General features: G+C 49.8%; 18 protein-coding genes and 2 long non-coding RNA genes across 56 annotated transcripts in view; 5 read left to right on the forward strand and 15 right to left on the reverse strand.

Moving 5' to 3' along the window:
• Positions 1 to 1,297: 1,297 nt before the first annotated feature.
• On the forward strand, positions 1,298 to 8,036 carry FUNDC2 (FUN14 domain containing 2). The gene is made up of 5 exons (XM_051783338.1): positions 1,298 to 1,374; positions 1,776 to 1,926; positions 3,256 to 3,331; positions 4,454 to 4,588; positions 5,282 to 8,036. The coding sequence occupies exons 1-5, from the start codon at positions 1,356 to 1,358 to the stop codon at positions 5,357 to 5,359; spliced, it is 459 nt and encodes a 152-aa protein (XP_051639298.1). The 5' UTR covers positions 1,298 to 1,355; the 3' UTR covers positions 5,360 to 8,036.
• Positions 8,037 to 9,094: 1,058 nt separating this feature from the next.
• Positions 9,095 to 16,949, reverse strand: CMC4 (C-X9-C motif containing 4). 5 transcript variants are annotated; one of them, XM_051783290.1, is made up of 3 exons: positions 16,629 to 16,949; positions 11,665 to 11,732; positions 9,095 to 10,538 (listed from the first exon to the last, which is right to left on the reverse strand). In XM_051783290.1, the coding sequence occupies exons 1-3, from the start codon at positions 16,946 to 16,948 to the stop codon at positions 10,369 to 10,371; spliced, it is 558 nt and encodes a 185-aa protein (XP_051639250.1). In that variant the 5' UTR covers position 16,949; the 3' UTR covers positions 9,095 to 10,368. The 5 variants fall into 5 exon arrangements, with proteins under 5 accessions (XP_051639250.1, XP_051639257.1, XP_051639265.1 ...); XM_051783297.1 differs by having other exon boundaries at positions 16,610 to 16,949; XM_051783305.1 differs by lacking the exon at positions 16,629 to 16,949 and adding an exon at positions 13,405 to 13,470.
• MTCP1 (mature T cell proliferation 1) lies at positions 11,665 to 13,540 on the reverse strand. Its single transcript, XM_051783351.1, has 4 exons — positions 13,405 to 13,540; positions 13,128 to 13,298; positions 12,923 to 12,974; positions 11,665 to 11,732 (listed from the first exon to the last, which is right to left on the reverse strand). The coding sequence occupies exons 1-3, from the start codon at positions 13,510 to 13,512 to the stop codon at positions 12,927 to 12,929; spliced, it is 327 nt and encodes a 108-aa protein (XP_051639311.1). The 5' UTR covers positions 13,513 to 13,540; the 3' UTR covers positions 11,665 to 11,732; positions 12,923 to 12,926.
• A 357-nt stretch (positions 16,950 to 17,306) lies between the features above and the next one.
• Positions 17,307 to 23,025, forward strand: BRCC3 (BRCA1/BRCA2-containing complex subunit 3). The gene is made up of 8 exons (XM_051792909.1): positions 17,307 to 17,458; positions 18,193 to 18,312; positions 18,903 to 18,990; positions 19,665 to 19,753; positions 20,212 to 20,267; positions 20,851 to 20,982; positions 21,317 to 21,360; positions 22,313 to 23,025. The coding sequence occupies exons 1-8, from the start codon at positions 17,354 to 17,356 to the stop codon at positions 22,462 to 22,464; spliced, it is 786 nt and encodes a 261-aa protein (XP_051648869.1). The 5' UTR covers positions 17,307 to 17,353; the 3' UTR covers positions 22,465 to 23,025.
• Positions 22,755 to 23,096, reverse strand: LOC127473386 (uncharacterized). Its single transcript, XR_007905436.1, has 2 exons — positions 22,977 to 23,096; positions 22,755 to 22,944 (listed from the first exon to the last, which is right to left on the reverse strand). It is a non-coding gene; the product is annotated as an uncharacterized LOC127473386 (long non-coding RNA).
• A 1,038-nt stretch (positions 23,097 to 24,134) lies between these two features.
• GCNA (germ cell nuclear acidic peptidase) lies at positions 24,135 to 35,704 on the reverse strand. The gene is made up of 10 exons (XM_051792908.1): positions 35,443 to 35,704; positions 33,638 to 33,684; positions 32,299 to 32,350; positions 31,844 to 31,917; positions 30,899 to 31,324; positions 29,704 to 29,875; positions 28,985 to 29,129; positions 27,437 to 27,572; positions 26,305 to 26,509; positions 24,135 to 25,373 (listed from the first exon to the last, which is right to left on the reverse strand). The coding sequence occupies exons 1-10, from the start codon at positions 35,682 to 35,684 to the stop codon at positions 25,121 to 25,123; spliced, it is 1,752 nt and encodes a 583-aa protein (XP_051648868.1). The 5' UTR covers positions 35,685 to 35,704; the 3' UTR covers positions 24,135 to 25,120.
• Positions 35,705 to 36,528: 824 nt separating this feature from the next.
• OGT (O-linked N-acetylglucosamine (GlcNAc) transferase) lies at positions 36,529 to 59,620 on the reverse strand. 5 transcript variants are annotated; one of them, XM_051792880.1, is made up of 22 exons: positions 59,437 to 59,620; positions 55,829 to 55,979; positions 54,667 to 54,910; positions 53,090 to 53,158; positions 49,944 to 50,060; positions 48,528 to 48,607; positions 46,917 to 47,112; positions 46,557 to 46,697; positions 46,214 to 46,314; positions 45,871 to 46,024; positions 45,665 to 45,766; positions 45,215 to 45,394; positions 44,504 to 44,662; positions 42,835 to 42,924; positions 42,132 to 42,257; positions 41,239 to 41,409; positions 41,011 to 41,127; positions 40,741 to 40,908; positions 38,646 to 38,798; positions 37,710 to 37,962; positions 37,375 to 37,498; positions 36,529 to 36,852 (listed from the first exon to the last, which is right to left on the reverse strand). In XM_051792880.1, the coding sequence occupies exons 1-22, from the start codon at positions 59,471 to 59,473 to the stop codon at positions 36,678 to 36,680; spliced, it is 3,108 nt and encodes a 1,035-aa protein (XP_051648840.1). In that variant the 5' UTR covers positions 59,474 to 59,620; the 3' UTR covers positions 36,529 to 36,677. The 5 variants fall into 5 exon arrangements, with proteins under 5 accessions (XP_051648840.1, XP_051648830.1, XP_051648859.1 ...); XM_051792870.1 differs by having other exon boundaries at positions 55,829 to 56,009; positions 59,437 to 59,596; XM_051792899.1 differs by lacking the exon at positions 59,437 to 59,620 and having other exon boundaries at positions 55,829 to 55,845; positions 55,959 to 55,973.
• Positions 59,621 to 60,205: 585 nt separating this feature from the next.
• Positions 60,206 to 88,568, reverse strand: TAF1 (TATA-box binding protein associated factor 1). 4 transcript variants are annotated; one of them, XM_051793077.1, is made up of 40 exons: positions 88,400 to 88,568; positions 87,463 to 87,580; positions 86,762 to 86,878; positions 85,888 to 86,007; positions 85,211 to 85,284; positions 83,046 to 83,264; positions 82,390 to 82,608; positions 82,019 to 82,220; positions 81,625 to 81,738; positions 81,131 to 81,298; positions 80,143 to 80,270; positions 79,929 to 80,036; positions 78,936 to 79,109; positions 78,661 to 78,834; positions 78,461 to 78,565; positions 77,295 to 77,495; positions 76,289 to 76,430; positions 75,396 to 75,526; positions 74,795 to 74,875; positions 74,235 to 74,384; positions 73,988 to 74,107; positions 73,659 to 73,834; positions 72,655 to 72,896; positions 71,234 to 71,441; positions 70,783 to 70,948; positions 70,403 to 70,614; positions 70,051 to 70,159; positions 69,748 to 69,846; positions 68,844 to 69,021; positions 67,503 to 67,570; positions 66,990 to 67,112; positions 65,867 to 65,959; positions 65,707 to 65,791; positions 65,117 to 65,184; positions 64,919 to 65,035; positions 64,558 to 64,683; positions 63,222 to 63,320; positions 62,832 to 62,982; positions 61,805 to 61,982; positions 60,206 to 60,795 (listed from the first exon to the last, which is right to left on the reverse strand). In XM_051793077.1, the coding sequence occupies exons 1-40, from the start codon at positions 88,523 to 88,525 to the stop codon at positions 60,579 to 60,581; spliced, it is 5,706 nt and encodes a 1,901-aa protein (XP_051649037.1). In that variant the 5' UTR covers positions 88,526 to 88,568; the 3' UTR covers positions 60,206 to 60,578. The 4 variants fall into 4 exon arrangements, with proteins under 4 accessions (XP_051649037.1, XP_051649035.1, XP_051649025.1 ...); XM_051793075.1 differs by having other exon boundaries at positions 85,211 to 85,452; XM_051793065.1 differs by lacking the exon at positions 64,558 to 64,683 and having other exon boundaries at positions 88,400 to 88,567.
• Positions 88,569 to 88,795: 227 nt separating this feature from the next.
• Positions 88,796 to 102,449, reverse strand: LOC127473461 (rho-related GTP-binding protein RhoG-like). Of its 5 annotated transcripts, none has more exons than XM_051793101.1 (4): positions 102,374 to 102,449; positions 100,096 to 100,190; positions 98,913 to 98,968; positions 88,796 to 93,109 (listed from the first exon to the last, which is right to left on the reverse strand). In XM_051793101.1, exon 4 carries the CDS (start codon positions 93,086 to 93,088, stop codon positions 92,513 to 92,515), a length of 576 nt encoding a protein of 191 aa, XP_051649061.1. In that variant the 5' UTR covers positions 93,089 to 93,109; positions 98,913 to 98,968; positions 100,096 to 100,190; positions 102,374 to 102,449; the 3' UTR covers positions 88,796 to 92,512. The 5 variants fall into 5 exon arrangements, with proteins under 5 accessions (XP_051649061.1, XP_051649077.1, XP_051649069.1 ...); XM_051793117.1 differs by lacking the exon at positions 102,374 to 102,449 and adding an exon at positions 101,808 to 102,294; XM_051793109.1 differs by lacking the exon at positions 102,374 to 102,449 and adding an exon at positions 101,627 to 102,294.
• Positions 102,450 to 102,523: 74 nt separating this feature from the next.
• LOC127473486 (uncharacterized) lies at positions 102,524 to 102,940 on the reverse strand. Of its 2 annotated transcripts, none has more exons than XR_007905473.1 (3): positions 102,785 to 102,940; positions 102,695 to 102,752; positions 102,524 to 102,621 (listed from the first exon to the last, which is right to left on the reverse strand). It is a non-coding gene; the product is annotated as an uncharacterized LOC127473486 (long non-coding RNA). The 2 variants fall into 2 exon arrangements; XR_007905476.1 differs by lacking the exon at positions 102,695 to 102,752 and adding an exon at positions 102,666 to 102,694 and having other exon boundaries at positions 102,753 to 102,940.
• A 1,057-nt stretch (positions 102,941 to 103,997) lies between these two features.
• On the reverse strand, positions 103,998 to 109,344 carry ITGB1BP2 (integrin subunit beta 1 binding protein 2). The gene is made up of 11 exons (XM_051793088.1): positions 109,149 to 109,344; positions 108,885 to 108,934; positions 108,730 to 108,786; positions 107,992 to 108,140; positions 107,745 to 107,857; positions 107,448 to 107,506; positions 106,523 to 106,593; positions 106,196 to 106,298; positions 105,668 to 105,787; positions 105,156 to 105,218; positions 103,998 to 104,410 (listed from the first exon to the last, which is right to left on the reverse strand). Exons 1-11 carry the CDS (start codon positions 109,210 to 109,212, stop codon positions 104,159 to 104,161), a joined length of 1,101 nt encoding a protein of 366 aa, XP_051649048.1. The 5' UTR covers positions 109,213 to 109,344; the 3' UTR covers positions 103,998 to 104,158.
• A 6,346-nt stretch (positions 109,345 to 115,690) lies between these two features.
• NONO (non-POU domain containing octamer binding) lies at positions 115,691 to 130,634 on the reverse strand. Of its 5 annotated transcripts, none has more exons than XM_051789390.1 (11): positions 130,506 to 130,634; positions 129,084 to 129,207; positions 126,275 to 126,495; positions 124,978 to 125,279; positions 122,799 to 122,894; positions 121,675 to 121,871; positions 120,838 to 120,922; positions 119,577 to 119,679; positions 118,209 to 118,251; positions 117,770 to 117,879; positions 115,691 to 116,729 (listed from the first exon to the last, which is right to left on the reverse strand). In XM_051789390.1, exons 2-11 carry the CDS (start codon positions 129,196 to 129,198, stop codon positions 116,592 to 116,594), a joined length of 1,410 nt encoding a protein of 469 aa, XP_051645350.1. In that variant the 5' UTR covers positions 129,199 to 129,207; positions 130,506 to 130,634; the 3' UTR covers positions 115,691 to 116,591. The 5 variants fall into 5 exon arrangements, with proteins under 5 accessions (XP_051645350.1, XP_051645335.1, XP_051645325.1 ...); XM_051789375.1 differs by having other exon boundaries at positions 129,039 to 129,207; XM_051789365.1 differs by lacking the exon at positions 130,506 to 130,634 and adding an exon at positions 129,374 to 129,546 and having other exon boundaries at positions 129,039 to 129,207.
• On the forward strand, positions 130,481 to 163,204 carry ZMYM3 (zinc finger MYM-type containing 3). Of its 5 annotated transcripts, XM_051789286.1 has the most exons (26): positions 131,162 to 131,187; positions 139,368 to 139,466; positions 140,423 to 141,319; positions 141,993 to 142,036; positions 142,445 to 142,517; positions 143,307 to 143,598; positions 144,029 to 144,206; positions 144,629 to 144,841; positions 145,412 to 145,562; positions 146,127 to 146,242; positions 149,764 to 149,850; positions 150,179 to 150,329; positions 150,911 to 151,083; positions 151,511 to 151,676; positions 155,400 to 155,458; positions 155,998 to 156,166; positions 156,736 to 156,851; positions 157,007 to 157,181; positions 157,651 to 157,797; positions 158,574 to 158,677; positions 159,067 to 159,235; positions 159,360 to 159,511; positions 159,963 to 160,077; positions 160,973 to 161,227; positions 161,314 to 161,431; positions 161,847 to 163,204. In XM_051789286.1, the coding sequence occupies exons 3-26, from the start codon at positions 140,437 to 140,439 to the stop codon at positions 162,043 to 162,045; spliced, it is 4,305 nt and encodes a 1,434-aa protein (XP_051645246.1). In that variant the 5' UTR covers positions 131,162 to 131,187; positions 139,368 to 139,466; positions 140,423 to 140,436; the 3' UTR covers positions 162,046 to 163,204. The 5 variants fall into 5 exon arrangements, with proteins under 5 accessions (XP_051645256.1, XP_051645236.1, XP_051645246.1 ...); XM_051789296.1 differs by lacking the exons at positions 131,162 to 131,187; positions 139,368 to 139,466 and adding an exon at positions 130,481 to 130,582; XM_051789276.1 differs by lacking the exon at positions 139,368 to 139,466 and having other exon boundaries at positions 131,087 to 131,187.
• A 123-nt stretch (positions 163,205 to 163,327) lies between these two features.
• LOC127471921 (gap junction alpha-3 protein-like) lies at positions 163,328 to 165,293 on the reverse strand. Its single transcript, XM_051789444.1, has one exon. The coding sequence runs from the start codon at positions 164,739 to 164,741 to the stop codon at positions 163,773 to 163,775; it is 969 nt and encodes a 322-aa protein (XP_051645404.1). The 5' UTR covers positions 164,742 to 165,293; the 3' UTR covers positions 163,328 to 163,772.
• Positions 165,294 to 165,421: 128 nt separating this feature from the next.
• GJB1 (gap junction protein beta 1) lies at positions 165,422 to 168,424 on the reverse strand. 2 transcript variants are annotated; one of them, XM_051789465.1, is made up of 3 exons: positions 168,299 to 168,333; positions 167,062 to 167,173; positions 165,422 to 166,417 (listed from the first exon to the last, which is right to left on the reverse strand). In XM_051789465.1, exon 3 carries the CDS (start codon positions 166,403 to 166,405, stop codon positions 165,566 to 165,568), a length of 840 nt encoding a protein of 279 aa, XP_051645425.1. In that variant the 5' UTR covers positions 166,406 to 166,417; positions 167,062 to 167,173; positions 168,299 to 168,333; the 3' UTR covers positions 165,422 to 165,565. The 2 variants fall into 2 exon arrangements, with proteins under 2 accessions (XP_051645425.1, XP_051645417.1); XM_051789457.1 differs by lacking the exon at positions 167,062 to 167,173 and having other exon boundaries at positions 168,299 to 168,424.
• Positions 168,425 to 173,662: 5,238 nt separating this feature from the next.
• On the reverse strand, positions 173,663 to 211,857 carry NLGN3 (neuroligin 3). 4 transcript variants are annotated; one of them, XM_051789332.1, is made up of 8 exons: positions 211,780 to 211,857; positions 192,856 to 193,593; positions 191,698 to 191,757; positions 184,756 to 184,815; positions 181,910 to 182,059; positions 180,013 to 180,198; positions 175,730 to 176,519; positions 173,663 to 175,300 (listed from the first exon to the last, which is right to left on the reverse strand). In XM_051789332.1, exons 2-8 carry the CDS (start codon positions 193,331 to 193,333, stop codon positions 174,463 to 174,465), a joined length of 2,562 nt encoding a protein of 853 aa, XP_051645292.1. In that variant the 5' UTR covers positions 193,334 to 193,593; positions 211,780 to 211,857; the 3' UTR covers positions 173,663 to 174,462. The 4 variants fall into 4 exon arrangements, with proteins under 4 accessions (XP_051645292.1, XP_051645281.1, XP_051645301.1 ...); XM_051789321.1 differs by lacking the exon at positions 211,780 to 211,857 and having other exon boundaries at positions 192,856 to 194,179; XM_051789341.1 differs by lacking the exons at positions 191,698 to 191,757; positions 211,780 to 211,857 and having other exon boundaries at positions 192,856 to 194,179.
• A 4,121-nt stretch (positions 211,858 to 215,978) lies between these two features.
• MED12 (mediator complex subunit 12) lies at positions 215,979 to 250,422 on the reverse strand. Of its 6 annotated transcripts, none has more exons than XM_051789226.1 (44): positions 250,227 to 250,422; positions 249,831 to 249,935; positions 248,850 to 249,041; positions 246,946 to 247,105; positions 245,467 to 245,642; positions 245,079 to 245,189; positions 244,294 to 244,548; positions 241,973 to 242,119; positions 241,582 to 241,681; positions 240,750 to 240,886; positions 239,829 to 239,960; positions 239,316 to 239,442; positions 238,452 to 238,681; positions 237,959 to 238,039; positions 237,429 to 237,602; positions 237,058 to 237,202; positions 236,039 to 236,157; positions 235,755 to 235,898; positions 234,823 to 234,986; positions 234,542 to 234,673; positions 233,428 to 233,655; positions 233,087 to 233,231; positions 232,676 to 232,796; positions 231,889 to 231,990; positions 231,059 to 231,172; positions 230,611 to 230,774; positions 228,101 to 228,280; positions 227,844 to 227,915; positions 227,395 to 227,555; positions 227,142 to 227,303; positions 226,945 to 227,056; positions 226,649 to 226,738; positions 226,092 to 226,201; positions 225,476 to 225,611; positions 225,053 to 225,214; positions 224,148 to 224,525; positions 223,666 to 223,816; positions 223,265 to 223,470; positions 222,735 to 222,812; positions 222,307 to 222,524; positions 221,541 to 221,697; positions 218,661 to 218,837; positions 218,425 to 218,506; positions 215,979 to 216,419 (listed from the first exon to the last, which is right to left on the reverse strand). In XM_051789226.1, exons 1-44 carry the CDS (start codon positions 250,323 to 250,325, stop codon positions 216,376 to 216,378), a joined length of 6,480 nt encoding a protein of 2,159 aa, XP_051645186.1. In that variant the 5' UTR covers positions 250,326 to 250,422; the 3' UTR covers positions 215,979 to 216,375. The 6 variants fall into 6 exon arrangements, with proteins under 6 accessions (XP_051645186.1, XP_051645196.1, XP_051645177.1 ...); XM_051789236.1 differs by having other exon boundaries at positions 218,661 to 218,834; positions 222,735 to 222,815; XM_051789217.1 differs by having other exon boundaries at positions 222,735 to 222,815.
• Positions 250,423 to 250,747: 325 nt separating this feature from the next.
• Positions 250,748 to 255,866, forward strand: IL2RG (interleukin 2 receptor subunit gamma). 3 transcript variants are annotated; one of them, XM_051789412.1, is made up of 9 exons: positions 250,748 to 251,536; positions 252,439 to 252,519; positions 253,154 to 253,244; positions 253,470 to 253,651; positions 253,748 to 253,890; positions 253,996 to 254,158; positions 254,576 to 254,672; positions 254,745 to 254,829; positions 254,931 to 255,866. In XM_051789412.1, exons 1-9 carry the CDS (start codon positions 251,446 to 251,448, stop codon positions 255,132 to 255,134), a joined length of 1,137 nt encoding a protein of 378 aa, XP_051645372.1. In that variant the 5' UTR covers positions 250,748 to 251,445; the 3' UTR covers positions 255,135 to 255,866. The 3 variants fall into 3 exon arrangements, with proteins under 3 accessions (XP_051645372.1, XP_051645381.1, XP_051645391.1); XM_051789421.1 differs by lacking the exon at positions 252,439 to 252,519; XM_051789431.1 differs by lacking the exons at positions 250,748 to 251,536; positions 252,439 to 252,519 and adding an exon at positions 252,526 to 252,702.
• Positions 255,867 to 256,867: 1,001 nt separating this feature from the next.
• LOC127471948 (sestrin-3-like) lies at positions 256,868 to 264,344 on the forward strand. 2 transcript variants are annotated; one of them, XM_051789499.1, is made up of 9 exons: positions 256,868 to 257,123; positions 259,792 to 259,995; positions 260,198 to 260,380; positions 260,500 to 260,736; positions 260,820 to 260,931; positions 261,138 to 261,274; positions 261,695 to 261,885; positions 262,185 to 262,329; positions 262,898 to 264,344. In XM_051789499.1, exons 1-9 carry the CDS (start codon positions 257,058 to 257,060, stop codon positions 262,985 to 262,987), a joined length of 1,365 nt encoding a protein of 454 aa, XP_051645459.1. In that variant the 5' UTR covers positions 256,868 to 257,057; the 3' UTR covers positions 262,988 to 264,344. The 2 variants fall into 2 exon arrangements, with proteins under 2 accessions (XP_051645459.1, XP_051645450.1); XM_051789490.1 differs by having other exon boundaries at positions 256,870 to 257,123; positions 261,156 to 261,274.
• Positions 264,345 to 267,869: 3,525 nt separating this feature from the next.
• FOXO4 (forkhead box O4) overlaps positions 267,870 to 274,681 on the reverse strand; it is a 21,442-nt gene continuing 14,630 nt past the window's right edge. The window contains exon 3 of the mRNA XM_051789478.1: positions 267,870 to 273,155. The gene's annotated coding sequence lies outside the window, so the exon portion shown is untranslated. The remainder of the gene's footprint in view (positions 273,156 to 274,681) is intronic.

Raw genomic sequence — 274,681 nt, forward strand, 5'->3', positions numbered from 1 at the left:
GTAGTCAGTACTGGAGGTAAGAGGGTTGTGTGGAAAAGTGTCCCTTGGAGGCTGCAGTGGCAGGGGCCTGGACACAGTCAGGAATTAATGGTTGTGACACTGGCAAGTGCTGACTTGCTGAGTTTAACCATTTTCAGCTACAGAGAGGCAGGTCCATGTTCCTGACCCAGAGACATTTGAGTAAACTGGAGAGATGAGGTCTACCCCAGGGGACCAGAAAGAAAATAATATTATTGAGATACTCAAGGCTGTGGAAAGGGAATCCAGGTGTGAAACTGGACACTTGGAAGAAACCTGTGGAGGGGGCCCAGATCCTGGCCTTAGCTGCAGACAGAGTAGCTTTGTGCAGGCACATGAGAGCCAGTGTGCAGCAGAGCATGCCAAGGACACCTGGACATTCAAAGGGAGCTTGGCTCCCCCTCAGCAGAGCATGCCAAGCTGGAGCCCACACGATCCAGAAAGAGCCTGTCACTGGGGCAAAGCCTTGAGTCTGAGGATGCTGCCCCAGGGAGTGACCAAAGGTGTCCTGCACTACGGGCTGTGTGTGTGCAGGACATCACGCCTGTGTGTCCGGGGACGTGCTGCCCCACCACTCGGGTCCGAGTGTGCACACACTGCTCCAGCCTAATCAGGACAGCGCAGGAAATACGTGCAATATTGCCGCAATTCTCGACACGTCCCCACCTGCCTGTCAGTGGGATGTTTGCTAGTGGAACGTCAGTGCAGTTGAGTGATGCTGTTAGTTCCTAGAACAGTGTTGTTGGTTCCTAGAACAGTATCTGCTCCCCCACCAGTCCCACGCTGCCTGCACTCCTGCTCCCACTCACGCTCTGGTTTCCGTTAACCTCACAGGAGTGGGGTTACGCTCCCTCCACGAAGATCTTTTTTTTATTTTTTTTTCCCGTCGTGTTTCAGGCTTTCTGTCTCTTCTACTCCCTGGGCAGCTGCCTCCTAGCTGGGAAGTGGGTGGCTTTTGTTCCAAGAAAGCTTAAGTGAGGTAATGGCTCAGAAATCGGTGTTAGATCAAGGGTTGGACGGGATGACCTCGGGGGTCTTTTCCAACCCAGTTGATTCTATGATCCTATGATTTCACCGACTAGAAACAATTTATTTTTTTTCCCACTTTCCAGGGGGCCGAGGGGCCCCTCGGAGCCGCTCCGGGGCAGGCGATGCTGCTGCGGCGGCAGAGGAGACACCCTTTGGGGGGAACACCCCGGGGCCCCGGCGGGGGCACAGCCGAGGCCAGGGCGCGCTCCCGCGCACGGCCACGGCCGGGCTGCCCCCGCGCGCGCTCCCGGTGCCGCGCGCTCCCTGCCCGTGCCCGGGCCCGCGCCTGCGCGGAGCGCGGCGGTGTCATGGCGGTGCCGGGCGGAGGTGGGACGGGCCGGGATGGCCGGGAGTGGAATAGCCGGGGATGGCGCGGGGCGGCGGGTCTCTCCATCCCCTCTCCCCCGGCAGCGGGTCCCCGGGCTCCCCCAGCGCGGGGGCACGGGCCGTCCCCGGTGGCACCGCGCGGCGGTGCCGGTGCCGGGCCTGGCCCCGCCTGAGGGCCCGGGGGGGCTCCCGGCACGGCGCCCCCAGCACCGGCCGTGTCCTTAGGGCGTGAGGGATCCCGGGGACGGGGGCGGGGGGGGGCTGAGGGACCCGGGAGTCCCCAGAGCCCGGGGCAGTGCCAGGCCCCGTGAGCTGTGGCTGGACGCGGGTCCCGTGCCCGGGGCGGCTGCAGGGGCTGCGGCACGGTGGTCCCGGCACTGAGCCTCTCCAGCTGCCCGCAGGTGCGAAGGACGACTCGTTCAGCGTGCTGGACCTGGCAGAGTACACCAAGAACCGGCCCTGGTGGCGCAAGATCTTCGGCCCCAGCTCGGGGTCGAGCGCTGAGAAATACAATGTGGCCACGCAGCTGGTGATCGGAGGGGTCACGGGATGGTAAGATGTGCTGGGGTTGCCCTTGCTGCTCCAGGCAGGCACTGGCTGGGCTCTTGGGAACACGCTGACAGGTGCAAGGGGGCCATCTGGCAGTCATTCAGAGGAGGCAGGTGTCCAACTTGCTCAGCCTGCTGTCCCCTGGCATGGTCTGCTGAGCTGAGGGACGTCTTAAAAGCTATCTCTAACTTGGAGCTGAAGAACTGAGACTGTCTCCTAAGGAGGGAAATGGCACCAGTCTTTAATTTTTTTCTAACTTCTAGCATAAGGTGGTGGTGTTGAATTTAGGACAAGCAGATATGAACCTCTTGGAACAAGGATGCCTTCTTATCTGGACGTGCTTCAGGCATCTGCACTAAAACCTCCCTGAGGTCATGATTCCCAGGGTTTCATATCACTTGTAGCAAGTTCTGGGGCTGATGGAGTGTGGCTCTATTTGCAACTTCACTCCCACACCATTGTTTGAGTTGAAAACTTTGTATACTCACACTGCTTTGCTTGTTGCCATGCCCGTTGTCTTCACCTGACACCAGGGTGACTGTTTAACTTCATTTTCTGATGGAAGTGAGAGCTGGCCACCTTTCCCTTGTACCTTCCCTAAGTGTATTCCAAAATGGGTAAAGGCAGGTGCCTGTGGTGTTTGCAGTGTTGATAAGGGAACTGTGTTCCAAGCAAAGTCTGGTTTGGGTGATACAACACCCCAGCCCTTTGCTGCATGGCTGAGCAATGGGGTGGTGCTGGCTTGAGTTCTGGTGGCTGCAGTAATGCCTTTCATGTTGGGAGCATGTAACCCATTTTGGAGACTAGTATGGCTCTAGACCACTGCTGTCTGCTTGTTCCAGCATTCTCCTCTTCTGAGAAATGAAAAGGAAAAGCAAGCAGTTGTTTGGGCAACAGAGAAGCTTTTCTAGTGATCTGCTCCCCGTGCTCTGTCATGGAGCAGCACGTGTGCTGCCTAATTTCCCTTCAGAGATGATACCGGTTAAAAAAAAAAAGCCCAAAACAAAACCAGAAATCACTTGCTGATTTTGGTGAAATCAAACATTTCTGATTAGAAACATGTCTCTCTTCCAGGAGAAGGGTGGTGTTGAGGAGATAAAAATCAAACTGCAAAAGGCTGAATTGTGACAGCAGGAAGTGAAAAGCTATAAAGCATCAATTTTTGGCTGGGTGCAAATCCTTCTCTCTGATTGCACATGGGGTTCTTCTGCTGTTCATCTGTCTCCAAGTCTTGGGTAACTCCTGCCAAAGGCAGTCTTGCCTGTGGGAAGCATGATAAGGAGTGTGTGTTTGGTGTCTCATTCTCCTGACTGGATCCTGGTTGATTTGCAGGTGTACTGGATTCGTCTTCCAGAAAGTCGGAAAGCTGGCAGCGACAGCAGTGGGAGGTGGTTTTTTCCTACTTCAGGTGTGTATGAACAGCAGTCCAGGCTTTCCAGGAACTGTGCTGGTGGGGATGAAGGGCTGTCTAGGCCTGTTGGGACATGTGGGGCCACTCTGCCAGGAGTTTTGTGTGGCTGTGGATGTCAAAGGAGTGTTCCCCAGACCACATGGATACAGCAGCAAAGCAGGATCAATGTGCATAAACTTCAGGATTGCTAAAAGGTGCAGATCCACGGAGGATCTGCTACCAAAGGCCAGGCCAAGGGCACAAGGGGCTGTTAGTGCAGGGGCACCTGAGTGGAGCATGAGACAGCCCTCAGCTGCAGTGAACCATGGTGCTGCTGCAGGACTGTCTGCTCAGAACTGGCTAATGTACTGAGCCCTGTGCCTGTGGACATGGTGTCCCTGCAGGAACAGCCCTGGATGTCAAGGATTTATCCGTTTCTGTGACATGCTTCCTTCAACCTGGCTACTTCAGGAGTCTGGCCAGCACAGATGGGGCTCTCTGTAAAGCACTGGGGAAGAGGAGAGAAAACAGAGGTCTCTCTCTGTCCTCAGCCACTTCTCCTGATTTCTAATAACCCTGGCACTGAGGGAATCTGCTTGGATGTGGGCATCTGGCTCGTACATCTTGCAGCAGGCAGAGCAGCTCTTAGGCCCTGTTCAGCACTTACCTGTTTGCTCCTCAGGCAAACAGGTAAGTTTTGTGTGTGGCTCTGCTTGATCTGCTGAAAGGGAAAAGCTTGCTCTGAGCAGGGGGACTTCCAGTGCTGAATCACCCTGAGCAGATAAAATAGTTTGAGAGGAACAGGCTATTAATAGCTGTGTCCACCCACAGCAGCAGGAGAACTGCAGAGTCCCACCGATATCCATGGCAGTTGTGAGGGGGAGGTGATGCCAGCTTTGTGTTAGAGAAGAGAGGCTGAAGCAGGCTAAGCTGCAGGGTGTACCCTGCTGTTTGGGGACTACTGTGGGAGACAGATGTTGCAGGGGAGTTTATACAGCTCCAGGGGTGGCCATCTGTCCAGTTTTTAAGCTGATGTGCCCACCGGACTAGTGTGTGGGAGGTCAGGGAACGTGAGTGGGTGAGGAGGTCTTTTTAGCAATGGTCGTGCAGGAACTTTCTTTCCAATCCTCAAAATTCTAGATTGCAAACCACACGGGATACATCAAAGTGGACTGGAATCTGGTACAACGGGACATGAACAAAGCCAAGGAGCAGCTGAAATTTCACAGCAGTGGTAATAGAATGCCTCCAGAAGTGAAAAGCAGAGTGGATGAGGTGAGACAACTCTCCCAAGGCTTGTGCTGGAAAACAGGATTGACTCCTGAGCTGTTACGGATCTTTCATTACGCAAATATGAGGATGCTGCATGGCAGCAAAACTGGAGAGATGGCAAAGGCTGTGGGTGTTGTGTACCTAGACTTTAGTAAAGCCTTTGACACTGTGTCCCACAGGATTCTCCTGGAGAAACTGGCTGGATTGCCGGGCCCAGGGGGTGGTGGGAAATGGAGTTAAATTCTGGCTGAGGCCAGCTGTATGAGGTTCAACCAGGCCAAGAGTCAGGTCCTGCCCTTGGGTCACAACAACCCCCTGCAGCTCCAGGCTGGGGCAGAGTGGCTGGAAAGTACCCGTGGGGAAAGGAGCTGGGGGAGCTGGTCCACAGCACCTGAACATGAGCCAGTGTGTGCCCAGGGGGGCAAGGAGGCCAAGGGCACCTGGCCTGTGCCAGCAACAGTGTGGCAGCAGGACCAGGGCAGTGACTGTCCCTTGTGCTTGGCACTGGGGAGGCTGCTGGTGAGAGGGAAGGGGAGGTCATTAGGTTGGATACTTCCCCAAACCTGAGCAGTGGCATCTCTCTGAGCATCACTTGCCTTGAAGAACAGAAAGAGCCTGAGGGATTTCTTCTTGTGGGGAGGGTAGGTGGGTGACCTGTGTTGCTGAACACTGTTGCCTATTCTCTGCCCTGCTTAGGTGATCATATTTCTAAAGAAGAATGTTATCCTGACTGGAGGGTTTGCTGGAGGATTCTTGATCGGAATGGCATCCTAGAAGCTGCACTCGACTCTCCTTTTGTGCCCAACCTCCCCTCCCCTCCTGTACTGCTGTTATCTCTCACTTAGAAGTCAAAGGATGTTGCCAACAGACTCAGTCCCTTCTGCTCACAGGTTCCAGCCCTTATTTCTTACAACACTGCTTCTGATTTCCACATTTTTCATCAGTCTGGGCTGTCAGTGTGCTGGGATCAGTCTGAAAGCTTATGACTCCCAGTGTATCATTATGATTCCTTTCCCCACCGAATATGCCCAGTCCCAAATTTTCTGATGAGTTGCAATCTCATAAACATGTAGTGGCAGAGAAATCTTTTAAATGTGCTTTCCACAGGCGCTCAGGACTCTCACATGCACACTTGTCTGCCAGTATATGTGTACAACAGCTGTCAGCTGTTCACCGTTTAGCTTCCAGTATTCCTGCCCTGGTACCTGGGAAACCTGTGCTTCCCTCTGCACACAGGTGGTCTGTGCAATCCAAAATGTGGTTGGCTGTCCTGGGGCGAATGCAGAAGTGTCAGGGCACAGCCTGAGCTGTGTCCAAGGCAGGTGAATAAGGATTCTCCTGCCCTCCCCCTGCCATTGCACTGCACAGATGGCTGTTCTGCTTCCTCTCTGCTGTTAAATTTCCCCGTAGTGGAATTGCAGCACTGCACTGCTGATGGAAACTGAGTCTCCAGGCCCTTTCCTCATCATGCATTCTGAAAGCCACCAAGCTCCCTGTGCTGTAGAGCACCTTCTCATTTGCCACTTGACTGCTCAGCCTTTGAGAGTCTCTCCTTCCAGCAGGCCCGACCTGTCTGGCCCTCTGACTGGTGTTTCTGTTTCTACCATGACCTTCTCTGGTCACTTTGGCATTGAAGAGCAATGGTGTAACCATGTGAGGCAGGGTGGTAGACAGGAAATGTATCCCTGCTTGGGGTATGTTGTACTGGGCTAGGGTTGCCAGCTCTACTGGAGCAGGGGGATGATGTGAAATCTGGAGCTGAGTCCTTTACCTGTCTCTGCAGAGCACACACTGCATCTCCCTGGCCTCTGCAAGCAACTGAAATGACAAAACTATTGGGAAAACCAGGTTGTAGTCTTGTGGGAGTGGCTCATTTGCATACTTTCTGCCTTGGTTATGTTCCTTTCTTCTTTGTGTTTGCCATTTCCACAAGAAAGGCTGCTTGCTTAATTCCATCAGCTGCAGCCCTTCTCCTGCAGGTGATGAGGCAGCCAGGTGCAGAGCTCAGCTGTTTTTGGACAGCCTGGCCCAGTGCAGCTGTGTGCAGAGCAGAACTCTACTAGAATTTCCACAAGAGAAAATTACAAACAGAAATCCCTCCGAGGTATTCTGCAAGCATGGAGATTTGCAGGCCAGCACGGTGATGTCCTCCAGCAGGTATATGTGGGAGTTCTGGCCCAGAACGTGGGGTTTTATGGGAAAGTCAGCCCATCCTTCAATGGGAAACGCTGGGAACAGTGACACTCAGGGGTGATTGGTTTGCAGCACCTGGATCAGCAGCTGCACCCCATTTCCAGTGCTGTGTGAGGCATTTGTGATCTGCTGCTGGTGCCCTCAGTATGGCTGGAAATGGGATCTTCCCCTGAGAGCTGCTGGAAGAGCTGAAACAATGGGTTCTTCCACCAGAGGTTTTGGAATGAGCACTTGCAATTGTTAATTTTGTTTCAGCTCTGTTGATTGAAGTGTCAGGGTAGCAACACAGTGATTAAACTGAGGTTTTCTCTCATTCAGAATCTGAAAAGAGGCTGCAGATAACCAAGAGACACAGGTTGTGTCTTTGCTCCTGTCCTGCCACACGTGGCCAAGGAGAATGAGGGAGTATCTGGGCTCACATCCTTTTAACCATGGCCTTCCTAAAAGCCATCCAGGACTGCAGGGATGATGTGATGCAGCCAGTAGGTCTCCAGTAAATTGGTGTTTGGCAGTGGAGTGACAGATGGTGGTGGTCGTTTTGGGGGTTTGGTTTGGTTTTTTTTTCTGTAGTACCTGCGGAAATGGATGTTCATGAATGGATACATTTGTCCTGCAGGGTATCCCTTGTTCCTGTAGGGAAACAGCATTGCTGCCCTTTAGCTGGGTGGGCTGCATAGCACAGCTTCTTCTGAGATGCACTGATGTCCACAAAGCTCAAAGCAAATCACTAACAGACCTTAGGAATGTTTTCCAGGCTCAAATAAGTCACTATTTCTGCCCAGCCCTAGGGAAGAGTGTACTGGGGTTCTGGAGTCCCAGTTTGCTGCTACGGAGAGAAATGGCCCAGAGGGGGAGCTAAAACGCCTCAATTGCTGCTGGAAGGAGAAACAAGTAGCAAGTTCTCGTTGAGTTTGCTGTGAATGTAGGCAGGGAGTGGACAAGGACATCGGGATGTGGCAAATCTTTCTGCTGTGCCAGTGTTGGGCTCGTAGCTGGCACCGTTTGATGCTGTGGGCTCCCACTCAAAAGCTTTGATGCTGAATCAGCCTCTGTGGGGGTGCATTTTCATTGTTGCAGGTGCCAAGATGAGGTGTCCCTCCCCTCCCCACTCCTGCTCCTTCTAGTCTTGTTTAAACAACTTCTGACATCTGTTACAGTGCGAGAAGATTTCAAACACATTAAGCTTTTAAAGTGGTTTTATATATTGTATGTAAATGCTTGTTGAAGTGATATTTTATTAAACAGTTTTGCTCTAATAGCTTCTGTGTGCGAGGTCTGTTGGATTATTGGGAGCCAGCATGTTTTTGTCTCACTCTGTGTGTTGTGCTTGACTCAGGGCAGCAGCTACAGCCAGTCCAGTAGCAGGAGTCTGGGATGTGCCCAGGTGGCCAAGGTGGCCAACAGCATCCTGGCTTGTGCCAGAAATATTGTGGCCTCCAGGACCCCCTGACAGGACAGTGGAGCCAGGTGGGGGTCAGTCTCCCAGGTAACAAGTGACAGGACAAGAGGGAATGGCCTCAAGTTGTGCCAGGAGAGGTTTAGATTGGATATTATGGAAAATTTCTTCACTGGAAGGGTTGTCCAGCCCTGGCACAGGCTGCACAACAGAGCAGGGTGGAGTCACTATCTCTGGAGGGATTTAAGAGGTGTGCACATGTGGTGCTCAGGGACATGGTTTAGTGATGGGCTTGGCAGTGCTGGGGGAAGGGTTGGACTCGATCTTAAAGGTCTTTTCCAACATAAACGAGGCCACCAGCCTTCCTTCTTCTATGTGGGTAACCATGGGCTGCCTTAATAAATTCCTCTCCTTGATCATCCTTGCACCAATCACCTATATTCCCAAGAAGTGGGATGCTTCTAGGGCAGGAGGTGATTCTGTTGCCAGCCTGGGTTCAGCGCCTCTGCTGAGCAAGTTTATTCCACCCAACTAGAAATGGGCATGGAGGCAAGGCTTTTTCTTCTTCATGGGTGCAACAGAAGCCTAAATATATATTTCTATTAGTGACTTTCTTTTCACTGTTCCTGCTCAAGTAGGGCAAAATGAAAAAAATTAGCTACTTGTTAGCATTTGAGCTGCTTCACAACATTGTCATAATTTTCCCCTACTTTTCAAGGGTACTAAACCCCCCTGTTTGGTCTCAAGGGATTATTTTGGTGGGGGGGGGAGGGCAGTGGGAAGGGAAGACTAACCCTATATTATTCTGATCTTAAGCCCCAGTTATAAAAACATCACGCAGCTTCTATTTAAACATGATGATATCACATGTGGCTCTGGCAGCCACACTGCCCAACAAACCAACCAAGCCGAGACCACAATTTGTTCCAGTCGTTTTATTTTGTATCATGGTATTTCAGAGTCAGTGAATACAGATGGTTTGCTCTTCTAGGCTTCAATACACACAACTATTGTGCCTAGACCTCAGTGGTCTGTTTATAGAAGCTGTATTTCATAAGTAAGTTGTACTTGCTCACAGCACAAAGTCCTTGACGGCTAGATCTAATGACAGAGTTAGGGCCTAGTGGGTGTGGAGCCTGATATTGAGGTGCCTGGACTCCTGCTACAGGGGACAGCGAGACAGCTCTGAAGGGCGGTGCAGGAACCTGTCTACTGAGCTCTTCCTACAGGTCACAGGAAATTCTGCTGCATGGGTGAGAGCTTCTGGAAAAGCCATCTCTCCTGGGGTCCAGACACAGCCGGATTGTGGGTGAGTCTGGAATGCTGTGTGGAAAACCAGTGCCTACAACTGCTTGTTCAGTAAGCAGCGCCTAAGTCAGTTCTTGGATCTAGCCCAGGGCTCTGTGACAGGCCTTTGGGTTTCAGCAGGTTGAACTAGACTGGGTTCATAACATATTGCTTAAAAGGTGTTCAATTAGACATAATTTATAAATTTTGTATCAACAGTCAGATCTTTCAAATGAATATTGCTTTTTTAAAAAAATATCCTATCCCTGTAGCAATCCCTGAAATAATGTTCCTGTAACATCTTTGTCATGCAAATAGCAGCGTGTAGGCAATTCAAATATAAAATAAACAGGTCTGCCCAGTGGCAAAGGGAGGCACTTAGGCAAAGTGACTTGTAGTCACTCATGATCTATGCAAGACTTAGGAACAATCATCAGACCTGATTCCCACTCTTGAGCTTAAACCACTGGACAGGCAAACGTTGTCTGGAACTACTGCGTGATGGCAGCAATACCTTTGTTGTGTGAAGATGGGCTTGTTTCATGTGTCACATTTAAACTCACTCTTCTGAGCTCATTTCCTGTACCTCTCGCTCCAGGAGCCAGAATAACTTGGTTCCAATTCTCCATTTTAAGAGCAAGGATGGATCAGAGTAAGGTAAGCATTCTAAAAACACTGAGTTGACTTATCACAGGTGTGATGCAGAGGCAACATAGATGATGTTTTCGTATAGAAGGTACAGTTTGTTAACCAGGCCATCTGTTGGTACTGTTATACTTTTTGGTGTGCCGAACGGTGTGTTCTAGGAGCAGTCTGGCTCTCCTGAAAGTCTAAAGAAGGCTTGAAAAAACACAGACGAGCTCTGCAGGTGAGTCCATGCTCCAGCACCCGCTGGAGCTGCATTGTGTTACTGAGGTGGTGGGGGAATTCCTTCTGAAGTCACCTTAAACTTCTGTCTCTCCCTTTCTTCTCTCTCAAACCCTGAACAACAGACGGATCTGCCCTGGCTGTACCGGGCGCAGCACTTCCGCATTTCCTGAAGCACAGTTTCACACTTGGACTCCAGGTAGTTGTTCGCTGGAAGAGATGAAGGAGACACTGAGTCTGCAGAGAGGAACAGGCTTTGTTCCCAGAGGGCACACACCCAGCCCAGCTCCTCAGCTGCTGGGCAGCAGGTTTCTCTGACAAGCAAGAGCTGCTTACAGGCGTTTCATCGTTTTCTCTGCTCTACAAAAATCTCTCTTTAGGTTGAGCTCTCTAAAGCTCTGGCCAAAGGCTCTTGGAGAGAAGCCCTGCAGGGATGTGAGCAGGCTGAGTCTGGCTTGAGTTAATAACCACCTGCCTGTCTGCCTGGGAACACAGGGCGTGTAGAGCCACCCACGCTGCCCTGGATGAGCTCCACAACCGCTACATAGCTGCCTCGCCCCCCACCCCCACCACTGACTTTTAAAAGACTAAAAGAAGCAACAGCAGCATAATGTGCTGAGAGCTCCACCAGGTGAGTTAGGAAGAACTCTTTCCCATATGGCTCAGCTGCCTTGGCACAGAGGAATGTTTTCTCTTATTCATTCTCTTATTCATTCCAAAAGGCAAACCCTTTTCCAAGAAGCAACCAACATTTTATTAAAATATTGTCCTCCGCAAGTAAAACCTGTTCTCCCCAACTCCAGGTCCCCAAAAAGATTGTCACAGAACATCCCTCACCCCTGCAAACATTCAGCTAATAAAAAACCAGCTGTTAAGGGTCTCCAGAGGGAGACCATCTCATCCCTTGAGGACAGATCACATACACCCAACCCATTCCTGACAGGTATCTGTCTGACCTGCTCTTAAAATGCCCCCTGGAGCAGCTCTGCAGTCTTCTCACACAATCCAACTGCTACCTCACTAACCACTCTTACAAGAGCTTTATTATAACTCCCCCTGCCCAGAGCTGAGTCCCAGGACTACACCTGGGATCTCACCACCAGCATGGAAAACACTCTGAGCACATTATTACTAACTATCTATTTTGTACTAATTGGGTCTCATTAGTTACAATTAAGGCAATTCTGTTAAAATCAGACATTATAATTTTGTTTGCTTTGCAATCGGGTGATCCTAATGTGCTTCCTTTCTTCTCAGGGTGAAAGGACAAGGTTAAGTTAAAAGAATTAAGTTCCACCAAAAATCAGGACACCAAAGATAAAAAGACACTTGGTACCTTGCAAGCATTTCTGTATTTCACAGGCTTGTTTCTGGCACGGATCCTTCTTGGACATGTTCAGAGAACTAAAATGATAGGAAAATGTTACTGTAGAAACAAGGTGCTTTTCAGGGAGTGGGGGGAAGACAGTGTCTTAAAGCCAAAGCTTTCAAGAGGTCCCAATTTCCCCCACGGTCACCATTCAGAAAACATCTATTGCTGCTTGCAGATGACAGCCAACATACACAAGAACTCTCTGTGTCAGGCTAAAGGATGATAATGTGGACAATGAATATGGGAAGGTTTATGTTGCTACATTTAAAGGCCTTTTTCTTTTCTCTGGTCACAATGTGTCTTTTTCCACTTGGATGCACCAAGATTCCAGCAAAGATTCAAATTAACATGTCTGACTGGTTTTTAACAGTTCTGTGTCTCTAGACCTTATACTAAACCACATACTTAAGGGAAGGCCTTCTCTGTGAGCTCTACACAACCAAGGATTCAGTGTTAGTCATGGAACAACAGCTGGAGAAGGCATTTAAAAAAACAACCAACAAAGCTTAGATGTATATGCCCCATAAAGCCAACAAGGAGGGCTTTTTTTGGTTTGTTCCAGGAAATTCCCTCCTTCTGTCCAAAAAATCCCACCACCAGATTGGAGGGCAGCTCCACCTTGTTCAACTCCCTAGAAAGCAGGATTACACTCAATTTGACTTTCTGTGGCTGTGACACCTGTAACTGTGATCCTCTGTGACAGATACAAAGCCAAGCAAAAGCTGGTGGTACGAGCAGTTGAATGGGAGACCTCAACAGGAAAGCACCACTCTCACTGGAAGTGGTGGTAGGAGTTCAGCTCCCTCTGAGCCACAGTTCAGCCTCTGCTCAGAGCCAGGGAGCTGCTGCCTTTCCAATTTCTGACAGATCACCAGCTCACAGCACTTTTCAGTATCACTGGGGCATTATTTCCAGCATCCTGGCCAAACTCCACTTGGGGCAATTACATTCTGCCTACCTAGAACTCCCCCTGACGTTTCACTTGGTCACAATACTCCTCTTCACTGCCTGTCCTAAACTCTTGTGTGATGTTGCTGTGTGTTGTTTAACTGCTTCCACCTCAGAGGTGGCTGCATTTCAGTGGAGAGAGAATCTTTTATTGTACAAAACAGACAATGGCATCTTCCTAGAGCCACTGCTCCTGAAAGACAAAAATTCATATTAAAGAAAGACCGGGAGTAAACAGTGCACAGTACAAAGCAGGGGTAATGTCTGCACATACCAGATTAATCCCCAGGCACGAGTTTAAGCAGCAGTTCTTCAACACCACCAAGCTGTAAGTGACAAGGAAAAGTTCAATACGTCTACAGTAACTGTGCTTGAGCTAATGGACTTCAACAAAACAACAGTCCTTTGCCGTCCCTCAGGGATCTCAAACGACTTCACAAACAGGCATGACTATGGTCTATTGTTGCCACCATCCTTACCATGAGATGGTGCTCTATCTCCCAAACGCGAGAGTTACTATCCCTGTACTGCTCACCCTGGGACAGCTGCCACATGTGAGGCAGCCGGGATGGGGGGAGCTGGCTGGGTCGCAGCGCCTCACCCAGGGGAACCTGAACTCTTTGGATCCGAGCCCTCAGCATACCTTCCTCCTGGGGGAAAGCAACAAACAGAGCAACAATCAGTTACCGGCAGCGCAGCAGGGGCACCTGAGACAGCAATGCCACAACCACCGGGAAGCTCAAAGCACACACTTGCCTCTTCCGCAGCCACGAGCCAGGTTTTGCGGTGCTCATCGCAGTAAACCCCCACGCGCCGCACCCAGAGCCGGACGGGAGGAGCGCCGGCCTCCCCCCCTTCTGCCATCCCTCGGGCACTGCAGGAGCTCAGCGGGACGGCCTCAGCCCGCGGGATGCGCGCATGGCCTCGTCAGCTCCGAGCACATCCACGGGGAGAGCTCCCGGACCTGACAGGCAGCTGGTGCCTGGCTCGCTGGAGGAGATGCTACGGCCTGAAACGTCCCTAAAAGTCAGCTGGGGAGGCTGAGGTGGTGCCTAAGCCAAGAGAAATGTCAGGCCAAGTTGTACACCAGGGCACGGGTGCTGTGTGGCATTTGTAAGGCATTCTGGGGCAAAAAGGTGCTATTGGTACGGAGTTAGACCCTGTGAATACTGGCTTTGCTCATTCCACTAACAGTCCTATTAACAGTCTTTGTGCAAAACGGGGGGGTGGGGGGGGCGAAATAGTGGTGGTCTAAATTCCAAAAGCAAATCTTGTGACAAGAAGTGGGATGAGCTTAAGGATGAAGATCACTCTGGAGACAAAGCATGGAGCTCGGTGTGCACGACCCTCGCAGCTGGAGCTCGCAGAGCCATCACCGTGCAGGGTCTTGGTCTCATCTCTCACAGGGGTGGCAGCACTGTCCAGTCACACACAAACTTCACAGGAGCAGCTCTGGAGACTCTTGTCATTCGGTTTTTAGCTGGTCACAGAGAGCCTCCAACACCAGCAGGGGCAGAGGAGCTTTGGGCATTGAGGTGGTTCCTGCTACTGGATTTTTTGTTTAGCAGCACGTTTATCTGTGTGCCAGTGAGGTCAAGCTGAGCCATTAGCAAATGGAGGGCAGGGGAAATGGTTCTCTTTGAGCCCTAGAGGAGGTAATCAAAATGGTACAGTCTTCATCCTTTATCTAGGTTTAAAGTAGAACAAAGTTAAGCTGTAACACATACAACATCCTCCTGCTATGAAGCAGATGCAATATTCTTTATCCCCGTGAAACACAGTGGTCTTCTGAAAACTTGTAAGGTTATAAGGCATATTTCAGACAGGAGCAAGAAAATCTGGGTACAAAATAAAGGAGGGAAAGTCAGGGAGAGAAAAAAAAAATTGTTATACATTGGGTTACATATATAACAGGAAATACAAGTCCATGTTGCTTTCCATATCTCACATCAGTGTTTCTCTACTTTTTGGAATCAAAGGAGCACTCAGCTTTCTTGAGAACAAAACACCAACCACGGATCAGCCTGAACAGCACTGTCACAGTATTTTCATTCCTAACAAAGAAAACTTTGAATGTTCTTTTATGGTTTCTTTTTTCTCCCATTCTGTTTTGTTTCCTTGCTTGATGTGTGGGGATGTGAATGTGCACTCTACAGAGCACCACTGTTCTGAAGACCATCCTGTGACGTGGGGCAGCCATTCCAAGCAGTGCCCCAGCAGCTGGACCACTGGCATTTAAAGAAATGTGACAGCAGGATGAGAAGCCTCACAAGGCCTTCAGGAATCAGCTCTGAGGGTTAAAGGGACACTTCTTTAAGTCTTTTCCTTTCTGCTTTACCTGAAGTCACTTTACAAATTTAAACCCCTGTGTGGAAATCACTCTGCCCAACAGTGAAACACAGCAACTGCCACTGCTCATTTTCAGTCAGCTGAATGTAATCACCCCGGGTGGAATTTGGCCAGGATACTCTCCTACTCTGCAGCAAGCTGCCAAAAGTTCCATCATGACCAAAAATGCTCAAGAACTTGCTTTATTGCTGGAATTTCGACAGCTCATCATCCCCAGGACCAGAAGGCTCAAGACTCCGGTAATAGAAAAACATGACTCAGTAAGTGAACTGTGCTTCCTACTGCAAGTAAACTCTCCTGGAAGGTCTCCTATCCAAATACTGACCTGGTTCAGCCTGGCTGAACTACAGGCAGGGGGGCTAAAGCACAACATGCATGTTTGTGTTCACTGTGTATGAGGATGGCAGCGGTGACAGACCCAGGACGGACAGAACGAGCTCTCGTGCAGAGGACACTGTGCAGAATGGGCAGAGGTCAATTTGTGGTTCGCCCTTTGCCCCACCTGATTTGTCCCAGTTTTCCCCAGAACTCCACAGCTCTGAGTTCAAAGTTCAAAGGCCCAGTCTGGCCCACTTAGTGCCACAGAGAAAATCTTGGGGTCAGGCAGAACCGTCAGTTGGGGTTTGAGGTGGGACAGGCCTGTCTGCAGCACCCAAACGCACCACAGAAACAGGAGATGCCACGAGCACACACTTAGACACTGCACCTGGACACACACACAACTCCTCTTTCTGCAGCTTTTATCAGAAAGCAGCAACAAAGCCTGAAGGAAGACATGGGTGGAAGGAGAAGTGAGCTTACTTATCTTTTAAACAAGTTTTAAACTCGGGTTTCTTGCTTCATAATCTGTTAAAAACCCAACACAACACAAACCCAATCAGCTGAAAGCTGCAGGACTGCAGCATCATCCTTTGACAGAGATTTTAATGTTCCCATCAACATAACTGCAGAAGGCTGAGCTGTCTAAAGGGTTGTTTTGAGCAGGTTCAAAGCCTGATCCCTGCAGAGAGGAATAATGCTGGCAGGTATTCTGTCCATCTTAGCATCAGTCTTAGAAGATTAATGCTGTTCTAGGATCTGGGTGGATTTCTGAGCCACACAATATATGGATAAATGTGAAAATGGCCAGAAGGAGGACTGCAGCTTGTGGTGAAGACAATTTATTTGCTTTTAAATCGGGTACATTAAAATAATTTTAGGAAAACAGTGAAAGAAATTGCTCCAGACGCTGCTTGGGCCACCCTAGAGCTGGAGCTCAGTGTGCTGAACAAACTGCACCCTTTATCACCTTCTGTTTCAAAAGGTAACTGGGTCAGACTGTTAGAAGGGTTCAGCTGCCATTTGGGCAGCAAGGAGAGGTGCTGCTGACACAGTTACAGCTCTCAGAGCAAAGCTGCCCAGCCCGGCCTTCTGGTGGGGTGTGACAGCTCCCCCGGGGAGCTCCAAGGGTGCTGGGCTCTCCCGAAACACCAAGCCCGGCTCTGGCAACAAGTCAGGCATCTGGTGAGCTGTTTGCTTATGTGGGCACTCTCTAAAGCTTCTTGCTGGGGGTCTGCACTCTACTCTGCCCGGGGCGAGCCCCTCTGCCCCCACTGCGCTCCACCCGACCTACTGAGGGTACGGATGCTCACCGACCAGCCGGGCTGTCCAGCCGCGCGGCGAGGGCAGGTCGAGCTTTGGTGGGATCTGAAGAGACAGGGAAACAAAAAGAGGATGACATAATGCGGGGGGAGCCAGGGAGAGGCACGGGGAGGGCGAGAGGCGCAGGGGCTGGGCCGGGCCGGGGAGCGGGCGAGGGGGGCGGTGCGGACAAGGAGGGCCGGAGGGGCGTGGGGTGGTGGCGCAACACATCGGCAGAGCCCTCGCGCCCCTGCCCGCGCCGGGCCGTGCCGGCGGGGCTGTGCGGCGGCCCCGGGTGGGTGTGCGGCGGGCGCCGGGCCGGGCCCGCCATGACCTACCTGCACCCGCGCCGTGACCGCCGCCGCCGCGTGCGCCGCGCTAAGCCTTCCCCCGCCCCGGCACCCCGCCGCCTCCCCGCACGCCCCCGGGGGGGCGGACCCCGCGCCGAGCCCAGCCGCGTTGAGCCGGGACGGGTCGGGCCAGGCCCCGCCCCGGTCTGGCCTCGCCGCCCGCCCCCGGGCCCCGCCCGCCCCCGGGGCCCGCCGCGGGCACTGGGAGCAGCGCGGGGCGGCGGCGGAACCCCGGCGGCGCCGCTCCCGTGGGCGGCACGGCCCTTCCGCCGCGCCGCACCGCCTCAGCGGGGGCCGCGCCGATTGGCCGAGCGGGCCCGCCGGCGGCGCTGCGATTGGCCCGGCCGCGCGGGGGGCGGGGCCGGGGGCGGTGAGGGGAAGGCAAGATGGCGGTGCAGGCCGTGCACCTGGAGGCGGACGCGTTCCTGGTGTGCCTGAACCACGCGCTCAGCACCGAGAAGGAGGAGGTCATGGGGCTCTGCATCGGAGAGGTACCGCCCCGGGGGAAGGGCGCGGCGGGAGGAGGCGCTGCCCGGCGGGTTTGGGGCTCTTTAGCACCGTAGTGTTTGCCGTGGTTACTGTGTAGTGCTTAGGACAAATACCAGGGATTAACGCACCTTTGCGTTAACCCCCTACATCTGTTACTGTTGCCTTATTTACCTGTATCAGTAATTAATAGCTGCTAGCAGATGTCTTAGTTTTGAGAACAAAGAACGGTAAAAGAAGTTCATCGTGACCTGACCGCATGTGTGAGATACTCTCAAGGGGAGAAGATTCGTTAGAAGATCCAGAACCATAAAAGGGAAATTTGGGGAACGGGATGTTCCCGTATGACCTCAAAAGACCCCAAGTCATATTCAAATTACTCCAGTGAAATAGTCGGCACGTATGCATGTATTCGGGAGGCGTGATGAATATGCATCAGAAATGTGATGAATATGTATTAGCGTGATGAAAATGCATTAGTTTCGTGGCTATACCCTGCTCTGTTTAGTTGCTGGGTGTGCATTTCCGTGGAGTTATCCCCGCGCTCCCAGAGCGCTGAGTAAAGGAATGTCGGCTTTCTAACCCAACGAACTGGTTGGAGAGTTTATTTCTCGGCTCTCAGTGTGACAGTCAGAGCCAGGAGAGCTTCCCCTCTCCGTGTGCCCCTGTAAGAACCGGCCCTGCCCCGCGGGTGGGTGTCTCCCTGCCAGGGCAGTGACTGCTCTCCCTCTGTGGGCAGGTGGACACCAGCAGGATCGTCCACATCCACTCCGTGATCATCCTGCGCCGCTCCGACAAGAGGAAGGACCGCGTGGAGATCTCCCCGGAGCAGCTCTCAGCTGCCTCCACCGAAGCAGAGATATCCTTTAGTGCTTCCCCTCACACCTCTGCTGATGGGCTGCGGTTCACACTTGCTCTGCTTGGCTTGAAGCTCTCAGCTGCTCCTCCTGCAGCTGCTGGGCTGGGAGGGCTGTGCTGGCACTTGCCTTTCCCTGGAGTTGGTTCCAGCACGTGCAGTGGAGCTGTGTTATGAAATTTTTGTCGGTTTTGTGTGTTTGGTGACAAGTAACTCTGCAGTGTGTTTGTTGGGGAGGGTGGCACTCCAGCAGGGAGGCATAGTGGGAGATGAAAGGTCAGCAGGTCTCCAGGTGGGGCACTGGGGAGCCTCTTCTCTGCACACACTTGGGAATTCTGGCTTGCTCAGCTGCTGAAATATTCTTTACTGCCACGTGCAAGCAAAATCCAATTTGCTTCTTCAGCAGTGACTCCTGAGGGTGCTGGGGAAGAGGCTCCATCAGCTCCCTGCCACGTGTCTTGTCACCCCTCCAAAGGGACCTGTAATTCTGTTGGCTGATGAGAAGCTATTTTAAAAAACTCTGCTGTTTTTCCTGGTACAAAAAACTCCTTCCCTTTGCTCTGCTGGTTCCAAAAGCTCCTTGACTCCCACACAGGTTGGCTGAGATGACAGGACGTCCCATGAGGGTGGTGGGCTGGTACCACTCCCACCCCCACATCACTGTCTGGCCCTCACACGTGGGTAAGAGGAGCCCTGAGCCTGGGTCTGGGTGAGCCCTGAGCTGGGGTCTGGGTGGAACTCCCAGCTGGTTGATTGTGGGATTCACAAGTTCCAGAGCTGCACATTCCAGCAGTTCAGGACTCTGTGTCTCAGACATCCCCTGGTAGGACCAGACTGTCTGGGTGGGCTCCAGGGGCCTCTGTCAGTGCAGCCCCATAACTGTGTGTGCCCCAGGGACTCAAACATGACTCAGAGCAGCTACTGCTGGTGCTACTGTTCTTCCAGATAGAAAAAACAGACCCAGGGTGTGGGGAACAGCAAAAAAAACTGTGGGAATTCTGGGCCTCCTGTGGTGATTTTTGACGTCTGGGCGTGTTAATGCAACACTGAAAAGTTCTATGAAGGAAGTGCACGACTATGTTGTATGTGCTGGACTTTATGGAGACCTGTGGCACCAGGCTGATCCTGAGATCATTTCTGGTTTTGTGAACTCACCTGGTGTATTTAAGATTTGCTACTTAATTACATTTTAAATTGGATCATTTTTTTTTTTTAATTTAGTCACTCAGAATAAGGACTTAAAGCTTGTGACACTTGTTACCAAATTCCAGATCACCCTTCAAAAGTTGGCAAACCTTTTCCCACTGCTCCAGGTGACCAGTGCAGTTCTCATTCTCTCATTCCTGTGCCTGCAGATGTCCGTACACAGGCCATGTATCAGATGATGGACCAAGGCTTTGTAGGGCTGATCTTCTCCTGCTTCATCGAGGACAAGAACACCAAGGTAGGAAACTTAAAAATGGCATCAAACCCTCCAAGTGCTCGTGAGGAGCATCAGGGCAAAGCTGAAGTCCCTGAGTGCACCTGCAAGAAGGAAAGAGCTCTACTGGGGGCACGTGAAAAGCCCAGCTGGAATGGTGGTGTTTGGATTGTGACAGTGACAAATGAACAAGTGTTTAATCCTCTGTGCTGCCCCCAGCCTGCCCAGGGGGGCTGCAGCAGCTGCTGCACTGTGTGTACACTGAGATGGACCAGTGGGCAGCTGTTACTTCAGATTTTTTTATCATTAGAGGGTTTGTCAGTGTCTGCTTTAAGCAGCTCCAGCAGTCCAGTCACAGCAAAAGGTCTGTGCCTTTTCAACCTGTTGGAATTCTGTTTGAAAGCATATTCTGCTTCCTAAAGGAATGTGTGGTTTAGATGGGTTTTTGCACTTGAAATCTGACTTTCTGCTGTCTCTCTCAGACAGGCAGGATTCTCTATACCTGTTTCCAGTCTATTCAGGCCCAGAAGAGCTCAGAGTGAGTACAGCAGAAGAATTTTCTGTCCAGTGTCTGGTTGTATTTCATTTTGGCTCTCAGTATCAGGTTGTATTTCACCTTGTCCCTCCTTTCTGGGTTGTCTCAAATAAGTGGCTTCAGGGCCTGTCATGAGAAGCAAATACTGTTCAGAGATGCCTGCATGAGGTCTCCTGACTTCTTGTGCAGGCTGATGGAAGAGAATGTAAAGTTTAACTTACCCTAGATAATTTATTATCTCAGGATTTGGGGTAGGTTGCTGTAGGCAGGGTGGGGTTTGTGCTGTAACCTGTTGTGTAGAAGCCCCACTTTTTTACTTCCAGCTCTAGAGGCTGAGCCTTCAGGCTCCTCACTGACCACACACACTGTGCAACATGTTGTCAGTACTGGCCACCCAGTTGCTTTAGCATCTTATAATTAAAATAAAACAAGTGTATAAAATGCTTCCCTTTGGCTGCCAACTTAGGCATGTGTTCCCAAAAGTGGACGTGCAGCTCTGCCATGTGTTGGACAGACTGTGGTAGGTTGTAAAAGTTGTGTTTTTTCTCTGCTGCTTTGAAGTTAATTTTATCTGAATCTCTTTCAGGTACGAAAGGATTGAAATTCCTATTCATGTTGTCCCCCATGAAACCATTGGGAAAGTGTGTCTGGAATCGGCTGTGGAGCTGCCCAAGATCCTTTGCCAAGAAGAGCAAGATGCCTACAGGAGAATTCACAGGTAACAGCAGTGGGGCTCTGCACCTCTCCAGGACTGTCTTTGCTGACGTGTTCTACTGTTGCTGCACCATAACCTTTGCAAAGCTGTAGAAGATGAGAAGGATTAGCAGCTCATGTGCCTCTGTAGAACTGGTTGAATAACTGAGGCTGAGGTTACCAGCAGAATGTGGGATTTTGTGATCACGGGTCAGTTGTCCTTGTGAATGTGCAGCAGGTGAGGAGACTTGGAGGCACCTGTGGTGTGGGCAGTGACTGGCAGGCAGTGGTTCTGCAGCCTGGATTTAATGTGCAGTTCCCTGGCTTGTCCCTGACCTGCTTTCTGTTCCTTGTCGTAGCCTCACCCATCTGGACTCTGTAACCAAGATCCATAATGGCTCAGGTAAGGATTCCCTTTTTGCATGTGACAATCCAGGGTGCTGCTCCCAGAGTCAAAACAGTGAAGTCTTGAGCAGGGCTTGGTTTGGCTCTAAATTTGGGGGGCCTTAGACTACACATGTATAACACTTCTCCCTTTGCCATAAAAGGCCACTGTAAATAGCTAGAAAAGTACAAATAATAGCTTTTTTTCCCCTTGCCACACTCTGAATCACAAAGGCTGTATAACCCAGAGAATTCCCCGAGATAGTTATCTTGTTATGTAAAATCTAGTTAAGGAACATAACTGAAAGTAAATACTTTATAGGAAAACATCAAAGGCTGTAAAATAACCTAATCCTGCGGTCCATGAATGCTGTTGTGTCCTTCAGCCTTTGTAGAATTGGTTAAAATTACAACAGACTTCAGGATTGTTCGGGTTTTCTGAGTTTGGTTTCTTTAGGTTATTTTTTCTGTTGGAACAGCAAGGGGGATTTGGGATTTGTTGAGAGTTACAGTGTTGTGTGGCTGAGCTGTACACACGCCTGCATCTCCTGGCACTTCATATGAGCTGTGTGGATGTGACACCTTTGCTTTTGCCAGTGTCACAGGGTGCATCTCAATCCCACTTCTGTTGCAAGATAATTATCCCATTATCCATTCTCACGCGTTTAAGAGATGAGGCATTCTTTGATTCCTCTAAATTTAGAGATTAATTAGCAGCAGTGACGACTTGTGTGCAGGTTTCCAGATTTCTGCTGCAGGTCTGTCATCCCTCCCCCGGGTCAGACTGAAATAGCATTTCCCTGTTTATCAAGCTGCTGGTTCTGACATTCCTGAGGGGATGTGTGGTTGGCAGGGCCAGCGTGGTGGAAGGTTTCCTTGGCTGTCTGTGACACTGTTGGCTTTGGGGTGGTTTGTAGCACACTGAGTGTGTTGTGTGCTGCCCTGGCATGACGTGTGGTTGCTCTTTGCAGTGTTCACAAAGAACCTCTGCAGCCAGATGTCTGCCATCAGTGGGCCCCTCCTGCAGTGGCTGGAGGACAGACTGGAGCAGAACAAACAGCGGGTGCAGGAGCTGCAGCAGGAGAAAGAGCAGCTCCTGGAGGAACTCGCTGCTTTAGAGTGAGGAGGAAATGCAGACCCTTCAGAAAAGAGACATGTAAAAAAATCTACACCACCTCCTCCAGGCTGAAGGGTGGCCCTGCATTGCCTTACAGTGAAGGCTGTGCCTCTTCTCCTGCAGCACAGAGCACGTCTCCAGGATAAGGACTTTGTCTGCCCCAGCTTGGAGCAAAGCAGGGCTGTCTGCAGGTGCTGCAGTGGTGGGGCTGGGCAGCACCTGAAGAGACTCCTGTTCTGGAGGGCACACAGTAGGGAACATGTTGTTTCTCCCTTCTCTATATTTTGATAGAAGTCTTACTGCTTTACATGTATTCCAGGACCCTGGAACAGGAGGGTTAGAGGGGAAAAGTGTGTCTCTGCAGTCATATCTGATGCTGCCAACTTCTGCCTTCTTTTAGTAGCTTCAGTTGACCATGATCTTATATCTAGTAATGTTCTGGACTGCTGGCCATCCACCCAGGCAGGTAAGAGGTGGGAGGGAAGCCTGGGAAGAAAGAGACCTGGAAGAACTTTGACACAGGATCTGTTCAGCATATGTCAAACCAAATAAAGAATTCCAAAGCTAGAGCTGTTTGGAGTAGAAATGAAATGAATGCTACGAAGTGCCAGTGCCTGCAGTTTTTGGTCCATCTCTGCTCTCTTCATGTGATGCTGTTGTGAGCCCAGCACTGAGGTTCTCTGTGAAATCAGCTGTTTCTGCTGCTTCAGTGACAGGACTGTGGTTCCTCCCCAGAGGGAAGAAGTTTAAGATGCTGGGAAGAGAACTGGTAGATATACAAGCCTGTTGTTCTTAGATGCTGAACTTAATTGTTAAAAATCTCTTAAGACTGGAACAAAATAGCTGTTGTTGAACTAATCCTTTAAATGTTCTTGCTGTTGCATTTCAGAGTATCCCCCAGAGTATCATGTACATCCTTCTGTGTTCTGTTTTGTGAAGTTTGTCTCATGTGAGCAAACGGGCAAAGTACAGTTAAAATTCCTGTTTCAGCTCCTTGGTTCTAACCTAAATTCTTACACACTCAGACAGATGAAAATGAGCTGCCTGCATTACTGCAGGGAACATTGTTCAATTCCTGACAGCTCATTGTCTGGACTGTTGCTGTGGGAGAATGAAAGTAAGAGCTGGGAGAGAGGCACTCCCTGTCAGAGAGGGCCAGCATTGATGAGCAGTGTAAAGGGTATCAGATCTGGAAGCCCTGTAACCCCATTGCTTTTGTCAGACTTGACTTTTCAAGCTTTCTGCATTTCTGTTGGCAATCCCCAAAGAGTAGAACTTTTAAGTATAACACTCACTACTGTTTTTTTCCTTAAAAGTGCAGTGAATAGTTATTTTCCTTAGTTTTTGAACAGTCAGTGGGTTTGTGCAGTTGTTTTGGTTACTGGTTTCTAGTTCAAGTGCTCCTTACCCTTATCTTTGCTGGGGAGAGAGGGTGGTGCCTCAGTGTCCCTAGGCTTGATAAGAGCTCCTGAGAGCAGCCCAGGGCCTCCAGTGCAATCTCCCAAAGCACAGCTGGAATGGGGATGGTTGGAATCATAATCCCAATGACAAAAGGAAGTGAAGGGCTGTGCTGATCCACAGCCTGGCTCTCCAGCCAGTAAAGCTGGGCTGGCACCAGGGTTCTGTATAACTGTACAGCCATGATTAATTTGAAATGAAGCCTGGAGTTCATTGTCACAGTTGGTACAACATTAGCATTTATTGATTATTCAATATTATTACATTCCCTGAGCAATTTGCATACAGAAGACACACATTCAGTCATATTTTATGTGAAAGACTTAAATCATCTGACTAGACCTCCCCCTTCTGTGGTGGAAAGTGTTTGAATTTGCCTTCCCTACCCTGACCTCTTGCATCTATTTTAGTTTCTATGAAATCTCAATGACTGAGGTACATTGCATTCACATTTTCAATCAAAGAGCTTCAGTCTCACTCAGGGCCAGAAGGCCTTGTAAAAACTCACTTCTTCTAACAGATTTAAGCCACCATTAATTTTAACATTATTTTAACCACTAATTTCAATGAATTTAACAAAACCCACTTAATTTTAACAAAACCAGCCAAGGGTCACTCACTCGAGATATTCTCCCACATGGGAGAATATCTGAACCCATGTTGAAGCCCAACTCTGGTCTGCCCCTTTTCCTGCCTGGAAGTCATTCAGATAGAATCAGAGGGCTGGTGGGCCTGGACTTTCTTTCACCTGGCAATCCCAGACAGATGCACACCCAGCAGTTTCTCAGCATATACACAGAGCCTACAGCATATCAGGTACCCAGATGGAAGAGTAAATCCATTGCTCACTGGAGTCACTGAAGACATGCTGTGGAGCACTATGGGTAAGTGCTGCTCAGAAAATTCCAGCCAAACATCCAGTCCCAAAGGGGGAAACTGGAACTGCATCTTCCCAGGCACAGGTGGTGTTCCTCTGAAGTCTAAGGATGCCTGACTTGTGCATCACCCTGGACTAGCTGTCATCATTTTTGCTCGCTCTTGCCCATTTTAGAAAAGGCCTTAAGGTCTTTATTAGAAGTACTTAGCACTAAAGTATTACAATTATCTGGAATCCTCTGAAACAATTCTTAGACTCACGTTAGACTCATCTACTACTCTATATACAAAATTTAAGTGGCATCAAGTAAGGAAATCTACTGAGATATTAAAAGGAATCATCAAGCCTGGTTTTCAAAGCGAAATCAGCACCGAGTTTCCTCATGACCTCTGCATGGCTCAGCCCCTGCTGCTCTCTCTTGGCCAGTCCGTAGTTTTCCTTCACATACTTGGCAAAGGGTGTGAGCTGTGTCCTGGCAGGAGTGCCCCCCTTGCCCGGGGGCTGGCTGAGGGCCAGCTGCCCCCCGCAGAACGCGCACACGAACCGCTCCGTGTCCAGGGACTTGGAGTGCCGGCCGATCCTGGAAGGGAAGAGTCAGGACTTGTGGGAAAGGGCTCCTTTCCCTTCTGCCTGGATACTCAGGTCAGGTTTCTAAGCCAATATTTGAGAAGAGCAAACAGTACCCCCTTCACACAGCAGAACAATCAAATCTGTATTGCACATCTCTATCCTAGAACTTACTCCACTGCCTTTTGAGCTTGGTCCCTCCCTCTGTCTCTTTTACTCTCAGCCCAGGAGTATGAAGTGCTACAACATCTGCAAACACCTCCACAACCCACATATCAACTGTCCCTTGGAGTTTCTCCTCAGAGCCATCACCAAAAATCCTTCTCCATGCTCTGTTGCATCTAAGCAACTTATGCATTGTACAGTCCTAACAAACACCTCAAGAAAATTCCATATGTGAAATGTTGTTTCCTTCTGGGAGTCACATGATCCTGAGAGGTAAAAAAAAATGCCACATATGCTTTTTAAGCATGCATTTAGCCCCTAAATTTTGGGGAATGGAGTGGTACGATAATAATAATAATAATAACACTCTTGTCAGCTGCTTTTTTTTAGTCTTAATTCAAAATCATTAAGATACAAACCCTAGAAAGCTTCCTCTGATACTTTGTTGTAGGATCTAATTGTTGTCACACATTCTGTGCCCAGTTTTTATGGGGACTTGTTCCTTCAAAGCTGAGGGGCATACATCCCAAAGACCCTCCATCATCACCAGTGGTACTCACAAGACACTTCTGCCTGTCCTGACCTCTGAACTAGAACTGAAACTACCTGGAAACAAACATGTGGGAATCACACAGTGAGGTTCTGTGGGCTCTGGAAACATGAAGTAACTCAGAGTATCCCAACTGCTTCACAGTTTAAGAGAGCCATGATTTCTAGACCCAGGAGACTGGCAAGTTAAAGTGAATACACGGTCACATGCACATCAAAACGTTACTCACTTCGCTTTGCACTGAGCACACTCGTAGGTGAATTTGTAGTTGATCTCGTAGCTGTGGCACCGTGTTACTACTGGCAGCTCTGGATGAATTACAGCTGATTTGTTGGCATAGAACCTCCAGAACCGCCCGTGTCCGTCACGAACACCGTTGATGAGCCAGGTGGCCGCGTGGCAAACCTCGTGGATCAGCGTGTCCCGAAGGCGATCTGCAGGGAGAGCAAACACAAGATTAAGGTCAGTCAGGTGTGGGCAAGTACAGACTTACTAAGATGCAAGGGTTATCTTGGAGGTTAGAGCTACCACCGTCTTGGTAAAATGCTCCAAAGCAAGGTTTCCCTTAGTGCACTTCCAGTTTTGTGATTAGCTCCAATTCAGCACCCTGCACTTCCCTGCACACCTGATGTGTTTCAGGGTTTTTTTCATTGGTTGGTTAAGCCTTTGTCACTGCTTCCTACAGCATTTTCCTGGAGAAAATGGCAGCCCATGGCTTGGACAGGTGTATTCCTTCTTCACTGGGTAAAAAACAGGCTGGAAGGCCAGGCCCAGAGAGTGGTGGAGAATGGAGTTACATCCCCCTGGGGCAGGTCACCAGTGGTGTTCCCCAGGGCTCAGTGCTGGGGCCAGTCCTGTTTAACACCTTAATCGATCCCTTTCAATTAAAACCATTTTATGATTCATTTCCCCAAACTAGGAAGGGATGAGGGAGAAAAAACAGTTACAGTACCACTTAGTAAAAGTTAATTTGGCCCTGACCTGTCTTTACTCCAGCTTTAAGTACTACCAACAAGGTGGCTGGCTGTGATGGAAGAAGTCTGATTTTAGACTGCCATTACAGCACATACAGAATTAGAGTAACATGATGCCTATGGGTCTTCAAATCAATAAGAAATATAAACAAAATACTGCAGTTAGTGTGAATACATCTCTGTTCTCACGTTTTGTACGTTTGCCCAGCCTCTTAGAAGGGCTGTGGAATGTGGATAAATCCATCAATTAATGGATTTATTTATTCAAGGTAATATGAAATTTCAAAGTAGGGTCCAGTTCCAGGTCTCTTAGGCCTCAGGTTAGTGTTTTTATCTCTAGAACTTGCTTTCTTAAAGGAGAATCAACATAATTGTTCTTTTACCCACCTGCAGAGTCACAGACTTTCTCAGAAAGTTCTATGCGAGCGTAACGCTTTTGCTGAGGACCTGTCTGCCCTGTCACACAATATCCTGCTGTTTTTCTCATCTTCTTATTCCAGATTATCTCCATTGTCTCTGGTAACTGAAAAACAAAACAGGACATGTAATCTGCCCTCTCTACCTCTCTTATCTTCTGGCCCTCTGGCTTCCCCTTGTATTTGCTGCAAAGCTGGCACAGGATGTCTCAGTGCTCCTAACACTGTTGTCACTTAACATGCAAACTCACCCCCCATGGCTGCTTATTCTCACAATTAGTGTCTCTGTAACCAACACTGGGAGTTCCACAATGCAGGATGAGACCAGAAGTCCCTTAGTTCCTCTGTTCTACCTACAACAGTGGCTAAAACAAGCTGCTTAAGAAGAAATACAAGGACAGGACAGGCATAAACCACAATTTCCTCTTCAAAAAAAAGTACCTCTTTCCAATTGCTAACCACTAAGCCACAGGTGGTTCTTTTCTATTAAATATCCATTAGAGTGGTTTTCTGGTGTTTTGGGGAGAAAGAGTCTGTATGTTTAAGAATACATAAGTATTTTTAGCATCTACAGTAGTCTATGATCAGAAGTTCTACAACTTAATAATTTACAGGTTAAGTACCCTCTGCTTTGGTTGTGCTGAACCTGCAACTTGCAATTAATTTGATGCACCTTAACACCATGAGAGGGTGAATAATCCCCCCTTGTTTATCTTCTGTGCTGCCCCTGATTTTGCAAGCCCTCATCATATCTATCTTAGTTCAGTTCTTTTACTAACAGTTTTCTGTCATCTAAATTAATGAGCTTAAGTAAAGGCTTCAACAGCACAGGCACAGGCACAGGGCTGTCAGATATTTTGCTTTCAGCAATAATAAGCCTGTTCAGCTCAGCTTTATGTGAAATCATGACCTCAGCCTGCCCTTGGTCAGCTCAACAGTATCTTCTCATCTGCAGGGAAACGTTTTCCTTCCTGAAGGAAATTCTATTGGAATTACTGAGGACAGCATCCTTCCTTTCAAGGGTATTTTTCACCAGCAGAGGATCCCCAATATCCCAACAGACGTGAAGGCCAAGACAGCAGTTCTCTGAAATTTAACCTTAAATTTGAAACACAACTTGAAGCTTTATGCTCATGCAAAACTGTTATTCAAAGGACAAGCACCTTTTTAATCTGTTCCAGAAAGGCAGACATGGCCATGGAAACAGAAGGATCTGATGGAACTGATCCAAGGGCCCTCATACAGCAGCTTCTCCCATCAGAGACTCTTGGATACCACCCAGACTGCTGACTCAAGGATGGTGCTCCATCCACTACAGCTGGGAAAGCAAAGCCACGCTGAAAACTGCTGCATCACTGTGGTGGCAAACCCCTTCCAGAGAAATGGCCTGAGCTAAATCAGACATAAGACATTACTATAATGTTTGGCACTGAAGAGGATAAAGAGCAATCACATCAAGAAGTGAGGAGCAACATATTAACCAGCATTTTAGAATAGTAATTCTCGTTTTTAAACCAACCTTCTGATCAAAGATGGTGCTGTTAAACAGCCTGTAGAGCTTCTGTGCCAGCTCCTCTTTATTCTTCTTGAAATACTTCACGTAGTGGGAAGTGGGATTTGAAAGATCTTGCAAGAAACAATCAGGCACTGAGCATACCCTGAGCCTGCAAGAAAAGTCATAAAGCTTTTGTAAAGAAGGTTTTGTGTTGGTAAACACAGTTATAAAATGACCAAAGGAAACAGCACATGGCTAGAAGGCAGACTAAAGGCAGCTGTTAGAAATGAGAAATGCATTCTTCTGAAAAGCTTAAGCTGCATCCACATACAGAAAAAGAAACATGAATTCTGCAAGTTAGAGAGGTTAAAAAAAAAAATCAAGACAATCTTGTTAATAGAATCAGTTTGGATATATTTTCAGAGGCAAGCAGCTGGATATATACAATCTGTGGGGCCAACACATTAGAGGTGTGCTGTACCAAGACAAGGAATAGCAAGAAAACATTTACAAAGAAGATTTGACATTTGTCAGATATATTTGCCATCAATTCCTCTAGGCAGAGATCAGTCTCCCTGTCATACTGGAGACTGAAAACTTTGATTTCCAGCTACTTAATCATTCATAATTGCTGGATTAGTAGCAGAAGTTTCTATATACCAGAGGAGTCACTACATCATCCTAGGCAAAGGATGTCCATCTATAAATGCCCTAGAACACAGTAAAAATGGAGAAACACTCACCTTCTATCTGTCTTTGCTGATTGTGAGCAACTGACCAATTCATTCCCAGGAATTCTTGCAGGAGTCCTTGTCTTGGAAGATATTTCTGCAACTGAAGTGGAGTTTGGCCTTGGTATCTTGACTCCCTCCCCTTTCAAAGGCTGTGCATCTTTACAGGGTGGCTTGATGTTTTCTAGTTCAACAGGAAGAGTCACAGGATTACACATTGTCCAAGAGTCAGGAGCACAGACACCAGCAACCCACTGACAACACTGAAAAAGCCAAATATTCCACCTCAGAATAAACTCCTGCTGTGCACACTTGAAGGCAAAGGCTTTTACAACTGATGGAAAGGTAATTTGCTGTTACATACTACAAATATTACCATTCAGTGAAGGAGTGGTAGGCTCCAAACTTTCAAACATTCAGCAAGGACGAAGTGGAAGGAAAAGTATTTGTGACCTCACTCAGGCATCCCTAAGTTATGTGTTATAGAGCATAATTCCTGAGTTATAATGTTATAGAACATAATTGATATATTCCAATTAAAAAAAATTTGCTCTTTCCCAGGGCATATTTCTGTGCTGTACATGATCCTCTTCCAGAGGTCTCCTTGCTCTGGCCAAGCATTGTTAGAAAGAAAGGCACCCTGTGTTTACTTCTCTAGAAAAACATTTGTTTTCATCTGCTCTCATCTCAGCAACAGTCCTTTTCCCCCTTTTCAGTCTTTCAGTTGAGGCTCATTTCAGCTTGTCAAAGGAGAGGAGGAGGTACTGATTTAGGAAATTCTCATTATAAACAGTATTTTTAAAAAAAAAGATGAGTCAAGTATAAATCCAAATACTAAACGAACAGCATTCTGAACTGCTGAAAATTTCAGTCCTAAAGCTGAAATGACAGCTTCACATTAAGTATCATACATTTAAAAAATCAGAATAATTCAATACCACCAGTTAGATAATAATTTTGTTAAATTAATTATAATTTTTAAAAATAATATTTAAAACTAAAAATGCCTACAAGAACAAACAATAGTGAAAACCTTAAACCTTGACACCACAGGGTGACTTTTCAGAACACTCAGAGGAGTAATTTCTGATTGCACCAAATCCAGCTGCAAGGTGCTGGGCTGCCTCCCAGAAGTCTGTGCCACACAAATGGGAAGAGTCAGGCAATCAGCACTGCCACTGCAAGTTAGCCCTGAACAACTGCTTACCTGCTGAACTGGGCTGATAGATGGTTTTATTTGTGCCTAAGACTGGTTTTTGGGGCAGACTTCGCTTCTTTATCCGTTCCATTAACGATTCAAAGCTGTCATCTGAGCTGTCATCTGACTCTACTGCCACAGTGGGCAATTTATTTTCTGTGCTCTTCTCACAGCTTCTTTCTTTCCTTCTAACAGGCAAATCTGGACTGCCTTTGGAAACTGACTCTTTCAGATTTTGTGGAGGTGAAAGTTTTGTGCACCTCTGACTCTCTTTCCAGTCTTTTACTCCCCCTTTTTGGTGGTCAAGCCAAGGACTTTCTACAAAGACAGAATCCTCAGTGTCACTTGAACTCTCTCCATAATGCAATTCTTGGCAGCAAGTGCTTTTCTTTCCAGAACTCATCAACTTCCTGGGGGTCTGAAGATCCTTTGGTGCTGCAATCCAAAAGAAAGAGCTTAAGGTTTTGGCAGTTGCATTTAGGAGACCTGCATTTGTCTTAACACAAAAAAAAAATCCCTTGAAAGATAGGAAAATACAAATAGAGAGGTATCTCTGCATTTGCTTTACTCTGCCCTGCTCATTTACCATTTTACTACATGAAAAGTCACTGAAAGATGTATTAAAATAACATAGCCTGCCAACAAACAATGCTTCTGACATCCCAGATTTGTCCTGTCAAGATCAAGGGATCACGTCAGATCTACAGGTGACTTTTTTTTTAGTGATGCTTCTGGTCCATTTTGCTTCACCCATTTCCCCTCCAGACACCATTCCATTGGCTTTCTACAGCTTTTCCCAGTCTGCAGCTGGCACACACTTTTCAGGGTTCACATTCACACCAGCTGAAAGAGATCCTGCCCCTCCTGATCAGGGGTCAGCTCTCTCAGAGATTTATGCTACCTTTCCACTCATTAAAATTCCCACTTCATATTTGCTGTTGCACAATTACTTGCCATTCTTTTTTGTGCTCTTTCTCACTTTAAAGTCCAAGAAGAAATCATCTGAGTCATCAGTGAAGTCTTTCAAACTGTAAAAAAAAAAAAAAAAAGGCAATTGTGAAAAAAGGTAGGATAAAGGAGGAAAATGCAAGAGTAAATCTGCCCTACTAAAAAAGCAACCCAAAAAAAGCCTCCAAATATAACATTATTATTGTTCACAACAAATGTTACCAACTACATCCATAAACAGGAATGGCAAAGGAGCATTTACACCTTCAAACATCCCATTTTTATCTCTGTCCTGAACATACAGACTGGACACATAACAGTTCTCTCTACACTCACTCCTATACAGGTATCTGCCCATGAATCACTAGAACTTTTGATTGTTTTTCTTGTATTCTGATTAGTAAATACGATACAGAAAACTATTTTATGAACACAGAAAAGTAATTAATTACAGCACCCACCTTGCATCTGCCTTTTTAGGAACACTTTTGGGAGTTTTCATTCTGGCTAAAACTAAACCAAGAGGAGATTAATTAGGAACAAGGTTCTGTTTCTTTTCTTAGGCATTTTTAAGTTTGCAACTAGTAAAAATTAAAGTCTTTAAAACCCACAAACTTTTCTCTTGGCCCATATTTTCACTTCAGTCTTTCCTACAACTGGCACTACAGTGACAGGATGGCAGTAGAATGGTTTTGCAAATATTCTGCTCCCAGCCCCAAGTAGTTCTCTCAGCCCCCTTCCATGACAGAGGTGGCGCATCACTCAGCAGCCTCCCTGGAAGGAGCCAGGGGAAGGAGGAGACTGTCAAATATAAAAATTACAGAAAAGTGAAAAAAGACCTAATGAATGGGCAGTATGGAAATATTTATCAGACTTAGAAGTCTAGAAGTAGTGCAGGATCTATATACAGCACATTTTGCTTCAGCTGGTAGTAAGGCCTGACAATCTTAAGATCATTCACATGGCACTGAGCTGGAGCACAGCAGGAACTCCAAAGCAATGAGAAACCTGCTTCAAATGCAGCTGGACCAGCACAAGAGTGATATGCAAAGGGTAAAATAAACAGGTACAACTTACTGCCTTAGCAATTCTACCATCTCTGTTAAATATATAAGGAAGAACATATTGCAAGATTTACAAACCTATAAATTACTTACCAGTTTGAAACTGAGATGTGGCAGAGCCATGATTAGTCCAGCTAACAAATGAGCTAAACAGAACTCTTGCAACAGGAAAAAACCCAACCAGTGGGCACTTAACTACTCCAGCACACAGTGATAGTTACAGTGGCTGCTACCATTTGTTTGCACAGGCTGAACAAAAAGATTGGTTGGTTATGCACCACAGAAGCCACCATGTACAATTTAGTATTCAATTCTATCTTACCAAGACCTTGAGCCACTGTGACAACTCAAAAACATCCCTCTGACTGGTTAAGACTAATGCAATAAAAGCTGTGTCAGGTAACAGGGAATTGTGAGTAGTTTAGAACAGTAACTACTCAGAGAAAAGGTTTATTCAAAGATGCTTTGTAGACTAAGAAGAAAGCGAGTGAGTGACAGGGAACAGATAAAACTGAGGCAACAACAGAAATGTAATGCAAGGCAAAAACCACCCAAAACTGAGGCAAATTAAAAAACACTCCCTGTGGCATACAGCCACCAAGACTGCACTGCAAGGACAGAATGTACTTTGCAGCACAAGCAGTGGAAGAAAATAACGTGTAAAAACACTCCACTATAACTAGAAATGTGTCCTTCTCATACTCCAGAAAACAAACTGACATGTGCTATGACTTACATGTCTCAAATTCCTCATCACTGCTGGAAGACAAGCACAGGCCGTGGCTGCAAAAAATGAAATGCAGAACATTAGGTCAGTGGGAAGTAGACCTGCATCTCCACTGGCCTGAAACACCTGTGAACACCCAGAATCAAATATGGACTGGAAAAAAAACACTGAACATCACAAATAGGCTGAACTATTTTAACTGTTTAAAACAGAAATGTTATAAATTTTAATATATAAGTTCTAGCAACCATATATGTTCCATGTAAGTAGCAATCAATCCTCAAAATTTGGAACACTGAACCATTTGAAGGCACAGGTTTAGGATATTGCGTTTCTTTCAGTTCAAGTTGGATATCAGAAGGCAGAAAGGATAGAAAGCTTGTTTTTATCTTACACATGGTCTGTGATCTGGGAGAGAAGTGTGTTACAGTAAGGCTGAAAGCTGAAAGCACTGATGAGTAATCAGCTGCTTGTGTATGAAATGCACTCTAATATGGTTGCCATGAATATTTAACACAGTGCAGCAGCTCTCACAAAGCTCTGCCAAGAGGCAGAACGGAAGCATTACCACCAGCCTGCAATCCTCACACAAATGCTGAGGCAAGCTGCACTCCCCTTACCAAATTATTGACTTCATTTTCTGCTAACCACCAAACATCAACAACTTGGAAAACACACTAAGCAATTTGCTTAAAAACAGGAAGACAGCTTCTTTTAATTAAAGCTATTTAAACTTTAAAGACTGTAATTGTGAAACGTGCTAATAGATACCAACTGCCATGGAACAAATGGGAGCGTAATCTAAAATTTATATAAATCACTATAAATAATTATTATAGCATATTGTCTATATAATATAGTATAACATATACTATGAAAAATATACTATATAATAATACATAATGTACATAAAATTACGCATTATATATATTACACAACATATAATATAGTAAATTTTCTATATACACATACACACTATATAATTTAGCCTAGTATATTTTCTATATACACACATTATATAATTTAGTCTAGTATATTTTCTATATACATACACTATATCTTATATATATATAAAAATATATTTTCTATAAACTATATATATAAACTATACATATATTTCTTTTATATATAAAACCATATAAAATTATATAAAATATGTATAATATACAATAATATATAGTATATGCAAATACATAAAATATATAAATAACTGAATATATATACATATATACGCTTCTATATGTGTGTATATATATAATATATATATTCTATATAGAATGTATATGATATATATATTCTATATAGAATGTATATGATATATATATTCTATATAGAATGTATATGATATATATATTCTATATAGAATGTATATGATATATATATTCTATATAGAATGTATATGATATATATATTCTATATAGAATGTATATGATATATATATTCTATATAGAATGTATATGATATATATATTCTATATAGAATGTATATGATATATATATTCTATATAGAATGTATATGATATATATATTCTATATAGAATGTATATGATATATATATTCTATATAGAATGTATATGATATATATATTCTATATAGAATGTATATTATATATTCTATATGGAATGTATATTATATATTCTATATAGAATGTATATTATATATTCTATATAGAATGTATATAAAATATACAAAAATAGAATATATATATCATATACATTCTATATAGAATATATATATATATATATAAAAAAAAATGTCTATACAAATTAACCAAAACAAGGCAGGACCCGTGGACTCCTGGGCTGGGTCGCTCACCTTCCGCCCCGCCGGCCCTGGCTCCACGCGGCCGCTCTCCCGGAGCTCTGCTCGCCTGTAGCCGCTGCCCCGTCCGAGCCCGCAGGCCCCTGCCCCTGCCCGGCCCCGCTCCCGGCCCCTGCCCGGTCCCGCGGGCCCTGTGCCGGCGGCGCCGCTCCCAGCGCGGCCCGGGCCGCTCCCCCCGCCCGCTCCATCGCGCTCGAACCGCCCGCGCCCCTCACGGCTTCCGGGGCACCGCGCATGCGCACACGGACAGCGCCGCCCGCGCCTCAGCGCGCCCCCCGAACGCCACCGCGAAACACAAACACTGTCACAGCGGTCAAACTGGCAAACCAAAGCTTTATTCTTCTGTTGTGGTGGTTTTTTTTTTTTTTATTTCTTTTTCTTTTTTTGTTTAAAGTCTTTGCTACAGTACCTAGGACTGCACCCCTATACATAATTAACAATCATTCCTGAAAGATCTGTATTTGGCACCAGTTTATGTTTACCTCAAACACTTGTGGGGAGGATTAATTTCAAATCGAATTTGGTTGTTTGGTTGTTTTCCAACAGAATAGGAGCTGCCATCATGAAGCCAATTAGCTGAGTTATTGGAGAAGCTTAAAAAACAAAACAAAACAAAAGTCCTTATCTTAACCAACACATTACAGAGAGCTCCAAAACAGAGGTCAAACATTAAAAGGCTGATATAGGCTCAAGTGGTTTATAAAACCTATAAAAAAAGACTACACCAGCACATATGCCCTTTCAGTCCACGCAGTTTAGAAATTAACACAGGGAGCAACTCGCTAGCTGGAAATCTTGTCATGGGAGAACCACATATATACCAACAGGACTACCCAAAATCAAATGTTAAAATGCTCCAATTCCCAATCCACATAAAAGGAGAGAGCTTCATAGGAAGATTAAGTCAATCCATGGCATCATAATTGGTTGGGCAGTTCAAAACTTCCCCCAGCAACCACTTTGTCACTCATACACACAGGCTCACATGTACACGGCTCAATCCCATTCAAATTCCTCAAGGAATAAAACGATCCCAGGCTCTATTGAGTCTTTCCCTATCATGCAAGAAATAAGTCTGGCTGTGCTTTAGTCACCATCATGTATTACTTCAGCCACAGAGTACCAGGCGGATTAAGTAGAAATGCACAGTTTTTAGCTCGCTGTCTCTGCACAAGTGTCGGAGAGGCTCAGTTCCTGGAGAATTCCGGGTGGGCACACGCAGTCTCCCTTCATGCAGACTCACTGGCCTCCACTGGCTTGATCATGTGGTCAGGTTTGTTGCCTGCAGCGTAGTGATCCCACATCTGGAGGTAGAGCCGCTCCAGGTCCGTCGTGTACTGCTTCGTGTTGAACAGAGGGCTCGATATTCTCTGCTTCCAGACTTTGCCACGGATTTTTTTCAGGCTGCAAAGAGTGAAAGCAGTCATGGGAGGTTCCAAACACTACATAATACTGTTTTAATTCTGCAATCTACTGTTTTCAGTTAACCCAGAACTGCCTGTACAACTGTTCCAAAAACAGCTGCTCCCCCACTGTTTTATCACCTCATCATTTCTGCTGCAGACCAGCATAACCACTTTAACTCACAAGAGCTGGGACATTAATTTGTTGCATTACCTCTACTGCAGTAATATTTTACAGTGTGATTTTAACTTGCAGTAAGTGACAAACTGACGAATCTTCAAATTTAAAAAAAATTAAAGGTGAACTATATTGCACTTTTTACAATTTTGCACATTTCTTCAGAGCAGGCAGCACTGTAACTCAACTGGGAGTGCTGTTAAATTACTGTAAAAGCTGAGTTAAGTGCAAGACAAGACACCTCTAGCAGAGGATTGCCCAGCTACTTTAAACAGTAAAATATCTGCAGGATTAAAACTACTGATGTCTCAGCACTGTGCCCAAATATAGTCCAAGCTTGCTTACTATTCCAGGTCAGTTCCCAGTTTCACAGCAATGTCCTCATACTCCTGTCTACTTTTTGCAATGAGCTCAAGACAACCCAGGCAAGTGAGCTGTGAGGCAGCAACTCGTGAGGCAAGAGTCTCTCCTGAAAAGAAGAAAACAAAGAGCAAATCAAAACCAACAAAACCAATCAGGAATAAGTTTATTAAGTAACATATTCCACACTAGTTACTTTAATATTCCATGAGTTACTTTCCTTCTGCCTCCACAAGAGGCAAAGTTTGCTGGGCTTGCTGTTATTAAAAAATTACCAATATTCCAACCCACATGTTCAGTGTAGGTTTCCTGCCTGTTACCTGGCATAGTGACCATTGGAGTCCCAGCCCAGAGCACGTCCATCCCAGTTGTGTGCCCATTACAGAGCGGGGTGTCCAGGCAAACATCAGCTAACTGCCCTCTCCTCACATGCTCTTCTTTGGGGGCAACAGGCGAAAAGATGATTCTGTTTTGGGCCAGACCCAAGTTTTGTGCATACTGCTGAATATTGGGCTCTCCTACAGCTGGGAAACGTAGCAGCCACAGCACACTGTTTGGGACTCTTTTTAGGATCTGTAACAAAAATAAGAAGCAAATACAGGAAGCTCAGAGAGGAACATTTACTTTTCTGAACAAGAAATTACCATATACCAAACTGCAGTGGAAGGTATAGTCATTCAGTACATTAATATGAGGTATAAGAGCAGGAATAAAACAGATCTTAATTTTGAATGAAATCACTAGGATTGCACTCCTAATCCCACTGGAAGAGACAGCAACTCTGAGCAACAGTTCATAGGGCAGTACTTGGAGTAAGTCTTGAAATTTATTATCTCATTTATTCATAGGCCAATGCTATGGAATATAAAAAAAATATTACCTCCAAGTAACTCTCAGCAATACACTGTAAGCTGGAATCTGATAGAGATGCTCTCTGCTCAATCTACCAACTGTCAAGACCAGTTATGACTCAAATGTAAAGACTAAGGAAGACCAAAATTATTTCACAACAGAGAGCCAGCATACTCAAGTTGTCCAAGACATAAGTTCTCACTGGCTAGATGCACAGATATCATTTGAAATAAATCTAAAAAATTCTATATTCTAGTAAGCCCTGCAGCAAAAGCACTGTAAGGATTCAAAATGGCTCAGGGTCAATGTTTTCCACGGAAAAGTTACAGTTTTAACACGCATGAAGTTTCTGCTAACCTGAACAGAACTGCTGTTCCAGAAGCATATTAACCCCAGATACTCACATTAGCCCACATCTGTAAGGTGGAAGGATCAATCTTATACAGCTGATTGAAGTTGCAGTACACAACAGCATCCTCTGGTAAGCCGTACTGAGAGCGGGTGGTAACAATTATTGTCCGTGGAACTTCTTCACCAGTGGCTGCTTTGTTGTTGATCTAAAGGAATGAAAAACAGCTACTGAAACACTGAAATTGCAGAAAACAAGAGCATGCCCTGTGGAATTGTCCTGAGACACTGCAACATTTGTTAGCATCATAAGTTACTGTAAGCATATCTTTGATTTTATTATACAAAACAAAATTGTCTACTTACCCACAGCAAGAATTTAACTGGTTTGTGTACACGCTTGTGGATGCCACAATGTTGCAACCACCAAGGCAAAAAACACTGGGCATTTTCATGCCCTTCCTATATCTCCCCGAAATTCCAAGTAACTGGAATAATTGGAAAGAAGAATCATATAAAGAGGCATTACAAATGGAATCTACCCTTGGTTAAGGTAACTTAATTTCTGTGAGATCAAGAATGAAATTAATACTTAAAGACAGAATTAAAAAGCAAAGGTGTTTCTCTGTTTGTTTGGATTTTTGTGGTTTGTTTTTGGGTAGGTTCTGTTTGGGGTTTTTTTTGTGGGTGCTCCTTTTTTTTTAAAGATAAAAGACAACAGGCACAGAACAGACAGTCAAGACTAAAGATACAGATTCATATGCAACTGCTGGACTGTAAGGAACTATCTGACAAGAAAATAATAGAAATTATAAAAATTAGGGAAGTTAACCACATACTTTCTTGAAAGCACAGATCTTACAGCGTTCACAAAGAATAGGAATATGCTAATAAAAACCAGTAGAGGATGAAGATGGGATAATCAAAATACCATGGCAATAGTCTTGAGGATTAGTAAAATGGAAGTATGATTTTAAATTTTTCATAATGACATGCAGTGATGGCATCAAAACTAGATAAAAATATCGGTAGAGACAGACAACACAGCTACTTAGAGCCTTTTTCTCTAAATACTCGTTTTTCATAAGTATGTATTTAAAATTTAGAGTAGTGGCAGTGCAGGCAGCCACTGATGACACACCTGATGTCAATGACAATGACTCACTGTCACTGACTCCATTAGAAGATGCACATGATAACAGTTCAATAGAAGTTGGTAAAAACTATGCCAAAAAGCAGCTGATACCAGCACAAAGAAGTGTTATATCAGTGTGACTGAAAAGATAGAAGTTCTGTTTTAAGAGTGCACAGACAGAGCTTAGAGTGTTTCGTTGTGGTGGTGGAGTATTAAGAATTCTCCATGAGGATAAGAACTTCAGAAAAAAATGCCAATAAGCTTACTGACCAAACTAAGACATAAGATATTATCAACTCAAAGGAAAGTCTCAGTTGTGAACAAAAGAACTCAAAAAGAAACCAAGGCAGGAGATTGTGGATAGAGCAGCAGTAATAAAAGGGCTCATTAAAGGATGTCAAATAATGTCTCTCCTGAGAGACTGTAAACTGAGTAACGCACACAAGATAATGAGTTATGCCAGTGTCAGAATATGGTATTTCTAAAAAGGAAGAACTGTTCTGCAATGGAAGAAGTGTTAAACAATACCAGTAGCAGTCACAAAAATCCCATTAACTGTTAAGCACTGAGAGGTGGTGATGTAGTGCACGGTTCTGAAAAATGTAAGGAGATGAATAAATGTTGTTGAGATACAGTAGAATAACTCTGACTCTATTCTATTATTCAGCAAATTTTTTTTCTAAAGGAAAAACACAACTGAAACTAAGTAGCAGGTCACAAATCTCTGGAGGCTGCAGGGCAAAAAGCAAATCTTGCGTTCAAACAATGAAATGTCGTCTTTATGCAACAAGAATTAATTTCTTTGGACTTTAGATACCTCTAGATACAATTCCTGTACCTCTGGGGGGAAAGATCATCTTCCAGTACATCTGTGGCTTATAATGAGTTTTCTTCAATATGAGAACTAAACAAATCAACATGACAGAAGACACATTTGCTCGGAGGTTTTTCTTTCTTATTATGTTAAAACATACATAACATAAACCCCAAGAGAACAGTGTCCTGAAGGGCCTCACCTGAGTGGTTGCTAATCCATTGCTGATGTTGAATCCATTGATAGTAATCTGAATTTGCCCACGATTAATCATCTCAATGACAGCTTCTGCAATGGTGTTCATGGGGATGACTGGCATACTGAGGGCGGCATTGCCATCGGCATTTTCACAACTGTCAGGACACTTCATCTACAACATATCACACAAGTGTCAGAGAGAGGACTTCAGACTGTACACAGAAACTTGGGACTTCAGTCCCTAACACTGTACACAGACAAGAGCAATTCTCACCTTAACAATTTTGACATCAGGGAGGCTGTCAAGGAAAGCCTTCAGGTCAATGCCATTCAAAACAATCCTGTTATCATAAATATGACCATTGGACTTGAAATCAATGACTGCTTTTTTCTGTTAAAAAAAAATGATTTAAAAAAGTTAAATCCCCAACCAGGTACCATATAAGTGCCATTTTATAAAGACAGTTGTGAAAAATGCTTCTTGTCCTGTCTTCCAATGTACCTTCAGATGGGGGAACATGTTGGCGTGGTCTCCAATAAAGAAAGTGTTTGGCATGTAAGCTAATTTCTCTGAATACTGCTCAGCCACTTCAACTGGGGAAGTTTCTTTATCTGTGATGATATAATCCATGAACAATGCCCCACTGGTTCCAGGATACCCTAGCCACATTGCCTAAAAAACAAGAAAGCAAGGCTACAGTTTCAGGTGTGTCGCAAACATAAAGGAAGTCTAAAATCAATTAATTTTAAGTTAAATTTTCCACCTACAGATTCAAGTTCCTTCTTTTTTATCAACTGAAGATCAACCACTACCTCCAAACTCCATGACCAAGACAGTGAACAGTCCAAGTATGTTTTAAAATTGATCCCTCAAGCAAAAGTTGAAGGATCCAGCACACTAACCATCAGCACTTACAGCTTCTCTGAGCTGAGACAATTCCTGGAATCTAGAGTGACCCTGATTCAGGTTGCTCCCATTCTCCTTCCACAGGCATTTCAGAAAATGCTTAGTCTAAAAAAGAAACTCTGATTCTGACTTATGGTAACTAGAATTTCATTAAGCCTAAAGAGATTAAAACCCAACAACTCAATCAATTGCTTCAAATACCCTTTCTTTGTTCTCACTATGGCAAGACAGGCAGTGGTACAGAAACATCCCAGAATTAAGGAGTCCTTTCTCAGGACACTGTCAATTGTCCATAAAGCACATTAAAAAGCCCCAAACTGCTGTTCTTAAACAGAATTATATTTGTCCTGCACTTTCTAAGCCCCAAGTCTCTCTTGCCTACTAATCAACACGAGCCTTCAGCGTTCGTTCCATTCCGACAGAAAAAGAGAAACTCTTTGTACTCAAGGGGGTGTTTTTGGAGATACAGAGCCCTGTGATTTAGTTACCTGAATTGGTGCTGGTCTCAGGGCAAATAATTCATTTCGGGCTCCTTTGGTGTAGCCATTCATGTTAATGAGAATGTGTATCCCATCCTGATGGATGCGATCTGCTGCTTTTCCATTACATGGTATCTGAAGAATAAACAAATACATAAATTAAAGTTCTTTCTGTTTCCAGTCTTTCAACAATAAACATGGTTAGTCACCAGCATACCAACAGATAGATGTCAACTGTATAATTTAATTTAGGTGAGACTAAATCTTGTAATTCCTGGTGTTTCAGACATTTAAGTCCTCAACTCAGCAGTAAAACTCAGCAGCAGTAGAACAAAAGCTAAAGGCTTGAAACTGAGGTTATAAAACTAGCACAGACCCCCCACCATTCCTGTAAAGCTAATTAATAATCAAAGCTCACACAGGGCAAGTGACATCTTGACTTATCCATGGCATTTATATATGACTATTATCTTCAGACCTAATGGAGGAGTTAGTAAAAAGTAACACTATCAAAACTGAATAATCACAGAAGTCACACAGTAACCACTCTTTCACTGGTAAGGCATTAACACCAATACATCTACAAATTCCAAAATTCTCAAGACTAACATCAGCCTAATTCAAGAAATGATTGCAAGTAAAAATCTCAAAACTACAGGTTGATCTCTTTCTTCATTTAGAGGAATTTAAGTTTGCATCAAAAAAAGCTCACCTGAGATAAGTCAACGAAATGATTTGCTTCAGCCATCACTTTTACACGGAAGTTTGTCCCATCATCAGGACTCAGGGCATAACAGAACACCTAGAACAGGAGACACCAAAAATTCGGTATCTGCAACAGCTTGCCCACAAAATAACTGTACTATAAAACATATGGTATTGCAATTTTAAATATTTAGTTTCATACAAATCATATTAATTTGTGTGGCATTTGCCAGTTGAGAAATAAAAAGAAAAAAAAAAAAAAGATGCTGAGCCTTTTTTTGACACATCTGAAACAGGGTCCAGTTTTACCTACTTCTGGTGCCAGAGCATGGCACTGCACCCTGCACAAACACACAGACATTCTTCTCATCAGTGCAAGGAAAAGTAATTTTAACAGACAGATTTGCACAGGCATTGAATTCTTTAAGAATGCCTTCTACAGGACACCTTTGAATTTTTAATTAGTGAGAATCATAATTATGACTCAGGTTGAACAGACAAGCCTTGTGGGGAAGCTTTTTAACAGTGACTAATTCTCCCAATTAAGAAACTGCGACTGTATCTGAAAAACAGACAGTAGACAGACTATATGAAAGAGTATCTTTAGCCAACCTAGGACATACAGACACAGAACAAACAAAAACCAATATGCAGAGAATTTAATAGGCAAGATAAAAGCATGGTCTTAGTAAAATAATAGATAACTATTTAATATTTAAATTAAGTTCTGTAGAGTTTTATAAACCTAGAACGTGGAAGACAGGCCTTTGTCTTGAGCTGATTCAAGGTTAAATGGGACATTCTCCCCACACCTCTTGTATTCAGACCACCACTTTAATTCTTTCAGGAAAAAACCTACTAGTCACAATTCAACCATGTGGCTTTGCCACAAAAATTTCAGACTAAAGACTTCATGACCAGAAAGAAGCAAGAAGGTAGGGGGAAAAAAAGCTCCGAAACAGAACAAACAAAAAGATAAATAAAAAGCACTTTTTCAAGAAGAAAATACTTAACAACCTTTTACAAAAATAAGCAAATTTGTGTGACTTGGAAAACAGTAGCTCAAAACTGAGGCATTTTAGACAGTCATGGGACAAACAACGTAACTGGAAATGAGTTCTATTTACGGACTCAATCCCTTAACACGACACCCACATAAATATAGACGTGACTGTGTTCAGCATTACTAAACTGCATATTCTCCTTCTGCAGAAAGCATCATGTGTCACTGTCCTTTGAAAAAGAGGTAACCAGACCAATCTGAAGTTCACATTTGTGACTCAGGTACCCTAGAGAAAAAAGCACTTAAAAAACACAGCAGCAGAGAGTGAACAAAAACCAGGTGCAGAACTGTAAATCAAGTAATCAGGCAGCAGCACCTTGATGTTGAAACATATTTACTCAAAGAACAGCAGCTGAAGCTTAAAGAAGTTTTCCATGAGCCACAAATCCTACTTACAGCAATTTCAAGGACAAGTACCTAATCTGCCTACCTTCTAAACAACACTTCAAATTGGTAAACGAGAATGACTCAGGCTGGAGAGCTCTTTAAACCATAAAAAAAACCCCAAGAAACAAAAATTGCCCTTTCCTAGTTTAATTGCCCACACCAAGAAAAAAAAAACGCCACTTACAGTCATATTTAAAGCTTTAAATATGCAATTTGTGTTTTTTACCTCAAATTTGTCTGGGTTATGCATGCCTGGAATGGACTGCATTAGGTGTGAGGTTGGATGGTTTCCAAAATCAGAGCTCACGTAGCCAATACGAAGTCGACCTTCACTGGCCTTCAAATCCTTGGGATGCTCATATGGTGGCTTGTGAAGAACGTTAATCTGTCAAGAAAACAAACACAACTGTTTACAAACTCAGGAACCAAAACCAAAATCTAAACAGAGGGACCAAAAAACCCCCTATGAGTTTGCAGAACTCGCCTTATTACATGAAGTACTCCAAAGCAGAATCACAACAAATACTCAAGGACTGTTGTGTCTTGCTCTGTATAACTGCTGCTATCACCACTAAAGCAACTGCACTTGGAAATCCCAGAGCCCATCAAACACAAAAGCTCACATGTTCCACAAAGATTCACTGGAGGCAAGGTCAGGTTCCAAGCACTGTGAATGCTGGAACTGACCAATCAATACTCTCACACAGCTGCCTGAAGCTGCTGTCAGGGAAGAGTGATTTACTCCCTCCATTTTTCAAAAATGCCCCTCATGTGTGCTTTGGAAAACGTGATGAGCAACACTTTGTCCCATCTCTTTACATGTCAGTGACTCAGAAAGCTTACAACAGCTAATATTATGTGAGTATTTAATTTTGAGTATGAACAGGCAAAGCCACAAAGCACTTCTATCACAACAGGCCTGTATAAAACTTCCTACCTTGTCCAGACACAGATTTCCATGTCTCTCAGCAATAGCCTTCCTGAAACTGTGAGAAAGGGGATACAGCATGCTGTGATGTGGGTGGACAGAAGGCAGTCTGTTTTTCTCCAGCTGATCAGCTACAATGCTAACCAGCTTCTTCATCCTTTCATCATAGTCTGTCCAGTCACAGACAATCTAAAAAAAAAAAAAAAAAATTTAAAGACTATTAGGACAACAGCTTCCTTTTATCTGTATCAGATGTTTCACAGGTTGAGACCAATGTTTCTTCCAAATATGGGAAGTGAGAACAGTAGTTACTGTTGACGACTGTATAATCTTAGCTTCTGATTTAAGACTTAAGTCTAACCCTTTTACATTTAAATTAGTAATTGATTCATGTGATCAAGCTTAGCATCTGCTGCAGAGGAACCCTAAGGATTACAACCAAAGCCTCATCTCCCTCACCTGCAAACAGTGGGCCAGGTTGCAATAGGCATCTGGGAAATCAGGTTTCAGTTTCAGAGCAGTTCGGTAGGAGGCGATGGCTTCTGGTATATTCCCTGAATCCTGCAAAGACACAGAGATGAGTCAGCAGGTAAAAATATCCTCAGGGTAGCAACTCACAGTGCCCCACCATACTTTTCTAGGAGTGAATCATTCGCATGTGCTACCTTGTGAATCGAGGCCAGGTTGCTGTGGGCATCAGCAAAAGCTGGGTTTATCTGAATGGCACGGGTGTAGCACTGCAGAGCTCCTTGAACATCCTGCATCTCCTTCAAAGTGTTTCCCATATTAGAATAAGCATCTGCAAACGTGGGGCTGATTCTGAGAAGTAAAAATAATATGTCATGAACAAGAAAAGCTCCTTCTCCAAGGAGAAACCATACCCAGACTTTCTGATTTGCAGAGCAACCACATGAATTAAAACACGCTACTCTAAGTCACCTTCTGTATAAACCTGGGGCACTTTCCTGTTAGGAAAGGCTGGGACTATTACCGAGAGCATCCATTTACCTAATAGCCTCTTTGTAATGCATCAGAGCCTCCTGTAGCTTTCCCTGCTGTTGCAGGACACTTGCTAAGTTTGAATGTGCAGCAGCAAACTCTGGAAATACCTGAAAGAAAACAAAGTTGACATTGTCTTTTAAACACGCCTAGCAGACCATAACAAAAATACTTGTGCAGTTATTACTCTTCTTTTTTATACATGCATTTAATATATTTTCTTACATTTTTTTTGTAACTCAGGTCTCCAAGCAGGAAGTCCTCTACTTAGAAGCACAGAGGGAAAAACCCCTATGCCCTATCACACATTCCCAACTGGAGTTACCCAGCTCTCCCTCACATTGGGCTTTACCTCCAGAGCCTTCCGATACAGACGGACAGCTTCCTCGATATTGCCCTGCTCCCGTTTGATGTTTGCCAGGTTGTTCAGAGAGTCTGCATGAGTGGGGCAGAGTCGAAGAGCTGTATTGTAGCATTCTTCTGCTTCTACCACCTTCAAAAAAAGTGATATAGTTAATATGGTAACACTTATTGTAAGAGCCCTATTTGTGAGAAGTCACGATACAATCACTTTTAAGGCTCAAGGTGGAGACTTCTTGAATTATTCTTCCTTCTGACTAAGTAAACGAGGATAGCATCCCATCTTAATAAAGCTGGTGTCCAAAAAAAAACCATTCACCGTGATTTTAAAAAGGAAGAAAGTGCTCCTTACACTGCCTTTCTCCTTCAAGGCATTGGCCAAGTTGCAGTAGGCATCAGGGAAGTGGGGCTGGAGCTCAATAGCCCTCCTGTAGGTGTCTATTGCCAGGTCTATCAGGCCCTGCTCATAGTACACACAGGCAAGGTTGCCGTGCACAACAGCGTGGTTTGGACTCAGACTCAAGGCTCGGAGATAAGCTGCTACAGCTCTGTAACAAAAAAGATAACAAAGAGAATGTGAAGAATTATCCACAGAGCAGAGATTATATTGATTATATTTACCCTTGTTATAAAAATGACCTCCAGAAAAGCCCCGAACTTGAAGGGATATGGATCATTAACACACATATCCGTCCTGTTAAGATGATAATAAAAACACAGAGGAGTACTGTCTGAATTAAAAGCTTGATCAAGGGAAGAATTATCATTTTTTATGGTATTTCAAAGCTAGGCTGAATACTGTAATGATTGGCAGACTAGGAGAAATACTTGGTAAAACAGGAATGACTTCTTCCAACTTGATGCCGCATAGTGAACAACGTAAGTCTCCAGGAAAACAAGTTTTCATCTATCTTTTTAAACGTTCTGCATTAATAGGAAAAACATTTTTTCCTTTGCTCCATTTTTTCCAGTTTATTATTTGACTATAACAAGATAAACAGTATCATGTCTTTATTCTCTGCACTAACCTACCATGATTTACTTAGACTTCAAATGTCACTTTGTTGAAAGGAGAGATCTTTAATTATATGCTCCTATAGCACTGTATAAATGGCTGAAGTATTCAAATTTCTAGGAAAATCATAACAGTATACACAGTAAGTAAATAATCAAAAGGTGATGTAAAATCTAAAATGAAGAAACATGCCCCTGTTTGGCCCGTTAATTGGTGGTTACATCAGAAATCACTGAATGATTTAGACTGCATGCAGTGCAACTAGATATAATTAATTAGCCTGTTCCCTGCAAGCTTTTATTAAATTTAGGGCCACAAACCACAGCTACCAGAAATTATAAACCAATTAACAGATGCAATATGGTACATTGCATGTGAACAACACAGCCTGGATCTCTTTCCATAAACAGAAGATTCATGTATCAGATTAGAGGTCTCAGAACAAGTTAGTTCAACAAGACAGGAGCAGTGTTGCAACCCAAGGCAGTAACACGATGCCAACACGTCACAAATACAGAATATTCAATCAGATGCTGAGTTGAATTGCAGCATTTCAGTTTGTCTTACATAGTAGGGAAAGTTTAGATGAGACACACTTGTAAATCATGTCCTGAGTCACATAATGAAAACAGAGAATTCAAGCACTCGTGCCTTTCTTGGACATCTTCAGCCTCCTCAGTCTTAATTTCAAGGCTGAATCAGAAACTCTCACTTTTGACAATGTATAAACTACAAAAAGCAACATGAAAGAATACATTCCACAGATTTTTTTTATTTTTATTAAATTCCAGTAGCCCAGTCTGTCTGCACTTCAAAGCCATTTGCTCACTCAGCTTACAGCTGAAGTCTTTGCTACCCCTGACCAAAGATACTTTGCAGGAGGAACATAATCTGTATCTTGATGCATCTGACACGCCACTGAGACAGCAACAGTACTGATCTGCTTACCTGTCAAATATCCTTGCCTCCTTCAGAACATTTCCCAGATTGATGTAAGCATCCAAAAAATTTGGGTCAAGTGTAACAGCCTGAAAATATTTTTGAAGTGACAGTTTTGAGCATTAACACAAAAACATTCTCTATGAAACTCAGTTGTTTGCTGGTTTTTTATAAATTTGATAAACACAATCTGTAAGCATCTAAGACTTCATCAATTACCTAGTAAGGAAGAAAAACTTAAATTATATAAACCAATCACAGAACAAAGTTATTCATCTGTCATAGCATTTACTACCTTCAAATTTATTCTCTTGTTTACCTAAGTCAGCTGCAACTACTGCAGAATAAAGTGCTAAGCACTTACTTCACACCAGGCTGATCCTACTTAGCACTCCTATCTACTGATGCTATGTTGCCTTTAACTTGTTTTTATGGAAAAAAAACCTAAAAAACCTTAACCATATCCTTTATCTACTGCAAAGTAGGACAGCATTTTAAAACTTCAGCAGTGCAGAAAAACAGAGACAAGTTTCACCACAACAAGAGCAAATACATCATGTGTGCAAGGAAAATTCTGTATCCATTTAACTAAAACATTTTCACTCTTCAAAACTAATAAAATGCAAAAAAACCACTTAAGAAATGATGAAGTTACAGAAGCTGCAGTACTAAGCTACACGTGAATATCTGACAAGCCCCACTCTTATAGCCTCATGGGAACTATTAACTCTACATTAAAACACTTCATCATCTATCATGAACTAGACATAGATAAAAAAAAAATAAATCCTGAGTAGATAAAATTTTTTTGTAGATCTTAAGTCATAAATATCAGGAAGTAACTGATCTCAAATCCACATCTCAAATCCAGTTTTAGGGGATTTAAGAAACTTAAGAGATCAGTACAAAATGAATTAATATGCCAATTCGATATTAACTGGAAGGTATCAAACAACTAGTTAATGACATTAATCTAGAGAAGTCTGAAACAACAGTGGTGAAAAATAATCCTGGAGGAGTTCATGTGTTACTTAAACTGTTCTCAGTTACTCAAATGACAATAATACTTGAAACAAAAATTACAATGAAAAGTGATTTTAAACACAAAGTTGTTTCTTCCTCTCATGCACGAAATATGCAAAACATTATTACCATCAAATCAGATTTTAAAAAATTTAATCTAGAAAAGGACTGAAAACCAACTTAATTTTCTCATATTTGACATGTGTGCAGTCCTAGGGCAGTTCTAAATGTATCTCTCTAGTAGCATACAGGGAATCTGAAACATCAGCAAGTAAAAAAACCAGTTAACATAAGGTGTTAACTAACAGTTCTCACTACCAAAATATTTCTATTACCTGCAAGCAGAGAACTGCATGTACATTAAAATCTAGCAGAGAAGCTGAGACTCCCTCAGGTAGTTACCTTTTCAAAGTGATGAATTGCAAGCCAAATTTCTCCTTGGGCATTGAAAACACAGCCAAGATTACTCCAAGCCACTGCAAAGTTTGGTTGAGTCTCAATTGCTTTTAAGTAACAGGCCTTGGAATAGTTAAAGAAGAGAGATACAAGGGGAGGGGAATATTTGTAAAAAGAAAAAAATGAGAAAAAACAATTGTTAGTATGCCTTCTCTAACCAGCCAAAAGTGACCCTGCAGTATAGGCTAGCTTGCGCCAAAACTAATGCGCTGCAAACTGTTGTTGATCCTGCGCCAGCGCAAACCAAAACCCAGGTGCAAGCCCACCATTTTTCAGTTATGCTGATAACAAATAAACGTTCCTTCAGACACCAGGTCGCCACAGAAATCATCTTGGAAATAATTCAAGTCGTTCGCCAGAAACATCTGCCACCCTGAAGTGCGTAAAAACCAAAAAACTACCACGTAAAAAAAAATAACACCACTCGGGAGCAAAATTGTGAAATGCTCTAAATCAGACAGAAACTACTTTGGGGGGAAAAAAAAAAATCAGAAAAAATATTAAAAAATATAGAGCCACTCCACAGTTTTAAGTGTCCTCCTCAAACGAGATGACGTGCCCAACACGTATCTTGCTTCCCGGTTTCTCCAGATGCATTTTAGTCACCTGCAGCTTCAAAACCTCAAATGACAGGATTGCATGAAGGTTTAGGTCCCTGTAATGCAAGCGCAAGAAATCGCTGCGCATCCTACCCAGCACGGCGCCACGCTATCGCTGCGAACTGCTTGGCTCTAGTGATGGCCCCAAGGTGCAGTGAACGGCCAACTAGAACCATTAATCTACCAGACAGGCCCACAAAAAAAAAAACACCTCTGCTCGTTAAATTTGGTGTCTGCACTCTTAAAATGCGTCAGAACCCAATTCCATCCAAAAGGCCACAGCCTGGAGCTCGGGCGGCCGCCCGATCCGAGATTAATCATCCAGTCAACCGTTCACGGGGGCTGTAATCGCACGCAATGCGCGTTACCGCTGCGCAGCCTTTGCGCTACTGCAGGATCACAGCGCATCATCAGAAGAGCAGAACGCTGCAATCCAAACAAAGAAGAAAAAAGGAAAAAAATGAACAACCAGAAGAGTTAGAAGCTTTTTTTTTTTACTATTAACTATCTCCAATTATTTCTTTAAAAAATATTTTAATTTACTTTTACTTTATTTCTTTGAAAGAATTTGTGGCTAATAGTATAAAATATTCTTACATTACTTGCTTGTAATTAAATATTTTAAGCTGTTTCTGAAGCCACAAGACAGAAGATTCAGGCATGGAGGCAAATGGTTTTGCTGTGGCAGTTACAAACCCGTTACCATATTTCTCATCATGTGACTTTTCGGTGCGTTCCTTGCTGGAAGAGGAGGAGGAGGTGTGTGTCTGCCCTAGATCCAGGCCTCGAGCTCCCTTCAGCGAGGCACCTTACGCATGGAATAGGAGGTTTCACCCACCTGAAACCTTCTAAATACAATATCAGTGGTGAAAAACCAAAAACAAGAGAGAAAATAAAACAAGATCATTAGTAAGAGTTCAACAAAGCAATTGCATTTTTTTGGATATGTCTTAACACATGGGAATGAGGATAATCTGTCTGTAACAAGGGAGACATGCAGAAGGGAGAGGGTTAATCGGGCAATTGCATACAGCAGGGACTTTTTTTTTTTTGGAAGAAAGGCTCTGAAATATCTACAAAGAAATTAAATTTTAGTTCAAACTGTAAGGAATCTGCTGGCTTGATCTTTCAAATGGACTGATAACCAAAGAAACACGTTGCAATTTACTCAAGATGTTTTTCCTCGTTTATTAAGTTCTCACAAAACGGAATAACACTTTCAAACTAGGGTGTCTCCAGAGCTCTGAAACAAAGAAGTCAGCAACCTAAGGCAGGCGCAGTGTCTTGGCCTATACCAGTCACACTAAAGCTGCAGTGAAGTGCAATTCATGTTAGCTGTCCGCTTGGTGGGCCGAGAACCAAGTGTCTCAAAGACTGTTCAACTCCGAATGCCGCTACAGAAATGGTTTCAACCTGGATCCGACCAAATCAATCCGGCTGCCCTAGGCTGGTTCACGCATCCAAGTTGTTCAGAGGAATCAAAACAATACTGAACTTTGAGCCTGCACTCCCCGTTACCCCAGAAAGATGCCACCCCTCCCCAAACGGTGCTGCAGCCAAACAGACAGCTACGCTGTTCATACACTCCACTTCTGAGCATGCGCGTGGGGCTTGGAGTGACAGACGTGGAGTCCAGAGGGTTCTGATTTCTCCACACTCCTCACCCCTGCAGCGCGGACGCGTAAGGTGGCTTGTAACAAGACAATTTCTTTCTGCAATCCGAATTTTAACGTGCCAAGAATTTGAAACTCATCTTGGGTGTTCGAATTCTCAGTTTAGGAAACGCACGACTGCTAGAAGCCACCTTTCCACTACAGCAAGTTTTCTTTTGATCAGTTCATTTACCAAACAAACCAGCTTTGTCCTTCCGATTTCTTTATTTTGGGGGAGGGGAGAGGGAAGACATGAAGAAAAGATATTGGGGGGTGGGGGTAGGGGGGTGGTGTGTGTCGCATACTGCAGCTATTGATTATTTACTAGCCTTTCTTCCACTATCAAGGGAAGGGAAAAGTTAAAAGAATAAAAATCTTTAAAAGCCAATATTACAAGGTAACATTTGGATAAGTTTCTTCTCCACTTACAAGCCACAAAGGACTTTAGAAGAGCAGCATTTTCAATAGCACCTGCATCGTACAGGGATCTGGAGCTAACCACAGGCTCTCTGCTTGGCACCAGCAGGCAAGCCTCAGATCTGAAGGATTGTTACTTATTTCCAGAAGAAAGCATGATGGAGCCCCTGCCCAATACTTCAGAATGGTATCAGATAGTCTAGTTCAGCAGCAAGGCTTGGTAATTTTCCATTTCTTGACTTAAACCAACTTTTTAAACATGGACATGCCATATCTTGCCCTGCAACTACTCTGGGGTGTTTCAGTGCCTTCAGTTTTCGGAAGTTTCTCGGACTGTCTGTAGATCAACGCAGCTTTGAAGATTTGGTGCAAAGTTCAAGTGTTCAAAACACTGACGTTTACATGTATTCTACCCAACACCTACCTTGGCTTCTTCCAAGCGACCCAGGGCTTTGAGCAGGTTCCCCAGGTCACTACGAACACAGTACAAGTCCTGAAAAATCAAAGTCACACCATGAGCTTCAGGACTTCAGAGGCCCCACAGGTCTTCACAAAGAACTTGCAAAGGAATGACCCAGTCCACTAAAGCTTATTTTAAATTCTTAATAAATACATCACAAATGTAAATTATTTTTCAGACAGCACACAATCTGACTGAATTTAGTACTGTAAAAATAAAAAAAAGTAATCTCACATACAAATCCTCTTTATACAGAAACGTAAAAGAAAACCGTAAACAAACACTCCCCCCCAGCAGATTAAGTCCTTTTGCCATATGTAAGTATTTGAAGTACCTTTTTTTTCCCCCCTCAAACCATGACTTTAAACCTGCACTCTTAAGACACACCATTAGTGTTATGGCTTTTAAATAGATACATAAAGTGATTTCGCTTTCTGTATCCCTAAAGCAGTTTTTCTCTCTGTTTTGCCCACTAATCCATCCATTTTCAACAGCTCTGCCACATGTCCTTGTTCTTTCATTTGTCTGAAATGAAAGCACAGGCTGCAATTGCATTATCTAGCAGTAAAGACCACAGAGAATGGAGACATTTTGTCAACACTAACAAAACCATTTTCTAACCTAAACAAAACTCAACTCCTGCAAAAAACCCACCATCTCACATTATTCTAACCAGTGCATGAAATCAACTGGTCACACAATTCAGCATAATAAGGTAGACAAGTTCAGGCAGGGTGAAGAACACAGAGAAATAAGATTCTGAGCTTTTGTTGGACTGGGTTTGCATTTGCTTTTCCTATGAAAAAAATGACAGATGCACACCAGACCCATGCTGCATTTAAAGTACTTTTTGTCAAAATGCATGACCAAACAGCAAGCAGATACCTTCAACACGCTGAGCAGTACTATAAACCTTTAATGAGTACCATGCAAAACAAACAGAGGAAAGCAGTTCGAGACAATGTTTACTAAAAATGTCAATTTGAAATGGTTACAACCAAAAATCCAAACACCAGATCAATCTTATAGGAGTTACTTATAGACAGATACTCAGTTTCAGCCAGTGAAACTTAAAAAGGATGCTTCTATAAACCAGTCCACAACAGGAATCTAACACAAGAAATTCTCATCACCATGAAGTCTCTGACTCTGGGCTAAAGTAATACCTGACAATTTTTCAAGATCTCACATTCACGTCTAAGGACTGGTTGTCTCACTGTAATACCACCTAAAAGCACACAAAGCTAAATATGAGGCCACTCACTGAAACTTCTGACTTGAGAAAAAAATTCCTTGCTTTTCTGTTGTCTGAACAATACAGATAAGTGTACAACAGCAGCCCTTACTGCAATATATTGCAATACAAAACTTTTTGTGACAGAAGCCTTCCAAAGATCCTTAAGAAAAGTATTAACTAGATCATTGAGTTCATGGTGTACAGACTGGAAGGGTTATCATTTGTTCATTCTTTGAAAGCTGCTATTTTTGTGTCCTGGGACAGCAGTAAAGGATGGACTTCTATAAAATAAAGCATTACTTACAGGGTTGTACTGAAGGGCAGACACGTAGGCCTGTACTGCTCCTTCCATATCACCTGCAGCTACCAGTGCAGCAGCCAAATTAATATATCCATCAATGAAATCTGGTTTGAGGCGCAGTGCATGTCTGTAATGTTCAATTGCCTCCTGCAGCTGTCCACGTTCCTTGTACACATTGCCCAGATTCGAATATGCTTCGGCCAACAGTGGGTTCTGTTTAATAGCCAAAGTGCTGAAGTGAGCAGACCTGGAGAAAATGAGACAAGTTATCAAAAAAAAAAAAAAAGAAGCCCACAAAGCAAACAAAAAACCCAAACAAACTCACCCTTGACATTCAGTGTTTTGTCTGTTTATCTAGTTAATCTAATGAACATTCATGCTTAAGCAAGCCAAACACACAGCCAACAAATCTGGACTTACAGAGCTGTCTTGTATGTTTATGCTCCCAGCTTAAACTCTCATCTCCCTGGTTCCCATTTTAGATTTGACTGAACAAGGACAGCTCTCTTTGACAGTCAGAAGGGTTCGAACTGCCTCACCAAACCTGAGCTGAACACACTTGGAGAAAACACTACAGGAGTCCTGTGAAGCCTCTTCCAATGTATTTATGCTTTAAGCTATGTTCCACTTGATGCTCTTTTCAAGAAGCAGGGCACAGCTTACATGCAAAATTCTGTCATATCCTCACCCATTTTATTTTCCCATATCTGAGCTGTTATAACAACTTCATTCAGAAGCCTATCTAAAACAGATCCAATCAAAAGTTCTTACTTCCTTCACCAGCAAACATGAACTTACAGCTAGAACAAGTAAAGTTCAAAATGCTGGATCAGGAATGGGAAAGCAGGAAGAATATGAGGACAACTTTCAGATCACAAAACCCCTTTACTAATCACGTTGTTTTGCAGCCAACAATCAGTTTTGTAACTTAAAAAAACCAACCAAACAAAAACCCAAACAAAATCCAAACTACAAACTTATACAGTGGGTGGAATGAACATTAAATCCCGCCAGTACACACAAGTGTGGCTGACGCTCTGATGTTCACACATACAATACTGAAATTACACAAGAATACTGGTAAGGTCTGCTGTTTGTTGTAAAGCTGATGAGTTCAATTTGTATTTCTCTTATCATCACAAAATTCAGAAAGGAAGAGCCGTACCTGTCCAGTCGGCGGCACTGGAAGTGAATGGACGACAGTAACAGAAGCACCCCTGTGTTATCAGGCTCCTGCCTCCAGAGCTGCATGCAGTGCCTCTCTGCTGCTTCAAAGTCTCCTGCCTGATACTCACGATGAGCCAACTCCGCTAACCCTTGGAAGGAAAGCATACGTTTCGTTGGTTCTGGAGAGTCACCAAAACATTTAGAGGGGGAAAACAAAAAGTTAGATGATGGGAACGAAACAAAAACAAAACAAAACAAAAAAACAGCAAAACAAAACAATGAAAAAAATGTACACAAATGAAGGATGAAAATGTCTGAAATTATATAAAATACATGGCAGGTGACGGTTGGAGCTCTCAAATCTTCATGCACCAATCTTTTACCACGGAATTTTTAACATTATCTGTACAGGTGCATGGCTTTGTCAGCTAATAACCTGGAAAATGCAGACTGTAACGTCTGTGAATATCTGTAAGTCAATCCTTTTCCTGTATTCTGAAATACTTTTAAAGAGACTCCTGTCATGATATGGTACTCTGGTTCATAACAGTGGAAGTGCTGCTAACAGAACAATGATTCTCCTCACTGTCCCCCAAGACTGCAAGTCCTATGCTTTGCAATGTTAAAAATAAGTTCTAACAACTTAATAGGGAAATGAAGGACAGGAAACAAAGACTTCAAAGGACTTCACAAAATAAAGTTTTGATGTGAGTACTGAAAGCCCTAAAAAAAAAATGGGGGGAGGGGAAATACTCCTACACTTTCTCTAAGGAGTCAAATAAAAAATGGCCTTGGAACAATATCTGATGAGAGACAAACACACACTTCAATGATTATGCAACTGGCCTACAGGAGGAACCATTAAACAGGCAGGGTACAGGAAAGGAGTTACTGCTCCTGGAGGCTTAGCTGGAACAGGAGTGACAAAATGCTTTTAGTATTTAATACCCAACTGTGGAGAACAAAATACTTAAATAAAACACCACCTGTTTTAGACAAAACCTTATGTATGAAAAGTACATTATTTCTTACAAAGTAAGATTCTTCATTAAAATACAAACAAGTGCAGCTTGGAAAAAAAACCATAACCATTCATCCTAGAAAGAACTGTTGGCCTTCCAACTCCATCTTTATACCAATAGCTCTTACTATTAAAAGGTTTGATTACTGCAAGTATCTCTCATTTTTCCTCCTAAAGCCTGGCATTTTCAGGACTCTGCAGTCACTTAATTCCATTCATGAAACACTTCCCACCTGGACCTACTGAGTTCTAAAATTCTGAATTTAAATGAAACATAAATGTTACCATTGTCTCTGTCAGTGGTAACAACTGTTTCATGGTAAATTGGAACTAGCAAAGCCCCTCAATTAAGACACTTGACAAATTAGTGACCAAGTATCTTCATCCAGATTAGATTCCTGTTTTCTAGGAGCCTATCTTAACAGTTTCCAAACCCTGAATAAGGGCAAAGGGGACTTCAGTGTCTGGTTAAACCTAATGGCAAAGATAAAAAGATACAACTTTTATTCAACACGAGAATGTTGAATCATGGTTGCAAACCACACCACTTATAAATGGTGCTGACAATAATAATGACACTGGAGCACCAACAGACTGTTCCTTGCTCTGTCCTTCTGCTGTTATCAGGTTTAGCCCCTCTGGCAGTGTGTGTATTTTCAAGTTCTGCTGATGGCACAAACACAGGGAAACCAGACAGAACAAGAGCATGTCTCACGAACTTAATAATTTCCTCTTGAAATTTCTATTTTGTTATTAAATTTCAAAGCTAAACAAACAAACAAAAAAAAACAACCACCACCAAAAGTTTACACTTTGATACTCATGACCACTTGGAAAGAAGTTTCCAACCATTAACTAAATGCTACATTTTTCCACCTTTAAGCAAATGAAAGTCAAACTGAAGTTGTAGCTCTCAGGGCAGGAAAGCAGGTGGTGCAGAAATATTGTATTTAACACCTTGGAATCAGAGCTGCTAACCAAAGCAACAAAACGAGAGAAATACTAACGTGTTCTTTCATTTATCAACCGTCTCTATTTACAAAAAACCCACAGCTCACTCCTAGAAACAGAGTAAACTCAGTGTAAAATTGCTGGCAATCTACCTCCAAGGGAGTGTTTAAAGAACGATCCTCAAGGAGTTCACTGAAAAGCAGGAAGATAACAGGCACACCACAAAGTTCAGAACGAGCTCAACTTTTAACAGGGGCTGGAAGAAGTTATGCAATAACTTGTACCCATAAGGCAGCCCATCAACGGATGCTCATTGAGTCAATTTGTAAAGAAAATAACTGCACTGAAGAGTCACAGCCAGGAAAAACCCTTATGGAGTCCTGCATAAATGAATTTCGGTACCTGGGCTAACTCGTGCTGCATGCTTTGACTGTGACCTTGGAAAAGTCTAGCACATGCTGTGACAACGACCTTCCCTGAGGCTTCCAGAGAACACGAGCAAAACAAAAACCTGCACAGAACCATCGCGAACATACCCAAGGCCATTTTCCCCGCTAGAAACACGGTCCTAAACACTTGCCATACCCTCGTGCTCAAGCTTAGGTTTAGATCCAGTCTAGGTCCCCAGAGGAGCGGCGGTCCCCTCCCCGTGGGAGGTGGTGGCAGTGGTGAGGATGAGCACGGGGCGCTCCCCACGTGTCGTTCTCAGGCTACCAAAGGATGCTGCAGCCTCGCTGACCAGACACACAGTCCTGGCTAAAGAGCAATGGAACACCGTATTGCAGCACTTTCCCATATCGCTATCGTTTCTCTTCACATCCCTATCTCTGCACTGGATCCCGTCTCTTTCTCCAAAAATCCTCCTTTTCCCAGACATGGTTTCAGCTTTCCATACTCTTCCTCCTGTCTGGATACAGAAAGCCCCAAAAATCTGGGGGATAAAGCTGTGTTGTCCTTTCATCCTTTCAGTAAGCACAACACTTCTTTTTCTTGGTGTACACACAAAGATTTCTCCTCTCCTTCGTCCCTGAAGTTCTACATCTGTAAACTAAATTTAGGGCAGGATCCTTCCCAGCTACAACACGCTATCTCACTGTTCGGAAACGCGCTTTAGTGCTCGGCCGTCCCACAGAATCACAGAACGTGCCTCGCTTGGAAGGGACCTTAAAGATCATCTCGCTCCAATTCCACTGCCGTGGGCAAGAACACCTTCCGCTAGATCACTCCTGCCTGAGTGCAGCGAGCGATTCTGAAGAACCCAGCACACATTTTTGGGTCAGGCTTTCTACCCTGCTTCGTCCTCTAACGCAGTCACCTGACAGCGTGACATAAATATAGCGGCGGGCCCGCGGCACCGACACCTCCCCGACACCTCCCCGACACCTCCCCGCGCCGCCCCGGCAGCGGCTCCCGGGCTGCCCACGGGCAGCGCCCACCGCGGGCCGCGCTCGGGCCCCTCCGCCCGGGGATCCGCACAGACCCGCACAAAGGCGGCGGCGGAGCAGCCACGGCCTCGCCGCTTCTGGAAAGTTCCGCCGGGCGAGCGGGGAGCGGCCCCGGGGGCGAGGGCACGGCCCGGCCCCCGCTGCCCCCGGCGCGCCCGTCCGCGGGGGGCGCGCGGCATCCCACGGTACCTGTGCTGTCCGCCACGTTCCCCACGGAGGTCGCCATCGGGACGGAGCCCGGCGGGGCTGTGGCGGCGGCGGCAGAAGGAGCGCTCGGGCAGGCCGAGCTGCCCGCGGTCGCGGCGCGCTGAGGCGGCGGACCCGAAATGGCGGCGGCGGCGGTGCCGAATGGCCGCGGCCGGGACTATCTCCGCGCGAAATAGTCCGGGCGGCGCCGGAGTAGCGCCGCCGAGCGGCGCGGCGGAGGGATTCCCGGAACTCTATGCAGCCTGAACGAATATCCCTCCGCGCACAGCGCTGCGCCAAAGGCGGCGGGACTGCGCGTGCGCCGTTGCCCCCCCCCCGGCACAGGGTACGGCCGCACGTGGCCCCGCGGCACCGGGGCCTGTGGGGACACCGGAGCCCACCGGGGGCATAAGAGCTTACCGGGACGCCGGCACTCACTCACCGGGCACCGGCAGCGGGACAGCAGCAGAAGCGTCTGTACCCCAGTTCAGGGTGTATGTCCATGGGCTCTGCCAGCCACACCACGGCTCCACACACAGCCCCGGGGTCTGCACGTGCTTTCCCGGCTGGCTGAAAGTGAGGGGTCTCTTGGCCTCAAATTACCAAATTCTGATTTCTGGAACTAACTGCCACTTAAAAGTAGGGCAGCTGTTTGGGAAGTGTCGAAAGTAGTCAGGCAGTTATCAAAACGAGTCAGGGGTAAGATGTCAGACACTGTATTTGTTCTCCCAGAGAAAAACCTCTCCTTTACGAAGTGAAAATTGCTTTATACTTGTTTATCAACAGCAAGTGTTTTATTCTGAGCAAGCTTTTATTTTTCCCTGACAGACATGAATGTATCCGACAGGCCAGTATTTCTGAGGAATTGTTTTACATCTATAAACACTGAACTGTATCTGGATGCTGGAGCTCGTACAGGCTACAACAAGCCAAGGCTTCAGCAGGACATGTTTGTCTAAAGCTTATTTTTCACTGTTCACTCCGTCACATAACATGTTTTATAACCAATTAAAATATTATATTAAAAAAAAAAAATCTGCTCATTAACACAGTCCACACTACACTGTTCCTTGCACCAAACTGGGACAGGAGACATTCAGGAGCCAAGAGTGGCCCAGGACAGCCATCATCTCAGGAAAGGGAGTTTATTCATCTGAGTCCAGGTCACTGTCTCCTGCGATGGAATGAAAGTCCTCGCTGTCTTCCTCATCCTCAGACAGATGGACCTGACTTAACACACTTGGCCCAGAGCGCTGCTGTTCCTCCTCCTCCTCCTCTTCTGAGATCTCATACCCTCCAATACTGCTGAAACTCGTGTCTCTTGTATTGGATTTTGGGTCTGGTTCTTCATAGCTGCCGTAACTAGAAGAAAGAAGAGAGCGATTTCAAATGAGCTGCTGGTACCAACAATTCTGTATTTAACTCCTGTAAAAGTTCCTTGGCTTGAAGTTCTGTGAACACTCAGAACTGCTGTGCACTTCAGTTCTGCCACTGGCCAGGCTTTCTAAAATAAAAACACGCACCAGTTCTCCAAGGAAATTCAGGTATCCCCACCCCACTCTGATATACTCAGGGCAGGAAAAACAGATCCCTCCAACACCTTCTGTGTCACATTCACTGCAGACAGAAGGCAGACAGCCCATTCTCATCATCTTCTCCAGCATTTCCTGCTGACTATTGTCAAGGTCCTGGGCTGGACTAACCATTGCCTGCCAGCACAATTATCTGAACAATAATTAATTGGGCAAATATCAATAACAGCATTAAGGGACTGAATTCCCCAAGTAGAAAGAGAACAGAGAATCAAATAACTGACACTACAAAATGCCCAGAGAAGGAAGAGTAGGTTGGTGTTCTCTCGAATGCAAAAAAATAAAGATGATATTGCTGTAATTTTCTAATAATGGAACTCCTTCCAAAATACAGAATATGCATATTCCTATTCTTTTGGACTCCAACTAAGCAGCTGCATTTCAAGTCAGGAGATTTTTAGAGAAAGGAAAAAAAACTTAATCAGCTAAATCATCTTTTAACTTTAAATCCACCTTGCAGTTTCAGATAACTTGTAAAAACCTTTATTTGCTCTGCTTTCTAAAACCACTGTGTACAGGAAATCATCTAACTTACAAGAAAGAACTTTTTTTTTTTTTTTAAATTTAACTAACATTTTTATCAGTGAAAATCTAACAGCAGAACCAAGGCAATAAATAACAAATTGCAATTATGGTAATTATGGTTGCAACAGTAAAAACAGTCACAAAATAAAGAAAAGATGTGCAATATTCTTCAGCTTTTTATGACAAACACTGCAAAAAACTTTAAGAGAAGGGGTTTTAAGAATTGTTTTAAAAAGGTTCTCAGCTCTAATTACCTGATATTGCTGTCCTCCATAACGTGAGATGTCTCCCCACCATCTCCTTCATAAGACATCATGCTTTCCTCATTGTCCATACCCATCCTTGTGTTCTCTTGGAGAACATGAGGCTGTTTAGGTCTCACTGCATTGGGCTCCACATCTGAGTCACTGCCACTCTCACTCAGCTGGATAGCTGTGCAATAAACCATTTAGTCACAAACAGGAGGTTTGTTCTGTTAGGTCCATACCTACTGTCTTTTAAAGGCTGCAAATGTTGACTGTAGGGAATGGTTATACAGAACAGGGATGGTGAAGATCCAACAATATGCTGCCAACTTCTAGCATATGTGTTTTATTTACCACAAGGGAGCAGGAAGGGTATCTGGGAGGTGATACCACTTACTGAGTGCCCAATTCTGATGGTATTCCAAAGCAATCTCATTACCACCATTACTCCAATAGTCTTTTGTCTTGTCTACTTGGAATAATTCCCCTTTTTTCCCCCTTAGTAATTGTCAGAAGTCATTGCTAAATACCATTATAAGCTTTTCTGCATGACAAGTCTGTAGTAAAACAGAAACAGTCTGAAGGAACCTCTGTACACCTCTTCCAGTTCTTGATAACACTGTTTTAACAGTAGCATTTGACAACCCTGTTTCATATCAAAATAAATGTTGTGCTTTTACTAAACTTCCCATTCCTGGCTCTGCACACCAAATCTTACTCCCAGTCTTTTCAGAACCATTTGCAGTTTCCCTTTATGAAATACAACCAACAAGATCTTGTCTTAGCTCTGCTTTCTTTTGTGTCTGTACTTACAGAGTAAATTCCTATTCCACTGTGTTTTCTGTTCCACTCATGTTCACCCAGTTTTCTCACGTTGCCCCTTTGGTCTCCCTTTTTGACCACTAAACCACCCAGTTGTGTATCCCAATTATGCTCTGTGCTCTCTACTGCATGTTTTTGTGATGGAAGCACGAGATTAGCTGGGTTAATGAACAACCAGTTCCTGTTCAACCTTTTATAAAAGAAGGACACTTACATGAGAAAGGATTGTCCCCTTCCTCATCACTCCCATCATCATCATCCTCTCCATCAGACATAAGCAAGTCTTCATAGAGGACACTGGCCTGGGGCTGCTGGGCTGATCCTTCTTCCTCGTCAGCAAGGTCACCATCTGCATCTTCCACTTCCTGGGTCATACAGAACAGGGATGGTGAAGATCCAACAATATGCTGCCAACTTCTAGCATATGTGTTTCATTTACCACGCTGCCCACCCTGAAATGTTCCCTCTTTTCACAGTGCCAGCATTTCCAAACTGCATTTCAGAGCCTGGCTATGGGAACGGGCACTGCTGTGTCTCAGGGTGGCAGATGTGGCAGGCAAGTCAGCACGTGGACTGTGGCTGGGGTTTCTGTGAATATACTCACTGGGGCTGGAGTCTTAGGCTTCCCATCATCATCCTCATCAAATCCTTCAATATCTACATCAGAGTCTTCCTCGCCCAGCCTTCCTCGCCCCTGGCGCATCTGAACGGGGACACAAATAGCAACAGCACTGAGGAAGGACATCAGCCAGGGGGTGTGACTGACATCTGGGCCACAGAGATGGGTGTGGGAGGACGAGAGGGGAAAGACAAAAAGAAAAATGGATGTGCATTACTCTCTGAGCAAGGATTCTTTTTCTCTTTATTCCAAGATCAGAGAGCACACAGTCTCCACACACTTTTACCTGATGTGCTCATCCTTGAAATAGGAATCTCCAGCCTCAAAGCACCAGAGTTCCTTGTTTAACCAGCTATTTCTGGAAAATACCACTAGCTCTTAAAATTTCATAATGTATTTTAAAAGCGTACAGCAGTTTCCAGCAAATCTTTTCCTGCCCTTCTCTTTCCTGTTCTTCCCTCAGACACCATGAGTCCAAGATATAGAGGACACGCAGACTCTATCCCAAAGACTATAAATTGTCTACAGAAAGCTTGAAGACTTCCAGATCTAGAAGGGATTTACAGAGCTACACATGGCTACAATACTAGACAGAACTGCTCACAACCAAGTTCTCTTTATCTGCACTCTTCAGAATAGCTCTCACCCCCTTTCTGGTACCCCCTTCAGTCCCGTGGCCCCTAACCCTCTTCATTCTCCTTGTAACTTATTTTCATGGTCATTTTATTGCATCTCCTTCTGCTATTCCCCCTCCTCCAACATTCTTTTTTGTTCAATACAGAATAAAGGCTAAGAAAAAAAAATTCTTTGGTTAATGTGATGAGTTCATTTATAAGGATTTAATACCTTTAACCTGTCTGCTTTTTTTTTCCCTTTTACAACTATAAGGTATCTACAGTGGCAACCATCTCTTCCTAGCTCCTATTTTCACTGTATGCAAACATAATGATCTAATTATGATCTTCTGAATCTGTAGATTATCCTTCACCATTTCCCTATTCAGAATCAACAGGGGATTGCACATTAACCCTCTGTAGCATGAGTCACCAGGTTTCCACTTCCAGAAGTAGTGAAGCAAACAAATACCTGGCCTTAGGCAGATTCTTTTGCAGCTTTTGATCCTCTATACTTCGTTTTGCAGTATCTCAGTTCCCAGTGCTCTGCAATTTTTTTTCCTTTTCCTTCAGAGCAGTCAAAATGAAGGAAATTGCCTGGAAAACCTGATTTTTGTCCCCGTTTCCTACAAAATCGTCGCCTCCTTTTAGTAATTTGCTCAGACAAGACAACTCTCCAATTGGATTTTAAAATGGAGGATTCTGACCTGAGTTGCTCCTTTCCCTGGGGTAGTGATGGGAGTGTCCACAGCAGAAAAATTGCTTTCATCTTGATAGAATGAGGCACCATGTGACAGGCTGAGAGAAGTGATGGTATCATACAAGTCAGGTAGCTAAAGTATTGGTGGAAACAGGAGACAACATTCTCTTGCACAGAATAGAGAAACTAGTGGTCTACAATTGGGATGAACAACACAAAGAAAGCTTTGCACACCACCTAACAAGGTACTCTACTAAAAGACAGACTGCAGACAGATGGAGAACAATAAACAAAGAGGAGCCTCAGGATCAAACATCCAGGAGATGAAACTAAAACAATAGAAGTGAAAGCTTTGCTTGGTCACTTGCCTGTGGGGTGTAGGGACCAGGAGTCATGGGATCAAGGCTCTCCAGATCTGCCTCCTCCAGTGCTGCTTCCTTAGCAGTGGAGATGTCTCTCTCGAGTTGAGTCAGGTGCTCATCGTACTAAGAACAAAAAAGCTCGCTAAGGTTGCAGAACAGAAAATTCAAACATACAAAAATATTCCAGTAAAGTTGCCCACATACCTCAGCTAAAGTCTGATAGCAGATGTTCACAATCTCCTGGGCTGTTTTTGTGTACTGACTGTCTGACCCTGTAGGAAGAAACAGATTTCTTTAGGCATTTCTGATCTTTGTTTAATTCCAGCTGCCAAGACAGCAAGACTGGTTTTGGTTACACAGCTCTCACCACACAGGCTCCTGAATCCCAACACCTTCTGATGTAAGGAGAAATACAAAGCAGGGTTCACACTTGGCTAACACAGCACAACCAGTCTGTTCCAGGATTAAAAGCATGATTTAGGACACAGGAATGTTGAAGCCTGTCAGCCTCAAGGAAAGCCCCAGAAACAAATCACTGAAGCAGAGATGTGTACTGAACAAGTAGAACATCCTCCCCAAATATAAGTGCCCCATTCTGTACCAGGTGGCAAATAAAGCTTCATGTGACAGTGAAAACATCCCTGTTTAAGCCTCTCTTTTCTCAGCAGGAAAGGAAAACAATCGTCAAGTTCATGATTCACAGCTTTGGGCTTCGACACACTTTGACAGCACAGGTACCCAGAGGAACTAATTAAAGTCCAAAAGGCAGCTGAATCCTTATTTTCACCACCTACCATTGTACTTGATGCTGTTGGCAAGGATGAGGTTAACATCATCGAGGAAAGTCTCTCTGTTCTGGTACTTGTGTTTGGAGATGTTCTGGAAGAGATTGTCACCCAGTAAGTAACTGAGTCTAAACATCTCTCAAGTGGCTGCACAGTCCAGGCTACACACCTTGCGGATGGTCTCCAGATCCATGGGATTAGCAATCACCTTGTAGTAATCAGGAACAAACTTCTTGTTAACTGGATGATGAAATGGCCAAGACTGAAAGAAAGAAAACAGGCAGGTTGATAAAGCTTTTGTGTAGAATTTTTCACAGTTTGAGCGACAAATGTCATAAAGCAAGTCTCCAGAACTGATTAAAACTCACAATATAAGGAAAGCATTTAAAAGACATCTTGAATCCAATAGTTTAGTTCAGGAGGGACACAGAGAAAAGATCTACCAGTTGGATTTTTAACTAGGCCTGTTGACATCTGTCTGACAGCACGAACATGTAACACAAAATAATAAATTTACAAAGGAATTTTCTATTTAATATCACTGTTTTCTTCACAACATAACTGCAGTGTCCAGCAAGAACACTCACTGCTTGTACAACAAACAAAGAATATAAACCTAGGTCTGATCTTACAACAGGGGCTATGTAGTTAACCAGTTTAACAGTTCATCATGGTATGATGGCATAGAAAAACTCTAAAATCTGTTTCTAAACATCAGAAATGACAACTTGGCAACAGAATGTAACCAGCAAAGTTTATGCCTGTCCTCTGTAAAAGTCCTCTCTCATTCATTTAACCACTACATACTCTTGTTCCTTACTGCATCCAGACACAAGACACATTATAGATAAGTGACTCTAAAATCCTTATGTCTGCAGTTTTATTTGGTAAGTTTAAGGGGTTTTCTTTAACACTAACAAACTAGTACAACACTGGGTAAACCTGATCAATTAGGAATCAGCTTGTGTTTCATTTGCACCTGAAAACTGCAGCTTTGCAGAGTGCTTTGAGATGTACCAAAGCAAATGCTATAAGCAACATCAGAGTATGTTTCATAACAACTCTGGAAATCAGAAGTGAGAGCAGCAGGAAAAAAAGAGTGGAACCCAGCATTCACTTTAGAACCTTTGCTCCAGTGAAGGGGGTGAGTGCCAGTCAAATACCACAGGGCAGCTCCCTGACAGAGCACTTTTATTTTGCAGTGCACTGCCAACCACAATGTAAATATGGTCACAGGACTATAAATCAGCACATTTTGCACATCACACACACAGTCCACTCAACCTACGTACATCTGGAACTGCCATCATCTTCTGAGTGACAATGTTATCCAAAATGAAGGAAAAGGCCACTTGATCATCATCATCCAGGAGGGGATTAATTGCTTTTTCTAATCGAGCCAGTTTATCTTCCTTCTGCAATAAAAGCAGGGGACATCAGTGGCTGACTCTAAACCAATAAGTGTTATATCATGACACTGACCCAGAGAGACTCTCAATCACCTTTTTATGAAGACACTTGTAAATAATGCAGGGATAACAGCCAGGATATAAGCCTACATACAAGATAAAATAACTAGAGGAAGAAACAAGCATCTATTTTTTTCAGAAAGACTCCAATGGGAACTGTTTAAAATGGTAAAATTCCAAATACGTCCTATGGTGGGAGGAAGAGTTCCCTTAATCTTCTACTGCTCTCCCCAAAGCCCTGTGTTTTGCCTGTACACATCCTCTACCGTCAGTGTTCGACCAGCCCTGACCATCCCTCCCCCTCCACTCTGATCACAACTCATTCACAAGACTTGCCTCTTTCAGCTTCTCATCACACAGGTCCAGCATGGACTGAGAAATCTGGGTCAGGGAGTGCTTTGGCCCTGCAAACACACACAGCAAGTACAGCCTGATTAGAAAGGCCAGTGTCACAACATGACTTCACCTTTACTCCTAAAGCACCACTGGTTGTATTTCTAGCACAGCTGGGAGTACATCCTCCAGTATATTTTCAATACACGCCACTATTAAAGTTTAGTACGGATTTTATATAAAAAAAGGTTATTTGTAGCAAATATCCACACTTCAGGTACACATTCTGTTAAGGTTTGGAAAGAAGCTGTGCCTGTGGAAGATTGGCCTCCAAGCCCTCCACCTTTGCCAAACATTCACAGTACAAATCATGAAATTTCTGTTTCCTTGACTAAATCCAGTCAGTGAAGCAGAACTGCTAAGGAAGCCAAGGTGGACATTTTAAGAATATTCAAAACCCCAAAGCTTTAAATAATTTCAGGATTCCTCAGACATGGAAACAAGCATTTGCAACAGAACTGTGAAAAAATAAAGCTTATTTATTAGGATAAATCAGGGATTTAACTGTCAAAATAATAAAGGAAGCAGTAAAGACACAAACCCAGTGCTGTCTGCGTCACCCACAATGCTGCACAGCCCAGAGAGAGTCAGTGCAGCTGGGAGGTTTTTATATCTGTTGAATTAATATATTTTGGGCAAAGACTTTTCTATCAGCAGTCAGAATAAAGCTGACTCTCAGTGAATCAGCACTTTCCCCCAGCAGATACATGCTCTACTGCAGAATCTATGCTTTTTTTTTTAAACTAGCTTTCATTCATTTCTATAAACTAGTTTCCTCACCTTCCCAAATGAGGAAAAAATTATTGCAACTAAGGACCAAAATATGCAAAATCATGGCAGTAAACTCCACTCAAAGCTGCATCTCCAAGGCACTGGATTCAACAGGTGTGAACTATTCCTATTTGTATTGAAAGATTCATTCCACAAAGAATAAAAACAATGTTTTGCTTAGTTTCACCCTCTATAAAGAAGATAGACAGGACTTTGCCTCAGTGCAGTTTAATACATGCAGCAGTGTCTCCAGTCAGTGATAGTTCCATAACAACTTCTGTTACTACTTCACAGTCATCAGTTAGTTATTGTTACATGCCAGGGTCCACTTCTTTCTCACTTATGAATTAGTTCACTAACATTAATATATTCTTTCAGGTGTATCTGGAAAAACACACATTCATTTTTGCCATCTGGCAGAGAATTTACTCCGCTTTTCCGCTGCTTTTGTTGTTTCTAGAAGTTCCACAGCTCCATGTATTAGCAGGGACACAATCTCCCCTGTGTTCTTACCATTGTAGGTCGCACTGTTCTTCACAATCAGCTCCAGGTGTTCCCTGAACTCCTCCCGGGACGGGTACTGCCTCTTACGGACATTTTCACGCAGGGTCTGCAAATCCATGGGCCGGGTGATAATCTTGTAATAGTCCTTGACAACTTTGGGATTCACAGGCGTGTGGAAGGGGTATGTCTGAGGATGACAAGAAACAAATGATTATTAACACAGTGCTAGCACAGCTAACCAGCTAACCCTCCACAGCTGAAGGGGCACTAATGTATAAAACCTTTAAACAATCAGTTCTTTTACTGAACCAGGGAAAACATAACAAGCTCAGCCCCCACGGTGGCTATCACTTTCTTCTACAAAATGTTCTTTAACACCATTCTAAGAAGGAAAAAATCTCACAGAGAATTCTCAGATGGTATTTTTGGTTGCAGCGCGAAAGTCAAGAGACTAGACATTAAAAATCTCATTTCAACTCAAATCTTCCATTTAATCTTTTGATTTTGCAAGTTTCCGGTAAAATATGGTCAGAAAGAGCGAAGTACAAATTTTCTCCAGTGCCACATATATAAAAAAAGCATTACACACTGCTACATCAAGTTTCATGCATCTTGTTCTGGTTTTGTTGGGGAAAAAAAAGAAGCCTTAAAAACAATCACATCCCAGCTTTGAATATTTGTCCACACAAAACTATCCAACGCTACTTTCTGCACTGATTCTCAGATTTCTACAGATTCTGAGCTAATTTTGGAAATACTGCACACCACCTGTGTGTGTGCAGGGCAGGGGGGACAGGGGTGGCACACCCCTCACCTGAGAAAAGCCTGGCCCAATTCTGGTGTCTACAACACAGAACCCGCTTCAACCACATTGCTTAAGACCCAAGTTTTGGGTGCCATAGCTTAAGCTTACGTTAGGAAGATCCCTTATGTCATTGATGATGCCCTCCAGGATGGATGACAGCGTCACCATGGGGTCTGTTCGCCGCCGGTGGATGGATTTGTGGGGACGCTGAAGAAATGAGAGGCAGAAAAATGAAGGCAGTTACCAGATGCAAAACATTTACTCACAGAAATCCCAGGCAATTTAGTTTATTGGTTTACTGGGCAGGTAACTGGGCACTCAGGGGTTGCACAGGAGTAGTAAAGGACCCAGCCAGTTGGTACAAACAGAAATAAGAGCTGCTGCAATCAGCTCAGTAACACCTTCACTCACATTCAGATAATCACAGTGAACTGTTGTCCCCACTCGCCGCTTCTTCTTTGGAGGAAGCTGCTGTTTAGGAAACTTCAGGACCAGAGATTTCCTGCGAACCTCGTCAGCACTAGGGACAAAGAAAAAAGCATCATACTTTCTCCAGCCCTCTTGTGAATCAAGACCATTTGTCCCCCAGTATTGCCTCTGGTTCCATCTGCCTTAATACCAAATACACAATCAAAATTCTGTAGTAATAGTTTATGTAAAGCCCTCTCACTTCATTGCTGTGACTAATATACATGAGTGTTCTGCATTAAGCTCTAAATTGTTTTTTATTATTATTCATCTGTATCTCTGCTTCTTCCCTTACCTCTCAATCAGTTGTTTTCCCAGGACAATTTTTGTCCCTTCTACTTTGATGAGTTCTTCATTATCATTGTGAATGACTGTTTTTTCCAGCTCCTCCTCCTGCTCCTCTGTCATTGCAACAGGATTAGAAGGTGGGGCATTTGTTTGGTAGTAGAGAGGGCAAAACTTATTAGTCCTCATATGCCCAATTGCACCACATGCTCCACATTTCAGCTGCAAAAATATGAGGAAGGTGACAGATCAGAATTCGTAAATGAGCTCCTAGTTTAGAGGCCAAGTACCATTAAAATCCCCCAGTGAGACCTTTAGTACATCACTAGAACAGGAAACTTCTCCAGCACCCAAGACTTTCTGGCATGCTTTATGTGTGGATGTGCTTACTTTCAAGTCTGGACGCTCTTTCATTTTCTTGGGCTTCTTTTCTGGAGGGCCCTTGAGTTTCTCTTTCTCCTGGTTCCGTTTTAAGCGCCGTAACTGCTCCTGGATCCTGCGCCGCTCCTTCCGCATCTCCTCACGGTGCTGTTCATCAAACAGAGCAAACTTTCGTCTGGGTGGGAAAAAAAAAAAATAAAAATACAGAAGTTTTTTTAGCCTAGCTGATGATTTACCAGGTACTCTTCTGCCAGGTCTACCACTGCACAAAGTTCATAACACCCTCCAAACAGAGAGACATTAAATCTCTCTCTCCACAGTTACAGCGCCGGGCTTCCACACTCAATTCTACGTTTCTTCACTTAAACAAGATTGCCAATGGAATCAAACAGTCTACAGGCAAAGTTAAAAAGGGGGAAAAAAAACAGAGGAGAAAAAAAAGAGATCGTAAAGGCCTTACATGAACTCTTCGTCCTTGGTGGTCCGTATCCGGCAGTAGGCATCGATGACCGCGGGCTTCCGGACCGTCTCACATCTCACATACTCCTTCCCATCCTCGTCTCTAAACGTGCGATAGATCTTGAGGCGTCGGCCGGTGGCAGAGGAATTGAGGCTGGTTACAGAGGCAGTGTCATCATCCTTGTGAGAGTTTGCTGAGGCTCCTGAAGCTGATGCCACAAGAGAGTTTTATTTAACTTTCTTTCCACGCTGTAGAAACATCATTGTTTAAATGCAGCAGGCAAGTGTTGGCTTAAAAACTTCCAAGACACAAATTAAGGAAAACCTAAGCAACAGAAGTCTTGTTCATGTTCTCTTATCATGACGTGGATAAAGGTGAAACAGAAGGAAAAGACTAAATTATCCACATGAATTGTAAAGCCAGAAGAAACATCTACAGCCAACAAGAACGCACAGGTGCTTTAGTATAACTTGCAAGGCAAGTGCAACATGGTCCTGAAGATTGACTGTAGTGGTTGCCATCATAGGTATGGACATCTGGCAGAAACTGAAGGTCAGCTATTATCCAGTTTTCCAAGGAGCATTCCAGTCAGTGAGCTGGCCTTGCCTCATGTGACCACAGAACCCTTCCAGCACCATTCATAATTTTGGTTGAGAGGTTTTGTTCAAAATAACACTGGATATATCATCAGGAAGTGTTCCACATATCCCTTACTAAAGCATTCCCAGTAATTATCTACTAGTGATTTATTCCCAATCTGAGAATAAATGGCAACAATAATGTTGATCCAGCTTTGCTCACACACATGCTCATGTGGTCATGAGCACTGTCATACAGACAGAAGTTCATTCACAGGTCAAACATTTTACCTGCCAGCTGGGGACATGTCAAATTCTCTGCTGGAATGCACTTAAAATAAACACATCTGCAGGAGATCCAAATCTGGCAGCTGCCCAGTCACCCCCAAAGACTCTGACACAGCCCACGGTGTAACAGGCACTGCTATCAAGCTGCAGACTGTGCCTATCTGTTCACATACAGAGCTGTGTTTACACATAAGATCCAACTAGAGAACCATAAGCTGGTTGCAGGAACTATTTGTGAACACATCTTGAGAAAAACACTGAAAAACAGCTCCACCCCAAAGAAAAAAAGCATTCACTGCATGCAGCAGTGAATATCTAAATAAATACCAGAGTAAGTTTATAGCTCAAAAGAAACAAAAGCCATGGGGCAAAGAAAACACTTCACATGCATTTTCTGCTCAAGAGAAGAGAGAGAAGCCTCAGATAATCATGTCTATACATTCTCTCTGTAAGGAATCCACACTCTCTTGAGAGGCCAGGTCAGCACATTTTGCACCCTGACACAAAGTTCTGCATCCCTTCCCAGGCACAATTCTGGTGGTTGCAGTTACTTACACAGCCCCTTTTTGTCTCTCCTGTCCTTTTTGCCCCTCTCTTTGTCATTGCCACTGTCTTCTCCCAGAAGCATCCTTTGCAATTCCTTTCGTTCCTGCTCTTCCCTTTCCCGAGAGAGCTGAGAACTAGTTTTCTTGTTCTGTAACATGTTCTCAATATTCTTGCCCATCTCTTCAAAGTCACTGTCTTCAGCTGAGCTGCTATCTGTGTCTGTTGACAGGATCTCAGTGGATTCCAGAACCCTGAAACAGGAGGCACCTTGAAAGTCAGTTACTGTTGCCCCTCACTCAAATAAAAAAATAAAAAAAACAGCCTGTCACCTTCCCAGAAATACAAAGGTAAAAATGATGCAAAAGCTTGAAAATTAAATGTTGTGAATTACTACTACAAGACAAGGCATAATATATTCCTTTCTCAGTTCTCCTTGTAATCCCCATGTCTAAAAGATCAAATTGTTCCAAGCCAATCTTCTCCAACAAGTTGATCTCTTCTTCATCAACAGTACTGTATTCCCTCACCACTCTCAGGTCTTGGGCCAGAACAAGCAATAATACACAAATTCTTCTGGCAGTTCTAAAGTATAGGACATAGAATTGGTAGCTGCTACCCAAGGCAGATATGGCAAACCACTCATAACAAAACAAAACAAAAAAAAAAAGAAGAAAAAACGGAAGAAAAAAGAAAGAAAGGAAATAGGGTGGTCAACTACTGATCTGTGGAACAGCAGAATATCTCATGTCATTATAAGTGGCAGACCATGCAACTTATTCTACCTTTCCAAAAGGTCTGTGAGAGCAAGAAGGACTAAGAGGAGTAAGGCTGACCCCTAAGTTTCTATTTAACAGCCAGAGGACTCTTTCTCACCGCTATATTTTGTGGGCCCAAAAAGGTGAATCAACACCTACCCCACCACATATCAGTGAGCCCCAGGCATGCACAGTGCTGGACTTCTAAGGTGGGGACAGGGTGGGGTTCGAGGCTGTGAACATCAGATAAGAACTTACTTATTCTGTAAATCAAAGATGCGTTGACACTCTTCTTTGTATCTCTCCTGATGTTCTGCCACAGAGAACCGAGAGCCACGTGCAAATTTGCTCATAGGACCTTCCCCTGACCGAGCCTGCTCCGTGGACATCGTACGGACCACATCGATCACCTCCCACCGGGACAGCTTCTTTATCTGGGAACAGGAAGGCAGACACAGCTGAGGGAGCTGACTGTGGATCTCAGCTCCTTTCCACACCAGGGCAGAGTGGAAACATGTATGTTCCTTCCACCATCAGCTGCTAAATCCATTAGGGAAGTCTGGAACCTGCTCCAGGTGCACACTCACCTCCTCCTCAGGGACTCCAAATTTACGCAGAAGCTGTTTGGCATTTTTGAGAGAAAGTCGGCGCAGATCAGCATCTGTCCCAGTCACTGTCTTTTTCACTGGCTGAGGCTCTTTATCATCCTGTTCAGAGAAAGATTCAGCCTATTAATGTCATCACACAGCAGACTTTCCCAGGCTCATGTGGTATTTTCTCTTCCCTCCATTTCTCCCACGTGACTTTCCAGTTATTGCTCCTTGGGAACTGTACCTTCTGCTGGGTTGGTTTGTTTGGAATCTTGACATAAGAAAATCCTTCACCACAACCAGTAGGATCTGCGACACCAGTCACTTCTAGGAGGCACTTGCCCTTCATGGCAGCAATGAAGGCTCGTGTGGTGTTCCACGGAGCCGTGCGCACCTGCCAGCGAGGAGGGAAACAATCAGAATCCTGCTCCACCCGTGGAGAATTCCAAGCTTTTAATTTTGTTCTCTTCCAGTCATACTGAGAACTTCTCAACTGACATAATGAGAGTGAATTCCACTTCTTGATCCTTCCGTTGCCCTGACAAAACTCCAATGAATAACCGAAGTGCTAACTCACAAAAGGCATTTGAGGCAAAAAGCCCGGTCCTGAAAGGGCCTGGCGAGAAGGATCCCCAAAGGATAAGCTGGCAGGACAGGTATAAGCTGGCAGCAAAGTTCCCAGGAAAGTTGTGAGAACTTTTGAACCACTGAATCCTACTTTAAACATGCCCTTTCAATATAAAGGCCTCGTTTCTCTCCGGCCATGCAGATTTACCTATTGGCAAGCACACTCATGTATGGTACCTCATCATCAATCTTCATTTGGAAATCCTCTTCATTCTCCTCTTCTGGTGCAAAGAAGGATTTCTCCCCATAACCTGCATCCTGCAGAGAAATATTAGGGGAAAAAATGAGAACTTGAAGTCTTATAAAGGTTACTGGACAAAGAACTAGAAGCATCTCTGTGGAGACTTGTCATGCTCAACAAGCACACTTCCACAGATGGTTGTTTGTAAGATTCACTGTGACCCACAGTACCACAGATGCCAAACTGCCCAGTATTTTCACAAATTCCATAACTAAATACTGCACTCAACTTCAGAAAAATAATCAGTCTCTCTCACAGCCACTTACTGGTTACTTTCTGCTGTACAGGCCAGGTAAAAACACAGGCCCTTTCTTATACCTTCCTTTGCTCCCTTTGAGAACAGCTAATTCAATGCATAAGTAATAGGGGTAAGAACAGAGTGTCTCTCTCTTTAAGAACTAAACTCCCTTTTTATGCAGCAGAGAACTTAGCAAGATGCACAACAGCCAGGGACCTAATTTGCCTACTTCATAGCAAAAACAGTTTTAGGCAGGAGTTACCTCGACCTTCACAGAACTGCTTGTCAGGACCATTTACCTTCAGTCGCTGCTCAGCTGCAATCATGCTGTAATAGGCACAGCACTGCTCTGGGGACACCATTGCTCTGATCTCCTCCTCTGTTGGCAATCTGAAATCTGGCTTCAAAACCCACCAGTTTGAGTCCATCCCTGAAAAATGCACAGGTCAAACACTGAGGGGTTTCCCACACGTGCTGGATTCCATCACAGTCCTAACTGTATTTCAAGATTTGGTACCCTGCTGCAAGGCTGGCAAAAGGAGCAAGCATGACAAATCAGTGACATTTAGGACCACTAAAAGTGATAGGTTTTTTTCACTCTGTGTTTGAGTAAATCAATGCCCTCTAAACTCAGCAACTGTTATATAAGCAAATTCTCACACATTCATGCTCATTCAATGTATAAACTACATTCCAAAAGCATTAAATGCACCTTTCACTTCCTTGCCTCAAAATACTTTTCCCCATGGTTGCCCAAAAAGCTTTGTATTACCATCTGCTTAACATTCTGCATATTAAAAAATGACAAGAGTCAGGTTCTCAGAGCACTGCTGGACTCGCAAAGATGGGGATGAGCTTTTATTTGCACGTACATGCTTGCAAAACAACACAGCCACACACCAAGGGAAAGGAATGTGTGTGTGTTGGTGTTGTACATTGTTATTTTACAAGTAAATCATTGCCCAAAGGGTTATTAAAAATGCCTGAACTGTAGTCACTTCTCAGCATCAAGCACAACTGTGCCAAAACAAAGGGCACTTTTATAAAAATCGGAGCAAAAAAAAACCCCTTTCAGATTACATTTCGGTTCTTCAAGTGGACGTTTTCAAAAATGGGTTTAACAGGATCTGCTCTGTGTGGAACCCCAAGAGCAGCAGGGAGGTGCTGAGCACCCAGAGAAAGGTTTCAATACCTGTGCGTTTGAAATCAGCACAAAGCTTGAGCCGCTTCCGGATGCTGCTCTCGGAGTGGGAGGGAAAGGCCTTCTTGATGTCCTCCATCCGAATCCTCCGAGGGCGGTCCCTGCTTTTCCAGAAGAGGCGGTAAATAAAAACCTACAAAACAAGACCCATCTGTGACGCCCAAAGGAAGACAACAAACCTGCAAAGGCAGCACAGGCAATGATATTTCTAGTGGCTGCTTCAGACTTCCTACTGAAAACCCATTGCTTCTTATAAATTTATTATAGTAAAGTTTTCCAAGCCACACGTCTGCTTCGGGTCCAGCTACTTTTGAGAGTGAGATGTGGAAAAAAACATTTGTCTTGAAGTTCTGTATTATCACATTAGAAATGTTAACCTGTGAACAGCAGGGATTTTCCTGTTCTGCAAACGCCTCTTGAGTTATAGTTTTGAGTTAAACTGACAGCAAATTACTAGAGATTTTCTCCAAAATCTGAATTTGGGGATAGTTATTTGAATGCTCATGGACAGTCCCAAAGCTTCACTGCCACAAGATCCAGGGAATCAACAAAGGCCTATGAAGCAACTCTAATTCTGTGCTGTGTAATAGGACTGTGATTCTTAATTTTAAGATTTCTTAATTGTCTCCTTGTAAAACCCATGTAACTGTAATTTTATACAGCACAATCACTTCAAATTCATTCTAACATCTTCAGTTTCCTACACTTTTATATAATCTCGTAACCTTTTGTTTTGTTTAATAAAAAGCCTCTATCATATACTTATCAGATAGGATGTAATTAAACAGAAGCAGCATGTTATAAATCACTGGCTAAATGACAACCAAAATGTATAGTTAATATGCAATTCTTGAAGTGCTCTCACAACAAAACTAAGAAACAAAGGGAGTCATAGCAGGGCAATGAGCTTCCCAAATCAAGGCTGTCCACCTGAGGCCTGTGCCATGGGCTTTCTCCAAAGATCCCTCAGATCCCCAAACTGTCTCTTGTCACATACCTGCAGGAAATCTCTGATATGTGTGTTAGCTCGTTTAGAGTTGGGACCAGGGACTTCATAAAGTGGGCACTCCTGACCAACTACAAAAATATCCACGAGCTCTCGGATGTAGTATCCTTGTCGCGTCCGGATGATCAGAAAATCTGTCTCAGGCATCTTGTGTAAATAAATAGGGGCCCGGAAAAGATTGTTTTCAAATGCCTATTGAGAGAAATAAAGTTTGAAAGTCAAGTTTTGATCAAATTTCCTGTAATTCAATCTACAAAAAGGATCTTAGAAAAAAAGAGTTCACTGCAAGGGTACACCATCATTTATATCACAATCCGTGTAGATGTGCACTCAGAACACTCCTTGTTTATGCAGAGAATAGCCAAGGATGAAGAACAAAAGCATAAAAAAACTGTAGAACAAATGCACAAAGAGATTGAAGGGCTCTTTGGACCCCTAGAGGTACTTTAGGACCTTTAGGGAGGTACTTAAAAAAAGGACAGAAAGAACACATATGCAGAACAACACAACCATGGAAACCAACCCAGGACACACAGACAGCCTGGGAATGGAAGAAGGCAACACAGCAAGGACTGAAGACTGTGCCCAGGAAAGGAGGTTGTAAGAACCTAACCAGAAAAGCAGAGAGCAGCAGAGTTCAGCATTTAAAGGTTTAAATGAGTTTAAACCAGCACCAAGGAGGGACTAGACTGAGTGGAACTGGCATCAAACAGACAACTAGCAGTGCAATTCTCAGGAAGTACACATAAAATTTTGCTCACAGATCCTGGACCATGATAAATCCATGTTTTCTATCCCCTCCAACACACCTGTTTACTGAGTTCCCCAACATTCAAGCTTTGGCCTTCCACTCAGTACTCTAACAGTATTTCTAATGCCATTACTAAGCAAAGCATCAAAGATTCAGTTCCTGCAATTCCTATCATTCCTACAACAATTTTAAAAATCCTACATTAGAGATTTTTTTTTAAAAAAAAAGAAAGCTAAGAACTAAATTATTATCAGTAAACAAAGAAGTGTAAACTGGAAATAAAAAAGAATCCGGTCTTTTTGGAAGCTGAGCGTTATTTGTGATTGAATAAATAGGGCATATAATAGGCACTCTGCCTATTACTCCAAATTCATCTTATCTCTATTCTCATGCTTGCTTTTCTCACCTGCAGTAACTGGCCTGGATGCAGAGAACCCAGGAATGGGGAAGTGTGACAATAAACAGTCTCTCCGTATTTGCAGTCTGGAGCTCCTGGATCTTTGCCAGGTTTCTGCAACGTGCAATGAAGGTGCAGTCAGGACTCAGAGAGACAGAGAGGCAGAGGAAAAAAAAATCACTGTCCAGCAGCGAGATCCGCATACTCACCCTTTTGTAGTAATTTTTAATCTTTGTTGCCATGCCAACCTGCATCATCAGAGGGGCGTTTTCCTCGCTGTACTCAGCCAGGATGAGATCCCCGTCCTTGCCGGTGAGGTCCTGCGGCGTGCGCATGAAGAACATCTCACCCCCCCCGGAGGCCTGGCGCTCCTGCTCCCTCATCTGTGCCAGGGACAGGACAGGGGCAGGGCAACAGCACATCCAGCGGATCTGCCGTGCCCAGGGAGCCCCGGCAGACACCAGGGAGACACAAATAACTGCACCTTGGCTTTCTTCTTGATGTGCTTCAGCAGAGGCTGCACAGCGTGGGGCCCGGGCTGGGACAAGGCACCAAAGGAGTATTTCTTCAGGGGAGGCCGATGGAACTGTCGGAGCTTCATGGGACCCATGTGGGTGGGAAAGAATGGCTGGCGAAGCTCCACTGCTGGGATGGAGTGCTAACAGGGGAACAGAATCTGGGTTAGGAGTGACATGTATCATCTCAAAACCAAGATCATCCTCCCACCCTGTTAAACCTTACCTAACAGAACCCAGCAACACCTTGAGGTATTGTAGCAGTAACACAAGTGCACTGAAATTCAATTATCATACATGTTGCCTTTTGACAGAAAGTGCTTAATGCCATATATTTTTCGTATATACTTTCTTTGTGTACAGAGGTGACTTTAGTTCTACTATTTCAACTGGTACCCAATGAGAAGATCTTTTTATTAACTAGGAACAAAATGTAAAGCCATTATCCCTATCAATGGGAGAGAAGTTCATTTGGAATTACATACAGTTTTCCCATTACAGAAGATGCTGGAGTCAGATTAGGTTTTAGAAGAAGTCACTGAATACCACAATGAAGGAAGAAAAAAAATATCACCTCTTCCCACAGGGCCAGCGAGCAGCAATTCAAACTTACCAGAATCTAAATTATTTTTGTAATATCCAAATTAAAACATGCCAGTAGCAGAAGTACAGCCTCACCTCTTGATGATCTGCACCCCTTTCCCCCCTCCCATTATTGCTTCAGAAAGAGTACTACACAAAGAGACACCTAACAGAAGCATGGAGAGTAGGAAACAGCAAAATCCAGCACCTAAACCTCACTTTGATGGGGCAATCAAGAAAAGTTAGTTCAAACTCCTAATTTTAATTGAACAACATTAACTTAACTGACCTGCTGTAATTTAAATTCTGTTTGTCTACAAATCCCAAATCATACTCTCAGCTAGAAACCTCCTACTCCAAGTGAACATCCCTGTGACTACCTGAATGATGTTGCCTCCAAAGGTTCCTCGAAGTCCCTGCTGTTTGGGGTAATAAAACTCATCATTGGAGAGGTTCCAAGGATCCTTCACCTCTGGCTGAGACATATTCTAATTCAATTTTAAACACAGAGAAAGAGGTGTCAGAAAAAACCCAAACCAAAATGACTCCTTCCTCATCATTCCCAGCCTACAAGATGCTAAAGCTCATGCTGACCTGCTGTGGTTCTTCCTTGATCACACCTGTTTTTCCCAACAGGATTCGACTCTTCTTTAGAGAAGATTCTTTCTTGTTCTCCTTGGATGGAGAGTTCAAAGTCATTTCTTCCTTTTCATCAGGAATTTCTAAAAACACAAACAATTTCGCTCGTAGGGCATTTGTTTCCTTTTTTTTTGTACCTTAGCTTCCTACTGTGCTGCCCCTTGATCCAGATATTTCAACCTTTTTGTTCAGTTCCTGGGGTAACTGCCCTCCTTCTACACTCCTCCCCCTTTTCCTCCATGCAGGTTAATATGAAATAAGCTCAAAAAACACAGAAAAGCTCCATGCTTATATCTCTCCCTTACCACCTTCAGTAGAACTAACCCCTTTTCCTGAGGAAGAAAATGCAACTCAGGCTATATAAAAGTGTAGGAATATCCTTATTCAGGTATTCATTCAAATTTCAAATCAAATCACACATTCAACTCAAACTCAGTAGCAGTTTGCAGCAGCAAAAAAAAGTGATGAGTGGTATTACACAATGCCATTGCTCCCATGTGCCATTAGTGTAGTCTGAAAGAGGCTTAAGGAATCTGCTTCTTCAGGCTCTGAACATGAGCAATGATGAGAATGGCATGGGCTAGTCTGTGGTTTACTTCTTTACCAACATGCATGCCAGCAAAATTAAGACAGTCACTTCTAAAACACATCAAGAGTCAGATGAACTAAGTTAAGTTTCAGGGTATTAATTTTTGCTTTCCTGCTAGTGCCTTTAACTTGGAAGCTGGAAGCATACAGCACATCATTAAAAGTTATTAGTGTTGCTGCCTCCTGCTTAAGCCTTTGATTACTTGCAAATTACCTTCAAAAGCCAGAGCAAAGAAAGGCCATAAGTATTGCCCCAGTCCATTTACTTCCACTACAGTGTGATCATAAACCCTTGGCTTCCACTTCCTCTTGTCTTTTCCCATTTGGGTCAAATTTCTGGATGCCACAAACCTACCTAGAATTATGTTTTCATCATTTGGATCAAGGGTTAAGACGGGGGGATCCAAGTAGGTTTCCATTGCCTGATCATCCCAGATGATATTGTCTTCCCAACGACCATACACCAACTCTTCATTGTCAATTGGGAAAATAGAGTACCAGGGCTTGTCTTCATCCAGGGAAACTGCAACAATCATAAGGTAGAACCCTTGAGAGTTTTACACAAAGCCTTGGCAGAGCACTATTTCAGAGCCCACCCCCACATCTTATTCCCTCAACCTTCCTCATCTTTCAGGGCTTTCTGAGGCAGGACCTCAAAAAGGCGAAAGAAAACACATCTTGGAAGCAAAGAGGAATAGAGCCCCAAGTCTGAGCTTTACCAACACTTGAAACACAACCTCCAAAAATAAAATAAGGTCTCTAGAAATTTTAGAGCAAACAAGTAGCCTTTCTACCACAGAAACAAGTCACATGCAGCTATTCACGGGCAAAGATTGATATCCTCGTTACCTTGCTGTTCAGGGGCCTTTTCTTTGCACTTTGCTATGCCCAGGACTCCTGCTACACTGGGTTTCTGTGCTAGTGGAATTGGTGAATTGAGCAAAGAGCCACTGCGGTTCAAACCTAGGGAAAAGGAAAACAAAAGTAAGGTTAGCTTGAGTGGGAGGCTCGGGTATTCCACATGGAGAAAAAGCCAGAGTTGGTATGGGCTGGGTTTTTTTTAACAGAAGGTGCCCACTTTGGTTTTGGAAGGAGTCTGAGAGTCTCAGAATTCTGAGCAGAGCTGTGATTTTGCCAAAAAGCATTCCCTGACAGGAAGAATTATGTTCTGCGTTTGAGACATGGAATTGCCCATGTACAATTGTACTACCTGCTGTAAAATTCGTACCAGACCACTGATTACCTTGCTGGGCATTGTATGCAGTGGCGTTTCTAGTCATGCTCGATGGCAGCCAGCCTGCCAAACTGGCACGCTGTGTCTTAGTCCCCTTGTGCTTGACATCCTCTCCATTCCAGATGACATCATCCTCCCACTGGAGCTGTGTCACCATAAGGAAGTGCTCATCAGCTAGCAGATCATCCTTCTCCTTCGCTGACTCTGCGTCCTGGAAGGAAATAATAATTGCTGGAAGACCTGAATCGCCTTCATCCTTTCAAACTAAAGCAGGAAAATTCAAAGTCTCATTTTGCATGGCACACAACTGTCCACCGGCCCATCACCAAACTCTCACTGTGCAGGAATCCCCACATACACCCCCACAGTTCCCCTCTCACCCCCTCATCTGCGTGTCCTTTAACCTCCTGCTCGCTCTTCTCTTTCAGCTTGAAGCCATAATCAAATCCACTGCCATCTTCAGGGATGCCCAGCATGTCATACCAGAGCTGTGCTGGGCCATAACGCCACTCTGCCACCTTGGGCTTTGTGTCTGTCACTTTGTCTATGTCACCAGTTGACTGGGAAAACTTGGACTCCACAGGTGCCATCATGGTAATCTGGAGCACAGCAAAGGGGGGAATGGTTACACGGATGCTCTATCTAAGTGTCAGTAAGAGGCTTCTTCCTTCCAAGTCTCCCACCTTAATCCTCGTAGAAGAAAAGCATTTCTAAGAAGTTCTTTGCCATACTTACTATCTGCCTTAAGAATGTTCTGCAATTAGACTTCCAAGAACACAGAGATTTCTTCTTGACACAAAGAGGATAAGCTCTCCTATCGATCCTGTACCACGGATGCAGCCTTCTCAGTAAGAAGCAACCACCTGAAGCCACTGACTAGTGTTTGGAGAACAGTTGCTGCACAGCTGGAACACAAGCCAACTCTGTTCTCCAGTTTTGTTCTGAGGGAACAGCTCTTTCCTCTACAAGCCGCTGTCCAATCCACCACTACCCCCAGCACTAGCTGGTGACCCTCTCTAAGTCTCAGATATCCCACCTCATCATCTGAAAGGCACTGCTCAGGAGGGGGAGGAGCAGCAAACTCATACTCCCAGGGAGATTTTCCTTCCACTCCACTCTCAACCACAACTTCACCCTCCTGTATCTGCACTTCTTGTGCCAACTCCCGATGCTTCTTCTTGCGTTTCCTCCGGGCGCTCCTCCAGACCGACGGGACGTTCTTTCCGGGGCCGAAGAGACGCAGGAAACGCAGCACCTAAGTCAGGAAAAAACAAGAGAATTAGAGGGAAATAAAAAGAGACACTGTCTGCCTTGCCCTCCCCTGAAAAACAGTAATGAAAGAGAGCACTCTGAAATTCAGAAGCTTGGCCTGTACTGCAATCCCAGTTCCCAGTGCAATCAACAGTCTCCCGGTTACACTCGGGGAAAAAAAAAATCTGATCTGTTTGATGGAACCTCCATTTTCAAATGGATTTATTCTTAATTTCAAACGCAAAGAAACTCGGGAGAGAAGAAAGAATGCCTTTACATAGTGGGCATGTGGTTAGATACCACCTGGAAATAATTGATTTTCATTTTGAACAACCCACAATCTTCAGAAAGACAGATGGAGGTTGAAGAAAAGTTGATAAAATTATTAGCAAGAGAGACAAGCTAAAAGAGAGTTATATAAATTAGAGATTTCTTAAGAAAACAGATGAGTCCAGAAATAATACCCTTACTTTTATTTCATAATATATCACAATGTAGTTCCCCTATACTGCATTCCTCCAAAACCTGCACTAATGACAATGACAAACTTCCTCTTGTGTTCCTTCTATGGTTATGATTGTTGGTTTTAAAGCACTTACAAGTTTTTTAGTCTAAGCTCTCTTGTAAAGAGGAAAAGCATTATTCTGTAACTGACATTTAGGAAACAGGAATTAGAACCAAAAATTTTTACAGAGTCATCCTATTGATATTCCCTGTTTATCTGTTACACTGATCCCCAAAGGAAATGTTTATATGACCACTCCACCCATCTCTGCCTACATTCATGTTATCCTTCTTCCCAAAACTCCCCCAGATTAATTCTGAACCCTTTGTCCAGTGTCAATGACCTTTCACAAAGGGCAAAGGTCTCAGACATAATTAAGCTGTTAATTGTTTAATGAAACACGAAAATCTGCCTCTGCATGTGCTACTTTAAGGGGTTTTCTCAAGAAAAACAATGCTACATTAGCATGCACATCAACCCACCCTCACAGCAAAATCTACAGGGTTTTAGGCTTTGCCAGCTCTCATGCTCATTAATTAATTAGGAAAAGTGCTCAGCATTAACTGCTTGCACTGATTTCTGCACCCACTGGGCACATTCAGCACTGAGGCAGTCTGTGACATTACATTTGAGCATCAAAGAAATGAACACAACTGCTACAAAATATAACAGCACAGGAAACATCAAGTTTGCAAAAGCCAAGAGAAGGGAAACTTCTGCGCTGGAGCCTCACCTGACATCTAATTATGCAAATTGTTCAGCTCCTCACACAAGGACACACGTAGAACCAAGTTATCCTTGGTCACAACCATCTGTTTGGCAGCTATAAGCTCATCTTTATACACCTTCTCCTCCTACCTTTCCTCTCCTCTCCTCTTCACAGCTTTAAAACTTTCAAATTAATTACTGAAATATGTTGACTACATTTTCTATTTGTGAGCACTTAGGAAAGTCTTGTAATGAATATGCTTTGTGCAAACCCCAAGCACTCTTTCACCCAACTTGCTATTGAGCTGATTTCTGATTTATATTCTGAGAAGTTTTGAGGGAAAAATTAAATAAATTATACAGATCACAAAATGTTTCAGGAAAAGCACACCAAGTTCAGGAGAGAAGCAGCAAATATTTGCCAGAAAAGCCAGAAAGCAGACAGATTAGCACTGTTTTTAATCATCTGGCAATATATCAAATCAACAGGCCTGTGGTCTTACAGAACAGCAAAACATTCACGCCCTGATTTTACAGGGTGCTTTTTAAGAGGTTCCTGCAAATGGCAGGAAAAGTATTAAATATTAAGCAATCTGGAAGCAACAGCACACAGAAACTAAAGGAAGTATTGAGTGAGCAAGAATATGTGGTGACTTAGTACATACCCTTAGTACTGTACAATTCACATTTAGAGGTCTTACATGACACACATCTCTTCCACGTATCTCTTACAATACCTTGCCTGGTCGAAATTCTGGGAAGAGCTCTGTAACACTTGGCAACTGTTTGGTAGCATCTCGCTGCATGATTCCTGCAAGAGGAAGTGTGAGTTTGCCTTCCTTGGATTCTGCCTGCCTGGCTTCTTGAGGTCCCATCTCTGACTCAGAATCAGAGCTGCTGCTGAAATCCACCTTGTCGGAGGCAGCAGAGGAAGGAGCAATGATGGAGGGCAAAATGATACCGTCTCCATCTTCAGATACTACAATAGAACAAGCACCTTATAAACAAACAGGTCTCCTCCCTCTCCCCTAGCATAACCCCATAATGCCACATCTACTGTTTATACCAACTTATGCAAAAGTTAAGCCTTTGCAGACGTTATCAGTACCATTCTGGTTTAACCTTTCATTTTATCCTAAGCGTTCCAGGTGCATTTCCCAGCCACAACTGAGAGGATGAGATAAAAAAGCAGTTTCATGGTCAATATGGGAATTTCAACAATACAAAACTTCACCCTACATTTCGGACAACCCTGTAACATCACAGCTCAGGACAAACACTCACCTTCAGGCGCAGTCTGCAGACGGGGCTGGGATGACGTGTGGTCCCTGCTGCAGAACGAGCTGCAGCACAGCAGCCTTTGCCTCCTTCAGACACTCACATTGCTAGAGAGAAGAAGAAAGTCCTCACTCACCAGTGGCAGCTGCATCCTTCTCATCTTCTTTTTTTCCAGGTACTGGAGGTGGTGGCGGCGGTGGCATCAGCTTGGAATCGATATCTTCACAGTCAGCATCGTAATCGTCCTCATCTTCATCTAACCAGGGGGGAGACAGGACTACTTATTAAGCAGATAATAAAAGGAAACCAGGTACCCTTTCCACTTATGGTATCTCAAACTTGCCCCGACCTGATGGCAAGGACACCATTCTTATCTTGCAACTAGATGCAAAACTCTTACCAGTTCAGCTTCCTGCACAAGCTCGTTTGCAAGATGAAAGTTTAAGAAAGAGTGAGAAGAAGGGAAAAAGATAAACTGACATAAAGATGACTGAAGCATTTAAAATGTATCTATATTCTGCTATCACCTCCTTTTGTTCACACTCTGCAGAGCAAATAAAGCTATTACAGAAGAAAAATGTGGTCAAAAAGTCCCAATCACCTTTGTGTCCCACTAACCACAATATGTCATCAGAAAGATTAAGGGTAAGGCAGCTTTAAGGAATATGCAAAGATTTAGCTTTTGCACCAAGGGAAAAGCTGCATGTTTCTGAAAGTCTGTTCTAGGCCAGACAGAGATACCTGGGACCAACAAAAGAACCAAAGTGCCTTCTGCAGAAAGTCAACTCAGAAAAAAAAAAAAAAAAGAAGAGTAAAGCAGGAGAAAGAAATTGAGGTGACTCTCTTAGGAAGCAGGACCATATTTCTATCTTTGAGTAGCTCCAAGAGGCACTAGACCTCCTGCATAAACATAAGAACACGGGTTAAAGAAATATGAGCAGATATTAGGTATTCTCTGCAGGGGATAACACCTGCTAGAGGTAGAGCTGTCATGCTGATCCCCTCTTTACCTGGCCTTCGAGCTGGTTGCAGGCTGCCCATCGCCTGCTTGTACCGGCGGCTCTCATCCTCTGCCACCTCAGTGATGTCTGAGTAATCAACAGCATCTTCCGTGCTCTTGACCCAGCCTAGGGAGAAGAGAAACCTCATCACACAAAACTTCACCCTAATATATATTACTGACTGCAGACTTCACTAAGTGCATATGAATCCTTTCCTCTGCTTCCTTTACTTAGGGGAACGAAAAAATTCCGTCTCCCACCCGAGTACCTTTCCCCTCGTTCTAACCAAAACTCCCCTAGCTTTGAACTTCCCCTAAGGATTGGGAAGCAGACAACTTTAGCACAAGGAAAACCCATCACTCAGTGAAACTGCTCGGCACGTTCAGAAGTTAAAAAAGAGACATTATATCACTGTATTAAACAGGCTTCTCTAATACAGGGGCAAACACAGACTTACTTGTGAAGGAGGAGAGACAAGTAAAAAACTTACAAAAATGAAAGAAAACAACTGTAAAATTGATCAGGAGATACCATAACATTCAGTCTGACAAGCAGAAGAAGGTAAGGCCTTTGACAGAGGCCCTCTGCCCAGGTAACACCATGATATTCCCTGCAGACTCTGATGAGCCAGGTGCATTTTCTTCTCTCCAGCAAGAGCTCTGACCCTGCAGCCCCTCTGCTCTTTAACCCCAGGTACCCCAGTGCCAAACCTTCCTCATCCAGGTGTGCTCCCTCGCTCTCCGGGCTCTCCTCCTCGCTGGCTGTGATCTCAGTGATCAGGTTGCCCAGTCCCAGCACGCCCAGCCCAGCCAAGTGCTTCTTGGATTCCTGGGGAGACCAGAGCTGGGAGGCTCCAGCAGCCAAGGCCGGGCCAGCCCCGTGATTGCCAGCTGGGTCCAATCCCAGAGCCCACCCCAAACACCACAGGACACTCTGGGACACCCTGAGCACCCCAGTACAGCCTGAGCACCCTGAGTCATCCTGGTACATCCCAGATCACTCCAAGCACCCCGGCACACCCAGATATACCCCGAACACCCAACTACAGCCTGAGCACCCCAGTACATACCAGGTCACCCCAAACATCCCAGTACATCCTGGGTTACCCCAGGCATCCCAGAACACCCTGGGTCACTCCAGTTCATCTCAGTGCACCTCGAGCAGCCCAGGTCTCCCCGGTACAACCCTGTTCATCCCGGTACACCCCAGGTCATCCCAGTACACCCTGGTGCATCACAAGATCCCCAGTACGCCACAGGTCACCCCAGTACATCCCAGGTCACCTCGAGCACCCCAGTACACCCCAAGTCATCCCTGTACATCCCAGCTCACTCTAGTACATTCCAGGTCACCCCTAACACCCCAGTACACCTTGGGTCACCCCATTTCACCCTGGTACATTCCGGGTCGCTCTGCTACCTCCTGGTGCACCCTGAGCACCCCAGTACACCCCGGCTCATCCCGATACATCCCAGGGCACCCCGAGCACCCCAGTAACACCCCAAGTACCCCAGTACATCCCAGGGCACCCCGAGCACCCCAGTACACCCCGGTACATCCCAGGGCACCCTGAGCACCCCGGCACATCCCAGGGCACCCCGGCTCACCCCGGCTGACGCCCGTCCCCCGGCAGCGACACGGCCCTACCTTGTCGAGGACACTGTCCCCTTCCAGCTGCCCCGCCTCGTTGATGTTGCCGAAGAGGAACCCGGCCAGGGAGAAGGGCTCGGCGCGGCCCCCGTCCGCATCCTCCTCGCTCTCCGAGTCCGACATCGCGGCGCCGACCCGGACGCGGAAGCGGGGCCAGGGCGGGATCGGGGCCGGACCTGGCCCTGGCCCCGCCCTGGGAACGGCCCCGCCCCGGGAACGGCCCCGCCCGCAGCGCCCCCGCGCGGCCCCGCCCGGAACCGCGGGCGCTCCGCCCTTCCCAAAAATTCCTTCTTCATGGCCTTTTGGGAACCGGCTCTCCGCAGGAAAGGGCTGCCTTTTAGCACAGGTGCGGTACGGCAGCAGGGCGAGTTAATGCGACAAGCCACGGAGGTGGGGGGGAAAGGTTTATTGCAGTGCATAATTTAAAAGTGAAGAGAGGGGGGAAAAAAAAATCCTTTAAAACTGTTAGAGTGATACAAGTTATTTTATCATATAAAATCAGGTCGCCAGTGTACGTATCAGTGCCACACTTCAGAGTCTTGGGCTCCCGCTGGTGGTGGGTGGTCCTTGCCACCCACCCAGGGACCCCGATGAGATCCATCCTCTTCTCCAGGTCAGCCCAAGCAGCACCAAGGTTTCTACAGAGTGAGGTTTAGCACTTGAGAACAAAGCATGGTGAGGCTCTTCTAGTTTAAAACTCATAGAAATAGCTACAGCTGTAAACCGAAGAAAGCACTTCCACATCTAAGCACACCTCGTAACATCCTTTGGACACAGAATTCCTGAACTGCTCGGCTTCAGCTATATTTAAAAAAAAAAACAAGTACTTCAGAAATCATTCACAAACTGAAAGATTAAAATCTGTCTCTTCACAGTGAGTCTCTTCTGTGAATTAAGACATACACACTGCATCTCTACTCACTAACAAACTGAAGGATCTTGAACAGTTTGGGAAACCCACACAGCTTAACTGGATTTTCTGATCTCCCAAAACAAGACAAAATCCAGCCATGGGATGATGCGAAGTCTGTATTTGTCAACAGAAGAAAAATAAAACATGGGAGAAACAGAACTGATTGTAGACCGAAGCACTGGACTACTTACAATAAAATGCACCAAAAATTGTTGGGGGGGGGGAAAGGCAGGAAGATCAGAAATGGAGAATGCCCACTGAATGTAGAAGCTCACTGGATTCCTGAGCTCCTGAAGCTCATCCTCAGGAAAAGCAGAGGCTGGAAGAAACCAGCTGTCAGCCAGGACTGTTACTCCTGGCAGGAAGTGACAGAAATACAAAGCATCTAAATAACCAGGTACTCCAAAGCCAGTAAAAACCTTTTGATGGTGTTCAAAGTTCACTCTCTGCTCATTTTCATGACTACCGTGTTATTCTCCTCAGTACTGTTGTGCAATCCATTTACTAAGTAATCTAAATGGACATAAAGTGTTCTGGTATAATGCAATCAATAATGCAACCGATTCAAATAAATTGATTAAGCAGTTGAATTTTATCTCGCCATACTCTTTTCCAGTTCACACCAGGATGGCTGTTTGTGAGCCTACAGAAACAGGGGGGCAAGGGTTGTGCAATAATACTTTCTCACAAGATTTCTTCTCCACAAAATTCTTGTAATCCAGTTAGGAACAACCACAAAAGACACAGAACTAAAAGATTTCAGTATGTAAAAAAGTAAAAACTTTTTAAAACAGTAGTAGCCTCAGTACAAAACTGCAAATATATGTAGCAAAAAAAAAAAAAAAGTAGACTTTTAATTTCAATAACAGGCACCTCTTAAGACTAGTTCAAACATGTCACAGACTTTTTTTTAAAGTACATCTCTGAATAAAGCAAAGGTTAAGGGCTTGCACCACGATAACTAGACAGTTGATTTAGGTCTGACCAACATTAAAACAAACCATGTGCACTGGCTTAAATAAATACATTTTAAACATGGTAAAGTCTATTTACTCAGTTACTGAAATTTACCTACAGAAAATAATCTTGAATTACAAGGCACAGAGTTAATTGCTGCCTGCAAGCCCAGCCCACACTAAAGGCCTACAGCTAAAGCAAAGGCAGAACGTGGTAAGTAGAGGTTATCTCACAGAATACTCTATACCCTCACAGCCTTCAGGGCACTGTGGCAGGAACCACATCTGGAACAGCACTTTCTCTACAAGTGCAAAAGATGCAAAGACACTCCAGGCAATGGCACTTGGTGAAGAAAAATATGCAGATTCTGTAGGGCTTCTGCAAACATCCCACAGAATGGGGGGTTTTGGTACTGCCTGAGCTCAGGCAACGTTTGGAACTCGGTGTTGGTTCACTAACCACAGGTACCAGTATTTGGATTAACTGCAATTTATAATCAGTGGCTAAAGCAGTACCAGAGTGAGCATGTCAGATAAACAGGAACTGCAGTTAGCATCAGCATCAGCTACACCAGCTGAAGAAAGGCACATCCTCTTCAAAGAGTGGAATAAGGGCGCAAATAAAAACATTTCCATCCACCTGGTATTTTTGCCAGCATCAGATAAAGCAAGCTCAAATTAACACAAGATCCCTAACAACCTTGTGGATGTATTTTCTGTTATCCTGCTAAAACGAGGCACTTTTTTTCTGACCAGGGTATACACCAGTGCAGTTTTGCATGTGTGGGAATCACAAGAAAGCAAGTTCTGAATGACCAATTGAGGCTGCAGCCAGACAAAGACAGCACTGTCAACTTCAGACAACAAAGCCCAGTCCAGCACCACTGGTTTCACACAAAGTATCTTTGAAGCATGCTGCTTTCATACCATCGAGCTGGAAGGTTAAGTCTAAGGAAGGTTTCATGCGCTCACTCCTCAGCTGGTCCCGGAACCACACATAAAGAACAGTGCACATCCTGAAAATAAAAGCCAGCTGCCACTTACTAGAGCTGCTGAAGAAAGTTAAAAAGTATGTAAATAGAACTTCAGTTAAAAGAGTTCATAAAAACTGAGCATCCAGTAGAGAGGAAAAAAAAAAAAACCTGCCCAGGTAATCCTATCCAGTGACTGGCTAACCATTACAGATTGAACTGACAACAGGAAGAAACTCGGGCTCCTGTAATCAGAACCTCCAAAAATTTCTGTCAGTGTTCTCACAGAAAAAAAAACAACACAGGAATTTGCCATAAAAATCTCAGGTGGTGGCCCCAAGAACGTTAAGAAGTGAAGCAATTAATTCCTCAAGAGCTGCTTTCAAGTCTCTGGGATTCATCAGAGAGATTACATTGAAAATCTCATTTTGAGAAGTGTCATCCCAAATATCTCAGTCATCCCGGGAAGGTAACTGTTAAAACTTTATTCTCAGGGTGCAATGTCTCTTTGGACAGTGAAATAAAATCTCAGTTTAGAAGCTTATGGAAGACTTGCATCTAAACTACTCTACCACTTCTCCAACTCAAAACTATGAAAATCACTCGTTTGAGTGATTCATCAGTTTTCTAAGTTCCTTACATTAGGAAAAATCAGCTCCTGCTTCTGTTAATAAAATCATTGCAGGTATTCCCTGGGTCTTGCTCATTGCATTTATTGTGCCTTACACTAACTCTTCATATAAATGATCACAGTTCATTATAAGGTGAATCTCAGTAATATTTCAGGCATTTTTGCAAGTAAACAAATTGTTTTCAAGCTTTAAATTGATAAAACAACCGGCCTTCTGTTTGTAAAACAAATTCAATCAGTAAATAAAGGATGGGAAAAGCAGCAGCTAGACTTAAAGCGGGGTTATCAGAATTGGTGCTTTTCAGCAAACCTAGTAACTGATGGCTATCTAGTAAAGAAGTGGCTTCAAAGGAGTCTCCTCTTTTATTTTCCTCCACTAAAATAAGGACAGAACCCAGGTGATCCCTGGAGAAGCTGCTGGAGACTGGAACTTTAGAAATAAAGTAGATATTTGACCTCTCCATTGGAAAAAAAAACCTGTTCTGTTTCAGTTTCCCTGAAGCAGTAAGACTGCAAGAATATTCATTGTATAACCGATTTCTGCTTAGAGCTGTTAGTGCAAGATGCAAATCTTCAATTTAACTCATTAGAAAGCCCTCCAAGATTCTAGTCAACAGCAACATCCATCACCCAAGGTGACTACAATAAGACACATTTTCTTGTGTTCTTCTTCGTCACAGGATACAGAACTGCACGGACAGCTTCAGCAAACACCTCCCGAACGCCCTCCTGATTCAATGCTGAGCACTCCAAATATTTGACTGCTCCAATTTGTTTAGCCAGTGAAGTCCCCTGCTGCGGGGTGGTGGGAGCCAAGCTCTGCTCTTTCAACTTTTTAACTGTTTCCAGGTCATTTCTCAAGTCTCTCTTCGTGCCCACCAGAAGAATGGGGACATTTGGACAGTGGTGAGAAACTTCGGGATGCCATTTGTGCCTCACGTTTGCATAGGAAGAGGGGCTGCCAATGGAGAAGCAGATGATGAAGACGTTGGTTTGAGGGTAGGAGAGCGTGCGCAGGCGGTCGTATTCCTCCTGGCCTGCAGTGTCCCAGAGATTCAGGCTGACTGTCCGGCCATCCACAGTCATCTGGGCACTGTAGTTGTCAAACACAGTGGGGATGTACTCCTCTGGGAAGGCATTGGTGGTGTAGCTGATGAGGAGACAAGTTTTTCCCACAGCGCCGTCTCCGACCACCACGCACTTTATAGTCTGCATCCTTCACCCAGACACAAAGTCCTGCACAAAGCAAGAAAAGGAGTCAGGAAAAGCAAGCTCAACGATGGCCATTTTAAAGATAAGCTTTAGCAAGTGTTTTTAATATAGCTAACAATTTCTTATCACAGCTTGACACACATTCAGTGTCTCGAGCCATTCTAAAGAGCTCCCGGGGCTAGGAAGACAATAGTGAAATGGAGATGCAAAGAGTTGAGAGCTAAGTGACAACTGGCTGCATTCCAACCATGTAAGTACAAATTAGCCAAATTCCCACAGTCTTGCCTTACTGCCAGACTGTTTCCCACAGGCAAAAGGACAAGCCCTTAGAGGCACCTGCAAGTGGAAAGGGATTGTGACCTCAGACCCAGTAACAAGATACTCTGTCCTTTTAGGTTCACACATACACCTCTGTACACACACACTCTCCAAGATTCACACTTCTTGCCTACACAGTCCATTGCCTAAACAGTTTACCACAAAGAAAGATCCAAAAGTTATATACTAAACCAAGATATTCATTGCTGGGCTGCACTGCAACTGTTTACTATAATAATTCACTATACTCAGATCAATCAGACCTCAAGAAACTGCATTACTTAGAGGACACCAGATAAAAGGTTCAGAAAGCAGCATATTCAAGAAAAGCTGTTCTTTGAAATATAACTAGCCATAGTACCCAGATTAGACTACATAAAGAATTTTTCTAAAGAAGCCAAGAACAGATTACTCTCACTAATCAGTGACAGAACAAGCAGAACTTAATAGGCTTGAGCTACTTGGTGTCCTCTAAATAATGAGCATGAGAAAAGTATATGCTGTAAAAAAATAGCATTCCTAGGCAAACTGGGGAATTGTTACACAGGAGATACCTGACACTTTAAGGTTTCCCTTATCCCTTTCCTGCTATATGAAGATTAGGTTTGATAATCTAAGTGATATAGTCTGAAACACAGTTAATTTTAAACTATATTTGAAAACAGCATGGAACTGCAAGCAGTCATTTGTTGTACGTTGGAGCTTCCACAGCCAGTCTGAACAAGAAGGAACTTGCCTCTGCCTTCTCACCCAAATGCCTTTGAGGGACTATCAGAATCCTCAACTTGCAACCAGCAGCAAATACACTGTTTCAAACAGAAGAAAATAGTGGGAAGAACTTTTTAGCAGGGCCTGTTACAGTAGGACAAGGGGTAATGGTTCTAAACTAAGAAAAGGTTGATTTAGATTAGATATAAGGTAGAAGTTATTCACAATGAGGGTGGTAAAACACTGGCACAGGTTGCCCAGAGAAACTATGGATGCCCCATCCCTGGAAACCTCCAAGGCCAGGCTGGATGGGGCTCTGAGCAACCTGATGTAGTTGAAGATGTCTCTGCTCATTGCAGGGAGTTGGACTAGATGGCCTATAAAGGTTCCTAAACTATTCTGATTGCATATTCCAGAAGGATCTCAGTTCCAACACCATCAAAGAATAAAAGGGAATACTGGAAAATCAGCAAGTGAAGTAAGTCACTCATAACAGTCATGAAACCCCCTCCCTCCAACTTCCTCTTAAGACCATCCAAACAAATCAACAACTCATTATCATTCAAGTCTCAGCTTTGTCCTTTCAGACAAAGTCTTTATCTGTCTCCACATAACTGCTGTGTTCCCACTGGGAGCACACAGGATTCTGCTGGACTGAGTGAAAATGGGACTACCTGAAGCTTCGGCACAAAGCTGCAACAGGCAACTCCAGTGACAACCACTGTGGTCACTACAACACACAGTGCTTAGGGAAGGATCAGTGTGTGTGCACAGGCACTGCTGAAAACCAACCAGTGGTGGGAAGCAGTGCAGAAACCCAGCAGGACATTGGAGGGGAAAAATTTGGAGGGAAACAAAAATGCAGAAGCAGACTATCCCTTTTGAAAATGGGATGGATTTCAAAAACCAGGAACTAGATTTCTAAAACAGCATGAATCACCTGAAATGAAACCTGGCAAGTGCTTTTGAGCTTTGGCAGAAAAGCATACATATGAGTTTCTTCGCAGATCAAAAAAATCAGTCGTCCCATTTCAGGGCTCCAGTCAAATGTAAAGAGAGATATGTATGGAACTGCATAAAGGTAATCACTAAAATGAAGAACAGCACTGAGAAGCAAAAGCTGAGGGCAGGACTGAATATATAATTCCAAAACAGTTGCACCAAGAATGGAATTTAACAGAACTGGAGGGAAAAAAAGAAGAAAAAAAAAAAGGGGGGGGGGAAATACAAAAAAACCCCAAAACCACCAAACAAGGAAGTTGTGCCAAATTAAAACTTGCATTTTGCAAACCTCAAGGTTGAAGCCCATTTTAATATTAAATTATTTAAAACATTACAAATTAAACATTTTTGACATTATATTATTAATCGAGATTGAACACTATTAATGGCAGCACACAACAGTATTTCTGAACACAAGGGGCCTGAGTGCTACAAGCAAAAAGTGACAGAAGAGCAGACGTACTTTAACACTGTAACACTGTTCTACCTGATGATGCAACAGCGACTCCGTGTAGGGCAGATCACAGTCTGCCTGGAGACACTGCCACACTCCCTCCGGAGTTTCCAAACCCTCTTTCCCCTTCCCACCCCATAGCACAGCACCTCCTCAGCTGTGATCACACACTGAAGAAGGTTGAGGAGTTGAACTACTTATTAAACTGGATGAAACCACAATCAATTGTGAAGGTACAACCAAGCCAGTGGCAGCAGATGGTGGGAATGAATCACCACATGCTGCTGCTGCTGCCCAAGTCCCTGGACTGCAGCACACAGAGCAGGTTTTAAAGCTTACTCCTGCACTGACATCAAACCACTGAAGTACCAGAACATGCTCTGCCAGAACCCTTAGTGGTGACCAACACCACTGCTCCCAGAGCAAAGACTTTTTGCCCAAATGAATTATCTGTGCAACAGACGATTCATTTTGATCAGTCCGTAACAAGTGACATCACAGGGATGGCAGGACTAAGTCAGCTGGACACATGCAACAAAAAATTCAACTCTAGCAACAAGAGTCCCACGAAGAACAAAAAAACACAAAGCCTTTTATACGCCCAACTCCTAGTTTCTAAAGTAAACAAGTTGCAAAGACTTGTAAACAGATCTCTCCTTAGAACACAAACCAAAAGCTCCCCCAAGTGCTTGCACCTCTTACATCTCTAAGCACTTCTGTCCAGAGCTTTCCACAGAATGACAGGGTGTCCCCAAACTGCATCCAGCCTGAACACAATAGGCACTGCCAAGCAGTACAGGCATTTTATGAACTGATAAACTACAAAGCTACAAGTACCCCAGACCACCAGCAGTTAACACAACCTGATTTAAAATGTCTCATGAAAGTGTGTTACCCAAAGATTATTTTGTTGGGGCTTTATTTAAGAGGTTATTAGACATTTCAATTTGGAAATTGGTAATAATGTAACAAAAAGGCCTGGAACATAAATGCTCTTTCACAGAACTAATACCTGGAATTACCCCACTAAGGCTGGGATTTTAGAAGAGCAGCATTTGCAGTAGGAAATAACTCCATGCAAACACACCAAAGCATCAGGCAAAGTATTAACTACACAAACACAACTAAAGAGCTTGTAGGCTTTTAAGTGTATTTCTCTGAAAGGCTCCTTTAAAGTAGGTTGCTTTAGCTGAAAGGAATCACGTGTGGCATATGCAATACAGAAAAACAAACACGCACCAGCACACACAATATTTGTACTGAAACACAAAACTTAGATAAATCAATCAAAAAATAATGAGTAGAAAGAAGATACTACACTCCAGAAACCTGTATGTTGTGAGCAGGTGTAGTTTGGTAAAAGATTTACACATGGAAGACACAGATCTTTTTAATATAAGTCACAACCAAGAAAACTAATATTACCTCCATCAGGCCTTTTCTATTAAATACAGGTACTGCTTTCTTCAAAATATATGAAGTCTCAATTTAGTTTCTCTTGTAAACAATCTGTTTAGCAAGAAAACTCTCCCAAGACTGTAAAAATCTGGGGTTCAAATTTGCATGGCACCCTTCAAGCTGGCACTGCATGCTATCTAAATATAAATATATACTGAAAAAAAAAAACATCATCCAAAAACAAAATTACCAACAAACATTAACAAGAGCAGGAAAATTGGTTTAGGGTTTGTTTAGGGTTCTTCTGGTGACCTTCTAACGAATTTTTGGGGAAATTTTAGAAAGAAAAACTCCACATACAATAAGTAACAAGAACTGAAAAAGAGCAAAATACAGATTAACACGTCAACACATCAAAAAAAAATACTTAAGAATTTAGAAACAGAAAGCTGGGCACAAGCTTCAAAGCCAAGTTTAAAGGTTATGCAACAAGAGAAGCAAGTGAATGGAAAATCCAAAGTAGTGAGAGGTAATCTGGGTTCTTAGTCTTGCCAGAGAAAGTACTTTTATTACAGCTAAGGTTCTAGCAGCTACAGCACAATGGGAATAATTTTCAAATTAAATAATAATTAATTAAAAAAAAAAAACCAAGCAAAAAAACCCCCAAATCACCCCACACAGAAGTGTTGTGCAAAAATATGCAGATGAGAGTTATTTCTATCTTGTCCATCAGTGCCTTTGAATTAGAAAACTGGCATTCCCTGTTTGGGTTAGTTTCCTTCTCAGAAGATGCTGCAAAGTCTGACTTCACTGCCTGCACACCTGGCACTTCCTCTGGAATGTGCAAGATTTCAACTGGCGTGTCAAGACATCATCTGGAGAGCTGCTCCTGTTCTGACCTAATTAAGTCTTTTCTGGAATCATTAATGTGGACAGCTTGCTCTCCTAACACCCAGGTGAATATCTGTTGGGGAAATTCACAATTTGGATCCCCCTCCCCACAAAGCCATCACAAGCGAAACCACAGAAAAACTTCACGTTGCATCACAATTTTTTTGTGGGAGAGAAAAAACTTCTCGATCTTCCCCTCAACACTTCTGAAGGAAAGTTCCCTGCACGCTCAGAGAAGGGGGAATACAGTGACAGAAAACAGAGAGGAAACAGTAACCCAAGTTCTTCTGTAGCTCTCTAGATTTACGCTTTTTATACTTCCTGCACTTCTAAAAACTCTTGGCAGAGAAACTACTTCTTAGCAGGATTTGTCTCTGCCCTTGCTGTGCTAACACCAAATGCCTCTTTGTTAGGTGGATTTTAGCTGTGATACTGCTCTTTGATAAACTCACTTTCACTGAGTTTGCCAGGTCTTCCCTATCTCTCTTTACAGTTTGGATACGGCCCCATTTTGGCCAAAACTGAGCCAAAAATGCACCAGGAGTTCAGCTGAAATCAGCTGTACTGATCTGTGTCGTTCTGCTCAGCCACCACATTTGACCAACCTGGGTCAGACATTTGCTCCTGTCTTACCAGGGGCAAGCAGAAGTTAGGAAAAATAAACTACTTAATTGCTTATCTTTCAGTAACAAAAACTAGATCAGAGACGATTCACTGTCCACCTGAAACATGAAGTCAGGCAGAAACTTTCAACAAAGAATTGGGTGGATAAGGCAGCTCCAAGTGTATCACACCACCCTCACCCACGCAAAGGAGTTAATTCACATGTGCAGCTTACCCACCAAGACTAAAAGGGAAGAAAAAGGGGCTCTCAGCAATTTAATTTAATCAAGACTCTGTTACTATTCCACAACAGCTCAGCTTACTCGCCATTGTTTTAGGCAAGTGCCAAAGGAATGGACAAGTGCCAGACTTTTAGAATGCATGCCAAGAAGGAGTAAAAAAAGTTAAATAGGAGACCTCATCCCTAATATCCTTCAGCAAGGAATGACCTACTTGGACTCCCCAGCGCCTCTCAAAGTTTTCACACCGCTTTTTGTCCTGCCATTTACCTGCAAGAGAAACAAAACACTCAGCAACAACCTGAATGGCAGCAGAGGGGGGAAAAAAAATCAACAAGCCAAGGCAGATTTCAGCAGCACAGCGGGAACTGTGCACTCCACCACCCAAGCTCCACACGAACAACAGAATGGAGGAGGCTCATTTTCTGCAGAGCTCTCTGCCTGGAAATTCAGCTTCCAGGCACATGTCACTGATGCCTTACACCAGTGCAGTTCTCACTGGTTGTTCCTTCAGTGCCAATGCTACAAAGCCCTTTACACCTCTTGACGCAGAAAGTTGTTTCAAAGAAATAAAAGAAACCGCTCAAAACCTTTCAAATAATATTTTTAAAACCTCTACCCCTGTCAAATTAGGTTGAAATTGGTTTATGGATTTAAAGATTTTTTTTTTCCAGGGATGAAACACAGATAAGCTTTACCATGTAAGCCATGTTTCTTAGGGAACTACAGTGAAAACAAAGGGGTCTGCACGAGGTATTTGGGCACCTCAACAACACAAACCTCAGTGCAACAACGCTCTCACTACAGGCACTCATACTCCAAATTTTATAGGAGAGCAATAATATTAGTGACTAAATATCAAATACCTTAAATTCTATGAATCTAAGATTATATTTAATGGATAATTAATATTTTAAAAGAGGTTTAGGTCATGAAACAGTTGCACAGTTGATGAAACAACACTGCAACAAGGTACAGCTGCACAGTCACAGGAGCTAAAAACCAAGACTTCAGCGGGTATCTGAAATTCCCAGTGTAGGAATGTGACATGTATCCTGCCATAATCAAAAGCCCCTGAGTATTAAACTTGGTTTTCCTCCTGCCACCCACAGAATCATGGATTCATCCAGGCAGGGACCCTTCACAGCTTATCTGAGCACAAGTGACCCAAACGAGCTCCAGTGGCAAGAACAGCAAAGGTGTCAGAACAGGAGCCAGGACTGCAGGGTTCTGTGCCCACATCCACTGCTTGTCTGCTGGGTGACATAAGCAACTTGCACAGGTCCTGGGGATCACAGTCAGTTCATCAAAAGTTAGTGACACAATGTCCTTTCTACCTTCTGTAGATTCTGACAGGGCCTCAGTCGTTACTGTGGGCTAAAACAAACAAACAGTACCTCAGGTATAAGGCTTTGTGAAGAGACTTATTAAGCAGCTCTCCCATTCATCGTTGCAGGATGAATGATAAATCCAGTTTAAGCATCCTCGATTCCTGTTTGAGGTGTAAAGAAAGAGAACTGTTAGTCTGTCTCCCTATCATGTTTTGTCACCTGGCATTTGCTGGCACTCTGGGTTGTAACAAAGCCACTGTTGTATCCAAAGGGCAATGTTACACCAGGAAAATCTAAGCTTCTTTCCTTGAGAAAAAAAAAAAGCCCCAACACACTTTTCATTGGGTTGTGTTTCTTTGATTTCTCCTCCTCCACCCGAAACCTTCACTGGGGCGAGGGGTGTGTTAAAAAAGACACAAACAAAAAAATAAACAAATGAAACAAACAAAACCCAACAAAACCCACAAAAAAAACAAACAAAACCAAACAAAACCCCAAACAAAAACAAAATACAAAACACACAAAACAAAATGGGAAAAAAACACAAACAAAATCAACCCAAACCAAACAAAAACGCACTTGCTTAATCAATAACAGTTTTCAAAAGTGTCTTTAAAGAGTTTTGGTGTGATTAAGATCAGAGCTAACACATGCACTCATTGTGGTTATCATCATGGCTTGTGCACTACAATACTGCAATTTTCGCCAAGTCTCATTTGCATCATGTATTGCAGTTCTAAAATGTGAGCAAAAGTTAAGGAGTTTCTCAGCAGTCTGACAGATTTACACATTACAGGCACGTACAGCAAAGTAAAAAAATATTCCCTGTAAAGGCATGACACCAAATTGAGTGAAAACACTTTGGACTGCAAAAGAATCACAGCCTCACCACATAAGCAAATCAAACTGCATACTCAATTTCCTCCTACTAATTGCAAACTGCATATTTATTATTTTTCCAAGATCTCTGTAAAATTCCTCCATAGAAGAACATTCAAAAGCATTTTTTTTTAATGGAAATAGCAAGCTAAAATGCCAAATATGTCTCATAATCTTAAATTCCCTATAGGAAAATTGCTGTGCAGCTGAACAGCAGCAAACTGGCCCTAAACCGTGCCTTTGAGCGATGTACTTTACATCTCACACGGAAGAGAACGTGAGCTTTTGAAAATCAAAAAATAAGCTTGGGGCAAAGAGCTTAATGATGCTGCAGAAGGAGTACTGCACTCCAGCACAGGACACATGTTGCAAGTATGGGGTACACATAAAGAACGCTTAAATTAAAGTACCCAAAGCTTTTTTCGTAACTCAGATTATGGTGGGCATCACAAGTGTTTATAAAGAGTAAACAGATACTGATTACTCACTGGTTCTTAAAAAAAAAAAAAAAGGACCAAAAGGGACAAAAAAAAAAAAAAAAAAAAACCAACCAAAAAACAGAAAGAGAGGAGTTCAGAACAAATAAAAAGCAGCATTGCTTCTTGGGGTTTGAGGTTAAGCAGGAATTCCTCGGCGCAGGTTGTTATAAAAACTGAAAGTTCATAGGACTTCAGAGGAGAACCATTAAGCTGACTGAGGCTGCTAAATGAGACAATACCTGTGACTCCTGACATCCTCCAAAATATTTCAGGTGGCTACTTTGCCCTGCTCTTCCCGAGACAGCAATTTGTTTTTATAAGGCAGATCAAATACGACTCTTCTTATATCCCCCCCAGAAAAATCCACTCTCGGCAGTGAAAGAAGAGACCTTTCCGGAGGCAAACTCATCCCGTGCCAACTTTTTATGACACTCGCCGGGAGCAGAGGTCGCCTCAAGCCTGCGGCGGAGCTCCCGATACGGATGAGCATCAGCCCGGCGCTGGAGCAGCGCGGCCCAACCTCCACTCCCCGCGGAACGGGCAAAACCACGACCGGTCACGGGGCCGCTCCCCCAGAAACGGCACCGGAGGAGGGTTTGCTTAAAAACCCCTCCCCGGCTTCTCCGGGCCCCCCGACGAGCGCATTCAGCGCCCGGCGTGCGGACGCGCATCCCACCTCCCAGCACCCCCGGGCACCACCAGGCCACGCGGCCGGGGCGCGATGCCCCCGGTGCTCCCGAGCTCGCCCTTCCCGGCGGGGCAGGTGCCGCAATCCGCCTCTCCCCCCGGCGAAGGGACCCGCGGTGGCCCCGGGGCCGCCGCCCCGCGCTGACAGCGGGGCCGGACGCGGAGGATGTTCCGGCACCGCCGGGCGGGAACACGCGCGCGGGGCCCGCCGGGGCCGCTCCCCCGCCGCGCCCTCCGCTCCCCACGGAGGCTCCCCGGGCCCCGCCGCCCGCTCGCCCCGCTCCTCGGCCCGCTCTCACCTCCGGGCGGTGCCGGCGGCCGCCGCCGCTGCCCCGGCTGCCCGCGGACCCTCGACCCGGCCGCGCCCCGCGCCCGCCGCGCGCACGCGCCCTCCGCGCCCTGCGCGGCCCCGCGGGCACCGCCAGGGGGAGCCGGAGCGGGAACGGCCCCGGCACCGCCCGGAACGGGACAGCGACCCGGGACAGCGACCCGGGACAGCCCGGACACGGGACAGCCCGGACACGGGACAGCGACCCGGGACAGCGACCTGGGACAGCCCGGGCCCGGCACCGCCCGGAACGGGACAGCGACCCGGGACAGCCCGGACACGGGACAGCGACCTGGGACAGCCCGGACACGGGACAGCCCGGACACGGGACAGTGACCTGGGACAGCGACCTGGGACAGCCTGGGCCCGGCACCGCCCGGACACGGGACAGCGACCCGGGACAGCCCGGACACGGGACAGCGACCCGGCACAGCCCGGCCCCGGGACAGTCCCACCCCGGTCCCGACCCCGGCCCCGGTGATGGGCCAATGCTCCCGTACACCCCCGCCCTCCGCCCCCCTGCCCGCCGCGCGCAGCATCTGCCGTTAATTTCTGATTCTGCGTTCATCCCAGTATAGCTTGGATCTGGTTTTGAATGATTTCTAAAATTGATTCGCTTTAATCTCCACGAGCAGGAATAGGAAATAAGAGCACGCGTCTCTGTGTGTGCACAGTCACAGAATCACAGAAACAGCCGGGTTGGAAAAGACCTCTGAGACAGTCGAGTCCAACCTTTGACCCAACACCACCTTGTCAACCAGACCATGGCACTAAGTGCCACCTCCGGTCTCTTCTTAAAACCTCCAGGGACGGTGACTCCACCACCTCCCTGGGCAGCCCATTCCAATGTCTGCTCACTGTCTCTGTAAAGAACAACGAATATACATCACGCATCCTCAACAAGAATAATTCTTTCCTTAAAAAGAATTGTAAAACTCAGTGATAGCTTTTGCTTTCTCTACACAAGACTGTACAATGTGCGGCTGATACCTTTGGGTCTTTATGCGCGGATGCTCGGGTGCAGGCGGCACGCAGCTTGCACCGCCTCCCTCCCCCGTTCCCGGCGCTGTTTCACAGCCCGGCTCCCGCGGAGATCCCCCGCCCCCGCACCCTCCGCCTGTCCCGTGCCGCAGGCGGGTATCGCCCTCCCTCGCCCCAGGCGCTGTCACGCCTGTGACGGGCTTTGCAGGAACGCCACGGCTCCACTGGAACCGCAGGCAGCGATGGCATCTCCCCTGTGTCCACAGTCACCAGCGCCCTCCAAAGACCCCCAAGGCCCGGCTCCCTTCCCCATGGCCGGGCGAGGGAGAGGCAGGGCGGTCACACCCAGCAAATCCCGGGACTTGGCACCCCCAGAAGTGCCGGAGTCAGGCAGGATACCGGGCTGTGAGCACCCCCAGGAATGCCAGCATCAGGCAGGATGCCCAGCTCTGAGCACCCGGGCCCCAGGGACACCTGGCCCAGGCTGCCTGAGGTGCAGACAGAGGAGCTCCTTCTGTTGTCCTGCCCCAGCCAGACACAGGACAGGAAGTGGCAGAAGGCAGGGTTTGGCCCGCTGACGTTTCTTAAGCGCCTGTCAGGGATTTCAGAGTACAACCTTTGCTCTGGGTGTTTATTACTTGTTCCTTCTGACCAGGGGAGAGGGCACGCTGCAGCCTGCACACGGTCCAGGGTTAGGTCTGCTCCTCTGGAGGCAGTGTCAAGGTCACCAGCAGCTCAGGAACCAGCACTGCTCGGCTGCTGAAGCACTGGACTGTCAGCTGCTCGGTGTTCCCATCTCCAGCTCTTCATATTCCTCCTCCGACCAGCTTAAGCTGTCATCAGAGTCCTCCTCCTCCGCTGCCCCAGGCTCTTCTGTGTTGGCAGCCTCCTTCTCCTGCTCACCACAGGGCTGCAACCTGCTTTGGGGGAGCTCCAGCCTGGCCCAGGAGCCAGGGCTGGCTTTGCAAAGCGTGATCTCCACCTTGGTTGGGACCATGCTCACAAAGCTCTTCTGTATTTCAATGGTCTAGAAAGAGGGAAAGGTGCAGTGAGTGGGGCAGGGGAGGGCAGGCAGCACATGCTTATCTTTCCCCATAGTGGCAGAGCCCTGCCAGAGGAGAAATCTCTCCCTGTGTGCTGGGAGAAACCTGGGCTGCAGCTGAGCTCAGCTTAGCGTTGCTGTGTCTGAGCAGCACCACAGTGCTGGTACAGAGCTCAGGAGGGCTCAGCTCACCACAGTCACATGCGCAGCTGCGGCACAGCCTCTCCCCAGCAGCGAGCTGTGCTCAGACACAGCCATACCCACACCTGTCAGCCCTCTGCTGCCTGCAGGCACAGGCAGCACGCACCAGAAATACAGACAAGAAATGCACATGCAAATTCCTGTCTCACTGCTCCTCCCCAGCCAGCAAGCAGCTGAAAAATCAGTCTCTCCCCTCTTGCTGCTGCCTGCCTGCAACTCACAGCAGGGTTGCAGGGGGAGAGGGGGATCTGCTGGGCCACAGAGCATTTGGGGCAGCCTGAGACCAAGCCCAGAACACCTATAGAGCTGGCAGTGACCTCCAGCTCTGATCTTAGTCCAGGATTGATCAGTGCAGCCACCTCAGCCTCCTCACAACCCTTAAAGCATTTCCTAGCAGAGGTGGCTATAAATGCCCATACCTGGGCAACCCAGCCCAGGACCAAGAGCAAGCCCAGGCTGCCTCAAAGCCTTGCAGCCCAGCCCCATGCAGACTGCTGGAATAGGGAAATCAAAATAAACAGGATCTTACCCCCCAGAGCTCCAGTTCTGCCCGGAAAATCTTATTCCCTTCAAAGATGACATGAGCCTCAAGCTGCAACATCAACAGAAAATTATTTGAGTGGGTAGCACAGCACTGCCAGAGCTCTTCCCCCAGACAGTGTAGCCTCCTTTCAGCACCATAATGCATCCCATATCCTGACTCCAGGGTGATGGCCTGGTGATCCCCTCAGCACCTGGCAACATTTCACTCCCTTCAGAGCATGCCAGGTTCACCTCTGTCACAGGTTGGGTGATTCAAGGCCAGCAAAGCCACCCAGTGAGGCTGAAAGCCAGAGCTGCCAGGCAGATGCTGCTGCAGCAGTGAAGCCACCAGGCTCTCAGTTCAGGGACAGCAGGTCGGCTGGCAGTGCCAACCCTGCCTGTAGTAAGTCCAACAGGCCATCAAGGAGCACCGGGCCCCTGGCTGGCTCCTGGCTCATCAGAATCGGGTGGTGCCATGGAAGGACACTCCCCCAGCCCAGCTCTGCTGGCCCCACTCACCACAGTGCGATTGGCTTTGATGCTGCTGAGGGCGGGCAGGGGGTTCTTGGCATAGACTGTGACCACCACCTGGCTGCTGGTTTGGTGCCAGTCCTGCCGGCACAGCACTGCCTTCTTGTCCTGCCGAGGAGAGGAGCCCATCACGGCACGGCTGGAGCTCAAGCACACCCCAAACAGAGGGGATATCCCTGCTCCTTTGCACATCTCCTCCAGGTTGAGGTTGGCATCAGCTGAGCAAGACCCAACCCTGCCTTTCGTGCAGGTTTTTGAGGGAAGGTGGTTCATGCATAGGTGGGCAGCCCCTGCCAGGCTGTCTCATGCAACATGGGACATCTGTGCTGTGCTTAGGGTTGATCCAGGACTTGTTAAGATCAGAGACATCCCCTTCTTGTTCCAGAGTCACTCTAGAACAAGCTCGTAAGTGCTGTGTGCAATCAGGAAACTCAGTCTGGAGGGCACTGCAGGGGCTGTTGCTGTTGAGGGAAAGTCTCAAACCAAATTCAGTTTTCTGCAGTTCTCTGTCCTTACCCCCTTCTCTGTCCAGCAGTGGCACCCTCTGCTGCAGCCTGGCTGGTCCATGAAGGCACTGAAGTCCGTTGTTTTGATTCCACAGCAGCTCCAGTACTTCATCCTGAGGAGACCAGGGTGACCTGACTGGGGAGTGCACACAGGAGCAGGACCGGGGACCACAGTGTGGTGTGGAGGGAGAGGGTCTTGTAACCAACAGCTCCTCCTGCCCCCTGTCATCACCCACAACTGCCCTGGCTGTGCTGCTGAGGCCACACAACCTTGCAATGCAACACTTTCAGCCCTCAGCAGGGTGAGTTTGCCCTCTGGCAAAGGGTTATTTCTTACCCCTCATGGAAGACAGGAACGCCAGGATGGAACGTACAAACCTCTGTGTTACTCTCCGGGCCCTGGTAGATCTGTGGAGAGAGAAGCAGAGGACAGTTCTGTCTGCCTGTGGCACAGCATGATGTGGCACAGCCAGGTGTTCACTCATCGATGCCCATCCACACAGAGGGCACAGCACAATGCCCACATCACCCTTTTGCCAGGCCCAGCATCTGTGAAGACTTACTCTGGGACTACACTCAGCCAGCAGCCCAGCACTGATCCCTGCTCCCTGCTGGCAGGGCAGCCACCCTGGCTTTCCTGGGACAACAGTGTCACTCCCATGACCCTGGCAGCAGCCCTTCTGTTGACCCTCTCCCAAACACAGCCAGCTCCCAGCCCGGGGCTGGTTTGGACATCACAAGAACTCACTGTGAGGTGCAAAGGGCCATTTGTCCATCCTGTCCTTTCCCCTCCTTCCCAGAGCATGTCAGTCTCATGTCCTCATCTACCTCCTGCCTTTCACTCCCCGCTTGCTTCAGCTCTGCTGCTTCCCAAGCATTCCAGCCCTCCCATCCCTCCCTCGAGGCAGGCAGTGCTACACGAGGCAGCCTTGGGGTAAGACACAAAGTGGGCTGTGCAGCATTAATTAAATGCATTTTACTTACACGCCCAATCCTGGCTTTGTGCTATACTTCACTGCAAGCAATGGGCAGCAGTGAAACACGAGTGTACCACCAATCTGGAATGCAGGAATGTGGCTGGGAGGTGACAGAAGCAGCCACTGCAGGAATGGGATGAGCCCATGGAGCAGATGGGCACTGCCACCTCCCACCTGCCTGACACCCTGCCCTGCACCCAGATGGTGTCGTCTGGGTGATGAGCCCCGTGATGCTCCTGGTCACGGGGAAAGGAGGGCAAAGCAGGGACCCCGCCGGGCACTCACCGCCTTGCAGGCTGCGTTCTTGCACCTGGTGCCAGCTGTCACCTGGGCAGCCGCCTCCCCTGCAAGAGCAGCACAGCTTCACACACACACCACCCTCACCTGCCCCCTGATCCCCCCTCAGCCCCGTGCTCAGCTCGCCACCGAGCACAGCCCACTGCAGTGCCCCCCAGGCCCAGCTCTGCGGGTTTGCAGGCGGCTGAACATGCAGCAGCCGCGGCCCAGCACTGAACCCATCACACAAACCCCCCCCGAGCTCGCCATGTGCAACCCCACTGCCATCCAACAGCTCATCACTACCTGTGCCACTGCTCTCCAGGGTCTTGTCCTTGGAGGACAGGTTCAGTTTCTCCAGTGCCTGCTCCAGAGACCTGGATACTTTAATGGGCAGCAGTTGTCTTGGCTCATCAGAGCTGGGAAACAGCAGCAGCAAAGGCTGAGTATTCGGGGGTTTTTTGCAATTTAAGTGTTGTTGCCTCTCCTGAGGAAGCAGCAGAGCAGGACACATGCAGAAGCCTTACAACACTGTAAGCTGAGCCTATCTCACCTTGGTCTTTCCCGCAGCATCTTCTCAGCTGATTTTGGTCCTTGAAAGATGAGCTCCTTTGCTGGCTTGGCCTTCGGCTCATCTGAGGTCTCCCCTTGGCTGGAAGGCTCAGGGGGCTTCTCCTTGCTGTGAAACCCCTTTGTGCATCCCTGAACATCAGAGGCAAGCCTGATGACTGCTTTGTACTCCCAAACATGGTGGCTGCTCCCAAACTCTGCGAGTTTCCACTCTCTGGGGGCTCTGTGTCCTGCAGGGATGGGCTCTGACCCTACACCAGGGCAGGGGCTGTGTCCATGGGAATTCTCGGGGGCAAGATGGTGTGGCAGCCTCTCCTGGGCCATGGCAGGCAGGTCTCAGCCCTGCTGCACCCCAGTGTGGCAGCTGAATGGCAGCAGGAGTCTCCTCTATGTTCCCAGGCCTCTGGTGCCTCCTCACTCCCCCAGGACCACTCAGACATTCTCAGCTGTGCTGATGCTTTGGGCATTTATGTTCCTCCTACAGGATCCTGGTGGGGGATACCAGCCCCTTCCAGCACCCTTCTGCAGGAGAACCTTCCCTGCACTTTGGGAGCAGCACCCTTGCTTGCAGGCTCCTTGGAAGCAGATAGGAAATCCCTGGCTGGCAGGGCAAAAGGGGCAGCCTTGGTAGAGGATGGGGATGGGACAGGACAGGGCAGGGGCCAGGAGGAGAGGATGGAGGAAGAGCATTTGGGTGCATTTGGGCTGGTGGGTCGCTCACCTTTATGGAGAGGAACTCAGAGAAGTCTGTTGTGCGTTTCTTGCAGCAAGACCAGCCCTAGGCAGCAGGAGATGACAAGCTGGTCAGGTGTGGGCAACCCTGCTGGGCACAAGGTCAGCCCCTGCAGCTGCAGCCCCTGCTCCAGTCCCACTCACCTTCAGGGCATCGTGGAAGATGGGGACACCTGGGTGATACAGGCAGGAGTCTGAAAAGGGAAAACCAGGCAAAAGCTTTCAGGGGAAGCGATCCTGCCCACGAGCCACCCGTGACAGCCGGCAGGTCCAGAGCCAGCTCCGGCCATGTGGGCTCCTTGTGCTGGGCTTGGCAGCTCCAGCTGCAGCATGGCAGCCAGGGCCACACACTGGGAAAGCAGCACACGTTCCCACTCCCCCTGGTGCAGGGCACATGGGCCCACTCACCCTCGGTGTTGTGCTCAGGATCAAACCTCTGCCCGCAGCCCTTGTTGTAGCACAGCAAAGCCATCGCCTGGGAGAACTCACGGTGTCCTTCACTCCTTCCACAGAAATCCCACCAGGCTCATCCCTGCCTGTGATCCCTCCTCTGCTTCCCCACAGTTTCCAGCCCAGGCTCCAGGAGGTGGCTTTGCCTATCTTTGGAGGCAGCCGTGGGAGGTGGCTGGTAACTGGAGAGCAGGCTAAAGATGGACAGAGCAGCTGATGGGGCTTGGCGCCTCTGTTATCTCGAAAGGCATTTCTGTCCTGGCCCTGTGCCCAGCAGAGGGAATGGGCACTGCAGAGTGGCCTGGGGTGTGCAGAGGTCCTCCCAGTGTCTGTCATCCTGCAGGCATCCCTCGTGGAGGCATCAGCACCACCCCACTCACACACAGGGCTCCTCTGGACCGACTGCGCTCAGTTTCTTCAGCATTTATAGAAGCAGCTGAAAGTTTCCTGAAACAGATGGGAAGAGAATTCCTGGAGTCACAGGGCAAAATGTGTGCTGATCTCCCCCGGCCCCAAAAGGCACAACCACCTGCTAAGCAGAGGCACCAGCAGACCAAGGCTGTGTGAAGATATCCTTTGATGTGGGGTCTTGTGCAGCCCAGGTGTAACAGAGTAGTCAAGGGAAGGTTCTTGGCCGGGTGTGAGAAGTAGGACACAGTGATTTTATGGGTGATTATGGTTAGATCTATTGCTGATACAGTATCTAAATATTGCCAATGCAGTATCTAAATAACAGTTCTAACATCTGTTACAAAATATAGTATATACAGGAGTGGTCCCTCCGGTTGAGCTTCAGTGAGACCCCCTCACTTTCTAAATTTCTCAGAGAAGTCTCAGTGAGGCTCCTTCCACTTAGTCTCAGATTAGGTCACAGTCTGTGTCTAAAGGATTATAATATAAGCAGGTTTGGCTAGGTCTTTAGCCTTGCAGAATTGACAATTAAAAAGCAATAAAGCACCTATGGAGGTACTTTAGGATTTTATCTCTGTATTAGACCAGATCTTAGCATTTTTCACTCACCCCTTCAAAAGTGAGTGTTCTGCATGTTCTGTGTTATCTCAAAAGGCATTTCTGCCCTGGACATACCCTGCAGGTGTCCCTGCAGGGGATAGGAGAGACAAACACCACCCAGAAGCTGCCTGTGACCTCAGGAGACCAGTTTGCCTGGTTGGCTCAGACTGCAGCAGCATTTTATACCTTTTGCAGGCTGATGTGCACCACAGACAATCACAAGCATCTCAGATCCCCCATATCTGGAATACATTAATTATGTGAGCATTCAAACAGTTCCTCCTGCAATACCCACTGGTGTTCTCATCTGACCTTGAGGGTGTGTGGGGGGGAAGGACACATACAAAGACCAAGACCTGACTATATTTCCTTGAGCTCATGCCAGGGATGAAAACTGTTCCCTGGAAGATCACTGTCATCACAGGAAAGTGCAAAATGTTACTTGGCACCCCTGTACCAAGGAAGGGTTTGCCCAGCCTCCCTGCTCCTGTTCTGGGACCCAAGGGTTTTCCTCTACAAACAGGAAACCCTCTTGAGATCAAAGGTTTTACTTAGTTCCTATAAGCATCTAAACCAAATATTTTCTTTTTGCTGTTCCTGATTGCAGACACAGCTGTTTCCTGGGTGCTGCCTGGGCCTCCAGGAGCACACAGCACCTGGGTACCATTTCTGTTCAGGAACCAGGGTTGATATAAGTCCTTGGCATTGTCAGACAGTGCAAAGGGCAATTCCTGCAAGCAGAAGCTGCACAAAGAGTCTGTACAAGAGGGAAACCCCCAGGGTCTGCCATGGCTAATGCAACTCCAACCCTGTCCTGTGATGCTTGTTTAACCTACTTAATCCCCCTACAGCAGTCTGAAGAATCTTCTGTTACCCCAAGGGGATCTCGAAAGTTCAGAGATGGACTGAACTGCCATCGAAATTCTGGAGCTTACCAGGGAAATTACTCCAGACTTATTTCACACTGCCCTGTTATTTCACCTCCAGCCCCACTGGGGGGACAGTAACACTGTCACACCTCACTATACTTGGGTGCCCTGTGTATAAACCCACATCCACCCAAAAGCTGGGAGGGAGATGTGAGGGCACTGGGGAGCTCTCACACCAGCATGAGCTCAATGGCTTCAAGCTGATACCCTCCTCGAGGCACTGTACTGCCTCAGAACACAATAACTAACCCAACAGTCCCAAAGGTGGGTAAAAAAATGCTGCTGGCATCCAGAGGCTCTGCTGAGGAGAGAAGGGTGGCTAGGGACCCAGGAAGCTGGGCAGAGGCCTGTGACAGGGGAATTTGCAGTGCTGGGGGCTCCAGGGTTTCAGATGTCCCTGTCCTTTCCATGAGCTGTCAGCAGGGCTGCAGCTGTCACCATCCCTGTGCCAGCTAGGATCTGGAGCTCGGGTTACCTTGCACACCTCAGAGGGAATACCAAGAGGGTGATGTGGCTCACACACATTGCAGAGATACCAGCAGGTACCTGGGGGGGCTGAGGCTGAACAGACCCCCTTGGCACCCGAGGAGCAGCAGCACAACTGCTCTGCCCCAGCTCCTCTGCTGCACTGGGGCAAATGTCTGCAGGAAACAAGGTGGCTGGAAAGACAGAACCTGCTGGGAACACAGCACAGTGACAGGGGGTAAACCAAAGTGTCCACGGCCCCCAGCCCATGGGGAGGCTCCCCAGAGAGGACAGGGAGAGGAGGTGCAGCCTGGGAGGCAGACACAAGACATCCCTCATGAAACAAAGATGAGCTCCAGGGGAACTGCTCAGTTGGTCACCAGCAGACTCGAGGCTCTGCTGGAGCTGGTGCTTTAAAAATTAGGAAGAAGAGATGAGTTTCAGGTGGCTAAGAGCAGGTTGGACTGCACACCCATCACAGAGCATCTTGTTTGAAGCTGTGGCTTTTGGCAGTGGCACTTGGGCTGTGCTGCTGAGTGTGACCCTCCTCCTGAGCAGAGCTCCAAGTAAAGCAGAAGTCACTGTGTGAGTCAGCTGAGCAGGGACAATCATCACCAACACCTTTGCAACAGGTTGCAAGGAATGGGCCAGCTGAGAATTAAAAATAGAGCCTGGTTGGTTCATGTACACTTAATTTCATATATAACAGAACAAAAAGGAGGTAGAAAATAAAGAATAAATTATTTTCAAACCCAGCTTAATGTGTTTGCCCTTGAACAATCTGGGTCAGTGTAAAACAGCCCTTCACATTCCTGAGGAGAACACTGCTGAATGCCTCCAGGGAAAGAAACCCAGCTCACCCCTGACCCTTCAGTCATTCAGGATGCTCTGTGCAGCCAGGGTAGCAGGAAGGCACTGCATTTCTAAAGCACAGAGTAATTCTTCCATACAAAAGGCTGCTTAGGAGAAGGAAAATCCCTGACAAACATATTACTGCTCTGTATGCTAGCAGGCAGGATTAATGTTTTATTTATTTGGGAAATGAAAATCTTCCTCAGAAGAATATGTGCTGAGCAATTCTACATCAGAAGTTCTGCCCAGTCACTCTTCTGATAGCACTGCTGAGGGGTTAAGTACCAGCTGTTGTCCAAGAGGTCTGCACTGGTTGTGCTCAACAATTCAGAGATCAAATTTGAAAATGACCAGAAAAGTATCAGAAATGGGGATGTGGGCAATCTTCATCTCTCTGTTCAAGAACTCTGTCCTTCTGCAGCTTGGGTTATTACAGGATTACTGTCCCAACTCTCCAGTCCCATTGAACAATTACACCTTCAAACTGGAACCAGCTACCCACCTGATGGTGATTTTCTCTCTGTAACTCACTATCTTGCTCCAGAGATAATTCAGTTTCCTTGGAGCTGAGCTGCTCCTCTAGGAGCTCATTCACTCTAGTGCTCACTCTGGAAACACATGCAATATTCCTCATCAGAAAGTGCAAATTAGTCCCCAACAGTAACCAGACCAAAAAGAAGAGCTCAGTCTACCCCCAAGCCTCAATTTTCTTGCCAATAGCCGGCATCCTTAATCAAAATCTGCTGCATGAAATAGCCTGAACAGGTAGCAAGTGTGGGATTTTCCATGTTTTCCTTTGGAGGATCCTGTTGCCTTAAAAGCAAGGTCACTGTGAGCTCACTTAGAGCAGAGTGGCCAGGCTGTAATGAGGGAAAATGTCCTAAAAGCAGCGTTGTGCCCCTCCACTTTTTCTGCTCTTTTTGCTTACCTCTGGCATTCAAGTGACAACCAGGTACCCAAGTCATGACCAAGACAAAAGAAAGAACGAATGTGGCATTTCAGCAAGGCCACAGGAAATCACATCTTCCTTTTTTCAGCCCCCACAGGTAGCTCACTGGAGTAGTTCAGCACATCCCACCACTTGTAGCTTTCTGTGATAAAGTGCAGCTGCTCCAGAGAGGCAGTGTGCCAGAAAAAAAAATTGAAATGTTTTGTCTACTGGTTTGATATGACAAAATTATCCAGGTCCCAGCTGGATTTTTCAGATTTATCTTTGATTCTCACAAACTCAGTCACTACTGATTAAGAGGAAGCTGCACAAAGCACAAGTTGTAACTTCTGAAGTCCACAAATGATGGGATTTCAAGCTAAGAGCAAATCATCAAGAACCAAACTGCTCCTCAGTCCTTGGTCTGGTATGAACTGATACTGCAGAACTAAGTTTTAAACAAGGTATGACAGCAAGAGGCACTGGTTTCTCTTCAGCATAGTTAAAATGTTGCATCAGTCTGCAACTACACAGTAGCCACCACTCTGGACAAGCACTCAGAGGAAAGCATTCCCTTCTGCACACTGGCTGAACATCAGCACATCCCAACAGGGCTTGTGCACAGCCCAGCCTCTGGAGCTGCACTGGCTGCCTGACACAGGAACTGACACCAGAACCCAAAGTGCCCCAGCAGAGGAAGGAATTGCTCTGGAGTGAGGCAGCCCTGCCTGCCCAGCTGCAAATGCTTCTGCACTAGACAGTGTGTCCCTGCCACATGCCTCTGAAAACCTTAGCAACGGTTTGCTTTACAATTTCCCTTCCTGGAACCTCAGTCACAGGTTTTCAGTCTCCTCCTTTAAAGCAAACTAAGAATAGTTACCTCTAGCATTCACACCAGAGTTTAGTTTTCTTCCTTTGCTGTCACTGGATCTTCAATTTGGATCTTTCAAACCTTGTTAGATGGGCTTTGAGCAGTGCTAAATCTCTCCCTCCCCATAATTTTACACCCCTTTCCTCCCAGGGAAAGGCAGTAACCAGACCCACCCTTATCAGGTAGTTGAAAAGGACTGAGACAGCAGCAGAGTGATGCTGAATGTTTGAGCTCTGCTGTTTCCTTAAGACAGTGATTTCTCCTTTGGCTGCTCACTCACCAGCCAGCTGAGCAATGGGCAGGACAATGAGAACCACTGCAGACACCTGGGTGCAACTTCACAGTTTCTTCTCCTAGTATTTCACACTTTGGAATTAAATAATGTACTTACCCAGCAGCCATGGGACTAATAAACGTCTGACAGCTTCATTCCAGACAAACAGATCCATTCTCTCCCAGGGCAACAGAAAATCTAATCAGCATTCTCACCACCTTATTTGACATTTTGCAATATTGAGCTGTCCTAGCAAATGATCCAGGTGAAAAACCACCAAACCCTTCATACTTCACAATCAACCTGATAATCTCCATTAAATGCCTATCATCTCAGCAAGCCAGCAAGTAGTGCTGATGCTTCCAAATGTGGAAAACAAAACAAAGAGCATCAGCTGCAGCCTCTCTTCAGTACAGCTTATCATCCCATTCTAGGCTAATTAAAAGCCATCCAATGACTGGGGTAAATCAATCAAAGCTCCAGAGTGATTATATCATCTTTCCCTACTAAAGAGTACCTACATGACCAAACCCTAATTTAAGATAACATTTGGCATATCAAAATGTTTTCATCCTTCCTGTGATTTCACAATTCTTCAAGGCACCTCCTTATGCTTTTGGGCTGTAACTCTTTCTCCCTCCCTTTCCCACCTAAATTTATTTCTAAGCTTCCCTCTCTGCAGTCTCAACTCTAGAGATTCAGTATGAGAACACAAGTCACAGAAGGCTCCTGTCCCTGCAGATTCCCTCGTGTATTGCACAAGGTAAAGCCATCAACAGTCAGGAGTGAGCCCTCTGTTCCTACCCCAGCACAGGAGCTCAGGGCTCTGCAGGAACATTCCAGAGGCAACTGCAGCACAGGGCAGAGATGGACAGACAACTCTGCACCAGGAACTGAGCTCCATGTTCCCAGTGACACATGGAAAAGTCTTGTGTCTCACTGCTCTGCATCCACAACACAGACACACCCCGGGTTCCCTTCCCCAAACTGTTGAAGGTCTCGTTCCAACACATCAATAAAACTCATTCTGTGACAAGGAAAACTGTTAAGAAAACTGTCAGGGGTTAAACCACCTCTTTACAGAGCTGTGCAAGAACAACTTTTGCACCATAATCTGAATCCACACATACATATTTGTACTAAAAAACAGAAGAGGCAACACACAAGATAAAAAAGGCTTAAAATCCATTTTAATAATGCATTCCTGTAACATTCCTCAGACAAACTTGAACTTTTTTAGTGGGACAATTACAGTTTGTGTTCAAACAGTTTACACTAAATGAAAAATCTTGTAGTACTTCTACACAAAAGACAGGCAAGGTTAGGATTATACAAACATTTGTTTCAGTTAAATCTTCAGCATGAGATACAGTATCTTTATCCAATAGATTGTACTTGACTACCAGTAAAAATAAAGAGATACAACACCTTATCAAAAAAATCCATCCCAACAAGAACCTCTCAGCCATTCAGGCTGCACAACTGTCAACTACTTTAAAGAAACAAATGGTCCAGATAAAAAGAGTAACTAACAAGTTAGGAGGAAAAAAAAAAAAGAAAAAAAACAAACATAAAGTCTCCCCCAATTAACTACATGACGGATCATTTGGAGCTATATAAATTTACAAAATCATGGGAGCTGCAAAGTACCCAAATGCTGCCCTAGTTCTCCAGAGACTTCCCCGTGCTCTTAAGCAAGGTTCACTACTCTAAAAAAATGCCAAGACATACGGAAATTTTATTTAATTCAGTCTCATGATTTCAGCTGCAAATAGGAAACCTGGAATGGTCAAGGCATTAGGGTCCTTGCCAGATTTCACCGTTACTGAACAACCACGGCAGCCTCCCAGAATCCTTTTTCACTTTAAAATTAGGAATGCACCACATGAAATCTTCTAAAACCTTTACCAGTCAGACTGCACTCCCCTTGTCCTAGAGTGGCTTTACCAGAACAGGCCCTAATTAGCTATTTTTAAAATCTGTTCCCCTCCTGTCCCCCCCGGTTGAACCCTGTGTGGCCTGCCAAGATGTCTTTCTCTTTGGGGTGTGTACAGGGGATAGCTTAATCCTGTTAGTATCTGCGGCGCTTGTTGGGGCCAAAATCCCCCCCTGGGTTCCCTCTGTTGAAGGCAGGGGGGTTCCCTCCCATGGCTCCCAGGCCTTCCATGGCTCCGCCCTGGCCGAAGCGGTCTGGAGGTGGTGGCGGAGTCTTGTGAGGAGGACGAGTGAAGAGGATGCAGGAAGGAAAACAAGGAACAACAAAGGGCAGTTAAAAGCCATTGGAGTTGATTTGAATTCCACCATACAAACCTTTACCACACCAAAAGCATCCCCATAGTCCCCAAACTGGACTGACAGGACCACTGCAGAACGAAGTCCCTTCTCCCACACAGCCTGTAGTCAGGTACACTGGGATGGTCTGCACCACCTCACAGACCAGTGTCCTGCTGTGGAGCAGGTGAGCCTTCTGAACTCACCTTCCCTTTCCATTCCTGGCTTCACCTTCCCCCCTTAATTTCCTTGTGTGGTACACATTCTCTTAACCTCAACCATTTCGCTGTCCCTACTACTTAAGTACAAAGGCTTATTGCCAAATAAAACTACTCTTTATGACCAAAAATTATCTGTGACACAGTAGTCATGACACAGCAAGAAGTCTGAGCAGGAAAGTTTGCAGGAAAACTGTTTACTAGAGGGTGAACTTTCAGGACAAACTTTACTATTGCTGCTGCTGTTTCTGCTGGTGACTGGAAGTGCTGGCACTGTGGGAGGGTCAATCCTCTGTATGACAGAGGCCACAAAAGCCTCAGCCTACTGTAAAGCTCTGCAGTGAAGTTTAAAACCAAATCAAAAATATAGAAATTTAAAGAAGGCAAACAAGCATAACCTCTGCTGATTGTTTGCTCTTTATCTCCTAAGCAAATTAGCTGAACTCATTTTAGCCAATGAGCACAGGAGATAACTTTATGTGTTTTGAAAAATACCCATAAGTTATTGCTAAGGTCTAGCAAGCATTTTAGCACTAGCTATCCTGGAAGTAAAATATGTAGTTATTAGACTTGGCCCAATCTCCTGAAAATTACCAACGAATATCAAGGCAAGATTAACTTCTGAAGATTTCAGCAGGAGTTAAGCAAAGGGCTAAGCAAGATAAAGAAGCTTCAACTTCGGCAGCAATATGCTTAACATTGGAAACAACACAGTTTGCATTTAAAAGGTGTGCACAAAAAGCAGATGGAGATACATTACCATTCCCATGGCTCCATCAGGTATCATGGCTCCAGGACCGGTTGCAGGAGGTGCAGGAGCTGGGACATTGGTACCACCCATGGCTCCTCTATTGTTCATGCCAATGGTACCTGGAAAAGAAAACTGAGGAATAGTCCTGGCAGACACAGTGACTGGGGTCTGCTCATCACTTCAACACCCTGTAAGCTCCCTGCAGTGCTACATGCAGGGACAGAGTCAGTCTATCAACCAGTTTTGCACCAGTAGGTCAAGACAAACTGATCTTGCTTTACAGTATGTTCTGTTTCCTGTCACATGAACACTTCCTGTCACTAGACTGGGAGATTACTTTGACTGAGTTTCTAAATAAGAAGCCAATAAAATGAGATCACTTAAAAAAAAAAGTACAGATTTTGTAATAGAGGAAAGGAACATGGACAAGAACAAAGAATACTCTTACCTCCCATACCCATCTGTCCCATTCGCATGTCTGGTGGCTCCCTCTGGAAAGACAGACACTCATTTCAGCTGATAATCAGGTTTTTTAAAAAAATGTAACTATACAAATTCAATGGGTTCTGAGGATTTACTACTGAAAAATGTATAGAAAAGTCATTCCCAGGGTAAATTTCAAAGGAAGATATGAGCTACCTTCACACGATAACTGCTGAATGCACAGGTCTTATTTAAAATATCTCATTCTGAAAGGCTGCTTTTAACAATCATGGCAAAACATCCAGCAACAAAGTTGCACATGCAGATTTTACCAAAGGTATCTTGACATTTGGATGGAAAGATCTGTGAGCAGCAGTAACACATTAGACAGAATTAGTTTTGCTACTCCCTCAGCGTAGCTAAGAAGCTTTTCCTGTTGAAAGGAATGTAAGCTTACATAAAGACACAGTACTGGGTCACTTGCATTAAAACACCAGTTAGGGAGTTCAATTTCTTTTCAATTAACTGTGTGTCAGGAACACGTATCACAGCTATCTTTCACCACAACACTGGGAGCACCCCTCACCGAAGTGAGGAATAATACTTTTTCCACAGTGCTAACTGAAGACAGATTTCACTTTATCAGTAGTCTCAGTGCCACTATTTATCATATGAGGACACTATTATTTGGAGGAATCAGGACTTCTGCTACACAGGGATAATATTCCCACGTTTGGGTCAGTCATGTGGTTTTGAACTGTTTAGTTTGACACATATTTAGCTATTTTGCCTAGGGGACAATTTTTCACTAGTATCCATAAACACTTGCCCTGCAGCTGCATTGGTGTTGCTACACCACCTGGACAGCACTACAGCTGTTCCCACTGGGACTGGAAACAAATTGCAAGACAGTTCTTTTCACAGATCTGGAGATACTGTTATTAAAAGGCAGGTTATTACACGTTACATTATAAGAAAATACTGGACCGATTGACTTTTAAGTACAAGCAACTGCCTGCAGCAGTGCCTCAAGTTGGGATTATTTCACCTAAGCATGACTGAGACTGCAGGGTAGGGATATAGTCAGGTGTAGAATCATAACAGGATACTGCTGCAGTACCTCAGGACAGTACATGTTTACTGTTAGAATGAGTTACCATGTATTTTTCTCAGCAGCACAGCAGCTAGTGAGGGTCCTACATGAACAGCGGTGGGACAGAACTGGGGTATTTACACTTTCCAGGCTAAACTGCATTAAGACTGGAGGGAGCCAATAATTTAGGGTAGAATGCACTACAGATGTACAGTCCTCCAACCAAGTTAAGAATTCACAGAAAGGGTAAAAATCTAGTGTCAGTGTACAGATGTAATGGAAAGGTAGAAGCACTCCTACCGCGTCGGCAAAGTTCCCTTTAAAGCCTTCCTGCTGGCGTCTCATCATCTCCTCTTGCTGCCTTCTCATTTCCTCCTCACGGCGCCTGCGTTCCTCCTCTTGCCTGGAAAAAAGGTCCAAGGATGCTCAGCACAACACACACCAACCACCTGCATCTCTGTGTTGCAGTGCTGCCTCATGGATCTTGACTGGAAACTCAGAACTTTAAGAACATTATTTTGCTGATGCTGTAAAATATGAGATATCTCATGATGAAAACAAATGTTTTTGTGCATGGAGACACTTCCAGCACTTTCACTTTAAGGAGTTCATTATAGAATACAACATGAGCACACCTGTGTGTGAGTGTGTGTCTCCTGAGGAGCAGCTGAAGGATCTGAGGATGTTCAGCCTGGAGAAAAGGAGGCTCAGGGGGGACCTTCTCACCCTCTACAATTCCCTGAAAGGAGGGTGGTGGAGCCAGGTGGGGGTTGGTCTCTTCTCCCAAGTAACAAGTGACAGGGTGAGAGGAAACGGCCCCAAGTTGCACCAGGGAAAATTTAGACTGGTATCAGGGAAGATTTCTTCACCAAAAGGGTTACAAAACATCGGAACGGGCTGCCCAGAAAGTGGTGGAGTCACCACCCCTGGAGGGATTTAAAAGATGTGTAGATGTGGCACTTTGGGACATGGTTTAGTGGTGGCCTTTGCAGTGTTAGATTTAATTGGACTCAATGATCTTAGAAGTCTTTTCCAACCTAAATGATTCTAAGGTTCTGTGCACACAGCAGCTCCCAAATGCATGTTGACTACATGCAATATCATACAAGACAGTTCTCAAGCCCCTTCTATTACACAAGTAGCCTGGTAATCTTCCTGGAGCTTCTCAAAATGACCCTGAGACAAGGAAGTGCTGCAATGGAGAGAGAAATCTCCAAGACTAAGTTAATCCTCAAATGAAAATACAGATGCTGGAATGGGATTTCCCAACCTGCAGCACAGAAGCCACCAGATCACTGCACAGATTCTGAATTTTCTATCTGCTTCAGTAAAGGAGCTTTACTTAGACATAGTATTTGCTTCTTGACTGTTCTAATCAATGCAAGAAACTTCTAACTCTTCCATCTCAAACCAACTGTACACTCTCCCTATGAACAAAAAGGCCTAAAGTAACAACCACACTTTAGGTAGTAATTAAATTGTCACAGGGAACAATTAGGTGCACTGAAGAGGCATTTCATTCCACTATGGATTCACAGCATTTCATAACCTGCCCCCTTACCTGAGTTCCAACTGTTTACGTTTTTGTACTTCTTGGTTATGCAATTCCTCCATTCTCCTCAGCTCTTCCTGGCGTCTCATTAAATCTGTGTGACAGTAAAAAACAAAATCAACTCATCTCCCATGCCACCTCATCAATGCCTGAACTAGAACCATAACACACAAGGGAGTATGGTAACAGTTTCCATCAATACAGTGACATCTCTCACATTAGGTTCAACAAGGCTCAGTGCCAGGTCCTGTACTTAGGTCACAGCCACTCCGTGAAGTGCTCCAGGTTGGGGGCAGAGTGGCTGGAAAGCTGCCCAGCAGGAAAGGACCTGGGCAACAGTCCCTGAATATGAGCCAGCGTGTGCCCAGGTGGGTGAGAAGGCCAATGGCACCCTGGCCTGTACCAGCAATAGTGTGCCAGTAGGACCAGGGCAGTGACTGTCCCCTGTACTGGGCACTGGTGAGGCCACATCTCAAATCCTGCATCCAGTTCTCACTGCAAGAAAGACATTGATGGGCTGGAGCATGTCCAGAGAAGGGCAACAGAGCTGGGGCATGAGTGAGACAAGGAGCAGCTGAGGGAGCTGGGGGTGTTTAGCCTGAAGAAAAGAAGGCTTGTGGAGACCTTGTTGCTCTACCCCTACATGAAAGGAGATTAACAGTTGGACTTGATGATCTTTTCCACCTCAGCAGTTCTATGATTCCATTAATTTGCTGCTACTATGCTTGGCTACAGGACAAGGAGCTACCCCACAGCTCACCTTCAGTGGGCTCTGGCCAGTGTGCTGAGCTACCCACCCCTGGATGGTGCAGGGCCCTGTCCCCTGTGTCCACCTCTGACCGGTACCTTGCCGCATGAGCATGACTTGGTGCTCGTGGCGAGCTGCTTCCATTTCCATTTCCAGCTTCTCCCGAGCTTCCTTGATGTTGCGATCTACTTGTTCCTGCTGCTGCTTCTCCATTTCTATTAGAGCCTTCCAACGCATGGCATATTCATATTCAAAGCTGCCAGGCTGTGCGAACCGAGGAGGCTGCTCACGCTCCCTGTCAAACAATGAGGAGCTAGTGAATGCTTCAGGAAAGCCAGGAGGAACCGGGAAAAACACATTTGTGCATCAAATGCCACAGCAGCTCCTTTTAACAGTTAGCTGTGGCTGAGACACCAGCTTGTCTGCTCCTTGGGAGTCATTGAAAGGAGGAACTTGGGCAGAATCCTCCTGCATGGAAACTGTCCTCCTCCATAACAAGTAATGACACTGCTTTCATAAGACACCAAGAGATTCTGGGTAAAGAGATTTAGAAATACTCTTGAAAGCAACAGCCTTTGCTTCTGCTGCACATCTAATGGACACATCCACTCCAGAAACAAACACTGCCCAAAGGTGCATGTTTATTTCTGCAGTATCTGCAGCCCCTGCACCTGGAGCACATGACTATTCCTAATACAGCCTCCCAGTTCCTGAAACTCTCATTTTCCTTACATGAAAAATTTATGAGATCACCTGGTTTTCTAATGCCAACTAATCAGATCAGAAGACTCCTACTTATACTGGGAAGTCTTCAAAGACTGTGGTCTTACACCTGGATAGCTCTACAATCTCCTAATGCTATTCACATAAATCCTTAAATTTCTAATGTGGGTTCAAATCTCTTTCCTATACAGGCTTTCTGTAATACTTGCCAGGGACTCTCATGTTATCTGTGTTATCTTAAATTGACTTAACTTTTTATTCCAACAACTGGAAAGGACTTATGCAAAGTATGTGGAGGCTGCCAGTCTTATCCAGCAGTGTGGATTCACACACTTTCTTTCAGCCAGTCATGGCAAGAGAACAGTGTATGCAATTCTCTTTCCAAAGCCACATCTACAGAAAAAAGGAGGACCTCATGAGCACTGATGAGCCACCCTTCTCAGACTGAGGCACTAGTTCACAGTGCAGACATATCTCCTGTTGCAAGCCAGGCACATACTTGTGATATTGCTGGTTTTTGATGACTAGTTTCTCTGGTAGTCCCTCTTCATCATCATACTGATCCATGGGCTCCACAGTGACAGGTCGAGGGAATCTGTAAAGAAAAGATGAGGTGCTTTCAAGAAAATTCAAGAACGAGCTTGCAGTTTTGGAAAGTATGTGTACTGTGTCTGAACCTATACTGCTTTTACTACTGCTCAAAGAAACCCAGGGCAGTTGGGGATCTCAATCAAAGTGAAATCAGAAATTACTTTGAACACCTTTCTTTTGTTCTAGAACAGGAACGGAACCTTTAATCTTGTTGAACGGTAAATTCTTGTTGAATCCAAACCAAAATTGTACTGAAAGAATACCTGCAGTTAGTGGTTGAAATTAACAGCTTAACTAGAACCTGACATCCTCCAGCAGGATCTACTCAACATGATGTCCTGTAGACTCCAGTGTCTGCTTTTTCTCCCTTGCTACGTGGCCAACCACGGGCCACACAAGTCCATCGGTGCCTGTTTATGGCTGTCTAAAGCAAAGAGCAACTACACCACTCTCCCTGGAGACTGCAGGCTGTACCATGCAGTCACATTCTCCTGGTGAGACCACCAGGCAGTTGCCAAGCAACAGTGCTCTGAGAGTCCACTGGGCCCTGCCTGAATTCCCACCCCCAAGGAATCCACTGGTGCACTTCGCAAGAGAACTGCACATGTGCTTCTGTCTTTCTGGCTTCTGCATGGAAGTGTCCCCAGGCTCTGAATTAGCTCCCCACCACGGGGCCAACACTGCTCATCCTCAGCACAAAGCAGCTTCTTGTTGGCTCCTCAGTCCCATATGCCAGAGCTGGGGAGATGGAAGAGAGATGATCCTGCTATGCCAAGTAGCAGGGGGTTCCCAGGCTCCAGCAGGAAGGCAGGATATGGGAGGCTAAAATCTCTCTCTTCAGCTAAAGATCCATAGTATAGCTTTTCACTTTGATGTGACATATTCCATTATTAACAGTCTTATTTTCCAACATGAACCAATTTCCAACAGTTTATCTACTGTTACTGCCTTGAACTAGGATAAACCAGAACAAATTGAATCAAAACCAAACCATAACTAGAAATAAACAACTGACTGGTTTTTGGTCCTAGGTATCAGACCCTAATGCACTGATAGCTATAAAAAGATTGAATGTTACCCTCAGTTATACTCTGGAGTGATTAGTTTTGCATGATCACTTTTAAAAATCTCTTTTCATGGTTCTTCCAGGATACAGAGATACAGACTTCTGAATCAGCAAAAGCTCTCTAACAATAATCCTCCTGTAGAGCACTACACACTATGCTGGTCGGCCTCGAAGAGTCTCAGAGAAAAAAACAGGTATTAAAGAAATAAACCAAACCTGCTTTTTGAAACTCAGTGTTCCTGTGCACAGCTGTGCCACTGCAGATGCCCAAGAGGTGAGAAGCAGAAAACTTATAAAATTACTTTCAAAATTAGCAATATAGCCCCATTTCGGGAAGTATTCTAGTCAGAAATTCTAGGAGCATACATACAAAATAATTTTTATTTCCAAGAGATCAGAAATGGCTCCCTCTTAACAGTTAGAGCAGTAAACTGAGTGTTCTGTGGAATGCAACTAGAATTGGTCTTTTACTTGAGGAAGTTCACATAACTATGCAAGAACATGCTTTGCTGCCTTATTACATTTCAAGCACAGGCAAAACAAACGATGAAAACTTCAAACAGTCCCATCTGAGCAGTTTCTCCAACAGATCCCATACCCACAGTGGCATTCCACCCCAGCAGTGCACGCTGCCAAGTGGAGCCCCATCCCAGAGTGACCCAGAGTGTACAATTAACACACCTGAGCTTTGTTTCCAAACAAATGACACGGACGGTCTCTGAAATAGCTCCTGCTTCTTAAAGGCTGCTTTAATTGCCCTAAGAAGGTTGTTTTACGGAGAAAGACTTTATTGGGAAGTTTTATGCACTTACCCCACCAGCAGCTTCCCAGAAGAAAGTTCTCAGACCTGAGTTTCAGCACAGACTGTCTCTTACTGCAACAAAGCTACATAAAGTTCTCCCCAGGCCAATCACCTCGTGCCCCATCTGTCCCACTGTGGTGCAAGGAAACACTGCTCACAAGCCCCTGCCACCCAACGTGCACACATGCCAGTAGAGCCCCTCTCGCCCTCCACACTTACGTAGTCAGCAGGAAAGACCCATCACTACATCTATCCAGGGCTTTCCTAGCAGCAGGCTTCCCTGAGAACTCCACAATGCCTTTCCCAGAGGATCGTCCTCTGTCATCCACAATAACCACAGCCCTTTCCACCTGGCCAAACACTGAGAAGGCTTCCTCCAGGAGCTCATTGGACACAAACTGGGGCAGGTTCCTGACTGTCAGCGATGCACTGTGGCACGCAAAGCGCACTCTGAGCTGCTTCCCACGGAGAGGCATGTTGTCTAGCTCCACCTTGGCAATCTCTGCCAGAGTGCGAGTTTCCTGGGGATAAAAACAGTCAGCATTAAAACTCTCAATGTGGCACAGAATCAGTGGGTCACAGTCACAACACAAGCTGATTTCTGCGGAACAAGTACTTCTGAGAGGAACAAATGATCCCCACAGTACAATAAGAAGTGTCCCAACAAACCAGAGCTATCATCACTGACTGTGGCTGAGTCTGGGGGGGAGAAACATAAAAGACATACCTTTAGTCCAACAGCCAGTATGAACTAAGCAAACAATTAAATTATCATTATCTATCACAAATAATTATACTGAGGCTACAAAGCATGCTTTTTTTAAACAAATACATTTTAAAAAATAATCAAGACTCAACTATCAGCAAAGTCTGATAAGGAACTGCTGACTGTATGACAATCCATGAAGCCCTCCTATGCCAGTTTTACACCTTTCCACTCATTTAAGTCACTACCAAGCAGCTGCACTACAGCAAAGTGCCCCAGACTTTGGCGTGGGCCCCTCATGCTCCATCCACTCACCCTGGGGCTTTCAGGAAGGTGGGGCATGAGCCACTGAAAACTGAGAACCACTACTCTATGCTGGGAGCTACCTCCCTCCTAGACACACTTCAGTGTGATCGTCCGGAGATCCCTTCCCTCAAGAGCATTATTCACTCCAGGAATACTGCATGACGAACTATGTCCATATTCATACTCTTCCAGAAAATGGAAGTTCACTTTGTCTATGACAGCATTATGTTCATATGGGTTTTTTTCTGCTTTCTACCACATGATTCCAGAACAACTGTATCAAATAACTCACAAGTCCTGCCACAAGCTGCCCAAAATTCACATTTCTTCTCATAACAAGCTCTGGGCAAACCACTTGTAGGAGCTAATCTCAGATTCCAGGTTACTAAGATCAACAGCAGGCTTAATTAACAAGATATCTGAACATCTACTACTTTCAATTAACCACACTGCTACAGTGTGAGCCATTGCCACAACAACAACTCCAAGGTAGAAGTCACTCACCAGCCTGATAAAACCAAAGCCTTTGTCCTTGTGTATGAAGACTTCCCCTGCCTTGCCATACTTCTCAAACAACTTTCTCATCTCTTCCTCTGTAATATCTGGGGGCAGATTCCCCACAAATAGGCGGCTTCTTTGGGTGAAGGTCTTTTCCCCAGGTTTCCGGAAATTCTTCAGGTCAATAGTCAGGCCTTCATCTGAGGGGAATAAGGTACACAGCTGCTCTACAGTTGGGGGGATAAATTTTATTAGGTTTCATCACAGTGACCACAGAGACACAGGACAATACAGGTAACACCACCCGTCCACTTTGCTCTTAAACCTCTCCAGCCATCTCTACAGCAACCAGGGGGTTTTATTTCAGAACGGCCCCACAGTTTTCTTTAAAGAAAACACATCCTTGAACCTCAGTGCTCATTGACAGCAGGGAATGACAGTCTAGAACTGGAAAAAACACCAACACTGCAGCTTGAAATAGCATGAGATATTTCACCCAAACTTTTCCAGATCTGGTCAAGGTAACTGGGACACAACAAAATCAAGCGTAGTCACAACACAGTGATTAGAATTGGATTGCTATTAGAACCTGAGTAATTACAAAAGAGCCACAGTTTGGCCAGCAGCCAGATTTTTACTCAAAAACACCCCAAAACAAAACTACTCCAAATGTCCAGAAAAATATGAAAACTAGAGGAAATTTTGTCTAAACAGATAATATTTCAGGTAGCTGTCATTCTATGAGATGGGATTTGGGTTCCAGAGTATGAGGTTCCAAGCTGAAGAGAAGGCTGGAATGGTGAAAATAGTGGAAAAAAAACCCAACCCAAACCCAAACCATCCCAAAAACCAGCCATACAGGTGAGACCTCAGAAAAATTACAAATTAATTATTATTAAGGTTGGAAAAGACCTCTAAGATCGAGCCCAACTTTAAAATGTTTTCTGAGATATCCAACAGTAATCAATACAAATAGGAACATTCTCAAATCCCCGCATGCATATACAATCTTTAAACTTTAATTCAGCAAGAGCCCAGCATGACCCTGAAAGCTCTGCTATGCCCCAGACACAGGGGTGCATTTAGCATCACTTTTATCTCCCTGTGCCTCATTCTCCTAAAGGCAGATGGAACTTCACCACACAGGACTGCAAGGCACAGAAAGCAATTCCTTTGCTTTGCAGAGGACACAGTTCATGGCCACACATAGGAAATAAAATATGAACATAAATGGCTTTATTCAGGCTACAAAAACAGGGCACTAACTAGGAAAGACTGTCCATGCAAAGACAATGCATGCAAGACACTGCAAGGACAACCCTTTCATAAGAGTGGGCACAAAAAAACCACAGTATACCTAGAGAAGTGAGAATAAGTTATCTACTTCACACAGCAAAGGTGCATAAGTGAAATGTTTTGCCTTGTGAACTTGTTCACAGCATTATCACAAGTATTTGGGGATCAATTGCAAGGCCTGTGGATACAACAGGAGGGACTTGGAAGGGAGTTACACTGCTCTGCCTTAAGCAGATCCACGCAAAGGAGATACAGTCACTCACTACAAGCTGATCCCTATGGGAATTCCCCAACACAGCTGTGTTGTATTATTTCAACCTGACTGGAAAAGACTGCGTGGCCACCCTTGTCTATTATTATCGGGGAACCAACAAAGAGCCTGTTCAACAGGACCCCCTAATGAAAATACAGGGGATTTTGACACAAAAACTCCACTCAGACGAATCACAAAAAAGCGCACAAGTGGCTTCTACACGTTTTTGTTTTGAACAGCCAGAGTGTCCAGACTTAAAAAAAAAAACCACCAAAACCCACACCTAATGTAAGTAAAGCACTTTTTCTCCCGAAAATGCTAATGGTAATGCCTCGCTGCCGTAGTTCCAAACTATCCAGTCGGATCAGTTCACAAGTATCCTGTCTCAGCTCACAAGCACTCCCCCTCCCGCCGCATCCCGAGGGGCAGAGCTACAGCCCAGACCGTGTGAGAAAACCCGGAAACCCCCTGGAGGAGAACAAGGGCTTCCATCAATGTCAACTGGCCCTAGCACACGGAAATATCGAGTAAAGCTGGGTATCTCCTGGCTCCTCCCATATATATAAAAAATAAATCAGTCTTAAGGATGCCTGCAACACAATCTTAGCAAAAAGCAAATTAATTTCTTTAGTGATCCTGTCATTTCCTCCAGTAACCTAGTTTCCAAAGTTTCTAGTTTCTTAAGGAAACCAGAACTGAGAAGCCATCTGTTATGGCCGAGGTAAAAAAAAACCCAACAAAACAGGAACCAGACAACGAAAACCAGACCGCGTTGTATCTGCAAGGTTTTTAACAGGAACACTGTTAAAAAAAACGCGGTGACTTCCAAATTCTAAGCGGGCTTTTCTCGAGACTCTGAGACAAAGAAGGAACCTCTATACCACAGTTACTACGTCCCAAAACTCTCTATCCCAGTGTTAGGAACACGAGAAACTTAGCGAGCGAATCCCCGTCAAACACAGGGGAGCCGCGTGTATCTTTGAGTGGACTGAGCAAAACCAATTAAAAACCTCACAAACACAACCCAGGAGCAACTCAAGGCACTGCTTCCACCAAGGGAAAACACCGCTGTCGCAGGCGGCGCCGCAGCCTGCCCGAGGAGCTCAGTTTTTATTGTTTTAAGGCGAAAAGCCGCGTCCCTTTTGTTCCTGCCGGGACCTGTTGCGCCGCGCGGGCCGCGAGGATTTCCCCGGCGCAGCGGAGCGGCCGCTCGGCGCGTACCCGTGGCGGGGCCGGGCGGGCCCCCGCGGCGGGCCCGGGACTCACTCTGGCTGTTGGCCTGCTGCCCGTTGGCCGGGATGGACGGCGGCGGGTGCTGCTGGTGCTGCTTGCGCGGCGCGTGGTTCTGCTTCTCCATGTTGAACCCCTTGTTGCCCTGCATCTTCCCCACCTAAAGGGCGACACGCACAGTCAGACTCGGCGCCCGGTGGGTCCCGCCGGCCCCGCGTGCCAGGGGCGGGGCGGGCCCTGCAGGCCGCGCCGGGCCCCGGCACCGCCGCGGCGGAGCGGGGCTGAACCGCCACCCCGAGGGCCGACCCCCGGCCGCGCGGCCTCACCTTGCGGCGGCACCGGCCGGTGACACGGACACGGACACGGACGCGGACACCGGGACGGGCTCCGGCGCCGGGCGCGGACAGCGGGAGGGGCGCGGGCACCGGGACCGCGGCGGCCCTGAGCGGAGAGCGCGCGGCCGGAACTCGCGCACCCTAGCGCGGCGCCCCGCTCCCCCGCACCCCCATTGGCCGCCGCGCGTGCGAAGCCGCGCCGCTGATTGGTTTCGCTCGCCGTCACTCACTGGCGCGGCAAAGGTTGGGGCGGGACAGGGCGGCCGCGCGCGGCCGCGATTGGCCGGGCCGAGCGGGCGCGCGCGCGCCGCCAATCAGGGCGGCGGGGCAGCCAAGCTCGGGTGAGAGGCGAGCGGGGGACAAAGGGAGCGGCCGCGCGAGCCGCCCCGCGCGCGGCGCGCAGGCGCGGTGCGGGGGCCGCGCGCGTTTAAAGGGCCAGCGGCAGCACCGAGAGGAGCGCGTGCGGCCCCCCCCAACACCCGCGGGAGCGGCACCGGGGCACCCCGGGGGTCGGCGATTAAAAACCACCGGCGATTAGAAACCACCCCGGGGCCCGGCGGAGCCGGCGGGTATCGCTCCGGTCTCCTCGCGGCGCCCGCCAGCCCCGTGCCCGATCCAGCCGCGGGCGCCCCCTCGGGCTCGGCTCGGCAGGAGGGTTCTGTCGTGCCCTACCCTGCCCCGCCGCGCCCCGCCCCGGCGGCTCCGGGAGAGCGGTCGTGTCCTGCCTCCGGTGGGATTCATTTCACCGCCTCCCAGTAAACCCTCCCGTTGCCCGCGGCTCGCAGCCCTCCCGGAGCCTCAAGTGCCCGGTGTCCTGATGTGCACCCTGGTCCCGGCCCACGCTCAGCCCCGGCACCCCCGTGTGTGCCCGCGGGCTGGGAATGGGGGCGGGAAGGGCGGCAGAGCCCTCCGGGGAGCGGGGCGGCCAAAGGAGAGATGCTGCCCCGCTGGGATGGAGGGGAGCCCCCGGGGGCGGGCGGGGGTCCCGGGGTCCGGGGAGGAGGATCCCGGGGGGCGGGGGCGGTGCCGAGGGCGGGGGGCGCCGGCCCAGGCGGTCCCTCCCGGGGGCGGCGCCGCGTCCCGGGCCCCCGCGGAAGCCCCGCCCGGCCGCGCTGTCACTCACCGCCCCGGGGAGACGCTCCAGCTTCGAGGAGGCGGTGGCGGCTCCGGGGCTCGGCCGGGCGGGTCCCCCTCGCACAGGTAGAGGCCTTGGCGGTGCGGCCAGGCCGGGTCACCCGGGACAGCACCGGGGCCAGGTCCGAGCGAGGCGGCAGCGAGAGGGTTAATGGGGGGGGCGGGGAGCGGGGTGGCGAACCCGCTCCGCGCGATCCGCTCCGTGCTTTGCGGGTGGCCGCGCGGGCACCGGCGGGAACAGGGGCGCCCCGTTCCACCCCACGCCCCCCGCCGTGCGACCTCCCCTGCACCCCGCCCTGCCCCGCCGGGGCCGCGGCCGCCGCCCGCGCCCGGCTCCGCTCTGCCCGCCCGCTCGGCCCCACTCCGCCGTGTGGATCCGCCCCAGGTTTTCCAACCTCCCGGCGCGGTCCGGGCTGTGTCGCCGATCCCGCGCCCGCGGTTCCGCTCCGGGTTTTCGCGGCCGCCGCCCGCGAGCGAGTCTCGCGAGCCCAGGCCCCGCCGCGGCCAATGGGAGCGCGTCCCTCGCTCCGCGCGGCCAATGGGGCGCCGCCGCCGCCCCCCCGTCGGGCTGCAGCGCGTTGAGGGCTCCGAGCGGCGCCTCCATTTAAAGGGGCCGCGACCCGAATCCGGGTTCTGGGTAGAGCGGGCGGCGCAGCACCGGGGGGAGCCAGGTACGAGCGGCGGCGGCCGCGGGCGCGTCCCGGGAGACGCGGGTGAGGCCGCCTGGTGGAGGGGGGCTGGCACCTGGGGCGCGGGTATCGGGGGCGGGGGCTCCCCCGCGGTGGGGGGGTGGTGTGGCGGGGTGCGCGCGCCTGGCGGGAGGGGGCGTGGCCTGCTGCCCGCGAGGGGGCGTGTCCGGCGCCGCGCACCCCCTGCCCGTGTCGGCCGCTGGGGGGCGCCCTGGGGCGGGTCCCGGGGGGAGTCGGGGGGGGGCCCTGAGGGACCCTCGGCCCGTTTGGGGATCCGGGCTCTGCTCCCCCGGGATGGGCGGGAACACACCTGCCTGGCCCCCATCCCCGCCTCCGTGCAGCCCCGGCCCCGTGGAGACCCAGGTGCCACCCTCGCCGTGGCGGCGGTCCGGCCTGTGGGACCCCCCAGTGTGGGTGGGGAGACCCTGGCTGAACCCCCGCCCCGGTGCGGATCGGACCTGTGCCCAGGGTGGGGTGCGGGCCTGTGCGACCCTCGCCGTTTTTAGGAGGGGTCTGGCCTCTGCTACCCCCTGGGATGGGTGGGGAACCCACCAGCCTGGCCCCCACCCCAGTGCAGCCCCGGCCCCATGGAAGCTCCAGTGCGATCCTCACCTCTGTCGAGGGGGGTGGTCTCTGGGTCCCGCCGGGATGGATGGGGAGCCCCCAGCCTGACCCCCATCCCCACCCCGGTGCAGTGCAGACCCCGAGCACGGTGCAGGGAGGGAGACCCTGTGCGATCCTCACACCTTTTGTGGGCAAATGGACTCTGGGTTCCCCCAGTATGAACGGGGAGCCCACCAACCTGACCTCCATCCCTGCCCCAGTTCCATGGAGACCCCAGTTGCAACCCCTGCCCCCTGTGTGTGAGGGTGGTCTCTGGGTCCCGCCAGTATGGATGGGGAGGGCCCAGATGAACCTCCATCCCCACTCTGGTACAGAGCAGACCCTGGGGATGGAGGGGCCCTGTGCAATCCTTGCCTCTTTTAGGGGAGGGTTTGGGCTCTGCATCCCTCTGGCATGGCTGGAGAGCCTCCGGCCTGCCCCCCATCCCTGCCCCGGTGCTGGTGGGCACGGGGAGGTGCAAGGGGCAGCCCCCAGGGGATTCTGGGGCTTGGCTGTGCCTGGGCACAGGCTGGTCCCAGGGTTTGTGGTTCCTGGGAACTGCCCCCAGCCCCTGGTGTGCCCACCCCTGTGGGGCCTGTCCTTGCTGTGGGGGCTGTGCTGAGCAGTGGCAGCAATCAGCTGCCCCAAAGCTCTGCCCTGGCACCCACCATGGCTCAACTCTCCCTGGTTCTCCAGGGACTCTGAGCAGCCTTTTTGCTCTTGTCACCACACATAGCAGCAAAGTCTGTGGTGCTCAAGGCAGCAGCTGCTCTGTGAACTGTCCAGCCATCCTGACAGCCTTCCCCCAGTGTCAGTGGAGGGTCTGGAGCCTCTCCAAGGCTCAGGGGGTGTGTGTGTCCCTGGGCACCATATGCTGCTGTCGAGGATCTGGCCCCATGAGAGGAAGGTGCAGCCCCGTGGGGCTGAAGCTGCCTTGGGCTGCCGGGGGAGGCAAAGTCCAAATGTGCTGAAGCCTCACCATGTGAGCAGCGTAGCCGTGGCCAATGAAGTGCCTTGGGGAGCATCAAGCAGCTCCTGTGTGGTTTGCAGCGGTGGAGGCAGGCCTGGCTGGCTGTGCCTGGCACGGGAAAAGGCCCTGGCAGTCGGATATGCTTGTGTGGGCAGAGGCTGGACGTGGCCTGTGTCAGGTGATGGTGGGAGGTAGGATTTTCAACAGAGTGCCGGGGAATGGCTCCTGGAGTCTCTTGATGAGGATGAGAGCTGCTTCATTTGTGCTCTCCCCTTCTCCTGCTGTGCTTCAGCCATGACTTTTGTTCTAGGCTGTGACTTCTCTTCCTTTCATTGCGGCTGCAATCCCCAAGAAAACTTTTAATCTGCATTTTCTCACCTAACCCTGCCTATCCTGGGATCAGAGCTAGTGATAAGACCATAGCCCTATTGTTATTGTGAGCTTAGCCTTACTAAAGGAATATCCACAGCCTACAGAGCTGAAATGACTAACCTGGACTTCACAACCCCATTGTGCATATTTCCACAACCTGTTTACATCCCTCTCAACTGCCAGTGCCCTTGCTTTGGAGGATGACAGCAGCACCTCATTCCTCCATGGCTCTGACAGCTGGAGCAAGGGCCTGAGGCTGAGCCCAGGCCTCATTTTGGGAGCAAAGCCCCTGTGGGATTTCTTTATGGATATTTTGTGGTCAGTGGTGCTGGGATGCATGACCCTGATGGACAGATGTGCTGGCAGAAGCCTCTAATGCTTTAGAAAGGTGGTGGTGAAAGCAGTCCAAGGGAAGTATGGAATAGGCTAAAGCTGTGACAGTGCATTTGTTAGCTTAGCAAAGGCCCTGCTAGCAGGATTTCACTGGATTGTTTCACTGTGTTGTAGTCTCAGTATAGCGTTTTGCTTCCTCTGCTGGCAGCACAGGTGAGGAAACGGTCTGAGACCATCCTCACCATTCCTGCTGGCCATGGGCTCTGCTGGTGTCTCCTGGCCACTTACTGTGAGCCTGCTCTGCTGGCCTAGACCTTGGCAGCTCAAAGGAAAAGGAGTCAGTCTCGGGACTGGTGAGACATTGCTCTGTTCAACACAGCATTAGCCAGGGCCAGCTGGTACAGCTGAACGTGAGGTGGAGTCTCCCAGCACTGAGATCCCTTTCCAGGGACTTGGTGGCAGGCACCTTGCAGAGGGGCAGAGGAGACAGCTCTCACTGTGCATCCAGTAGTGTGCATCCACTGTGCATTCAGTGGCTCTGCAAGGCCACTGAAGGAAAATTAGATGTTTTGCCCTCAAAGATGCATCTTCTTGGTGACTCTGCCCTTTTGTCTTCTCTCTCTTCCCTGTGCACTAAGGTGTATTCACAGAACCACAGATGAATTTGGGTTGTAAGGGACTCTAGAAGTCTCAAGTCCAGCTGACCTCCTGCTCATGGCAGAGCTCACTTGAGACCGAGTTGTTCAGGGCTTTGTCCAGTTGAGTTCTGAGGACTTCCAGGGCCAGGGAGTCCATGACCTGTTCCCAGGCTGTGGCATTTTCCTTTGGAGAGCCACCTGCTGTGCCTGCAGCTTCTCTCTCCAGCTGTCTGTAGCTGCTTGTGTGATGTGCCAGGACTTTGTGTCAGGTCATCTATGTCCTGCAGCATTTGGGCAACAGGTAGAGAGATCTGGGGGCCATCTGTTTTTTACCACTTCCAGGTCTTTTATTTCTTTTAATCAGTGTCTCAATATTCCTAAGGCAGTTTCAACATACTCTGCTCAGGAATGCAGTACACCTCCAAGCCTTTTTTGTTGTGCTTGAGATAGTACTGCCAAAGCTTTTTTACGCTCTCACCCCCTTCTCCTGCATTTAACACTATTTTGGCAGATGTTGTCATGTGGTGAGGGGTGAGCCTTGAAAGAAACATTGCTTATTCATGCTATAGACACAAAACTGGTCCTTGAAGCTGAATTGCTCTGCAGATACCAGGCGTTGCTGCTGTGCATGTACCTGGATTGTTACTCCTTTCTCTGTTGCAAAGCCTTGACACTTTGTGCTTGGGGGAATCCTAGTCTTACAAGAGGATATGAGAGGATCCAAGCAGCTTCAAACTGCTGCCAGGATGGCATTCTGGATGGATGAGCACACTCCTGTTGGTTGTCTTAGAGTTTGCTGCTAGTATGGAGGTCTTGGCTTAGCGGCAAGTACCTCTGAGATTGAGGAATGTTGTCAGGTACATTTGAAGTGTGGCAGGGAGTCTCCTTGTAAACCTAATTCCAGGCAATTCTTGCAAGATTTCTGAAATTTGTCCTTCTTGCACTTTCTTGAAGCTGAGGTGAAGTTTCTGGAATGCAAGAGCTCAAAATCTGGTTTGGTCATTCCTGCCTCTGAGGAGACTTGTGGTTGCTGTTCTGCAGCACCATCTCCTCTGTGCTGGAGGATTTGGGCTTTCTGGGTTCTGGGTGATTGCTGTACTGTGTTTGAGGCTTGCAATGTGAGCTGGTGCTCCTGCTCTGGCAAAGGTAGTGGTGGTCTTGGTCCCTTCTGGCTTTGTGGGACTGTTAGAAAACAGTTGCTGGAGTCTTGAGGCTGCTGGTGATATTCTGGGAAAGCCCTTATTTTCCCCATATGCCAGTTCCTATTGTGTAGACAGTGCCAGGCACACATGAAGGCTGGCCTGGAGGGGACATGGTGACAGCAGTCTAATTAGGAACCAATAGTACATTTGGAGATGAGACAACTGTTCACTGAGCCCTACCTGCAGACCACAGGCTGAAGGACTTGACCAGTGACATCCTGCAGTAGCTAAAGCTGCAGTAGCTAAAGCTGGCTTGGAGAGAGTCACTGAATGCTGTTGTAAAACTTCCAAGTCACAGAGGGCTTACAGATCCTGGGATCAGTTGTTTAAGCATCTGTTTCTGAGTTTGTCCAACTTTGATTTCCAGCTTTTTGAGTCCTCATACGGTGCATTTGTCATCTCTGAAGGGTCCTCTGCTGTAGATCTTACCTTGTGATTTTTTTTGAGATGGGTCATGTCTCCCCATTTCTTTTCAGTGAACAAAATAGTTTATTACTGGAAGGTGTTTTCTGAGCCCTGGTTGATTGATAAAGCACTGGGATTCTTGCATTACTGTTCAGATTAAAAAAAAATATTTTAAACATCTCAGCTCTTCCAATAACTGTCATCAAGTGTAGACAGTAGCCAAGAATGAGACAGTAATGGTCTAACATGGTTGTGTGTGCAAATAGCACTGTACTGAATGTCAGCAGTGGGTTTTGTGCTCTTGAAGGCTGAATTTGGGCTGCAGGGTAAGAGCTCAGAGAGCTGCCTCTCCAAAACCAAAATCCTTTCTGCTCCTTTCTGGAGAATTTGGACTGGACTGAAACCTTGTCCTCAGCAGTGTCCTTAGTTTAATGGCGATTCTTCATAAATCCATTTGCTTTAAGATGAGTGAAAAAGATAAATCCTTCATCCTTCAAAAGGATTGAAAATCTGAATCCATATCCATGAACGAAAGTCGAGGACAGATCCCCAAGCAGTTGCTGTTCCTTTACTAGAGGAAAGCAGTAACTGCATGGCTGTGCTTTTTTTTGTGGGCAGTAAAGACTTCTGAGATATTCACTTCATTGTGAGGGAGTGGTAACAGTATTTTTTCTGACAGTCTGGTTTTAATTAAATGTTTGATGATAGATCCACATTTGTATAGGCAGGCCACGTGTTCCCTTGCTAATAGTTACCCGAGGACACTCAAGATCTGTGCAGTTCCACCGCCACTGATGTCTTTAATAAACTGAATAAAGTCCCAGGTAGTCACTTGGTGTGCTCAGGTGTCCTGGCAGAGATGTCACACCCTGAGCTGCCATGTCTGGGAGGAGATCCACGTGCCCCCTCTTCGGCAGAAAGGGCAGGGCAGGTCTGGTAATCACTGGATTTGGCAGTCAGTGTTGTGTTCTGTCCCAGTCCTGCACGCTCGGGGAGGACTCTCAGCCATCCCATCACTTCTTTGGAAACTCTTGCACGCTCCTTGGGAAGCAGTGTGCTGCAGGCTGGTGTGCAAGGGACTTTGCTCCTTGAACGTGTTCTCTTCCCAAGGATATATCTGTTACTGAATACTCCAGAGAGGTGCTGAGTGCTAAGTAAGGAGTTTCCAAATGACCAGTGGAGCAGTCGTATCTGCTGTAACGTGCAGGATTTCAGCACACTGCCTCCTCTTTGTTTGGCCAAGTCGTGCTCCAGTGTACTCTCCTCACTGCCAGGTATGTGGCTGGAAAAGAGGAAGATTTCAAGCAGACCAGTGAGCAAATCCCAGTGACTGAGCTGGTCCTGGAATAAAAAAGGTGATGACTTGTGGTGGATCATTTCAGCATCTGCCAAAAACAATAAGCTGTTCTGCTTCTGTTGTAGAAAGTGAGAAAAGACTTTACCAGAAGAAAAGTGCACGCTCCGTTTGCAGCTTAACTCACTGTGAAGCTCAGCAGAAAGCCCAGATGAATCTGAGTGCCTGGGGCAGACAGAAGTAGAGCTTCTTACCTTGCTGCAGCTGAGCAGCTCTAATTTCTTTAGGTTGAGTTTGACTTCAGAGCAACTCACAGAACTGGAAAGCATCATTTTCTCCTGTTCTGAGGGCCACCCTCTTCATCCTCATCCACTGGTAGTTGAAAGCCATTGTAAAGAATTCATTGTCAGATACATTCCTTGCTTTCCCACTCGGACTGTCAGCATCATGTTGGGTCCAGCTTCAATTCTTAACTCCATCAGCTTTTCCAGACTCTCATAAATACACCAAGAGTTAGCATTCATGTGCCCTGTAACCCATTGGAGCTCTGCTGCAGCAGGTTGAAAACAAACAGAAGGAAAATACTTTTAAAAACTAAATGTTAAGCTGCAGAAAATAGAGCCACTGGAATTTCTGGAGTATAAGTTGGTTCAAAGTGGGATTAGGCAGACTCACAGAGGATTTGCCCAGTACAGACTCCTTACAGTGACATTGTCAGTGCAACTCAAGCCGAGTGGTTCTTCAGCAGCTGAGTCCTGCCTGATCAGAGGATAAGCTGAAGAGGAACATCCTTTTAGTTCTGTTTTTTATACTCTCTCCTCAGGTGTCCATTCTTGGTGTGAATAGGAACAGAATACTCGAGTACGTGGTCCTTTCATTGGACTGACTGCAGTAGTCCTTAGCTTTGCACGTCCCAAGAGGAGGTTTTGGGTCCTTCACCAGAACGTGTGAGCTGTTCTGCTGGGAGGATTCTGATGAAAGGGGACAGCACCTCGAACACACGGGCGAGCTCAGGGCTTCCAACCAGAGTGTGCAAGTGAGTGGTCTTAGAGCAGAGTCTGGGGTCTGCAGAAAGGTCTGCCTGTCCCAGCCACATACCAATAGTTTGGAATTGCCTTAATCTGCAGAATACTTGTTCTCTTTAAGATTTTTGTTGGTCAGTGATGTCGCCATTAATGTCAGAGTTTTGTCTTTGCATTGTAATGCCCAGAGCTTGAAAGCAGTGTTAATGTGTGCACTGCTGAAAGCAGATGCCTTTGGTCTACTTGTAGAACACAAATTGCATGGCACGTTCACAGATTAATTGTTGCTTGCATTATCCTCTGGAAGGGAATGTCCAAATGGATTTCTTATGCTCCAGATTTGTTTCCAGGATCTGTTTCTACCAAGCAAAGCCTAGGCCAGCTGAATGTGGCAAATACTGTAGGAGAGTCAGCTTAGTGGTTCATTGCAGACTCATACGAAGTGTCTGAGGTGATTTTGAGGAGTATGTTAGCCTTATTAGGTATACCTATAAATAAACTTTCCTTATTCGTCTGGGTAGCTTGTCATGTTTTTGCTTATTGTTGTAGGGTCTGCTGTCTGTCTGGGGGACATCTTTGAGCAGGAGGCATTGTTTGTATTCTGAGCAGCAGAAAAAAAATGTGTTTATCATCTTGGGAGGGTTCTCATTTGCTTCAAATCCCTAGGACCTTTCTTTCAGATGTCTTTGTTTCTATTTCACTTTGTTCTTCTTTCTGTCAGCCACCCTAAAACACGTATTAGATCTTGTAATGCTCTGGAATTATTCTAGAAGCTTTGTCTCCTCTTGTAACTAAAAGTAAACAGAATCACCAAAGTGTTTAGTGATGAAACTTGCTGGGCATCTCAGAAGATTACATTTCCTGTGGTTTATGTTCATGATTGTGGGAACAGTGCTTATCTGCCACCAGGAAACAGAAAACTTCACTGTGTTTTAAGATAAAATAAGGAAGCAGTGGCTCTGAAATCCAGATGTTTGGTATGATTTCACTAAACTCCTGCTTGAGTGAGGTTCAGAAGTGGGTACATTCTTTGTCTGAATATGTCCTGTTTAGTTCTGAGCAAACCATTTGTGAGTGAGACTTGGTTATCATTTCAGAACAAAGGATATGAAGAAAGAATTAAACAGCTATCACCAGTGAAATTATTTCAGGCTTCCTCCTTCATTGATATAGATGAATTATGCTCATAGTAAGCCCCAGTTGACAGGAATACTGGATTTCTGGTTCAGGGCTTAAAACAGTGTCAAATTTAGAATTAGAATTGCTCTGATAGGGAGGGGTAGGTTGGTGCCACATCTTTTGATTCTAGTGCCTTTCTTGTAGTGTCTACCTACAGCCTGTTTTGGGGACGTGATGCTACTTGAAGTCTTACTTTGCCTTACCACTTGTAGACTGCAGCTTCTACTCCCTTTCCCTCTTCAGGTTTGTCAACCATTCTCTCTTTGTGGGGGTATAATTAATTTTTAGACAATATTACTTGTCTCATCTCAAAGCCTTGACCTTTCTGTCTTGTGATAATGCCGAGCATGAGGAGCTGGGCTGTAACTTTCCCTCTGAGGCTGGCAGTCTGCACCACACCTTCCTGCTCAAGAGCACTGTCTGTGCCCTGCAAAGTCACACTGGTCTTTTTTCCTGACTCTGCATTGCGTGCTTGTGTCTACCTTGCTACTTGTTCTTCTTCTTATGGCTGCTTTTAATGTCAGACTTTCTTCTTGCCACTCTCCAGAACTCCTCCCCGTTCTAACTTAAGCTTTTCCAATTGTTCTGTGTCTGAATATTAGCCCACGTAGTTTTGGGGCTATGCAGTAGCTGTAGTTACACTGTAACATTGTTTTTATCTGTCCTCTGGCAAAATTAATGCATCTTGTCATCCTCTATCTTGTTAAGGCTATGGGGCTTTATTTCTACCTCTATTTAAGAGAGGTTTAAGAGCAAAGATATTTTAAAAGTAAAAGATGTGTTAGCTCCATGAGAACAGATCAAGAGAAAGGACATACCAGATTATTTGGATAGAGAGGAAGGCGAGGATGGAGATATCAGACACCACAGAACAGCTGTGTGGAGCCTCAAGTAATTTCTGATGCCCCCCTATGTCACTGAGTAAAGAAGTCTGTTTGCCGTGCTCTGGTGAGGTGTGTGAGGGCTGTAGAGTTCCCCAAAGTCTGCTATACTGGACTACTGCATCCTGCTGCTGCTGTTTGGCTTTAGATTTTTGTACTCTCACAAGCAGAAGTGACCCGTTAGTGTCTGGTATCCTGGTTGTGGCTGGCAGCATTCCTGGGCCTTGTCTTACTCCAGCCGTGTTCAGAACAGTGGACAGTTCATGTGCTGTGTTAGACTGCTTTTCATTAACTTGCAAGTCTTTCTCTCATTTCCAGTTGCCATCTTCTAAATGGATTCCAGTGAATTTTCAGGATCTATGGACCCCCTGTCCTTGCCTGACAAACCGCTTATTGGAGATCTCCCTGCGGACATGGAATTTGGTGAAGATCTCCTGGGCTCCCAAACAGCTTCCACCCAGGAAGCTTCAGTTCTTCAGCCCCCTGGCTGGGATCAATCCAAGCAGATGACTGCAGATGGGGACTTGGACCTTCTAGTGAAAGCAGACAGCCTGTCTGAACTAAATAAATCAAATGACCGTGTTCTAGATAAACCTAATGTCTTGGATATGCTGGAGAAACCTGATGTCTTAGATGACTTGGATAAAACTGCTGACTTGATGGAGCAGGACAAACCTGAGGGTCTGGATGGGCTATGTAAGGCACATCCTTCCCGGGATGTGGAGGATGGACCATCAGACTCCTCTGCCCTTTCTAGAGAAGCCCTTGTTCCAGAAACATGGAAAGAAGGGGAGGATGCACCAAAAAATTGTTCTGGGGACCTAAAGGAAGACGGTGCTGCTGCTATTCCTGCACTGCCTGGTGACAAGGCCCCTGAATCACCTCGAAAACCCATTCCTGACTCTGGGAACCTCAGCAGTGCCCCTGCCACGGAAGAAACCACAGCACAGTCCTCAAGTCCAGCAATGCCCCCACCCCAGCTCAGTCTTAAACAGACAAAGAAGATGAAGTTGAAAGCACCAAGGAAAAGCTCACCCCTGCAGAGGGAAGGGCTGGCAGGGGAAGCAGAGGTGGAACCTGTCCCAGACAGCAGAACTGCAGCTTTGCCCCCTGAGCCTACGGAGGAAAACCGGGCAGAGGGAGGGGATGATAGTGGGAAAAACTCACTTAAAGAAAATAGTGTACTCAAAGCACAGGAAGCCTCAGCACCAGCAGGTAAGTTGTTGGCTCAGCAGAACTTGGCTTCCTTTTGCTCAGGCGCTCATCCAGCTGCAGGTTGCTGAGGCTGGAGTCTCTTCTGCACTCTGGCTTTTCCCATCATCCCCTGCTATGGAAACTGTGAATGGTACTGATGGTCTAGGTTTGGGCAAAGCTTCTTGCATACAGGGAATAGTGCTCTGGTGCACACAAGCTCTTGCTCAGGCTTTCATGGCTTTAGCTGATTATCAGTGCTTGTGTCAGCCCAGGAGCTTCCCTGATGAAACTGTGGCTGTGCATCAGCTTAGCTCACACTCTTCATTACTGGAGTCTTTGCTGGAACTGAGGGTCATCAGGAGGTGTTTCCAGTAGGCAAAGTTCCTCTGCCCAGGCTGACCATCCCCAGGAGATGCTCAGTCTTGGCTCAGAAGCAGTTGGAGGTAACTACCCACCCAGCCTGCCTCCCCCACGCAGGGAGGTCTCCCCCTCAAGGGCTCCTCCCAAGCTGCATGTTTGGATCTCCAACCACAGATGGTGGATTTAGGAGCTTTCCTGTGTCTGATCACCACCAGAATTGTACTTGATAGCCAGGGCTGACCCAAATGGTGACTGTGTTTGGAGAACACCTGTGGTCTTCTGTTGGAGAAAAGCAAGATGTTAGATGACAGCTTTTTCTGTGCTTCTGTTCCAGGAGAAAGCCTGTCTGGGAAGGGGAGCGAGCTGCCAGCTGAGAAGGTGAGGACAATGCAGTCAATTATGTATGGTACAGGAGCATAGAGCGTGGCTGGCTGTTGTCAGACTCTGTGAGGGACTCTGGCTGCCTCATCACCCCTCTGGGAAGGAGTTTGCATGACTCCTGTGATGGAGTGATCCCTGTGCACTGTGCTGTAATGTGCCACTGTGCTGTAATGTGGCTTCAGCATGTCCCTGCTACCCACAGCTGAAATGTCATTCTCATAAGCCTACTTCCCCCTCTCCTCTGTCTTGCCAACTCTGGTCAGGTATCCATGGAGTTTTATCCGTTTTCAGCCTAGCTGTTGGGAAAGCAAATCCCAGAGGTTGGAACTCCACCATGATCTGGGATATTTATCCATGGTTTTCCTAGCAGATAGTTAGCCTAAATATTTTCTGAATGTCTTCTAGGAGCAGAAAAGAAGTGAACGACCCAGAAGATCAGAAACTGCCAGACCTGAAACTGTGAACTCCTCTGAGAGCAGTAAGTAACTAGGGTTGGTCAATGCCTGTTTTCAGCCTGAGAGAAGGGCCCAGATCCATTGGGGGCAGGTGGTTCATGGTGTGAGTACACTGGGAACTCTGGAGCTTCTGTGCAGACTTCCCTTCTACACTGGACAGGTCTTTTCACCCCACCAATCTTCATCCTCAGGTACTTGCCTTGCTTTCTTAGGGCACTTAGGTCAAAGCAGGCAGTGTTGTCTTATTTTTACAGTGGTTTGTGGACACCAAGCACTAAGTAATAGGATGAGACTCAGGGCTTGTTCCCAGGAAACGCATCTTCCATCTCCTCAGCCAGGAACTTTCTTCCTTTGTCTCTGGCAGCAGGCTGTCTGAAGGAAGGTTGCATCTTGGGGATTTTCCTGCAGAAGTGCATGAAGTCTCTGAGGGGTTGAGTGTCACCCTACCATTCCCTAGCATCTGTGTGTTGCTCTTTTATTGCCTGCCTGTGCTGTTCCTTTAAGGTCTGCTGGCTCTTGGAGGGTTTTCTGCTATAAAAGTTCACACTTTGGGCTTCTGCTCAACCTTGACATATCATGACTTCCTAAAGAGGAATTGTTCTTAAGCCCAGTTTGCTTAAAGACCTCTTGATTCATCTCCAGTTCCAACAGACTTTCTTTGAAGGGTCCCTTTATCATTCCACCCAGACAGGTACAAAGTACGTAGAGGGGCTCCAGAAAGGTGACCCAGAAAGTCCCAGCGTGTGTCTCATGGCAGAGTTTCTCAGTCCCTAATGAGGGATTTCTGTGCCTCTTCCTCTGCTGCTTTGCAGTTCCAGTGTCTGACGAAGACTCTGATGCAATGGTGGATGATCCCAACGACGAGGATTTCGTTCCTTTCCGCACGCGGCGCTCGACCCGCATGTCCCTGCGCACCCAGATGGCCCAGCGAGCCGCCCGCTCCACCTTCACCAAGATGACCTGTGCCAACTGCAGGACCCCCCTGCAGAAGGGCCAAACGGCCTACCAGCGCAAAGGGCTTCCTCAGCTCTTCTGCTCCAGCTCCTGCCTCACCACCTTCTCAAAAAAACCACCTGGCAAGAAGATATGCACCTTCTGCAAAAAGTGTGTGTTCGTTCCCCTTTCCTCAGTGCTCCCATACTCGTGACCCCGTTCACCTGCTCCACAGCTCTGCCTGCCAGTCCCCTTCCTATGGCCCTCATTCACCCACATCACTCCTGCCCACTGCCAGCTGCTGCCCCATGTCTTCCTTCACACACTGCATATCCCATGCTCCCTACACCCCCTTCACATTATTGCCATTCCTTGCCTGTCCCCAGACTCAATGCCCCGTATTCCAACCTCCTCTCAAAACAACCTCCTGCATGCTCCGTCTTCAGACACCACTCCTCTGGGCCAGGACAGAAGCTGCTGTGAGACAGTTCTTGCCAACTTTTTGGGACTAGAGAGTCCTGTGCGTTGCAGTGGGCCATCCTATCCCTTTGTGGCAGGACTCAAGTGTCCCTGCACTAACACATCCCCTCCTGATCCCCAGGGAGATCTGGAACACCAAGGACTCTGTGGTTGCCCAGATTGGTTCAGGTGGCTCTTTCCACGAGTTCTGCACCTCTGTCTGCCTTTCCCTCTACGAGGCCCAGCAGCACAGACCAGCACCTCAGTCTGCAGATGCCTCGGACACCAGCCGCTGCAGTGTTTGCCACAAACCTGGCGAGGTAAATAAATCCCTTGTCCTTCCCATGCCCTGGATGAGGTGCTTGGGACCTGCAGCATTTGGCCCTGCCTGGGACCAGGGCATTTGCCAGGTTTTCCTGTGGTGTGAGGCTTCAGCCCCTGAGCTGTCTTGGGCTCACTCCCAGGTCTTTTTGTGTTACTGTAAACCAACCCTTATTTTAGCAGAAGGAAGGAGGCTTCTGCTTCTCCCCACCCTGAAGCTCACTGCTTCCTACCACTCTGCTCTCCCAGTTGCTCCACTGACTTTTGGCAAGGGAGGCCACCCTGAGTCCACACCAGCTTCCAGTATGGCATTTGCCCAAGTCTCAGCCTGTTATCCCAAGGGCTGTGGCAGCAGTGGTACAGCTGCATTGGAAGGAGGCCCCTGATGGTTTGGGGAGTGACAGCAATGATGTCTCTGCAGATCCAGCACGAGGTCAGCAACGGGAGCGTGGTTCACCGCATCTGCAGTGACGCCTGCTTCACCAAGTTCCGGGCCACCAAGGGGCTGAAGACAAACTGCTGTGACAACTGTGGACTTTATATCTACAACAAGGGCTTGCCCCTGGAGTACCTCTTCCACGAAGGCCAGCAAAAACGGTTTTGCAACTCTACGTGTCTCAACAGTTACAAGAAGGTGTGTGGATCAGCTGCCTGGAGTGGGGGGGTCTCTGCGGGCACACACCTCCCTAGCTTGGTGTGGCACAGGGAACTTTATGCAATGACAGGTGATTCAAATCCCCTTGGTCTTTTATTGCTGACAAAGCATTTAAAAGATTTCTGTGGAGAAACTTTGAAGCAGGCAAACAGAATGAATTTATTCTGCATGAGGCCCATCTTGGACCCAGGGATGGGTCAGGCAGTCAATAAGCTGGACTGTACAGTGACACTGGTATATACAGTTAGCATGATTCTGTTGGATATGTTCCTCTGTGACCTGAGCAGGCTTCACTTAACTGTCTCAATGGGATTGCCAAGCTCTGTATTCCTGCCAGGCTACCCTTAAAATGAGAAACTGAAGTGCCAAAGGCAGCCTTTTTTGCTACCACCACCTGAACCTGCAGACTATGAGCGTGGTTCTGGCATCAGGTGGTCACTGCAGGAGAGCAGTCCTGTGGTGGATACAAAAGTGGGGTGGGATGTGAGGGTCAGACCTTGCTGGCTGTGATGGTCTCCCTGGCAGCTCTGTTTTGCTCTGTGCTTGCAGAAGAACACTCGGGTCTACCCCTGCATGTGGTGCAAGACGCTGTGCAAGAACTTTGACATGCTGCCCAACGTGGATCGCAGTGGCAAGATGGGCCTGTTCTGCTCCATTTGCTGCACTACCTCCCACAAAGTGAAGCAGTCAGGCTTAGTCGGTAAGAGCACCTACACAGAGGGAATCAGTCACCTCTCCACTCTGACTCCTTCCTTAGCTTTATTTATTGCTTGTGGATGGGATTGAAAAGAAGATGTGTTGCTTGCCTGGGGAGGAATCCAGTGAGACCAGGGGAAGGAGATGTGGATATGGAGGAACCCTTGCCGAATGCAAACATCTTAATGTGGAGGGTAGTGTACATTGCTGTTCTTGAGAATGCAGGGAGCAGCTGTAGTGCTGGGCTGGACTGGCATTGCCCTTTCTGTTACATGGAGTACCAGGGTGTCCAGGAATGGGTGTGGTCTCTGGCGCAAGTATTGCAACCTATTTTGTCCAATGTCCTATAGAACCAGAGTCACTCCCTTGAACCCCTGTGCTCTCCATCTCTGTTTAACATTTCTGTCCTAGCAGAATCCAGTGCTCTTGGTTTCCTGGTGTTCTTGTCCCTTGCCTTTTGATAATAGCTTGTCAGACTGAGGATGAGTGAGTAGCTTGTGTGCCATCCTCAGAATCCAGTCTCACATGGTTTGCTGCTGCCCTCACCAATTCCTCTCTGTTTCATCAGGTCCCCCTAGACCCTGCAGCTTCTGCAGAAAGAGCTTATCTGAACCCTGCTATTACAACAAGACAGACCGGGTTGTCTACCAGTTCTGCAGTCCCAGCTGCTGGACCAAATTCCAGGTACTGAAGTATCCTTCATGCTGGGCTGGGCCACAGAGCTCATGCCTCCTTTCACACTTAGCAGAGGCTCCACCTTCCTTGAGCTCCTCAGGGAGAGTTCCTAAGAAAGTCTCTGTGGAACACAAGAGTTGCAGTGACCATAATTGCTCATATCTCAGTCTTGGCCCTATTATCCCCTTCCTCCACTGGGATAAGGCAGGCTGTAATTCACTCCTGTCTGTCAGGTTATGCCCAGTGGAAGGGCAGTGCAGAGCTGTGCTGCATGAGTGGTTTGGGATGCAGTGGCCTTACAAGAGCATGAGCAAAAGCACAAGTAAGTCAGCAAAGCACAGTACACACCTGCTAACTGGGTGGAAAGGGGCAGAGCTCCCCTCTGAGTCAGGTGTCACCAAGAAATATAAGCCTTCTAGAATGTATTGTCTAAAAACATAGAGCCAGCAGGCCTGGATACCTCATGTTTGATAATCCTCGAAGGCTTGACTAGCGGTTTTTAATCTTCTGACATTAAGTTTCAGCATGTGTGAAATGTCTGTGGTATTCATAGGCAACTTGAAGGTTATTAGTTTTGTACAGTTGTCAAAGAACAGAGTAACAGCCAGGAAGACCTGGGAAACTTAGGCCAGGACGTGCGAAGTGCAACTGAGAAAACGTAGAGAATCTAGAGGTAAGAGGTAGTTACTGGCAGTTGCAGCATTTGGTTTTTGGATTTTTTTTTTTTTAATTGGTTGTGGGGTTTTTTTAATTGATTGGGGGGCGGGGTTTTTTTATTGTTATTGTTTTTGTTTTGGGGTTTTTTCGATTGGGGTTTTTTGGTGTTCTTTGATGTAATCCTTCACCGAGATCACAAATAGTCTGGGTAGAGTAACTGTAGAGTTTTTACAGTTGTAGACTTCACAAGACTAGAATTATAGAACAGTTTCAGTTGAAAGAGACCTTTAAATGTCATCTAGTCCAGCCTCTGCAGTGAGCAGGTACATCTTCAACTAGGTCAGGTTCCTCAGAGCCCTGTCCAACCTGACCTTTGAATATTTATAAGGATGGGGCATCTACCACCTCTCTGGGCAACCTGTGCCAGTGTTTCACCATCCTCATTGTGAAAAACTTCTTTTTAGCTAATCTAAATCTACTCTCTTTTAGTTTAAAACTGTTACCCCTTGTGCTATCACAACAGGCTCTGCTAAAATGTGTGTCCTCTGATATCTTTCTTATAAGTATTGAAAGGCCACAATAAGGTCTCCCCAGAGTGTTCTCTTCTCCAGGCTGAATAATCTCAACTTCCTCAGCCTTTCTTGATAGAAGAGCTGTTCCAGCCCTCTGGTTGTTTTCATGGCCCTCCTCTGGACTCACTCCCAACAGGTCCATGTCCTTCCTGTGCTGGGAACCCCAGACCTGGAGGCAGCACTGCAGATGGGGCCTCACCAGAGTGGAGGAGGCACAGAGTCACCTCCCTAGACCTGCTGGTTGTGCTTCTTTTTGGGCAGCCCAGGGTACAGTTGGCTCCCTGGGCTGTGAGCTCATGTTGCCAGCTCATGTCCAGCCTCTCATCCACCAGCACCCCCAAATCCTTCTTGGCAGGGCTGCTCTTGATCTGTTCATCCCCCATCCTGTACTGATACTGGGGGTTGCCCCGACCCAGGTGCAGCACCTTGCACTTGGCCTGGTTGAACCTCAAGCTTGTCCAGGTCTCTCTGGATGTCACTCTGTCCCTCAGGCTTGTCAACTGCATGACTCAGCTTGGTGTCATCTGCAAACTTCCTGAGGGTTCTCTCAATCCACTATGTCATTGATGAAGATATTAAACTGGACTGGTCCCAGTATGGATCCCTGAGGGACACCACTTGTCACTGATCTCCATCTGGACACTGAACCATTGACCACTAACTTCTGTGCAACCATCCAGCCAATTCCTCATCCAGTCCACTCAGCAAATCGGTCTCTCTCCAATTTAGAGAGAAGGATGTTGTGGGGGAGTGTGTCAAAGGCCTTACAGAGGTCCAGAGATGGTGGCATCCATAACTCTCTGCTTCTCCACCGATGTAGTCACTCCACTGAGGAACTAGGTTAGTCAGGCAGGACTTGCCCTTGGTGAAGCCATGCTGACTGTCTTGAATCACCTTCCTGTTCTCCATGTGCCTTTACACAGCTTCCAGAAGGATCTGTTCCATGATCCTCCCAGGCACAGTGGTGAAGCTGACAGGTTGGTGGTTCCCAGGGTGCTTCTTTCTGCCCAGTTTAGAAATGGTTGCAATGTTTCCCTTTTTCCAGCTACCTGGGACTTCACCCAGTCATGTAACTTGAATTATTGCCATGTAAAACCAGCATTGTACCATATGAGTAAACCAAGGCATAACCTGGATTAGGAACTGTCTTGCTGGCAGATCTCAGAACACACTTGTCAAACTAAAACAGCTGAAGAGAATGTTTCAAGATGGTTTCTTGGGGATCAGTATTAAGCTTGGCTTAATGCCAGTCAATGGAGTTCAACGTTTTCATCAGTCATTTGGCAATAAAGTCAAAGTAAGCATAATAAAATGTTGCAGATGAAACGAAAACTGGTGACCTGAGCCCATGCTGAAGCCAGGGCAGTCACAGAAAGCAAAGAAATTGGATTGATTGACAAGGCTGGTTCTTCCTAATCTGTGCTTAAATACAGTTCAGTGTAAGATCCTGTGTCAGCCTTACTCAAGTAGTGTGGGGATGCAAGTCCTGGGAAAGTAAGGATTTTGAAAAGACCTTGGGATTACAGCAGATAAACTGTTCAGTATGAGCGTCTCAGTTTACAGCCACAGAGGGAAGGATTAATTAAGTTCTTGCAAGCAGAAGCAGAAGAACATGGAGTTAAAGTTTGAGGGCTAGGGAGCAAAAGAGCTACCTAGAATGTTGGACAGATAGGAAATATTTTCCAATGTCCGCTTTATTTTCAATATTGCAGAAAACTTGGAAGTATCCTGAAAAAAAAAGCAACATAAAAATTACATTTGGGCTTGAAAAATGCTTGTACTGAGGCACTTGCAGAATGCCTTATCTGAGGTTATCAGAAAGAAAACCAGGAAGATGACTTTATTAATAAATAGATCCTTATGGATGAGACACTAAATGCTAAATGGCTATTTAATCTAGCAGAAGGTGGAATGAGAAGGCTGCTTGAATTCTGAAACTCCATTACCTTGAAAATAGAAACCAAGCAGCTGCGCTTCAGGAACTTTTAGAGAAGAAGTTGCAGAGCCCCCATCCCTTGATGTTTTCAAATCCAGTGGGGTGGCAGCTTGAAAGCTTGCCTTCCTGAGAAGAACTGGACCCAGCACATTGGAAACAAAGTGAAATTGCTGTCAAGAATCTGCTCTCCAGGAGCTTGAGATATGATCTGGACTGACTGAGTCACCAACGGTGGCATCAGGTCTGAGTGGGGCTGGGTGGGCTGCTTGTGACTGTGGAGGATACAGGCAGTGGTGGCAGTGAGAATCAGATGTCCACTGCCCTCCATGTGCCTCTCCCTCCATGAGCTCTCTCTTCTCCTGCAGCGCACCAGCCCGGAAGGTGGGATCCACCTCAACTGCCATTACTGCCACAATCTTTTCAGCGGGAAGCCAGAGATCCTAGACTGGCAGGTGAGGACTTTCCCCGGGGGGAATATTGAGTTGGAGGTCAACGCTGGTGAGAGCTGCAGGGCTCCTTCATCTCTCTGCTCAAAGCAGAGCTCCTCCTGTGCCAGTTCTCTGAAAGCCTTGGCTGCAGAGACATGCCAGGAGACTGTGCCGAGTGCTGCACTCCTGGAGTTCAGCGGAATGTCGGAAGGGCAGGAGGAGACCACTTCTGCCAAACCCTGTGCTAGGAGAACTGGGGAGTTGACTCAGCCCTGTAGTCTTCTCCTGCTTCCTTGAGAAGTGTGGGAACCTCCTGCCAGCCTGGCTGACCTGGCAGCGGTCTCTTTGGCAGGACAAGGTGTATCAGTTCTGCTGCAAGGACTGCTGCGAGGACTTCAAGCGGCTGCGTGGGGTGGTGTCCCAGTGTGAGCACTGCAAGCAGGAGAAACTGCTGCATGAGAAGATCCGTTTCTCTGGAGTGGAGAAGAACTTCTGCAGCGAAGGTACTTGGGGAAGGCATGGGAAAGGCAGAGCCCCCATGCCAGCCCATGCTGGGGGAGGAGAAGAGAGCATGGAGAGGAACAGAGGGGAGATTGTCTTAGCCAGGCCCTGGGGCAAGAGCCTTGCCGTGCAGTGAAGGGAGGACTGTTGTGGGGATGGCTTGCTGTCCAGCCAGGCCCTAGGGCTAGATCTTTACCGTTCATTGTGTCCTTGGGGAGGGCCTTCTCACAGCTTTTCTCTCTCTGGGGGCTGGGGAGACAGCAGGTGGCAGCTCCGCTCCTCCTGTCATCATGCACTTCTACGCTCTTGCGTCTGGGCTGGCCTGACCTGGCCTTGCCCTGCCTGCTGGGTTCCTGCACACAGGAGGTTGGAGTCAGACTCTTCCTAGAAGCATGGAGGTGAGAGATGGCAAGTCCCCATGAGGTCCCATCTTATCCCAGCCCCAGGGGCCAGTGCTGGATTGTTCCCTACAGTGTGTTGCGTGTGCTCTGTTGTCTCCGCAGACCTGGATTTTGGTCATGTTTGGGTCAGGGAGGCCCCCAGTTCATCCTGGGAAGGTTTCACTCCTATTGTTTCTCCGCAGGGTGTGTGCTTCTTTACAAACAGGATTTCACCAAGAACCTGGGCCTGTGCTGCATCACCTGCACCTACTGTTCTCAGACCTGCCAGCGGGCGGTCACCGAGCAGCTGGAGGGCAGCACCTGGGACTTCTGTAGTGAAGACTGCAAAAGCAAATACTTGCTCTGGTACTTCAAGGTCAGTATTGGCACTGGCAGCTTGTGCTAAGTGCTGTGGTGGGCACGGCACCCAGATAAGTGGGCATTGCACTGAGGAAGTTCGCACTGCTGGAGTCTGGCTGGCACTGCTGCGGAGAACCTGGCACTGCTGGAGTCCTGCCTGGCAATGACGGGACACTGCTACGGGGAAGCTCACGTAGCTGGAGTCCCCAGCTGATCCTGCCAGACAGAGCACTGCACTGAGGAAGCTCACAGTGCTGGATCCGCGGCTAGTGCTGCTGTGAGAAGTTCGCACCGCTGGAGTCCCTGGCTGGCACTGGCAGGGCACTGCTGTGGGGAAGCTCACAGCACCTTGCTATGTGCACCTTTCACTGGAGAGTTGTGTTGCACTCGGAGGGGGTGTGGTTAGTTACTCGTTGTTTCTCTCCTGCTGATGCGGGCTTTAGGCAGCTCGGTGCCATGCCTGCAAGCGTCAGGGGAAGCTGCTGGAAACCATCCACTGGCGGGGGCAAATCAAACACTTCTGCAACCAGCAGTGTCTGCTGCGATTTTACAATCAACAGAACCAGCCCAACCTGGACACGCAGAAGGGGCCCGAGAGCCTGCTGAACAGTGAGTAGGAGGGAGGGAGGGGACCTGCATAGCTCAGTCTGAGAGACACAGGGAAGACTGAACAGCAGGGGTGGAAGCTTCCTGCTTGGGACTGGAGGAGACGCTAGGGAACAATCCTGCACTGGCCCTTGGGGGGGAAAGGACGGAGTGGGACCTAATGGGCTTCTCCATCTCTAACATCTATGGTTCTATGACACACAGGGCCCAGACGGGAGGAGCCGGTGCCAGCGTGCTGCCTGTAGCTCACACTTAGCGAGGATACTCAGGGATTTAACATCCTCAAGTTGCCAGCGGAGAGCTCGATTTACAGGGTTAGGGGACAGCGTGGTTTGGCATGACAATCCACCTGCAGCCCCACACCACCTCCGAGCTGTGACCTTCTCAGATCTCATAAGCTAATCTGGATTGGGCCAGGTCAGTGCTTGGATGGGAAGCATTCAAGGACAAAGAAGGGTGCTGCAGGAAGTGGTGCTGGTGACGCTGTAGGTGGGCTCTCCTCAGCCAGAGCTGAACCTAGAACGGTCTTGAGGGAGCACTGAGCTGCTGGAGGCACTCTTGTCTTGTGATGTTAGATTGGAGTCCTACCATTTACCCAAAGTTCACTGCAGCTTTGGGGAGTTGCCAACCCTGTCCCCCAGATAACCCCATTCTGCATCCATGGAGTTCCAGCTGGAGAGGAGATTTTCGCTGCCTGTTGCCCCATTTCCTGTCATTAACTTGAGCCAGTTGCTTATGCAAGATTGCAAAGTGCTTTGGGATCCCTCAGGATGGAAGGTGCTCGTAGTGAGTGACAAGACATCGCTTGGCCCTTGGACTTTTGCATGATCTCATTCTGCTTGGTCTGGCGTAGGCCACGATGTCCTTGGTAATCTGTGGGATCTAGTTAAGATGCCTGCAGTTTATGGTGGGACTTCCTTCAGTGTATCAAGCTCCAACACATACCTGCGCTGCAGGTTCAGGGCTTTGCTGCCTTCCCTGGGATTTCATGAAGTGTAAAACCCTGGCTAGGATGTGCCAAGGAGGGGAAACCAAGACAAGGACCTTCACGTGAGAGACCTCATCATCCATCTCCAGACTCTTCTAGTTCCTCTCCTGTGGGCTGATTGTAAGATGGGGGAAGCTCCAGATGTCGCTGCTGCTTAGATAGTAAAGCAGAGCTGCTTCTCCAGAAGCAGCAGGTTCTCCCAGCTAGGGGAGTCCCAACCTGCCTTCCAAGAGCCACATTCCATAAAAAGCTGTGTGAGGTGACAGCTCAAGTGGCAGGACACTGGAGTGACCTGGATAAGGAACTGTTGGTTTCTGCTGGCACAAGGGTGCCCATGGGAAGTCTGCTTGATAGTTTACAGTGTTCTGCTGCCCAGGAGAAGAAGAGATGTTAAACTTGCTGGTTCCTGTAGCTCACCAAGTGATTCCACAGCCCTAGCCATCCTGTTGCATTTGTCCTCTGCTTTCAAGGCATGTCACTTGTGAGGGACCAATAACACTGCTTTTGCAACACAGGCACAGTGGCAAACTCTGCCTGCAGAGGGAACCATGTTTCACGTTTAGCCATTGGACCTTGCTACTTGGAGCCATGGACCACAAGACTCAGAAGTACCTTCTCCACCACCACCAATCATGAGAGTCTCAGGCCTCCTGTACCACATCTCTGGAAAGCTCCAAGAATTTTGCTTCTTGGTATGTGGGGCATCACCCTCCACTGTGCCACAGCTGCCTCTCTGTGCCCCCTGTGAGGACTCTGAGGGAGCCAAGGAAAAGCCCTTCATCAGTAGTGAGTGCTCAGCTGAGCACAAGCTCCAGGCTGCCCCAGCAGCTGCTGTGCTTGGTGAATGCTGCTGGTGGCACTGGGCCCTCTGTGTGTTCTGGCACACCCAGATGTGGGATAGCCATGGACACCCTTGCCCCAGGACTGTGGCATACTGCTGAGTTTGGAAAGGAAGGGTGCTGGAGCCAAGGACCTGCTTACACAGAGAGCTTTCCAGCCCACTGTGCTGTGCAGGGAATTTGAGGAGGAGCAGCTTGTCAGCTCATGATGAGGAGCAGCTTTGCCTGGTGCAGTCAGGGTGTCCTGTGGACCTGGCAGCTGCATCGCCAGCTCACAAGGGACTGCCTGGATTTCAGGCCCATCGTGGGCAGAGCTGTTGACTACTTGTTATTCTGTTGCAGCCAGTGGTTGCCTAGAACCTTTAATTCCCGTGACCCAGTGGCTGCTACCAGCTTAGTGATCTTGAGACTGCTTGTTGCTGATCATATAAGCAGCTATTCTTTTGCTAGGAACAGTCCATGTAATGCAGGATTGAGGAGCTTCTGCTACAAAACTGTGCCCAAACACTTCCAAGGGGAACTGGCTCTGCACCCAACTGGAGAGGGTAGAGGGTCAGAAGTCACTGATGGGGCAGGCATGCCTTGACAGCTCTTTGTTGGTATTGGGATGAGAGTAAAGAACAAGCCACAGTGTTCCTGGAAACCTGGACACATGGAGCTTTGTGGCAGGAGAATCTTGTTTTCTTAGTCCTAAATCATTGGCCTATGGGGCAATCATGTTTGCTTTTGATTTTGCTGCAGCAGAAATTCTGCTCATGCACCATAGCTTGTCTTTTCTCAGTCAAACCACTGATGTTTCCTACCTGGACCTGCTGCCCATCCACTTTGGGCTGTCAGGGTGAGTTCTTGGACTCTGAAACTGCTGCAGAACCTATGGCTGAATGCTTAGCTGCAGACTAGGAAGCTTCCTCCAGCTGGAACTTGCCTGTTTTCCGCTGTGGTGGCCAGCAAGTGGAGCCTGCCAGGCCTCCAGTTGCACAAGAGCTGTCCTGCATTTCCTTAGGACAGAGGAAATCTGCACAGTCCATGGTCTGTGTGTTGGACCTCTAGGAATCTGGGTCTTTCCTGAAGAGCCAGTCTGTGTGTAGGAGATGCAAATGGACCCGCCACTGCCTTTGGGTGCTGAGACCTGCTGCTTTCCTGGCAGGTATCTCCTCCATGCATGGCCCACAGTTAGTCAGTGCTGTAGAAGGCAGATGTTTTTGGCAGCCACATGGGTAACCAGGGCTCACTGGAGGCTGGGATGAAGGTGCTCTGTTAGCTCATAGGCCTTTGAGATGGGTGCAGGTTCTCTGCAGAGCAAATGAGCTGGAATTATCATCCAAGGTAGGGTGATACTGTCACCACCTGAGACTGCCTGCCACATGCACCTCTTATCTGTAGGTGATCCCTTCTTTCCTTAGGGGAATATACTGCATCCCTAGGGCTAGGGCAAAGCTGTCTCTCTGCTTTCTGAAATATCTCATAATGCTACTGATAGCTCTGTCACCTTCTTCCTAGGGATCTCGAAGCACTTTGCCAAGATATTTGTAGCAGGGATATGGAGGCACAGGGAGGGGCCATGGCTCGGTACAGCAAGCCAATAGGCAGAGCTGGGAATAGAGCCCTGGATTCCTCTCTCAACAAGGGGCTGGGATTTCTCCTGACCTGCTGTGATGGGGATGGGATGGACTGCAGGTGAGCACAAAATGACATGGGAGTAACTTGATTTTGGAGTTGTAGTGTCTTCTGAGCTGCTAGGGCTAGAGATTGTGGAAACATTGACTATTCCTGGAGTGGCCAGGAGGAGTTTCTGGGGAGCCTGTCCCTGCTCTCTGGCTGCTGGTACCTCCAGTCCCAGCAGTGGGACACATTGGCCCAGGAGCTCTTGAACTCAAGAGTTGTTGCTTTCTCTTACAGGTCAGACTTCAGATCCAAAACCAGCTGTCCCTTCCCCACAGAAGACAGAGACTAACATGGTAAGACCCATTGGAGGTAGGAGTTTGCAAGATAGCACAAAGAGAGAACAGTTCTGCCATTGCTCAGGGAGATTTCGTTCTTCTACAATCAATGAATTTTAAGATGTCTAGATAGTGGGAGCTCATAAGAGCTTCTAGGGAGGGCAGTATCAGCATAAGTCCTGCAAGGGGGAAGAATAACCATTCTCTAGGAGTTGATGAACTCCAGAATAACCTGACACAGTGGCGCTGGCTTCTTTTGCATGGTGCTTTTCTGTGCCTGGGTTTAGTCACTGTCCCACTGTTCCCTCTGCCCCGTGGGATAGGAGCCACCAGTGCCAGACTCCTGGCACAGCAGGGACACCACACAGGTTTGCTGCCTGCCAGGAGCAGCTTGGCAGTCCTTTGTCCAGGCCTGACCGTGGGAGCGTCCACGTGTGTGTTGGGGACTGCCAGGCCGCAGGAGGTGCTTTGGGAGTCACTCCAGCTGTAGCTGTAGTAGGAAAGAAGTTGTGCTGCCTTAGGTGAACATCAACCTCCTGCTTTCTGCATTTCCTCAGCTGTCAGCAAAGGCCTCCTCAGCCCAGACATCTTCAGCTGCGCCGCCTCCCGCCCCACCAGTGGTTCCAGCCACCCCTCGGAAAAACAAAGCTGCCATGTGCAAACCACTGATGCAGAACCGGGGCGTTTCCTGCAAGTTAGAAATGAAGTCCAAAGGATGTCAGACAGGTAGGAAAACAAGACATAACTGCAGGATTACAGGGGCATTTTGGAAAGGCAAGGGGCACATCCCTGCTCCAGACTCTGCATCCAGCTTGAAACGCTGCACAAAGTGTGTTTGGCACCATGCTGAGGAGTCTGTGGGCAGGTGCAGGGCACATGTGGCAGGGCTGGAGGCAGGGAGCCCATTCCCATCATCAGCAAAAGGAGAGATGCAAAGAGCTCTGTAGCATGATCCCACTTCTTGTGGGACAACTCCTGTTGCTCTGGAGATTGTTAGCTTGTCCGAGGGCCATCTGTTGAGCATGTTCCACTCTGTAGCTCATGTTGGCCATGTGTGTGTGGTCTCCAGCATGTGCAAGGCAACTGGACCTCTTGGCAGGGTTACATAAGAGCAGGACTTGCACTTCTGGCTAAGGCAAGCCTCTTGCTGCTGCTCCAGCTCTGTCCGTAAATCATAGAAGCTGGTGGCTGGAAGGGCTGCGGTGCTGGATGGCTGGGGGCATGTCAGTGTGTGGCAGGGCTGGGTGGAGGAGCTTCTGGGATCAAGCTCACTGATGTACTTTTGCTCTTGTCAGAGGCTGACTGGAAGCCCCAGGTGGTTGTATTGCCAATCCCCGTCCCGATCTTCGTGCCTGTGCCTATGCATATGTACTGCCAGAAAGTACCTGTGCCTTTCTCCATGCCTGTCCCGGTAAGCAATGCACTTCACCTGCTCCTGTTCTCCTACTGTCTTGATCCTGCCTTGCTGCAGCCTCTCTTCTTCTCTGTTTATCCTCTTCTCCTGCCTCTGCTTTTGTGTCAATCTTCTGAGTGTCAGTTTTCTGCTTGGTGTGCTGCTGTCTACAGGTGCCTGTGCCAATGTTCCTGCCCACCACCCTGGAAAGCACAGAGAAGATTGTGGAGACCATTGAGGAACTGAAAGTGAAGATCCCCTCCAATCCCCTGGAAGCTGACATCCTGGCCATGGCTGAGATGATTGCAGAGGCTGAGGAACTAGACAAGGCCTCCTCGGACCTGTGTGGTAGGTTCTACCATGGCTTGGTCTGGCCCAACAGCTGGGATCAAGGGAGGTTTGCTGGCTCTTGGAGCTAAAACACCTGCCTGGATTGCAGCTCTCCAAAGCCTCTCAAAAAAGTAAGCAGGGAATAACAATTCCTCAGCTTCTGCTGAGGAGCTACCAAAAGGGAAGAGCTGCAGCAGGGAGCACTGTCTGCCACTTTTGGGGGTGCACTGTTAGTTTGTTCAGGCTCTTTCCTAAAGCAACTTACTAGCTAGAAAACTAGCAGTGCTGACCCTCACCCCCAGTGATGAGGGTTGTGGCTGGGGAGGTGACAAACATCCAATGTCTTGCCGTCCAGAGAAAGCTGGGCAGTGCAGGTGTCGTGGGGCTGCTCTGAGCACAGGACTGTGCTGCATGCAGGGAGCCCAACTTCGTTTCCCAGCTGTCACAGGGAAAACAGCTGGGTTTATGAACTGCTTTTGCCTTGCAGACCTGGTGAGTAACCAGAGTGCAGAGGGTCTCCTGGAGGACTGTGATCTGTTCGGACCAGCACGGGACGATGTGTTGGCTATGGCTGTCAAGATGGCAAATGTCCTCGATGAGCCGGGCCAGGATCTGGAGGCTGACTTCCCTAAGAGTAAGAGCTGGGGGAAGCAGGTGTGCAGGGCTGCTTGTGCTGCAGCAGGGTCCTCCCAGTACCCTCAACCAGCTGTTGCCAGCAGCTCTAAGAGCTGTGTGAATTTACCTCCCCATGCCCTCTGACTGACCAGGCCTAGGGCTGAGCCTTGCAGATGACTGCTTGCAGCAAGGGTAAGGGGACCACCACTTCTCACTTACCTGGTGAGAATATAGGTCTGCAGAGAAGGGGGAATGAGAAGCTGGTTTTAACAGCACAGAGAGCAGGGCAGCAGCAGCACTGGTGTGCTTATGGATGATGATTCCAGAGGAGCCAGCAAGGCAAGAGACCTGGACAAAGCATGACATCCTGGAAGTGGCAAAATTGCTGAATGTCCATTATCAGGCAGAAGGTGGAAGAGGAGACAGGGACTCACAGAAGCACAGCAGTGCTGGGCAGGGTGGTAGCAGCAAAGGATAGAATTGAGGTGCCTGTGCCAGGCTGTCCACAGTACTGACCTGGTACAAGGGCATTAGGAATGTTCCTCAGCTTTGAAAAACAAGCAAACAAAAAACTGTCAGAGGGGAAAAATGTAGGGCTCTGGTTATTCTGAGAGAGCTTAGCATCACCTGCCAGAAACATATTTCCTTTGTTGTGCTGTGGCTAAAGTTCATGCGAGACAGTGGTGGGGGGTGTGAAGTGTCCTTGCTTCATCTTGCTGTATGTAAAACACTTGCCAGCACAGGGGACAGGATGAGAAGTCTCAGCTGAGCCCTTCTACCTGTGTTTCCTTTCAGACCCTCTAGACATCAACCCCAGTGTGGACTTCCTCTTTGACTGTGGGCTGGTGGGACCAGATGATGTGTCCACAGAGCAAGATCTGCCTCGAGCTGTCCGAAAGGTGAGCTCTCTGTGGGTGCTGCCTGCTTAAAGCTCTTTGGGCTTGGAGCTACCATCTGGGATGTAGGAGGTGAAATGTGCCAGAGGCTTTGGTGTGCTGGGGAGGTTGTACCCTCTCCCCTCTGAACATGCTTGGCCTGTGGGCCACTCCTTGAATGGAAATACTTTGGAGGAGCTTTGAATGCTACAGGTCATGTGAGAGCTGGTCTCGTTCCTCTGGCCGTCATAACTAATGGGCCTTGTTGGCTTGGCTGTCAGCAGAAGGGTGCCTGCTGGCGTGGGCACAGACACACTGGGAGTCACACACTGCAGTCACAGGTCTGAGGGATGGCCACAACTCTTGCACCTGTCCCAGGTAGGTGCCCGGTCTCACAGTACACCTCTCTGCAGGGGCAGAAGCGCCTGGTGCTTTCTGAAAGCTGTTCCCGGGACTCAATGAGCAGCCAGCCCAGCTGTACAGTCCTGAACTACTCGTATGGAGTGAATGCCTGGAAGTCCTGGGTGCAAGCCAAGTACGCAGGAGGAGAGACCAGCAAGGGAGAGGAGCTACGCTTTGGCCGTAAGTGCCTTGTGTGGATGCAGTGGAGTGGCAGAGACCTCCCAGAAGCTGGATCTCAGGGTGCTGAGGTGCTCCTGACCTTGCAGGCTGCTGTTGTCTGAGGCTGCTGTGCTTGTCTCCGCAGCCAAGCCCATGAGGATCAAGGAGGACATCTTAGCCTGCTCAGCAGCTGAGCTCAACTATGGCCTGGCCCAGTTTGTCAAGGAGATAACACGGCCCAACGGGGAGCGCTATGAACCCGACAGCATCTATTACCTCTGCCTTGGCATCCAGCAGGTGAGGGAGGCCTTGCTGCCCTCCAGTCCTCCACAGCCAGACTTGGGGTCAGAACTGGTAGGGGGAGCTTTTACCCTTCATTCTGCTTCCTGGGGACCCAGAGAGGCTCACTGGACTCACCTTCATTGCCTCACCCCAGGACAGCAGCCCACCTGGTTTGGCCTTTGTTTCCAAGCCCAGAGTGTAGAGTGTCAGCTATTTCCCAGCCTCACACCCTTCCTGCACATCCTTGAGGAGGGCTGGGAGATCTCCCCAAACTCATTCCCTTCTTCATTGCCAAGTCTCCTTTGTCATGCCCCAAGGTTTTCCTTGCAGCTCTCAGAAGTGTCTGCCCTGCAGCTCTGGTGGCACAAGGAAGGGTGCTCTGCATGTGTGCCCTGGGTTCTCTGGGGAGGGTTTGCATTCCAGGTGCTGCTGTATTTCTCTTGACTGTGTGTTCTGTCCTTTCTAGTACCTGCTCGAGAACAATCGTATGGTGAATATATTTACAGACCTTTACTACCTGACCTTCGTGCAGGAGCTGAACAAGTCCCTGAGCGGCTGGCAACCCACAGTCTTACCAAATAGTACGTGTCTTCTGAGTACCCTCAGTCACCACACATACCCAGTTTGTGCTCCTAGCCTGGGATCCTCTGGTCTGATCGTGTTCCCCCAGTCTCAACCCTCTTTCTTGGTGTAGGCAGCACAGTCCTGCTGTGTCTTGGGGTCAGGCTGACCCAAAACTGACAGCAGGGCCAGTGTGGTTTACGCCTCAGCAGCTTCTGTAGCCCACAGTCAGCATAACTGAGAGCAGAGCACACATGCTTTCTTTCCTGGGACAGTTTGAATCTTTGCAACACTTCACAGTGATGTCTCCACCCTTTGGCAAAGAGGATGCCAACCCAGGGGGCACACTGGCACATGTCTTTGTGTTCCCAGCACATGGGTGAGCCCTGCACACTGTGCTAAGCCTTGGCCAAGGTCGCTGTGCTGCTGCCTTCTGAATGGACTTAACTTAGAGCTCTGCAGAGGCTTTTCATGATGCTGTGTTCTGAGGTGCCTTCCCTGCTGTGTCTTGTCAGTCAAAGATCCAGCCTTACCTCTGCATATTGGCTGTCCCAGGCAGAAGCATTTGGCTCCAGACCTGTGTATTTAGGCAGGAGCTGGCTGTGTCTCTTCTGCCTGCTGCTTTTCCTTCATCTCTCACTGAGTGTGGTGGAGCACTGACCTGGAGATCGCTCTGTGGCCATCTATAGTGATGAGCAATTAGAATTAATTTGGGTTCTTGTCTGTGGTTTGGCTGTGATCTGGGGTGGCTTGTGGCGGAGCCAGCATCTAGTTCTGCTGATGGCTCTGGAGGAGTAACCTTACGGAAAAAAAGATGTTGTGAAGTGTCAGTCTTCCACAGATTTCTGGGCAGGATGAAGGAATTGCCGTAAGGCTGCTGTTGATGTGACCCAGTTCTTCCTCTGTGTGTTGCAGACACTGTTTTCTCCCGTGTCGAGGAGGAGCACCTCTGGGAGTGCAAACAGCTGGGTGTTTACTCACCCTTTGTGCTGCTGAACACCCTCATGTTCTTCAATACTAAGTTCTTCGGGCTACAGACAGCGGAGGAGCACATGCAGCTCTCCTTCACCAACGTGGTGCGCCAGTCCCGCAAGTGCACCACTGCCCGTGGCGTGACAAAGGTGGTGAGCATCCGCTACTATGCTCCTGCCAAGCAGAAGAAAAGCCGAGGTAGGGCCTGAGGGAACATCTCTGTCCCTCCCCCTGCTTCCCCTGTTGGGATACAGCCATGATCCAGCTCTCTTCCCCCTCTGCAGATGGTGGCTCTGGAAAACGGAAGCGTGAGGAGGAGGTACCGATGTTGGAGCAGCGGGAGAACAGGATGAACCCCCTCCGATGCCCAGTCAAGTTCTATGAGTTCTATCTCTCCAAATGGTGAGGCTTTCTCTGGAGAAGGGACATGTGCCATTTTGGGGCCACCACTCAGTTTTAGTGGGACCATGTGGAGTGACTGCTGCTCTCCATATGTTTGTACATGAACTTGAAGCCTTGCACAAGGTCTGTGCTGCATGTGTAGATCACGGTTGAGAAAATGCTTCTCTCTGGCCTTTTCCACTTCTTGCCTTTCTCCAGACTGGCAGGAGCGTGCCATATGAGTCCAGGTGCTTGGGTGGTTAGGGGTTTTGGTCCTGAGCAAGGAGCAGCAGGCTCAGTTTGTGTCCTCATCCTGCTGAGTGATGAGAGGCTGTGGCAAGCCTTGAGCCCCCCTTGCTAACCATGACAGCAGGCCAGGCTGGCTGAGCCCCTGAAGCTGAGACCCCTCAGGTCTGACCTTGCTCTCCCTTTGCAGCCCCGAGAGTCTGCGGAACCGCAACGACGTGTTCTACCTGCAGCCCGAGCGGTCCTGCATCGCCGAGTCCCCGCTGTGGTACTCGGTGATCCCCATGGACCGCAGCATGATGGAGAGCATGCTGAACCGCATCCTGGCCGTCAGGGAGATCTACGAGGAGCACAGTCGGCTCAGCAGCCTGGAGGATGACATGGACTAAGAGCGAGGTGCTGCTGGGCTGGCTGCGCTCCAACCCTGGACACCCCATCTTCCTGCCTCCCGCTGCAGGGCAGGGGCCGTGCAGCACGGGAGGGGATGGTGCTGCAGCAGTGCTGTCCCTTCATCATTACCAGACTTGGACATCCCATCCTGCTTGTTACAGGCCTCCCTTACATACGTGGCCCTCATGCTCAGCTCTGCCTCCTCCTTTTGGCTGCTGGGTGAACCATCTTTCCCAGGGCCAGTTCCCATGGCACAGGGGTGGCAGAGTCCCTGGGGCACCTTTGTCCCCCCTACCCCCAGCCCTTCCACTCCCCCCCTCTTCCCCTGCCCCAGGGCAGGAATCTCACAAGGCAGCAGTGCACCATCAGACCAGTGGCCCCAAAGCTTTTATTTCCCTCTTCCTTCATCATTCCCTCATGAGGCTGCAGGTGGTATGGTAGGAACAGTAGCTCTGCTACTGGGGCAGAATTGTGGTTTCAAGCCAGCAGGGATAGACCACAGGCTACCTGAGAGCTGTAGGGTCAGGGGGAGGGCTTTTCCCAGGTGTGGGAGAGGTTTAGGTTAGCTTCAGAGAGTGGAGGGAGCTGGCACTGGAACATGAGAGCAGAGATCTGGCCTTACCATGGGGACACCTCCCTCATGTGCAGCTGAGATGTCTCTCTCAATTTGGTCAGTGTTTCCTGAGTTGTCTGAAAACTGATGGAGATGGGTCTGGGTCAGTGCTGCCTCTCTTTCCCTACTGTCCCCTGTCCTGGTGTAGGTCCCCTCTCCCATGCAAGGTGCCATCAGTGGGAACCTCTGCTCCAGCCAGGGGCTTGGGCAGCTGCTGGCAGAAACAGGGAGCTCTGCCTGGTCTCCCCCTCCCTTCCAAAGCAGCAGGCTGCCACCGCCCTGCCCAGAGCAAGTCTGGCTCCAGCTGTGCCACTCCCTGCTGCCTCCTGCCCCTCCTTGTGTTCTGGTCAGTTTTATTGAGCTGTACATGGGTCTCCTGTTGAGCCTGTATATATTGTTCTGGGCCCTGGCCTGGGGCCATCTGTTCTCTGTGTCCATGTGGAGAGTGAGCCGCTCACCAGACTTGTTGTAGTGATGCCAGGGCAGTAGGAACTAACCCTGTGTCTCTGGAAACCATTCATTTCAAATAAAGATGTGGAAAACTTTTGGCAGCCCCTAGTTTCCCACCCTGGGCAGGGTGAGCATTGCAGGAGAGCATGGCCAGTGTCCCTCTGCTGCTGTACACCACACTCCTGTCTGTCCCTGCCTGCGCTGCCTGCACTTCCTACCTTGCCAGCTTGGGCATGCTGGGATGGCCCCTGACCCAGTGCCCTCTGGCGCCAGCCTGGCATGCCCTGCCTGTCCCTGCCCTACTTCACCTGACCTGTCACCTGCCCACAGGGCTGCAGCCCAACCCAACCCAACCCAGCAGTGGCCGTGCCCTGGCCATGCAGTGTGTCTGTAGGATGGACCAGTCAGAGAGCAATGCCATGTGGGCAGAGCAGGAGTCAAGGGAGGTGCAGTGAGTGTTTATTTGCTCCCCCATCCCAGCTTTACTCTCAGCCCTGCTGCTCCCAGGAGTGCTGGGAGCAGCTGAGCCGTGTGCCCAGGGCCATGCCCAACTCTCATGCTGGCCACGGGATCCATGTCACGGGCCTGGCAGGGCCTGGAGACTGAACCTTCACTGTGGCCACCAGTGCATCCCCCATCCCTGACCGTCCCAGCAGGCCACGTTCACACTGCCAGGTCTGCCGCTCGCATCTCCCCGTGGGACCCACCAGCCACCCCTAGCCACGCTCCCGCCTTCTTCAGGGGTGCCAGGCCGTGGGGGGATCTGCCAGCAGCCAGGGGGCTGCCAACCCTGGGCAGGGTGACATGGGCACTGCGGGGCCCTAAAGGGCCACTGGGAGTGGTTATGATGCGGGACTTGGGGCCTGGCCCCTGCCGGCACTTGGTGAGACCCAGGTAGTAGATCTCCACCAGGTTGAGCAGCAGGGACACGCAGGCCACCCCCAGCATGAAGAGGATGAAGATGGTCTTCTCAGTGGGCCGGGAGATGTAGCAGTTGACAGTGTTGGGGCAGGGCCAGCGGCTGCAGGTGTAGAGGGGCTTCAGCTGGAACCCGTACAAGGCGTACTGGCCCACAATGAAGGCCACTTCCAAGAGAGCCTTGAAGACAACGTTGCAGATGTAGGTCCTCAGGATGGCCCCCCGCATGCAGACCCGTCCCCGCGTGTCCCCTGCAGGGATCTGGGGCTGCCTGGGGCGCGGCCGCCTGGCCCCGCTGCCGGCCCGCGCTGCCGCTTGCTGCTGTGCCTTCTCCTCCAGATGCACCAGGTGCAGGATGTGGCCCAGATACACAAGGCTGGGGGTGGAGACAAAGATGATCTGCAGGACCCAGAAGCGGAGATGGGAGATGGGGAAGGTGCTGTCATAGCAGGCGTTCTGGCAGCCGGGCTGCTGCGTGTCGCAGGAGAAGCCAGACAGCTCGTCACCCCAGACCCGCTCAGCGGCTGCCCCCAGCACCAGGATGCGGAAGATGAAGAGGACGGTGAGCCAGACCTTCCCCACCACTGTGGAGTGCTCCTGGGCGTTCTCCAGCAGCCTCCCCAGCAGGCTCCAGTCCCCCATGGCACAGCTGCCCTGCAAGACAGCCGCCCTCCAGACACAGCTGCCCCACAGCCCACCACACCACCACCCCATCCCCCGGATGGGCAGGAGTGCACAGACCCAACCCAAGGCTGTCCCTGCAGTGTCCCCATCCCAAGGGACCCCCTAACCCATTAAAAGGAAGGCAATGGGAGCAAAGACCTCCAGCAGAAATCTGGAAGCACCAAGGGGATCCCTGGGGACTCCTCACCGTAGGTGGGTGTGTGGGGCAGAGCCCAGTGCTCCCGTGCTGTCGGCTCCCGGGATGCAGGATGCTGCGAGGCCCCTTCCCAGCTGGTCCCCAGCTCCTCAGTGGGTGCGGACAGGTCTGCCTGGCTTCCTCTGTCCGTTCACCCAACAGCAGGCGTGGGGTTATTGGGGCACAAGGCAGCTGCATGCCCCATTGGCTTTCATTGTGACTGGCACATGGAACAGCCACTGGGGAAACCTTTTCCCTCTATTTTTGGTCTGGGTACTTTTCTAAATATATTCGGGGCTGCAGGGGCTGGTGCTGGGGGAGCACAAGCCCTTGGACACTGATCAATGCCACCCAGGGGTCACTGCTCCTGCAAGCTATCTGCCAGGGCACCACAGCCCCAGCTCAGCCCAGGCACTGCAGCCTCCACAGCCCTTGGTGCCACCCACCAGGGCTTGGGCGCAGGAGTGGGCACCCCACACTGGCACCCCAGCTCCCGGCATGCCCCGGCCAGAGCAGAAAGGAGGGAGGCAGCACCTGAGAATGGAGATTTAATGGCCCAAGATGCTCTCCTGGCCATCTAGGAGAGCCCAAGTGGTGCCTGAGGAATGCTATCCTTGGGACAGGGACAGCAACAAGGCCGTGGGGCGACTGTGGGGCAGGGTCCCCCACAGTGCTGGCCCTAGCAGGCAGAGCAGCGGTCACCCTTCTCCTGCAGCCCAGAGTTGCGGCGCAGCATGTCCTTGAGGGAACCGTCCTGCTCTGTCAGCAGCTGGTTGATCTCATTCTGCTTGTACTCGGAGGAATGCTTGTGCCCATAGAAGGAGCTCTTCCCCGACGAGGGGTTGGAGTTGTGCCGGCTCCGGCGGGCACAGGCCCGCACCACCAGGTAGACCAGCTCTGCCATATTGAGGACAATGCAGACGCTGGAGGTGACCAGCATGAAGACGGTGAAGATGGTCTTCTCAGTGGGCCGGGAGATGAAGCAGTCAACAGTGTTGGGGCAGGGATAAGCCTCGCACTTGACCAGCCGCATCATCTGGTAGCCCGGGTAGAGCATGTAGAAGATGTACATGAACACAGCCTCGAAGAGCAGCCTGAAGACCACGCTGCAGACGTACGTCCACCACAGCGAACCCGAGATGCGCATCTTGTGCTTCTTCACCTCTTCCATGTGCTTGGCATCTCCGTGCCCTGTCAGCAGCAGCAGCTTCTTCTCCTGGTGCTGCTGGTAGGCCACGTGCATGGCTACAAGAAGGGCTGGTGTGGTGACGAGGATGAGCTGTAGGGCCCACAGACGGATGTGGGAGATGGGGAAGAAGTGGTCGTAGCAGACACTGTTGCAGCCAGGCTGCTGGGTGTTGCAGGTGAAGGCGGATTTCTCATCCCCCCAGACACTCTCAGCTGCCACCACCAGCACCATTATCCGGAATATGAAGATGACGGAGAGCCAGATGCGGCCGATGGCGGTGGAATGGCGGTTCACCCCGCTCAGGACCGTGTAGAGCCCGGCCCAGTTCATCGTTTCTCACGTCTGCAGGAGAGAGCGGTGAGAGATGGTGTTAGGAGCAGGAAGGGTCCTTGGCTGAGAGCCACCATGTCCTGGCCCCGGTGGCAGCAGCCCTGGGAGCAACTGGCTGTCACAGCCCTGGCAGGTGGACAGCAGGATGGATGGAGAGCAGGATGGCAGAGTGGCTCCTGCTGCTGACAGGGCTCAAGGCAGCATTTTGACCAGACCAGGCAGAAGACCGTCTGGCCCTGCCACCCCACGCTGGCACAGGGATCCTAACCCACAGCTGCCACAGAGGATGGCGAAGATCCCACACCTCCACAGGGACCCCCAGTCTGTACCCAGTGCTGTGTTCTTAGGCTAGGAATGCACCCAAGGAGCAGCATGGGCTCCTCTGCACCAGCACATCCCTTCCTTTGTCACCCCACTCCCTGTGGGAGCAGGGCCAGGGAACCCCCTATGCAGCCATGCATTGTCACCCTCCCAGAACCATCCCTGCCTGGGGAGCATGAAGTGACCCCGCACTCCAAGCACAGACCCCTGCCCCACCAGAGCCTCCCACTGGCACTGAGCAGCCCCGGGAGCTGCTTCCCACCCCGACATGAGGCTGTGGGGCTGGAACCTGCCCTCCAGCCACCCCTGGTGTGGAGAGTCGTGTCAACGCGTACCTGTGAGAAAGGGTCCTCGCAAGCTGCCCCCAGTGGCCCCTCTAAGGTCTCATGCCTCCTGCAGGAGAGCTCTGCTCCGCCTGCCCTCGTCTCTCTCTGCCACTGCCCTGCACTGGAAGTCATATGCTGCTTTATAAACTATTTACATACAATGGGGCCTTTATTGGCCCCTGAACAACACACTTTAGCATTCAGATCTAACGCCCTGACTTCCGCCCACCCTGGCCCAACAAAGTGCCTGTGTGCTGCATTCCCGCTGCTCGGACCCGCACCCACTCCCACCTCCCCACCACACCCCGACCACGGGGTGCCCATGGCACAGACCACGCCACAGACATCGCTGTGCTGGGCTGGCGACCCGGGCTGTCTGGAGGTCCCTTCCCTTCCCCAGGATGCACGGCAGAGCCCAGCCGCGTGCCCATCCCGCATGGACAGCACAGGGCTGTGACTGGAGCAGGGGTCTGGCACTGAGCACTCCGTGGGTACCCGTGGGGCTGGGTGCTGCTGCTGTGAGTCCTGCCATGCCCTCAAAGCTCTGCTGCCGGGGGGTTGGTGCTGACAGCGACAGCTGTGAGGGCACTGGAATTTCCCTGCATGTACCCTGTCCTGTTGGGGACATGGGAAAGAGTCTGCTGGAGTGACGCAGGCTGTGTGCTGGAAGAGGCTGCCCTCGGTGCTGAGCACTTGTAGGGGCTCTGCTTCTCTTCCAAGATGGGCCCACTGACGCTGTTCTACTGCTTGGACATGCTGGTGGGAGCAACAGTCCCTGTGCTCACACCCCACCCCATGCCCTTCAGGGCTGGTAACCCAGCCACACCACCACACTGTGCCCCATTCCTGCAGAGATGGGGCCACGTCCCTTGGGGTTTGTTGCCAGCCTCTGATGTGGAGCAGCACATCTAGTAAACCCTGCCAGCTGGGGGCTGCAGGTTGGCAGGGCAACAGTGCCATCCCAAATGCCACCTCCTCTCCTCTGCCCGGGGTGTGAGTGCCCGGAGCTGTGCAAACAGTAGCAGGCAAAGAACCTCCAGCAAAACTATGGGGAGAGCAACCAATGCCCACACTCTGCCCCTTGCCCAGCTCCCCCCATTGGGGCCAGCACCACCAGCTCTGCCCTCCCTGGCCCATGGCCGAGCCCCTCTGTGACTCCCCACCCTGGCCTCTGTGGTGCTGCCCAGCTGGGGGGCATGTAGCCACCACCCCCCCACCAGTAGTACTGTGCCCTCCGGCTTCTCACCTCAGCACCAGGAGAAACAAAGTTCTTGGGGATTGCAGCAGCCTCACGCTCCAGCAAAGCCCTGGACTTTATACTGCCCTCCAGCACTTCACCCACCCCCCTCCCAAACAGCCTTGCTTCCCAGGACTTGCTCTACCTGGCCCTGCCAAGTAAACACTGCAGGTGTGTCCAGCCTGGACTCACCCCCACCAGCACCAACCACGCAGCTGAGCATCCCCCCAGCTGAGCATCCCCCGGGGACAGCTCAGGGGCCACTGCAGCACCGAGGTAGGGCCAGCCCCCCAGGATGGTCCTGTGGGAGCTCTCTGGTCCTCATGGCCACACTCCCCCTACTTCAAGCATCCTCTCTGCCACATTCCCTGCAGGCCAGGCACATATACCATGGCAGAGCCCTGCTCGCCATTCCAGGAGACAACTCTGGGTACCCCCAGCTCCCAGGACAAATTGACCTGCTTTTGCAGCAGATCTGCTTTTGGAGCCACCAATACCCAGATTTAATGTTTACAACTGCAGCCGACAAAGGCAAACAGCCTGTAAACGATTAACCCAACCGGCCCGCTTCAAGGTCCCGCCGCCCAGCACCCCGCGCGGGACACGGCGACCCTGCCCCTCATGCTGGGCCCCTGGGTGGGCTTCAGGAGCCTGAGCTGCACCCCATCCCCTGCCTGAGGGTGACAGTGGTGCCGGCATCCCCCGCACGAGGACGGCAGGGTGGCACCGTGGGGCGGCTGAGGGGAGACGAGTGATGCCCCCCCAGCGGGGCGGTGGGCGGTGGGCGGTGGGCAGGGAGGTACCGGGGGTGGCCGGGGGTACGGGGCGGGTGGGGCTGCAATCTCGGCCTCTGATAAGCCGCCGGGCTGAGTCAGGCAGAGCCCGTCGGGGAGCGGGAGCCGCCGTTTCGCGGCACCGCCCTGGCCCCGGGGCACACCGAGGGGGCGTACTAGGAGGTGACGGGGGGCAGACTTGGGTGGGGAATGTGGACAAGGGGCTAGTGGGGCCAGGCTGGGAGGATCAGGCTGGGTGGGGGGCACCGGGGAGGGATGTCGACGGGGACGGACTGGTGGGCACTGGAGGATTTGTGGGACGGGCTAAGTGGGACGAAGCACAAGGAGTCTCCTGGAGGCAGGTTGGGGCGGGTGGGGGAGCACTGGGAGCCAGGCCGGGGGGCACTGGGGGCACTGGGAGCCAAGCTGGGGATCACTGCGGGTCACTGGAAGTCACTGGGAGCCAGGCTATGGGTCACTAGGGGCCTCCGGGGGGCTACTGGAAGCCAAGTAGGGGGCAGTGGGGGCACTGGGAGCCAGGCGAGGGTCACTGGGGGGTCCGGGCAGTGCGGGAGGGGGGTGGTCGCCGGCGGTGGCACCAGGTGGCGCTGCGGGCCGAGGGCGAAGGGGCCGCACCTGCCCGCGGCAGCACCCGGTGGGGCTCAACGTGGGATCCTTCTGAAAATATAATAAAATTAGAGAAAGAAAACAGAAAAGAGGGAGGAGGAGCCCGGGGCGTTGCTGTCCAGCCCGGGGCCCGCCCGCTGTCTTGGCCGGGAGTTGGTGGGAGGACCAGGGGCCCCAGGGATGGGCGGGAGCACGGGCAGCCCCCTCGCCTGTTTGCCGTAGGTAAAGCTGTTGTGCAAGAGCCAGCGGTCAGGAACAGGCTGTACTAAGCAGCCGTGGCCGGCGCTGCCTCCAGTACGCAGAAAACTACCCCATCCACGACCACGCGGACCAGAAACGCTCTCTTTGTTAATGACGTTAATTGTGAACTTAATTAGGCGTCTGAAGTTGCAGCAAAGAGGTCAAAGACGTGGGCTCGTCGAACACAGAGAAGCTGATGAGATGGGCAGGACTGAGCCAACATCCGGATGGCGGGACCAGGGTGACGCAGACGTTGGCACACTGCTGGGGTCAGAGATCTTGCAGCCCAGCAGTTTCACTGGTACGATGGAGGAAATCAAGCTCAACCATCACTGAAACACCTCTGCTGTCAGGAGGAAAAGAGCAGGCTTTCAGAGCCCCCTTTCCCCAGCCATCCTGCCCCAGGAAGGGCTGGCCCTATGAATAGCTCAGCCTCATCACTGGGTGACCACTGCAGTGCAGAGGCCTCTGGGCTTCCAGTCTTGGACTGACAGCAGCACAGGCATCCCTGGATCCAGGCTGCTGCTCTCAGAGAGACAAAACCCTCTGGTCTGAGTCAACTGCCGGGAAGGTCACTGGCAGTGGGTGAGCACAGAAATCCTTTGTGCTGCTGCAGCACGGGGCAGAGGGGGTTGCAGTATGTCAGCTTGTCCTGACTGCCTGTGAGTCTGCTGTCCTGTGTCCTGGGTGCATCAGGGGTAAGGGGAACAGGACCAGGATGCTGCCCCAGTGATGCTACTATGCAGAGCAGCATCATTTCCCTCCTGCTGACTGTGGATCCTGGAGCAGCCAGGGACCATGCACAGGTCATTCATCCCCTCACCATACCAGGGACACCTTTGCAGTTGAGTTCTCTTACTTCTCTTTGCAGCACTAAACATGTCCCCTGAAGCAGAGGATGTCCCACAATTGTCACACAGATGTTAACAGCACATACCCTCTGGGATACAGTGTCCCTTGGGCTTTGCCCGGTCTCCAAAGAAAAGCTCTTGATGGTCAAGGACACCCTGGACAGATGGCAGCCTCAGGACTTTTGCAAAGGCAAACGTAATAGCAACCCGTGTTGTCTGTCACCAGCTTGCCTTGGGGTCCCAGCTGGGTTGGCCATGCTGGCACATGTGGTTGCAGACAGCAGGGACCATGCAAGGATGAGGAGGGGGGACAGGAGGGTAGAGCAAACCCCTAATCTGGGGCAGAAAGGTATCACCCCTTCAAGAGGGCACTAGGCACCGCAGAATGGGCAGCTGGTGGTGTCACCAGGATGGGCCTATGGCCACTAGGCAGGGCTGACCCCGCTGTTCACCCCACAGCAAGGTGGCTGCTGTTGGAGCTGTGCTGTGGAGCACCTGTATTTCCATGGAAACCTCTCCCCATAGTTTGATGTTGGTCACTAAACAGGGGCAACTGGTGGTTGCAATGGAGGGCCTTGTTATTGCAGTCCTGGGGCTGCTGGGTGGGTGGGACCAGAGGGGTCAGTGGTTGGGGCAACTCTGGAGCTGCAGGTCATGGTTCAGGGTGGTTCATGGGTGGGCAGTTTCCTTTGCCCAGAGAGCAGGGGCAACTCTGCCTGTTGGCATGGAAAAGCCTAGAGGAAGGCATCCCCATGCCCTGGGCAAGAGCCCCATCAGCCCATCGGAGTCCCGTTGTAGATTGGCTCTATTGCAGCCTGTCCCAGGCATTCCACAGCATCCCTGCCCTGACAGCACAGCACAGCTCAGCACAGCTCAGCATGGCATGCTGCCTGCCTATGGCACCTTTCCCACACTCTTCATCTGCCCCATGGCAAGGGACCTGCCTCCATCCCAGGCCATGGCCACGCTGCTGCACCTCCAGCACACAGGGCACAGGGTGGCAGGGGGTGCAGGACCTCCACAATGGGCAGCACCAGTGGTCATAGGGGGGTCCAGCACAGGGTCTGGAGCACGGTGCTGAACAGGGCGATGTGCCAGTGGCACAGCAGTGGCAAGGGTACCCTGGGAGAGCAGAGCAGAGCCCCCCACCCAGCTCCCCGCACAGCCTGTCCCCCTGCCTGCCCCCGGCTCCCCTGGCTCGGGGCCTCGGCCCTGGCTCCACTGTCTGCACGCTGCCTGGAGGCGATTCGGTCCCCCCTCCCCGTGCCTGGTTTCCATGGCAACTCCAGTTGAAATTACATTAAAAAGAAATGAAACCAGCAGCTTTTCTGTTTGGCAAGTAGGGGGAGGGGAGCTCCACAGCAAGACTGGGGAGGGGGTGCGAAGGTTGGAGGGAGGGGGCTGTGGCACAGATGAGATCCCACATGGGGTCCCTGTGCTGGTGGTGGGGGTAGCAGGGCGGGGATATGGGGGGACACTCCCCCCTCTGTGGCACTTGGTGTTGGCAATTCTGGATTGTATGGTGCTGATTTTATGTGTGCTGCACTGGGGGTCCAGCACCCCAACACAGTTAGGTGATACTGGGATCTTCCTGCTGCCTCTGTGGGGTGGGTGCCAGGGACATGGAGACCATCCAGACCCTCTGCCAGCAGGCACAGCCATGGCTGGGATGGCTCTAAGCCAGCACAGGGTACCCCACCCAGCCTGGGAGTCCCTGGCCCTTGCACACTCCAAGAAGAGGCAAGACACACCGCTATTAAAAATATCACTTCTGTTTTATTTGGAATTTGTTACTCTGCGCGGGTGACAGGGTATAAATACATTCTCCAACGAGCATCCTCACCCTCAGCCCTGTGCGGGGCGGGGGCCGGGGCAGGGTGCAGGGCTGTGGATGTGCTGGCCCCAGGCAGCAGGGCCAGCAGGGCCATCGATGGGCTGGCCCCAGGCAGCAGGGCCAGCAGGGCCATCGATGGGCTGGCCCCAGGCAGCAGGGCCAGCAGGGCCAGCCGGCACCGGTGCGTCACGGCCGCCAGCATGGGCAGCGTCTGCCAGCCGGACCGTCTTGCACAGGGACGAGAATGGTGTCCCCACAAGGACCTGTCCCTTTCTCCTGCCTCCCCAGGTGCCAGTGCTCATCATGGGGGGCTGAGACTGGGGTGCCCCATGTGGGATCCCATGTTGCTTCTTCTCCATGCCCGACTGCACCAAAGCCACTTGCCTTGAGCCACATGTGGTTCAGTGGCCACACCAGCCCAGCGGGTGCCCCAGCCCTGGCACAGGTGCTCCCAGCACCATGCAGGCTGCATCACCCCCAAAGTCCCTGCCCAGGCATCTATCCCAGCTGCACGTCCCGGATGCCAGAGCTGGGGTCACCCCATGGTGGGGTAAAGGCCCCAGTGGAAGTAACATGGGAGGCAGAGTGGATGTTGGAAAGCAGCTCACTCTGCTCCTGTCACCCCACCCCTGACACAGGCTGCAAACCACTGCTTTTGGGCAGCAGCACGGGCAAGGAGGGCACAGCACGGCCCTGGGGCAGTGGTGAAGGGATGTGGGATGCTCCTGGGGGAGCAGGGCAGGCCTGGGGCGGTGCTCCTGGGTTCATGGGGGTGAACAGACGTTGCTCAGAGCAGGTGATGCCCGCGTGGGGCGGTGGGTGGCACTTGGCCAGTGGTGGCAGTGGAGGGACCGGGGCGGAGGTGCTCGCAGGCAGGCCGTTGGATAGGCTATTTGGCTGAGATAGGTGGGCACGGGTGACAGAGGAGGGAAAATATCAAAAAATACAAAAGAGCGCGGCCCCGCAGCGCAGGAGGCACTGCCCTGCCTGGTGCCCACCCACGGCAGGCGGGCGCCATGGGGGGCCGGCACCGTGCGCACACGCTGGCTTCTAACTGGCTTTTTATTTTATATCAAGAACACTTGGTTTTAAAATCTTTACAAAGGACAAAACGCGGCGACTCCGTTAGTGTGTAAAGAACTAAAGATCTGCTTTAAAAAACGTCTCTGCAAAGAGAAATGACTGACACAAAAGAGATTCTCTGCAGCGCAAAGAGGGGCAGAGGTGCCAAGTCTCCAGCCCAGGGCCCCACTCCCAGGGTCCCTGAGCCCCGGCACCGGCCCCAGCGCCTGCACCCAGCACATGGCCAGGTCCCCATTCCCTCTGCCTATAGCACCATGGCCCAGGGCCACTTCTCAGCACAGTGAAGGAGCCTTTTCCAGGGCTGCCAAGCTGCCTGGGGATGCCTGGGCACTGGCCGAGAGGGATGCCCAGTCCCGCTCCTCGTCAGTCCCAGGGTGCTCAGTGGGCTTAGCGCTGGGGATGTGATCGCCCCGCTGGGAGGCACAGCCACAGCACGGGGAGCCCCATGGCCATTGACAGTGGGGTACCCCTGCCCGCCTGCACGGGTGCAGGGTTACACTGCGTCCCCCCTGCACCCCACTGGCGTCCCGGGGCAACCCGCGGGGCCCTGAGGCCAGGAGAGTCAAAGCACTTCTCAAAAGTTAGATAGGAACGAAAGAAAGCGCCGGGGCCACACCGGGACCCCACAGGTCTCTGGGCTGGGAGCTGCCCCGTCCGTGGGTGCTGCCCCTCCGTCCGGGGGCTCTGCCGGCCCCGCCGCTCCCTCTGCCAGTGTCTGCTGCGTGTGTGTGCGTGCGTGCATGCGTGTGCGCCGGCGGCGGGCAGCTATACCCTGGTGGTGGAGTGTGAGTGCGGGAGCCCCGTGCTGTTGAAGCCGGCGGTGAAGGTGTTGTAGGGGTGCAGGGTCTGCAGCCCCACCAGCGAGTTGGGGATCATGGTGATGGTGTTGGGGGTCATAAGCGGGATGTCGTCCGGCGAGCGGCGCAAGGTGAGGGTGTAGTCGGGCAGAGCAGCCAGGCGCAGGGTGTCGTGGGACGGCACAGCTTCGCACTCGTGGTGCCCCTGGCTCACCTGCAAGGAGGGCATCTCCTCATCAGGTGCGTGGGCGATGTCGTTGGCGGCGCCACGCTGGGGGCTGGGCTGCCGGTGCGTGTCCTGCCGGCGCTTGTCCTTGCGGTAGTAGAGGGCGGCGAAGGCCAGCACGTTGAGGAAGAGGAGGGAGGCGCCCACGGCGATGGTGACGCTCAGTTCAGTGGAGTAGTCGCGGGGGCTCTCGAGCAGGGTGCCCGCCTCTTGCTCTGGGCTCCACTTCTCCTTGCCGTTCTCGCTGTTGTAGGCGGGGGAGATGGCGGGGCGCTTGGTGGTCCAGATCTTGCTGTTGGGCCGGCGGGTGATGTGGGAGTTCTGCGTGGTGTCAGGTGGTGGCACTTTGGTGGTGGTGGAGGTGTAGTGGAACATGTCGTGCAGGTTGTACAGGTGGGGAACCAGGTGCTTCCAGAAAGCCACCTTGGTGGCCCGGTAGTGGTCACGTACCCGTGGCTTCAGCCCGATGTGCAGGTACAGCTGGTCACGGGGGTTGTACTTGGACCAGGCCACCTCCTCAAACCGGTTGGCCTTGGTGTGGATGAACTTGGTGTCCTGGGGGACGGGCTTGTTGGGGTCCCTGTGAAACACAGGCAGAAAAGAACTAGCACTGAGAAAAGTCAAAGAAGCAAGGAGGGATAGCTGGGTGCAGAGATGGAGGCTGGGGACGCCTTTGCCAGTGGTGGCACAGGGTGTGCTGGCAAAAGGTCCTGCATGTCTGGGCAGCACCCCAACCCTGGGTCAAGCCTCATCCATGACAACCACAGACAACCAGCCTCCCCACCCCTGCGTTTGGCTGGGTCCTGTCCCAGGGACTGCCCACGCTCTAAGCTTCTGGCTTTGTGGTTGAGGCCATGACCCCAGTGAAGGTGCAGCACACAGACCTCTGGGCTCAGGGGGCTCAGTGTTCCACATCAGGCATGACAACCTCCCCCACCACAGCACGGTCTAGAGGGGTACAGCTGCAGTGAGTACAGACCCCCAAGGCACAGCACCCATCCCCACTCACCCTGTCTTGGCAAAGTTGGTCCAGTAGGTCATCACCACGGCGCTGAGCATGACGTCGTTCTTGGAGAAGTTGCAGGGAAAGAGGTCTGTGGGGCCAATCATGGGGATCCCAAACACATAAGGCACCTCATCCCCGTGGGCTGCGTCCGACCACGCAGGTTTCATCAGGCTCTGGCAGTGGTGGTAGAAGGCGTAGAAGTAGGTGGGGGAACCGTAGCGGGCGTGCAGGTCAGCTGTCACCACTGATGGCTCTACCCACTGGTGGTCAGTGAAGAGGGCCACCAGAGTCTTGCGACGTGTCTCGGGGTTGTCCCGGTCGGCCCAGTCTGTGTACATGAACTTGATGGTCTCCCTCAAGGTGTCCTTGCCCTCGGGGTATCCGTACAGGTTGTCCACAAAGTTGGAGACTGAGTAGTCAAAGTCACTGCCCGAGACGCCATCCTCGGGGTCCACCACACCCTCCACAAACTTCAGCCCCTCACCCTGGTTGACCCCCAGCATGATATCATAGTTGAGGAACTCGCCCTGCTCCATCAGGATCTCTGGGTCATCCGGGATCACATCCCCGTCAATGACCGGCCCGAAGGCCACATGGTAGCGAGCCGGTTGGATGTCTTGCTCTACCAGCTCCTTGGCACTCTTCTGCCGCAGGCAGTCCACCATGTCCACAGTATCCAGCACATTGCAGCCCACCTTGTCGGCCAGCATGCTGGTGTACTTCACGGGCTGGTAGTTCACTGCCCAGCTGGAGAGCGCGGAGCCGCTCTGGATGATGGCCCTCTGGAAGAGACCTGCAATACAGGCAAGGAGTGGAGGAAGCTCTCAGCAGGGTTCCAACACCCCAGCACTGCAGCGCAGGATGCAGCGTGGAGAAGGCATTGATGCTCTTTTATCCCTGCAAGGACCCAGCACTTCAGCCCACACCTGGCCTTGACCTGGGCTTTGCTGCTGAGCCAGGCTCACACAGGGGTTCAGCTCAGGGCCACTGCGAGGGTGGCAGGGTGACAGCTGGACATGCAAGTGTGGGGGGATGCTCCTGGCAGCAAACAAGGGCTGCTGTGCTCCCTGAGGATCCCATTGCAGGGGATGGCCCAGCATCTTTGTCTGGTAGGTGGAGAAGAGGAGCCATGGCTGCATCACAGCCTGGCCTTGCTGAGCAGCCCGTGCCACTCCAGCCACCCCAAGGACATGTTGCCTGAGCCCCCGAGGGGCACACACTGTCCCTGGCTCAGCACCATCCTCCAGTCCAGGTTGGCACCTGCTTCACTGAGCAGCCAGGCTGCGGGCTGGCAGCAGTGGGAGGGTTAACGCCTGCTCGAGGGCACTTAACCCTGCGTGTCCCACCCCAGTGCTTTGTCAGAGTCCCCCTCGACCCCCTCCCTGCTGCTTCCTGCCCAGCTGGGGCTGCTCAGTGCCAATCCGGCCCTGCAGGAGCACGCTGCCAGACGCACAAAGAGGGCCTTTCTGCCACCAGGAACACAGAGGGAGTGGACTTTCGCCCTGGAAAACGAGGCCACAAAGGCCCTGGCCCAGGCAGAGAAATGCGTGGCTTCGCTCCAGTCCCATGTCAATGGTGCTTGTGCTCAGAATACAAAGGGTGGTGAGGAAGCAGAGCCTCCGGGGCTGTGAAAGGCAGCCAGTCTCAGTCCGGGGTGCACCCCAGGGTCCCTGCTCTCCGACCAGCTCTCTTCTGCACCCCAAGTGCTGCCTGCACCCCTGCCAGTCCCCGGCACTTGCTCACTACAGGGGACTGTTTAAGGTGATCTCTGAATGGTGCTGGCACAACACTGTGCTGGTCTCAGGGCTGTCCCCAGCACCCTGAAGTGCAGAGAACCTCTCTGCAACCAGGGCTGTGCTGCTCTGCAGGGAAACATGCACCTTCCCGCAACAGAAGTGTTCAGAGGCTCCTGGCTCCTGGCCACCATGTCCATAGCTCTTGTCTGCACGCACAGCCCTTGCTCTGCCAAGTACCTGACGTACAGTCCCATGCACTGGGACAAAGAGAAGTCACAAGCTCTGTTTGTCACCTCCCAGTGCCCTAGAAAGCCATACCCAGCCTACAGGCTGGAGACTGGCCATGGGTTTGCTTGCTCTGCACCATCGTCCACGTGCCAAGGAGCCAGGATGGGGTATCCTGGTTCTCAGGAGACGCTGTCCCAGCAGCAGCCATACTGCCCCTGCCAGCAGCATCACTTCCCAGACAGACCCCCTAGGCTGGGCTCTGCCCCTGCCTGGGGAAGTATGGGGCAGCTGATGTCAGCAGTAGCTGGTCATGTCCCTGATGGAGTTCCTTTACTGTGTCTCTCCATGGCCATGTCCTGATCCAGGAGGACCCAGGAGTGTGCAAGAGTCTACACTCATCACGTCCTCCCCCTCCATGCCAGCACCTGGCTGAAGCCCTACAAGCACCCTGGGCCTCTCCAGCCTTCTGGGGCCCAGGCAAGGTGGTGGAGCTCTGCATTTTGGTCACTGGTGTGGAACACACCTGCCTGCAAGGGCTGAGGCTGGCAGGGAAGATGTGGATCTCCCAGGCAGCCAGACACTGTGCTGTACCAAGCCTCCAGGGTCTGCCTCTTGCAGCACCTGGCAGAGCAGGCATAAATCAGCAGCTTCATTAATTACTTTTGATCACTATGAGTTTTATTTTGATGCAATACCTGGTCTGCAGATTGCATCTTAGCACAGCTCCCCTGCCATGTTCCAGAGCCAGCTACCTGTCCTTGGGGAGATGGGTGCTCTGGCACAGAGGGTTTTTGAGGTAATTTTATGGCCATTTGGTTTTATGAGACACTGGTTGCAGCACTGAGCACTCCCCTCACACCTCACAGCATTTACAGCTCCCCTGCCACATCTGGGAGGGTGCTGAGCACACAGCACCACTGAGACTCAGGGGAGACCACACCACAGGCATTGGGGCTGGACAGGGCAGAAAAGGATACAGGGTTTAGTGGCAGATACAGGGTTTAGGCATTCAGGTGCAGGATTCAGTGGCAGAAAGCATAGCATCACCTGGAAAGTACTATACTAACAGGACTATTTTTTGTGGCTGGAAAGTCACAAGAAGCAGCCCCTCCAATCCACCCTCAAACTCACTCCATGCTGCTCTCTCCATCCTGGGCCACCTGGGCAGCCAAGCACACAGTCCTGCACTCCTGTGATGGAAAGGAGCACCCTAAGAAGTACTGTGAATGCATCACACATAGTGTTCCCCCACCAGCCTTTCACACTCAATATGGGCAGAGAAAACACTTTTTCTTTCTGCGGCAGCTCTCAGCCTGCAAAAGACTTCCCATCATCAGCCATCAGCCCTGCTGAGGTTCTGAAGGTCTCCATTCCTGTGTGATACCCAGGCTGTTGAGCAGGGCTGCAGCTCTTCACATCAGCTTCAAGTGCAATTTGGAGTGTGTCTCTCAGGTGCAGATTCACACCCATGTCTCCTGCCCACACGTGTCCCTTTCTCCCCTGCATCACACTTGGGGACACAGCACTGGCGAGAGTTGCACCCTCATATAAAGCCTGTGAGCATGTCCTTGGCAGGCTAGTCCCCCGTGGATCACATTCAGTTCAGGTTTTGCTCCTACAGTTTCCTTTAGGAAATTTATCGAGAACCTCTAGTCCCACGGTTAATTTTTTTCCCCAAATGCTTGATGTAAATGTCTTTGCAGGTGGTTTACATGCATTTGCTCTTATTCCAACACAATCTTTTAGCATAAATAATTCCTTACTTTATCTAGAGTAAACACTCTGCTATATTTACAGATATCAATCATTCTACTTCCACCTGTGTTTTGCTAGTCACAGCACTTCCAGCTCTCCCAGTCTCACAAGATGGGGCCCTCCATCCCTCCTCAGGCTCAGGTCTGTTTTCCCTTCTATTCCAGTGTGAATGCCTTTCCTAGCACTGAGATCCGTGTTCCTGGTGCCCTGCATGATGCCCTACCCCCCTTCCACATCTGCACATGGACAAGCCTGAGCACCAGGGCAGGATGCCACGGGAGGGGTCCCCACCTCTCCCCATGCCTGGGTGCTGGCCCCAGGCTGCAGCACTGTGCACTGGGAGCTCCATCCCTGCCTCCCACATGCTCTGCCACTGGCCTCTCCCTGCCCAGGATGAGAATGTTTTTTTTCCCAGCCCCGGGTCAGGCTCTCACCAGCAACTAATTAGAAAGCAGCCCTGGCTTTGTTAGGCTGGGCAGCGGGACCTGCGTGGGCTCCCTTCCCTAGAGCAGCATCAGTGGGGTGTTTGCTCGCAGTTGCAGCATCCCAGGCACAGCTGACACCTACCTTCAGAGTGGTGGGAGAGGGTGAGCAGGCTGACACAGGAGGCACCGATGCCGGAGCCGAAGACCGTGATCCGCAAGGGATCTCCCCCAAAGAAGGCGATGTTCTCGCTGACCCAGCGCAGGGCCTGTATCTGGTCCAGCAGCCCATAATTGCCCTTGGCAGCCTGGTCCCCTGTGCTCAGGAACCCTGAGGGCCAAGGGGAGCCCAGTTAGGGATGAGGAAGCAGGGAATGTCCTGACCTCCCACCCCCCTTCCCCAGGCATAGGGGAGCTTCTATGGGACCCCGTACCACTACAACATGAGACCCCACTACCAAGAGAATTCTAAGCTGGAGCAGGGACACCTCGAGCTCCAGCCACCCTCTGCACAGCAAAGAGGGGCGAAAGGCTGAGAGTGCAGTTGCAAGCCCTGGGGAGCCTCTTCAGCCAACAGTGACAGGGTAAAGGGCATAAAGCTCTGTCCTACCCATACCACCACCTGTGCTAAGAATGGCTCAAGACAGCTCACACATGCTCCAGGGAAAGCTGAGAAAGCATCAGCGGCTGCAGGAAGGCCGAGTGCCTGCACAGCCAATGCTTTCCATGGACCAGCACGGACTGGGGGAGGCCCAGTAAATGTAAGGAGGTGGGCTGGGCAGAGAGGAACTGATTGCAGCTTAAAATACAAAGGCTCTCAGTGAGGAAGAAGCTGAGAAGTTTTCAACAGCAAAGGGAACACCCAAGATAAGTTATCACCACTTTTGTTTGGTTTGACTCTAAGCAGGAAGCCAAAATCATGATCCCGAGTTAAAATCCAGGCAGGTAATCCCAGCACACAGGGAGCGGCCCCAGTGCTGTGCTGGCACTTGGAGGTGGTCTGGCTGGGTGTGGTGCACCACTTCAATGGAAATGATGAAGGCACCACTTAAGTCTAATGTCATATTGTGACTCACGTCTCTTAAGTTTGCACCTATTCATCCTAAAGGGGCAATTTTTAATTTAAAAGGTCTTGAGTAGGTTTATTTTTACTGAAAAGCTTATTTTCTACCGGGTAACTGTCATCTTCTGCAAGAAACTCAGGGGTCTGAAGGCTATCAGAGGGATGTGCTGTCTCAGGTACTAGCTGGGAGCCCAGCTGCCAAGGGAGAACACCATGCTAGGCTGGATGGCTAGTAAGAGAGCCAGCCCTGACAGCAGCTTGGCTGGGAAGGAGCTTTCCCCAAACCTTTGCACCCCTTGTTCTCCCTGCTGCTAAGGGAAGCAGCAGTGTGCTCCACACAAGTTCCCTGTGTCTCAGCCCCTGGGGGTTTATGCTGCAGCAAGCAGGGCACTGCACTACCTTTTGACCCCATGTCCTCATTCTGCCTCTCTAGGTCACCAGTGCTTGTGGAAATGGGACTGCTGCCCTCCTCTGTATGGCACCTGACACCCTTCTGTGGTCCCCTCTGCAGGCGGCCAGGCCATGGTGGGTGGTTGAGGGGGTCCCAGCAGCTCAACTGGTTTGGAGAACAGTCTGTGCCCAGGAAGGGAGAGCTGCCAGGTCCCCAGGACAGCCAGGCAGTACCCGCTGGCACCTCACCGCTCTGAGCCCTCTCAGGAGGAGATGCTGGGTAAACACATTTATTATTCATTTAACCACAAACCAATATTTGCTTTCAGTTGAGCCAGTTTGTGTAAATGAGCCGGGGGGGGGCCGGTGCCAGGACCCAGACTGCGCTGCGACCGCGCGCTGGGGGTTCTGCCACGTGGCACCGCGCTTGGCAGCCGGGGCGGGAGGCAAGGGCCGTGCCCGCAGCGCATCCCGCCGGCCCCACGCCCCCCTCCGCCCCCTTCCCGGCTGGTTCAAGCCCGGTCAGACACGGGGGTTGTCCCACTGCCCGGCTGTGCTGACGGCACAGCCCACGCCGGCCAGCTCATACCGAGCACTCCAACGCGGTAGTTCAGGGTGATGACAATCACGTTCCCGTAGCTGGCCAGGATGCTGCCGTCTATCATGTTCCCCGTGCCCTCCATGTACGAGCCACCGTGGATATACACCATCACCGGCTTGGCCCCGCTGTCCCGGATGTCTGGAAGGAGAGGTGGTTAAACACAGGACCCCACCGACGGCCGCAGCACCCTGCCCGACAGGCAGACCAAGTACAAGGGCAATGCCAGCTGCCAGGACCAGGGAGGGGGCTTAGGAGCCAAAGCCAGAGCTCTCCTGGGGGGCCACAGCATGGACCTCCAAAGCCAAACACCACTAAACCAACCCTGCCAGCCCTTCTCTGGGCGGTGGCAATCGCTGCACCATCCCCACACTGCTGCTCCCTCGGGGGTCTGAGCACAGTGTGGGAGGGGTGCTGGCTGGACCCCACTGCTCTTCCCCAGAGCTGGGCTCTGGCATCGTGCGGGAGCCAGACCAGCTCTGTTGTGGGCGGGAGTTGCAGAGTCCAGCGTTGGGATGCAGCCCCACATCCTGCCTTTGGCTGGACCCAAGTGCTCCGGGAGTCCTGGAAGCTGGCATTGTAGGGGGGGGCAGGGATGGGGGTGTGCAGGACCTAGAAGGTGGAGGGGCCACTGACGTGTGCTCCAATGTCTCACTCTCTCACCCTCCCTTCCCATCCCCCTAGGAAGGCAGAGACCTGCCTGCTGTTGGGATGTGAACCCACGGCACCCCAGTGCCCAGACACAGACATGGTGATGAGGCAGACGGTGTATGCACGTGTGTGTGTCAGGGAGGTGAGCACAGCATCTGGACAAGGACAGGGATGAGGCATGGAGTGAGGATGGGGAACAGGACCCCGAGGGCCGGGGAGGAAGGACTGCAGGAGCCTGGGGGACAGGGAGCAGCCACGCTCCCTCTCTCAACTGGTCCTGTCTAGGGGACATCCTGCCCCTTCTGCCCCACTGGCCTGTGATCCCTCATGGAGTCACATCCATCCACAGGGCAATAACACCCACGCTTGGGCTCCTGGTGCATCTCGCCCATGTTACACAGAGGAGGTGGTTGCACCCATCACAGACTCAGTGCCAAGTCCCAAATGCCTGTGCTGGGCTGGCGAGCCAGCACTGATGGACTTTGCCCTCCCTCGTGCTCTCCCGCACCCAGTACCTTGCTCGGGTGGGCTGGCAGTGCCTGCTTGGCCCCAGCTGCCCCAGCCAGCTGCTGCTCCCTGCCTGCCTCCCTGGCTGCCAGCCCCCACCACAGTCCACGCAGGGCTGCACTCCGGGGGCACAGCCACACCATCTCAGTGCTGATGCCCGCTTGGGGTGGACATGCTCTCTCACACCCACCTAACCTCTTCCCACGTCCACTCCTCCCTGTGGCTTGCCCACTGCAGGGGGGCTACAGACCAGGCTGATGGCTACCTGTGGCCATCCTCACCTTCAGCTGCGGCCCATGGCATGGCTAAAGGTGGCCTCCCTTCCCCACAGAAAACCTCTTCCCTCCAGGAGAATGAGGCTATGCCAAAAGCAAAACCTGTGCTGGCTCTTTTCCTATCGCCAGGTTGTAGCCAGTCAAATGCACAGACCAGAAAAGCAAAAAATGCTGGCAGCTCTTACAGGACAGACATCGCCTGTGTGGCAGAGCTATATCAGGACAACTTTTTCCAGGGCCACCTGCTTGAAATGTGAAGGACAGGAACATCAGTGCCCGTGCCCATGTCTTCTCCCTGCTGCACGCTCCCACTGACACACAAAGGGACATCCTTGCAGCAGAATGTCAGCAATGTAGGAGATGTACCAGGGAATAAACAGCTCCTAATTGCTCCAGCACAGTTTGGTGTGCTGGGATTTAGCACAGTCAAGTCACTCAGGCTGAATGCCAGTTTACATCCTGGTACAAGAGATCCTGGGGCACAGGTTAGCGGGAGTAAACAACCGGGGTTTAGTACTGCCAAGGAAAAAGTTTTTCATCTATTTCCCAGATCCTAAAAGCCATCTGCCAGGCTGTGTTCTAGCTGCCCTGGGCCTTCTGCACACCCTGAGGTTTTACTGTCCTCAGCACATTCGAGCTGCACCCTGGCCAAATCTTCCTCCTACCTCTCTTCACATCTCTGCAGCCAAACACACCAGCTCCGTACCCTGCAGATGAACGACCCCGTTTTACTAAAAATAGCTTATCCTGCAGCTTGCTTAGCCCTGGTGTACATCTAGAATCACATCTGCTTGAAAGCCCACTTGCTCTGCCTTGACTGGTGCTGATGCTCTGCTTGCAAGCAAGACCTCGCTTCCACTGGGTGAGGAAGTAGAGAAGTTAACAGAAACCAAGTGGACCTTGGGTCTCCTGGGCATGGCCAGATACCCTTTGAGTGCCAAGGGTTCAGGCTGCTGGCACAGCCACCCTGGGTTGGTGCCCGTGGCGGGGCCAGGCAAGAGTGGAGGGGGAAGTTGTTGGCTCCCAGCTGCACTTATCCAAACGGCTCCGGGGGGATGAGGCTGGAGGTGGGATGTGACCGGGCTCAGGGTGAAATGGGCCCAGGTGCCCGAGGGCTCCTCTCCTCCCAAGCTGCCATGCTTCCTCCCTGCACCTCGCTCAAACTGAGCAGGAGCAAACTTCTCCTAAGGCAGGAAAAAAACCCCCCCATGAGCTTTCCCCCGCCCTCAGGAGGAGGGGAAGGTCCTGGGTGCCCTGCACAGCCGGCCAGCCTGCCCCCCACCCCGCGCAGCTGCCTGGCACGGCAGACAGACACACACAGGGCTCCCTGGGAGTGGCAGCGGATGGCGGGCAAACGGAGCTGCTTTGCGTGTCATGCAGTGGCAGCCTCGAGCACAGAAATACCTTCGTCTTCATCACCGTCATTATCCGCTAAGTCCTCGCCCTGTTTCTTAGCGCTGGCTCCTAGGGACCAAACACGAGGAGACAGAACAAAAAAAGGAAAACGAAAGGAAATAGAAACAAAACAACAAAAAGAAAAAAAAAAGAAAAGAAAAAAAACACAACAGAAAAAAAAAAAGAGAATTCAAAAATAGCATGATAGCAGAGACGGTGGGGCCAGGCCTGTGCCCCACAGCACTGCTGGCTACTCACACTGCACCTCTCCCAGAGCCAGGGCAGTGTAGGGCACGGGCAGGACTGCCCCGGGAGCTGCGCCAAGATGCCACTTCACCTGGACCCCTTCCCAGATCCTCCCTGGGGAGGGCCAGGGTGGCAGGGAAGAGGAGAGTGGGGCTGTGGCAGCGTCAGCGCTGGTGGTGGATCAGTCTCTCAAAGCACTTGCAGATCCTCCTGCATCCCCTCAGCTCCCTGCTCCAGGCAAAGCTCCCTCTCCTACCACCCAGGTGCAAGCAGGAGCCCTGCTCCTGGCTCTGCTGCCACTGGGGACAACTGTCCTCTGTCACCAGCAGAGCTCACACAAAGGGTTGCCCTGCATGGCCACTGACCACCAGGCAGGGTCCTGCCCATCACCCCCAGGTGGTGCATGGCCCCTTGTGCCTGGTCCAGCAGTGTCACCAACCACTGGAGCCGCCACACGAGACCACCACAGCAGCTGCAGGGAGCCCTCATGACAGGGGCTGCCCTGTGCTGCTCAGCTCCGTCCTGCACCACCTCCCTTCTTAAAAGACTCATTGCCTGTTTCACTGAGGATTGCGAAGGCACCAACCAGGCTGACCTGGCCAAGGCAGAACCCTGAACATACCGGTTTCTGTAGTGTCCTGAACACCTTACGTTGCGTGGCCAGCCCGGCAGCCCCAGCCCAGCACTGTGGAATGCTGCTGTGGATGGCATGCAGTGAGCACGGCACTTCCCGAGCTCCAAGCAGCCAGTGGGAGCCAGGAGAGGTGGCCTGTGGGCTGGCAGGGAGCAGGAGTGTTGCAGATCTGTACCAAAGGTCTGTTCCTGCAAAGGACTGCCTGTCCATGTGGGCACAAAGGTGAGTGGTGCCATCCCTGTGCCCTGGAGCCCCGAATTTCAGGAAGAGGCTGAGCTCTCCGTATCCCCTCAGAGCTGCAGACCAGCACCTGCAGTCCTCTGCTCCCTAGTGCATGTAACAAAAAGAAAGTTCCCCAGGTGATGGTGAGCTCTGGGGTGACAACAGGGTTTCCCCCAGGCAGGACTGCCCAGTGACTCTCCCCTGAAACACAGGGCTCCAACATCCCTCCAGGCACCTGGCTGATCCCAGGGTCCTGCTGCTGCCCCCAATGGGCCCCATCAGCACCACAGCAAGGGTTTTGCACAGCCTGCAGTAAGGCTCCCACAGGCAAGGGACAGCCCTGTGGCTGCATGGAACTATGAGACTAAAAGCACAAAACTGGCCAGTAAGACAAAAATCAGGGAGTTGTTCTCACTGTCACTCTGGGATTGGCATTCTGCAGGTGACATGGGATGTGGATAAAAGAGATGGCAGCATGGAGTGGGACAGTATTTGAATTTAAAAGGAATCTGTTATGGGGGAGTAAGAGGTCTGAAATGGCCATGAGGCAGCTCCATTGGGGCAAGAAGCTTGCAGAATGCCTTAAGCAGGTATGACCTGCTGGAGAAAGTCTGGAGAAGTAGCAACAGGAAATCTAGAAAAATCCAGAAGGCACGAAAAGTGTGCAGAAGGCTGGGTCACACCAATACCAGGAGTAGAGGCATGACGGGAGCTACAGCAGTATCCCAACAAGTGAAAGGATACTGTGAGGTGGTGAGGTGGAAGAGCAAGTCCTTCTCTGCTACACAGCACAGGCAACTCTGAATTTACATGAGGTAGAATGAGAAGAAAACCCTCCTGGCAGAAAGGACAGGAAAGTTCTAGAAGAGGCGATCTGGGGAGGTGTTTAAGACCAGGTGAGACACACCGCCAGGAAGAGGCAAGGTAGAGTTGCTCCTGCCCAGGGCAGGGATGGATCAGCTGTCTCCTGTGCCATCCTGATCTTTTCCAACTCAGAGCTCACCTCCCAACCTACCCCCGCTGTGCTCCAGCCCCGCCTCCTCACCTCCTGCTTCACCACCCAACCACCCCCTGAGCATCTCACATCATTCTCCTCTTTTCACCCAGCACCACGCCCCATCCCTGTCACCTCTTGCCCCAGCACCTCAGCCCCAGCATTCCCCCTTCCTGCTGCCTCCTTCCCGCTCTCCCTCCCCAGCCCACCCCCCAGCTCGGCCGTGTGTGTGTGGCCACTCAGCCTCTCTGCAGGAGGCTGCAGGCTTGACCTGCTGCATCTTCATTAGGAAGAGCTGCAAGCCCAGAAAGCACTTAAATGACGAAGTACTCATGCAATATTTGCTAACCGGTGCTACGTGCCAACCTCTTGCTACCGCTAAGGGATGGGGATTTTTCTCTAATGATGACCACAGGCAGTGAGCCTTCATCACACCGTGCTGCAGAGCTGGGAAGCTGATCACAGGCAGCTGGAGATCATTTTCCACTGCCAAAGGCCCTGGTGCTTTTAAACCCCTGAGAACAGCCAGGCTGCAGCCCTCCAGCCTGGTCTCCTTTAGGGGGCAAAGGTCTCCATGAAGATGAGGGTGGAGGAATCAGCTATGAGGACCTGTCAGGCTGTAAGAGAGGGCAGTGGATAACATCTCTATGACCTGAGCAACTGTTCTGGCTGATCAGGGAGGGATCCAGCTGGAGACTGCTGCTGCAGAGCTTAGGGATGGCTGGGACAAGCCTAAAGCACCCTGAGCTTCAGGCGCCACAGAAGAGATGGCAGAAAGCAGCACTTGGGGAGCTGAGCAAAGCAGGAGCACAGTGATGCAGGCTAGGGCAGAGGGGAACAGCAGGGGCATGTATGTGGCAGAAGCAAAGCACGAGCCTTACCCATCAGCAGGAAGGTTCCAGGCTGGCTGGGGTTATGGCCAACACAGACTGTTGTGACCAAGTGGGCTTTTTACCTCTTGCTGCAATGTTTACCTTCAGCACAACCCACCGATGTCCCACAGCTCTTGAGAGCAATCACAGCTTCACTTCCCTCACCCACTCCTTGCACTTTGCTCCAATATCTCCTTCCACTGTCTATTGACATGTTCAGGGATACCCATCCCAGGAGATCTTCCTCTGCACTAACAAAGGCCACCATGCAGAGCCCTGCAGCACCTACTCTCATGGGGATGGGCTAAAGCCTGTGGATTCACAGCTGGAAAAACCAAAAAGGCTCGTGGCTCATTCTCCTTACCCATCAAAAACACCCTCCACTAACCCAGTGTAAATGTCTGTTGTGCCACTTCACTTTAAGCTGACTGCAAAGTGACATTGTTCAGGCCGATAGGAAGGATGCATATGCTCTTATCTAAAGGTTCTGGAAAGATTTAAGTTCAAGTTCAGTAAAAAATAAAATCACTTCCCCCAAAACAGGGCCATCCACACTGGATTTATGCTATCTTAAGTAAATCATACCAACAGCACTGACACCAGTGCAAACAGGGATAAAGGAGGGTGAGGAGCCTAAGTCCTTGGAGGCTTCATTCTCACCATGGTGTGGATAACACAAGAGCAGGAGCCTGAGCTGTCATCTTTCCAGATCCAAAAGTCTGTTCAGGGTGCCTGTAGGCAGCTCCAGCATCCTCTCCTCCGTGCAAGTGGGGCACCCACTCCCACAAAACAGCCATGATGCCTCAGGGAGCAGGAGCTGTCTGATGGCTACGTGCACCCAAAGGTACACCTGCCACTGGCCACACCACCTCAGCTGCTCCTCCAGGAGTGACAAGGAACTGGACCAAGACTGATGCAGCTGTTGAACTTGCTGCTGCACAACCCCATGGGAAGGTGCAACTCTGCTGGGACCTTCCAGCCACCAGCCCTTGCTCCAGGACTGCAGCATACCTTGGTGCTGCCCAGCCCCTCCCTGTCCCGGAATGATGCAGAGGAGTTATTTCCATCCTTGAGCGGACTCGGTAAAAGCACTGCATCTTCTCACGCTCTGCTGCCTCCACCAGCACAAACACCTACCCTCACCTTTGCAAATCATTCCCCGGAGTGGAAGCAGAGCACCAGGGCGGTGGTCTGCTCAGCCAGCTCTGCAGAGCAGCAGGCTTTGAGGGGGCTGGGGAGAAGCTTCCAGCAAGGGAGCACGGCAGGGAAGCCTCAGCCAGTACTCGGACAAATCCCCTTCTTGGAGAGCAGTGGAGAAGCCACGACGCTTTTCCTGCAGAGCAGCCAAAGCACATCCTGAGCCCAGGAGCTGCTGGGAGCTCCAGCCACCCTCGCACAGCAGAGGAAGATGCTGGACCTGCACACTGGTCTCTGCAGCATCACAGGCTCTGCACAGCCCCAGCCAGAGAGATTTGGGCAGTCGCTAATGAAAACTGGGGAGGGTTGCTGAGTGCAGGGCAGCCACAGTTTTTTCCCCTCCAAAAATGACATCCACCTCCTCATACCCTGCAGCAAGGCTTGCCCAGGCTGCTGGTGAAGGGAAGGGAAAATCATCCTGGCACCTGCCACAGCCAAGCACAGGCTGGAAGTGTTGGCAGAACAAAGCAAAGGGCAGAGCTGCGTTTTGCACATAAGTTCTGTATAGTGTGTGTGTGTGTGTGTGTGTACATGGTCTTTGGGTGGGCAGGGTTATTTTCACAGCAAAACCTGAGCCTCAGCTGAGCCTCAGTGCTGTCAGCTCCCCTGGCACTGTTTCTCAAAGCACCACTGGCCTGTCTTGCTCCCAGAGAAAGGACCAACGTGTGTGGAGGACACTGGCATTTAGGAAATTTCCATGCAGGAAATTACTGTGGGCAACTGGGCGGGGAAACAGGGGTGGTTTTCTGTCCCAGAGATAAACTATGATAAATTCTCAGACCTCCATCTGCTATGAAATACACTGAGTTTAGGGGTGGCAGAAATCATGAAAACTCCAGTAAGGTGGGAGCATTTTCAACCACCAAAATACTGTTCTGCAAGAGGAGAGCTCATCACTGTTCATATGTTGCCTTAGAAATTATAATCATGAATATTCCAGAATGAGCCAATCTTCAAAATTTCAGCCCAAGGAAATCAGCACTGCAGGTACATTATCCTCACCCCAAACATTACTAACTCAAGACATACGATAAGAGGCGGAGGAGCCTCTGTGTCTCATCACAAGTGACTCAATTAATTCAAGCCAATGGCCACCAGAGCCTGGCTGGAGCTGAAGAGCACTGCCAGTGTCTGGGTGCTTTAATTCCTGGCACATCACACCTGGATGCCCAAATGGCCGGCACGGGGGATCCGCTGGTCCATCCAACAGAGCCCAGTGGGGGCAGTGGGAATGTCCCCCAACAGCTCTGCAGGATGTGGCCAGAGGCAGCTGCAGATGGGCTGCAGAGAAACCCTGCCCGTGAGCAGTGCCAGCGGGAAGGGAAAACCAGACAAGCACATCCAAGGTGTTTGGCCATGCCTTATATTGTCCCCTTCTCCAGCCATAACCTGGACCCCGCTTCCCTGGCCCTGTCTATCGGGCTGGGGGTGGCAGGGGTCTGCCAGCCCTGGCAGCCGGTGGGAGGGCCGGGAGAGGAAGCGCTTTGAAGTGGCTGGTGATCACTGGCACAGCCGGCTCCGGAGGCAGCGTGCAGAGACTCCCTAATGCGCCAGCCCTTTCAGGGGCAGCCTTGGCACTCAGAGAGATGGCGTGTGAATAGCCAGGACAGCAACAGGAAAAGCAAAGCAAAGAAACCAAACAACAGAACTGGGGGAAACGGCTGGAAGGAAAGCGCTCCCCAAACCTCCAAGCCCAGCTGCACTGGCCCCGACAAACCCAGGGGTGCAGGGAGGCAGAGGTCGGGATGCAGGGACCCTGCTGCCACAGGATACCCAGGACAGCAGCCTGTGCCGGCCAGACACCCTGTACTGAGCCTTTCAGAAGAGCTTGGCTGCCTGACTGTCCCCACGTTCGTCTTGGGGATGCACAGAGCAGCCAGCTCTCCCTGTCTGCAAGGGGGTTGTGTGGTGGGATGGGTGAAGCACCACGTCTGACATGGGGCTGAGCCAGTTCCCATTTGCACATCTCTACTCTCTGGTCCATGCCACTGGTTGGGAATACAGGATCACTAAGGGGCAATGGGGGAAGCTCAGCTGAGGCAAGGCAAAGCAGAAATGTGTCTGAACTGGAGGAGCTCAGCTTACCACAGGACAGCCAGGGCTCAGGGAGAATGCTGTGCCATGGGCTGGAGACCAAATCCTCACTGGCAGGGCTGGCACAGGCATGGGGGTGTGAGCAGTGGGGAGCAGCCTTGGCAGGAACAAGGGTTGGGGCACAACATGGCATGATTTACACAGCCAGGAGAGGCTTTATGTTTTTAACCAAGAAACTCTGGATGCAAAAATGACCAGGGATGGAACTGGGGAAAAGCTCAGCTCAGGACAGGCTGCAGTCCCCCATCACACAGGCCCTTCCCTGAGCAGGTCTGTACACCCCCAATGGGGGAGGCACCCTAAGGGATGGGTGCATTTAAGTGCTTCCTGCCATCAGAGGCTACCCCTCATACCCAGAGGCTGGGAGGCTGTTGGTGCCAGTGGGATGAAGATGGGAAGGCAGGCTCAGCCCAGGAGGAGAAGCTGTTCTGAAAGGCCTGGAGCAACATGAGCATCGTCATGACCTGACCCCAGACCTGTACTCCCAGCTGGCCGGAGCATCCATGGGACTCCTCCCAGTGGGAAGTGGGGGGTGGCAGGGTGGGCTGCTCGGAGGGCCCACAGCCTGGGTGGCGGCACAGAGAGGTGCCGGAGGAGTGTGCTGCAGGCCGGGGGCCAGACAGGCACCCCCTCACTCTCACTCTCTCTCTCTTTCCTCTCTGTGCCTCTCTGCCGGTCGGCTTGCTACATACCTCCTTTCCTACATATTTTCTTGTTGGGCTTTCGGGTGCATTCCTTGGAAATCCGTTTTACTGTAAAATGAATAAAAGACTACAAAATAACAGGAGGCTCCACTGGTGGGAGTGGGCATGCAATCACAACCACGCTGCTACCCTCCCGCCGCCCCCGGGACCGCGGGAGGTGGGGAGGGAGCGTCGCCATGGGAGGAAAACTCTGGGCCAGCCGTGCTGGGCGGGAAGGAAGGCATGATGCATTCCGTGGCCAAGGGCCCCAGAGACACAGGAGTGGAGCCAGCCAGCCTGGGAGAAGCCACTGGCCTGCCAGGCTGCTCTGTTGTGCACAGCAGACCCACTGCGGGTCCCTTCCAGCCCGCTGCAAATCCCTGGGGGCTTCCCGTTGCGGTGAGGCTGGGGCGGACACACGGGCAGGCGCTGCCTCCTCTGCCCTCTACTTACAGTTCAGGTGGGATCCCCTACAAAGGAAAAGGTTAGACAAGGAGGCACCCAGCACCGCTCAGCCTCACCCCAACAGGACCGTGCCCCACGGGTCCCCAGCACCCCAGGCTCATCGCTCTGCCGCTGTCCCACCGGCGGACGGAGGAGCAGCCAAGCGACGTGTCTGCCGGTGCCCCCCAACCTCCCATCCATACCAGGGCCCAGAAAAGGGCTCTGTGGTCCCTTTCTTGCTGAGGTATCTTCCCAGGGAGAGGCAGAGAGTGTTCCTCCCAGCCGCAGCCCACGCCCACAACTAGCGCATGGACCTGGGGAGGGTGGGAAGCAGGGAGGAAGGACGAACTCGAACCAACTCAAGACAGAACCTGGCACTCGGCGCCTGGGGAGCACAAATCAGCTTGTCACTCTGTGGATCTGCGGTCAGAGAGTCGGATTCAGATTTAGCAATACAAGAGAGGAACCCGTGACGATGCCATGGAGGTGGAGGGGTGGGACCGGGAGGCGTGGAGGAGCAGGAGCACGCGAGACAGAGATGGCAGCTGAGGGCAAGAGGGCAAGCTGCGTGGCCAGAGAAAGCTTTCCACAAACAGACAGCATGCTGCAGGGTCCACAACCACATGCTTCAAACACAACACCCAGGTGAGACCAACCACTGCTGGGGAGGGGTGGAGTGACCCCCCCCCTCGCCCTCCTGCAGTCACCCCAGTGGGGACTCACCATCCTCCGTGGGGATGTAGATGTTGAGGTACAGACAGTCCTCGTTGGGGTCCTGGATGTATGTGGCCACGATATCCAAATTGGAGGTAAACCAGATGGGCAGCATGATCTCAGGAACGGCGTTGTGGATGTTCTGGGGGCAGACTGGTGAGAAGTGGGTAGCGTTCCTGATGCCTGACCAGGACGGTGGTGGCTCAGGGGGCATGAATCTCTTCTCCCCGACTGGGGGGGCAGCATAAGGAACCCCCAGGTACTGGTCCACAGGCCCCAGAATCTCACTGGGCAATGGCACACGCACCCCTCGTAACTTCCCATAGTGTGTGTTGACAGTTGGCGAGTAGACCTGGCCCTCCATCTGCACAACCATCGAGGCAAAGCTCAGGACCCAGAGGGTGAGACGCAGGTCCCAGCTGGCCACCAGCTCAGGCACTTGGAGAACAGGGGGGAAGAGAGGGTTTCTCCAGAGTATCAGCCACATTGTCCGGGAGAAACAGCACCAACATCCAGGCCTGAAGCTCCTGGGGCGAGGGCTCAGGGCATCCCCATCACATCAAGCCTCCGATTTGCCCGCCGGGAACACACGGAGCAGGAGAGCCGGGAGTCAGGAGCGCGCAGCCCAGCCACACCTTCTGCTGGGTGAGTCGGATGCAGGGAGATGTGCCACTGGCTCCTCACAGTCTCCCAGCTGCCCACTGCTGCCTGCCTGCCAGCGGCCCAGCCTGGAGCTGACTGCTGATACTGTGGAGAGATGGAGGGAATTAACAGCAGACTTGCTTTGGGAAGAGTCGAAGAGCTGCAGAGCAGAAGGAGCCAGGATCCCTGACTGACCCTCCCACCCATGGGTGCTCATTGGCTCTACCACTACCCAAGCAGGTGGCTCTGGGAGCTTGCAAACGTGGGCAGCACAAGTGGAGCATCTGCAGACACACAGACTGTGTCTGCCTGTGCCTGCAGAGCCTGTCCCAGCACTCAGGGGCCAGCCCTGTCCCTACCCTGCCCAGGTGATCCCCACAGCCATCCTGGGCAGCAGCACTATGCCCCCACCCCATGCTGCAGGAGGGTATCAGCAGCAGATTATGGGTGCCAAGATAAGCAGGGCAGTGCCACATCCCTCCCCACAAGGAGCCTGTTGGACATCGCTGGTGCCAAGCACGGCCCCGGCACAAGAGCCCACTGGCATCTCTCCTCTCCTGGCTGAGGTGGAGCAGCCTGCACTCACAGACCCTGCAGCCTGTGCTCTTTGCCTGGGCTGCTTGCCTCCCGTTCGGGTGCCACCACCCCACCTCACACTCCCGCAAACCAGACCCACGTGTCCTACCAGGCACCCATCTCACCCACACACACGCTCTCCACCAGCTTTCCCCCTCCACGTGCCACGGGCCGAAGCGGCAAGACCCCAGGATGGGAACAGTCACAGTGCTCCTGGGCATCAGCCCTCCCTCCCACCCGCTCCCCGCCCCGGCTGCCTCCGGGGCAACCCTGGGGAGGCAGAACTCTGCTCCCACATCCCCCCCAGCCGGGCTGGCAGCATCGGGGGGAGCAGCTGTGGCAGCCCCCGTGGGGCCCGCGGGGAAGGGAGGGCACTGCAGATGGGGACCCGCGGATGTGTGTCAGCGAGCAGCGCTCCTGTGCCAGGGAGCCCTCGCCGGAGGCTGTGTGGATTCTCAGCGCTCTGCCCTTCACCTCCCGCACCGCCTGTCGCATTCAGGGCTTATGTAAGTGCCCCCCCGGCTCCCCCCGCCAGCACCGTCGCTCCCGGGGGACCCGGGCAAGGGAAGCCGCCGGGGCTGCACCCTCCCGGTGCTCCCCTCACCCCGGCGGGGCGGGCACGGCATCAGCGGGCGGCCGGCTCCGCTCCTCGGTGGGCGGATCTGCAGCCGGGTCCCTGCTAAAAGGCACGGCTTGGTGGCGGCTCAGAGGATGCTCGCTCGTCCTCTCTCAGCCACATGTCCTCACCCTGGGAGAGATGGCAGCGGTGGTGAGGCACCTCCGTTTTGCCCCAGGGCATCCTTACATGCCCACCCGGTATATCCCTCCCAAGCTCAGAGGGGAGCAGAGTTGCCTTGAAATTATTGGAGCACAAAATAAGGGCTGTATGCAGATGGGAGGACGCAGCTCTGGTGGAGGTTCAGTTGGGCAGGGATTCCACAAATGGAGAACACCTCATCCAGTGAGGAAAATCCGCAGGAAAAAAACCCAAAATCACCACCAAAAAAACCACCCCAAACCCTCCAAACAAACAAACAAACAAACACAAGAAAACCCCACCAAAACACAGCACAACCAAGAAACCCCACAGAAGGTGTCTGAAATCTGTACTGCACATGTGCAGGCAATTCACTGCTGGTGATTAAGGAGATGGGCCCATGCTGTGCCTGCCCTCCTGATATGCCCAGAGAACTCAGCAGGCTCAGAAATCAGGGTACGACAGTAAAAAGAAACACTCAGCCCAGAAAATCATGTTACTGCATTCAGCCCACCTGAGTAGCAAGGCCTCACAGGGCTGGGCATGCAGGCACCTTTCCAGAGCCTGCAAAGGGACGGCAGGGAATTCCAGACAAGGAGAGCAGTACAGCTGATGAAGAGAAACAGTCACAACACTCCCCCATCCATGGCACAGGGATGACCTGAGGGCTGAGCTATCATGACTGGGGCTGATACTGCTCTCTTTCTGACCCCCATCATCCCTGGACATTATTCCCCTCCACCTCTTCCTGCCCCACTGGGCAGTGACAGAAACACACCCAGCAGGAGCATGGCACTGCTGCATTATCCCCCAAAAAGATGCCAAAGTCTAAGAAATAAAAGCTGTATCGAGGGACAGAAATACAGCTGAGGCACCCAGAGACCCCAAGCTCAGCTCTGCCCACCACTGCTGGAGCTGCCTCTGCAGCACAATGCCTTGGCTGCTCTGCCTTGCCTGCAGCTCTGGAAGAAAACCATCATTCATCCAATATTCCTTTCTGCAATGCTCCTCCTTCAGCAGAGAACTGGCCTTTGCCTAACAGTGACATCCCAGGAGTGCAATGCTGGCTCAGGACCCCCAAAGCTTTATCCCCAAGCAGGAACTCAAAGATGCTTCACACCCACTGCTCTGCCTGACATAGCTGGAAGGCAAACTGCCCAGTGCAAATCTTCTGCTCAGGTTCCTTCAGGTACCGCAGGTCAGGATAAAGCCAATTATTAATGACTGTCATATCTAATTTGTATGACTGGAAGCTACAGGCAGCTTCCAGTCTTTATGTTAGTGCATACAGTGCTCCCCGCAGAGCCATTTCAACCGATCCGTCATCATTTTCTGTCTGCAGGAACACCACAGCCCTGCCAGCAGTGGCTTATCAGCTGATTTCCCAACTCCAGAGCTTCCTCAGGGCTTCAGCCACACGCTGCCATGGGCACTGCTGCTCCACCAACTCCTCCAGCCAAGCAATTTCGTGGCACCAGGCAGTGCCACTACACAGCTGCCCAGCTGGGCTGTGCACACCAGTCACAGGGCTGGATTCACAACCCACTTTGCATCCACGGAGTGGCTGCACACCCAGCATAACCACCCTCTCCTGACACAATGAAGAATCTCTTTTCTACAAATCACAGCAAAAAAAGGCTTCTTCTACAGCTCCTCAGAAATACATTATGATGATATTCCTCTGGGCTTTTGTTTAATCCTCTTCCATCGTTCTTTTAATAGCTTTTAAAAAACATGGAAATCTGAAGATAAAAAACACAAGCTAAGATAGAATTAAAGTTCCAAGTTCCAAGTACACATCCTTAACTTTAGCAAAATGATGCTACAGGACTTAAAACCACCTCCAATTATGAGTTTTACAAAGCATGAGGCACAGAGGTGAGTTACGTTAGCTACAGCCAAATATGTTCAGATATGGAGATGCACAGTCAAGGCTCAGCAGCCCTAATGTTACCCTGGAGAGCCACAATATCTTAACACTCAAATCCAGATCATGGTATTTTAACATTTGTAATTCCGCATTTGGTTCCATCATTTTTTAAAGACTCTTTCCCTCCATGTCCCCGCAGCACAGAATAAAAGGCACCCAAACAATCTCAGTGACATGTTTCTAAAGCCTTCCTATGTTTGGATTGTTTTTCAATTACAACCCCAAAAAATGATGCAAACCCTATATCTAGAATTCCCTGGGTTTCAAATGCCTGATTTGGGATGATTACAATACCCCTGCAACACATCTGATACCCTCACATTGCTGTTCTGTGCTCTGCGCTTTCTGATGTAACTTCATGTTAACATAACATTTAGGATGGGAATTTAGCCTTAATTTAATACTGACAGACTGCCATGAGAACCCAAGCTTAGCCCCCTTCACTGTGGGCTGTTGCATGTGCCTTGCATTGCTGCCTGCTGCCTCAAAAGCTCTTAAGCTTCCCCTTTGGTCTTTCAAAGCATGCAAAATAACTGGGAGACCGGAGAAAGGACATTTCATCCAGGGAAGCAATTCCCCTCGCATCCCATGGGAGGTGGGAGCAAAACTTTCCCAGTTTCCCGCCTACAGCACTCTCGTTCTTCCCTCCAGCAGTGAAGCCAAACGTGTCCCCCAGCGAAGATGGGCTGCAGGGAGGCAGCCAGGAGCTGTGCCTGCCAACTAGAAGTGAAACCGGGCTAGGCTGGGCAGATACAGCCAAACTGGGAGTGCTCAGACGGGCACACAGTGAGAAGCTGGAAGGATAAAGACACCACAGGCATCCCAGGTCGCTCTGCCAGGCCGCTGGTGGGTGAGCGGAGGAAGTGAGGCTGCTGGCTGTTAGGGATGTTATTCATGTGCTTCGGAAAACAAATGCTCCATAGGTATTTCCACGGCCACACTGTCTGCCAGACGGCTTCCTCCTCAACAAAGAGACGCTCTCCATGGAAACCTGGGCGAGTGGGATCCTCTGGAAGCCTCTCTGGCAGATGCATATTCAGGCATCTCAACACCAGCCAGACAAGCCGGATCCACACCTCCTCTGGCAGATGGCCGAGGAGATGTGAGCAGACAGCCTGCTCTCATACTGGACCCTTCCTCGGGGCCCAGCCTCCTGCCCTGGAGCACTTGGGCTGACACAACCCCAGGCTCATCACGCTGATGTTGTGGTTCTATGTCCCGTGTGGTACAGAGCCAGGACAGACCTCAAACCACCCAGCTGGCACGGACGGATGATCTCCTTCCAACAGGGTGTCCCACTGCACCCTCCAGCCACTCTGCCTTGTGCAGCTCTGCTCACCATCTGAGCCCGCTGTATTTTAATGAGAGGTAACTGGGGGCCAGCCCATGCACCCCAGAACAAACATGCACCTGGCAAACAGTGTGAGAAACCTCTGCCTCCTCTTTCCCAGGGCGACTGAGCTCCAAACCCTTCCACCAGCCTGTGCTCCTGGAGCTCAGGCTGGTGCTCAGCTCTCAGGCAGCAGCAGCTGCCAGATGCACTGCCCACCCTGCCAGCTTCTCTCCTCCACTGGGCAGCAACCCCAGCTCTCACCCAGTCCCATCCCACCTGGCCTACAATGCTGCAGAAACGTCATAGGAAACCCTGGGGAGCACAGAAGCTGCAGCACAACTGGGCTGTGTCCGTGTGTCCCAGAGGCTCCTCAAGAGCATCCCTCTGCCTGCAGGTCTTGGCTCGCACTCTCTGATGCTTGTGGCTTGGGTCAGTGCTTGAGGATAATACTACAGAGCAAAGTTGGTGGTTTGTGGATTGTGCCCAGTGGGTCTTTCTGACCCACCCCAGGTTACCCATCCATGCCACAGACAGATGTTTCCTGGTCCCACAGCACTGTGGGGGCAATTCCCAGGACTTCAAGTCTGTCACAGAGCTGGTGCACAGTAATAGATGACTTGCAGTTAGACTGAAAGGGACATGTAGGGTTTCAGAAAGGTCTGCCCTGCTGCTGCTACTGCTCTGCTTTTCCATGAGTGACCTAAAGGACAGTATGTTTCAGAATCTGCACATGGCATCCAGCACTTTGGAGGCCGGGACAGGAGTTTGACATACTCCTGACAGACTGGGTGAGAGATGATGGGCAGGGCTGTAAGCCATTGGGAGGTAAAAAATTGCACAAACAGATCATGGAAGAAAACATAGCAGCATTTCTGCCACAAGGGTCATGAGGGCTACAGGAGTACAAACTGAACGTGAGCCAGCATATCATTGCCACAAAAAAAGGCAAGTACAGTAGGATGTGTGAAAAGGCCAGCTTACACATGAGTAATTACTCTGCTCTCCTTTGAGCTCATAAAGACACACCAAATAATTATACTGTTGTCTAGAGAACCAGTTCATTCCCCAAACTGAGAGAGGCCTTGGGAGGTCAGCAAGATCACCAAAAAGCCTTGGACAAAAGTCTGGAAGAGTGGAATTAGTCTAGACAAGAGAAGTTAAAGGACACAATTTTATAACATGTAAAGGCCACTGCGAAAAAAGTTCAGAACACTCTGCCCTTTCGTGCTAGGTAGGAGACACATTCATATTCAGAAAGGAGAGTCAAGTGTACACCAGGAAAAGTTAAAGCACCCCACGACTGTCTGCAAAGGGTGGTACATGACAGATGGATGTGACCCCCAGCATCCCCTCCAGCCCAGTCCCTGCCCTCATTCGTTCAGCATTTGTCACGGTCTGGGCACACAACAGCCACCTTGGCCACAAAGCCTTCAGCATTTAGGATGCTCTGACAGAGCACAGCACACATGGAGGAGGCTTTCCAGCACCACGGAGCCCAAAACACCTGTTCTACACAGTGCCAAGGTCTCTCCCAGAATCCAGTGTCCCCACTCTCCTCCTGAGGCACATCTGGAGCCCCCCCCGATACTGAGACACCACAGTCACTCTAATGAGACAGAAGGAAAAAGAGTTACAAACCTCACCCTCATTTGCCTCAAGTGCAGGACACGTCCCTGTGACTTGCCTTTCCTGGCTCCTACTCACAGTCCCACCAATATTTAAAGCAAGCTGAATGTCAGAAACCTATGAGACACTCCACTGCACATCCTTTGCCCTGGGGAGAGGATGAGAGACCACGTGAGAAGTGTCACTTAAGCTCCTCAATGCTGCAGGAACATATGTGGGACAGAAGCTCTTTGACAACTCCCAGACACATGCCAAAATCCTCGAGAGCTCCATTCAGAACAGAAGAATGTTACTCAAAATCCCTAGAAACAGACAATTTGAAGAGCCACTTCTGCTGTGGTGCCAATGGCCTCCTGCTGCAATATGGCCTGTCCCCATTTGCTCCATGGCCTTTAATGAATCCTTCATGAAATAATCAAGCCCGACTTGGGAAGGGCACCAGGGGCAAAGCAAACCTTTCTCTTGCCCACATTTCAGCCTTTCCAGACATTTTTGGTGTTGAGTGCCAGCACGCCGTTCGATGCCCGGCTCCAGAAGACATGCTACCCAGCAGGTGAGACAGCCTGGCTCATTTCCAACTCCTGTTTAGCATCAAGAGTTCCAAAAATGGTGGAGGTTACTCAGTGTCACCGAGCTGTGACTGGTGATGCTGCTGAAGGACAGCCAGTGAGCACTGCAGCAGGGACAGCGTTGGGGTCAGCTGATTCCGACACCAATACTGCTGATTCAAGAAGAAGGTGGCCACTACAGAGGACCCAAGGACAACTGTGTTTTGAAAGCCTGGACGCTTTTGGAGTGGGCTACATGCTCACCTTGAGTTGGTTTAGATTTTGACTGACCTTCCCACTCAGTGCTTCCCAGGAGCCTGGTGAAAAGCTGACAGGGCCATGTGGCACAGCCAGCAGCTGCTGTGTGAGCAGGAGGAGGCTCTGCCAGGACAGGAAGAGAGGAGTGGCAGCAGCCTCTCGGTGGAGAGCGAGGTTCCCACGTGGCTCAGGGATAGCTGCTGGAAGTAGGCTGTTTAGTGCCACGTTCTGGATAGAAATAATCTGGATTATCTCACGCTACGGCTTTCCTGACCCCAGCATTAAGAAGCGGTGGGAGCTTTTCTCTCCCTCACCTTGCTACTCGCACAGTTTCCATGTACAAACGCCTGCCTGCAGGGGCAGAGGGTAACGAGATCTACTGTCCCAACGCCTGCACACCTCACCGGCAGCGAAGGAAGGGCCTGACTCAACCCAGAGGGTCGCAAAGCCCCGGGATCCCCCGGGACCGGCAACATCTGGGTGTGGCATCGCTGTGTCCCGGTGTGGAGGGACCGATGGCGGCGGGGCGGGGCTGCGGGATGTTCCCGGAGCATCTCCCGCCCGGCGCCCCGAGGGAGCTGTCCCGTCAGCACCGCACCGGGACCGGCCCGCCCAGCGAACCGCAAACCCCATCGCCAGGACCAGTGGAAGGGCGACCTCTCGGCAGCTTCCTGAGGAAGGGAAGTGGAGAGGGAGGTGCTGAGCTCTTCTCCCTGCTGCCCGGTGATAGGACATGAGGGAAGGGTTCAAAGCTGCAAGGGGAGGTTTACACTGGGAAGCGTTTCTGTACAGAAGCATTTCCGTACAGAGAGTGTTGCCAAACACTGGAACAGGCTTCGCAGAGAGGTCATCAATGCCCCAAGCCTGACAACACCCTTAACAACATGCTTTAACTTTCAGTCAGCCCTGAATGGGTCAGGCAGTTGGACTAGATGACCATTGTAGGTACCTTCCAACTGAAATTATTCTATTCTATTCTATTCCATTCGAAACAGTGCTTCACAAATAAATGGCAGCACTACTCCAGCGCTGCCTTTGAGCAGGCAGGTGACTGACAACACAAAAGTGCATCCACAGAACTCTGGAATTTCCAGACGAGTACTCAGAGGAGCGAACTGACAGACAATCTGCTTTCAGCAAGCCCTTGGCACCAGCACAAAGTTCATGCCAAGACAACTTGCTCACTCTCCCACACATCACAAACAAGCACCAGGCACCTACTTTAAGGCAATATAATCTCACTCACAAATCTGTGATCAACACTCCACAGCTAGCGACTGGAGTGCAAATCTCACCCAGTGCAGAGAGAGCTGACTACACAGGCAGCATTCCCCTCACTTCCTTCTCCAGCTTTGGCAAGCTGCACACTGACATTATCCCACCTGCTCATCACCATCCCCCTCACATCTGCCAGAGTAATGCCTCCGATGTCCTCTCCCAAATAACTGCCCTGGAAACTACCACAGCTAACAAGGGCTGTTTTTAAAGTTAACATGGATCATTATGACTGAATTGTGTTAGGGAGCAATTACACAAGCACAAGGCTCTTTTCAATAAGCTTTTAAAAGTCCATGTCCAAACATGTTCATGTTTCTCACATTAGCAAAAGCAGGTTTGAAATCTAATAAAGAAAGGAGACTTTAGTGACCCAAAGAGGCTGGCTCAATGCAATGACACCCTCATTTCTGAAATGTCCCAAATTAAATATGAAACCCAGCTGCTAATGGAATGCCCTTCCCCTAAACTCTCTCACACTCCAGTCTCTCATCAAGCTCCTTTCTGTGCACCAAACCATGCAAAGGACAGGAACCTCCCGCAACCAACTGGGCCATGGGCAATTTGCACAAAGCTCTGTCCTACCCATACCACCACCTGTGCTAAGAATGGCTCAAGACAGCTCACACATGCTCCAGGGAAAGCTGAGAAAGCATTAGGAAGGCCGAGTGCCTGCACAGCCAATGCTTTCCACGGACCAGCGTGGACTGGAGGAGGCTCTATAAATGTAAGGAGGTGGGCTGGGCAGAGAGGAACTGACTGCAGCTTAAAATACATGGACTTCCTGCAAATGCGACTAGAGAGGGTGGGCAGGGAAAAAAAAAACCAGGAGTGCTCTGAATGGGAAGAACTACACCCAAAATAAGTTGTCAAAGTTTCATTTTACTGACTCAAAGCCGGAAGCCAAAAATCACTTAATGAAAGATTGCAATCCAGACAGTGGTTTTAGAGCCTCTGGCTTCAGCAGCAGAGCCAGTAAAGGATTGTTTCCTTTACCAACACCTGCCCCAACCACCTGTTTCTGCTTAACATCACTAACCCCTGCTCTTTGTCAGCTCAGCAAGGTTTTGCAGGGTAGAATTGTAAACCAGGTCATGGAAGTAATCTGGGCTAAAGGTAATGAAACCAAGGACAAAGATGAAGAAAATAGCTGGAGACAAGCAGGAACTAACTTTTTCACAGAAGCTGAAATATGACATAATAAGTTTCCTTGTGGAGAGATAAGGTTATAAGTTCTTTGGCAGTGTACAAGCACCACCTTTCTGCACAACCTGTTTCCACCCTGTCTTGTACCATGGGACACCAAGCACAGGGAGCAGGGTGGCTGTATGGAGACAGCACATCCCGAGAGAGCCACCCCTCCAGGGTCCCAATGCAGGCAGCAGAGCCATGTGTGCTCCCTCATGGTGCAAGAAAGCCCAAGCATTGCAATCCAGCACCAAACTGTTGGCTCATTGTGGGGTCTTTGGTGTCAGTGCTCAGAAAATCTGTCCCAGGAGCTCAAACGAGCTCACATTACCTGCACTGTCCACAGCACCTCCACCTTGCTACCACAGCCCCTACTTCCAGGTGAAACACCAGCCAGGCTCTGCAGAGACCCATGTGCCCAGAGCCTGGGATGCAGGGCTGTGCCAGCCCATTCTCCCTAGCTTCCCACAGCTTCGAGAGCTGCAGGTCCTGTCCTGTGCCAGAGGGATGTCCTGGCTGAACTCCAGCCCACCAACCTACTCAGAGAGGTGAGTGCCCCAGCACATCCCACCTGACACAAGCTGCTGAGTTTTATGTTAGTGCCAGTGGCCCTTACCAAAGGCCAGACTTGACTTTCTGACCATATTGCAAGTGCCCCTTTGAGGCCTAATGGCATCACCTGCCACTCCATGACACTGCAGCTTGCTCGGGGTACAGTCAGTTCTGGGGGCAAGCCAGCACTGAGGACCAGGGCACTGCTCAGTCCCAGCCCTGCCTTGACTGGCCTGGGAGACCATGATCCCCTCCTCACTGCACTGAACTCTTCACCTACATCAGAGGGCTGCTCTCTGCAAAGCACTTGGAGGTGGGACTCCCAGCTCTGGACTGGGGCAGGAGATGGGGAGCTGTGACCACTGGTAGCAACGCACAGGTAGGACAGAGCTCGGGCCAGTGCAAGCTGCATTTGTTAATACTGTAATGCACATTCACTCTGCTCCCACCAGCAAGCAGGACTCAGTGGAAACATCAGAAAGGAAAGATCCAAACGTGGAGGTGGGAAAATGCTGGAAGCATCATGGACTCCTCCATCCACACCACCATCCTGCCTGCTGCCCAGGTCCCTTTCTCTTCCAGCTGCACTTTGCTCCTCGGCCCCAGAGGGCAGGGGAGACCATCCCAGGGCAGCACCCCTTGGCAGGGCTCCTGCCGGCAGCCGGGGCCGCACACCCAGAGCCAACATGACACAGCGTCAAGCAGCCACATCCTGCAGCAGCCACTGCTCCTCCAAGGTGACGTCAGCCTCCGCAAGAGCTGGCAGGCAGGACATGCTGTGCATGCCGGCCGCGCTGCTCCCAGACACCGCCTGGCTCCAGCACACGCTGTGGCCCGCGCTCCTCACCCGCTACGATTTATCTACAAATTGAATTTCACACTTGCACGCTCCAGAGTAAGGCACAGGTGCTGGAGGAGCCACCCTCCCCCTCCACATCTGCCTTCCCCCTCGCCCCACCCTGCTGCCGAGCGCCGGCACCGAGGATGACGGTGATGGCTGGCGGCTGTGGAGGAGCTCCGGGGCAAAGCCGCCGACACCGCACGGCCGGCACCGCATCCCGGCAGAGCTGCCACGCTCAGGGCAACGCCAGGGCAAGGGGAGCCCTGGGGCCCCTGGCACAACGGCCACCCACGTGTGCTGCTGGCACGACACAGCGTCCAAAAACGCCCATCTGCAGCTGAATAAGATAAAAGCCCATCCCAGAGTTGCTGGTTTCCCCAGAAACCCTAAAGGCTTTCCCAGGAATTCTGGAAACGCACAGATTTGCTACGTGCTCCAGTAAGCAACCTAACGAGTTCGTACAGTTGTCGCAGCCAGAGACCACCATTATCACAGGTTGTATGTACAGCTGGCAGCTCAGACAGATGTGGTGTCAGTCCCCTTGGAAGGACCTCAGGCAGTTACCTGGTGCAGCCCAAGTCCATGACAGCCTAGGCTCAACTAAGACAAGCACCTTCCTCAGGGAGGGAAGCCTGCCCTCATCAAGGCCATTGGCCACTCGCATTCCCAAACCAAAACCAAAGCTGGCGTGACTAAGCAGAAGACCATAGAAGCACCCAGGGCTGGAGAGTCAGCCTGCAGCCAGGGCAGCTCCACAAAGTCTTGCTCATGCAGCCAGGGCTCACTGAGGACTGTAGGTCAGGCAAGCCAGCAGCTAGGAAGGAAATCTATTCAAATTTAATCCAAAATGTATTTTCTATTTTCCCTTGTAAATTTATCCTCCCATATTTTCTATCTTCAAGCACAAAAAAGCAGAAAGCCTAAAACCTCTGGCAAAAAAAATCCTTTAATGTGTTTTACTGCAAATACCGCCTAGTGTTAAGAAATAAGCTGGACCAGAGCAAATCAAGCAGCCTGGGGATGCCCTGTCTCTCCAGGGAGAGCACACTAGGATGAAGCAGGCCACACAGGCATGCTGCAAGGACCAGCAATGCCAAGACAAGTCAACTGCCCAGTGCCAAGACGGCTCTTGTGCTCTCTGCTGCTTCTCAGAGGTCCCCGAGCACAGCTCTGCCTCAGCATAAGCCCACTTTGAGGCATCGCTCCCGAGGGACAGGAGGAGGCTTTTGTTACAAAGAGCAGGGAACCAATTGGCTCCTCTCAAAGTCCTGAGCGTCAAAGTACAGCAGCTCCCTGCCCAAGTCTGCAACCTCACATCCTCATCAAGAGAGCCCAGTGGCAACAGAGACCAAAATGACGAGACAGAAACAGAGATCATTTCTGTCTTGAGGCACAGCTGCTATCCAAGGGAGATTTCAGACTGTGGTTGCAAGGACACCCTTGTGCTGTCTGGATACTTCTCTCAGCCCTCACCTCCTGGAAGTCATGAGGATGGGAAACAGCATCCATGAGCAACAGCTTTGGTTGACCTCATCCTGCTGCCCTCCAACCAAAGCCCACTGGGACTGCTAGATCCCCATCTCATCCCTGCATCCTTCTCTCCAAGTCCACTTCTCCCACAAAAAGCAAACCTCTCCCAAGCCAAAGCTCACATCTCCCTCTTGTCCTTGCATGTCTCTGGACTGCTCAGGAGCTGGGGAACAGGCCTCTCAGCATCCCACATATGCCAAGGTAAGGCTGAACTGGTCCCTCAGTGATAGCAGGACATGAGTCTTTTCTCGTTTGGGCATAAAACCAGAAACAAAACTGACACTGATGCTTCCTGATGTGTGTGAGAACAGGCAGAGCCAGGGGACTGGAGGAGGGGGAGATGAAGATCAGATCCCTGGAGATCCCACGTGCAGCGAGTACCAGGGAACTGGGACAGCTCTAAGATGAGACTCCAGCTCTGCTGTCAGTGTGTCAGGCAGGTCCCCTGTGCCCAGGGAACCAGAGGAAACAGAACAGCAAGGTAGCACAGGAGGAAGGGGTATTGCCTCCCATTTTCAATCCAACTGAATGAGTAGACAAAAGCCCGTCAGAGGTCTCCAACAAAAGGTCCTGAGGACAAGGTCCTCAGCAAGGCAGAGGATTGGTGCTTAGCACAGGTCCCATCTCTCCCACCAGCTGCACCTCCACCACGTGGGGAAAGCATCCCACGCTCTCAGCGAGCAGGCAGGACTGAGCATGCACCTCTCACCCTGTGCCAAGTGAAGTAACACAAACTGGATGGGGATAAACCCACCCTTCTTTATCAAAGCCTCCCCCTGGAGCTCCCCCTGGCTCCACCCTCTCTGGTGGGCACAACATTATGAAAATAACAGACCAGACCAAAGGTCCACCTTTGCTCTGTGTACTTTCTCGCAAGAAGTCAGAAGCACAAGCAATTTGCAGCTCAGCAGCTGCCCAAGTCAGAGGTGGATTTCAGTGTATTTATTGGTTCTGGGGGAGCATCTTGTCTTTCTTGAATTCATCCCATTTCTCCTGAAACCAATGCAAGATTTTGCTGTTCATGACACCTTGTCCCGAGGACTTCTGTGATTTGATAGCACATCTGCAAGAGGCAATGCCCCTCCTCCTGTTTGGCACCTCCTGCTAGCTTAATTTGATGTGACCTTGTACTTGTACAGAAATAAACAGTGAACAGTTAACCTCTATCACTTCTCTCCTGGCCTCCTGTAGACATGTCTTATCCATCTTCTGTTGTTTCTTTTCCAGTCTGAAGAGCCCTGCCTTATTTAGCCATTTTTTTGCAGAGAGGTCTTCAGACCTCTGACCATTCCTGCTGTAACTTCCAGGCATTTGACTCCACAATGATCTCAATGCTCACACATCTCTTCTGAGCTCCCCCGTGGGCAGTTCTAGAGACAGAGACAGAGCAACCCCTGTCCCTTCTCCTCCATCACTGTTCCATGAGTCCTCAAGTTGCTCAGTGGTGCCTGGAGTCATGTAAGGGTAGAGAAAACACGTGAGGACAGTCTCACCTTCACAACTCCTTCAGCACTGGGTGCCAGAACCAGGACATGGACAGGGCCACTCCCATGGTGAGTGGCATGCAGGCACTTTGGTCACACTACAGACTTGGGCTTCTTCTCCCACTCCTTTAGAGCAGCACCTAATGACTGCTTGATGAAGGCAAAGTCCCCGCAGCCCCTGATCACCATCAAACAGCATTCTCAGTAGTCCCCTCCCCAAGCCCATCTCAAAAGCTTCCTGACCAAACTGTTGCCAACCATCCTTGCTCTCAGAGAGCCCCAGCAGCCCAGGCCCAGACCCAAACAGGGTTCGTGCACAGTATGAGCCCTGTAACATGCTCTCTCTGCAACCTTTCCCAAACTTTGCCACCTGCTCTGCTGGCACGGCTGGAGCATCTGGCCACCAGGCAAAGCTTCAGCTCTGCTTGCCAGGCACCTTACAGGATACACTCACACTGAGATGCAGTTTGAAAACAACAGATGTTACTCCACTGCTCTGCATTTTGCAGTGTCAGGAACTAGGCTTCTTTACCAACCATCCCCCGAGCTCCTTGCCAAGGCGGTCTCAGCTCAAACAGCGCTCCCCAACACAGTCTTGCTCACAGACAGCCCCTGCCAGGCAGACAACATGGCAAAAGGGATGTGACTTTCCCCACACAACTGCAAGTCTAAGCAGGAACATAGGTTCCATCATGGACTGTAATACCTCTCAGACAAGCCTCCAAACAAACAGCACATAACCTCCTATCCAGGCAAAACTTCCAGGAGCTACACAAACCAGACATGACCCAGCAGCTGCAGCCAGAAGCACCCATGTCTTTCCACTGCTCCTTCTTCATACCTATTTTCTCTCAGTCAGACTTGCTCCAGGGTCTGAATGATGTGGGTTCAAACTGGCAGCTCTGGCAATTGCAGGACCATTTATTCATTCCCCTCACACCCGCAGTGGAATCCTGCTGAGGCCAGCAGTGCACACAGTGCTGGTCACAGCCTGCTCCCTGCCCCCAGCTCTGGGGAGCATCACGTTAGGAGACCACCAGAGCACTTAGTCCACCACACAGCACCACTCAGCTCTGCCAGTCCTCAGACCCAGCTCTCCCTGAGCACCCTGGTACCAGGATCCAACCTGTCTCTTTGTGCTGTTGTGCCCCTGCCAGCTGGCTGTGACCATCTCCCCTCTGTGCCGACCCTAGAGCCACACAGGGACCTTGGCTGTCTTTCAAAACGCTGTCAGTGGCAGCCAATAACCACAGACCACCAGCAGAGGAATCTCTGCCTGGGATCCCACAGGGAGCTGATAATTGTTGCATCCCTGTGGCACTGGAAGTTCTAAGGACACAGAGCCAGGCTGTCCCTGCCCTGTCCCTCTGCACCCGGTGCACAGCCCCAGGACGGCAGATGCACATCCCCTCTGTGCTCTGCTGTGAGATTTCACAGGTTCCTCTGCAGCTCCACCACAACTTGTTGCCCAGGCACATGCTCCATGTCCCCATCCCCATAATTTCCCACCATCCTTACACCCTCCTACTGTTACTGGATTCCTCCAGCTGCCACCAGCACAGCATAGCCACTCCACACTGGTCTGTCTGAGGCCACAGCTGCTCCTGGACAGCCAAGAGAGCTTCCTTTCTCCCGTGACTGCTGCAAATAAATAGCTCCTAGAAAGGAGGATACAAGAAGATGGCAGCAAACTGCTCGGGAGGCAGGAGACTCGCTGTGGTTGGGGAGGTTTAGGAGCTGGCTGAGCTGATGCTGCTTGTGAATGGTGTAGATGGAGCTTAGAGACTTGATAACCTCAAGGTCCCTTCCTTACCAGCTGTCCTAAAACACCTCCTCCCTTGACACAAAGACAATGCCAACGTGGACCTGCCACAGGATTTTGGCAGCCACTATCTCCTTGCACTTGCTCGTGGACTCAATGTGATCCTGGTCAAAAGACACCTGGAATGAGTCCCTGTCTGTGTTGGACCTGAGCACCCAGAGCAGATCCCACAGAGCCAGGACAGACAGAGCCACCACATCTGGAGCCTCAGCACAGCTCTCTGCCAATTCTCATGCTGCCTTCTGAAGCTTTGGCAGGCCCCTGCCCTGGGCAGCCTGCACAGCAGCTCCACTCGTGACTCCAGGCTCTGGCTGCCCTCACCACCCCGCTCTTGAGCACCTCCACTCCAGCCCTTTGGGACAAAATCCTCCACATGAGGTCTGGGAAGGAGACAACCCCAGATGAAAAGCGCAGGGCAACACCCTTGGCATGTGCTCAACCTCCCCTCTACAAGGCTGCCCTAGATGCTCGTTGCTGTTGAATATGGGCAGTTGGAGGCTGTGCAAGCCAGCAGCATGCACGCCCTGCCAAGATGGGCTCTGCAGCTCCCATTTCCCCAGCACAGCCCACGTCCAAGGGCTGCCCTGCACCTTGGCGGCTTTTGCTCGTGCTCTGGAGGTTGAGAGCTGCATGTTTGCAGGTGTCCAACCAAACTCCACATCCCGACTGCACATGTAACCATGGCAACTGCACATGCGAGTGGCAAAGCCTCGAGCCGGGCTAACTGCAAATGCAAATGAAGCAAACACATGCACAGTGCTAAAAGTGTGACCTCTAAATGTCAGCCTTTAACCATTTTGCAGACACTAGCTCTGGTGGCGGCCACCTGCAGCCTGCAGAGCAGGGAGAGGTCTGGTTCCACTGGGGACCTCTGGGTGCCCAGCCCTGTGTCAGCTGTTGGCATGGGTGCTCGGGTGAACCCATGGCACAGGCACTTCCCAGGGCCAAGAGTGACTCCTGCCTTGGCAACCAGCAGCTCCCTCTCTGAGGACACATCCACCCCTTATCCAGCTGGCAGATGCTCCCAATTCTACAGAGCACCCCGGGTTGCAGAGGAAGGAAGGTCTCACCAGGCTGGCACAAAGCATGGCCAGCACGAGGGCTCGTTAGCTCTCCCACTGCACCCACACATGCCCAGCCATGGAGGCATCTCCAGCCCCTCTGCCATCACCTGGGGCCAAGCCAGCAGCAGCAGCAGATGAGGCATCCTCAAAGGATAGAAGGAAAATCCCAGCTTTCCAGGGACTTCGTGCCAGAGCCACCTCCCTAAGGGAGGTCTGTGGCCTTGGGAAGGGCTGTCAGTAGAGGCATAAGGAGGTGTCACCACTTGGGAGCGTGTGGTTCAGAAACTGACTGGCTGGGCAAAGGCCTCAGGTCCCCCATCATTTTTCTCCCTTGCTGCTGACAGCACCAGATGCAGACCCCAGCACTGACCATCACCCACCACATCCCACTCCGTGCCTTGGAGCACAATGGAGCCAAGCTCAGCTGAACAGTGCCAACTCCAGCCACAGTGTGCAATGCTGGAGCCACCAGCAAGCCCTGCACCCACCACCCTGCTCAGGGGCAGATGGATGGATGGGTGGGTGGATGGATGGATGGATGGGTGTCTGGCCCGCCATCCTGCTCAGGAATGAGCACAGCCAGAACCACAGAGCCTGTGCTTGACAGCGAGCCTGCCTCCTCAGGCCCCTGGCCCAAGGGAGAAACAGGGAATGCTCTTTCACTCCAAGAGCCCGGTGGCTAATGTCATTCCCCATGCTATGCCAAATAAACCGAGCCAAGGGGATCTCCTGCCTGCCCTTGACCCAGGGATGCTCACACCAGCAGCCTCATGCTTGGAAGCACCAGGAGCATCCTTGCACCCCAAATAACCGAGCCCCCAGTCAGTACCTACACCACACCACAGACACCCCCGCAGCCCCGGGGAGGATCCCAGTCCCTGGGGTGAGAGCGCCCGAGCCGGGACAGCGCCTGCTCCTTGCTCTGTGCTGGGTCTGACGGGCCGGACCGAGCGGGACAGAGCGGCCCGGCGGATGCGGGGCAGGGGCCGGGATGCGGGGCGGGAGCCGGGATGCGGGGCGGGAGCCGGGATGCGGGGTGGGAGCCGGGATGCGGGGCGGGAGCTGGGATGCGGGGTGGGAGCCGGGATGCGGGGCGGGAGCCGGGATGCGGGGTGGGAGCCGGGATGCGGGGTGGGAGCCGGGATGCGGGCCGCGCAGCTGAGGCGGGCGCACAATCCCCCTTTCAGCACGTCGCCATGGCAACCCGCCGGCTCGCCGCGGCCGCTCATCCGGCCCCGTTAACCCTCGCCGTTACCCGCCGCCGCCGCGCTCGGCCCCACCCGTTAACCCCCGCCGCGCCCCGCTGCGGCGCCCCACGCCGGGACCGCGACCGCAACCGGGACCACCCCCCGCCCCGGGAGCCCCGCCACCCCCGCGGGGGCCGCCCCCATCCCCGCGCCGCGGGGCCGGTCCGGTCCGGTCCCGTCCGGCCGCGCTCCCCATCCCGGGCGGCGGCGGGCCGGGCCGTGCGGGGCCGTGCGGGGCGGGGCGGAGCGGGCGCACTCACCGTCGGGGGCGGCGGCGCGGCTGGGCCATGCCGGTGGCGGCGGCGGCTGCTCCGCGCCCCGCGCTCCGCTCAGTCCGGCCCGACCCCGCACCGGGAGCGCGCGGCGCGTGCACGGCGGGGGCGGGCTGGGGAGGGGCCGCACCGCAGCACCCCTTCGCTGCCGCCGCGCTGGCCCGCACCGCCGCCCGGCACCGGCACCGGGCATCCCACGGCCCCGCCGCTGCTCTGGCCGGGCCCCGTACCCCACGCCCCGGCACCTGCACCGCCCGGGTCGCTGCGCCGAGGGGATGCCGCACCCGCCGAGCATCGCGCAGTCCGGTACCGCGCCCTCCGGGTTCCGGCACCAGCCGCGTCTGCACCCCCGCTATCCCCGAACCCTGCCCTGCGCACGGCGCCGGCACTGCCCGGCTATCGGTATTCCCACCGTCCCGACCGGGACACCTGCACGCCCTGGGGCACCCCGAACCACCCTAGAAAACTACCCTATCTGTGGGGGCATCCCGGCACGGCCCCGGACATCCCGCACCATCCCGGGCATCCCAAATCCTGCCCCACTGCAACCTGTGTCTGTCCCAGTCACTCTGCATGGGTCTCCTCCACACCCCACACACCCCACAGCAGCTGGAGCGCCCTGCAGCCCCGGTGTATTTCCCCACGGCCAGGGGAGGAGCCCCTGCTTCTCCTACTGCTCTGCAGTGCCCAGCGGGTCCAGGGAGGATTCAGCAGGTACCTAGTGTGAGATGCCCCAACCCAGCCTCAGCCTTGGGGCCCGGTGCAGCCTCTGCCACCTGTCCATTCCCTGCCGTGCACTGGGCTGCAGGGTATCTTCCCCTCCCACTCACAGCCTCTCGGCAGGAGCCGCCTCTCCCAGAGCCTGCCTCTGCCCAGAGCAAAGCCACCTTTCTGTTTCAGTCTGGCCTGATGGGATTACAGAAATCATTTGAAACAGGGCAAGGATTTGGGTCCTGATGGATGTATCTGGTTTCTGCCTCCCTCTGCCATTGCCAAGGTAGCATCAGCTCCGACGCCTCCACAGAGGAGACACTGCTTCCTGTTTGACAGGAGACACTGTTTCCAGCTTGTGTGGCAGCATGCGAAGGGTCGGCAGTTGTTTTAACTCTCCCACACGCCCCTGGCACCTGCACTGACCCAGTGAACATAAAATAGCAGAGAGATCTCTGCACCTCAGCGCAGGTTGGCCTTTATCTTCCTCAGAGCCTTCCAGCTGCTGCTTCAGAGCCAGTCAGTTTTCCTGCCTCTCCTGCCCAGCTCCCTCTCCAAGGGACTGCTTGCTGGTGGTCAGCAGCTTGACTGTGTTGCTGGCCCGTTATTCACAGGGTGAGCTGCAAGCTGCCAGCCTGTACACCTTTTGGCAGGCAACATGGTCCAGCATCATGTGGGATGGATGTACAGCCCTGCTCTGTGCCCACCAGGTTCATCGGCTCAGAGAAGCATCTTGAAGGGGGCCCTGGACTGTTGCTGGGCTGCCCCTCAGCAGGCAGGGCTCCAGGCATGGCTCCCTGGGTCCTACTGCCCAGAATAGGGTGATGGTGCACGTCTGCAGTGGTGCCTTGTGGCCCAGTCCCCACCACGAGTACTGTGGGAGGGTTGGGTACTCAGCTGCTCCACTGCCAGCTTCAGCTGCTTGAGTGAGCAGTGATCGATTTTCTTGCACAACATCAGCTCTGACAGTGCCTGACAAGACACCTCTGCCCAGGGCACGGTCCACGGGGACCGTCTGTGCCAGGCTGCTGGGTGGGGTGGGTGCGTGGGGCACAGCATGCTCCAGCCCACCCATCACCCCAATGAGTCAAGATTCGTGTAACCTCGGGTTTCTCCCCGCATGCCGGGCACACCCCGTGTGGCAGCGCCTGCACACAGCACCTGAGGGCTCTGCCCAGGCAGCTCCTGGGGCTGGTCCCCAGCGTCAGGAAGGCCAGCATCAAACGCACACTCACACACGCACACCCCACCCCCTTCCTGGACTGGTGGCCAGAGAAGGGCAGCTGAGTGCATTACTCAATGGGCAGCGCGTATTAAAATGCCCCCGGTCGCCTCTGGCTCTGTCACAAGCAGCGTTTAGCCACGACTCGGAGAAGGAGCAGAAGGGCTGGAAGCTGTCAGACCTGCTTAAAACGGCCGCGGCTCAGTGCTAATGTGCAGCACAGCAGCGGCAGCTGCAAGGCACACAGCCAGGCCAGGCAGAGCTCAGCTCCCCAGACAGCCCTGTGCTGTGACCAGGGCTTGCCCCGGTCCCCACGTCCCCCTGCAGTCTCCTGCACCCACTGGAAACCTCTGGACAGCCATCCAGGGTCGCGTGGGATCTTGGGGGCAGTGGCAGCCCTGGGTCTGTCACCACAACAGAGCTCATACCACAGAGACCTGGACTGTCAAACAGCAGACACAGCTGGGGAAGCCTTTTGCCAGAGGAGGAGCAGGGCCAGCGTTGTCGCTGGGCCATGCAATAGAGAATCCCGCGGCAGCAGGCACCTGGCCGGCAGGGAGGGACATGTACATCCCCTTTTCCCAGGGAGGTAGGGTGATTCCTGGGATGCTTTTACCTGATCCCCGCGACCCTGAGAAGCACCCAGCTGGAGATCAGCACCCGTGTTCTCCTGCTGCAGCACCCCAGTCCTGCCACAGCTGCCGTGCAAGCGGCACCCACTGCACCCCTGCCCGGATCCCCGCGGCTGTGCTGCCTTTGCCACCCCGCTCCGGCTGCTGCAGAGCCGCCCCCCTCCCACCTCCGGCGCGGCAGCGATGCAGAAGGAGCATCCAAGATGCCGCTTGGCGCAGGCTCAGCTGCCTCCCGGGGCCGGCAGAGGAGGGGGCTGTCGGCCATGACCGCACACACCACGAAAAGGGGCATGTTCTAGGCAGGGCAGTGCCCAGTGTCCCCAGGCTGTGGCTCCGCTGGCGCCGGGGCGCTCCCTGTCCCCACCCCCGGCAGGATGGGGGAACACAGCCCTGCTCCATCCGCAGCCATGGGTCCCCCGGAGCAGGGTCCAGCTGACACTGCCAGGGCCCAGAGCAGGGCTGCCACCTCTGGGGTCAGCGAGCACGGGCTGCAGGCAGGCAGAGCCCCCGGAGCAGATGAGGACCCAGCAGCCAGCTCTGGCGGGGCCCCAGCCTGATCCTCATGGAAAGGGACAAGCAGGGACACACACACATCTGTCCTCAGGAATGAGTGAGTCCTCTCCACCAGGCCTGGCCAGCAACACTTTCCAAGGCACCTGCAGCCACATGGCAGGAGCCTGGCAGAGGTGCAGGGGCAACACAGTTTGGGGAGGAGCAGGGCACAGCGGGCTGTGGTGCCAGGCCACACAGCTGCCCCCAGAGAACTGCCCCACACCTGCTCCCAGGGAGGAAAGGGCTCAGCTTGCCTTCATGCTGTAGCCTACCCTACAGAACTGTGTGCCCTCAGATGAGGATTCAGTGCAGCTCTTTGCTGAGTCCCTGTGAGCCTCACTGTATCCCACACAGATGGACAGAAGGCAGATGCTGGTCAAGAAAAGCTACCACAGGGACCACAGAACAAACTGATGAGGAAGAACCAAAGATGGAAGAAAGGTGGTGGTGGCTTCCAGGTTCAATAGAGAGCACAGAGCACTAGGACCAGACCCCATGCCAGCAGGCTGCACTAGCCAGGTCAAAAGTTGAGAATGCGGCATGTTACCCATGCAGAGAAAGTAGTGGGGCTGTCAAGAAGGAGTTAACAGAGGAGTCTTGGTGCTCATCAGCCAAACCTTGCTGTGATGGGGAACAAGAAGCAGCACTGTGAGTGCACTTGGTCTGCAGCTCCTCCTAGACTGCAGAGGTAATGAGCTGAGATCTCAGTAACTGCTGTGGTGGGAAAGCTGGGCTTCTTAGAGCTCAGAATTACCCTGCAACAGAACTTCCTCTTTGCTTTATACCTCTGTCCTGGTGGAACATGCCACAGACTGCCAGTAAAGCTCTTAATCAACATATAAATCCTGCAAAGCTTGCACAAACCCTTGCAAGTATGTGAACAGCAGCTTATGAAACAAACAGGGAAGAAGGGCTTTCCTTCCCAAACCAAATTGTTTAGCCTTCACAAACGCTGAAAATGCAGACATAAGTTCTATTGAGAAAGAGATAAAGACCATGTGTGGAGGTGCTGCTGGGCTGTACTGGGAGGAGTGCTGAGGAGGAAAGGCAGGCTCTGAATACACACTCAGTTTGCAAAGTAAGCTCTCTGTATTCATCCGAGAATGTCTGCAGTATGGAGTTCATCTGGTATAAATAAAGTACAAAATTTTACAATGTCTTAATCATTATTTTAACAAAAATACTAAAAACTGAGTAAAAACTGAAACCAAAGTGGGAAGGGAGACTATCAGCCACAAGGGATCTCCATAAACATTTGTAGAAATCGGATAGTAAAAACACTTTCTCTGTACAATAAAACCCTCCTCCTGGCATCTCCCTGTGAGAACAGACAGCAGCAGCACTGGAGGCACAGGCCCAAGGACAGAGATTGGGACTGCCCCAGGGGTTGTGGGTCAGGCTGAAGAGGCTGCATCCATCCATCCACAGTGATGTCTCCCTCCTGGATCAGGCTGAAGGTGCCACAGATCAGTAGCGTCCAAATGGGTTGTTGTTCTGCTGTGTCTGTGTATCTGTTGAGGTCAAGACAGAGTTAGACAAGTCACAAGTTTAGTTCACACAAGAAGTCCCCCTCCCTACCAAAGCTGAATGAGGACTGTGTCACAGCCCATGAGAAGAAAAAACTCTGCTCTGCACATCTGTCTGAGCCTTTGGGCAGCAGCACAGCCAGGATCCCACATTCTCTGAGGAAGACACAGATATGTGCCAATCCTGATCCTGATGCTTCTCCAGAGATCTCTGTGTCTCTCATGCCAGAATTGGAGGACCATAACACAGCCCTGAAAGGAGGCAGCTAGCTGGGAGGATGAGTTTATGGATTAATTATTTCTGGTTTTAAAAGAAAATCAGCCCTATAAGACTGCACAACTCCTGCAGCCATACAAAGCTGCTCAGCCAGCTAGTGCCACTCATCCTAAGGCACACAGGAACCAGAGTTAGGCTTCAGAGACAATTATCCTGGCTCCCTGTCAGTATCTCAGTACAAATGAAGTACAGCCCCAAAGGACTTCCAGATGGCACAAAAAAAGGCAGGAAAAAAAGTAAAGTTACATTCAAGAACTTCATGAACTTCCGAACTGCTGGGACTGATGTTCTGTGATTTACAGTGCTCACAGTATACTTGAGCACCAGTTTGGTTTTTTTTTCCCAAAACCACATCAACATGTTTGACATTAAATCAGACTTAAGTAAAAGGAGATGAGTGTAACCTGGCTGGCCTGCCACCTTCCCAACTCTGCTGGACGTTCAGGTATCCCCTGGAGCCTCCTAATGCAGCCTATCCTGGGCCCAAAGTATCCTTGTCCCCTCCTACAGGTTGTTCTTGGTTTACACCTCCTGTTTTCCACTCCACCCCAGATACTACAAATAAGAACTCCAGATGCTTCCAGGGGGAGTTGATGCAAACCCAAGGAAGCAGCATGGAAGCTGCCTGCTGACACATGGCTGCACTGGACCCACACATCTGCTCCATTTACAACAGTTCCGTTTGCTGAAGAGACAGGACACAAAAATATGGCTATTCTGCTATATTCAGATTCTTCTATGAGGCCTTCCTACACTTGAGTGTCCTGCTGGGATCTTTTGGCACAGACTTGTGGTTTGTGGATCAGGCTAGTGGGAAACTTAGCATATTAAAACTCATTAATACTTCTGGTTTGGGGAGTTCTTTTTGGTCACAAGGACTAAGGATTTTCCATCAGGGAACAAGTACAAGCACAATTTCCAAGTCTCCCTCTCCACACATCACCACATCCGGCACACTCTCACACTCACTGCAAAAAAACCCAACCGTGTGGTCCATTTCTGGGCATTTCCACAGCATTTCCGCCATTTTTATGGCAGAAAAGCCCGTGAGGTGACAGAAGACAGTGACAGCAGGCCATTCAAAATGGAACAGCAGAGACACTGGATTCTGTTTCTTGATCCTCCAGCCAGTAATTCAATATAGATTATAGGAATACAGTGACAGTTTGAACACCATCTATGCCATTACCCTGTCACGACAGCAGCCATGAAAGCCCACAGACCACCACGAACACAGCAAGTGTGCAGCTACACTTCCCAGAGTACCCTTCCTGCCTCCAAGAAGTCTTGTCCTGCTCACAACACAACCACAGTATCCCTGGGTCATCCACCAAGTGAGTGCTCCAGGATTACACCCTTCCTGTGCCCCTCAGAGGTCACCTGCAGCAGAGAAAACACCCCCAAACAATTTAAAGCTGCACACCGGATCCCTTCAGGAAAGCTATGTGGCAGTCCCTACAAAGGCTCAGCTCCCTCATCCCTCTGCAGGCAGCAAGAGGAAGGTCTGGAAGGTTGCTCAAAAGCTGGCAAGCACTGCCCACCCTGCTGCTGTGCCCCTTGGGTTGGTAGCTCTAATTCTTGATGCCACCTCCCTGCCAGCATCACTTATGGCCTCAGACAGACGGTCTGGCTCAGCCTTGCTACATCAGAGTACCTGCAATAGAAAACAGCAGGGAGGACACTAGCAACAGGATCAAGAACACTCAGGCTTACTGGAAAGCTGCTGCTGAAGCTGTCGAACCAGAGCAGCTGTTTGCTGCTGCTGCTGTGTCTGCTGAAGGCCCTGGCGCTGGAACTGCAAAGAGAGAAACACAGTCAGAGCCACACCACCTGGCTGGCAGCCTCAGCATTCACACAAGCCCTGGGAAGCTCAGGGAAGGAGAAAGCAGGTGAAACAGTTGGGTTTGTGCTGGATTACCACATCCCTCTGGCTCTGAGGGAACACTCACAATGGGCTGCTGGGGGGGAAGAGCCTGCATCCCCAGCCCCGGGGGCTGGCCCTGCGCCTGTGGTTGAGGCACTGTGGACACCTGGGGCTGCTGCTGGGGCTGGGGCTGTGGTGGCTGGGGCTGCTGCTGCTGCTGTTGCTGCTGCTGTTGTTGTTGTTGCTGCTGTTGCTGCTGCTGCTGTGAAGACAAAAGAGAAGGGACCATCAGGGAACCGTCAGGGCAACCTATGCAGCAACAGGGCACAGGAAGGGCTTAAGGAGGAAGAGTGTTCCATGCAGTAACATACACTCTTAAACTGTTTTCCTTACAGGTTCCTAAATTACCCAAGTTTCACCAGGACTCTGCCCCAGGCTGAGAAATAGCAAGAAATATAGGGACAGCAACAAAGTATTCTGCAAGATGAGTGCTGACAGATGGCAGGAAGAGGACTCCCTGTCATAACCTGGTCATTACCAGGCAATTACTAGGAGCAAACAAGATACAAGAATAGAAGGCAACTAAGAACTCAAGAGGTTGGCTGGTTCATCTCTTGCCTCCTAGTTAAGATCAATACTGACTTCACTGAGTATTTGCCTGAGTTGCTCTCAAATTCTTTCCAGAGGTAGCAACAAAGCTCCTATACCCTCCCTACACAATCCACTCCAGGTCACAGTTACTCCTACTATTGGAGTTTACCCTAATCTCTACCCTGAATCTCACATGTTATGTTTTAAGGCCATTTCTTTTCCTACAGCCAAGGGATAAGAAGAGATAAAGGAGGGTTTGGCTTCCTTTTTTTTCAAGATAAAAAATTTGGAGTTATCTCTCCTCTTGTCTTTGCCTCTCTAATGTGATGCCCAGCTATTTCAGACCTTCCTTCTCAGTCATATCCCCCCAACTCTTTGATCCATCCTGCTGCCCTTTCCTGCCAGTCATGCCAGCTGGTGTTCCGCTTCAATAAAAGGATGCAGATAAAACTGGATGCAGTGCTCAAACCCAGATCTTTACAGACCTAGTTATGGTGAGAAGAATGTTCAGTGTGTTGGAGTCAGAATATACCCAGAAATCTCATGGTTTTTTTTTTTATTTCTCCCAATTTTCAGACAATTCTGCCATCTGCCAATGTAGGTTTTAACTCTCTAGATCAAAAGAAGAATTTCTAGCAGAAACAGAACAGTACTAATGTTATCATAACAACCCAGTGTGGTGATGGCATGTACAGTTCCCATCACTGGCTCAAAGGGGCAAGGTTCAAACCTTGAACAGACTCTGAAAACAGACACAAATACAATCAGGAGAACGGACAGTATCTTATGAAAGAAGGCTAGAAAAGCCTGACCTATGGAACCTGCAAGTCCTCCCCAGGAATACACTGGGTAAACACCACAGAGAAAGAAAGAACAGCCAGTAAACAGCAGGACACAGTGGACAATAAAATTCATACAAGAACCAGTCACAAACACATTGAAGCTTGGATCAAGGAGTCAAGACAAAGGGAGTGAGTTTCTACAGCAGCCTTCCAACCTCCACCTTAAACCAGTTTGGTCACTTTGGTTCTTGGAACTGATGCTATGACTTGGGTACACAAGAAAGCAGATGACTGACTAAATGAGCCAGGACACCCCTCCCAATTTCATGTCCTACCTGCTTGCAACACCTGCCTACCAACCCATGCAAGACACACCAAAAAGCAACCCATCCTTTTCTACAAGCCACTGCATCATGAAAGTCAGCTCTAGCACCAGGAGTCTGTTCTACATCTGGCATGGCTCTGGAAACACAGTAACAGGGGAGATCTTGGGCGCTCCATCTTTGCGGTTTTTTTAAGCAACCAAGCAAAGTCAGCTAAAAGTTGAAGGTATACATGAAGTTACTGAGCTAGGAGAAGTGTTAGCAATTTGTCTGAGGTATGTTCTTCTAAATATGAGTGATGGAGAATGCTAAAAGAAACCAAGTGAATAGTCAGGGGGTGCTACTCATCAAAAGGGCTAAAAGCTGCTGACCATGCTAGAGGCAGTTCTCTTGTCCAGTGCAAGGCAGCAATTCTCAAATACTGCTGACTGCAGCTCTCTGCAGCAACCACTGTCTCACTCAGGCCACTCTCTGAACACAAAGACTCAGCACTCTGTGCCATGTGAAGTCTCTCCATATTCCACAGGTTTGCTAGGCCTTGTCATAAGGTATGGGATTCACCAATTAAACTATTTCTGTTTCTCTGTCAATTCAGTACATTTCTATAACTCCAAGAGATGTATCTGTATTACATGTAAGTATTTAATATTCATAAGACCATAATGCAAATCCATGGAATACTCATATTTGTTGACATGTGCCTGTGAACTTCTTTGAACCTAGGGAGTTGGGTCTAACAGGTGACTTTGGATCAGTTTTTCACCAAACACTGTTAGAAATGGAGTATATGGACTAATCCATACCAGATTTTCTGCCATTGGAAACGGCAAACAACACTTATTTTGATCTTGAGAAATGCAGATATGCCCCTAAAAATGATCTTGAACTACTTTACCCACTCTTGTGTGGGCAGGGAGGATTTTCCCTTTGTTTCTGGCTCCTGCCACACTCCTACAACAGCTAACTTTCTGCACAGTTTATTGGCTCAGCTGGAGCAGGGAAAGGTGGGATAGAGGCCACAGAGGCCTGAACAGACCTTTACTGCTACTAACTTCCTTTAAGCTCGTGCTGGGTGACTGGCACAAGGCAGTGCAGTGTCTCCATCAGGAGTGGGCAGCTCTAAGGAAGGGAGAACTGCTGTCTGTAGCAAATTACTACAGCAGCCCCAACAGAGCCGATATCCTTCCTGACATAGAGGGGCAGAGGTAAGCAGCTCTGGACAAGCCTCCTCCAGCTCCAGCAGCCTTCCTCCTGTCAGTAACCACTCACCCTCAGCATCTGCTGTTGCTGCTGCTGCCTCAGGTACTGCTGCTGCTGCTGGTCAGGAAGTATCTGGCTGGGTCGAATTCCTGAAGGGACTCCCTGTGGCCCCAAATGGTTCATCCCACTCATCATGGGGGTCTGCTGTATTGACTGGTGAGGAAACCTGCAAGAGAAGAGGACAAGCTCATGGAGGAAAACATTAAAAGGCAGCCAGCTTCTTTAATCCAAACACAACTTCTGCCATCAATAAGATAGCCCAAACAGCCCCCTGCAATCCATGTTGTCTCTCTGCAGAAAGGTGAGGGGCACCAGGGCCTCCCAAGGGTTTAATCCAACCTCTTTTTCTAAAAGCCTTAAGTAATAGTCCTCATCCCACTGTTCTGCATGGTTTCCCTGCTGGATTTATGCATGCTCAGGAGCAATAGAAATCTCAGATCTAGCCCTTTGATGATGATCTACTGGCTGGATTTGAAACCAAAACTATGATTTTACCAGATAATTTTTCTCATACTCCTCTATTCCATTTTTCTCTGAATGGTAACACTGTTTCCTGCCTGCAACTAACATTTCCAAATTGCATTCTGTCTCTCTGTTTCTTCCCAGGACTGAAAGCTGGATAAAGATATTCCTCTGAGGGTGCAAATGACACGGATGCTGCATAACACAGCATGGAGAACAGGGTTTTCACAGACTGGTGTTAGGGTTGTCTGAGCAGAGTGGGGAAGCCCTTGATGAAATACAGCTTATTAAGACCCCGTAGGGCAGGAGATACCTCTGTGTGTTGCTCAAGGTGTGCCCATAGCCAGGGGCCTGCTGGTGCACGTAGCCACTTGGTCTCTGCTGCATCTGTCTAACAGGATCCACTAGAGCAGGATTAGAGCTGGGGTGGGAATTCTGATAGGGCTGGTTAGAATAGGTAGGAGGTACCATCGTGCCTGACTGGGAGGGGTGCTGCTGAAGGCCTATGTGGGAGACGTAAGGAGTGTAACCCTGAAATGAAACAAAAAGCCTTTTTCAGTCAGAGGGTAAGGTAGAAAAGAGAATCTGGAACACAGGACATCAGCCTCCTGTGAATAATGTCACAAGGAAGCTCATCGAGGAGGGAGAAAAGACAAACATTTGCAGGATTTAGCAGCAAGAATAACACTGTTGCCCTGTGCTGGAGCCAGATTCCAGCCCTACCTGTGAACTGCCACCTACCTGGGAGGGCTGCAGTGCTCCATAGGACGGGGTCGGAGCCATCTGGCGCACAGGCTGCTGGCTCATTATGCCCTGGCCCTGCTGGAAGGCAACAGAGAAACGCTTTTCCCGACATCTCCAAGGGGCAGGAACACTGCTGCTCTCTCCTCAGCAGCTCCCACCAAACCAGGCAAGTACCTTCACTGCTCAGCCTAAAAGGTTGCTGCACAGCAGGCATATGCTCATGACTTCTGCCTCACCCTGACCTGGGACAAACAGGCCACTAAAAAACATGCCACCCCGCAGCCAGGACATGCCCCTCTCATCACCCAGCAGCCACAGATGCCCCAGAGCCCTTCAGGGACAGCCTCCCCCCAGCTGCTAGCAACATGGGCCCACAAAGCAGGTGGCACCAGAGGAACAGACATGAGACAACATCTTTCCACAGAAGACACAGAGACAGGGTTGGGCAGTTCTGGCTAGAAGGGACAGCAGCAAACAGCTTGGGTTTGCTATACTGTGCAGTCAGCAAGAGCACAGCTTTGACTTACCAACTTTGCTTGAAGCTGCTGCCTCAGGATCTGTCCCTGGGATACTGGAGGCTGCTGCCTGTACACTGCTGGCTTGTAGGAGGGGTCAATGCCCATCATGCTCCCCATTCCTGGAGGCAGCACACCACTATATGGAGGACGACTCTGAACCAGTTTTCCCAGTGGCATGCGCACAGGTCTGTAGGACGTATCCAGGCGAGGGCCACCTACAAGAGAAGCAGGTTGCCTAGTCACAGGCTATTGGTGCACCTCATAGCTCCACAATGACTGTTCATCACTGTATCTAGAAGTGACAGGCAAAGGACAAAGTGTAGAGGCCTGCATAGGGCCATCTCACTGAAGGGGCTCTTACAGGAGGTTCCCAAAGAGGTGCATTATGCTCAGCTCTCCTTTGCACCTACCTGCTGGAAGAGGCTGATTCTGGGCATAGAGACCCACTGGTGAGGGCCCATATGCCAGCCTTGACATCGTGCTTCCTGACTGGTGATGCAAGAGATCTGTAGGCATACCCACTCCGTAGGAAACCCCTCGGCTGGGGCCCAACACAAAGTCCTGCAAAGACAAAGGAAAAAGAAATATCAATATGCACTGGGAATACCTGAACGGATGAAGAGTATGAAAGGGTTGCAAAGGCCACAGGAGGAAACCTGGAATGCTATCTGACCTGGGCAGCCTCCTTCCCTCCCATCAGGGATTAAGAAAATGTCTGCTCTGCCTCAGGCTAGAGAGAGCAGGATAGAGCTCCAGCACTCCCAGCTGAGAGGAAACATATCATATCTTCACCATTACACCACTCTCAGGCTCCTCAGGAAGAATCTAGGGAGGGTTCTGTGACTAGGAATGGTGGACACAGGAGGTCCACAGCTGCTGGGCACTCCATTACCTCAGTTTTGTTGGCAGATTGGTTGCGTTTCTTGGTTTTGCTCTGTTTCTTCTTGCGTTCTTCAGTAGAGGCAGCAGGATTGGAGCTTGATTTGTCAGCCTTGGCTGGTTCTGCAGCTTTCTTCTCTGGCTCTAAAGCCACAGGTGTCGGAGGCTCTTCCTCTTCAGGGGGCAGTGGCAACGGCTCCAGGTAGTAACTGCGGGGCTTGGGTTTCAGGTGTGTGTGATACAGGAGAAGCCTCTGCTGCTCCTCAAACCTGGACACCTTGCGATCCACCCGGACTGTCCCAAACCATCCCCAGGAGAGGGGGGCTGAGTGCTTCAAGCCCTCAAAGAGATCCCAAGGGGAAATCTTCTGCTTTGTAGAGACTTGCAAACCCTTTAAAGCAAAAGAGATAAGAACCTCCAAGTCCCTGTTGTTATTCCTGTGAGGGTAAAGGAAACCATGCTTTCTTCAGGCTCTACTCCAGATCTCTCAGTAAAAAGCCTGAGCCCTCAGCCTAAAGGTCCTTTCTCTTCCAGGTGGCAAAGCAGTCATTTCTAAAGGCCTTCATCAACAACTGCCAGTCTCCCTCATCCCACCTCTGCAGTCTCCTGGTACTGCCCAGTAATTTACGTGACAGGGATTATGTGCGTCTCTTTATGCTTTATATAACCGTAAGTACAAAATCAAAGTTTGATTAACATCTCAGGCCACAGCAGCATGTATCACCAAGCATCAACACCCAGTTTTGCCCTTTTTGGACATGGGTATGAGCTGTCTGTGTGCAGCCAGCCACTTCAAGGCTGTCAGGGAACAAGGCATCGCACATAGATGCCTCTCAAGCTGTGCAGACTTAAGGCATCAGAGGACAAGGTGACACCTGCACTCAGGAGCTGTGATACAGACAAAAACGCTTCACTTACCTCCTTCTTGAAGATGGAATCAAAGCCAGCTATTTTATTGCCTTTAGTGTCAATGAGGGATCCCTGAGGTTCACAGGTGATGACATCTCGGGTCTGCTTGGGAAGTGGCAGTAGCTGTCGCACCTTCTCCAGGCTGTCCGACTGCCGGTCCCCCAGCTCCTTCTGCACAAGTGGAATAGAGAAGACTTGAAGAATTGCTCAGGGAAAACCATCCAAAGCCCACCTATGCCACTCCAGTTTCAGCCTCCACCCCTGCATTATACCTCTCACCTTCACACCCTTCAGCCATAGGGGCCACCCTCACCACTTCATCTGAACAGCAGCAACAGGACAGGTACCATTCATGACACGGGTAAATCTGTACAGCAGGACAACCACAACACAGCACACTCTGCTCCCCACACAGGGCCTGGTGTCCCTCACCCTGAGTTTCTTGACAAGATTCATGTATGCCCGCTTGTTCTCCTCCATGCTGCCCTGAGAAATGCTGGACATGTCAGCAGCCAGGGTGCCATTGATGAGAACACTCAGCATATCCAGCACAGTGGTGAAGAGCTCGCTGTTGGTCAGAGCAGAAAGGTCAAGGTCACCTGAGAAGCTCTGCCATCACAGCAACACAAAACATTATATTAGATTGTCAAGAGTACTGCCTACAGTCAGAAGTGCCAGTCTTCCGACTAACCTCCCACACCAATCCTCCTTTTGCTTATATACCACAGGGCTTTCCCACTTAAGTGCAGTATCACAGATGAAGGAAGACTCCTTTCTATCCATTCAGCATCTCTAAAAAGTAGGTCCAGACTCAGCTCTCCCCTGCATATCTCTCTGCATCTGGAAAGCCCAGTTTGCTCTGGGTATGGCACTTGGATATTAGGACCCAAGTCGTGGCCTGTTATTACCTCCAAGTCTCTTTCAGCCATCACAGTACTTCTGACAGATCATCTAGAGACAGCTAGCTCACATGGGAAATGGGGCCATGCTAACAACTGCCTCCTTTGGGAAGTGTATGGATGAGAAATCAGCCAGAAAGTTAAATTACTTGTTTGACTGCATGTCCACGGTGCCACTGCTGATGATGTCCAGGAGAAGCACAGCCCATTCAGTTGTCTGTTGTGTACTGCGTTGGACTGTGTCAAACATTCCCCCCACCTGGCAAAGAAAGGGAGTTTAGTCACAGGGCCCCAAAAAACTACTGAGATTTAAAAGTGAGAAAGGAGCTTAACTTAAACCAGAGCTTAAAGGAGCTTAAATCCTACTGAGAGCTGAAGAAGACTGCTGTCAGCAGGACAAACCTCAGATGCAAGTAGTAGTGCTGTAGACTGAAAAAGCATTGAAATGGGAAGGCACATCTACAAAAGACAGACCAAGTCTTTGGATTTCAACCTGATTAAACAGAGCAAGGGAGTTTATCCATGCACCCTGTCACACTCAGGGCTCAAGACCTAGAAGCAGCACAAGTGTCTCTCCTACTTCCTTGCATCAGGACATATATAGTCCCTCCAATGTGTGTATGTTCCAAGAAAAAAAAAAAAAAAAAGATAAAGGCAGACAACTCTTCACCCCATATGGTTAAGCTCTTTTTCTGCAACTGCTCACCAAATTCAGCCGCAGTTTCAGGGCTTCATGCATCAGCTGCTTGGCTTTGCAGTCATCTTGGTACTGATCTTCCCGCCAATTGGTAACAATCTAAGAAATACAGGAGAGCACAGACCTCACAAGCTGTACGCTGGAGCTTATGGAGAGCAGCTTGTACTGCTCACTGTCTAGTGACTCAGAAATGGTCAGCTCAAGCACCCTATTCCAAGACAGACAACATCCTGAGGCCATGTCCAATAGCCTGCCTGCTGGAGGGGTAAGGCCCTGAGGAAAGTGAGGGGATGAAAGACACCCACCTGCTGGACCTGACTGTACAGAGAGGTGAGGAGGCCTTCCCGCTGCTCATCCTGTCCTTTCAAGCACGTCAGCACCAGTGACAGAAAGGGCTGCTGGCTCAGGAGGGACATACTGCAGAGGGAACAGAGAAGGAGGTATACTGCCAGGCTGGGGGATCAGCACAGCAAACACTGCCTGCCCTTTTCCCTGGACTCACCTCTTCTGCTTCTGGCGGTCCCGCTCTTTGCGGGACGATGACCCCAAATGTTGTCCTTTCTCTAGTTCTTCTCCAGCAGCTTTCAGCACATGGCCCTGCACTGATGTTGGAAGCTTGGCAATCAGAGGGGCCACCAGCCACACTCCTGATCTCTCCAGGGAGCTGTGACAACACAGGAGAGAAAAGCAGTTTGCAATCCAACCTATAATTCAGACTTGTCTACGAGGGAGCTGCACGTTGGCTCTACACCTACCTGAGGATGGGTTTGGATTTGTTGCTGGCAGGTGTAGCACTTGTTGAGCTACTGATACTGTTGACTCCATTACCAGCACAGCTAGCAGAGCTGGTCTCTGCTGACTGCTGGAATACCTCAATGGTGGCCTTGGCTATATTTTCTAACAAGGAGTTCATCTCCTGGAGATAGGGAAGAAAAGACAGCCAAGTCCTCCTCTGAGAGCACCCACTGACAATGCTTGCACATTTCAACACAACTCACTACAAACCCAGTTTGCCAACTTCCCCATGGTTGCTGCTCTTCAGGTCTCAGTCTCATTGCTTCCCTCTCAAGCTTGGCTTTCACAGGTCTGATTCCCTTATTGTGTACTTTTTCCCTGTTCCCACTTCTGCCAGGCTACCTCCCCACCAATTCTCAAGTATCCACTTCACACATCCCCACATGGTCTCCTCTGAGCAGAAACTCACATTGTTTGCTGTCTGTTTAATCATGAGCTGCAGCTCCAGTGAGGACTGCCTCATGGTCCACTGGTCCAAATTCTGCAACACAAACACACACACTTCAAGTGACTCCTTATCTCAGTTCAGACTATGACAACCCACACCCTCAGCTCCCACCATAAGGAGTGCCAGACCTCTCAGAGGGTTGCATTTTGGACAACCCCACTCTAACACCACAGCAGGCAATTACTGGGACACTCTTAGATTCTGTCAGGAGCCCGCACCTGTAAGATGCGTTTAATCCTCTGCCGCTGAGGATTTTCTCCTTCCTCATTGTCCAGCAGCCGGTGTGGATAACAAATCAGCTGCATCAGCCTCTGGGCCTGAGTGCTGCTCAGGACAGGATCCTGCAAGTCATTGCTGTCTTCACAGAGGGACTTGAGACATCGTTCTCCTACCCACTCCTGCAAGACAAAGGCAGAGTCAGCACAGTCAAACTGATGTCTGATTCCAAACCAACGCCCCTGCTTTCAGTCTCAGAGAGATGCATGGAACACATCAAAATCATAAAAGCCTTATTAGTATGCAGTTATGCCTGATAATCATTTCTCTTCATGAACTGCACTATCCTGATTCAGCAGGCGTCACGCACAGCACAGCAATCGGAACAGAGGAAACATCAACTCTGACAAGTCAGCAGTAGTGAAACACAGTAGTTGCTCTTTCTTTTGATAAAATATTGGTGTGATTTAACAGTACACAGCCACTGCCATGTCCAGGCTCCACCAACACTGCCACTTGGGCTCAAAAGATCAGAAGGGATCACTTAAAATTGTTTGGTCTATTTGCTGCACAGCAAAGCTCTGGAGCTGTCCTAAATTAGGTAATTCATGGTTGCAGCAAAGGCTAAACCAGAACATGTCTTAAGGAAAAGCACACCCCTCAATTCTCAAATAATGATGGAAAACCCACTGCCATACTTTGCAAACGCCAGTTACTTTACTTCTCAAAGTCTGGAAAGGAAAACTACTGACTGGATGCAAGCCATTTACAAAGTCACATATCATGAGAAGGGAGACAGAAAACTATTACTGTCAGCCACTCAATTTCAGTTGATGCTCCCTAAATGTATGTAATAAGGGCAGCAGTTTCCAAAACAAACATGAGGTAGGTACTTCTTCACACAATTTATAGTTAACTTGCAGCATTTGTTAGTGCAGAATTTTTTCATATTTAAAATTAGGCAAATTCATTAAATTAAAATCAACAGAGGACTGCTACATAAGCACTTCTGCAGCTGCAGAACAAGCCTGATCAGAGAATTATTCCACTGCAAAGTGACAACCGGAGGAGAAGAGATAAGGATCCAGTTCACCACATACAAGTGCTGATTCTAAGCCTAGAAAGTTGGAAAGTCCCTCTCAGCAGTGGACAGCACTCTAACCATTAAAGCACAAAGACTGGAAAGGTTAAATCTCTGGTTTGAAATCCTTGTGGAACCAAGATCTTCATCTTAGATCTTCAGCTTAAGCCCAGATGAAGTTTCCACTTTGCCAGTACATGTAGTTTGGTGACCTCTCCAGTGCCTGTTGCTTTTCTCCCCTAAATCTGAGATTGAGAAATCACAACCTATAATTTAAGGCATTCCACAGACATTTCAGAATTGATAGTGAGAGTTCTGCAGCATCCACTGCTCACACTGGAAATGCTAATATTTAACACATCATTTTACCAGCCCTTTACAGCTGCAAGAACCCTGTAGGAGCTCTGGAACAATTTGGTGATAACTCATGGGTGTCTATTGGCATGCTCACTCCTACATAACCATTGCAACCAACAAATGGTATGAGTAGTGATATCTGACACTGCTACTCCCTGCTGTACACACACACACTTTTATCTGCTTTGAGTCCTTCCTATGTAGACTGTGACCAGCAAGGGAATATCTCTTGTAAATGCTACAGTCAGGTTTCAGTAACAACAAGTGTGTTGAATTTATGATTGTAAATAAGGGGCTCCAAATCTCCTTTGGTAGGCTGGTAACATTGCTATGTAAGGAGCTAGTTAATAAACAATAGCATGAGGACAACACATAGCACCAGTGTGTTGGGTTTGCACATTAGTAATACAAAATACAGGTTTCAAATTGTAACACTGCATCTTTCCTGTTGACAGAATAAACTACCAACCAAGGCTAAGGAAACCCTTCAACATCCATTTTCATACAGCATAGTAACATCCACTCCACTCTGCACTCCTTATTAGCCAGGTTTCAGCTCCTCAACTGTCAGTCTTCCACAAAGGAACAGAAACCCTGGTGCTGTCAGATTAGGCTAAGCAAAAGGCTTTTGTTGCTGTTCTTTAATAAACTAAACAGGGCAATGCAAAGTCCAGGGATACATTAACAGCCTAGCTGCAAGTACACTTAAGATGCATTCTGAAAGATACCATTTATCACTTCAACAAATTGTCCTTCTCTGCTGATCTTTGCCTCCAGCACACACCTCAGCATCCAACTCCCAGCACTCCCCTCCTTGGACATGAGGCCTGTGCTGTTGCCAAAGCAAAGGGGATGTGCAGGCCCTGCACAGTGCAATTCTTGACCACTGCTTGCCTCTCTGTATTCTGCTAACAAAGGCGAGCAATCCTCATAGCTGGCACCTGACAGAAACATCACAAGTTCTTCCCTGATCTTTCAAAGAAACACCTGCCATACTCAACCTGCAGAAAGGCATATGGGATATATCCACCTGCAGAAGGGATAAGGACAAACCTAGAGATGAGACAGACTCACCTGTTGACATATACTCCTTAGTACATACTTGGCATAAATATCCAAGCTGGCTGTTTCTACAGTAACTACTCGACCACCAGCCTTCCTGGTGCCCAGTTCATCATCCATGAGATCATCGACACCTCCAGGGTGGGAAAAGCCAGAGCCTTTCAGTTCTGCATCTCCTAAAAGAAAAACACAAATATCACTTAATCAACAACGCTAACCACAAAGCCTGACTCAAAAAACACCCTGAGCTTTTGTGAACTCTCTCTGGGATCAGTAATCTCTCTGCAGCCAAGGGATTCAAAGTCTGTTCAAAGCTCAACCAAAGGGCTACAGACAAGCCACATATTCACCGGAACAGATCTCCTCTGGCCTTCAGTACAGCAAACACATACAGTACAGTGCCTTTCTCCCGCTCCCCTGACAAACATTCTTACAGGTTCAGGCTAACACAGGTACACACCCAGAACAAAGACAGCCTTCAGCACTGCAAAGACTGCTCCATCCACAATACGGTTCTGGGAAGCTGCCAGTAAGTGACGGTCACAGGAAGAGCGGATTCCCACCGTGGGTTTGTCTGCAAAGAGGACAAAGGGGAAAGGCAATACTCAGCAGGAGAGAAAGGCACGGGCTCCAGAGCTGCCTGAGTTATGTGCCAGCAAGTAACATAAAATCCAGTTCAGTGAATCTCGAGGCCAGTCCCTTTCCTAACTGTAACATGAGGTCCATTTAATTAAGTTTCGTGAAGCATAGTGCCAATCACACTGTGACAACTGAACCATGAAATCCAAATGGGGTGCAGTGCCTGTGTCGTGAACTCCAAGCTCCAACAGTACCCTAAAACCTAGAATACAGGCTGGATTTAGAAATCTGAACTATCAGGATACTGATGAAGAGCCAAGAACAGAGCTTCCTGGACTGCTTCCATCATCAGACAGAAAGGGAGTGCTGTAAAACAGCAGCTTCTGGCACCAAGTTAAGAGCCTATACAAAGCTCAAGACATAAAAAAAGAAGTGATCATTACTCTAATGGTTTAGTGACAGCAAGGCCACCTCTACTGGCTGGTTTCCTGCCTCCAAGAGCCTTCTCCCCAGTGTGCCTGGCTACCATGGCATGACATAAATGGAAGGATACTGTTCTTTGTCCTCTGCAGAAAGCAGTGTATCAGGCTTTGCCTGCTTTATTCAAAGCAAAAAGGTTATGATCTCTAATCATAAGGTCTAGTATCTCTCTTCTTGGGGTGCAAGAGCCTCAGTACTTTCAAAATAAAGGCTCCACGTTCATTCACTTACTGCCGTCTTGCTGGCACGGGTTCAGCTGTGGAGTCTTGAACAGATGGAGTAAAATCCGGCAGGTCAGACGTGCTCCTGGTTCTGAGTCCTGCTCACTGCAGGCTACGTAAAGAAAACAGCCAACTGAGATTTTTTAAGCACCAGGACAGCTGACTCTCAGTCCAAAAGCTATTCACAGTGCACTGCCCTGGAGCAGCCAGTTGAGAAGCTCCAGCAGCCTTATTGTATTTACAAATATGGAGCATGTGTAGCAATTAACATGGAATTGAGCAAATCCATCAGTATTATTCCCAGTGACATGCACTGCATTCTGCTTGCTCCAATTTCACCCTGTCAAGAGTCTGGATGCTGCAATCCCCAGAGTAAAGCTGGGCAGGCTGGTGGCACAGCAAAGGCAGTGACCCAGGTGCTGTAGGCCCAACTGGTCAGCTGGCTGCTCTAGCCAAAATGCTAGGCTGAACTGTACCATCACTGGGAGGTGTACTGCTGGAGTTCAGAGTTGAGTATACCAGTCACACAGTGCAGCTGGTAACATCTCCTCATGCTTATTTCAGCTTCCACACAAACTCTAGAAAGCAAGGCCCCAAAAAACCTCAGCACAACCAGTTTTTGATAGAAATAAAAAGGTCAGAAACTCTCTAAAGCATCACATTCAATTCTGAAGTATAGAAGAAGTATGTTTTACAACTTGGAGGCATGTTTCACAACTATGGGGTTCACTGAGTATCCATTCTGACTGTGGGTCAGAACTGAGACTAAGCCCAGCTTTGTGCAGGGATGCACTTACCAGCATTGAGGAGGGAGGGGATAGCAGCACAGCGGATCAGGTCCTCCAGCAGCAAGCACTGCCGGGCTATGAGAATGGCAACGAAGGTGGCCAAGGAATCATGGAAAGACAAGTCACTGACCTGGAAGAGAGGAGATCAGCCAGTGATCACAACAGCCTCTACCTCATTCCCTCTGTCAGCAATTCCTCAGCTTGCCTAGGAGCTGGGGGGCAGAAGGGCCCATAACCTCTGGTCAGTGTCCAGGATCAGCCCAGGCTGCAACAAACACCAAAGGCAGCCCCCGGTATTCAAAGCCTCTTCCCTGCCCTCAGAAGACAAAGCCTCCATCCCTTGTTTATTTTTGCCTTCTCCCAAGGGATCCCTCCACTCCTGCTTCAATTCCTTTTCCCCTTTTGAATGTTTGCACTTGCATCAACATTGCAGAGGAGATCATTGAAGCCACAGGTCCCATTATTGGAGGAACAGCACAAAGCTTTGAGCACACCCAGCCACTCGGCACTTAGAGACTTGCAGTAGCCAGTTAGCTCAGCACACAGGATAGCAATGTCGTTCACCCTGTTAAATAAATAATGAAAAAAGCAGAGGGTCAGCTTTGCTACTCATGCATGCCATCGGGTCAGCCATTCTTTAAGGGACCCCAGTCTTCATCCTCCTTCACACCCCAAGACAGCCAAGAAATGGCTACTGGCTTTCTTACCCTCACCTAAAGATTTTACTATCTCAGTAGAACCTTGAAAGTTCTGCCTCTCACCTGTCTGGATCGTGGTGTCCCACACACACGTGCATAAGTGCATTACAGACGAAACTGTAGCGGTTGGCTGGGTTTTCATTGAGGCTCTTGCCCAGGTTGGTGTAGGTAAAGTTATGTGCAGATGGATTTTCAATAGTGTCAATCATGAACTCTGGTTCCCACAGCATGTTGGAGTCAGATGGCTCAACATTGCAATAGATTGTGTTCTTCACCTTGGAGCAGAAGTCACTAACCAGGAGAGAAAAGAGATTAGGAACACCAAAAACTGCGCTGCCACTGAACTCTGGTAAGCAAAGACAAACCCTCCCTGGGCAAGAACATGTTGAAATTCACAATCTCTGTGTACCAACAAAGACTCTCCGTTTGTTATTTTCTGTTCATTCCTCTTTTGTGCTTGTATTGTAGGACATACTGAACGTTCAGTTTATTTTCCATATCAACCAGAACTTTACAGAGTTTCTATCATTCCCTCTCCATACTCCTCTTCTTTGGGGAGGAGATTCACTTCCTTGTAACTAAGTAATTCCAAATGTCTGATAATCTATCCACTCACTCTCCTTTGGGCCTAAGTCCACTACACACTTTTTGAAATTTGTTGCCTCAAACCACAAGGCACAGTTGTGTCATGACTTAAATGGTGGCCCTAATGGTGCTCTCTGGTCTGTTCTCCACTCCTTTCCAAAGAATACATAGCATTTAATTTGCTGATTGTTACTGTGCACTATAATGACATTTTGAATTATCTGTTACAGCTCAAAGGTCCTTTATCCAAATGGTAGGATTACTAAGAAGCAGAGAACAACATTTAGGATGTCAGCAGCTTGGTAGGAACTGAACTCTCTCCTTCTACCCTCTAGGGGTGGGGTAAGTAGAGACCTGTGGAGGTGCAGAGGACTACACTGAAGGCAATTTACCAAAACAAACCTGACGATCTAAGAGTCGAGATCACCCACTAAGTTATTTCTGCCTGTCAAACAGGCCACTACTCACAAGACCTTAGTTCACCATAGAGAGTATCTCAGGGACAATCCCATCAAACAAAATCACAATCAAAGGTTAAGCCAAGGTGCTACACTGGGCAGGACCCATTGCATCTCAGCTGCTTCAGACTCACCTAAAGAGCTCCCCAAATTTACTTTTGAGGTGACTGCAGGAGGTATACAGGTCGTAGAGATAGGCCAGGATACAGCGCTCTGCTGAGGAGCCATCCGAGCGGTTCATGCCGTGTTTCACCACCCCACACAGACTGTATAGAGACAAAAAAAGAAGTGAGCTGAATCCTCAGGCACAAAAAGTTGCCACCTCTTAGGAATGACACAGGTAGGTACCTGCCCCTTACAAAGCCCCAGAATATACACTGCTTCCTTACACACAGCAAGGGGAAGGCACCCTTACCCTTCGAAGACCTGAGCCATCTGGTCCTGGTTCAAGATAAGGCAGGAGTGGTAGTGCCTCAGCACAGCCACGATGCACAGGCACAGGCTGGTGGTATAGCTGCCAACAAGGTCGGAGGATTTCAACAGCAGTTCTGCCTCCACCACGCTCAGTTCATTCAGCAACTGCACCCAATGACAGAAAAACCCTTCAACAGCCACAGGGGTAAGGTATGGTCAGAAAGGGAGGAGGCACACCAAACCCACAGCCTGTAGGACCTGCCAGGAAAGGGATGCCAGGCACTTTCTGCTTAGAGAACAGTTGGCACCCCACACTTAGACACAATGCCTCAGGCAGTATAAAGGGCTGTCAGGGTTTGGGTGTCAGAGGGTGATTGGGATATGGCCGCAGGTAGTATCAAGCAGCTTGTTTGGTAGTTCTATCCTGCATAAATCTCACTTGGCTATCCTTTTCAGCCTAACAGCCCCAATTCCATCAGCAAGGCTTCAAGAGACACCTGGTACAGGCTGCAGAAACAGCAACAGGATTTTAGCAGAATCCAGAAGGCAGCTTGAGCTGCCACGTGCCAAGAATCTTTCCAGGGGAGCAAGGTGGGCAAAGTGCCAAAGACAGACAATCCCCTTCTCACTCTGAACAAGGCCCTGCTGCAACCAGAGACAGAGACTGAATGCAAGTCCTTTGGAGAAAAGCCCAAAGTCTCTGGAAAAATAATCCTCAGAATAGAACATGTAAGACTATCTGCCACAAACAACCTCTTCCTAACAGCTGCAGCCCAGAAGCATCACAATGGCCACCTAATCTGACCACCTCCATGACACAGGTCAGAGGGTCACCAATGACCCCCAGAGCAGGTCAACTATCACAGCACAGATCTGCTGCCTTTCAGGGAGATGAATCCCTCCCCAGGAAGCACCTGAGCACACTGCCCTTACCTGGATGGCAAAGTCAATAAGACCACTGATATTGAGTGAGTACTCCATCAAGTCAAATATGAACTGCACGTGCTGCACCAGAGGCAGGTGGTATGACATTCCCAAAGCAAAGCTGGTGATCTGTTCCAAGACATTCCGAGATACCTGCAAGTGCAAGACAACACTCAGTACTATGTTCCCTTGCAGAAGTCCCTCAGTGGACCCACCTCCCTCTTCCCCTCCAGGAAGCTGCTCTCAGTAACACAAACGGCCCAAGAAAGGCAGCAGCCTTGAGATTTTCATACCTGAGATGTGACCTGGTGCTGATCAAAGTGAGAAAGGTGCTGGAACTTTGCAAAGATATCTTCAGCTGTTGGGAATGCTTCTGGTTTGCTCTTTTTCCTCTTCTGGCCTTCCTCTCCACCTACCAAAGTTGGGAGGATTAAAAAACAGTATTAGGCTACCTTCCTCACCAGAGGACTAGACATCAGCCATTGCCTCCTGTCAGTCCCTCAGCAAGACCAGCTCCTTTCATGCAGTATAGCCAAAAGGTTGAGTCTCTGACCTTGATAAGGACCAACCTGAGTTCAAAACAAACTGCTGAGGAAGGAATTCCTAACCTCCAGAATGACAGTAGGGCTATTCCAAATGAAGGTACTCCTTGGAGCACCCTTCTGTTTTGATTTAGAGGTATACCTATTCCCTGATGAGAACAGGCATTCTGGACTGGAGATGTTCAGCCTCAAAGTTTGTCAGAGAACTCCACCTTTTAAAGTGTTATCTTTCTACCACATTTCACATTGCCTTTCAGGTATCAGACTAAGAAAGAAAAATTGTAGTCAGATTATCAGCTGATGGACATCAGAAGCTTTCTATTGGTTTTGACACAGCTATCCAAATTTCCTATCCTGTGGATCTAGCATGTGCCTGAAGCATAATGGTGTGACACATTTAACCAAGTCTTTGTCAAATATGCACAGGCAAAGTATTTTTTGCTTCCTGTGCAAGGATCTAAATGCAAAAAAATATAGAAAAAAATCTGAGAAGTCAAAGTTTTGGCCAGGGTCTCGTTCTGAACCTTGCATGACTCAATTCTCTTCTGAAGAAAAGTTCAATTAAATAGATATTGTCAGCAGGAAACTGACTGTCTGACTTGCTAGTCAGTATGTTTGAAAACAGAGTACCGTGTCAGACTCTCATTCGCTAATACCTCTTACCACACACTGCAGATTACATAAAATCCTTTCACTGTGAGACTCCAGACAAGGGAGCCAGCCAAGTGGAAAGATGCTCCTACTTCAGAAAGGAGTGTCTCTCTACTAACCTGTCTCTGCAGTACTCTTTCTGTTTAAGACTTTTAGAATGTCTTTGGTTATTTTCTTGATGGTGTGCCGAGCATCGTCCCGTTGTTTTCCAACCCCGAAAAGAACTACCAGCCTTTGGTTACACTCGTGACTGCACGACTCCTCCTGGGGAACCAAAAGAGACAACTGCATTAGCAACTATGAGTCTAAATGTCCTAATCTTGTTTTACATCTGGATGTCTCTAAGGAAAAGCAAAGCTTCATCTCAGAAGCTTCTTTGGGAGTAAGCAAGAAGACATCCAGAAAAGCATGATTGCTCCTTACCCACTCAAAGCAGGGAACCACAGCCTCACAAGAGCACAAGGGGAGCACTTACAGGCAGGTCTCATACCTGAGGAATAGGAAAGTGTGTTGCATACTGGATGTGCCGAGGCTGGTCATACAGGGATGCAAGCATTCCTTCCACAGACTTATCCTTCAGCAGAGGCTTTGCTTCCTTTTCAGGATCTGGTTTTTCAGGGGAAGGGCTGGCTTTAGATTCACAATGCATTGGTGGAGAAAACATCTAGGGAGACATAAGAAAAGGTAGTTAAGGAACATGGTCATGCAACAGTAAAGATTGCTGGTCACTCCCAATCTCCTGGTGCTATCATGGTCATCCATTTCCCATCCCCTTCCATCAGCCCACTTCCTACCCTGCCCAAACACTGGGCTGGCAGTGGCCTGAGCGTTGAGACCCCAGGAATGACTGGGATTCACTCTAATGAACTCTGCATAAACAGGTTATATGAACCTTTTACAGTGTCAACTGCTATACAACCCAGCCAGCGCACACTGGCTCTATAGGAAAGATACACAAATGCAAGGCACATGCTACATACTGACCTATTAACTGAGCAGGTAGAAAAGGCAGGAACATACCGAAAAGTCTGTCTTTTCCATGTCATCAAAGAGCATGCTGGGGTTGTGGTCGATGTCCATGGGCTCTGAAAGACCTGTGTCCTGGGAACAGAAAGAGCAGCTTTACATCTCAGTGATGCATCAAGGAACAAGAGAGTATTTGTTGACTACAGCACTTGATGCCCATGTTGGACGGTGACAGCAACATGCCAACAGGTCGACGGTGCCTGGCAAGTTGGAGCCTAATACACTGCAATCATCACAGACAGGCCTCACACAGCACCTCATGACATTCTGCTGTTTCAAACCATGCAAGATCTTCCTATATTCCTCTTTACAATCTGAGCTTCTTTCCAGCCACTTAAACGGAAATGCTAAGGAAATAGGGTGGGGGAAGGAGGAGCAAGAGTCACTAGTACGTCCTCCAGCACGTAATGGCAAAGAGGCTGCAAAGCTGGTAAAAATGGGCAAGCAAAACAGAGAGATGTGTACAGGAGGGCCATGGTGCTCTCACCTCCAGTTTGATGCCACTGTTCCCCTCCCCTTCCTTCCTGTCATGCTCCTCAGCAGGGTCATCGAAGGGTGAGGGCGGGCGAGGCCCATGAGAATCCATGGCAAGATCACCCCGGGAGATGAGTGTGCACATGTAGATGTTGTGAGAGAAGACATCGTGTCGGATTAGCTCACAGAACAGCAGCACCAGGTTAAAGAACTCCACCTTCTCATTTTCCTTCCCAGGATCAGCTGAAAAAGACAACACAGACAGCCAGGGCTATCAGAGCTCTTCTGCAACACTGAGCAACACCAGTAACTAAGGTGTGGGAAAGTGTTTCCCGATATCTCAACACAGTGACTGGTACCCAATTCTGAGGTTACAGCAGGGACTAAAATCAGAAAACTCAGTTTCAAAAATTAGCAGTTAAGTGAAATGCTCTCCAGTGTCACAGCCCAGAGGCATAGGACTTTAACCTCAAAAGTGCTACTCCTGGGTGTACAAACAGTTGCCTGCATCATTCAGAGCTGCATCCTATTCCCCTTAATCTGTTTGCAGTACTTCCCCTGAAAGGCTATTCCAGATCTTTGTCACTGCTTAAAAACCACCCTCTAGTTCTCAGCCTGAAGTAATTCCTGACTAAGTTATACTCATCTATCCTTGGCCAATGCTCTGTTAACAGAAGTGCTTCTGTATTATCTTTCTGTCATCTGGCCCTGAAATTTGCTTTTCCTCTCTTTCCAAGGTAAGCTCTGGATTGCAAGGAAGCCAGAGAGAGAATTTAGATACACCCAAGACCTACACACAAGCAAACAGCACACAAATTCAAAGTTTGCAGGAGAGGGAAAGCTAGAAACTGGGAGACCACAAGTTCTTATTACATACTTAGCATAGGAGCTTGAGTGTCAAGGAACTGCATAAGGACATCCTGAAAGACAGGAGCACTGGCTGCTGAGAGGGAGCCTGAGGAAATGGAGCCTTTCTCGTCCACGACTTCAGAGTCCCCACATCTCTGCAGAAACAGAAAAAAGTACCAGCTGCTGACACAGTGGAGAAACTTCCTATCCACAAACTCCAAAAAAAAAAAGAGAACTTTTTTATCTTGCACTTACAGGCAAGCCACCACACAGGTTTCTGTAAGCTACTTCAAAGTCTCCAAGTATGCCAGTGCTTCTGCACTGCAATCAGTTGTCCTCACACGTATCCAAGAAATGTAATATGCACCATCCCACAGGCTCATTTATGACCTACACTGGGTTAGGTGGAGCAAATGCCATCACTAACAGCACCAGTGACAAGAGGCATTGTACTGATCAACCTTTGCCTTTCCGTGTAACCATAGTTAGGTAACCTCTGCTCTCCCCTACAGCTGACAGTCTTCCAGGAGTAAGGACCTACTTCAGCCTCTATCTCTGCCTGGCGCTTCTCCAGGAGTTTGGCCACCACCATGGCCCTGTGGCGTCCGGAGCGTTTGTAGCTGACAGCCCACTCGCACAGCAAGGCCACCACCGCATCGTCGTCCGGGGAGATCTGTTGACATATAAGCACTGCAGTGAGAACCTGAGCCAAACAGGAGGGGGGAGCAGACAGAACAGAGAGTCTACTTCTAATAAAGCACAGCCTAAAGATTGCTGCATTCCCCTCTTCCTAACAGAAAGGATGGATGTCAAGCTAGAGCCCTCCTCCTCTGACTCTGTTTTGCAACATGAGGTGAACCATAGCCCCTAAAAATCTCCAGACTGATTCTGCTTCAGGAAATCATCTCTCTTCCAGCAGCACATCTATGAAGTGCTAATCACAGCACTGAGTGAAACACAGTTTCTTGACAGCATTATACAAAGTGTGCAAACAGCCAGTGCTGCAGCCCACTTCCAGGAACCAATATAGTACTGGTTGCACTATGGTCCTACACATCATAAATACGTCATCTCCCAGGCTAAGAGGAACCTGAACTGTGAGCTCCCAGACTTCCAGGAAGCAGCAGCCAGCTCACAGTTTGACAAGTTTACTCCTCTCAGACACATAACAAGTCTTTATCATCAATCTGATGTCTTTCATCAGGAGACTCTTCTCAGCTGTGTGAATTCTCCCAAGCTTACACGTATTTGTTCATGTAGACTTTCTAGAGCACAGACCCCCCTCTCACTTTAGTACCTCCCTAACAAGGTTGCATGAAATCCTTTTCAATGGAGATCGCATCTCTTGGCCAAAGGCCACTACCTAGTCAGCTCTCTGCAGACACAGGACAGTAACAGTGGGATATAAACAAGAACATAGCCACGTCCAAGACCAGGGCCCAGCAGCAAAGTCCCAGGGCACCTCATGACTGTCTTTAGTTGGACCCAGCCCAAATATCCTGTTATACAAGGAATCCAAAGAGTTGCTGAAGTCAGATCTTTCAAAGCTGTGACTGTCCAGAACTTCTAAAGTGTGCAAGACACGGCCAATAGTGAAACCTAGAAGAGAACAGAGAAGAGAAATGCATATTTGGCACCTGGTACAACAGACTGTAGAGCAATACCAGATGTGTTTCCAAGGTCAGAAAGTCCTACGCCTCGTATCAAGACCCGTTCCATGAGGAAGAAAAGATGAGTTGTAGTTACAGGTGATTCTCTTCTAAGGGGAACAGAAAGTTTGGACCCTTCATCCAAAAGGCAGATGGACCCTTCTCTAAGGGAAGGCTGCTGCCTCCCTGGGGGCTGGGTTGGGGACATCATATCATGAAACTTCCTAGCCTGGTATATCCCTCACACTATTACCCATTACTGGTCTCCCACACAGGGGGAGATGAAGTTGCAGTGTGTAATCCAAGGGTGATCAAAAGGGACTTCAGAACCTTGGGACCATTAATAAGGCATTCTGGAACACAGGTTATTTTCTCTTCTACTCTTCCAGTTGCAGGCAATGACACTGGAAGAAACAGATGGACCCAGTCTATTAACACATGGCTCTGTGGTTTGTGTCACCACCAAAATGTTGGTCTTTTTGGCAATGGGATGGCCCACAGCACCAGGCATGCCATTTCTTCCTCCCCCGGCAGTAAACACGAACAGTAGCAAATAAGAAAAATCAAAGAGAACAGCCAGACTGGAAGTTTGTCAGGGTAACACATGGAGCAGGGGAAGAGAAACTTTATCCTACAGCAAGTTACCTGCTGTGGTTTCCTGGCACTTGTCAAACGACCAGCGAACCTCCACAGCCTGGCCACGTTCCTTTATCTGCTGCTCGATCTCACGCAGCTTTGCCCGAACCTAAAAGCAATGGACTTGTGTAAACAAACATAAGGATGCCTCAGAAGTCCTGTGAACAAAATTATCAGAAAACAGAGAGCATGACAGTAACTCTACTTAAGGTTAGATTGTGCCCATCTTCCAAGGACATCACTGTCTTGCTTATAGCAGAATGGGAGCAGTTAATTCCTGGGGAGTGAGACAGCACCTCCAGCTCTGCTTATCACACAACATGAAAAGAAAACTCTGAAAGAGCTAAGACATAGCTATTATCTCAGACCACAAGAGCTCCCTTTGCTGAAGGCTGCTCACCTGCTGTGTAAAGGCTGAATTCCCTCCTGGCATGGGTAAGTTGGATGGGGCTATAGGCAAGTGGTCCAGTGGAGAGCCAGTTTTTATCCTGCTATCAGTTAAGGAGTAATGCCACACAAGGGCACTTGGGCAACACAGAATTATACTCTGCAACAGATAGAAAGGTAAGTATCACTGAGCAAATCAAGGTCAAAACAATTAAGTTACACAACTTTCTACAGAACTAACCACTACTTTACCCTATTGCCCAGGCATTCATCATCCTGTATACAAAATATTTACTATTTGGGTGGGGTTTTTTTGTTCTGAGCTCTGAAAGAGTCTTTGGACTATACTAGAGTAGAAAGGAGTAAACTAGAATTTTTTGCTGCACTGAGTTTCTTGCCCTAGGTATGCTTAGGAAGCCAAGACCAGAGTTCCACATTATCCAAAAGCAGCAACATGCTGCAGAGCTCTCCACTGCTTCCAAACAGAACTTATTTTCTACAACTCACACAGTCAATGCACAATCCAACCCTCATGATCCAGGAGCAGCACTTACATGAGGGACTTAGAGCCCTCAAAAAGAATAAAGAATGAGAAGAAATATGAGGTAACAGACACAAACTAATTATACCATACTGTTTAATAATCACAAATGTGATTACAGGGATTATTAAAATAACAATACCACGTTATATGCATTCTCATTCTTTTATGATCTCGTACACTCACATAAATACAGACAAAACTTCACTGAACCATTCCTACAATACTCCCCTACAGCTTCTGGCTCACAAGGAGACAGACATTAAAGACAGACAACCAAGGCTGTTTTAAACACTCAAACCAAAGAATCTGCCATATCTTGAGATGATCTGAGCAAAGGTCAATTATGCACAATGTTAGAAATGCATCTCTTTCCAGCCTGACCTCACCCAGCTCAAACTTCCAACCATTGGATCTTATTCTTCCTTAGCCTTATCTACCATCAGCAGATCAGGATATCTGTAGATTTATCAGAAGAGCTCTTCTGACACTTACTAAAGATCAGATCATCATTAACCAATGTCAATTTTTAAGCAGGTTGTGTTCAAACCCAAATCAGTCAAACTTTTGAGGTATATATGCTCAGACATTCCCCTAAAGTAAGCTCCCCAAATAGAGGATTTTTATATTAAAAAGACATGTTTTATCACATAGAAAATGGAAAAAAGAACCCTCTCAACTTCTTTAACAGAAAGTGACCCAGACAGACTTAAAAGGAATGCAAAGGGGTTATTTATAAACCCACACTGCTCTCTAATCCTTGCAGAAAAATCCTTACTTCTAGCCAACCGTACTATAGGAATTTTCTTTCTACCCTGTTTGAGAGCTGGCTGGCTGCTTCTTGATCCTGTCAGGGCTCCTTCATCTCAAGTTTCTCTCTTGAGCAGCAGGTTCCCAAGCTTTGTGCTCTCTTCCTCTCCAACTCCTGCTCCATCCTGCACTCTCTGGGACCTCCTCTGCTTTAACGAGCTTCTTTTCTCCCCTGGAAGAAACCAACTCCACTCCTTCTGCATGGACCCACCTGACCTAGTCACTCTCCTCTTGAAGGAGAAAAACACAGTCATGAATGAATACACACACTGAACAGAACTCATCTATCTCTTTCTGACACAAGGACAGTAAGGACCGAATCCCACAGGGTCACAAAAGCACCTGCCCTTCAAAAACCTACCAATAAGGCTTTGGCAACCTTGCCCTTTCATTGCAATGTAAGGTTTAATCAATCTTGAGTATAAAGATTATGAATTAAGAGTAGTTTCTTTTCACAGCCTGCTGTTACTCCTAAACCATTAAATTCTTCCATAAAGTGGGAGGGGCTTTTTTTTTGTGTGTGCTGATTGTTTGGTTGTGGGGGGTTTTTTTGTGTTCTGTGGGAACTTTTTTTCTGATGAGGAGATGTTTGCTTTTAAGACAAAATTACAAAGCACTTTCATTTCTGGCATCATTTCCTTTCCTAAATGACAACCTGCTATTGACATACTCAAGATGAAATAAGCCTCTTTCTCATCCCTTCTTTTGTAAAGCCTTCCAGTCATGAGAGGCACCTGTGAGTAGAGCAAAAGGCTCTATTCCAACCCATTTTTCTTATGCAAGTCAGTCAAGGGCACTGATCACAGTGCTACAGCACTGATGTCTGGCACAAAAGCTCTTTAAACACATCAGCCACGACAATCATGGTTTGATATTTCTGTACTCGGGAAGCTGCTGACTCAGACTGTAATGATTTTTCTGTGATGGCACACACAATATAAATTGTCCCTGTTGACCCCACAATCACCATTACTTAAACCTACCTGCAGGATGCAGCTGAGCCCATACACCACTGGCCGGTGCTGGGGGCACAGCAGCAGGTCGCTGAAAGGGCTGGGAGGAGGATTCCCTGCAGCTGGCTGAGGGGTGGGAGTTGCAGGAAGAGCATTCCCTGTCTGGGCAGACAGGATGTGTGGTGGGTGCCCACCAGCACCATCCAGCTGCATAGCCAGCCTGCGGGTGCAGAAGTAGGCCAGACGTCTGGACAGGTAGGCAGACTGCACAAACTCCCCCGAGTACTGCAGGGAACACGGGGAGGGGGGAAAACAGCCTTGTCACAAGCAGTACAGGAGAAACCCTCGACCTTCCCAAAGTACTGCTTTTTACAGAGCTCCTTAGCACCATGGATCACCCACTGGCTACTAAGCATCAGAAAAAACCTTGAAATGCTCTACGGCAATGACTTCATGTATAAAAATGTACCCACACCCAGCCTTCCCAGGGCTTCAAAGGTTTGCCCAGAATCTGTTGCCAAAGAAACAAAGAAAAGCACCTTCCATGTACTGGTGCATGAGTACAACTATCACAGCTGTGACATGGGGGCAGGGATTACCAAATCCAGTGCAGGGAATCAGGGTAAAGGAGAGAAAAAACAGAAGACAACAGGACTAAAAAGATATCCTTGCATGAGCTAAGAAGGATGCTCACAGGGACACTCCCTGGTGTTCTTGGTGCAAAATAGCTCATCATCCCCTTAGGCAAACGGAAGGGGATCGACAACAGCAGAAGTCAGCACTCTTCTAAAGCAAGCTGGGCTCATATTTCTCACCCTCAGCAGCAAAGGTAGGAGCATTTTCAGAAATTCATCCTCTCCTGACCGTATCTTCTCAAAACACTCAAGGACCCATGTCAGGAACTCATGCCGGTCCAGCATTCCATCCTGCACATGAATAAAAGCAGAGCACATGAACACAAGCTGAAGTAACATTCACTAAGGTAAGGCAGAACAGCAGCAGCTTGCTTTCCAACAGTGGACAAAACTCTGCAAGTTCACACAGTTCTGTAGTACCCCTGTTCTAATACTGAGCTCAAAACTGCATTTAGTCCTAATGGTCTATTCACAGAAAGAGAATATTCTGCAGAAATAAATCACCTGACATCCACTCCCGAGCCCTCCCCTGCTACACACACACCCAGCAGCCCCCCAGGTCCCTCACCTGGAACATGAACATAGCCAGTTTCTCGTTGTAGTCCCACTGCTTCAAAGCCTGTTCCACCTCTTGGGGCATTGGTCCTGATGGTGAACCACAGCCTTGCCCTGGGAGCTGCCTGTAGAACTCTGCAATCTTCTGCAGCTGCTCTGACAGGTATTTGGTGATGATCTGTGTCCATTCTGAAGAGGAAACAAACAGGTTACCAGTGAGCACCGTGGTAAACAGGGGCAGGAAAGAACCAGGTTGGTGCACAGGTGGAAACCTAAAAATGTTCCTGTTGTTTGAAACGGACAGAAAGACAAAGAAAGAAAAATGAGGGCCACAATATTAGCTTTGTTTGTGCCATGGAGGTGTGAGGGAGGAAGAGACATCCACAGAAATAGAGAACAAGGGGAAAAACTTCTGAGTCTGTGGGGCAGGGTTACTTTGTACTGGAAAAGTTGGGAAGAAAGATTCCTCAACTGCAGTTGTTGAGAATCAGCAGGCAGAGAGAAAAGACTTTCTAGCAGAGAGCAGTGTTAGGCCAGTCTAGTTCAGCATCCTCAATAATCTGACAGACAGCAGAAACACTGGAAACACTTCAAGTCTGAACTTGTTCTTAGTCTCTTCCAGCTATCAGTGTAAAGCCACAATCAACAATTTTTAAAAAAGAATTGTTTTTACCAAAACTTAAGTGTGTAAGAGACAAAGTCAATTAAAGTGAAAGCATGATTACACTCCTCTGGGACAATGCAGATGGAAAACCAGGGCAAAATATGCAAGAACATGAAACAAACAACACTTAGAGTGTCAGCAGTAGGGACATAACCCAAAGGAAGAGGAAAGCAAATGGAATAAATATGTGTAACAAATCAATCAACCTCCAGACACAGAGTTAATAAGCCTGTGTAATTTTTATACCAGAGATAAATAAGAAGGCATAGGGGGGAAAAAAAGTAATCCATGGACTTTGGTTGCTAATACTGATTTTCAAAGGTGTGTGATCAGGTTGTATAGTCCCAGCCATACAAACCAGAACACAGCTGCTCCTAGACTGCAGCAATCTGGAGCAGGCCAGGATGTAAAGGATGCTGGATCCAGTAATGCTTAATGAAATTGGAAACACAGACAAGGAGTAACAGACCAAAATTCTCTGGGAAACCTACTCCCTTGGAAAGTAGATAATCAGTCATCTCTGAATTGTAACATTTATAGTCTTTGTAAGGTAAAAAAAAAACCAGGTTATACTGCAAAGGAGCTCAGAATTTAACTGGGAGAAAGCAGAGGCTGGCTCTCAGGAAGTGTTTGTGGCTGCTAAGACTTATTTTTCAACAGTGTACCCTCACAGGTGGGCCTGTTTCAGTTATGCACATAAGCACACAAGGACTTATCAGCAGGAAACAAGTTTATACGGATTTTCAGGCTACCTCTTCCTAATCAAGAGCAGGCTGAGAAGGAAACACCTGTGATGGACAAAACCAGCGCTTCACACAAAGTGCTTACCAATGAAGGGATCAATGACATGACGCTTTTTCACCTTGGTTTCTGTGATGGCAGCATAATAGGCACAAGTCATTTTGATAAGCCATGCTGCTCTCATTACTGGAACGGTGTATTTTGCCAAATAACCAAAGACTTCTTCCTTCTTGCTAAAGATGGGCACCTATAACAGAATTGAGAGGGAGAAATGAGCCAAGGACTTGGATGGGAACTATTCCAAAGCAGCTACATCTGCTGCAGGTGCTGCAAGCTGTGAAAAAAGTAAAAGGTAAGAGGCTACTGTGTTGCTCTGTATCTCAAAAAGCCTACTGCAAAAATTCACCTCTGGTCAGAAGGCACCAGTACCAGAGCTACGTTTCAGTATAAAGAGAAGCAAAACAAATTGAAAGAAGAGAGAAAACATAATTACATCACTGTAAATCCATGCCCTGAATGCTGCAAACATCTTGGAGGCCATCCTCCAGACAGCATCTAAACAACTACAAAAGATACAGACTAAGGACTGAGTCAGAAACAGAGTATCTGCTGTACAGACAGAAAACAGGACTCTTCGCTTTGTAAACAAAGCACAGTGGTTACAAAAGTTTTGTAATATCATGAATACCCCACAGGAGACTGTGAGAAACAGAGAATTGAGTAACATAGTAGGAAGGAACTCATTAATCCAAGATTCAAAATTCAAGATCCAACACAGGAGGATACCAGTGAAATCATCAGAGTGCAGATCTATAAACCAGGAAGCAACAACACATCACAGGAAAAAGTACAGCTGTGGGGCTCATTTCCACACAATACTCTGGAGAGCATACATAAGGAATGAAACAAATTCCCAAAGAATAGGCCCATTTGGTAGATACCTTTAAGTCCCTGAACTACTGACAATTCAATTATTTACCTGCTATGCTTCTCACGTTCTTCCCAATTACTCTGATTCCTCCAAGACACAAAGGCACAGACTACTTGGCTACTGACAGTCGCTGCCTTCCCATCTAAATCCACAGTAACTGACGGAGCCCATTGCAGGAAAACTGGGGAAAGCCTTGAAAGGTTCAAGTTTTCACAATGACCTCAGGAAACTGGCAGCAAACAGCCAAAGAAAGACACAAGGACTAAGTTTATAAAGAGACAGATTGGGGGAAAGTCTGATTACTTTATTTCCTCTCAAGAATGACTCAGGACCTCAAGGAACAGACAAATTCCATCTTCTAAACTATGTGCTCCACTACCATTTCACAGCTGGGAGTTCTGTTTTTCCACAAGGCGTACCAGATTCCCAAGTTCCTTGTTTATGTGCCTCCCCTGGGAGAGAGCTCTCTCCCCTTGCTGTCGGGCCTGATAAAATGCAGGGAGACCCTTTTTTCATACTCTACAGAATTCAAGGCTACAAGGGAAATATCTACCCCTAGAGCCCAGGGCACAGAAATACTGTAGCCTGGCTGAGACCAAGTGATAGCACACATAATCTCCTCAGCTCAAAACCAGAAACAAGTCACTCCAACAGCAGTCTGGTAAGTCACTTAGCTGATTATTTTCAGTAGTTCTCACTATGGCTTTTGACAACCTGAGAAACCCTCCACAACAGAAATGTCCTAATCTAAACAACAGAGCAAAGGCAACAGTGGCAGCTCTTCCGAAACACGTTTGAACCTTAAAATAAATCAGTTGTGTCCTACAAGCCAAAAGGCAAAGCTGGACACACCTCCAAACAACAGACAAGGGACCAGTTCTCTGAGTGGGGATGACTACAGTCAGGGTTCTACAAATCCTGGATCCACTCTTCAAGCTGAAAACTACACGAGATGTACAGATAAGAAACTTCTCCAAACAGTAAAAACCTTCAGAAACACTTCAGAAACAAGCCCAGATTAAATTCTCTGCCCTGCCAGGACACCTCTCCTGTAGCATACCTTCTTAGCAAGATGAGTGAGGGGCTTAGTTCCAGCCAGGTCTGTGAACCAGTTGTTTATGGCACTCTGAGAACGTGCTGTCACCAGCCAAAAGTTATCCTTCTGGTTCACCTGGGGTTTCCGCCTCCCTGTGTCAGGCAGTGTGTTGCACCGCAGCTTTTCTGCAATAATACTGCTGAAATTCGAGCTGATCTGGAAGAGAAAAAAAGGATTAATTACACTTCACGACTCAAAGATCTGTTTTCTGTGTGCTTAAAACCTTATTTATCGCTCCTTCCAGAAGCATCGACTTTTGAAACACAAAAAACCTGCCAGTAAATTCCTTTGTTATGCTTGCAGAGATGAATGCTTCCAGACAACTCATACAATAACCAAGCAGGGACTGGAGATGGACACAGCACTTCATAAATACCTATCAAACCAGACAGAAGGCGCTTCTCAGACAGAAGTCAGCCAAGAAAAACAAATATCCTGTGCTCATTGATTGCCTTCCAACCCAGGTCATTACTAGTCCTTCTGTTGGGGAGGCCAGGAAGTCAACATCTTGATTTCAGAGACTGGAAAAATGGAGTTGAAGCCCGTTATGTAACTCCCCTGTTTGAACTGCCAGATGTTTCAAGAAATCTTACTTCTCTTTTACCGTGAACATGATGTAACCAAACCAGTAAGAACTTTCCCTCTCCTGGGATCGTAGCCTTCTGCTTTAACTGCAGAGTATGGGGAGTCCCAGATGCTGGTTTTACTGAGACTGCAGATACAGACCTGACCCTAAGATGTATAGAGCAAAGTAGGAACTCTCTTGCAGAGGTGGGAGACAGTTCTAAAAGAATGCAGAACTTGGACTGCAAAGAAAGAGAGGGTCAGGTCCTAAAACTACTCATTCTAAAGGAAAAGGTCTCCTGGCTCTCGGCACAGAGAAGGAAATAAGAGCCAGGGCTGCCCAGGATCCCGCAGCCCACCCTGCTAAAGGCCCCGTCTCACCTTCGCCGGGTTGAAATTGACATTTTTGGCACTGCCGTGCTCGTCCCCGGAGACCGCCGGCTGGTTATTGAAGCCTTGCTTGACATTCAGCGCAGTCAGCTCATCCTGCGGGGGGGAAGGACGGTCAGCGGGGCCCGGCGCGGCCCCTCCGCGCCCACCGCCGCCGCCTCCGTCCCCAGAGCGGGGGCCGAGCGAGGCCAGGCTCGGCTGCTCCCCGGCCCCCGCCACCCTGCCCCGCCCCTCCCAGGGCAGTGCGGGACACCGGGACAGCGGCGCCCCCGGCCCGCCCAGCGCCGGGCCCCGCTCCCGACCCCCGCCCTGCCGCCCCGCCGCCTCCCCAGGTCCGGTCGCAGCGCGGCGGTCCCGCACCCCGCGTCCCCCCCAAGGCTCCCTCACCTCCTTCTGCTTGGGGTCCTGCGGGTACACGTCGGGCGGGCCGAGGCGCGGGCGCTTGAGCGGGCGGTGCTCGTAGCTGAGGACGCCGAAGGCCGCCATGGCCGGGCGGGGGCGGCCGGGCCACAACAAGGGCCGCCGGGGCCGCCCGCGCCTGCGCGCTGCGCGCTGCGCCGGGCACGGCGGGGACCGGCGGCACGGCCCGAGAGCCGCCGAAGACGCGCCGAGGGAGGACGGGCAGTCCCGAGCGCCGCCGGAGAGGCACGAGTGCTGCCGGAGAGGCACGAGTGTCGCCGGAGAAACCCGAAGCTTGGCCGAGAGAGGACGGACAGTCGCGAGTGTCACCGGAGAGACCCGAGTGTCGCCGAGGCCGGGCCGAGTAAACACGAAAAGGTCCGAGCGCAGACGGAGAGACCCGAAGCGAAGCCGAGAGAACGGAGATTCCCGAGCGCTGCCGGAGAGGCCCGAAGCCGGACTCGGGGTGGACGGAGAGTCCCGAGCGGCGCCGGAAAGTGCCGAAGAAGGACGCGGCGGCCCGAAGGGCCCGTGACCAACAACACCCCCCCACCTTCCACGGCGGCCCCGACACCGGGACAACCCCGGCCACCGACACCCCCTGCGGCCACCGCTGCATCGTCCCCGGCCCCCGGACACCGGCGGTGCTGTCACACACACACAGCCCCGCCGGGACTGCCCCGGTGCCGCCCGGTTCCCAGGGAGCCGGCTGGGCTGCAGACTGGGGTCCCCACAGCTGTCCCGCTCTTGGGGACAGCCCCGTGCGGTGATCCCTGCGGCAAGGCGGAGCGAGCCACGGGGACATGGCAGGAGGAAACGGGAATCCCAGCGGGATGGGCCGTCTGGTTCCAGTGGGATCTGTGGGATCCCACTGGGGTGAGCCATGGGGTCCCAAAGGGATGAGCCGTGGGGTTGCAGTGGGATCTGTGGGATCCCACTGGGGTGAGCCATGGGGTCCCAGTGGGATGAGCTGTGGGGTCCCACTGGGGTGAGCCGTGGGTTCCCAGTGGTATAAGCCGTGGGGTCCAAGTGGGATGAGCCATGGGCCCCCCCTGGGGTGAGCTGTGGGCCCCATCAGAGTGGCCCTGGAGCAGCACATGGGGTGGGCCCCTCGGTGCAGGCGGTGCGTGGGGCAGGAAGCGAGGGCGGAAGCCACAGCCCTGCACGGGGCTGTTCGCATGCGCCCCATGGCCAGCCCCACCCCACCATGGCAGCTCTTGCCACCTTCCTGGTGCCTGTCCTCCTCCTCCTCCTCTGTAGGCCGGACCCCTGCCCTGCTGCTGCCCACAGCCAGCCAGGTAAGGGGGCACATGGGCCCATGGGGAGGTGGGAGGCCGCAGATCCCCACTGTGGGTGGGGATGGAGCCAGTGATGGCGGGCGAGGAGGGCAGGATGTGGGGCTGTGTGGGCTGGCGCGCTGTTGGGGGCTGCGCCAGAGACCCTGTGACCCCCCAGTGTGCCCCAGGACCCCCGGCACCTACATGGCCCCTTGCAAAGGGGCTGCCAGGAGAGACAGGCTGTGCCAGGGAGCCCCGTTGGGTGTCCTTGCTCCCACCCCAGCGATGGAGCGTTGCTGACACACCACCAGCCCCATGGCTACTAGTCCTGCAGCGCTCCTGGCCCCATTACTCTACTGGCAGGCCCATGCTCTCCATGGGTGCTGGCCAGGCTGGCAGCCTAGTGGATCTGCCCTTTCCATCCTGGTCACGTCAGCAGTGCTGTGCACAGGAAGGGAGACAGCAGCTTCTCTTTCCACCTGGCACCCTCATCCCAGCCATCGTTTTCTGGGAAAAAATCCACCTCTTGGCTGGCTGTCAGCAAAACAACAGCTTTCTGTGGAAACACAGCCCCTCTGTATCCCTGGACCTCCTGGGCTGCTGGGAAGGTGTCCTTCATCTTCATGTGTGGAAACAGCCAGAGCGCAGCCTGTTTGCTGCATTGTGTTACACCACAGCTCAGAAAAGCCTGGCTCTGGCTTTTTCCTGCTCCTGCAGTTCTGGCTGGTGAGTTTGGACCTTGGGTGGGACCAGATGTCCCACTGCCTGGTTTTTAGGGTGAAAACCTCTCATTTTCTGTGAGTCTGCAGGACAGCTCTCAGCTACCAGCAGCTTGGTTGGCACTTGAGAGAGCTCTGTGAGGTGTCTCAGTCCATCAGAGCAGCTCGTCCCACAGCGAGATGTGCTTCTGAGCACCAGAGCAGACTGTGGTGTCATAACTGATGGGACCAGCACTGCTGCTGTGGCCCTGCAGCCTCCTGCCAGCCCAGGATGTGGCTACATGGGTAAGAACCAGGCCTGGCACAGTGCAGCAGAAGGAGGGGGCAGAGGAGCCAGCATGAGTTTCCTGCAGAGATGGAGACTCAGAGGCTCAGCCTGTGGTGGAGGGGCTGTGGTGGGAAGCAGCCCAGCACAGCCTTGATCACCCAGACACAGAGACACATGAGCACCTGCAAGCACCCAAAAGGGTAACAGTGAGATGAATTTAGCCAGGATGGAGACACCAGGCATAAATACTGAAAAAAAAACCCCTGATTTTCTCATGGGACAAACAAAATGGGTTGGCAGAGAGGGACTTGTATCCTGCCCCACACCAAGGAGCTGCAAACAGCAGCTGTGGGATGACTAAGGGGAGTAGATGGAGGACTCAGGGTGAAACACCACATCCACAGCGTGAAAAGCCAACAGCACAGATGTGGGAGAGACAGCAGTCCTTTAGAGGAAGATGTGGGGCTGCTGGCAGCCCAGGCGTCACCAACACAGCTATGCTGGAAAGAGATGGGCTTGTTTGGCTAAGATGGAGAAAGGCTCATAGGGATATGCAGGGACCTTAGCATGTGCTGTGTCTCCCTGGTGTACCCTTGGGCCCTGGCACAGCCTCCCACCACCACGATGCCCAGCAGTGTCTATCATTTGCAGAGGTGAAGTGTGTCCTCTTCAACGAGGAGTACATGAACTGCACGTGGGGGAGCAGAGAGACACTCAAGGCCAACTACTCCCTCTACTACTGGTAGGTGTCCCTTTTCCACAGCCTGGTGTCCAGCGGTGGGTCCCCGTGCAGGGGGACTACTGCCAGCATCGCTGGTCCCATCAGGCTGCTCCTCCTCCACAAGCCCAGGGTGGGGCAGGCTCTGTCTCCAGGGCAAGCAGGATGGGATGTGCTGGGGAGAGGGGTCCCCAGGAGGGCTGGGGCATGTGAGGCCTTGGGGAGCCCCGGTAAATCCCTGTGGCACAGGTACAGGAACACATCCAACAAGGTGGAGTGCAAGCATTACCGGCAGGACCAGGACATCAGAGTCGGCTGCCACTTCAACCAGGACGAGATCATCCAGTTCCAGCCTTTCCACGTCCTTCTCAAAGCCAGCATGGGCGGCAGCACCCTGGAGATCAGCAAGCGCATGGAGCTGCAGGACCTGGGTATGGATTGGTCCCCCAGGGCTGACCCATCAGGTCCCAGCTGGCAGCAGGGCCATGGGGACATGGGGCCAGCACTCACCAGGCATTCACCTGCAGTGAAACCAGATGCGCCCGTCAACCTGACCATCCACAACATGAGCAACAACCAGCTGCAGCTGACCTGGGCCACCACATACCCCAAAGCCAAGTGCCTGGAGCACGCTGTGAAGTACAAGAGCAACAAGGACACCGACTGGATGGTGAGAGCCCCTGGGCACAGTACCCTTGTGACTGTGCCTAGGGAGGAGCTGTGCACCAGCCTCCATGGCAGTCCCAGCCCACAGCCATGGCTCATGTCTCTGCAGGAGATCTCGGTGAATGGAGATGTCTTCTCCTTACCCAGTGTGGACTACAAGAAGTTCTACACCTTCTATGTGCGCAGCAAGGTCAACAAATACTGCGGCAGGACCCAGCTCTGGAGCGAGTGGAGTGCCCCAGTGGTCTGGGGCAGCAACTCCACCAGCAAGGGTAGGTCCTGGGGCTGTAGTGGGATGGGATGGGATGGACTGAAGCATGGCAGGGCTCAGCAGGTGAGGGATGGCCAAGCAAGTAGAGAGCTGGCCTGAGGTGGCAGCTGTAGGGGCAAGACCCATCCGGGCACCTGGAGTGCAGGCAGCAGCATCAGCCCCTGCTGCTTTGTACTTCTGGAAGCCAAACACACCCCAGCAGTGGGACCTGCTGACTTTTGCCAGGGGTTTCTTAGCACTGGAGGGCTGCCCTGGCATGGCTGGGCCAGGAGAGGGTCACCAGCCAGTTTTGGTGGTAGCGTGGCAGGGCTTGGAGGTGGGCCCCTTCTCCATCCTCTGCTCCCAGAACAATGCCATGGCCACCCACTGCCATGGTCGTGTACTGTCTGGGCATCAGTGTCACCTTGGTTCTTTCCAGGCACAGTCCACTGGTTCTGGATCCAAACGGTCTTGATCTCCATTGCCTCCTGCCTGATCTTGCTGGCCCTTGTCATCCTGCTGGTGCGCATGGAAAGGTGAGTGTGGGGAGCTGATGGGGGGGCAGCAGCACTGGGGCTCTTCCCCTCTGACAAACCTCTCCCACACAGGGTATGGGTCATCCTAATGCCTCGAATTCCCAACCCCAGCAAGAATTTCGATGAGCTCTTCATCACCCACAATGGCAACTTTCAGGTGAGGCAGATGCAGACGGCCCTGCCCTGGGCTCGCCCTGCACCGCGGGGTTGGGGCTGGGCTGGGTGGTGGCTCCTCTCACTCTGCTCTGCTCCCTGCAGGAATGGGCCGGAGTCCCCAAGGACGTTGTGGAGAGCTTCAAGCCCAACTACAGCGAGAACATCTGCTATGTGAGTGAGCTGCCACCCAAGGACAGCTACGAGCCCCTCTGGGAGAGCAGCAACCCCCCACCATCTGTGATGCCTTCGGCCTCACCTGCCCCCGGCGAGCACAGCCCCTACAAGAACAGCTACGGGAGAGTGTGACACACCCCTGCACCCCCCACGCTGCACAGCTTTGCTGCCAAAACCTCACTGCTCTACAGGCCCTGCTCCCTGCTCCTGCCATGCCTCCCCCAGCTGCCCCTGGTTTTGCTTCCTGCAATGGCCACACTCAGCCCCCCATGACACAGGGGCTGCACTGCACTGCAGGTGCTGGGGGAGCACGGTGTGCTGGGTGCCCTGGGGGCTGCACTGGGGGCACTGGTGGTGCACTGGTGCCCACAAGCACCAGGGATGTGTCCTGGCAAGCAGGCAGGGGCCACTGGCAAACTGATGGGGACATGGGGGATGAGGAGTGCCAGGGAGACCAAGAGTGGAAAAATAATGGAAGACACCTGAAGAGTATTTAAACATGTTCAAGTGACTTGCAGCTGGGTGTAGAAAAACATATATACCATACTCTTAGATGTTTAGCCTTGTGTGTTTGGCAAGTAGAACTTCTGTGTTTAGATAACACAGGCTTGTGATAGACTTAGTGGCACCTTATTTAACATGCTTGAGATTCCTGCCCTGCTATGGGAAAGATCAAATCACAGTGGTAAACCAGGACTGCACAAATCCTTGATAAACAGGCAAAAACAGCAGGTTCAGTGATTCTCCAGCACAGGCCAAGCTCCACAGTACCTGCATCCCTGCTTGTCTGCCTCTGCCCAGGTGCTGCTTGGGGAATCCTCCAGTCCTCGAGATAATGAAAATAAATTTCCTCTTTGCCTTTCATCCCTGGTTTTGTGGTTGTTCCTGTGTCCTGCCTCTACCAGCTCAGACCACAAGCCACTGTGTTACCCTGGGGCCCTGGGCAAGCCTGGCAGTTCCCCCAAGGCCTCGCTGCTCCTTGCCTGCTCCCCAGGTTTCCCCTGGCAATAAAGCTCTGGCCACCAGGGGCTTGTCCAGGCTTGTCACACAGAGTCTGGGGGAAGCACCAGTGGAGCCCCACCTCCTGAACACCTCTGGCCTTGCACACGTTGTGACGCAGGAGCCAGCCCCACCATCCCAGCCCCACTGTCCCAGGCTGGCATCAATTATCATCAAGCATGCAGATGAGTCCCCTCCTGGCTGTCTCACGGTGCTCCCTGCACACGGGGTGATGTGCTGTGGCCTCCCTGTGCAGTGGGCTCGGCTCTGGACTCTGCAGCCACTGCCAGGGCCACCTGCTGCCCTCGGCCACAGCTGCTGTCCCTGCAGGAGACCAGAGCTTTCTGGCCAACACCAGCTGCAGCATCCTGCAACTGCTCTTACAGAATCACAGAATCGATCAGGTTGGAAAAGACCTCTGAGATCATCGAGTCCAACCTACGACTGACCACCACCACATCAACCGAGACCACGGCACCAAGTGCAAGTAAGACATCCAGCCTTTTTTTAAACACCTCCAGGGATGGTGACTCCACCGCCTCCCCGGGCAGCTCATTTCAATGCCTGACCACCCTTTCTGTGAAGAATTTCCTCCTAAACCTAATTTCCAACTTAAACCTCCCATGGTGCAGCTTAGGACTATGTCCAACCAGTTCTGTCGCTGGTTGTCCGGGAGAAGAGCCCAACGCCGCACCTGGCTACAACCCCCTGTCAGGGAGCGATGAGCTCTCCAGGCTGGCCCCCCCTCAGGCTCTGCTCAGCAGCGCTGGTCCCCAGCGCCGTTCCCGATCCCGATCCCGATCCCGATCCCGATCCCGATCCCGATCCCGATCCCGATCCCGATCCCGATCCCGATCCCGGCCCGCTGGGGGCGTGTCCGGCGCTGACAGCGGCACTGCCTGGCCCCGCCCACCGGCGCGGCGGAGGCCGCCCCCTGGCGGCGGCGATTGGCGCAGGCGGGCCCGCCCCCCGTGCCCGCCGCGGAGCCGGCGCTGCCCCGGCACTGCCACCGGCACCGGCACCGGCACCGCGGGCACGGCACGGCACGGGCTCACCATGATCGTGTGTCCCCAGAGCGTGGATCACCCCCGAGGAAGCCGATGCCAGCGGCTGCCGGGGCAGGTAGGACCCACCCCGCCGCGCCACCGCCACCGGCAGCCCGTACCGGAGCACCGGGCTTCGCCCTGCTGGCCGCCACCGGCCCGGCACGGCTGCGGCACCGACAGGCCGGGACATTCCCGCTGCCCGCTGGCGGTGCGCGGGGCCGGTGGGGCGAGGCTGCGCTCTCACGGTGCCGCGGCCGGCGGGTTGGTGCCGGTGCCGGTGCCGGTCGCGGTGCCGGTGCCGGTGCGGCGGCTCCGTCCCCGTCCCCTTTGTGCGGGATGCGGGAGGCGCCGTGGCTCCATCACTGCCAATCAAACTTGTTTTTCTCTCTCCGCCTGCACTGCCCGCGCCGCCCGCCGGGGGCGCTGCCGCCGCCGCCGCCCGCACAATGGGCCGCGGGTACCGGCCCCGGGCCCCGCCGGGGAGCCCCTGCCGCGGGCACTTCGCCCGTCCCCTCGGAACCCGGGCCGGAGGGGCTGGGCGAGAGGTGTCGCCGCGGCAGCATCTCCAGAGAATGCCACCGGCGGGGCCACCGGTACCGGCGGAGCCACGGTCTCTCCTGGCGGAGGGATGGAGCCCCGGCGGGGATGCCCCTCTCTGCGCATCCCGGTGCTGCCCGGGCTCGCTCCCGGCCGGCCGGGCTCCTCCAGACTCCTGCCGCCTTTTTGTGCTCGCGGCTGCCGAGCGGGAGCACCGGGGCACCGCTCCCCCGGCAGCACCGCCGGGTGGGGAGGGGGCGAGGTTGGTGGTGGGTATGGGGTCGAGGTGCCTGTTGGGGTTCAGGGGGCTTGGACACAGGAAAGCCTCCCCAGGGAGGGAGGCGATGTTCCCACCGCCCAGGGGTGCGAGTGGGTGCAGGGGAGGAGGAGGAGGAGGACTATGGCCGAGGAAGGTGAGCAAAGTGGCACTGGGAGCAATGCGAGAGGCTGGGGAGGCAGGAGTGTGGGAATGTGGCAGGTGGTCCCGGTAGGAGACACCCTGGGCTGAGCTGGTACCTTTGGGAGTGGGCAGGAGAGAGGCTGAGGTCGGAGCTTGCCCTGCACCTTCCTTCATCCTCTCCTTCCAAGCTGTGTCTGCCTAGTTGCTCTCTCCACCACCACCTGGACAAGCAGAGTGAGGAGAGCTGGCAGCACCAAAGGCTGAGCCATGGGCTGGTTGAATGGCTCCTTGCTGTGGACCACCTTTCCCCAGGGGGAGTGGAAGGGCCCCCAGCTCCTCTGCCCACGAGGAGGAGAAGACCAGTGGCTGTAACCCCATGGTTGTCCTCATGGCAGCTCCTTTCCCCAGGCAGAGGGACTTTTCAGGGGGCTTTCACATGTCACTTCTGGCTTGCACCTTCCCCTGTGGAACAGAGAAGCTGGTGCTCCTCATCTCTTTCCAATTTAATTTGAGTTTTGGGGTTTTTTGGACCTCTTTGGCCAGAGGAAGTTGATGTTCCAAATGTCATCGAGTTAATCTCTTGACATCTGAGCGATGGTATGTTCATCAGAAGTGCAGGATGGTGGAAAATAGCCAGAGCTGCTTCCTGCACTGCCTCTGTGGGTGCAACTCTCTGTGCTGCCACAAAGCTCATCACTGCTCTGTCTCCCCCTCACCACGGGGTGCTCTGCCACACACCCCATGGCTTTGGTGGTTTGCAGAAGTGCTCCTGGTTTTCTGCTATGCCGCTGTGGTTGCTGTGCCCCAGTCACCATCCTTTGGGGGAGTGCGCCGGAGAGGCAGGTGGGAGGAACATGACGGTGGGATCAGCAGGGCCAGAACTTCCCAGGGGAGATTTCAGTTCAAGCCTGGGAGAGGAGACGCATCCTCTGCATCCCAGGGTGCTGCCTGGGCTGCCCCGGGTGAGCAGGGGCTGTGACTTTCTGTGTGACAGGGGTTAGCACCTGCTGCACCCACAGCTCGGGGTGGGTGGGCTGCAGGTGCAGACCCTGCTGTCGGGTGGGAATTGTGGCAACACGGTCGTTGGGGCACAGCAGCCGCCCAGACACCTTTTCAACATCCCTGCCCTTGGCTCCCACCACCCTCTTGGGAGGGACTGGGGTGGGCACTGCTGGGGGTGTCTGGGCCCCCCATGCCGAGTGGCCCATTTGTGTTCTCACCAGTGGGCACACCTGGTGACAGTGGCACTGTGTCCTGCGGGACCGCTCCCACACTGTCTCCTTGGGCAACACGTGGGGAGCTCCTCTGTGTGCTCCTGACCACATGGAAGGTGCCAGGACATCACTTGCCTCTTGGCTTGCCAGGACAGGAGCCTCAGAGCCCCTCTGCTGTCTCCACAGCTCTCCCCCATCTTGCTGCTGGGCAGGAGGGCTCAGTGCTGGCAGTGCAGGGTCTTGGTGGTAAGGCTGACAGGCTGCTCCATTCCGGAATGTCTTTCCATGTCATGTTTCCCCTGCTCCAGCCCTGCATCACTGCAAGGAAACATCATTCCTAGTTGGTCCTTTGCTTCAGCTCACCATGCAGTGCCTTCTCCCAGGCAGAGGCCAACCTGTGTGTCTTGTGACCTGTCCTCCTGCTAGCAGTGCCTGTGCTGAGCAGTGCTCTGCCTGGCTCCAGGAGTGTCCTTCTGGGAGCACCGAGCCAGGCGAGGGGATTTCTGCCCCTTGCAGAGCCTGGGCTTGGCTGGGGTGGGCTGCTGCAGCAGGGGCTGCTCTGGGGAAAGCCAAGCAGAGCGTGTTTCCTGCAGGTAGTGAAGATGTCCGGCAGCGACCCTGAGTGCCCCCAGTTCCTCTTCGTGAAGGTGCTGGCGAGCCGGGGGCGGCTGGAGGCAGTGACCCAGCAGATGGGCTACCACCCACAGTACCTGGACAGCTTCCTCAAGATGCAGCACTACCTGATGCACATGGATGGCCCCCTGCCCTTTGACTGCCGGCACTACATCGCCATCATGGTGAGCCCCACTGGGAGCTGCCGGAGGGGATGGGGGCTCTGCTCAGCCCTGTGGGGCTCCCCTCTCTCTCCAGCAGACAGCCTGTGTCAGAGGCTTCTCATCAGAGGCCAAAATCGTGGTGTCCTGGAGGTTGGGTGAGAGGTGGGCATAGGGTGCTGGGGTGCCTGTGTGGTGCAGGGATGCTGATGTGCTGCCCTTGCAGGCGGCTGCCCGGCACCAGTGCCGGTACCTGGTGAACCTGCACGTGCTGCAGTTCCTGCGGGCAGGGGGTGACCCCCAGTGGCTGCGCGGCCTCGAATTCATCCCCCCCAAACTCCGCAACCTCAACGAGATCAACAAGATCCTGGCACACCGGCCCTGGCTCATCACCAAGGAGCACATTGAGGTACTGGGGGAGGGCTGTCAGCCAGGGACCAGGGCAGCAGTGGGGGACAGCAGTGTCCCCAGAGGCTGCCAGCACCCTGCCCACCTGCCTGTGGCACACTGCTGGTCTGTGTTCTGCAGAAGCTGCTGAAGATCAGCGAGTGGAGCTGGTCGCTGGCGGAGCTGGTGCACGCCGTCGTCCTCCTGGCACACTGCCACGCGCTCGCCAGCTTTGTCTTCGGCTGTGGCTGTGAGCAGGACGAGGGGCTGGGGGGCCGAGGCTCCCTGAAGCCCCTGTCACTCGGGAACCAGTGCTTCTGCGAAGCCACCGCCGGCAACAGCTGCAGCCAGGAGCTGCTGCGCATCAACCGCAAGCGGGTGAGCCCCCGAGGGTGGGTGTGCTGGGGAGGGGGAAGTACAGCCATGACTGCTGCCCTCACCCCCAGCCTGTGTCTGTGCAGTCCCTGGACTCCTGCATGGAGCTGGATTCCCTCCGGGAGCGCATGCAGCGGATCCATGTGGAGACCGAGGGCAGGGAGGAGATGAGGCTGCTGCAGCTGGAGCGAGAGGAAGGTGAGGGGCAGGGAGCGGAGGTGGGTGTGCAGGGTGGGAGTTTGTATGGCACACCTGGGTATTGCTCCCTCATGCCTTACATTTTCCATGATGTATGGTTCGTAGAGGGGCTCACGGGATGCACATGGGGCACAGCAAGGGCTGGCTTTTGATGCCTGCTGTGGCTGGGAACAGGGCAGCTGAGCACTGCTCTGACCCGTTTGCAGGGCTCTCCCTTCTTGCAGATCCTGATGGAGAAGTCACTGGTGCCACCAACCTCGCATGCTACATGCAGGACCCTGACTTTGGATACCAGGATTTTGCCCGGCGCGATGAGGATCAGACGCAGGTATTCAGAGTCCAGGTAAGGCTCCTGCTCTCTCGCTGGGCAGCAGCCCAGGCTGCTGCCTCTCTGCTCCTCGTGGCAGTAAATGGTGGCAGGGATGCCCATGCAGCCTGGATCTGGCACAGCTGCTTTTGCAAAATGCCTGAGTGGGAAAGCCCAGCTCTGAGAGGAGACCTGCCCCACTGGCCTTGGGAAGAGGGAGGTGACCCATGAGTTCTGTCCCCAAGGGCTGATGATTTCTTTGCATGGCCCTCACAGTGGCAAGGGTCAAAATCATTCAAAATCTGTCTGATAAGGGATGTTATGGTTTGTGGCAGAGGTGCCCCCCAAGCAAACTTACTGAATTCTGCTGCGTCCTGAGGTCTCCAGCCCTTGTTCTTGGAAACATGCTCCAAGCTCCTTTTTGCAGTTGCAAAAGCCTCTTGCTGTGCTCAACAGGATTATTCCTGGGAAGACCATGGCTTCTCACTGGTCAACCGGCTCTACTCTGACATTGGGCATCTCCTGGATGAGAAGTTCAGGATGGTGGATGGTCTGCAAAGCAGTGCCATGGCCAAGCGGCAGGGCTGTGAGCCCTCTGTTTTCAAGCGGGGCATCTGGAACTACATCCACTGCATGTTTGGCATTAGGTAGGGAAACCAACCTCATGGTTCAGGGGAGGAAACTGAGGTGACCCAGATGGGAGGAGGGTAGGGGACTCAGGCTGTCTTGCAGATGAGCGTGGAAAAGGGACAGAGGTGAATGGCCTGCCTGGATGTTGGGACAGGCAGGGAAGAGACGCTCAGCTTCTCTGGCCAGGGCAGGGAGCTTTGGGGACAGGGTTTCAGTGCCTGGTGGCCATTGCCATGTGTCCCCCTGCCCCATGGCTGTGCCCCAGGCAGACCACAGGCGAGGTGCTGGCCGTGACTCGCCCCTGTGCTCCCCGCAGGTACGATGATTATGACTATGCAGAAGTGAATCAGCTCCTGGAGCGAATGCTCAAAGTTTACATTAAAACTGTAACCTGCTACCCAGAGAAGACAAACTCAGAAATGTTTGACAGGTTCTGGAAGCAGTTCAAGCACAGTGAAAAGGTGGGATGGCTGGCCCCTGGCTCTGAGTGGCTGCGGTGGGGCTGGGAGTGGGTAGGGGCTGCAGACTGGGGTGCTTTGGGGGGTGTTTGGGAGATCTTTGAGCCACCAAACCAGTCTGAGGCAGGTGGGGGGGGAGTGGAAATTGTGGAAATTGGCTGTTTGTGAGGAGTTGGGCTTAGCATGGCATGGGGCTGTGCAGTGTGACGAGCACAGAGGCCACCAGCAGCACAGGGATCTCCAAGGTCAGTAGCCCATCAGTGGGTGCCTCCAGGCAAGCCCTCCTTCGAGCTGTAGCTCACAGGAGCAGCTGCTGTGGCCGTTGGGGACTGTGCTGGTGCCAGCCTGCCATGCTGCTGCCAAGTATGCAGGGGACTCCCTGGCATGTTGCTGTGGGAAGCAGCCACAGCCTGCAGGACTGGGAGGAGGGGGAAAGGGGAGCTGCCTGAGCTGGAAAAATGGGTGGCATTTTGTGCCATGCCAAAAGACTCGCTCGCCCAGGTGAGCGGTCGCTTGCGCCGCTGCCCACAGCACACTGCAGCTGCCCGAGCCTCTCCTGTTTCTCCCGTAGGTCCACGTGAACCTGCTCATCCTGGAGGCCCGGATGCAGGCAGAGCTGCTGTATGCATTGCAGGCCATCACCCAGTACATGATCTCCTAGACAGCGGGGGCTGCGCTGCGGCAGGGCCAGGCAGCGTCCTCGCTCCCTGAACTCCTGCGGGACCCGTCACGCTGGGACCGGCGGCGAGGGATTTCTCAATTTAGTTTACTTGACTGTCTTGTTCCTTTTTGTTGGTTTTCCCCCCCTGCCTTGTGGGGCTCACTGAGTGGCCCCGTTACGTGCAATTACCAAACTGTGAGGCAAGTCCGTGCTGCTGAGATGCTGGAGACTTGAACGTGTCCAAGGAGGACTGCCAAAAACATGGGGAGAGAGGGAAGCAATAGGGGACTGGGGCCAAATTAGAGGGATTCTCTCCCACGAGCAGAAGCTCCTTGCCTGGGTGCTGTGGGAGCCTGGGTGCCACAGGGAGGGCAGAGAGGAAAGCTGGCTTCCTTCCCTGTGCTGCAGTGGCTGCCCTGCTTGCAAAGCCACCCTTGGGCACTTGTCCTCACTGGGGTGATGTCTCTCACTTGGGAACAGCATGGGCATGGTGCGGGTGTGTTGCAATGTCCTGAGTTGCGTGGTTAGGCAGCAAGAAATGCTGGCTCCCAGCAAGGGCCCCTCTCCAGCCCAGGACAGCAATGGGATGCACTTGCTGCCTGCACGTAATATCCTTTAGGTCCATGTGCCAAACCCCTCTGGGATGAACAAGAGATGACCCAAGGCAAACTCCAAACTGTGAAGCTCTTGCTGGCAGAGTGTCCTAATGCTTTGCCTTCTCCAACAGCAGGGTGAGAAGGTCTCTGACAGTGTTCAGGCACTGGGGGTTTCTGCAGGGGACTTTGGGCAGTCCTAAGGCCCTCCTCTGCCTCCCATCAGCACAGAGGCAGGAACAAGGAAGGCTTCCTGAGTTAATGAGGTTTGTATCTTCTTAACACCATGAGAGGGCTGAGGTCCTGTGCCCAGTCACTTGCTGCTTAAGAGCATGGTGGAGGAGCCTGTGGTCACAGCACAGGTAAGCTACAGGAAGCTTCTCCTTGATCCTGGGCTGGGAGGGACTCCCTGGGCTGCCCCCATTTGAACAGAGGCAGCCTGTCCACCAGCCCTGCGCTCTGCCTGGGGGGCAGAAGCTGCACCATCGCTCCCCTTGTGTCCCTGGGCTGCTCCCTGGCCATGCCACAGCCCCTGGCTGAGGAAGTATGAGGGATCCAGTGCAGGCTCTGGAGAGCAGCCACAAAAGGGGGATGAAGCCACCCGTTGTAAGTGGGAGCCTGAAGCAAGGGCAGCTGTCGAGTCAGCCAGCGCACGCTGCTTCAGTCGGCCTGTTTACTGCGTAAATGTACGGGGAGAAAACCTTGTGTATGGAAGCTACAGAAAAAGCCTATTTTTGCTATAAATATATTATGTTTGACATGGATGCCTGCTTTATTTCTGCCAGATGTTGGGAAGGGGATTCAACCTTGCATGGCTGCTCTGAAGGCAGGACAGCAGTGCCTGGCTGAACGCAGCCCTGAGATGGCCCAAGCTCCAGGAAGCCCAACATTCTCAGGCATGTTGGGGTCCTGTGCTGACAGCTCTGGTCCAAGGCAAGCAGCTGTCCTGTACAGGTCAGCTCTGTCCTCTTGTGCTCAGCTGAGCAACTGCTGCAGTGTTGTTTGATAGGAAAAGAGGAAGGTTTTCAAGGGGCTGCAGTGCTCCAACAAGGATGGAGCGTACCAGAGGAAGGAGCTGGCTGGCTCCATGGGAGCAAGACCAGAAACCAAGACCAACCCTTTCCTGAGCCATGCTGCAGGTGCCCCCCTGCACTGGGGCTGGGCCAGCTTGTACTGGGCCAAACTGGTGCCTGGGCAATAAAATGCCAGGACAACTGGTGCTGGGCAGTACCAGCTGAGTCAGTACTGGTGCTGGGACAGTGGCACCAGTGCAAGGATAACTGGTTCTGGGACAGCTGCCACCAGGCTTGGCTAGACAGTGCTGGGACTGGCACTGCTGTACTATCATTCAACCCCAGTGAGGGCTGGGCAGGGATCAGGGGGTTGACTGAACTGCTTGCTGTCAGGTGTAGCAGTGGTTAACCACAGCAGCCTAGCTGCCTGCCAGCTGGTTTGCCAGCCTCTCCCCTGTCCCTGCAAAAGCAGCTGTCCCCTGCAGGGCTGGGATGAGCCACAGCAGCCAGTTCTCCACAGGGCTCGCTGCTCCCTGTCACAAGGCAGTGACAACACAGTGCTGGCTGGGGGTGCAGGGCTGCCTGTCCCAGCCAGTGTGGAACTGGCTCCCTTTTGCCCCATCCCCCTACACTTGCACAAAGGGTTGGCCATGCAGGAGCTGGGGCAGCTGCAGCTCGCTCTGGCTTGCAGACAAGCACCAGTCACACCAACAAGATGAAGGGCTCCTTGGGCTGTCAACCCTGACCAGAAATGAGCAGAGCTGCTGGCAAGGCCAGGGAAGGCTGCCAGCCTCAGGCAGTCACACATGGCACGCCACGAGTCTGGCAACTTCAACGCTTGGGCCCCTATCCTGGTGCCCCCTGTGCCCTTTGACTGGGATACTCCTCCCTATGGCTCTGTGGCTGGAAGGAGGAGAACATGAGGTACATCACCTCTGCAGGAACCCTCCAGGATGCCCTGCACACCCATGTGGGAGCCAGGCCACTGCAACTGTACCTGGAATTACTGAGGGGAGGTTGTAGGCACATGTCCAAAGCAGTCACCGAGTTTCTTGCAAAGCCTGTAGCAGAAAGAAAGTGCTGGCAGGTGCAGCCAGGACTGCTTTTGTAAGAGCTGAGCCATTCCCAAGTTGCACAGTGAGAGGAATGGTGTGTCCTAGCCCACAGAGAACACCAAGTCACACTGCAGCAATGGTACTGCCACAGGTCCTACAACCCACCCATGACAAATCAGGCCCACGGCTGCTGATCTTACCTCAGCTGGGAAGGGGAAAACAATACCACATATGAGCTGAGGATGGCTCTGGAGCAGGCAGTGTGCACCCACCACACCCCCATTCCCCAGCCTGCCTTCCTCACACCCCAGCTCCTCCACCACAAAGGACACATGACATAGGGCAGAAGAGTTCCCTGCTGTGCTTTCACACATGGTCCCATCCCTGGTGGCACAGAGGTGTCCATCAACCAGCAGGCATTTGGGGAAGAGCCTGGCCAGAAACTAAACTGAGCAGAAAAACCATTAAAAGTTTTTTGTGCTGGCTCCACGCGCTGCTGGTCTGCAGGCAACTCCTCCACAGGTCAAAATGCTTATGGTGATGACTCAGGAGAGCTGTGAGGTCTCCAAGACTGTAAGAAAGGTGCAAACGTGGTGCACTGAACCCACAGAACTGTTAGGACACAGCAGGGCTCTTGGTGACTACTGAAGACAGCGTCACACACACCAAAAGCAACCCTCAGCCAAGGCATCCAGGTCCTAGCCTGGCATCTACTCTGCTTTTTGTTCTCCTTGGCAATGCTTTAATGTCACAGCCCCAATGTTCAAACAGGCATAAAAAGTGTTAATGCTACTGTGGGAATGCATGGTCCCCTGTCCTATGTGAAGTTTTGCACACTTTGATCCAATCAACAACTGCAAACCCTCAGCACCTGGTTTCTCCAACAGCACCTACCATTACGTGCTTGCAGGAAGCCCTAAGAAGTGTCCAAGGAACAGGTGAGGGGCAGACAGTTCCCCTAAGGATCTCCTCCTCATCCCCCATTTTTGGAGATTGGCTTAAATCTTGAAGCAGCAGCCTTAAGACCCCTTGAGAGTTATTTGCATTAACTGTTATAAAGAATACTATTGAAAAATAAGAGTGTTATCAGATATTATTGAGTATCCGAGGCTTTGAATGCAAGCTTTCTAGCTGTACATATACTGTGCAATTTCATGAACCAGACTTTACCCTCAGCAGTTTTAGAATATCCCTGACTTGCTCTCCCTGTGTCTAACCAGGCCAGTGGAATCCATGCTCTACATTCCCTTATTTCCCTCTGATCTCCTTACCTGCCACCACTCCACAGCAACATGACCGAAGCTCTGAACTGGTCTCCTCTTCTGCAAGACCCCTCCTGAGCTGTGGTGCACAAAGCAGCCACAGGGCAGAGGGAACAGCACATTTTCCAGCTTTATCCCAGCTGCAAGAAGGAAAACCTGCTGCAATGACATGCTGTTTTGATTCAAGGGCTTCAGCACATTCCTCATAAGCTGCTTCACTGGCTCAGACTGTATCTCCATTACTACTTGTCTTATGTCAAGGAAGGACCCCTCTGACATTCCCAGGTGAAGCCTTCTCCTGCCCAAGAGGCCTCTGAGCAGTCCCAGGAAATGACCAGCTCATGGCTTACACTCTGACATTCATATCCCCTTTAATGGTCAGCTCTGAGCCATTATCTTCCAATACAGAAAAAAAAGCTTCACAGCTGTAGTAACGTTCCTTTTTTGATGGAGGATTTGGAGTATGCAAGCAAAGATAAAAGCTCACTCACGTGCTTATCTGTCCTAATTATGTGTCAGCATCTACTTGTGAATTGGGTGGCTGAAAGAAGAGAGTAGCAGCAAATCCATCTCTCTGTTCCCAGAGATAACAGGTAGAGCTGCTGACACGCAAAGATCTTTGAATGTGGCTGTATAAAATGGAGTCACCTTCTGCACTCAGGTCTAGAAAGGCAAGGAATGAAGGGGTTAAAACTCCCCAGGGTCAGTTTTAGGGCTTGGCACCCCATGGATCCCACACACTGCCAGTAAGTTGTAGCAAGGGGCTCTACACACTGCAGAGCACAGTAGAGCCTTCGTGGGCTGTCACATTGCAGCCCTTCCACCTCTGGCCACTTAAGGGGCATTTCACTGAGGGGTTGCCCTAAGAGGTGAGAAGGGCAGTGGAAAGAAGACAATGTCAAGGAAAAACAGCTGGTCCTTGCCAGGGAAACAGAACAAACTGGATGAGACACAGAGCAGAGGATTACAGGTTTTTATTTTTCAAACATTCCCCCCTAGTCTAGCACATTCTACAGTCTTGCTAGCACAGATGGTAACAAAGAGCCTGTAATGGTTCAGAAGTTACACTGCTACAGAGAGCAAACAAAAGCAGAGGTTTATTTTCTAAAAAAATTTATTGTGAGAAATGGGTGAAAGAGTGCAGAGGGGATGGGGTGGAAACTATGTCAGCTAGTGGTGCCTGCCCTGTGTGCAGCAGACATCTGTGCTAGCAATGCAGAAACCCTTCCTGGCGTCGCACCAGGTGAAGACTCCACTGTGTTGGAAGCATCATTTCACAGAATCACCCCCATTGCCCTATGAAGAAGGCTCCTTTCAGGACAGGTAACCTATCTTCTATGTAGCCAAACCTCTCAAGACACCTTGGGGAGCCCCACACCACCAGCTGTGGACATCCTGTTCTACCACGTGCCGTAACACTGCCTTAGCCAGAGGACCAGAAACGCAACAGCACCAGCTCTTTCACCTTCAGCTTCTGCTGCCTCTTCTCCCTGCTTTACACCACAGCATTAGCTGTGATTTTGACTGACCAGAGATTGTTTTCCATCAGCTGCAGACACGTCAGGGTGCAGGGAAAGACAGAAAGGCTGGTGAAGAGAGGAGATCCCTTTCCTGAAGGCTGTGGTGATGGGTTACCACACACTACCAAGCTTTCACATGGACAGATATTTCAGGCTTCAGAAGTCACCTCTTGCTTGCTTTTCCCCACATTAATTAGAACATGTTTTTCATTAGACATGCAACTGAGGCAAACCCTAAGATATCCCTGTTCATGCTCATGTCCCAGAGTTGATTGATTTGGGTGGGGTTTTTTATAATGGGTCCAAGTTTTCACATTTTGGTGACACTCCAGGACACCACTTCCAAGGCACTCCTACTCATGGCACCAGACACAGGTTCCTCAACCCTGGAGCAAGGCTAGCCCTGAAGCATTTGAGTGTGGCTATAAATAAGCAACTAAGTAAGAAAATTAACAAATTATGATCTACATAAAAGCTTTCTAGGCATTTCCTTTGGAAAAGCTGATTAGTGCTACTTTGCTTCTATTATGACTCTTGTTTATGAAGACACCCAGGTTCTGGAATGCTTCATTCCTTTCACCAGGATGACTCGACTGCTTCTTTTTAAAGCAGCACAGGGTAAGGATGACATGTTTTTAGACATATCAACAAGGAAAATTAAGGGCTCCAAGAAGCTTTCAATATTCCCAGCTCTCACATGAAGCTGGGAGCATAGTAAAATATCCTTAATTATAAACAAAGCTCAAGCAATTTGCTAAACCCAGGTGTAAATAAAAGCAATGAGTCTGCCTCCTAAGCTCCATGGGTTTAGTTACCCAAATCCTTCATGGCCCTGAGCTGCATGGTGGCTTCACACTGTGAAAGATGGCATTTGATCCTCTGAAGATGAAGAAGCTTGTTACCTGAGCTCAGTGGGGACAAGGAACACAGCACAAAGTAAGGCTTCATGCCAAGGGTTCCCTGCCCACTCTGCTCAGGTACTTCGGCAGAAGCATCACTCCCCTGTGATGTCACTGGCCCCTTCCTGATCCACCCAGCTCACAGCTGCTCTCAAAATCCCAGTCCAATCCTTCCTTAGAGCAAAAACTAACCCCCCAGCGTGGTGCCTGCAGTGCTAATGCAGAGTGAAGAGCCACCAAGACATTATCCCACCTCCAGCAGCAGCCAGTAGCAAACACTTTTGAGCAAGAATACGAAAAAAATAAAGGACAAATATTGGGCAACCCCCTGCCAGGTATAGCCTTTCAGCAAGCAGCAGTTTAGGAACTTTAAAGTCTCCTGTGTCCTATGAGGAAATACCCCAGGCTAGAAAAGCTCGAGGTTTATGAAAATGAACTTAGTTAAGAAGTGTTTGTAGAACTCCTGAATTCTCTTCTTCCCTGCCCTCTGTGCCCACAATACAAGCTATCCTGCTAAAAACATAAAAGAGAAGCTAAAGTTGCCTGCTTGACCCTGCAACATTACATTCATTGTTTACTGAGCACTCCACGAGTCTTCCTAACACAAACCTCAGCACTAGTGCACTCTCAGGCTTCTTCGACCACTGACAGCTCCTGCTGTGTTGAGGAGATAGAAAGCACCTGCATGGACTTTCTGCAAGGCAGAAACATCACTGTAAGCACCCTGGTACAGCAGGACTCCAGCCAGAGGTGCTCCTGTCTCCAGTGCTGTCCCCAGGGACAGGTGATTTTCCAGAAGTCTAGCTTGGGAGTATGGGAAAAAAATAAGACAGTGCTCTATTCCTTAATCAAAGTACAGGATCTCTTGTTAACTCACACTGTAGGGCACCAACCACAAGAAGCCTTGGTCTTGCACCTCCTTCAGCTGGAACAGGTCGAGGACATGTAATAGCTGGGATCATGTCAGATCTCCCTGGGGTGCTACCTGAGTGCTGAGGGCCAGGCTCTCTGCAGAGAGAGACCAGGCCAGCTCCTGGTGCTGTCACAGTCAAGGGACACTATGGAACAACCTGCACATGGCCCTTCTTGCCCACAGACCAAGCCAGCCAGAAAGGGCTCACCATGGATTTGCAGGTCTGAAGCACTGGCTACTAATTTTGTCCTTCCTATCATTTTGGGTTCCATTTTCATGGGAAATGAGCCAGAGTTTCACATTTAACATGACCACACACAGCAGTGCCCTGTCCTTTGATACATGGCTGTGAAGCATGAGCAGCTATTCCACTTGCTCTGTAGCTCATGGGATAAACTTCCCCCCAGGACCCAAGCTGACAAGGTAGCATATTATGTGCCAAGTGACATAAATCCTTCCAGCTCTATTAGCTGCAGCTCAGAATGGCTGATTCTTATGTGTGGCACATGCCATCAGGTGTTTGTGGAAAGGGTTTCAATCCATTTGTGTAATGAACTAACTCCAGTGAGAATGTGCATCCACCACTCAAGTCTGCAAGACCTGGAATCCCAGCTTAGGAACTGCCTTTTTGTTTGTTTGTTACAATGAGGTGTGGCCAGACATGTAGATTGTGGGTAAATTTGAAACATCACTGGGAGGTCTGCCATGGAGGAAGCCTTCAAAGCAAAGGTTATCAAACTATTCAAAGGCTCTGACGGCAGAGCATGCTGAAGATAGGACTTCTGAAGACTCCTTGCTGCAGGTAACCAGGCAACCACTCCTATTCCTATCTCCACTCAAATGAAAATGAAGCCCATGAAAACAGAGCAGACAAGCTGGTAAAACAGTATGGGCTCACTGCACTGCATGATACAAACTTTCTGAACTGAAGCCACCTTCAGAAAGGACTAGAGAGTCTTTCTGCCAGGCTAGGCCTACCAGAACATCGTGAAAGCACCATGTTTCCCACAGATCCTGCCACTGCAAACACCAAAGCAGTGACAGGAAAATGTCAGCTAATGCTCTGAACTCATCTTTTGACCCCCAACTTCTGTTCTGCAAGAACACAGAGCCAAGATCCCAGGCACACCCCTGAGGGTGAGCCTACAGGTTTCAAGCTCCCCAGCAGTAGCAGAAACTTCAGCAAGAAAACAAAAACCCTCAGAAACCAACAAGTGAGCTACCAAATACAACTGATCACACCCCTTCCAGAAGGGTTATACAGAGTATCAGCAGATCTAGCATGATCCAGTCCACACCATCTCCTTAGCAGACTAGGGAATCTGTGCTATGTATCAGCTGCAGGTCAGCTACTTAAGGGATTAGCTGAGAACGAGCTGTTAATGATTAGCATTCCCTCACGTCGTGCCCTTGGCTTGGCAGGAGTGCCCAGCGAGGCAAACACTGAGCAGCTGTGGCTGAATGCCATGCCAGGCACCTTCCCTCCGCCTGTTCTGGGGAGAGCAGCCATTCCCCAGTCACACTCCAGTGCCCTTCCCACCTTTCCAATAACATTTTCAGCTTCTTGGCCCAAAATGCCTTAGGCCTGCCCCCTCCCATACTGTAGTGTTATCTGGTATCAAGGGGACAGGTGCAGCAAATGTGTTTTGTTTCTTTTTATCCAATAATCTCATTTTTCAATTAAAATATATAATATATATTCAAAAAGGTTTAGAAAAGCTTCTATGTAATTTGCACCTACTTTTACATATAGATTACAATAATGTACAACTCTTCCCCAAGGTGGTTTGAAACCGCGGGGACCTGCCAATTCTTTTCCCTCAATCATTTACATCATCAAACATCAAATGTGTTTGTTCCTAATACAGCCCTGAAAAAGAAGTCTGTCTCTGTTGCCTTCTCAGACGGAGAGATGCATAATAGGGACACACATTACATTGGTTTCATATTCGCTGTAGAAAGTTCCCAGATTAGTAAAAAAATATTTCATCTATAGAAAATGCCCTTCTGAAAAGCAACCAGGGCTCTGTTAAGGCCACACCCAGGCTTTCCATTTCGCTGCTGTAGCAAGACAGATCAAAAAACAAACCCAAAATGATGTTTTTATGTCCCAGAAACAGCTACTAGCACCTGTGCTTATTTTACAGCAGCCTGGTGTATCAGGAAAGTGCTGAGAACAGCATAGGGACTTCTCAAAACATGCTTCTGATTCAATGGGGCTCAGTTGGCACAGTGAAAAACTCAGTGTCCTCCTGTTCCACCCAGGTGGACAACAGGAAGCCTTCTATACCACAACCACCCCTCCCTGCAGAACGACGATGGATGCTCCCGTGATGGGCACACTGAAGCCAACCCCTGAAACAGCACACCCTTTTCCCACAGGGCTTCCACCAACAAGCTCCCTCTGATTTCTCTGTGAGCCTGTGGGATACCAAGTGCACATCTGGTGGCTTAATCAAGAAGTCCAACTACTTTGCCCCATGGGCAAGCCAAGCGAGAGCAGAGCCAGCCCTTCACCAGTCCGAGGCACTGGGAGACTTTCTGCCATAGCAGAGAGAGGACAGCCAGTGAGGGATTCCTCCAGCAAACCCAACTCATCACACAGGAAAACGCTATTGCCTGGCACAGAGTCTTCTGGCCGAGGTTTTTACCAGGGCTCCTCTTTGGACATGGGCTTCTCCAGATGGTCCAAGGCAGGGTCAGGTTTGTAGGAAGAGCCATGGCACATAACAGGATTATTATTTTTAAACTCTTCCTGTTGCAGCCAGATGCAGGTTGCCCCTTCTTCCCAGATGGGCAGCCCCTTCTGCCCAAGGCATGATGTGCAGGGAAACTGAATCCAACGTGCTCCATTCTCTTCTCTGCTGGGGTGGGAAGTGAAGTCAGAACCCAATGTTCAAAACCTGAAGGACACTAGGAAGAAGAAAAATACAGTGACCGGTTAGATGTCGGCTTCAGTGGGAATCCTAGATGCACAGATAAGGAGGTCATTACTACCAATCTGCCCCTACAGAACAAACAAGAGACCTTGATCAAGAGAGAGTCAAGTGGAGGATCCAACTGCTCAGCTCCAAGCTTCAGAGTGTGATTGAGACAAGGATAAAACCAAATCACAAAGGTAAAAGTAAGCACTCCTCCTGTAAGGTGACAGCACCAACAAAGCTCTGCAAGATAAGGAAGCTCAAAGAAGGATCTGGGTAACACCAGAGGCATTGCAGGGAAGAAGCAAGGAAGAATAAAATTACTCTTCAATTTAAACACAAATATCAATTGGTAGGGAAAAGATTAAAAAAGAGATTTTTAGAGATCACACACTAAAATTGTTTATGCTCACCCATTTAAAGAAATCCTGTATCTACCTGTAAGTAATTAAACATTTTTAGATATCTCAATCCCCCAAAGGTCTAAAGATTCCTTCTCAGGTCTTCTGTCTCACCTCAATAAAACTGTCACAACTCGTTCAAACAAGCCTTGGAATATGTCTAAGCAGACTTAAGACACTGACATAAAACCTCCACAGTAGGTCTGTGATCCACTTTGGAAGGCAGAATAGTGAGATAAATGTAGGGCATCCCCTCAGCTGGATTCAGTGACAGTGAGCATGAAAAACCTGTAAAAAGGGAAAAAAAACTACAAGAGGGAATCAGCCCTGATCAAGAAAAGACAGTAACTCAGAAGCCAGAGCAACGGCTACTTTAGGAAATTACAAGGTGATGAGGGTTTTATTGATTTAATAATGTGCTGGCTGATAAAAATCCAGTGTGGACCAAAGGGAATTAGATAGAGCACAGTAAGAAAAGCCCAAAGTCCCTGAGCTGCTCAGAGACATTTGGGTGACCACCCACACTTCTCATGACTGGAATGGAGGGCACTTACATGAAGTGCTGAAGGCATGAGTGGTTGCCAGTGACTGAGCATCTGCATGCCATGGTCTAATTCCAGCTGTAGCTACTCTTTTCCCATGACCTTGCTCACTAAGGCTCCCATAAGTCACCCTGGCTTTGCACATCTAGTCCCTTAACCAGGGAATGACAGGTTTACAACTGAGCTGCAGCTACCAGACAACAGAAGTTCATATTTTCCTACTCAAGGAAAGTGTTCACGTGCTGACTTTCTCCCTCTGCAGCAAACAGCTCGGTCTGTGGGTGTTGCGTTGCTGCTGGGCAGAGGCAAAGTTTCAATGTTTGATCTCTAATCTCCAAGTACAGAGACACAGGTAGAGTTCAAAGATACTCCTGGAGAAGTTGGGGAGAAGCTCTTTTGGCATTTAACTTGTGAGAAGGTGATAAAGTCATGGTAGCTTTGAGCACCAAGGGTAACACCAACTAGTTCATGTCCTCCCCAGTGCTGCAGAGAGACTAAGCATTTATTCCTAAAGATTTTCCCTTGCCTACAAAGAGAAGCATTTCCCCAGTTCAGTTTCATTCCAGCTGTTCAAA

Source organism: Manacus candei, unplaced genomic scaffold, assembly GCF_025592945.1.
Source record: "Manacus candei isolate 608988 ecotype Guabito, Panama unplaced genomic scaffold, ASM2559294v1 h1tg000003l, whole genome shotgun sequence".
In the NCBI taxonomy this organism is placed as follows: domain Eukaryota; kingdom Metazoa; phylum Chordata; class Aves; order Passeriformes; family Pipridae; genus Manacus; species Manacus candei.

Bases quoted from the DNA above. Each gene is read 5' to 3' on its own strand.
- OGT (XM_051792870.1), bottom strand. From the start codon at position 59,473: ATGGCGACCTCCGTGGGGAACGTGGCGGACAGCACAG. The intron at 46,698-46,916 runs GTAAGGAGCACT...CTTTTTTTGAAG, and splicing joins CCTTGAAGGAGAAAGGCAGT to GTGGTAGAAGCAGAAGAATG. The intron at 46,025-46,213 runs GTAAATGGATGC...TTTACTTCTCAG, and splicing joins CATTACAAAGAGGCTATTAG to AATCAGCCCCACGTTTGCAG.
- IL2RG (XM_051789412.1), top strand. From the start codon at position 251,446: ATGGCAGCTCTTGCCACCTTCCTGGTGCCTGTCCTCCTCCTCCTCCTC. The intron at 253,245-253,469 runs GTAGGTGTCCCT...CCTGTGGCACAG, and splicing joins AACTACTCCCTCTACTACTG to GTACAGGAACACATCCAACA. The intron at 253,891-253,995 runs GTGAGAGCCCCT...ATGTCTCTGCAG, and splicing joins ACAAGGACACCGACTGGATG to GAGATCTCGGTGAATGGAGA.
- NONO (XM_051789375.1), bottom strand. From the start codon at position 129,198: ATGCAGGGCAACAAGGGGTTCAACATGGAGAAGCAGAACCACGCGCCG. The intron at 125,280-126,274 runs GTGAGTGACTTC...TTTTATCCCCAG, and splicing joins GCTTTGGTTTTATCAGGCTG to GAAACTCGCACTCTGGCAGA. The intron at 116,730-117,769 runs GTAATGTATCTC...CCTCCTCACAAG, and splicing joins CTGATGGAGCCATGGGAATG to ACTCCGCCACCACCTCCAGA.
- LOC127471921 (XM_051789444.1), bottom strand. From the start codon at position 164,741: ATGGGGTGGTGGTGTGGTGGGCTGTGGGGCAGCTGTGTCTGGAGGGCG.
- TAF1 (XM_051793075.1), bottom strand. From the start codon at position 88,525: ATGTCGGACTCGGAGAGCGAGGAGGATGCGGACGGGGGCCGCGCCGAG. The intron at 80,037-80,142 runs GTCAGCATGAGC...AAATTGAATTAG, and splicing joins TCAAGGAAGAACCACAGCAG to AATATGTCTCAGCCAGAGGT. The intron at 61,983-62,831 runs GTAAGTGTCCTT...TTTATTGCACAG, and splicing joins AGGGGACAATCCTTTCTCAT to CTATCCAGCTGAGTGAGAGT.
- BRCC3 (XM_051792909.1), top strand. From the start codon at position 17,354: ATGGCGGTGCAGGCCGTGCACCTGGAGGCGGACGCGTTCCTGGTGTGC. The intron at 20,983-21,316 runs GTAACAGCAGTG...TCCTTGTCGTAG, and splicing joins GCCTACAGGAGAATTCACAG to CCTCACCCATCTGGACTCTG. The intron at 21,361-22,312 runs GTAAGGATTCCC...TGCTCTTTGCAG, and splicing joins CAAGATCCATAATGGCTCAG to TGTTCACAAAGAACCTCTGC.
- GJB1 (XM_051789457.1), bottom strand. From the start codon at position 166,405: ATGAACTGGGCCGGGCTCTACACGGTCCTGAGCGGGGTGAACCGCCAT.
- ZMYM3 (XM_051789296.1), top strand. From the start codon at position 140,437: ATGGATTCCAGTGAATTTTCAGGATCTATGGACCCCCTGTCCTTGCCT. The intron at 151,084-151,510 runs GTCAGTATTGGC...TGCGGGCTTTAG, and splicing joins ACTTGCTCTGGTACTTCAAG to GCAGCTCGGTGCCATGCCTG. The intron at 155,459-155,997 runs GTAAGACCCATT...GCATTTCCTCAG, and splicing joins AGAAGACAGAGACTAACATG to CTGTCAGCAAAGGCCTCCTC.
- FUNDC2 (XM_051783338.1), top strand. The intron at 3,332-4,453 runs GTGTGTATGAAC...TCAAAATTCTAG, and splicing joins GTGGTTTTTTCCTACTTCAG to ATTGCAAACCACACGGGATA. The intron at 4,589-5,281 runs GTGAGACAACTC...TGCCCTGCTTAG, and splicing joins TGAAAAGCAGAGTGGATGAG to GTGATCATATTTCTAAAGAA.
- MED12 (XM_051789217.1), bottom strand. From the start codon at position 250,325: ATGGCGGCCTTCGGCGTCCTCAGCTACGAGCACCGCCCGCTCAAGCGC. The intron at 237,203-237,428 runs GTATGAGACCTG...TTGGTTCCCCAG, and splicing joins CACACTTTCCTATTCCTCAG to GAGGAGTCGTGCAGTCACGA. The intron at 228,281-230,610 runs GTGAGTCTGTCT...TTTGTCTTGCAG, and splicing joins TAAGGAGTATATGTCAACAG to GAGTGGGTAGGAGAACGATG.
- NLGN3 (XM_051789332.1), bottom strand. From the start codon at position 193,333: ATGTGGCTGATACTCTGGAGAAACCCTCTCTTCCCCCCTGTTCTCCAA. The intron at 180,199-181,909 runs GTATGAGCTGGC...CTTGGCCCTCAG, and splicing joins CTACCGCGTTGGAGTGCTCG to GGTTCCTGAGCACAGGGGAC. The intron at 175,301-175,729 runs GTGAGTGGGGAT...TGTGTTTCACAG, and splicing joins ACCAACTTTGCCAAGACAGG to GGACCCCAACAAGCCCGTCC.
- GCNA (XM_051792908.1), bottom strand. From the start codon at position 35,684: ATGCGCGGTGCCCCGGAAGCCGTGAGGGGCGCGGGCGGTTCGAGCGCG. The intron at 33,685-35,442 runs GTGAGCGACCCA...CATTTTTTGCAG, and splicing joins CAGGGCCGGCGGGGCGGAAG to CCACGGCCTGTGCTTGTCTT. The intron at 32,351-33,637 runs GTAAGTCATAGC...CTCTTGGTTTAG, and splicing joins TGATGAGGAATTTGAGACAT to TTTTAGCCAGAATGAAAACT.
- MTCP1 (XM_051783351.1), bottom strand. From the start codon at position 13,512: ATGGCAGAAGGGGGGGAGGCCGGCGCTCCTCCCGTCCGGCTCTGGGTG. The intron at 13,299-13,404 runs GCAAGTGTGTGC...GCTTTCCCCCAG, and splicing joins GGCTCGTGGCTGCGGAAGAG to GAGGAAGGTATGCTGAGGGC. The intron at 12,975-13,127 runs GTAAGGATGGTG...TGTCACTTACAG, and splicing joins AGATAGAGCACCATCTCATG to CTTGGTGGTGTTGAAGAACT.
- CMC4 (XM_051783290.1), bottom strand. From the start codon at position 16,948: ATGGCGGGCCCGGCCCGGCGCCCGCCGCACACCCACCCGGGGCCGCCG. The intron at 11,733-16,628 runs GTGAGCATCCGT...CTATCATTTTAG, and splicing joins CTGGACAGCCCGGCTGGTCG to TTCTCTGAACATGTCCAAGA. The intron at 10,539-11,664 runs GTACCAAGTGTC...CATCTCTTCCAG, and splicing joins AATACAGAAATGCTTGCAAG to CGAACAACTACCTGGAGTCC.
- LOC127471948 (XM_051789499.1), top strand. From the start codon at position 257,058: ATGATCGTGTGTCCCCAGAGCGTGGATCACCCCCGAGGAAGCCGATGC. The intron at 257,124-259,791 runs GTAGGACCCACC...TGTTTCCTGCAG, and splicing joins GCCAGCGGCTGCCGGGGCAG to GTAGTGAAGATGTCCGGCAG. The intron at 261,275-261,694 runs GTAAGGCTCCTG...TGTGCTCAACAG, and splicing joins CGCAGGTATTCAGAGTCCAG to GATTATTCCTGGGAAGACCA.
- ITGB1BP2 (XM_051793088.1), bottom strand. From the start codon at position 109,212: ATGGCTTTGCTGTGCTACAACAAGGGCTGCGGGCAGAGGTTTGATCCT. The intron at 107,858-107,991 runs GTGAGATAGGCT...GCTGTTTCCCAG, and splicing joins ATGCTGCGGGAAAGACCAAG to CTCTGATGAGCCAAGACAAC. The intron at 105,788-106,195 runs GTAAGGACAGAG...TCTCCTCGGCAG, and splicing joins ACTGCTGGACAGAGAAGGGG to GACAAGAAGGCAGTGCTGTG.
- LOC127473461 (XM_051793131.1), bottom strand. From the start codon at position 93,088: ATGCAGACTATAAAGTGCGTGGTGGTCGGAGACGGCGCTGTGGGAAAA.